Source organism: Eucyclogobius newberryi, unplaced genomic scaffold, assembly GCF_026437365.1.
Source record: "Eucyclogobius newberryi isolate DKJ021-1_F unplaced genomic scaffold, fEucNew1.0.hap1 SCAF_3, whole genome shotgun sequence".
NCBI classification, from domain to species: domain Eukaryota; kingdom Metazoa; phylum Chordata; class Actinopteri; order Gobiiformes; family Gobiidae; genus Eucyclogobius; species Eucyclogobius newberryi.
The window spans coordinates 23,030,488-23,242,815 of record NW_027315945.1 but is presented as its reverse complement, the minus strand read 5'-3'; the positions used below and the strand labels follow the sequence as shown (position 1 = coordinate 23,242,815).

General features: G+C 40.2%; 3 protein-coding genes across 3 annotated transcripts in view; 2 read left to right on the top strand and 1 right to left on the bottom strand.

Moving 5' to 3' along the window:
- Positions 1–7,389, top strand: part of ddc (dopa decarboxylase) — a 13,241-nt gene extending 5,852 nt beyond the window's left edge. The window contains exons 5-14 of the mRNA XM_072461138.1: positions 287–421; positions 948–1,091; positions 1,684–1,750; positions 1,820–1,914; positions 3,747–3,814; positions 4,300–4,376; positions 5,048–5,067; positions 5,142–5,240; positions 6,286–6,387; positions 6,486–7,389. Coding sequence (XP_072317239.1) covers positions 287–421; positions 948–1,091; positions 1,684–1,750; positions 1,820–1,914; positions 3,747–3,814; positions 4,300–4,376; positions 5,048–5,067; positions 5,142–5,240; positions 6,286–6,387; positions 6,486–6,686 — 1,008 coding nt within the window. The 3' untranslated portion in view covers positions 6,687–7,389. The remainder of the gene's footprint in view (positions 1–286; positions 422–947; positions 1,092–1,683; positions 1,751–1,819; positions 1,915–3,746; positions 3,815–4,299; positions 4,377–5,047; positions 5,068–5,141; positions 5,241–6,285; positions 6,388–6,485) is intronic.
- An 8,776-nt stretch (positions 7,390–16,165) lies between these two features.
- entpd3 (ectonucleoside triphosphate diphosphohydrolase 3) lies at positions 16,166–27,729 on the top strand. Its single transcript, XM_072461444.1, has 10 exons — positions 16,166–16,292; positions 18,195–18,332; positions 18,535–18,652; positions 18,761–18,920; positions 19,011–19,170; positions 19,777–20,004; positions 21,151–21,414; positions 21,483–21,587; positions 25,879–26,016; positions 27,413–27,729. The coding sequence occupies exons 2-10, from the start codon at positions 18,198–18,200 to the stop codon at positions 27,599–27,601; spliced, it is 1,497 nt and encodes a 498-aa protein (XP_072317545.1). The 5' UTR covers positions 16,166–16,292; positions 18,195–18,197; the 3' UTR covers positions 27,602–27,729.
- A 1,017-nt stretch (positions 27,730–28,746) lies between these two features.
- Positions 28,747–170,916, bottom strand: LOC140374518 (RNA-binding motif, single-stranded-interacting protein 3-like). The gene is made up of 14 exons (XM_072461445.1): positions 169,946–170,916; positions 136,572–136,747; positions 123,181–123,239; positions 116,436–116,527; positions 80,779–80,936; positions 79,659–79,738; positions 54,131–54,237; positions 51,263–51,306; positions 42,991–43,087; positions 39,966–40,016; positions 33,720–33,836; positions 33,370–33,456; positions 31,282–31,403; positions 28,747–30,560 (listed from the first exon to the last, which is right to left on the bottom strand). The coding sequence occupies exons 1-14, from the start codon at positions 170,015–170,017 to the stop codon at positions 30,557–30,559; spliced, it is 1,266 nt and encodes a 421-aa protein (XP_072317546.1). The 5' UTR covers positions 170,018–170,916; the 3' UTR covers positions 28,747–30,556.
- Positions 170,917–212,328: the final 41,412 nt, after the last annotated feature.

Below are 212,328 nucleotides of genomic sequence, written 5' to 3'. Positions count from 1 at the left end.
CAATGGAATATTGGATTGTATCTGGTGAGAAATCTATATTGAAATTTGCATTGATGTTTGCCCAGCCGACACCCAAGATAGAAACATGTATTTATTATGTATAACCTGAAGCTATTGCCACAATATATATCTTTTAAAAAAACACTCCGAGGTCACCATGTTTCAAACGTGTCATTCCAATAAACAGTATTATACAGAATCAATGGGACATCTGCTGCTTTTATAAGTACACTTGTAACATGCAGTTAGGATTTTTTGAAGTAAATATATGTTTACTGTTTGACAGTCCACAGCCAGTGAGGCGACACTGATGGCGCTCCTTGCAGCTCGATGTAAAGCCATCAAAAGAGTCCAGTCTACAAACCCTGCGCTTTCAGAGCCTGAAATCTACTCCAAATTAGTGGCTTACACATCTGAACAAGTAAGTGCAAATAAACATGGTATTATTACATACATATCGTCACTGAATATACATACAAATACATATCGTCACTGGGTGTTTATAAGCACTTCTTTAACTTGAATTTATAACTAATTACATTTTCAAAAAGATGGAACACAATATTATAAGGGTAAATCATCTGCTTTGAATCTTTGTAAATGTGTTTTTACCACTGAGTCATGGTGTCATATCTCTGTAATGTAAAATATTAACAGATTTTATTCAACATTGCGGTCACTGCTTTTCTGTTTAGCGCTATAATTACGTACATACACATCGAATCCAACCAGTCTTGCCGTACACTGAGTAAGAAGAGTTGGCTGGCTCTTATCAGGTTGAATTGCACACTGACTTTGTGATTGGGTTAGTGAGTCGCCTGAGGGCCACACAGACCTTTGAACACGACCAGCTACGGTTTGTCTACTGCTGGTGTTACATCCAGATGCTTTTCACTGCATGTAGTATGTCAGCTTTGTCGTATTTTTAAACGTTTCCTTCATGTCAGTCTCATTCGTCCGTGGAGAGAGCTGGACTGATCGGTGGCGTCATGATGAAGAAGGTTCCCACGGACAACAAGTATTCTCTGAGAGGAACGCTGCTCAAGAAGATGATCGAGGAAGACAAGGCGGCTGGGCTCATCCCTTTCTATGTAAGAAAGCAAAGGTTTAGTATAGGCAAACGTTAAGTACACTTAAACTCAATTGTTTACTGTTCATAAATACCTTAAACACGGCAGTGTGAGCAGGGATGCCTCGCCACTGACCTTTAACATGACCTCATGGTGTTGTCTGCCTGTCTCAATGGAGATTGTTGGGTTTGTGTCCAGACAAAGCAATAACAACTCAACAACAACAGGTACTTAATAGGGGGACTAGAGCATAAGTAGATCATCATTTTACATTTTGTTCATTATAAATCACAATATTGATCTAAACGCTCAGTAAAAGAATCCGGTCCATTGACTTCCTGTTCAAAACTACAGAATTAAAAACCCCGCCTCGTCATGGTTACGTTTCACTGTAGAAAGCACTGCATTGTCATGTATGCTTTTTTATTTTCGAGTGGCTACGTGACATTTTAGAATCTACATGTGTCACTCTGAGCAGTCGAACGAAACGAATCAAAATGTAACTTTGAGTAAACATGTTTGTACCACTGTTAAATGTCCAATCTAAATTACAACACATTTTAAATAGGTGATTTATATTTAAACCAACTCAGTTTCTATGTTTGTGTTTCAGTTTTGTGCCACCCTTGGTACCACATCATGCTGTTCTTTTGATAACATCAAGGAACTTGGACCGATGTGTAAGTCTACAACTAATAATAACCCACCACAGAAAAACACCTGTTACTCTTTTATACAATGTGTTTCAGGTAATGAAGAGAACGTGTGGATGCACGTGGATGCCGCTTATGCTGGAAGTTCATTCATCTGCCCTGAGTTTAGACCGCTGCTGGACGGGATTGAGGTGTGTATCATGGAAAATATATGGTCTCGAATGTCACAATGTCAAACTTTAGCATAATTAGTCAGATGAATCCTTACGGAAAACTGTCAGTGTGCCATACATGTTATTTTTAAACTTTTTATAATGTGAAAATTTTCTTGTTTTAAGTTTCACGTTTCAAACAACTTCATTTTCTCGCTTTAACGACTTTATTTTCTCATTTTAAATACTTAATTTGCATGTCTTTGGACTTTGCACTCCAGAGGAATTGTGGCTGAGTATACAAAGCACTAACACAGGTTGTGACGTGCTCTGGATGTGCGCTTCATGAGCAAAATGAAAGGCACGTGGCTTTTCCCCGGCAGATTGTGAACAAGTTATTGTCTCCTGCTTTAGTGACTTCTCCTTATATAACTTAACTCATTATAATGAAAATCAAGTTGTTAAAACTTCAAACTTAACTCATTATAATGTGTAAATGTTAAGATGCTTTAAAACAATGTTTACACCACGCTGACAATTATATACATTACGTAGATCACAAAAACCTCGACATTTTTTATTGGAACAAGAAATACCTTGACTAACATGTATGGTTGTTTATGAGCGTGACACATATGACGTGGGGGCATCACCTGCCTGTTGCCATAGAGATACGTTTTATGCCATACCAAGCAGGTGGTGGACTCTTCACTATAACAATGATGTGCTTGACATTTTCAGAAAAAGTTAACAGGAACATCTCTGGTAGACATTAAATCCTGCGCGCTAACGATTGTACCGCTCCAGTTTATACCTGAAACGGCTTCATGTTAATGTCATGGAGAAAGCGTGGAAAATGGAGTGATGGATCTGAATCTTCAGAGCACACATGAGCTCTTCTGAGGCTGGAGAGGCAGCTGCTGTGGCACAGGCTGCAGAGGCCGACCGATAAGGACAGAGTCATTTCCTGAGGCACAGCTAGACCTTTATATATCAATGTTTATTAGACACACAAGTTCAAACAATGTGGAGGGAGACAGAAAGGGGCTGTTGTGGCTGTAAAACTGTCATGCTCTGTTGTCCTTCATGAACACATAGATCCAAATGACACAATTGCAGGCAGAAGGGCACTGTATAAAACCAAAGGCATTTATGGTGTGCAAAAACCTGTATTTGAACATTAAAAGCTGACTTGTGGAGTGCTAAGTGGAATGTATCTAGTGATTAGAAATATTACATACTTGAGATAAATTAGATTCATTCAGAGCTCTAAATGTTCCCACTTCTCTTTTATCAGTGGCAAATGTTTCAAGTCTTTACTTTTTTGTGTTCTTTGTTGTTGCATTGCAATAACTGGTCATCCTGTTCCACAGCAACGTTTGAACATTTTGTGAAAGGTTTTTGTTTAATCACAACCCTTGCTGGGCTGATACAGCAGTAACGGTCATGATGAGGAGATAGGGTGATAAAGCAGTAACCCTATGATTGGAAGCTGCTGATGCTAGAGGGGCTGTTGCTATGGGAGACGTGTGATGGGCAACAGGCCTTTGAATCTGTCAGTCAGGAGTCTGCCAGCTTTGTTTCTGTGGTGTTATTGCATTTGAGGCGGTTGGGTAAAAAGGATATGAGCAAAGATGTGTAACAAAGATTTGAACTGATTACAAACAGTATTGCTCAGAAATGAAATCAGGGAAAGACTGTTGTGACGTGCTTTATATGAAATGCAAAGGAGGTATTCAAGCTGAAGATCGTATCCCACTCATATCAAGTTCTGCTGTGGTGTCCTTGGGCAAGACACGGCAAGACCCTGTAAAACGGGCACCTGTGTGATTATATTAAAATGCATAATTGACTAATTATTACATTTTCAGTTTGCAGATTCTTTCAACTTCAACCCACACAAATGGCTTTTAGTCAACTTTGACTGCTCCACTATGTGGTAAGACAGATCTCGGATTCGTTCCGCTTTTCCAATGTTGTTACAAATTGACAAAGAATGGAACATTGTTTGGCTATTCTGAGCTTTGTGAGTCTATTTCCGTTCTGTACCTGAGGACTAGCTATAAAAAGAGCACTGAAGGGGCCACTTCTGTCCACACCCAGAATTTCACCTGCCTCCTCTGTCAGCAGCCAAACAATAAAAGAGGAACAAAGGTGCTTTCTTAATTCTAGATAAGAGGGAGAAATGATTAGCAGAATGTCTATAAAGTATATAATCCCGGAAATAGAAAACAATATTTTTTATTGCACATATCATATGCAATAAGACTAAAACTAAATTGCCTATATAGACGAATCCGTATCCAGAAAGCAATGATTTCCTTTGATTTGCTGCGTTTTTCCCCCATCACACAAGTGAATCTAGTATGTTTAATGTAATATCAATTACAAAATGAATGGACTAAACTCATTTGTTTCCCACAGGGTGAAGAAAAGAGCGGACATCATTGGCGCATTCAAGATGGAGCCATTCTACCTCAAACATGACAACCAGGAGTCAGGTGAATCCACACTACACACTGCATTTTGTGTACATCAGATACATACAGAAGAGCTCACGTCTAGTCTTTCAGCTGCATGGTGTGTGTCAACGTGATTATAAATGCATTAATCCTTCCCAACTTAATGTTAAGCTGATTGGCGGTATTTGTGACCCAATTTAATTAACATAAGTATCAGTACACAAGTATGGCGCTGCACTACTTTGTGGCCCTTTTCCAACGGAGCTTCTTTCATGCCCCTCTCCTGCAGATGTGTGAGCTGCACCGTCCTTTCTGTGATGGACAGACGGCACAATTAGCAGCCTCCCACCACTCAAACACCTTCTAACAGCCCTGCTCACACACTGCAATGTTCAATCTAATTAGTGGTTATTAGCAGCAGCAAACAGGGCTCTCCATTCAGCACAGATGAGCTAGCTGAAGCCGTGGGATTGTGTTGGACAAAAGGCTTGTGAGGACTGTCAGTGATAACAGATAGTGGGCACGGAATGACAGGGCCACCTGGAAGAGCTAACAACAATACAACTTTATTTCTATTTTTTCTTAAGAACGAGTCCCATCATTTGAGGGGAAGCTTTAAAATTTTAGTTTATGGCTGTGAATGAACATTTATTGTGTTTTTATTCCACGTGATCTGCTTTCTAACCTTTTGTTGTTGCTATTCTTAAAAGGGCTGGTTACAGATTATCGGGTAAGATCATTTTCAATAATAATTCATCATCATAACTCTATTGTGTGACTTGATGTGTCTTCTTTTATCTAAAGCATTGGCAGATTCCACTTGGAAGACGATTTCGATCTCTGAAATTGTGGTTTGTCTTCCGCACGTTTGGGATTAAACAACTGCAGGCTCACATACGCAAGGTTAGCAACAACACATCAGATACAGCACAATAGATTCAATGAAAGAGACGAGTGTTCTGTCACAAGGATCAAAGTCCAGGCTTCTCCAGGGACTTTACAACTCCTCAGTGCCATAAAAACACACCTACAGATGGGATTCAGTAACCTATAGTCTCAGTCTTGCTCCTCATCAGCATTTGACATTCACAAACCCACTACATCCACATTGACCTCCTCACTACCAGTCTTTATTCTCGCCATGAGGCTGTCACTTCCAGTTTATCTTCCACTTCCGGCCCTCCAGTCGGCCCTGTCAATCAAATCAGCCTGTTTACTGTTTGTTTTCAATTTGAAAAATCAAGCAGAAGAAGAAATAATCTCTGCAGGCGTCACTCTAACACACTGCTCTGGTGCACGTCTGCATTGCTAGAATATATGTTTATCTTATATGATTTTATAAAAGACATTTAACTATATTTAGGTGCATATTTTATTCTACACAAGCGTATTTTTAGATCATATATGCGTGCATTATGAGGGAATCAGTTAAGAAATAAACAAGCATCTAGGGGTTTAAAGGCTTGTAAAAAGCTCTGTGCGACGGTGAGTTGTTGGCGGAGAATGAGGAAGCACTGAGGTGGTCACCCTGGCAGGAAATGTGGGTTTTGGGGGGGGATTACTGCACAAAGTAATAATTAGTTTGGATGCGTCTAACACAGCCTAATGAAATAAACTTACAAAAAAACATTTTAATTGTGTGCTAAGCTTACAATTATTATTCACACTAAATCCTTCATATTTATATTTTCCTGTGACTGCTAGTTGAGGTCACAATGCAAATTTATTTTACTTTTAAATGGGAATTTTAAAAGGAGAGAATCACGATGCTTATGGAGCCAGTATTAACAGGCTTAGATCACACTGACCCCTTGTGGACAATAATGCCTATTACATTTTTTCGTTACAATACATCACAATTAGATGAGAATGAATGAGTGTTGGTTGTATTATATTAGTATAACATCCTTATTGTTAAATATATGCATTATGTTTCTCATTGTTGTAGCATGTAGCTTTGGCCAAAGAGTTTGAGAGTCTGGTCCGAGCTGACAAGCGCTTTGAGATCTGTGCTGAGGTGGTGCTGGGCCTGGTCTGTTTCAGAATCAAGGTAAGATCTAACACTGTTCTGTAGGAAAAGGCTTTTTTGTCTCAATTTTGTTAGACATTGGACATGATTGAGGATTGCTGTCTGCCTGCTCTGTGTAGGGCTCCAATGAGCTGAACCAGGCCTTGTTGAAGCGAATCACCAAGAGCAGAGAGATCCACCTGGTGCCATGCCAACTGTCAGGACGGGTTGTGCTTCGCTTCTGCATCTGTGCTCGCAGTGTTGAGTCTCACCATGTACACAACGCATGGAAGCACATCACACAGCTCACATTTGAACTGCTGCAGGAGCAAATAAACTAAACCAGCATGCAGCAGGACAAGGGGGGCACCATTTCATCTGAATTCGGGCCAATGGCTGAAGAAAAATGCTTTAACTCTTCATGGTTCATGGTTATATTGTCTTGAGTCTCTTGTTATGTCTTTAAACTCTTAGGGAGCCTCCATGGTGTACTGCACTGTGATGGCTGGCTGTTAACATGGGTGTATGTATGTGTGCTAATATTGACTGTGTTCGTAACTGGTCAAGATACAAAAGTGACCAAGAAAATCTTCCAAATGACCAAAATAAAAAAGTGCATTATTTATTATTTATTCATGAAGAGTCAATATAAAAAAAGTAAATAGCGTGTCTTATGCTCACTGGGAATGTACTACCCACTCCAAAATGTGTGTGTACATGAGAATCTATTCATTCATTTACAAATCCATTCTTGACATTTTTCTGCTTCTGAGGATCTGGTGCTCTTTTTAGTCTTTTCAAAGTTTTGGCCTTAAGGTTAACATTTGAGAACAAATGTACACAACTAAACATTGCTTTTATTTATATATATAAAAAAAACATATAAAATTATAGAAATTATAATACATTTATAAACATATTTTCTGAGCAGCACCTCATTAACTCTCAACCTTGTGATTGTGTAATTACATGCTGCTTTGCTGTTGTTTGCTGCTTGTCATTTGTCCTTCTTTTCTAATAAATGTGAGCTATGATTTAAATATATGTATGTATACTGTCCTTTGCTTTCTCAAATCTGTAGTTGCGATGCATATTCATAATAATAATAATGATAATAATAATACAAAAAAACCATAAAGTACATCAAATTACTCGTAATTTTATTTTAATAATATATATATATATATATATATATATTTTTTTTTTTTTTAAAGGTTAATTTGTCACCTCTCTGACATGAATACAAAACATGTATACTTAATTCCTCCATGACACAGAGTCTGCTAATACCAACTGGCCATAACTCTCACTTTGACAGATGTTTGCATTGTTTGTTGATCAACCCTCAAACAGCAGTCTTCTTGAACTGCAGAAGTTGATCTATAGCATCCGTCTGTGAACAGGACTAACTTGTCATTGTGTGCTGCTTGTTGAGAGAACAAGGCCACAGAGAGAAAGGTCACATAGTCAGTCTGCATAATAGTCAGTGTTATTAGGCACAAGGGACATAACATGCTTTTACAGGGGTCCTGTACTTGACACACGTGACCCATCCATCCATCCATCCATCCATCTTCTGCCGCTTTATCCGGGGCCGGGTCGCGGGGACAGCAGTCTGAGCAGGGACTCCCAGACCTCTTTCTCCCCAGACACTTCCTCTAACTCCTCCGGGGGGATCCCGAGACGTTCCCAGGCCAGCCGAGAGACATAGTCTCTCCAGCGTGTCCTGGGTCTTCCCCGGGGCCTCTTCCCGGTGGGACATGCCTGAAACACCTCCCGAGGGAGGCGCCCAGGAGGCATCCGGAACAGATGCCCGAGCCACCTCAGCTGGCTCCTCTCGACGTGGAGGAGCAGCGGCTCTACTCCGAGCTCCCCCCGTGTGGCCGAGCTCCTCACCTTATCTCTAAGGGAGCGCCCAGCCACACGGCGGAGTTAACTCATTTCGACCGCTTGTATCTGCGATCTTGTTCTTTCGGTCACTACCCAAAGCTCATGACCATAGGTGAGGGTAGGAACGTAGACCGACCGGTAAATAGAGAGCTTTGCCTTTCGACTCAGCTCCCTCTTTACCACAACGGTCCGATGCAGCGACTGCATCACTGCAGCCGCTGCACCGATCCGCCTGTCGATCTCACGCTCCATCCTTCCCTCACTCGTGAACAAGACCCCGAGATACTTGAACTCCTCCACTTGGGGCAAGGACACCCCACCCACCTGGAGAGGGCAAGCCACCTTTTTCCGGTCGAGAACCATGGCCTCGGATTTGGAGGTGCTGATTCTCATCCCAGCCGCTTCACACTCGGCTGCAAACCGTCCCAGTGCATGTTGCAGGTCCGGGTTTGATGGAGCCATCAGGACAACATCGTCTGCAAACAGCAGAGATGAGATCCTGTGGTCCCCAAACCGGACACCCTCCGACCCCTGACTGGGCCTAGAAATTCTGTCCATAAAAATTATGAACAGAACCGGTGACAAAGGGCAGCCCTGGCGGAGTCCAACATGCACTGGGAACAGGTCTGACTTACTGCCGGCGATGCGAACACAGCTCCTGCTCCGGTCATACAGGGACCGGATAGCCCTGAGCAAAGGGCCCCGGACCCCGTACTCCCGGAGCACCCCCCAAAGGACACCCCGAGGGACACGGTCGAAAGCCTTCTCCAGATCCACAAAGCACATGTGGACTGGTTGGGCAAACTCCCATGAACCCTCGAGCACCCGATGGAGAGTATAGAGCTGGTCCAGTGTTCCACGACCGGGACGAAAACCGCTCTGATCTTCCTGAATCCGAGGTTCGACTATCGGTCGGATTCTCCTCTCCAGTACCTTGGAATAGACCTTACCCGGGAGGCTGAGGAGTGTGATCCCTCTGTAATTGGAACACACCCTCTGGTCCCCCTTCTTGAACAGAGGGACCACCACCCCGGTCTGCCAGTCCAGAGGCACGGTCCCGGAACGCCACGCGATGTTGCAGAGACGTGTCAACCAAGACAGTCCTACAACATCCAGATACTTTAGGTACTCAGGGCGGATCTCATCCACCCCCGGAGCCCTGCCACCGAGGAGTTTGCGAACAACCTCAGTGACTTCAGCTTGGGTGATGGATGAGCCAGCCTCCGAGTCCCCGGTCTCTACTTCCTCTTCGGAAGACGTGACTGAGGGATTAAGCAGATCCTCAAAGTATTCCTTCCACCGTCCGACGACATCCCCAATCGAGGTCAGCAGGTCTCCCCCCGCACCGTAAACGGTGTTGGTGAGACACTGCTTCCCCCTCCTGAGGCGCCGGACGGTTTGCCAGAATATCTTTGGTGCCGACCGATAGTCCTCCTCCTACACGTGACCCATATAAATAAAATATGTGCTCGTTACGAGACACACAATTCATTGCAATTGATTAAAATGACAGTTCTGAAATACACAGAGCAATACAAAAAGTAAAATCAATCTAATTAATAACAAAACTTACTTCTTACTAAATGTAAGAATTTCATTTTTTTTCATATTAAATATACACAATGTTTTCTGGTGGAGGATCTGCCTCCTGCTCGTCTCCATTGAGATGTTATTGCTTTGCCTGGAATGTTCCCGTGTATGGCATTAAAATTAGGCTATCTACCTCAATCGTGACAAGCCGATGCATGCAAAGTTTCAGCTCTGATCTATGAAAATCTACTCACAGAAATAATGCATATTTTTAAGGCAATAAAAACACATAAAATAAATGCAAGATTAACACATGCAATGCCATACAGTGGAACATTGCAGGGATCTGAGGGCCCTGCACTATAAAAATTACACATAGGGGTGGGCGATATTGACAAAAATGAACACCTCAATATTTTTTGGACTATCCTGACAATGATAGTCAGACAATATTATGTCAATCCAACAAATGTGTTAAAACATATCTTTATCTGAGGTTTAATTATCAAACACATTTCTGTAAAAAGTCATCACAAATGTGGAGAAACATCACCTTATTTGAAAGTTTACTTTTTTATGTTTATTATTTTATTTTGCAGCATTCGTCACAATAAACAATATACTCAATATTCACCTTTAGCATCTCTTCAAAACAACATCATCTACATTTTGATATATTCTCCACCCCTAGTTACACAGTGCAATGTTTATAATGGTCTTATCAGCTTGCATGTTTTATATTAACAGTACTTTCTGAATTGCACTTGCTCGACTTCAACACCAGATGTCACTGTTCCTCACCCCTGGGCCCCTGTGTCCGTTTCCATCAGCTCCACAGAGGCCAAAATATGCCAGTGATACCGACACCAGCGGGTTGACGTGTGATTTGCCCTTTGCATAACTGCTGCTGCTCAACGCTCTCCAGGCACTATTTTCACAGAAGTACTTTCTCCTGCCTCAACATTTGCTCATGGTAAATATAAGCTTTATTACAGACACAATATTGCAAACACTCTTAGATAAACAAAACGAGTATAGAACTAACAAGGTGCTGATGTTTAAATTAAACAGTACAGATTATGCATTAGTTCATTTCCATAATTACTCAGAGGTTGCAAAGCCATTTTAACAAGAATGTTGTTCTACCAAAAATAGAATAATAAGAGTTTAACACCGATGTATTGGGCCGATACTTTTCAGTGCAACATCTATCCAGCTTAAGGCTCCTGCAGGGTTCAATGTTTAGTTTGGCCCCATCACAAATGAGATTGCGCTTTAATTGAACACTTTGAAAAGAGCACAAAATGGGACAAAAACAGGGCTGTAGATGGCAAACAAAAACAAATAATAGATATCATTCTCTGTTATTAGTTATATACTTTTAATATCCAGAGAAATACATTGCATAGACAGTAAGTGTTTAGCAGTTTAAGAAGTGGGCAGTACTCACTTACAATTATACAGTTATAGTCATTTAGAACGTTTTTAGAGAATTTGTACTGGTACTTTACAGAGTACTTTTCTAGCTGCATACTTTTACTCCCAGCTGAGTAATATTTTCAATGAAGTAACAGTATTTGTACTTGAGAAAAGATTTCCCCCCACAGTAAATAAGTGACAAAGCTTTATGTTAACAATATGAAATGATTCAAACATCTTCAGATTGAATTTAGATTTTCACATTTTTGTGTCTGTCCTTTGGAAATACCAGATTTTGACCATTATTTAATATTTCCCTCAAATTATTAATCAGATGTTACGTCCAGACTAGTTTTACACTGACTCTACTTGAGTTATAGTTTTCCCAAATACTTTCTTACTTTTACTCTGTACTAAGAAATGTTACTCTTACTTGAAAATCATAATAATCATCATAAAGGATTTTCAGCCATTGTTTGCTCTGGATTATGCCATGAAAAAAACAAAAATAATTCTGTCAAACTCCAACCGAACTAGCACCATTTGAACAATTGTGTGTTTTTGTTGTATAATAGTTCTCATTACATGTTCCCCACCCGTCAATAACATGTTAACCCCAAAGGTATTACAGTAAGTGGTATTTCAGTGCAGCTCTTTGTATGTGGGCTGTTGGAGTCAACTGTTGACCGCTCACATGACCCTCCACTGGCCACCATTTTCGGGTTATCGAGCTGGAACACACATTTTCACTTGGGAGACATTAGCTGGGAAAACATTAGAGTTTAACAGCCATCAGCACATTAGAGAATCTGAAGTCATGACTACAGTATACGGCCTTACACTTCAAACGCTGTCTTCTGCTAAAACTAATTATCGATATATTATACTAAGTGTTTCCTTCAATAATCGGATTGTGCAATTAAAAACCGTTATTTCACAACTCTTGGATGCGCATCTAATTGCACAGCTCATCTAGGGATTGCAGGAGTGTAACTGAAGTATGTTGATGTATTTATATGTTAAATACGTAAAGGCTGCTTCCTACTGTGCTCTGTTTAAGTGAATAAGCAGTGGCCCCCAACTAAGAAGACGTCTGGGTTTCCACGTGACACCAGATCTAAACTAATAAAGGGCATCAATTAAGGCTAAACATCTAAATGAGAATAAACCAGGTCTAAAATAAGATTAAACCATGGATAAAATACCGTAGCTTATATATCATTACTAACTAAAAGAAGGACAAAAACATTACATTTTTTCTCGAAATAAAACAATTCCCATTCCAATTCTATGAAGCAAACGGCCTCAACGTGCTTTATGTTTTTGAACGAGCTGAATTTAAATTTGATCGAGCATTGCTATCATTAAGTCAGAAAGTAGCAAAACACACAGGTTTTCTGATCAAATCAACGACTGCTTAAGTTGAAAAACTGAAGGCCAAATTGTGAAAGTGAGGAGTGTTCAGGGCTCTTTCTGTGAACTGAGTGCTTCTGTTCTGATTGATCTGGCCACAGCAGCGCCACTACATTTCCTCCCTGCTGCGGCTTGGACTCATCGGGGTGTTAGTGCCTTTAGAAAGCCCAGACAATTAGTGAGCAGAGCACTGGCAGCAGTATAAATTGAAGTTCATAATGTGTAGTCTCGCACATGCTGGTGTGAGTGTTGTGCACAGAGCTGCATGAATCACTGATAACAATCGTGTGTCTTCATGGGAAAAAGATAAAGGAGATTAAGAAATATACTCTATATTTATACAAACGTGCCGGGGCAATACCACGTCAGCCTGTTTGAATAAGCTCAATACATCATTAAGTACAAGGAAACACAGTTCATATGTTTCCCACTTGCTCTTTACTTTACTTTACTTTACGTTACCTTACGTTACTTTACTTTACTTTACTTTACTTTACGTTACTTTACTTTTCGTTACTTTACCTTACTTTACTTTACTTTACTTTACTTTACTTTACCTTACTTTACTTTACCTTACTTTACTTTACTTTACCTTACTTTACCTTACTTTACCTTACTTTACTTCACTTTACTTTACTTTACCTTACTTTACTTTACCTTACTTTACCTTACTTTACTTTACTTTACTTTACTTTACTTTACCTTACTTTACTTTACTTTACTTTACATTACTTTACTTTACTTAACCTTACTTTACTTTACGTTACTTTACTTTACCTTACTTTACTTTACTTTACTTTACCTTACTTTACTTTACTTTACTTTACTTTACCTTACTTTACCTTACTTTACCTTACTTTACTTTACCTTACTTTACTTTACTTTACTTTACTTTACCTTACTTTACTTTACCTTACTTTACTTTACTTTACTTTACTTTCTTTAATTTACTTTACCTTACTTTACTTTACTTTACCTTACTTTACTTTACCTTACTTTACCTTACTTTACTTTACTTTACTTTACTTTACTTTACTTTACTTTACTTTACCTTATTTTACCTTACTTTACTTTACCTTACTTTACCTTACTTTACTTTACTTTACCTTACTTTACTTTACCTTACTTTACTTTACTTTACTTTACTTTCTTTAATTTACTTTACTTTCTTTAATTTACTTTACCTTACTTTACGTTACTTTACTTTACTTTCTTTAATTTACTTTACCTTACTTTACTTTACTTTACTTTACTTGACCTTACTTTACTTTACGTTACTTTACTTTCTTTAATTTACTTTACCTTACTTTACTTTACTTTACTTTACTTGACCTTACTTTACTTTACTTTACTTTACCTTACTTTACTTTACCTTACTTTACCTTACTTTACCTTACTTTACTTTACTTTCTTTAATTTACTTTACCTTACTTTACTTTACTTTACTTTACCTTAATTTACTTTACCTTACTTTACCTTACTTTACTTTACCTTACTTTACTTTACTTTACTTTACCTTACTTTACTTTACTTTACCTTACTTTACTTTACTTTACTTTACTTTACTTTACTTTACTTTACCTTACTTTACTTTACCTTACTTTACTTTACTTTACTTTACTTTCTTTAATTTACTTTACCTTACTTTACTTTACTTTACTTTACCTTACTTTACTTTACCTTACTTTACTTTACTTTACTTTACTTTACTTTACTTTACTTTACTTTCTTTAATTTACTTTACTTTCTTTAATTTACTTTACCTTACTTTACTTTACGTTACTTTACTTTACTTTACTTTCTTTAATTTACTTTACCTTACTTTACTTTACTTTACTTTACTTGACCTTACTTTACTTTACGTTACTTTACTTTCTTTAATTTACTTTACCTTACTTTACTTTACTTTACTTGACCTTACTTTACTTTACTTTACTTTACCTTACTTTACTTTACCTTACTTTACCTTACTTTACCTTACTTTACTTTACTTTCTTTAATTTACTTTACCTTACTTTACTTTACTTTACTTTACCTTACTTTACTTTACCTTACTTTACCTTACTTTACTTTACCTTACTTTACCTTACTTTACCTTACTTTACTTTACCTTACTTTACTTTACTTTACTTTACTTTCTTTAATTTACTTTACTTTACTTTACTTTACTTTCTTTAATTTACTTTACCTTACTTTACTTTACGTTACTTTACTTTACTTTACTTTCTTTAATTTACTTTACCTTACTTTACTTGACCTTACTTTACTTTACTTTACGTTACTTTACTTTACTTTACTTTACTTTCTTTAATTTACTTTACCTTACTTTACTTGACCTTACTTTACTTTACTTTACGTTACTTTACTTTACTTTACTTTCTTTAATTTACTTTACCTTACTTTACTTTACTTTACTTTACTTTACTTGATGAAAAATACTGGCACTGAATACTGAGTTTGAACCACTATGATAATAAACACTTTTCTTGGGCAGTTGAATGGAATGTTGAAAGACTAAACTAAATCTATTTCTATTTTTACATCTTTTATTATTTTACACAAGTTCTATGTGTCAATTCTAGTTTTGGTATCAATTAGTCTAGATAATGTGTTTTTTCAAACCCCACCACACTGAAAATTTAAGCTTTTAATAAGTCATTTTGGGACTACTTTTTATCCCGGTACAACAGAGAGAGGCACATTGTTAGTAGATTGTTATTATTACCAATTTACTAAAATATTTATAAGCTGCAGTTCACCATTTCGAGTTACATCTGAGACCAATAATGGCTGTGAGAACTGTAGAAATGTATAGAATGTGTGGAACAATGCAAATATTCAAAAACAGATAAGACACAGATAAAACAAATAGACACATGGTAAATAACCATTATATCCACAATGCCATGTCCTGTATTTGAACTAACATTTCCAAACAAGACTGGAAAGTACTTTTAGAAATCTTAGAAAACATTAGTTACTGTATTATTGATATTAAGAGACGGTTAAGTTAAGGTGCACTTTATTGTCCCTTTATCAAAATTGTTTGTGGCAAAAATGTGAGATACAGGCTCAAATATGATAAAGTAAATCAAACCAAAGACTAGCTGCAACAAGAAAGTGATGACACAAAAAAAGGCACGGCTGCACACAACGTTAGGAATAATGTCTTTTACTGTTTCATTTGTACTCATTTGCTGAAGAACAAACTGCATGGATGATATCAAACTTTTTTTTTTTGGAAGATGCTTACAACCACCAACAATTATCACTTGATACATCACTGTCATTAAAGTTATAACCTTCAATTTGAGCACACAGTTACTGCTGGCTAATGCTGCTATTTAAAAGTCTGTTATCACACTTGCCTGCAGCACACCTCTCCTCCACTCCGAGCTTCATTGATTGCATTAATTAGCATCATAACCGCACTCTTCTCACATCACTGATTCTTTCTAATAGGCAGAAGCCAAGGACCCCACATACTGCTCAAGGTGGGCGTGGTTTAAAATTGGGGTTTGTCCACAGGCTCCTCCCGTCCCCCAGCGCTCCCTCTCTGCTGCTGGGTTACAAGACTCCTGTGCATGTGAGCTGGTCATTCTTGACGTCCCTATCTCTCACTACACACTTTTCAGTTCCCTCTCTGAACTTTGCAAACAGACTCCACACAAGGGAACACAAACCAGCTCTGCAAGGTAAGAAACAGCCAGCATTGCATGTTCTTGCATGTTGTATAATTAAATATTTTCCCGTTTTTTGTCGTTGCACAATTATTATTTCATGCAATGAGTCATAGAGTCTGTTGCATGGCACTCTGTACTGTACCTGTGCTGGGCCAGTCTCTACATGCTCAGATCACTGTGCACAGACCAGTAAAGTTGGTGTTTAGTGACAATGCTACATGACTTTACTGTCAGTGACTTTGACGCAGTGTCACATCTAACCATTTATCCCAGTGTCACATGACAATACAGAACGATGCCCAATGATTACAAAAGACACTTTGTTCTTTTCACAAGTGATGGGGGATAACTTTCTCTGCTGGTTCCAAGCTATTTAAATGGATATTCTTGCCCCAGGTGTGGTATGCTAGAGCAATGGACACAGGAGTGCTCAGAGCTGAATGAAACAAACAAATGTATGTTCAGATGCAAGCGTGAAACTATTGCAGATCACTTTTATTTACTCAGTCTACACCAAATATATATTTCTGATATGCAATTAAGACAATATTCTACATTAATATATGTATTTCTTACATAATAAAGCCATTGGCTTTTGCATTATGCATTGACAGTCTACAGCCTCTGGTACATATGTCCCTCTGAAGTCACTAAGAACCAGCAGGACACAGAGACTTTAAAGACAGACCAGGAGCCACCAGTAAAGCCAGAGATCAATGGGTTCACAGAGCGCCACATGCCGTCTGAACTGTATTTACACTAGTCATGTTCTGTAGCCAAAAGGGCATAACGTAAAGAAGACCAATGAAATTGAATTCTTCTATGTCTTGAACACAGCAATAAAGTTGTTTTCAGACCTAAAACATGTGTCAGAGAGATGCTTATGGACATAATCACAGTTTGTCTGTCATCACCTGCCTGCTTGTTTTCAACAAAGTACCCATGACAACATCACGGCCAGTCATTGCACATTATGTGTCCCAGACGCTTTTATTCTAGGGATTTATGTGGGTTTAAGATGACTGTACTGATTATTAAATGTAAAATGGAAAAAGGCGTTGCTTTGTTGACATAACCCTTAAAAGTACCTCTGACTACACCTGCAGCTGCAGGCAAGACGTTAAGACCGAGTCAGGGTTTAGAAAACGAGAGAATGTGAACAAAAATGCACCGGTTCATAGTGAAAATCTGAAGTTCAAGGACACGCTTCACGCGTTCACAAGCCTCACCTCTGTGTGCGCCAAAAGTGGAACCACATGGTTAAACAAGTGTATCGGTTCTTGTATGATTAAAGCAATCAGGATTGTCACAGGAAACAGGAACCATCTGGGATATGTATTTATTCTTTGTTTTGGGCGGGTTTTGGACGCTTCATGTGTTTTTGGACTGCATCAACTGCATCAACAGAATGAGCCCTGAACTCTCCATCAGAAAGTGCTTGTAGCTGTAGTTTAAACATGTGGAAGTCATTTTAAATTGGATATAACAATGTACAAATGGTTTGCTTATGATCTCCATTAAAAAAAGAAATAAGTAAAAATCCCCTTCTCGAGATACTATATTGACTGACTCCTGATATGGATCTATTTGATTGATTTGGTAACATTTTGGGAAATACCCTTCCTGAAACAAATTAATAGTTGGATAGGAGTGGCATAGGAGTGGCATAACTATATAGCTTGAGATCATCTGTGGTTGGATTTATAATATCATACCTTTAAACAAATAGCAATCAACTAAACAGCTAAAAGAAATAGATCAATAAACCTTTTAGCCACCCTGAACATTTCAGTTTTGCTTTTAGTTTACCGATAATTATATTATTGCCCACTCTCTTGTCTCCTGGTATTTTTCTAATATGAGGGCAAAGCTTTTAGGAAAAACCAAACTGCTTACCTCATTTTCCATCCACAGGAAATGGCGTCTAAAGAGTCCACTGGATACAAGTGTCGCATTGCTCTGGTGCTGCTTCTCCTTTTGGGCAGCATCGCAGCTCTGATCGCTGTCACCGTCATACAGGACAAATGGAAATTTGATTCATACAGTACAGAGGTGAACATTCTTTTCATGTACATTTTAGAAAATATTTACAGACAATCTATATAAAAAGCTGGATCTACTGTTGTGATATTGAGTAGAGGAATGTGAGCATAGATGTTCTCCAGATGCTTTTTAGCAGGGGGTCCACTCATGACCCAGAAGGGGTTATGGCATGTTTCCTGACAGCTAACTGGATCACTTTTCTCTGTTATAGTATGGTATAGTGATAGATTCAGGCTCGTCTCGCTCAACTATTTACCTGTACGAGTGGCCCGGAGAAAAGCAAAATGAGACAGGGATGGTGAAAGAAGTTATCAGCTGCAAAGTCAGAGGTAAGAGATTACGAACAATAAAACCCTTTCAAAAACACGGCCCCTAAACTACTTATGCACTCACTTTATAGAGTGCATCGAGATTTGATTATAGACTTGTGCTCACAGGTGATGGAATCTCAGAGATGAAAGTTGATCCGGAGAAGGATGCTGCTTCGTGGAAGGCTTTTGACGCCTGCATGGTCAACATCACCAAAGCCATTCCTAAAGAAAAGCATAAAAAGACGCCTCTGTTTCTGGGAGCAACAGCAGGGATGAGAATGCTAGAGTAATACATTTTTAATGGTCGTACAATATAAAGCAAGAGTGTTTGGCTTGTTGTGTACAAGACATCTACAATGTTTTGTTCATTTTAAAGGGAAACGAATAAAACCAGGGCCAATGAAGTCATGAAAAGTCTCAGAGAGTATCTGAGCGCTCTGCCTTTTGATTTCCAAAACGCCTCCATCATCAGTGGACAAGAAGAAGGTCTGTATGGATGGATCACAGTCAACTACATCATGGATAACTTTTTTGAGGTAGGTTATGGCATTGTCTAGAGACCATTTTCATATAATCTAATGTAAGTGTTAAACTTCACCCTAAACCCTTTCAGTCTGTAAATGTAATGTTTCTATTTTTTGCGCCTGTTTTTTCTTTGCCAATTGACCAAAGACAAATAAACAAACTAAGAAGAGCAAACTGCAATAAACTCATGCAACAGCTTCATTCATCAGCTTTTTCTACCATTTCTTCTTTTCTTAGAGAACACTGGATTCACACACAACAGATAAAGTAACATTCAAAATACCTAAGAAGATTGTATGTCATTATTATTCAAATCAACAACAACACAGAGGAAGATTTAGTATCGTACTTGCACTGTCGATTAGATGCTTAGTGTCAAACAGCACAGACAGATCTCATGGAGTGGCAGACCTGGACTTGTAGGTGGATGGTATCTTCTATCTTTATTGACATGAGTTATATTCCCTACATCAGTTCAGATGTGTGCAGAATTCTGGCTCAGGACTGATCCAGAGCACATGCACCAAGCTCAGGACAGGATCAGGCCTGATGTCCCTGACCTGGACGGAAACACACCAGATATTTCTCATGCCTCATTCATTTCTTTATTGTTGCAGAAAAATATGTGGAACAAATACATGAGACCAGAAGGAGGGCAAACATTTGGATCCATGGATCTGGGTGGCGCCTCAACACAGATTGCCTTCGCAGTAGGAGAGAACTTCACTGGGGAAGATTACCTGCGCATCAAACTGTACGGCTACACGTACAACGTCTACACGCACAGCTTCCTCTGCTATGGCAAGAATGAAGCCGGGAAGAAAGTCTTGGATAAAATTGTTCAGGTAAAAGGATAATATGCAGTGTTTCTCCCTTGGGTTAAGATACATTTACAATTGGCTACAGTATAAGCACTTGCTTTGCAGATAGTGCGCAGCCAAACTCCATTAATGCCTAATTGAGAATTGATTAGTGAACAACGTCCGCCCTGTGCTGTAAATAAGCAACACAGTCAAGTGAAAAATGCATTATGTTATAAAGAGTATTGATCGCACATTGAATGTTAAGCATTTCTGTCTAAGAATATTGCACAAGCGCATAGTAACATCATGCATTAATAATACACTGCCTGTCCACCAGTCACCACAGACAAAGGGGCACACGCTCTAATATTTGGTGGGACCGCCTTTAGCTTTGTTTACAACACACATTCGCTGCAGCACAGTTTTAATAAGCTTCTGCAATATCAAAATGTTTTATACTATCCAGTGTAGCATTGTTTTTCACCTGTTGATCTTGTATTGACGATAAAGAGAGTGAAAACTGCACAAATCCTTCTCCAGCTCAAACATTGGTTCAGATCTGTAGTACATTAGTCTCTGCTTATCTTTAGATGTTTTCTCTGCTTAATGCCAATGATTTGACCCTTCGCAAACACACTGACATCTGTTCCATGACCACGGGATTTGTCTTTCCACATGGTTGTTTCAGTACTGAGAAGCCGCTCACTGCATCAGTTGGGTTGAAATACCCTGTTGCAGCTGAAAGATCATCACCTGCAGCAGGAGGTCTCCAGCAGGAGACTCGGCTCTACTGTATTTGCTTAGTTCAATCTAAATAACGACTTGGCAGTGTACGATAGTGCATGTATTTGCCTTGTGACTAATCCCTGAACAAAGACTGCAAATTTGGGCAAACCAACTAAAAAGACAAGCTCACACTAATCTCTGAGATAAGAACTATAATGGAGTATTCAAAGCTAATTACAACGTGCGAGTAGGACTGTGCAGTCTCCCCTCCATAATCTGAAGACAGGTAAATGACAGGTAAATCATAGAGGAAATAGTTGTTGGAAATAGTTTATTTTTCAATAACTGGCCTTGCTTTGAGGCTACGGTCTACATACTGCTTATACTTCCTACAGATGCTGGCTGCAACCCCATTATTGATTGTTTTAAATGACCTGTAGTAGTTATGATCTTCTGTTTTAGACATCATCCAGCCAAGACCTCATCCTAAACCCTTGCTACCCAATTGGTTTTAACATAACAATGAAAGCATCCGACCTTTACAACACACCATGCACAAAGATACCAGAGAAATACAGCCCGGACCAGGAGTTCTTCTTTGTGGGAGACGGGAACTCGGAAGAATGTAAAAAGTTCGTCAGGATGATTTTTGACTTCGACACATGCAACGCAGACCAGTGTTCTTTCAACGGAGTGGAGCAGCCGCCGGTCGTTGGACATTACATGGTAAAACAAAGAAAGTCACATACAGAAAAAGGTGCACGAAAAGATAATTCTTCTCTCTATTTTGTCAGGCGTATGCCGGATTCTTCTTTACGAGCAGAGCTATTGGTGATTTTGAGGATCTTGATAGCTTCAATGACGCAGTAAAGACATTCTGCCAAACGTCTTGGGCACAGGTTAGTTCAAACAAACAATCATTTACAACAACATAATGGATTAAACAACAATAACAACAACAACAACAACAACAACAACAACAACATCAACAACAACTCATTTCCAGCATCTTTTACACATTTTTGATAGTTTGTTTTAAGGCAAGGCAAGGCAAGTTTATTTGTAGAGCACATTTCATACACAAGGCAATTCAAAGTGCTTCACAGCAGGAAAAATGCATTCAAATCACAAAGAAATTACAGAAACAGAAATACAATAAAATTAACTAAATTAAAAATTATCAATCCAACTGATTTTCTAAACTAATAAAATCACAAACAAAAGAGAAGAGTGCAAAGAAAAAATCCTTTCAGTCATATGCGCAGCTAAACAAAACTGTTTTTAGCTTAGATTTGAACATTGTCAGAGTAGAAGCCTGTCTCACATCTTCAGGAAGACTGTTCCAGATTTTAGCTGCATAAAACTGAAACGCAGATTCCCCATGTTTTGTCCTGACTCTGGGCACCAGCAGGAGGCCGGTCCCTGAGGTCCTCAGAGTCCGAGATGGTTCATATAGCACTAACATATCCAAGATGTACTTTGGTGCTAGGCCATGGAGAGACTTGTACACAAGCAGAGCTGCTTTAAAGTCTCTTCTCTGAGCCACAGGAGCCAGTGCAGAGACCTGAGAACAGGACTAATGTGATGGTACTTCCTGGTTCTAGTCAGGACCCGAGCAGCAGCGTTCTGGATGTACTGCAGCTGTTTTACAGCTCGTTTGGAGAGGCCAGTGAGCAGGCCATTACAGTCTAATCTACTGGAGACAAACACATGGATAAGTCTCTCTAAATCTGGTTTTGACACTATATTTTTGATTTTGGCAATGTTTTTTAGATGGTAAAAAGCTGCTGATGTTATTGATTTGACGTGGCTATTAAAGTTCAAGTCTGAGTCCATTATTACCCCCAGATTTCTAACTTGGTTTGTAGGTTTTAGAGCGAGACTCTGGAGGTGACCGCTAACACTTTCTCTTTGTTTCTGTGGGCCAAAAACGATTATTTCAGTCTTGTCTGAGTTCAGCTGGAGAAAGTTGTTTTGCATCCACAAACTGATCTGTTGGATGCAGTGACAGAGTGAATCCACTGGTCCATAGTCACCTGCCGATAGTGAAACATAGATCTGAGTGTCGTCTGCATAATTGTGATAGGACACATTTTCACTGCGTATCAACTGACCTAACGGCAGCATGTAGAGGTTGAACAGAAGGGGACCCAGGACTGACCCTTGGGGCACTCCACAGGTCAGGGTCATGTGGTCTGAGACACAGCTACCAATTTCAACAAAGTACTTCCTGTCTTCCAGATAGGACCTTAACCAGTTTAGGGCAGTGCCAGTGATGCCCACCCAGTCCTCTAGTCTCTGTAAGAGGATCCCATGATCGACAGTGTCAAAAGCAGCACTCAGATCTAACAGAATTAAGACTGAGGCTTTGCTCGTGTCAGTGTTCAGGCGGATGTCATTTGTCACCTTGACAAGAGCAGTCTCAGTGCTGTGATGAGTTCTAAAACCTGACTGAAAAACATCAAATGAGTTGTTTATCAAGAGGAAATCTGTGAGCTGTTGGTAAACAACCTTTTCAAGGACTTTGCCCCAAAATGGCAGATTAGAGATGGGCCGGTAATGACTCAGTACTGCGGCATCAAGACTGCTCTTCTTTAGGAGAGGCTTTATGACTGCAGTTTTCAAAGACATTGGGAATGTTCCAGATTGAAGCGACATGTTGACTATGTGAGTGAGTGGTGCTAACAAACTGTTCAGCACAGACTTTAGAAATCTGGTGGGTAACACATCGAGGCAGCATGTAGATGAACTCAGACTGGTGATGATCTCATGGACAGTTTTGTCAGTTACTGGTGCAAAGTGAGTTAGCTCTAAGTGTCTTGGTGGTTTTAGGGTAATTTTTTGCATTGTGGGATTTATAGCATTTTTAATGCCCTGAACTTTGTCATTAAAGAATAATGCAAACTCATTACACTTGGATGTGGAAATGAGTTCTAACGGCAGCTGAGCTGGAGGGTTTGTTAATCTGTTTACTGTGGCAAACAGGACACGCGAGTTGTTACTGCAGCTTCCAATTATTTCAGAAAAATATCTTTCCCTAGTTCTACATAAGATTAGGTTGTACATGTTCAGCTTTTCTTTGTAAATCTCTTTTTGAACCTGGAGCTTTGACTTGCGCCATTTCCGTTCGGCCCTGCGGCACTCCCTTTTCTGTGCCCTGACCGAATCATCATTTCTCCACGGCGCCTTCTGCTTATTTTTAACCATTTTAGCCTTTATAGGGGCGATGGTGTCCAGAACATTCAAAACACTAGATGTAACAGAGTTCAACAAATCATTTACATTAGAACATGAGACATTTTCAAAGTTTATCATTTCCATAAACAGTGCACCTGTGCCATCACTTATGTGTCGCCTCTGAACAACTGCAGGACCAACCGGAGGTTGGGGAGAAACAGACAGGTCAAAGAAGACACAGAAATGATCAGACAGAGCAACATCGATCACATTAACATTTGAAATATTTACCCCCTTTGTAATTATGAGATCTAGAGTGTGTCCTTTGCTGTGGGTGGGGCCTCTCACATGCTGAGTAAGACTGAAGGTTTCAAGGACAGCATCAAGCTCTTTAGCGTTTCTGTCACAAATATTATCAATATGCACATTAAAATCACCTGTAATGACCAAACCATCAAAGTCTGTGCATATGACTGAAAGCATCTCAGTAAAATCATCAATAAAACTTTGGCAGTGCTGGGGAGGCTTGTATAAAACAATGAAGAGAATGGATGGAGACCGTTTTAGCTCCATTTTAAAGGATACATACTCAAATGATGAAAACACCCCAAAAGACAACCTGCGGGTAATTATTTCATCTCTAAAGACAGCACAGACTCCACCCCCTTTTTTGTTTTCTCGTGTTTCAGATTCAAACTTAAAGTTGGGTGGAGCAGATTCTATCAGAACTACATTTCCTGTGTTTTTGTCAAGCCATGTTTCAGTTAAAAGCATAAAATCAAGATTATAAGAAGAAATAAAATTATTAATTAAGAGATATTTGTTACATAAGGATCTGACATTTAGCACAGCAAGTTTCAGACTAGTTTCAGTGAGACTGGGCTTTATCTTTTCACAGGGAATATGAATCACATTTCTCAGATTGGGCCTGGCTCGCATTTTGTTTTTCCATCTGTGTGATGCTGTGACTACAGAAATAGCACTAGGGGGGGCTCTTTTTACATAGGGCCCCGGGTTGGTTTGATTTTTAATGTGACAATAAGTCCCGGCAACGCTGAGACCCAGTGCATCCTAGCTATGGGAGATACCAGGTGAAAGGCGAGGTTGGATGGGTGGTGGGGCTTTTGTAGCCAAGGAGAGTTTGGGACCAGGTGAGAGGCGAGGGGGGATGGGTGGTGGGGCTTTTGTTGGTGTAGTCGGCTTGTGCAGGGAAGAGTTGATACGTATTGACATAGCCCTTGCTATATTGGGCGTGAGTGGAGCCATCTTAATGCCTGATTTGATCAGACTTTCAAAATGGCTGGGAAGGCACATGGGTGAGAGTGGAGATGAGAAGGAGAATGATGAATCTTTAGTGGGAGTAGATGTTGCAGGGGGAACCCAGGGCTGGTGTGAAGGCAGGGGCGATGACAGGGATGTTGTTGGGCTTGTCACAGATGGGTCCAAGGCCTTTGAAGATTGTTCCTTTGCTGGAGGCGGTGGAGGTGAATGCGGAGCAGCTGGAGCTGAATCCTTTGCTGGTGGTGGTGGAGCAGCTGCTGATGAATCCTTTGGTGGAGGCTGAGGTTGTGGTGCTTTTGATGTTGAAACATTGGCTCGGTCTCTGGCTGATGGAGCAGGAATTCTTCTCTCATTCCTCTCTTCTCTAACTATCTGCTCAGGACCCTGTCCAGGCCCAGTCCAATGCCTCAGAGCGTGGAGCAGGTTCTCTGTCAGCACCCTCACTCCACCTCTGCATAGGTGGGGGCCATTTCTCTTAAACAGGTCCTCTCGTTTCCAGAATAGATAGAAGTTCTCAATGTAGTGTAGTCCTCTAGGGGTACACTCTTTGGACAGCCATGTGTTCAGCTGAAGAAGCCGGCTGAACTTGACTCCTGTCGATGTTTGGAAGAGGTCCTCTTATGAATGTTTTTTTATTGGAATTGACTTATTTTCAGGAATGTGGCTCTTAAATGACATTGTGAATTTACCGGTAATTTTCTTCTAAACATGATCTGTTTCTGTGTCTTCCAGTTGAAAAAAGAAAAGACCTGGATCTCAGATAGATTTATCAAGACTTACTGTTCTGCAGGCCACTATATCTTTTCCTTACTGACAGAAGGATACAAGTTTGACAATGCCACCTGGTCAAACATACACTTTGAAAAGGAGGTAAGTTTCAACAACACCACATCTAGACTGCTTTTTTGACTGATATTAGTATTTTTATTGTTCTTTTTCCTGTGATTCTTATATTATGATTATCTTAATTATATGTGAACAATAAATCATTAGAAAGATGATGAGTTACAAAGAGTCAGTGAAAAATTAAGTTAAAATTAAGTTCAAAATGACCCCAAAAGCTGTGCCTCTGGTGCAAAACGTTTTGAGTTTAAGTTTATGTGGGTGCATTCCTCAACATTTCTAAAAGTTACTTATGCACATGTACCCTTTATGTGTGAGAAATATATTGTCTTCTAGATAATATCAACACTGAAGTATTAAAATATTGAGTATACCACGTACAGTGTACTGACAGATTCTAGAATGATCAGAGTTGCGTTGACATGAGAATCCAATAACTATTGAAGTGTACATTTTTGTGGCCCTCCCTGTGCACAAGATATTTTTTGTCACATGGAACAAAGCAATACTTTATAGGTGACAATTTGATGATCTCACCATGGCGCCATTCACAGTTGCATATTTAGCACACACGCATGGGAACAGGACCACCAATCCCACACACAGGCCTAACTATTCGCACGCCAAAATCTGTACTTAGCAGTGTGTGGCTTCTTGTGGGGCAGAAGGACGCCCTGAGGACAAAGCAGATCGGACAAAGGAGTTCCCTCAGTCTGGAGATTCCCTGTCTCTCACTCATGAATCATAAAGATAACTCCTCAGAGACTCTGTTCCCAAAAGACACGACATTTAGCTTCAAACAAGGCGGGATTTCTCAACTGATGCTGGCAATAACCCATTTTCCGTTCCCCACTGTAGGGTTAGAGTTAACAGCATGTCACATGTCAAGTGATTGCTTGGCCTTTAACAACATGCACTGCATTCTTTAGTGCCAGAACTCATACTTTCCCTTAAGTTGTAACTGAATACAGCTTGGTCGAGACGTCTAATAATTTAGCAAAACAAGTCCAAAGTAAATAATAATCAAAAAGTTAAAGGAGACATAAGTAAATGTATGTGCTTTTAATGATATAACCATGTTCCCTGATCTTAAAGTTATATTTTATTGAGTGAAACATGAAACCTGATTGGCCCATGCATTCACCCACTGTTCTTTACTTACTCACGATTATCTAAAATGTCAAGTAGCCATTTTTCAGCAATAAAAACATGTCGATAATACAATACACGTAGATAATACAAATCTGCGGCTCGCTACGTTCAAATGCCTTTAGAAAAAGGAGGGGTCTGTCAGTTTTGAACAACAAGTCAATCCAGTCCAAGTTAATACTGCAGTTTACCATGGACAACATTCAAAATCATGGCCCACATATGTTATAGTTTGATATTAAATCGCAGAAACCTTTCCCATTTTCGTCCACAGATAAAGAACACAAGCATCGGGTGGAGTTTAGGCTTCATGCTAAGTCTTTCTAACATGATGCCGTCCGACGTGGAGAACATCTACCCCATGAAACAGCCTCTCTTTGCTGGACTTGTTTTTCTATTCTCAGCCCTCACCATTATAACCCTGGTGATTGTCTTCATCTTCTGTGTGCGCACCTGCTACTGAGATCCGGGGAAGAAAAGGAATGAATGAAAAGAATTGGCTTGAATGCTGCAGTGGCGTGTACCAAAAGCCCCTGGCATATAACTTTACATCAGGAAGCCTCAGGGATGTTGAGTGAAGGGATCTTTTTTGAATAAATTGGCATTATCAGTAACAAAAGGGGTGTAGATATTGACAGGATGTGCACTCTGGATGAATGAACGCACATGTGGACTCAAAGGAGCTCATTTGTCAGTTTGTGTATTATTACTAATTGCTGTATCTATTGTGCGCTTGGTACAAATAATAATACCACATTCTTGGCACTGAAGTCAACACAAAATGTACCTGTCAATGAAAACTGTGGAGAACTTTCTTTTATATTGTCATCAGCTTAATAATGTCAGATAGACACTGCTAAACAAACCCTCCATGTGTGTACTTCAACTTTATCCCGTTGCCGGTTTGAACATTCCCGCAAACTACCTGAAGCAGAGATAAATAGTGAAAAAATAAAGAAAAAATAAAGAAAACATTTTAAAAAACAGTATGTCATAAACTCTTGTAATTATTCCAACTGCATGTAAATACGTTAATGTTTTTTTTTTTTGCGGAATGTCATTCTTGTCTTGTGTATTGAGAATGCCAAACCAGCAGTAAAGTGATCAACAGCAGTGATGAGCAGCTTTAGTAGTTTGTATGATTCCTACGTTTGACTCTCTGCAAAAAACAAAATGTTGATCTTACTTCCGGGTCCAGCCCTATTCATTATAATGGCATTTTGGTGATTTTTAACTTGCTCTATGTTGTTGAATAAAGCGTTTTGAAAATGTAAAATTGTCATCATCATTTTTAGACATGGGGTTTCCATTAAAATAATTATACAAGCTGATATATTAATTCATTTTCTACCACTTGTTCCTGTTTGGGGTCAGGGGTGACTGGAGCCTGTCCCAGTGACTTTGAGCCTTAGATGATATTATTTCATGTGAAACAAAGTCAGGCCCCTGCTTTGTATTAAATTCATCAGGCTCAGACAAACTGCTGTTTGGGTCAATGAAATGTGGACTTATGATGTCACACTTAACAGTCCCATCCCACACTGCACAACAGTGTCATCTAGTGGACAAACACTGTACCACTAGCATTCTGGACCCATGAATGCCAGCTGTTTGAAACATTTTTATTGAAAGATTTGTCTAAAAAGAAAACTAAAATAAAACAAAATAGACATTTCAAACTACAGCAATATCCACTGGTTCTACAGACACTCTCAAAATCACAACTTGAAAGACATGGGAGGCATGTGACCAAGCAAATAAAAAAATAGCATCATCAAAGTTATTTCTGTTGCATCCTCTTTTACACACCTGTACAAAAATCTCATAAATACTACTCGCATTTCCACTCTACTTCACTCTTAACTTTCAATAACTTATTTTCCAATAGATGTTTGTATCTTCCCAGTTTTGGTTGAATGGTGGTTGAACTCCTTTCCGCCCTGTAGCTTCCTGTCGTTGGTGTGTGATGAGTAGACGGGGCGAGGCAGAGAATGGGAAACCTCTCCGCACTTGTTTTTTTCAATAACTATTACTGTGAACAATCTTTTAGGGGAATGCGCATAAAAACGTGCAGCCTACTACGCGACTAACCCCCAACACCAAAAGGTTGTGTTAGCAGCTCACACAGAAGAACATCAACATCAAAGTAAACATCTTTGTGATTGGCTGAAATGATCTGAACAAAATGCCCTTTTTCTTTTGCAGAGATCCCTGCTCATATTTCAAATGGCTTATGTTGGTCCGCACAGCAGCCTAAAGCATCATAACATGAAATCACATTACATAACTCAATTAAGCTGTCATAATTAGAAACAGCATTTTAGTCGGTCCATTAAGCTTGTGATTTGGCTGCTTACAACTGTAAAACTAGACACCAATGAGAACTTTTTTATTTTTTTTCTATTTTCAGACAATACCAGCTCACATCTGATTGCATGAAAACATCTTGAGGCATTTGTATATTAAGACCTACTGCATGTCCCTAGATATCTCCCACAACAGAATAACAAAAAAACAAGTGGAAAAAGCAAATAAAGAAGCGGTCTTCAATGTCTAGCGTCTTCGTCTTTGGTATAAAATATGCCACCTGTAGGCTGCACTTGATCAGCCTCTACAAGAACTATTGCTTTTTTGCACATTGAAAAATCCTAGCTGTTTTTTCGGCTTTTACTGAGAAATGCTTGTCACGCAAGATGCAGGCAAAGCAAAATGTTTTCAAGGTACGACAAGCAAAAGGATGACAAAAGCAAGCACAAATGGCATGGGAAATAACAAATGTCCGTGAAGTTGTAGGAAGCAGAACTCTTCCCCAAAAATGTCTTGAATTTTAAAAGTCTTCTTTACAAACACATCATTTTTGCCTGTACAGTCAGCTTCTCAATGCTTTTCTTTAATTATACTATTTTGTCAACACAAAAAGGGAAACTTCTTGTTCCCAGCATTTCAGAAAATTAAGGCAATAAAGATTTACCAAAACATTTATATCCTAAAAAACTACTCAAATCATAAAAACGATGATGCAGCTTCATATGAAAGGAAGACGACCTTTGTTTTTCTAGACTGCTGCCTGTTTCACCTTTCAATTTTTTCTTGAATAGAATAAAAAAGTCTTGAAAATCTACCTGGACATTCAATTTTTTTTCTGTACAGATTCTAGTGAAGTTGTCTTCTCACAGAGGCAACATCCAACGTCTCTTGATGAGAAATGATAAAAGTTGCACAGTCCAACAGTTCAGTTTCTTTTTCCTAAAATTTCTTCTGATAAGAAACATTTTTTCTTCATTTTTGTCTTTTTTGTTTGTGCACAGTGGAAGCTTTCTCCTCAGTACTGTCCTTGTCACTGTTTCCGTTTGATTCCCCTGGTCACCAGTGCAGTCCTTCTGAGGGCAATGCAGCAATGAGCCTCACCAGCCGCACCTTATCTAAGACAAAAGCAAGAGTTACAATGTAGACAATGTTCCAGCTTTGAGATTGTGCAATGACAAACAACCACATCAATATTACTACCAAAAATGCATAGATCGTTCATTTTCAAGCATTTGTATATTTCTGTTATACTTTCATAGCATCACATCCCATCGAGGTGCAAACTCGATTGTGGCAGAAACTTTTAAAGACACAATTAAATCCTTCAAAAGAACAAATAATTCAAAAGAAAGTGCATTGACATTTGTGAATTTGATTTGTGATCGTTGTGAGCCAAATTAAATTATTGTAGGAGCAGCCCATTAAATTATTATGGGATTATCAGAAATGTATGTATCTTATTACTTACTAAATCCTACATCACTTTGATTTCATAACTTCTTTTAGTCATTGTGGTGCATTTCTTAAGTCGAATAGTGAATAGTGCCCACGAGAACCCCTAAGTTTCTATCAGAAGATGGTGTATTAATTGTTAGGCTGTAGTGAACAATAAATGATGATTAAACCAACAGTACTTTTAACACCTCTATAAACGCCATATTGAACTTATCCATCCGTTAAATGTAAGTGGTAGGAATATTCTATAGTTAGCATTCATAAACATACATGATCTCCAGTGCATCCACCATCCAACTGCGTTTCATGTAATGCAATAAAAGTGATCTCTTTAGTATCGAGCGTGACTGCTGGTGTATATTTCTGTAACTCTATACGCACTTAGTCTGCTGGTAAGAATAGGCGGTGGTGTGGTCCCCCGTGCTCTCCACTGATAAAGGCTGCTGTCCGCTGGCGTTCTGTGAAGAGGGGGCATTCTGTGGAGAGGCCTCTGTCACCACGCCCTGGAGCAGAAACAATCACACAATTCACTCTTCTGACAGACTCCATTCACTTTGAGGAATAATGCGTTTGCTTCTCGGAAACTGAATTAACATATCATCGAACAGATCATATCATATCAGATAACTATTAAAAAACAAAAAAGGGGAAATGAGTACAGATACATAAGTGGATATTAAGAATGTTAAGCTCAATTGCATAAAAACAATAAACAATAAAGACATAAGAGAGAACTAGAACGAGAAATCAATACTTGACACGGATTTCTGTATCAAATGATAATAAAACGTATTTTCAAGTCTGTGGTTCAAGTCACTACTTTTAATATTTATTCTTTTTTAGGGTATTATTGATTTTGACCACACAGCTCTAATATGTTGTGATCACTTATATATTTATATAAAAGCTTTCAGGTGGGAGTAGGTCACCTATGTGCAAGTCACGAGTCCCAGTCACGTGGGTTAAGTAAGTCTCATCAAGTCTTCATGCATGCAAGAGTCGCATTCTTCTGATAATATTCCTTTTTATGTTCGGATAATTTGACTTGTAAACACACAGGAATTGAAGAAACTTCTGAATGTGTCTGAAAGTGCAATATGTAAAGCCAAAAGGTTAAAACACTGAAACAATAATGTAAGGCAGGGGGGTGGGGGGGGGCACTCCCAGAAAACAAGGAAGAAAACCTTTGAAACATGGTATGATTGTCTGCAAATCCTGGGAGATGAATGTAGTCAAATGTATTTAATGTTTCAGTGAATGGTTCCCCCATAAAGCCCCAGCCCTTGTATGCTCTGATCCGCCCCTACTCAAGCTGCACTGAGCTCGCAAACTGAGTGGATTGTGGCTACAAAAATATAAAATTCTCTGCCAACTTCAGTCCGGACATTTGCCCGAGGGATAACCAAAGTGAAATACCGAGGTTGAGTTTTGTGTTACGCATCGGTGCGAACAGTGTTGCTGTGCTCAACACTTCTATGGGCCACACAGCATTATGTCTGTGATTGGGTATTTTTGAATGAGGTCTCAGACTTCAATTAAAAGCTATTTTCTGCAAAGATGGAATATTGTTGGAGTCTGGCTCTTACCTTTTCAGTTTTTTTCTGGAGCTGCCAGTGCTCAGTTATTGAATGTTGTCCATGAATGTTATTGTGTGGTGCTTTTGTCTTGTGTTTTTGGCCCATACAAATAACAGCAGCATTTCTACCAACAAATCAGTTTTTTTATCTGGTTCTTGAGGCCTGTTTGGCTAGCCTTCTTCCCACACGACTGGATAAACACAGTGACTTATCAGTGCTGATTTCTTCTCACTGGGCGTGGTGGTAAGTCATCCTTAGGTTTTGGCTGGGTCTGGTCTGATCAATTCCACCGCTGAAGGCAACTTCGGATCTCTGACATGCAAGTTTCCAGATTTCAGCGTCTGTGCTGTCGTCTTGGCAACACGTAGCTTCTAGCCTTTTGCGAGTGAATGTTACTGGCCATCTGTTTTCTGTTGCTTCTGTCCTCAGAAACACTTGGGGGCTCAGACGCCTTAGGAGCTGGGTTCTATTTGCGGGCTGCTGAGCAGAGAACGGATTGGTCTCAGCGGCAAGCAGTGATTTGGGACACTTGTGTGGTATGAACTGAAGGTGACGCTTCGGCCGGGGTTCCACGGCAGACTAGAGGAGATCTCCGGTCTAGATTTTATATTATGCTATTCTAAATTTCATGGTGTTACTGTGTTTTTCACTACATGCTGTAGTGATTTTTACAATATGCACAACAAATCTCTCTCTCTCTCAAGTCAACAAATGACAGCAGTTCAACAGACAATAGCTCTAATAGACCGGGGTTTAGTACAGATGTGCCACAAGTGCTTTCAGCTACAGCCATAAAGCTTTTAAATGTATCCTCTGAAGACCACTGTGGGTTGCAGTGCAGACAGTTGCCTCGTGTAATAGGCTCAATAAACAAGAGCTTGTGTGTTCTTACTTCCACTGTGATGGCAGAAGCAGGCACTGCAGTGTACTGGGGAATGTAGGTTCCTTGCATAGGGGCAGTGGCTGCAGCAGACATGTACTAGAGAGAGGGCACAAATCAGATGTCATAAAATTAGATTATTTTTTTTTTTTTAATCATAAATTACACAGAGAAGTATGAATAGTTAATTATATTGCGGTAGTTAATTAGCTAATAGCTAAAAAAGTGGTACTATAATAATCAACATTGCAGAAACATTTGGAATATCTGCAAGTGTAGTTAATTTTAATTATCCTTTTACTATTGCTAAAAATAGTATTTTAAAATTACGAAGGTCACATAAATACAAGAGATGAACTCACATTTCCCGAAGTGCCCAGAGACAAGTGGTTCATCTGCTGCATGAGTGGAGCCATTACACTGGACGGGTGCAGGGACAGACTGGGCTCGATGGCTGCTGCCGGAGTGATCACAGCACCCTGAGGCAAAGAGAGGACACAACAGAAAGAATGTTCAACAACAAGACTAACAGACAGTTATGTTCTGTCAGGGACGGAAAATAAGTGTCAAGGATAAAACAGCAACACTAAGAACAAAAAGGTCCAGTTAAAATGATAGAAAAGGACCATGTTATACAAACAAAGCGCATTGACAACCTTCAGATGTGATTTGAACCAGCTACCATTTGGTTAGATGTAGAGGGTGGAAATATATAAAAAATGTAATAAATCTTGTGAATGTTGTTTTGAAGATATGCTAAATTTAAATATTGAGTATATTGTTTACAGTGAAAAATGCTACAGAATGTTGGATATAAAAGGGATATTTCTGCACTTTTTACAGACACATTTGTATGATAATGAAACCTCAACTAATCTGTATTTTTTAATAGATAATGGCAACCTTATAAAGTTAAAAAGGTGAGTGTGGTGTCAGAGGAGAATAGCATGTCTTGAGAGCGCTTGCTCCTGGATACAGCAGAATCCTTTTACAGTAAACCTCTTCAGTGTGAAGGGCTTTGACACGGCCTAACACCTTGATGCTCCGTGCTTCAGACTGCAGTGCATCTCAACCCCAGCTCTGTCTGACTTAACAGGGCCCTCCTCTCACCATGTGAAAGAAAAGAGGGGTTATTGGCGAGAGCCGTTGAACTACACTTCCCATAAGCCACACAGGGGAGACTGCTGTCAGTATGAGTAGAGACAGCAGTCAGCACTTGTGCCTGTTGAGATGCTGGAGGAACACAGGTATTAAATTTAGGTGTTTTAGAAAACACTGCAAGTTCTTTGGCAGCCATCGCGCCCTGGAGAGGTTCACACATACACTGTAAACACACTGAGTGATGAAAGTTGTGGCAGTTTGAAGTCTTCTTCTTGGATGCACATAGAGCACGGAGCTGAGGAGCGGCTGTTCAGTGGAGAGGCATTTGTTTGTGAGAAGCACACAAACAGAAAGAGATATGAGTCAGGCGTCTGTGGTGATGGGGAGATATGCTTGACTGTATGAAATAGCATCTGTGCAAAGCTTTTTATATCAACGGTAAACACATGGGTCCAACAGTATAAACATGTACTTCTATTACATCCATTATATAATATTAATAATGGACAGCCAAGTAAGAAATAGGGTCAGTCGAGCACAATTCTTGGTCTCCTTTAAGATTGTTAAGTTAGTCGGTTGGCAAAGTTAGGTCCTGGTTTGAGTACGAATGTTCTTTTTTTTTTTTTTTTTTTTAATTGATTTTGCATTTAAAGACACCACATAGTGCACTCAAAACATCAAAGCAATATAATCATAAGTTACATAAACGTATACATATCTATATACACATATACCGGTACATGTACATGTATATACACATCAGGTGCTGTAACATTGGTACCCACCACTTGACCGAGGAACCTAGCATCCCAAACTGAGGCCCACCCCAACTGGAACCAGCGCCGAGGGCAAACGCACGGGCAAGCCAACACCGGACCCCCCCAAGTAACTTCAGGGCGGCCCCGACCCATGCCGGATTCAGTACTGATCCACAATGCGGAGCACACAAATGTTCTTTGATCATAAACGCATCTCCAGCACTTTACAAAGAGTCTGGTTTTATCCCAGGGTGTGATTCGACATGTGGTTGAACAAATCTGTATCAGAACAAGCGTAGCTGCTTATGAGAATAAAACAACATTGCATATTTCTGCTGGATCAATTACTGTTTTTTTAAATGTATTAATCAACTAGTTAAACAATGATTTGCATTGAATTATTTAAAAACATATTTTTAACCAAATAAAAGTTCAAATATGGTGACTGCAGCCTATTTACGAATAACGTGTAATATTGACTCAAATCTGAAATAGTTCTTAATAATAATTCTTTCCCCCCCTTAATAGTAAGTAAAACTAACATCCTGGACATTTTCTGGTCTTAAGTATCACACAAGAGACAAGCATGAATCTACAAATCACAGCACCGACAGCACTGGCTTAGGCAGGTAGATTTTCCACCCAAATCTGCTTAAATCCACTGCATTTTATCCAGCAATAATGCTTTCTTTCAGGTAATCATTTCTCATTCTGCATAATTCTTCTTCTGTTCATTGCCTCCAATCTCACAGCAGGGGTTCCCAGGCGTGGGAAAGCAGCATTACAAAAAGATGAGGGGGAAAGAAATGCATTGACTAATTGACGGCGTTGATTTATAGCAGAACAAGTGTTAGACCTGCTATCTCTGCGTGTGTCTGCATCGTTCAATTTATTTTCTGTGATGATTGTTTAACTCAGTGCAACGCCAGTCTAATGCTGTGTGTGTTTTGTTCTTGGGTAAATGCAAGACAGGCAGTTCCTATTCCCTCGAGGACAGGAGACAGACAAAAACAAAATCGGATTCAACTTTGAACTGGATCTTTGTGTCTCCTCTCCTTCTATTCTCTGGCTGTCATTTCTCCAGAGCAGGAGCATAAAGCAGACTAGCAGAACGCTTTAGGCGCCTGGTGCATCAAAACACAGCATTAGTGGTAATAAGGTGCGATTATGGAAAAGAGCTTTAGTAGAGCCGCAAACGCAATACTTTGTTAGCATTTTTTTACAGGAAAGAAAGTCATGTTTTCCTTTGCTTTTCCTGGATTACTAAAGCAAAAAGAGTGAATTGCACATTAATTTGTTATTGGTCAAATGCTCTTCCTTCCAATCCTCTCCAAGAATTAAGTTTAGTTTAGTATAGACAAGATTTCACATTTTTACTTAAAAAGACAGACAAGTATTGTGAAAGCCCCTTTTCTATGCAAGGTTAAACAAAGAAAGGTAAAACACAACGAAACAGATTATATTATTCTCCTCCCAGAAAAGAAAAGAACAATCAAAATCAAATGATTCATTTCGAGTTCAGAGTGAAAGGCTTTGTTGAGCCACTGTTGAGATGGCAAAGTATAAATTAATTTAAAATGTTTATCTAAAAACATAATTCCTTAGAATACTTTTTGAATTGAAGGGTCTGTATCATAGCCATGAATAATAAATAATCATGTGTCATGAGTTGTATATGCATACAGTATGTGTGGAATCCTCATTTTGTTACTGCACCTTCCATTGTCTCTTCGCACAGTCTTAACATTGCAATTTAAATCAGGAAGATGTGTAATCCCAATTCTTTGTGCGGCTCATTAAGGGCCGCCCCTAAAAGCTGTGTGCTCATTCTGATGCATTCATTTCCTGTAGGGGAATTTGTGAGTAATTACACACAAAGACCTCCTCTCACTAATTAAGATGTAACGACGCGGAGTTCAAGTAATCTGGGCGTTTCACCAAGACTCAGAAGCGAGCTGGTCCTCCAGGCTCTCCACGGTACGTCGAGGTGTGTTTATAGAGATTAAACACTGAAATGCTGCACTATTCTGATTGGGGAGTGGTAAATACAATTATGGGAATCTAGGCTTGGGCACAAAAGGTTCTTAATAAAAGGATTTGTTCATTCTTGTGCCATTCATGTTGTGTTTCGAAATAAAGAAGTAAATTTAAAATTCACATTTGCCTGAAATGAAACAGAAAGTCAGTACATTTGCAACTGTAGAAGATGACAAAGCCCTCATTTGAATAGCTGTGGTAAATGTCTTTATTCTCCTCACATACATACACATGCACACTCAAAGAAAAGACGCTGATTGCAGCTCTAATGTGCTCTACGCTCATCGACACGCATTCAACAATAATTATAACATTGTTTCACTGAACACCATTATAGGCTATATCATGTGTCCAATCAGCAGCAGAGATCATTGCATTCCATGGATTCCTTACAGTCTAAAGTTAGTGTTAATCCACTAGAATTTGTTCCCTCCACAGTTAGATATATCGTTGGCCACGGGACATTTTACAGTGTGCAACAATAGAAAAGTTTGCAGTGCACTGAGGGGGCACAAATGAAGCCAGCACTATAGCACCGAATTTGAGCGCTGTGTCTCTCCGTATGTGTCAACTCCCTGATGCAGTCTTCATTTGTCAAGCCCCTGTGTACCCTGGAAATACACCAACCCGCCTTTTAGTTTTTGCAGCCCGACCATTTTTTGCACAGGGGAGACAGAAAATCACATCATCCAATGCAGATCTGACATGCGTTTGCGAGATTTGTTTTCTTCCCTTTTGTTCCAGATGTTTTCTTTGTAATCCTGTATATATTCTGTGAGTTTGCTCCTCACTCTGCTGGCCCCGCTCTGTCAAATATACACAAGCTCTATTTATTTATATGTGCTTTATCCCAGCGCTTATTCTCTGCTCCCTGCTCACGTAAAAATGTAGGAAGTCATATCAAGGCGCCTGCCAAATAATTAGATGGGACATTTGTTTGAAAGCACATTTACACAGGAATAATCTCCCCTCCCAGAGCCATCGTTTGAATCAGACGCCACAACAGAATGCTCTAGGAGTTGGCAGTTGGACAGATGGGAGAACAACAATGAGATAGTAGAAAGTCTGAGAGGGAGTTTTATGAAATTCAAATAAAGGTGTATCATTCCTCCTTAAAGACACTGGCAAGGAGAGTGACCAGTCTGGAGCTCGACAAATCTAGGTATAAGAATAAACTTCAGTAAAAATAAGTAATTGGAGACATTTTGATGCAATACCATTTTTTTTTTCTCCACTTTTTTAATGTATTTTTTTAAGCATAATTGGATATTTCAATGACTGAAAAACTGTACACTAAAATCTCAACCTTGATCTGTATGTTCAGGGGTAGTAGCTCTTAAAATGCTTACTTAAAATATTACAAATAATGGTACTACTTTAAAATATCTAATTAGCAAGAAAGCATGAACAAAGACTTAATTCATAATGAACAAATAGTTTACTGAGAATGATTCAGGCTTTGTAACTACAATAGGCGTTAGGGTTAATTAAGTTGTAACTAAGCCTGAATCATTCTTTAGAAACCATTATGAATTAAGTCTATGTTTATGCTTTAACAAAGTGTAGTTTTTATAAAGTGTTACCAAATGAATATACTAACCATTTTGTGTGCTTTTTTAATCATTTCTAACTGTAAAAGTCTTATCCATCTTTTCACAGCTCTAAAACTTCAGCCCACTCTTTTGCACGGTTAATGGATAAAGGACAGTACAGCGCGGCCCTTATGTAAGGCTTATGTACGGCTGATGGAGCGTTGAAGCCTGCTCTGTACTGTAACAAGTGAAATGGAGCAGAACAGAGCTGTGCAGGTAGAAAGTGTCTGCAGATGTTGGAAGAAGTCCAAGGCAGAAGCACTGATGAGATCCTCCACAATATTCTGAATACAAGTGAAGCCAGCTGGAAATTATGTTCTCAAAACACCGGGTGCCAGGACTATTTCTCAATTATAGAAGAAAGTGTTTGATAAATTAAACACAAAGTTTCATTTAAAAAGTAAAACATAGAACAGGGAAATGTTGAAACAATCTAGTACTTACGCTGCTTTGTATTATTTGCATGGATATATTTGGAAAATAGTTGATTTATACCAAAATGCATTCCTATGATACATGTATATATTTAAATGCAGTTTCTGCCCTTCACAATTGCTGACAGATAACACTTTGACAATGAATCAATGCTTCTTCTGAGCTACAACATTCTTCTGTCTGTATAAAGTTCATGACATTACTATATCACAGCAAAGTGAAGACTGATCCCACTGAATTATAAACCTAGAAACCAATTAAAATGTTCTATTTTGAGGAAATTGTTTGGTAGGTTCAATATCCCTGCTGTTTCTTTCTCTACCAGCAGGAGGCGACATGTTCTCGTGTATTGTATCGGGAGCAGCTGTCTTCAGAGTGGCTTTAAGGAGGTTATACAGCGGCTGATTCAGCACAGTACGACTTTGCAGCAGAGGCTTACTTTCTACACGTTCCACGGTTTGGCTTTTGCATTCACTATCTAGTACATTAATAGCCTATTGTATCTGTCAAATACAAGGGAGCGTGCTCTCTGATTATACACAGACAAAGACAAAAGTGTGCATGTGGGTTTTGTCCAACTAATCATGCAGTTTTCTCTCAATTTGAATTTATCAACTCTTTAGCTGAAATAAATTAAGGCAAGAAGCTACAAATACAAACTAGAAATAATTTGAACTCTACTTACTGTGGGTTGCATAACATACTGTTGATGTGGCATCCAAGATGTACTTTGGACCTGAGGATAAAAAGAAAGAGAATAGACAAGTCAGACAAACATGAGAAGAAATAAAGAAGAAAGTTATGTTCATACTAAAAGTGGTGAATAATAAATCTGGTCCAAATTGAATTCCACAAATACTCAACCTGTTCGAGATTTTTGAAGGAATTTGAATAGGAATTGTGAGGAATCTTGAGGAAAGTGCACTGTTCACTGTGTGAGCTCCATCACAGTTGTGCAGCTTGATTCATTCTATTGTGCTATTGTGAAAAACACATTTAACCTAGAAAAAAAGTGAATTGTCAGAGAAGACAATGAACCTGCATTTATTTTAGTTTATTGACAGATATTAATCATAAAGCATCACAAAAGGTCTACTAAAGACATCCCTCCCAATTTCAGCGTCATTGGCCCATCAACAATAGTAATGTCACATGAATGCAACACATTTAGTGAGTGTTATAAAGATGGTAAAACTGTAAAACGCACCGACTGTACCCATAAAGATTCCTAAGCTGCCTGTCCCTACGGCAGTGTTTCTTATAGAACATTACAGCTGGTACTGAGGGTCCACTATACACACGGTTATGTTGTAATTATAAGAGGATACAGAGACCAGAGAGAGCAATAGGCTCTAATAATTACTGCTGCACGGTGAAGGTTTCATCATCAAAGCACGTCCAGGACACAAATTACCACTTTCATCTCCTGCTGCCCATTGGCCGGCTTTAGCTCCAGCCAGAACACGTCCCCATAGGCGTTTTGTCATATACATAAAGATACATGTGTACTATGTGAGAGCTGATACCTTTATTATGTCATTTATTTTTTTAAGACAATACAAAAAACAAAAAAGATACAAAGAGCGAAAAGACAAAAACAAAAAGAGTGGTCCAAAGAAAGTGGCATAAGTTCCCTTTTGTATTTGTTCAATTACAAATTTACTACAAAAGTCCAATGTTACTGTAATTTTCAACCAGTCCTTGACAGTCGGCTCCATCCTCTTAACCCATCTCCTTGTTCATGCTTTTTTGTGTGTGTGTTACGTCCGGGATACCTTGTTTTAAAGTCAAATGGAATGTCGTTATTGAAGAAAATTTGTAGTACTTCATTAATCCAGTCCAGTCAATTTCCTAATAATCATATAATAGGACAGTCCCAAAACACATGATAATGATGAGCCACTTGACAACCACAGTTTTGCTCATGTTTTCTTGTGAATAATGTGCTCTTTGGTGTTATGAAATACATTACACATATATACACACATACAATACCCACATTTTCAATTATAGAAGGTAATGGGTTTCATTTACCAAGTTATATTTACTTTATGAGGCAATAGTGGGTTAAATAAGTTAAGTTTACATGGAGACAGAGTGAGATTTGTCCTCTGCATTTGACCGTAGTCACAACTCAGGGACACATTTCCAGTTCTTGAGCAAGCTTTGGACAGGACAAGGATTTACTTTCTTGATTTAGGCTTAAGGACACCCAGAAAAACCTTTCTATCTCTAGAATCGAAGCCAGAACTTTCTTACTCTCAACATTTTGCTCAGTCACGTCAAGACCATTCACCCAGTTACACAGTGCACGGGGCTGGTTGCATCAGGGAGGACATCTGGTAGAAAAACCTGCCAAATCACTGAGCAACTATTAGGGGATACAGTAAGTGAAAGATCAAAAGGACATTTGAGCAATCTTGATGTGCAGACAATCTTTATTTTGAAATAACACTCCTTTGGTGATTTTTCTTTGAGTTAATGCCCCTGTCTGCTTTTAAGTGTATCATTGCATGCGTCTTCCTCATTTACCACATCGCTTGTATAAACATGCGGGGGCGGCTGTTTGGTTTAATGTCTGTTTGACAAATGGTGGATCAAGGACTAAGTCGAGTCCAAGTCTCTCTACAGTTACAGCAGTGAGAGAGCGTGGACAAAGGAGATAGGAGATAGGGGATAGGAGACATGGGAAAAGAGAGCGAGAATCAAAAAGAGGATTTGCTCTAAGTATGAAAGATCGATGAGAGGCATGCCGCTTTAAGCCACAGTTTTATCATTGCAATTGAAAGAATAAACCAAAACAGAATAGCTGATAATATAATTGCTGCTTGGAGTTCACTGTATGGCCAACATACACAATAATGAGATGGAGGGTTCAATAACTGCAGGATCTTTGCACAGTTATTTTTGTATTAGGTACTGCATATTTGAATTTCTTAAAAAACTGCAAAAGCAAGCGATTCCCACTATGCAATTACATTTTATTCAATGTTGTTATAAAGAAACTGCAAGTTAAAAGTGCACTGGATGTTGTTACTTTGGTTGGAATGTGTTTGTATTTATTCACTTTTACTCATTCAATAAAATGTGTTTTTGTTGATTTAAAACTATCTTGAATGTTCCCTCTCTGTCATTTTCTATGTATCTATGTATTGTTCTGTTTACTTGTTCATCGGCCAGCACTAGTTAATAAGCACTTGTAAGGCATTTACAAGCATTTATCACTTGGTTATTGAAAACTGTTGAATAAGCAACTTACTAAAACACTTTGTGCATGGTTTATTAACACACACACGTTTTGGTTAATGGTGTATTAACATTTATAAGGTTTTCTAAGCTAAATACAAATGCTAGTGATTTTTTTAAGTGTTTATAAGCAAAAAAAGCTGTGAAATGCATTAAAAATAGTTTACTAAGAAACCTTATTTCAAAGCATATTAAATGATATACTGCAGAACAACAGAGAGAGAGAAGGCATCATTGATTAAAGTGCCCAAAAATCTAAAAACTGATTATGAAGAGAAGATTATTTATTTTGCCATAATAACGCAATACAATTTGAAGGTTTATCAGCTAGCTTGAGGGGTTTGCTTAAAATAGTAATCAATCAATGACAATTCCCGGAAAGCATTTCAAATCTGACGCCAGAGCAGGATGATATGCAGCAGGCGGTACATGGTGTCCTATGTTACTGTTAGCAGTGCTTGTACCTGATACGTGGAGACAGGAGAAGCAGCAATGAACGGCGAGATTGATGTCTGCGCAATCATCCGGTTGGTGGAGATGCTGTACGGCGACGAGTAGAACCTGGACAAATACAATCACAGGTTAAAAAACACTGCATTATGCATTTTGAATACCCCATCGTCTCTCCAGGGCAGACCACACGTAGAGGTGTAATTGAGCCTTTAGTATCTCTTTGTTTGTGCAAGCACGCCGGTCTCTTGAAGATACAACTGACAAAAAGAATCAGCTTTCATCAGGGCTGTCATGGAAACAATACATTTTGTATGGTATTCCCACCAAGCCATCAAAGGCGCTCTCAAATGGGACCTGACACAGCACCGGTGCACATGGCATTACAAAAGTGCTTGCTTCACTGCTATGCATAGTAATACATTACCACCTTAATGTGCGTGTGGGAGAACTAGTCCAATATTGTCCTTCATGTTCCACCTACACGCCTCTACTTTGTATTCGACAAGTGCCTTTGAAATCTGTTTACTCTCCCTCCCATCCCCCCCCCTTCCTACCTTTGTTTGCCCTTCTAATTTTGCGTCATTTTTAATTTTTTTTAATTTCATCCCCTCAACCCTGCAGCGGCTCGCAGGGCTTTATTTATCATTGTGTACCTAGAGAGGACATGTTTCATCCAGCAGGCCGTGTTGCTGCGCCCGATCGATCCCAAAGTGTCTGTTGACTGAATAATGGAGCAGGCGAGGGAGGAGTGAGGAGGCAAGGGCCGAAAGGAGACACCCTCTTTAACCATCTCTAACATGATTGGATGAAAAAATGGCCTGCTGCAAGACAACTGTAGCTTTATTTGTAAAGTGGTGTTTTATTTATATTTCAAATACAAGTAGCAGCAATTATAACATAATGTAACATAATGAACTGCACCTTGTTTTAATATACCGAAACACACTATTACTATTGCCAATACGAAATACCTCAAAATACCAAATAAAAGCCTGGAGTTAGGTTGTGTTCACTCTTGCACACACACCACAACAACAACAACAACAACATTGAACAACATTGGGACTAAACTGGTGCTGAACCAGGACCACCCCAAGTATATTGCAAGTTCTACTTCAACTATACTGCTATTACTCATACACATTTTAATTTTTAAATTTTTCACAGATGACACTAAAAGTTGCGAATTCAGAGATTAAAAATAGAAAATACACATACATACATAAATATATAACAATAAATTGAAACGGGCAAAGATATTGAGAGAAAATTGTTTTTTATACAAGGGTGCACGGTGGCAAAGGCGGTTAGCGCTCTTGCCTCCCAAGAAGGAGATCATGGGTTCGATTCCCAGACCAGACCAACATCACATGATCTCTCTGGGTGGAGTCTGCATGTTCTCCCCGTGTTACTGTGGGTTCTCTCCGGGTTCTCCAGCTCCTCCCACCGTCCAAAGACATGCATGTGTTAGGTAAAAATTGGTGACTCTAAATTGGCCCTAGTGAATGAATGTGAGAGTAAACTGTCTGTAATGTCTATGTCTCTGTGTTGGCCCTGCGACAAGTTGGCCACTGTCCAGGGTGTACCCCGCCTATGGCCCGAAGTCACTGGGATAGGCTCCAGTCACCCGCGACCCCAAAAGGGAACAAGCGGTAGAAAATGGATGGGATGGGATGGGATGGATGGATGGATGGTTTTTATACCTTAGAATTTATAAGAATACTCACATTAGCACAAAATGTGACTACAATGCTCTTTTACTGCATCTGTAGTGAAGCTGGGATTGGAATGAGTTTGTGGTTAATTCAAAACATATAATATGGTCAAAACAATTCAAATCGGTCCTAAATATCGCCCGCAAAATATTGGCAGACCTTATCAGCCCACATTTTTTCCCCCTGGATTCTTAGCAATCTGCAGCGTCCATGAAAAAAGCCCATTATTGGTCGATCTTTAAAAAGATCTTTGCAAACTTTCCCTGAAAATATGTCTTGATTTAAATCCTACATTACAATTTCAGGTAAATGGATAATTACTATATTTAAGCAGCTCAAAGCATTTCACAACAGTCCTTTGTTTTAACAGAGGTGTCAGCCAGACCCAACACAATCTGGTCTTAATTCAGCTGTGAGCCAGGTCCAGTTACAGCATTAGACATGTCAGCTACACAATAGATACACTTTTGAACAAGTTGCAAAGCCTATAGAGGTCTTTCTAACCCACCGCAGTTCAACCATGTGGATGCAGAAGCCTGTGATGAGCTTCCCATGCAGCATTGCTCCCTTTGGGTGTCACTTATGCTCTAGTTGCCGTGGTGAAGGGCCGGTAGTTGCACGTACAAAGCTGGACAACACGAGTCTAGATACGAGATGCTTCACTTCACTGGCCCCAGAACAAAAAAAAAAATCTTATGAATTATTAGCACCATAAATTTCCTCTTGCCAAGTTTCAGCTCTAGTTCATGCGCAGGTCAGCTGTGTGTTCCGTCTCTCTAGGTGTGTTGACACTGGCTCGGCTTACTCTGATTTTTCCATAACTCCTTGAAGGGACATAGATTTTCTTTAATTTTCCCTTTGCTGCTTTAAACTCCAGCTTAATGTCTCCATTTGCTTTCTTTTGTGTTTGGCCTCAAAGGATACACGCTGGGGTTATGTGTTATTGTTTTGCCTTTGAAAACCAGTGCACAGTTTTATGTGCACAGAACAAAGGATTTAAACGGCAGACTATGTATAGAAAACAAATGTTGTGACAGCTTCCGCAAAGGGTAACGTTATGAAATCGCCGCTGTAAGGATGTTCGCGGCATTCAATCCTAATACATGATTAAGTGATGGGATACAGATAAAAGAAACACGATCATTATCAAATACTTCACCAAGAGAAGTTTTTTATATTTTTTATTTTTCAATGACCAAAATTACTCAAGTAAAAGTACCACACAAAGAAGCGTGAAAGTATTGTGTGCAAACCTCACATCACTTTAATATCTAAAAACGTGGGAGGAAAGGAAAAAAATATATACCGTACTGAGTCAAATTTGACCTTTACTTTGATATTTTTTTTACAAAAGGCAACATACGTAACACATACATTATATAACGTATAGGCAAGAAGAGTTGGCATATAACAGCTGTAAATAAGAGTGTAATTATTATTTGTATTAATAGTATAAGAAGTTTTTTATAAGAGTTTTTTCTACAAGTGAGTGTTTTTTATAAGTTATCTGGTTTTTTTAGTGTTTTTTTAATCGTACTTACTTCTGTGCCTAATCTATGTTGCAACACTGGAATTTCCCCAAACCGAATGTCTCCTTGTATTCAAAACTGGTCCATGTCGAACTGATGATTAGTGACAAGCCCGAAATTGCCTTTACTAATCATAAAACAGTATGGATCTGACTTTTGACTACACAATGAATGTATGAATTGCATTTGAAATTCTGTATTAGTGTCAGTGATTAATACAAACGAGCACACATGGCCTGGCTATTCAATATGCTCCTCTAATTGTGTTTATTGTATTTTTCATTAGACGGATGTGTATTGGGAGAGAGGAATAGTACGTAGAGGACAGATCCAAGGTTATTGATGGAGGCTATTAGCCCTGAGCAGCAGGCTGTCAATAGGGACTGTGCTGCAAGCTCTTTAAAACAATACACTAAACATGTAATTGCGACCAGAACATTACCAGCAGATTGAATTCAAAACCTCTCCGCGAATCCCTGGTGTGACCCTGCCGCACTGTCAAGAGTTTTGCCCTGAAAAATTAGCCAATGATTTAGTGCCAACCTCAGTGACTTTTCAGTAGAGAAATGCGGGTTGGCATGCTAAAACGCAACTTCTGTAAGGGTGAGGTGGAATGCAGGGCTGGAGGAGAGTGGAAAATACGAGGCTTAAAAGAGCAAGAAATCATGCAGCCCTGTGGAAAACTCAATACAAAACAGGTCTGTGCAATAAATCAGACATTTAAAATCGGAATTTCAATTATTACTTTAATTACAAAAATGTTGTAATCAAAAATACAATTAATTACCTTGTAGTCATAATAATGTGATGATGTGCACTTGTTCTGCCACTTAATCACTGGAGCACAGCTACTTTTCTATTCTAATCGCCTAAGTGTCACTAAAAATGACTGATATTAGGTCAATACTTTCTCTCTGGGTTAATTTTGACAGTATAGTGTAATTGCGTAAATAATTGTGATTTCAATTATGAGACAAATAAATAGAATGATATTTTTTGCCATTATCGAGCAGCCCTTACACAAAATGGGACAACAGTTAGGTCAGAGAGTTGGTACTGATGACGCCATTGTAAGTTATTGTCCAGACAGTAAACTAAAACAATCTTCAGGGATCATCTTTTAATTGTCGTACAAAATGTATAAATTACATTGAAAGGCAATTTGGTTAGGGACGATATAAACAATTTAAAGTTCACAAATGTTTCCCTGTCCTGTATGTTATTGATGGAAGAAGCTGTCTGGTCAATAAGGACTTGCACTGGTATCACCCTCATATCAGTTTGGCATCAGACCCAAAAAGCCATCTGTGCAGGTTTTTCACTAACTGTGGAGGTGTAATTGATTCGTATACCCTTGCTTTCTCCTTGTACTGACTTTATTCCTGACTTTGCCCTCTTCATAACCTCATCCGGCCCCTGATTTCTATTCAAGAGCTGCCTCTGTGCGCTTTGCTTCTCTAATTAGCTGCATTAGCATTTCAAGTCATTTAGTGCTTTGCCGGAAGGAACTTTCGTTGACCTCAGAAAAAAGAGGTCAGGGAGGGCTTAAGCCATATAAACACAGAGTTGATTATTGGGAAGACTGAACCGGAATGCAAAGTTGGTCTGCGTTAAAATACAATAGCTTCACTATATATGTGAAACGTGTTGTTTTGTATAAAATTGCGAAAATAACTTGAACAAAGCTATCACAAATATTTAATGGCACTGCATATTTTCTTAAATTGTCCATCCCAGTTTTAGCTATTTCAGAATCATCAAAATATTGTTGTTCATGTTTTGCTTTAGGAGTTTCCCAGCAGAGTTTAAATCAGATGCCCGCCCAGATGTATTTCTCAACATTTGTGTTGGATCTAAGAAAAACTATATATCCTTAATGATAACTTATTTTAACATTTGCATTGCGCATGTTTTTTTTTCTTCTAAAATTGTGTATATCCAAACTAAAGCAAACCACATGAAGGCAAGATATGGTTTGATAACTTTATGAAAACAGAAAATCAGAGCAGGAAATGCCAGAAAGTTCAGGAGGGAAGCCAGACCTTTAAAAGGAGACTTGATTCTTATAAATTCTCCCTCAAAATATTCTACAGCTGTGGTGATCATTGTGTCATTGCTACTTCAAAAACTACAAAAATGCCAAAACCCGAACCACATATCATCATAAAACGCAATATAAAGCAATTTAGTGAACAAGCTTTCTGTTGTGATCAATGTATTTGACTGGCATAAGATGAGGCAAATTGATAATGTTGAAACTGCCAGGAGTTATTTCCATAATGGATTTATTCAAGTTTTTGATAAACATGCTCCCATCCAGCACTATGAAGTGAAAGGTCGTAATAATCCGTGGTTTAGCTCAGACTTGGCTAACCTAGCTACACAAAAGGAACGTAACGTGAGCAAAAGCTAGACATTCTGATAATGCAACTAATTGAGTGTCTTTCAGAAAACAACATGATGCCTGCACCATGGCGATTCGGAAAGTCAAATCTGACAATCAGACAATCTAAACAACCCCTCAAAGTTTTGGAAAATAATCAGGTCCCTAAATGGAAATAATTCAGGCGTTGAGCTCCGTCCAAGTATAATGAAAAACAGAGATGCTTTCATGTTTTAGCGAGCATATTAGATTCCACAAAACATTCAGATCAATTTCCCTCCCAGTAAATCGTGAAAATTTGACACACAATTTCTCATATGGCCCCTTCACAACTTCAGAAGTGTCAAAAAGCCCTTAAACTTCAAAATACAGCTAAATGAGCTGTTCCTGGAGATTTAGAACCATACTTTATAAAAGCTGCTGCAGATTCTATTGTGCCCTCGTTGACCTATTCATTGAATTTGTCTCTGTCCACAAACACTATTCCGCACATATGGAAATCGGCTTATGTGTTACCTCTACTTAAAGGCGGTGAACCAACAAATTCAAATAACGATTGACCAAGTTTTGGAAAGTCATGTCATACATAAGCTCCTCACAATCAGGTTTCAGAAAGCACAACAACCGTAGCACTCAAAGTTTTAATGATGTATCAGAATCCCTGGATAAAAAACACCACTGCCCCACCCTCTTCATCGACTTCTCTAAAGCCTTTGACACTGTGGACTCTACTGTGCTTAAGCAAAAAACTACACAGTATTGGGCTCTCACATCACACTATTGGCAGGTTTGGAAACTACCTGTCTGATAGGACACAGTGTGTAAAGTTTCAGAACCAAAACTGTATTGTTTTAAAAGTATCGTAAGGAGTCCCACAAGACTCAATTCTTGGGCCACTTCTTTTTACCATCTACATAAATGACCTTGATAAAAATATGTAATAAATCGCACCTGATGATAAAGTCTCGTCCACCCCAGCACTTTGAATTGAGCTTGCTATATCAACCTATCAGTGTAGTGTGAAATGGGGATGAGAGAGGGAAGGAGCTGCAGGGAAGAGCCAAGTTCAAACTCACAAGCTGCGTCCGGCTGCACATGGAGCCTGGCATGTGTGCTCTCCACTCGACCACTGAGCGGCATGAAGAACACTTTTTATCATTTAAAACTGGTTTTGAACTCAAATAAGACCCAATACATGCTGTTCTCTAAAAGCAAACAAAACTCCCAAACCTACGCCCAATTAGAGACAAAACAAGGGCATTCAATCGAATTGGTAACTGAATACAAATACATTGGTATTTTAATTGATGACTGTTTTTCTTTTAAACCACATATTCATCAACTGATTCACAGGCTGAAACTAAATCATGTTTATCATTTGAAGCCTGTAAAAAACTTGTTATTGCCTCTTTTATGTCTGTTCTTGATTATGACAAAGTGATTTAGATGAATGCTTCTACTTATGCTTTGCATGTGTTGGACACTGTTTTTCATGGTGCACTGTGTTCTGTATGTCCAGGTGGGTTGGCCCTCCTTGGCCCACCGCAGATTGAAACACTGACACCTTTTAATTTACAAATCTGGTCTTGGATTGGTGCTGCCTTATCTCCAGCAGCTCATTTAAGTGAGGAGCAGCAGCATCTACAGCCTGCGCTCTCAGGACCTGCTCTCTGTGCCCAGGACATGCACAGAGCTGGGGAAAAAGGCTTTTAAATGAACATGAAACAAAACTATCAACTTCAGCAAATGCTTTATTTAAGCTCATTGACAGTGAGTATGTTGTTGTATGTTATTGTATTGTTGCCTCTTGGTCAGGGCCCACTTGCAAAATAGATTTTTAATTTCAATTAAATTTCAATACATTTTTAAAAAATCCTGATTAAAAAGAAAGCAAGCACACTGATAAGATACAAAGAGGAAGGAGTATTAAGCCAAAAGGGAGCAGAGCGGGAGGAAAGTGTCTCCAGGGATCGCATCACCGGCATCGCTCCTGGTAGACAGCACCAATCTACAATTTCCCCACTATTCCCATGCATTCAGACAGGCAGCTCGGCAGATAGCCTCGGCTGACGAAAGTCTTACAGTGTCACGGCAACACATCTACCGATTCAAACACATCTGACGGTGCTACGCAAACGACTGCACAGGTCACATGACAGAGCAGAGCAGACTGTGCATGTGTGTGTGTGTGTGTGTGTGTGTGTGCATGTGTGTGTGTGTGTGTGTGTGTGTGTATGTGTGTGTGTGTGTGGTCTGCTTATTTGCATGCAGGTGCTTGTCTGCAGAGAAGTGCTGATGTGGATTTGTGAGCGTCTGTGCAGGAGCTGAAGTAATGGTGCTTCGTAGCTACAACTATGTGAAAAGTAATTAATAAATTAAGCTGTATTCTTTGTAACGGAACATGATACACTAATGGAAGTATTACTGGTGCAGAGGCAGGTGGTATTAGAACAGCTGATTGTAGTAGTAATAGCAGTTAGCTGTATTTGAAATGTACTATGGAGCCTATACCAGTAAATGTAAATCATCTTCAAGTACTTTTGTTGAAGTAACCATGCCCTTATGAGCACTTTCAACACATGTTCTTGTAAGTAAACATCCTTACTGAATATAAAATAGTAGTTAATGGTAAGCATATAGAATAAAGAGAACTTACCCGTTCTGAATGGCAGAAGGATCATACGTCAGTGCCATGCCACTCTGGAGACACAAAATAAGAGATTGGGTTAAAGTTGCTTATTTGTTGTATTCATTCAGAATTAAAATGATAGTGATGCTTGAATCTAGTAAAAAATATAATGATATATATTTATATTGAAACACAGACACACACAAACACAATTATATACAAAATATTCTGGCCCCTGTCTGCAGCTGTCCTTCTTCTTCAATACAGTGAGAGAGGCAGATTTACTACAACATCTGTCCTGTCATTGAACATGATGTGTGTCCAAAAACACTTTGGTTAAAATTACTACACATGATTTAGTCGCACTTGCAACAATGACACAGATGGAGAGTAAATACTTCATGGCTGTCTGAGTTTCGGATATTAGTGAAGAAAACAGACTTAACATTGTGCTCAACAGTTTTATTGTTGTCAGTTTTGGTTGTCACGTCTACAAATCTTCAAACCCACTTGTTGCTTCTTATTGTCAATAAAAGCATTTTATTTGAGCTGACCTCTTGAATGATATTACGTCTCTCTTGGCTTCAAAGGGATCACAACTCAACTAAGTCCTGGCCAGCCCACAACCAAATTGAAGCAAACAGTAGTGTTGTTAGTCTACAGTCTTTATTATTCTTCGTCTTCCGTTTTTCCAGCCTGCCTCCACACGCAATAGCCATTTGTACTTGTTCCACACGGGGCTCTGCTTTCCAAATTGGCACATGAGTTGAAAGTGGCCCGATACTGAACTCTGGTGCAGTGTTTACTTATCCGCCGCAAAATATGGTTTCAGGCCTGATTAGAGCAATATTGTGACAGAAAGTACTGAAAGTGCCAATAACAGATGACCTCAGATGGTAAAATCCTGTAGGGACATAAAGATTACCACTTAAATTAGAACTTACACACACCAAACTTTACAATCTTATACTTGCCAAGATATGGCTGAATGTACAGAAGGATTTGTTGGGATATATTTCTAAACCTGATATAATCAAGTTTAAAAGTAAAAAATAAAAATGACAAAAAGACCAAATAAGATATCCAAAATGCCTAAGTATTTTTTTTTTGATTAATACCAAGAAACTTAAACCTGGCTCTATCCATTTTTCAGATTTATATGTTCCAAATATGTAAATTGTTCTCATTTTTCACACATGTTTTTCAAAGTTTCAAAATACATCTTAAGATTTTTTTCCTTTTCACCTGTAGTGTCTCGCCTTAAATGAACACATAAATCTACATAAGAGCGTGTTTCAAACAGATAAAATATGGTCAGTTGAGTGGGATACCCTTCCACTGATGAGTGCAAACCATAGAAGTATAAACACCTGGAAGATGAACTAAAGATGGCGTCGTATTTGTTTCAATGGCCTGTGTTCAGCGCCGCATGATGCCAAAATATTTCATCTTCCACATTACTTTCTTGATAAGGGCCTGGCCTGAGAACAAGGCTAGACTACATTTTACAAAGCTGTGCATTGATTCATATAGTCTAAAACGGAGAGGAATCCCTTCACAAGGGCAGCGATGGTTTCTGGGCCCTGAAATGCTGTTCTGACAGAGGGGGAATGTCTTATCCAGGTCTTGGGTACAAACCTTAGTCTTTTTATCCTGTCATACTAGTGGTGACGGTCGGTGGCTTAAGTTCCATGACAAATCTAAATGCTGTTTAAACATGATAATATTGAGGAGCACAATAAACGAGGCTAAATAAAATGTGTGATGCATGTGTGTCTCATAAAACACAGGCAGCACTGTGGCGTCTTCCTGCTATTATTATTATGACTCCATTTCAGCTCGGTTCTGTTTCATTTCACTTCTCCACTCAGCGCTGGCTCGAGCTTCAGGAATTTTAATGTTGGGAAATTGTTTGAAAGTGCACTTGTCGTGTGGGTGGCAACATTATTATTCACTTTCCCTTGTTCTGTAAATTAAAGCTTTGGTATCGACACTAGCAACTTGTGAACTGTGCATTGTGCAATAGTCAATCTGCTTCCAATCTGCTTTCATTTCATCAGTACATGACAGACTGGAGGTGGGAGTTTCAACAAAAGGAAAAACAACTTGGCTTTGGGGTCTTGCGGAAACCTTATATTTTACATTTAACAACCTTGATATTTGCCAGCTTTCATACTGTCAGAGGCATCTCCGATTTGGCATGCACTGAATTATTGGAAATGAATACTGATAATGACCCCGCAGGGAGCCCTGTCAGGCCGCAAACGCTTTGTTACAAAATGTAAAATGGGCCTAGTGTCAGACAGAACAAGGTTTTTAAATATATAAATGGATTTTAGGTGCCAGCCAAAGTACAGTAATGTCCATAATGGTGTGGGCAGAGCAGCAGCCGGACTTTAACTAGTCTGTAATGCAAATTTGAGTATTGTTAGACTGATCGCAAAAGGGAGATTTTTAATATATATTTTTTAAAAGAAATGATAAACCTTCTTAACAAATAAATTATCAATTGAATTTGTATTTTTTGGAATTTCAGTTTTTAGTTTAGTATATTTGACAAGTTGAAATTCACAGATTACTGAAACAGATGACTTGTTTAAAGATATTTGTCCTTCAATACATTACTTAAAATTTCAAGGTGAATATCCAGTTATCATTCTGGGATAAGAAAATAGAATTGACTGCATTTGAAGATTTGCTTAATGATCTTAGTTGAAGCTGCCAGTCAGAAATGCCATGCCAAGATAGAAGGTTTCGATAAAGCTGCCTGACAATAAAGGAAGTTGTTTTGTACATCTTTTGAATGTCATGTTTAAGATAGGTGCCTATAAATCCGTGGGTCTTAAAATGATGATAAACTTTAGTGTGACAATTAAAAAAGCTAGTGCATCTCACCTCTCCATCTCTTGTCCATGGTCGGCCATTCTGGGGATATTTGACCTGGGTCTGCCGCTTCTTCTGGCCTCCGTCAGCAAACTTACACAGCAGCGGCTCTGCAGGAGCTGCCCACAACAGACAAGGACAAACACACAGGGATTCGTCATATTAATGACTCAAAATGTGCCATCTCACGCATTAGGAGGTATGTTTTTAAAAGATAAGATTAAAAATGCAGTGTTGTGCATAAATCAGATGAAAAGAACACAAGTTTTCCATTTATCTACAGTTCAATCCAGATATGTGAACATAAAAGTTATCTCAGCATCTGTACAAGTCTCTACCAGGAAAACAATGCCACTGGCTAGTCATCAGAGAACGGCAGGTCGAGTTAAAAGGGGAAAAACTTAGTATGCAAAAAAGTCAGCTTGACCTGAGGCTGTCAGTGTGAGTGTTCCAAAGACAACAGCTTTTCAGGACTTGAAGTTGGAGAAATTGGATTAGATAACCGTGACCTCGCACACCCGGTTTAAGGTTTAGCGCTGAACAACTGCAACCTCAAATGCCACGGGTTGCACAGAAAGCAGGAAGTAGATGGATTCAGGTAAGAAGAAAAGGTTTTTGTTGCATGTTGATGATTTGATTTAATTGCATATCAGTATAATTGTTGTTGTACAAATGTTCAAGAGCAGCAGAGCGTGAATAATGCTCTTTATTTCTGGGAAACTCTAACATCTACCCGAGTCAACAAACAAACTCAGAAGTATTGTTATCTAAACATGAACCAGACCCAGACATAAGATGTTGTTGGATGGATTATGTAGTCAGGTGGTCTACAGATCCCTGGCACCAAAACACTTAGTCATGTATCAAAAATAATATAGGCTATTACACCACGTTCATTCACATTAATAGTATGGAATAAAGCAGTATGGGAGTAGTGAGTTAAGCATTCACTCACTGACCACAAACTATTATTAGGCCCGAGCGCCACAAGCTGGCGAGAGGCCTATTAATCTCGTAAGGCCGTGCGAAGCACAGCTGAGAAAGTGCGCACGTAGTGCGCACAAAATCGAGCGTGAAGCGCTCACCCACTTCCAAACACTCACTAACGCACTCCCCGTGCATGCTAATTAGTAGTAGGAAAATGGAACATTACCATCGTAAACGGGCGAAGCCCGTGCAAAAGTGCGCACTAAACGAGCACTTTACATTGGGATGACGACCGCGAAAACGGTCGTCATCCCAATGTAAAGTGCTCGTTTACGCTAAGTAGCTCACGAATACGTTCCCCATCTCTTGCATGTTCCGTGCATATAAACATGTAATGCAAAAATTTAACATTCTTACTGTATAGAGGGCCAAAAACACAAAGTGGGCGGAGCCCACTCAAAATTAACGAAAGTACCCGTCAGTGACCAGGGACCCACACCATGAGGTAGGAAAGCGCGAGCGCTTTCCGAAAATGTATAGTTTATGTTATTTGAAAAATGGGAAACATTGTTTTCGCATCGGAATATTATTAGGCCCGAGCCCCAGCAGGGCGGAGGGCCTATTGCTCCCGCAATGCTGCCGAAGGCAGCGTTGCAACTGTCTGACCACCCCGTCGCCCCTGGCAAGTACAATGAACTAGCCCATGCCGAAGGCATGGATCATGCATACTTACTCTTGCTATGATAGAAATAGTCAACAATGAGTGAATGGGCGTAGTCCATTCACTCATTGTTGACAACAGCAGCGCGAAGCGCTGCATTCCTCCAAAAACACTCCTGGCATCGTCCCGTACGCGAGAATCCATGGCGCAGGCATGGGCCATGCTTGTATCTGCTCAAATCAATGGAAGTCTATGGGGAGTGGGCGGGGCATCCCGACGGAATAGGGAGTGACGAGCGCGTAAGCGCTCGTAATGATGATTCCACCCCATGGCGGCATCGGGAAGGCTTAGAGCTTTCAAACGATGTATAATTTGTTGTTATAGTGGAAACGGCTATATTGTTTTTGCTAAAAATATTATTATTTTTATTTTTATTATTTAGGCCCGAGCCCCAGCAGGGCGGAGGGCCTATTGCTCCCGCAACGCTGCCGAAGGCAGAGTTGCAACTGTCTGACCAAACATGCGGGCGCAGCCCGCATGTTTGGTACCCCGTCGCCCCTGGCAAGTACAGTGAACTAGCCCATGCCGAAGGCATGGATCATGCATACTTACTCCTGCTATGACAGAAATAGTCAACAATTAGTGAATGGGCGTAGCCCATTCACTCATTGTTGACAACAGCAGCGCGAAGCGCTGCATTCCTCCAAAAAAAACCCTGGCATCGTCCTGTACGCGAGAGTCCATGCCGCAGGCATGGGTCATGCTTGTATCTTTACCCAAAATTCTATTTTGGCGTCGCGATCAAAAAAGCCAATCAGACAAATGCCTTAATTTTTACGGCGTAGTCGTAGCGATGACATAAACCTCCCATGTTATCCCTATGGGAAAACCGCTAAATCTCTCGAATATCCACATTTTTATGTTTTACACTTTAACGAAGTCCTCCTAGTGCGTTTTGCCCACCGACCTCAAAATCGGTGTACGTCCTCTAGATAAGTGGGGCATCTAAAGTTATCCACATTTTAAGGATAGCTTTTACGGTCTCTGTGCGACGGAGCCGCAAACGTTTCCCAGAATTCTGACTATTTGGCCTTCAGAGTGGCCTATAAACAATAGAGTTTTTCCAAATGACATGATATTTTGAACAAAATTCTAATTTGCCATCCTGATCACAAAAGTATGTGAGCCAAAGTCATATTTTGTACGGCGTAACCGTAGCGATGACAGAAACATCCCATGTTATCCTTATGGGAAAATCGCGAAATCCCTCAAATCACCACATTTTTACGCTTCACATTTTAACAAACTCCTCCTAGGGCGATTGTCCGATCAAACTCATATTTAGGGAAAATCATCTATACAAGCGGGGCATCAAAAGCTATCCATATTTTTATTCTAAGTGCTACGGTCTCTGTGTGGCGGACCCGCAAATATATGTCAGAAATGGGAAAACAGCGAAATCTCTAAAATGACCACATTTTTACGCTTCACACTTAAACAAACTCCTCCTAGTGCGATTGCCCGATCAAGCTCATATTTGGGGGAAATCATCTACACAAATGGGGCATCAAAAGTTAGTCATATTTGGATTCTAAGTGCTACGGTCTCTGTGCCGTGGAGCTGCAAATATACTGTCACAAATGGGAAAAACGCTAAATCTATGAAATGTTCAAATTTATGCTTCACACTTTAACAAACTCCTCCGTGGGCAATAGCTCGATCAAGCTTTACTTTGGGAAATATCATCTACACAAGCGGGGCATCAAAAGTTATCCATATTTATATTCTAAGTGCTACGGTCTCTGTGCAGCGGAGCAGCAAATTTGACTGACACTTGTGTTGATTTGCACTGGATTGGCCATGTCCAATGTGTCTCCGTCTGTCAAGTTCTTTTTTTAATTCAACACAATAAGGGCGCCATCTTTATCAAGTCGAAAGCGCAGAGTCGGAAGGCCGGCGGCCCGCGAGGGCCGTTGGATGCCGCTTGCGGCTTTAATTTTTCTTGTTCTTCTTCAGCGCTTTGATCTCTAATTTGACCCCCTGAACATGCTCAAAAACTCACCAAACTTTGCCCAAAATTCAGAATCGGCGAAAAATTTTGTTTTTTCTGGGCCATTTTTTTTTTCGTCAAAAAATGGCGCGACAGCGCCACCGACAAAAGTCAAAATACATTGCGCCTATGGGAGACGCCCCGAGGTCAACTTTGTCGTAAAGCTACGAAATTCGGGACACGCATTCCTCTCGTGAGGACAAAAAAAAAAAATCATTGTGACCACACCCCCAGACTTACCCTATGGCCGCCATCTTCCTTAGAAAATGAAAACACGCTGTGTTAGCCATTTTGTTCACGTCAAACTTTGACGAACTCCTCCTAGGGCGTTTTGCCCACCAACTTGACGAGAGAAGTGACGTCATTTCCGCTGTTTAGAGGAGCTTAAGTCCAGTTATAGTTCGGTTTTAGCGCGAGGGCTACCGGACCGCGCTGCAGGGCGTAGCATTAGCATTAGCAGTAGCAGTAAGGCCGAGCTCAGCCCCTCAGCGTCTCCCGTGCAGCCGGGACTAGACCAGGAACAGAATAGGGACCATTTTGTGACAGTTCGGAGGGGACAAGGCGCTAAACGCCGAACCTCAGAGCGCCGTGAGCTTCACGTCTATAATAGGTTTTCTCCCCTCAGCGATCACACGCCCGCTGAACACACGAGAGAAACTCTTGTAATCGGGAGTTCTATTGTTAGAGACGTGAAGCTGCCAGCTGCTAGCGTTAGGTGTTACCCGGGGGCCAGAATGGGTGACATCGAAGGAAACCTTAGGATCTTAAAGCGGAGTAGGACCCGTTTCCGGCGAGTCGTGGTTCACGCAGGCGGTAACGACGCCCGGCGGAGACAATCAGAGGTGCTCAAAGTTCAAGTAGCCGCGGTGTGTGACCTAGCGAAGTCGATGTCGGACACTGTAATATTTTCTGGTCCCCTGCCCAATCGGATCAATGCTGAATTGTACAGCCGTCTCTCAGCATTCAACAACTGGTTATCCAGATGGTGCCCTCAAAACAACGTTGTCTTTATTGATAACTGGAGTGCGTTTTGGGGAAAGCCCGGGCTCATACGCAGGGATGGCATCCATCCGACTTCGGAGGGTACATCCCTATTAGTTCGGAATTTGACCGATAGTCTTAGTCGTGTTAAGTGACCATCTAGGGATGAGCCCCAGGTGCAGAGCAGCAGTTCAAGACGCTCCTCTGTCGCTGAACTCTCGCCCGTTCTGTTACCTGTGAAGTGTTCAGATTCAAGACAGATAGAGACTGTGTGTGTCCCTCGTGTCCCTCGTACAAATAATGCCAAAAAGTCACATCTCAGAAAAAATATTTCAGGCGTCAGACCAAATAACTTAAGGAAAATAACAATCACAAATGACACAAATACACAAATGAATAAACACGTAAAATGTGGACTGCTAAACATTAGAGCAATTTCCTCCAAATCGCTCTTAGTTAATGAATTAATTAGTGACTATAACATAGATTTTCTAGCTCTAACTGAAACGTGGCTTCAACAAGACGACTACGTCAGACTAAATGAGTCCACCCCACCCACCCATGTTAACTTTCAGACTGCCAGGAGCACAGGCCGAGGTGGTGGTGTGGCAGTGATCTCACACTCAAGCCTACTCATGAGCCCTAAAACTAACAATGCATTTCACTCATTTGAAAGCCTTATGCTGTCAATCACATGTCCAAATATGAAAAACCAAAAAGGAGTTTTGTTCATAGTTATCTACCGACCTCCTGGTCCCTATTCAGAGTTTTTAACAGAGTTTTCTGACTTTATATCAAACTTAGTGTTAGCCTGGGATAAAATAGTTATAGTTGGAGACTTTAATATCCACGTGAACATGAGTGATGACGCTCTCAGTAATGCCTTCAGCGCCTTGTTAGACAGCATTGGTTTCACTCAGAATGTAAATAAACCGACTCACACTCACAAGAACACTCTGGATCTTGTCCTAACGTATGGAACAGAGATTAGTGACCTCATTGTCCTCCCTCAAAACCCTATATTGTCAGATCATTTCCTAATTACCTTTCAGTTTATTCTTAAAGATCATCCAGTCCCACAAAATAAAGTTATAATGAAAAGGACAATATCTGAAAAATCTATCTCAAAATTCAAAGAAATAATAGAGCCAATATTCAGTGACATGTCATGTGATCCTGCTGAGAACAGTTTTAGTCCCAGTTTAAGTGATCAATGTGTCGACTTGACCATGAATTCTCTGAAGTCTGCTCTTGACGTTGTAGCGCCGTTAAAACAGAAGGTCATTAGGCCAAAGCGCGCCTCCCCATGGTACAACCAAGAACTGCGTTCACATAAACAAAAAGTTAGAAAGTTAGAGGGATTATTTCGTCGCTCTCACACCGAAGAATCTCTAAAAGCATGGAAAAGTTGCCTGCTGTCCTATAAGCAGGCTCTGCGTAAGGCCCAAACCAGATATTATTCAAATTTAATAGAAGTCAACAAAAGTAACACTAAATTCCTTTTCAGCACTGTAGCTAGGCTAACAAACTGTCACAGAGCAGTAGAGCCCTCAATCCCAGCTACACTCAGCTCTGATGATTTCCTCCTATTTTTTAACAATAAAATAAAAACAATCAGAGATAAATTAGATGAAATTACCCCCGCTATTAGCCCTGAACTAGCCCAAGCTGTAAATCTAACGTCCCATATAAATCCACCTGTAAACCTAGAAAGGTTCACAGCTGTTGATCAAGCAGAGATAACTTCAGCCATTATGTCCTCTAAAAGCTCAACTTGTGTCCTAGACCCCATTCCAAGCAGACTCCTCAAAGACATTCTTCCCCTAATTATAGACCCTATTCTTAATATAATAAATACTTCACTCCAAAGTGGCTATGTTCCACAGTCCTTCAAACATGCAGTCATTAAACCTCTTCTGAAAAAGCCTAATCTAGATCCCGACCTATTGGTAAACTACAGACCTATTTCAAATCTTCCCTTCGTCTCTAAAATCCTTGAAAAAGTTGTAGTAAAACAGCTTTGTCGCCACCTGCAGGACAATAACTTATTTGAAGTTTTCCAGTCAGGGTTCAGAGCCCACCACAGCACTGAAACTGCACTAGTTAAAGTCACAAATGATTTGTTATTAGCCGCTGACGATGGACTGGTCTCAATCCTGGTTCTGTTGGACCTCAGCGCAGCGTTTGACACCATCGACCACAACATTCTACTGCAGAGGTTAGAATGTGATGTAGGTGTTGGAGGAACAGCCCTCAGCTGGTTTAAATCCTATCTATCTGATAGGTTCCAATTTGTTAATGTAAACCAGAGCTCCTCACCAAGCTCTAAAGTAATTTACGGTGTGCCACAGGGTTCGGTACTCGGTCCAATTCTGTTTACTCTTTATATGCTACCATTAGGCAACATTATTAGAAAGCATGGCATTAACTTCCACTGCTATGCAGATGACACTCAGCTGTATTTATCAATGAAACCTGATCAGAGCGATCAAGTAGACAGACTTAGTGCTTGTGTGAAGGAGATAAAAACCTGGATGACACTAAACTACCTGCTTCTTAACCCTGAAAAAACCGAGGTCATTGTGCTTGGCCCTAAGCATCTACGAGACGCTCTATCTGAGCAGATAGTCACACTGGACAATGTCAGTGTAGCCTCCAGTTCTACTGTAAGAAACCTTGGAGTCTTATTTGACCAGGAGCTCTCATTTAAAGCTCATATAAATCAAGCTTGTAAAACAGCCTATTTCCATTTGCGCAACATCGCCAAAATCAGAAGAATCCTGCCTAAAAGTGATGCTGAAAAACTTATCCATGCATTTGTAACGACTAGATTAGACTACTGTAACTCCCTGCTTGCAGCGTGTCCTAAAAGCTCCATAAAAAGCTTTCAACTGGTTCAAAATGCAGCTGCAAGATTACTAACAGGAACAAAAAGAAGAGAGCACATTACGCCGGTGCTGAAGTCTCTTCACTGGCTCCCCGTCGAGTCTAGAATCAAATTCAAAATTCTACTCTTGACCTACAAAGCCATAAATGACATGGCCCCATCCTACCTCAAAGATGCTATAGAACCATATCATCCAAACAGAGCTCTTCGCTCTCAGAATGCTGGCCTTCTGGTGGTGCCAAGAGTCTCTAAAAGTACTGTAGGAGGTAGAGCGTTTAGCTACCAAGCTCCTGTGTTATGGAATCAGCTCCCGACCCATGTTAAATATGCTGACACAGTCTCTTCATTTAAGTCCAGGCTTAAAACGTTCCTCTTCGAAATCGCTTATGGTCAGAGTAGTTAGGAACAGAAAGATAAACCCACAGCTTCAGCTACGCTGCCCTAGGAGTAACTATGCTGGGGGAAGTATGACAGCTTGAGCACTATCCTCTTCTTCTTCTGACTACTTATGCTATCAAACAATATTTATTTTTTGATTCCACTTGCAAACTGTTCACCGCCTTCTTTTCTTTCTCTCACTCCTGAGGACCTGTGGACCCAGATGCCCCTCCCCTGGTGAAGTGGTCCCTGCCCTGTGTGGACGGTCCCTCATCTGCCTGAAGAGTGGCTCCAGTTCGCCTCAGTCGGTCCCTCATCTGCCTGAAGAGTGGGTCCAGCTCGCCTCCGACGGTCCCTCGTCTGCCTGAAGAGTGGGTCCAGCTCGCCTCCGACGGTCCCTCTTCTGCCTGAAGAGTGGGTCCAGCTCGACTCAGACGGTCCCTCTTCTGCCTGAAGAGTGGGTCCAGCTCGACTCAGACGGTCCCTCATCTGCCTGAAGAGTGGGTCCAGTTCGCCTCAGTCGGTCCCTCTTCTGCCTGAAGAGTGGGTCCAGCTCCAGTCTCCTTGTGTCCGTCTGTCCGTCTGTGAGAGTCGGATCTCTCCTTCACTGGAACTCCTCCAGGTTTCTACGTTTTTTTCCCAAAGAGGTTTTTTTTTGTAGTTTTTCCTGGCCGAGAAGGAGAGTCTAAGGACAGAGGACCCTGGGACATCGTCCCTCGCCACCACAGACATTGTCTGACTTCATCGCCACCACAGACATTGTTGATTCATTTCTCCCTGTGGCCCTCAGAGGCAACTGTTGTTGTGATTTTGGGCCTTACAAAAATAAATTGATTTGATTTGATTTGAACTTCAAAATTGGCGTACGTCCTCTGGACAAGTGGGGCATCTAAAGTTATCCAATTTTTGGAGATACCTTTTACGGTCTGTGTGCGGCGCAGCCGCAAAGTTGGACAACTTATTTAAGAATATTGCAGGTCTAAAAATTGCTCCCATTTGATCAAAACCAGTCCGATTATGACCAAATTTGAATCAGTTGTTCAACTTTCTAGTTTGGACAAGTTTATGATGACAAAATTTAAATGGGCGCGATAGCGCCCCCTACAGAGTGACCTTTAAATTAACATTGAAGGTCAAAAATTAGTTTTACCAAAATATTCTAAACTTTACCCAAAATTCTATTTTGGCATCGCGATCAAAAAAGCCAATCAGACAAATGCCTTAATTTTTACGGCGTAGTCGTAGCGATGACATAAACTTCCCATGTTATCCCTATGGGAATACCGCTAAATCTCTCGAATATCAACATTTTTCTGTTTCACACTTTAACGAACTCCTCCTAGTGCGTTTTGCCCACCAACCTCAAAATCGGTGTACGTCCTCTAGACAAGTGGGGCATCTAAAGTTATCCACATTTTAAGGATAGCTTTTACGGTCTCTGTGCGACGGAGCCGCAAACGTTTCCCAGAATTCGGACTATTTGGCCTTCAGAGTGGCCTATAAGCAATAGAGTTTTTCCAAATGACATGATATTTTGAACAAAATTCTAATTTGCCATCCTGATCATGAAAGTATGAGAGCCAAAGTCATATTTTGTACGGCGTAACCGTAGCGATGACAGAAACATCCCATGTTATCCTTATGGGAAAATCGTAGAATCGCTCAAATCACCACATTTTTACGCTTCACACTTTAACAAACTCCTCCTAGGGCGATTGTCCGATCAAGTTCATATTTGGAGAATATCATCTACACAAGCGGGGCATCAAAACGTATCCATATTTTGATTCTAAGTGCTACGGTCTCTGTGTGGCGGACCCGCAAATATATGTCAGAAATGGAAAAACGGCAAAATCTCTAAAATGACCACATTTTTACGCTTCACACTTTAACAAACTCCTCCCAGGGCGATTGCCCGATCAAGCTCATATTTGGGGAAAATCATCTACACAAACGGGGCATCAAAAGTTATCCATATTTTGATTTTAAGTGGTACGGTCTCTGTGCCGTGGAGCTGCAAATATACTGTCACAAATGGGAAAAACGCCAAATCCTTGAAATGTTCACATTTACGCTTCACACTTTAACAAACTCCTCCGTGGGCAATAGCTCGATCAAGCTTTACTTTGGGAAAAATCATCTACACAAGCGGGGCATCAAAAGTTATCCATATTTTTATTCCAAGTGCTACGGTCTCTGTGCGGCGGCGCAGCAAATTTGACTGACACTTGTGTTCATTTGCACTGGATTGGCCATGTCCAATGTGTCGCCGTCTGTCAAGTTCTTTTTTTATTCAACACACAATAAGGGCGCCATCTTTATCAAGTCAAAAGCGCAGAGTCGGAAGGCCGGCGGCCCGCGAGGGCCGTTGGATGCCGCTTGCGGCTTTAATTTTTCTTGTTCTTCATCGCTTTGAACTCTAATTTGACCCCCTGAACATGCTCAAAAACTCACCAAACTTTGCCCAAAATTCAGAATCGGCGAAAAATGTTGTTTTTTCTGGGCCATTTTTTTTTTCCTAAAAAAATTGTGCGACAGCGCCACCGACAAAAGTCAAAATACATTGCGCCTATGGGAGACGCCCCGAGGTCAACTTTGTCGTAGAGCTACGAAATTCGGAACACGCATTCCTCTTGTGAGGACAAAAAAATATATATTATTGTGGCCACGCCCCCAGACTTACCTTATGGCCGCCATCTTCCTTTGAAAATGAAAACACGCTGTGTTAGCCATTTTGTTCACGTCAAACTTTGACGAACTCCTCCTAGGGCGTTTTGCCCACCGACTTCAAAATCGGCGTACGTCCTCTGGACAAGTGGGGGATCTAAAGTTATCCAATTTTTTGAGATACCTCTTACGGTCTGTGTGCGGCGCAGCCGCAAAGTTGGACAACTTATTTTGGGATATTGCAGATCTAAAAATTGTTCCCATTTGATCAAAACAAGTCCGATTAGGACCAAATTTGAATCAGTTGTTCAACTTTCTAGTTTGGACCAGTTTATGATGACAAAATTGAAATGGGCGCGATAGCGCCCCCTACAGAGTGACCTTTAAATTAACATTGAAGGTCAAAAATTAGTTTTACCAAAATTTTCTAAACTTTACCCAAAATTCTATTTTGGCGTCCCGATCAAAAAAGCCAATCAGACAAATGCCTTAATTTTTACGGCGTAGTCGTAGCGATGACATAAACCTCCCATGTTATCCCTATGGGAAAACCGCTAAATCTCTCGAATATCCACATTTTTCTGTTTCACACTTTAACGAACTCCTCCTAGTGCGTTTTGCCCACCGACCTCAAAATCGGTGTACGTCCTCTAGACAAGTGGGGCATCTAAAGTTATCCAAATTTTAAGGATAGCTTTTACGGTCTCTGTGCGACAGAGCCGCAAACGTTTCCCAGAATTCTGACTATTTGGCCTTCAGAGTGGCCTATACACAATAGTTTTTCCAAATGACATGATATTTTAAACAAAATTCTAATTTGCCATCCTGATCATAAAAGTATGAGAGCCAAAGTCATATTTTGTACGACGTAACCGTAGCGATGACAGAAACATCCCATGTTATCCTTATGGGAAAATCGTAGAATCGCTCAAATCACCACATTTTTACGCTTCACACTTTAACGAACTCCTCCTAGGGCGATTGCCCGATCAAGTTCATATTTGGAGAATATCATCTAGACAAGTGGGGCATCAAAACTTATCCATATTTTGATTCTAAGTGCTACGGTCTCTGTGTGGCCGACCCGCAAATATATGTCAGAAATGGGAAAACAGCGAAATCTCTGAAATGTTCACATTTACGCTTCACACTTTAACAAACTCCTCTAAGGGCAATAGCTCGATCAAGCTTATATTTGGGGAAAATCATCTACACAAGCGGAGCATCAAAAGTTATCCATATTTTTATTCCAAGTGTCACGGTCTCTGTGCGGCGGACCCGCACATTTGACTGACACTTGTGTTCATTTACACTGGATTGGCCATGTCAATTGTGTCGCCGTCTGTCAAGTTCTTTTTTAATTCAACACAATAAGGGCGCCATCTTTATCAAGTCGAAAGCGCAGAGTCGGAAGGGCGGCGGCCCGCGAGGGCCGTTGGATGCCGCTTGCGGCTTTAATTCTTCTTGTTCTTCATCGCTTTGAACTCTAATTTGACCCCCTGAACATGCTCAAAAACTTACCAAACTTTGCCCAAAATTCAGAATCTGCGAAAAATTTTGTTTTTTCTGGGCCATTTTTTTTTTCCTAAAAAAATGGCGCGACAGCGCCACCGACAAAAGTCAAAATACATTGCGCCTATGGGAGACGCCCCGAGGTCAACTTTGTCGTAAAGCTACGAAATTCGGAACACGCATTCCTCTTGTGAGGACAAAAAACAAATATTATTGTGGCCACGCCCCCAGACTTACCCTATGGCCGCCATCTTCCTTTGAAAATGAAAACACGCTAAGTTAGCCATTTTGTTCACGTCAAACTTTGACAAACTCCTCCTAGTGCGTTTTGCCCACGAACCTCAAAATCGGTGTACGTCCTCTAGACAAGTGGGGCATCTAAAGTTATCCAAATTTTAAGGATAACTTTTACGGTCTCTGTGCGGCGCAGCCACAAACGTTTCCCAGAATTCTGACTATTTGGCCTTCAGAGTGGCCTATAAACAATAGAGTTTTTCCAAATGACATGATATTTTGAACAAAATTCTAATTTGCCATCCTGATCATAAAAGTATGAGAGCCAAAGTCATATTTTGTACGGCGTAACTGTAGCGTTGACAGAAACATCCCATGTTATCCTTATGGGAAAATCGTGGAATCGCTCAAATCACCACATTTTTACGCTTCACACTTTAACAAACTCCTCCTAGGGCGATTGCCCGATCAAGTTCATATTTGGAGAATATCATCTACTCAAGCGGGGCATCAAAAGTTAGTCATATTTTGATTTTAAGTGCTACGGTCTCTGTGTGGCGGACCCGCAAATATATGTCAGAAATGGGAAAACAGCGAAATCTCTAAAATGACCACATTTTTACACTTCACACTTTAACAAACTCCTCCTAGGGCGATTGTCCGATCAAACTCATATTTGGGGAAAATCATCTACACAAACGGGGCATCAAAAGTTATCCATATTTTAATTTTAAGTGGTACGGTCTCTGTGCCGTGGAGCTGCAAATATACTGTCACAAATGGGAAAAACGCCAAATCCTTGAAATGTTCACATTTACGCTTCACACTTTAACAAACTCCTCCTAGTGCGTTTGGCCCACCGATCTCAAAATCGGTGTACCTCCTCTAGACAAGTGGGGCATCTAAAGTTATTCAAATTTTATGGATAACATTTACGGTCTCTGTGCAGCTGAGCCGCAAACTTTTCGCAGAATTTGGACTATTTGGCCTTCAGAGTGGCCTATAAACAAGAGTTTTTCCAAATGACATGACATTTTGCACACAATTCTCATTTGCCATCCCCAAATTAAAAGTATGAGAGCCAAAGTCATATTTGGTAAAGCGTAGCCGTAGCGATGACAGAAACATCCCATGTTATCCCTATGGGGAAACCGCAAAATCTCTAAAATGACCACATTTTTACACTTCACACTTTAACAAACTCCTCCTAGGGCGATTACCCGATCAAGTTCATATTTTGGGAGAATCATCTACACAAACGGGGCATCAAAAGTTATCCATATTTTGATTTTAAGTACTAGGGTCTCTGTGCGGTAGAGCCGCAAATATATGTCACAAATGGGAAAAACGCCAAATCCTTGAAATGTTCACATTTATGCTTCACACTTTAATGAACTCCTCTGTGGGCAATAGCTCGATCAAGCTCATATTTTGGGAAAATAATCTACACAAGCGGGGCATCAAAAGTTATCCATATTTTTATTCCAAGTGTCACGGTCTCTGTGCGCTGGAGCTGCACATTCGACCGATATTTGTGTTCATTTGCACTGGTTAAGCACAGCATTGAACATGTACAATGTGTCGCTGTCTTAGTTCTTAGACAATTGCGTTAGCGCCATCTCTGTAAAATGCAGAGAGCAGAGTCGGAAGGCCGGCGGCCCGCGAGGGCCGTTGGATGCCGCTTGCGGCTTTAATTCTTTCTTCTTTCTTTCTTCTCAGGACCAACCCCCCTATTTTTCACCCAGTGAACATTGACGAAAAGTCACAAAAATTTGCACACCTCTAAAAATCGTGCCTCTCTACATTCTGGCTATTTCCCTTTTCTAAAATAAAAAAATTGGCGCGTCAGCGCCCCCAAATGTACCAAAAATGCATTGAGAGATAGGAAATGACCCCAAAAAAATCTGATCGTAGAATCATGAAATTTGGCGCAGAGGTAGATGGTGACAAGAGAAGTAAAAAATATTATTACGGCAACGCCGTCTGCCCAACCACATGTCGGCCATATTGCTTCAAAAATGGCTAAGCATGACTCGGGAGTTTTTCCAAACGTCGTACTTTTACGAACTCCTCCCAGGGCGTTGGCCCTAAAAAGCTGAAATTTGGTGAAAATGCTACTGAGGAGTGGGACATCAAAAGTTATTCAAATTACATTGATACCTGTCACGGTCTCTGTGCGGCGAAGCCGCAAACTGTAGCTAGAATTTCAGAAATCTCCCAAATTTAACATTTCTGCCGTTTGCGCAGATAAAGTCTGAATTGCGTCAAATTAGAATCAGTTGTTAAACTCTTTGCCCTAAACGTACTTGAAGTGAAATAAATTAATTTGGCACCACAGCGCCCCCTACAGATTTTATATGGAGGTTAAATGTTTAGTTTTGCGAAATTTTATGAAATTTGACACACAACTTAATTTTGGCATCCCCATCAAAAAAGTCAATGAGACCCATGTCATAATTGTTATGGTTTTGCCGTAGCGATGACCAAAACCTCCCATGTTATTCCAATGGGGAAATCGCCAGAACATGTTTACACTTTAAACTTTCACGAACTCCCCCTCAGGGCGTTAGCCCTATTAACCTGAAATTTAGTGAGACTCATCTTCAGGGGTGGGCCATCAAAAGTTATCCACATTTTTATTCAAAGAGTCACGGTGTCTGTGCGGCAAAGAATTCAAAATAAAATTGCTTTTTGATGGTAAAACAAAGGGGAGAAGATGTGACAGCGTCACAGATTCAGCAGTAGGTGTACTAAAAGGACAATTGGGGCGCGTTTGCGCCCCCTCCTCTTGCGGCGTGGCGGCGTGGCGAGGGCCGATCATTGCCGCTTGCGGCTATATTTATGAATTATTACTGTTATTAAATGTATATTGTTTCCTATATACTATATGTATACAATAGTGTTTACTATACCATATACATGTCTCCCCAAAGTCTCAAAAAAACCTGGACTATTCATTGATGTTGGGATTTATAAGTGTATACTGTTCATGAAGGACTGCATAAAGATTGAATAAAGAAATTATGGGACTGAATTTATATTTCACAAATTTGTGGGGGATTTGTTCCACTATTCAATTAAATATAGGTGAAGGCAATGGATATGGTATTGATCCAGATATTCATGTAGTATTACAGAATACATTACATCATTTATTTTCTATTCATTTCAATAGAGCCACTATTGGAGAAAAAGTGTAAATAAAAAATCTGTAGGTGAAGAGGAGACCATCTTGAGGCCTGACTTATAATTACAAACTGTGAAAGACTTTTGAGAGAGAGACGTGTTCTCTTCTTACACACTTGACCCTGACATCAAGTAAAGCTCACGCCATCAAATCCCCTTTTTAATAGCTGTAGTAAACATCATAAAAGAGCAGACTAATTGCCTGCACACAAATTGCAGCACGAGTGGGTGAAAACCAAGAACAAAAAAAAAAAGGAAACATTTCCTCAACAGGAGGACATACAACATCCAAGTCCAACATACAAATCCATCAAAACAAATAATGGGTAAATTAAGGAAGCTGACTTTCAGAAATGGGAGGAACACTGAAGCTTGAAACCTTAACGTTTCATGTGCATACATTTGCTCCACATCCACATCTACTGTATATTTTGTGCCTTTATGTCTCATGAGGGAACAGATAATTCCAGCTTTTTTACATTGGTGAATCCTCTGACTGAAGTGTCTGAATGGATTTGTCAATGTATGCGGTCTATCAAAAAACGTTTTGCTCCCCGAGTATTGATTAGGGCAACGTTATGTGTGTATGATGTATTGGGACACAGTGACTGCAACAGCACAGTTAGTTTAAGTTTAAATGTGATGTTAGTTTGTAAAAAAATAAATAATAATATACAGTACAGACCAAACGTTTGGACACACCTTCTCATTCAAAGAGTTTTCTTTATTTTCTAGAGAGACTATGAAAATTGTAGATTCACACTGAAGGCATCAAAACAATGAAAATATGCCTTATATTCTAGGTTCTTCAAAGTGGCCACCTTTAGCTTTGATTACTGCTTCGCACTTACACGCCCTTTTGCCTTCACTCTGCGGTGTGTCCAAACTTTTGGTCCGTACTATATATCCGTATATAATCAGTGCTTGCCAGAGGTGCAGTGGTTAAGGCCGTTGCATATGTGTTGTTGTTACTGCAGCTGAGGTATGATTTGATTCAGACCCTCAACCATATTTTGCCAAATGTCTATACCCCCTCTCACCATTTCACGCCACATCTTTCCTGTCAAATAAAACCTTTAAAAAATACACTTGGACTCGGACACTGGTGAGGTAAGTCTTGGTTTGCTTTTAAACAAACAGGTATTATGGTGTGTCGGCATGATCAAATGTTATAACAATAACGATAATAAAATCGCTTTTATATTCTGAACTGCATGGCATTCTGGGCGTTTTATTACAGTGCCTGAAATGTGCAAATAAGGTTGCAAATGCCATGGACACAATGGCAGAAAGTGCTCTGGAGTGGACTGAATCTGCAGTGTTTTCTGTCCAAACTGTGAATCTAGAAGACAGCCAATAGTGAACTGTGAGCTTCACTTTTGCAACTAAAAACTGGCAAATAAAACAACATTTAAATTGATTGAGTATGTTCCAAAGTGCAAACCCAAGATTGACTGACGCCTCAGCTGAAGATCTTGTAACATAATATTTCGCTTGAGGCGAGCCCTAACCTTCTCTACTCAGGGCAAATCAATTTCAGCCATCTATAATTATATTATGTTGTAATACAACTTCACCTTAAGCCTAATGTTTCATGGTTTTGAATTTATGCAGATAATTAAGTCAATAATTGTAATCTCCCTGGATATTTCTCTTTTGCACACTGACACTGCATGCCTGGATTGCCTTGTGCTTAATCCTATTACTTCACTCTAATCTGACATGCTAGATTAACACAGCAGCTGCATTTGATGTTTTAGACATAACAAACAGAAGCACAAATCTTTTGGAATAAGCCTGTCATGGCATACAATGCAATAAAATAATATACATCTAAATAACCAACCAAAATGTATTGCTGTCTTGAGAGTGTGTACGAGGTAAAGAATACTGTAGTTATGCCTGTCAATATTCTCCTTCATGGCTGGAATCATTTCTCAATATTGCAAAATGAGCTATGCATGTCAAGGTTTCAGTGGGGCATGAGTGGTGAAAGCATAGCCGCTGGCAATTAATTAATCATCTTAATATGAGTTGCATTAAAAAGGACATATTAGACAAATTAAAGGCATTTCACCTACTGAGCCGTTTCATAAAGGCTATTAATCTCTCCATATAAGCCATTATTTGTGGCATCAGAAACAAAGCGTTTGGCTGAAAATATGCAAAGTACCTTTCACTTACAGCCCACATGAACAAATTGGCCCCATTATTACATTGTTATCATTATACATATTATGCCTTGAGGTGAGGGATTTGAGATGTCATGGATGTCAATGCTGTCTGGATTCTTAATGGACTTGACAAGATTCACACCTTAATGCAAATGCCCGTGTATTTCTACTGGTTCCTATACAGATGATAAAAAGCTAGCCTACAGCAACGGCAGCACTGAAATGATCTTCTTTGAAAAGAGCGTGATGAGATTAATTATTCGGCTCCAACATAGCATTCTATTGGATTCCACAAGAGGCTTTTAAAAATGAGAAGGACATTTTTAATTGTCAGTTTGACCTGTGATTCACTTCCTCTTGTGACAACCTCAAACAGGATGATGAATCATAGTAAAGCAATATGCAGCTGTTCCATTGAACTTTATTGGTAATATACTTAATCTGAATCAACAATAGTCTTTTTGCTGCTATGAATAAGTCGACATTCAACACTATCCTCTGCAACGAATGTAATGTCCTGGCTAAATTTATTTTTAGCCGATTGCTTTGGTAACACTTCAGTCTAGGGACTACGTGTTAATGGTTAACTAGTAACATGCATACTCAGTAGTTAACTAGGTCTTTGTTAGTGTTTACATAGTACAACTATTTAGTAATTCACTTTTTTTCTAAATTGATAAAAATCACTTTTGTTTTAGCGTCATGTAGATGTTATTGGATACGCATTCATATTTATAATAATTGAATACATTCATTTCTAACTAACTAAGTGGTAATTGGTATTTTTATTTGTGGTAAACCTATCCAACATACCAATTACCCCTTTGTTACGAACTAAAATTATGGGTGGACATGGACAATGCAGCAAAACTAAACAAGAATATCCAAGAATTGAACGGAAACAAAATTGGAACTAAATCTGTGCAATCCTGTGATACTAGAGTTGTCAAAAGTATTTTAAAAAAACACACACTAATCGATACAAAAACTAGCATACAAATTATATACTTATTCAAACAAATTATTTAAAAGAACAAAATTGTCCTTTTCTGAACAGTTTTAAAATGATCGTGTGCTTTCTCTTAAAAAAAAACACAGGGTTAGATAAAGAAAGTGGTATTATTTTGTCAGTAAAGTGCTTTCTGGTGGTGCATTAGTTAAATCATTGTGGAATCAAAATCTGTATCAAGAATCGGGCATGTTCCTAAGTTATTATTGTGACAACACTATTCCATTATTCCATAGTAAAAAAGAACAATAAGGGTTAATACTACTGACAGCTGACAGTCACAGAGTATTCCTGGATCTACAACTAGGGATGGGTCCCTAGGCACTACTTGACTCAACTACTGCTTTTGACATGTTGCCCCAGTGGCATTGGATGTCAAATACAGGGAGTAAAATATCCCTATGAGAACATTAAACATTTGCATTCTATGACCACTTTGTCAGTCTTTGTCAGAGTTTCCCAGTAAAAAGCAAGGCTATCCTCGTTCCGAAAGGCAATGATTACAAAAAGTGAGTAGAACGACGCTGAATTACAATTACATTTTTTGTTAGAAATTGAGACATTTTTGTCTTTCACCTATCAAGTGCAAATTGAATTGAACAGGACAGGCCAGAAGTGCTGGACAAAAGCTCTGTGATGTTTGCCATTCACAAGATATATTTACAATAATCATGTCAGTGGGATACTGCTGATTTACGGCTAACCCTAACCCTTACAGTCTGTGTTAGACTGTCACAACTCTAGGGATCGAATGGGAACATCTACCGGTATTTGGCTTTAGTCAGAACGAAGAATAAGTCATTGTGGATACAACAAGGGAATTCAAATAGAACAAGAGAGGTGGGAAAATACCAATAGATGTTGACAAAAAGACTCTGGTACCTTGTGTAAAGATGTGGAACGATCTGAAATGGATTTGTGAGTAAACCAGAAGATTGTGGACACAGGTAGACAGGCGTGAGGAGAGAGGTGTGAGGCTCATTCTGTTAGCACACATTGTAGCGGTGGGACATTGGAGACCACAGCAGGGACACATAGAAACTGTTAAAACACCAGCCGAGCAAACAAACATATCCATCTCTGCTCCGGAGAGGGAGAGATGGGAGGTGAAGTGCTGCATGTTGGGAATCTGCTGGTAACATGCTATATGTGCCATCCCAAATTTTGAATAAGTGCTTTAACGGACATACCACCTTGAGAATCTGATTTCAGCAGGTAAGCAGGGTTGGCCCTGGTTTATATTGAGATGGAAACCCGCTGGATAAATCTGGTGTAGCAGTGGGACGGAAGTGGCTTCAGTGCATGCTGTGACTGTCTCCAAGGCTTCACTCACCTTGCCTTGTAGGAATGTTTCATGTAAGTGATTGCTGGTGGTTGGAGGGGGCGAAGGTCGCAGATTTGCAGACTCATTTCTGTCAGTCTGCCCCAGGGCAGCTGTGGCACTTACACTGCATTTATACTAGTGTGGAGTAAGTAAATAATGCACTGTAAAGTGTTTTGTGTGTCTTGAAAGATGGTATATAAATCCAATGCAAACGACAAGAAGTGAAGATAGTTTGGGTTATCAGGCATCAGATGAAGGTGCTGGTTATAAAACATGCCATAAAGTTACAGCTCAATTCATTTACAAAAAAATATTTACTTTAGTTAGCTAGTTAGAACCATGATCATAAAGCAGACACGATTCCAAGATGTTCCCTTACAGATAATAAAATGTACTTCTTATTTCTGCACTGCAATGACTAAGGCTGATAGTTTGTCCTTCTAAAATTGTCACATTTATATAGCGCTTTGCTGCATTCAAGGCACACAAAGCACTTTACATCAAGGAACCACTCACCCATTCACACACCCATTCACACACCAGTGTGAGCAGCACTGTTGGAAAAACGGGTTAAGTGTCTTGACAAGTGATACAACAGCCGTAGTCACCTGAGGCACCTGTGGGTCAGAGGATCTGACCACTCTACCAAGGATGTTCATGTTGAGAGTGGGAATCGAACCTCTGACCTTCGGATCAGAAGATGAGCGCTCTGGCTACTAAAGCACTGGGTGCTACAAAGATGAAATCTCAGTTACAATGATGACACTATACAAAGTGCACTGGTTACGTCAGTGTGCGACCTAAGCTTCAGCTGCTCTTTAGCCTTACATTACACAAAGGTCAGACAAGCGGTTGACGCTCAGAATCAGATACACTTCCCGGATTACCATGGTAATGCATACTAAAATATATATTGTTACTAAAACTGATCTGATTTTTACAGAACTGCATAATTTGAGTGTCCTTCCAGAGTGTCATTACATAATATGTAATGACACACTGGAAGGACACATTATTGCTCTTCAGATTGATTGTCTTCAACCTCAATCATCAATGGATGTGACCACCGTCTAAAGACTAATCTGTTTACTTTACCTTTATCCAGTGGTCTAAAACAATCTGGTAAAAATGTGACACTAGGAAGAAAATTAAACACAAAACCCAACTAAAATAAAGTGTCAGTGTTGTTTTCCCCAAGTGTAACATTTCAGCAGAATTTTCTCTGCTTGTTTACCTTGATAAATGCTGCGTAAACCTGAATGCAAAAATATCAGCCCTTGACAAAATGTGACACCAAAATAGTGATTCCATGGAAAATGAGCTCTTTACGAGTAAACAGGGAAGGCTTCATTGACACTGACTCGGCGCTTCGCAGCAGGGAGCCAGGACAATATCGAACAACAAGCAACAGTGCGTCAGAATTACAGGCTAAAGTAAAAGACACAGCAAGCATTTTATTTACACCTGGCTGGGCCTGGCGGGATGTGCAAGACAGCCCCCTGTGTACAGGAACTACCAAACCAATTCAAAGTAGTTGGTCTAGAGACAATCTGTTGCTAACTTTACATGATTATGAAACTGTAGTGGAAAATATAACCAAGATCACAGTCAATTCTCTCCACATTCTTACACCAAATCCCCGGCTGAAGTTGGCCAATGGCTGTACTTTTGGCCTCTTAAACCACTTTTGGCCTATTAAACTACCGTACTATCTCTAGTTGACCTCCAAAGGTCTATTCAATCATTTTGGTCATCAATGAAGATGGTCTGCATCTAGAAGTGAGAGATAAATCAAAAAAATGATAATATCGCAATTGTTGTTTAGGAGATGTGAAACCCAAGACTATTGAGTTTATTGTGTATAATTCAAACAAATAAAAATGAGCTAAAAAGAGAGAGAAACATCTAGATATAAGAGATGATTCAGACATTTTGTGGTATTTTTTTTGTCCCATTCTTCAATAAAATATAATCTGATTATCATTATTTTGATGGCCGTTATTTGCTAAATTAACCAGACTTGTAAGGAGCTAGTATTCTTCAGACACAGTATTTGACACTTATAAAACAACAAAACCACACTATTTATAACTTTTAGACAGCATCTTCTTAAAAATGTTAACAATATCATGCATTTACAGTAACAGTCTTTATTTGTACTGGGATGGTCAAACCAACACATAAACAGCAAAAGCTACTATTATGATTCTGTGACACGATTTTAAACTGAGCAAATTCCCACTGCATATTAAAAACAATCCAAGTCAATGCTCCATCAGAGTAAACTTTTTCTATGAAAGGAACCACGGGGAGAGGCAGAAGTCACTGCACAGTCGATCAATGGGCTTCCTCTTAACGAGAGCTGATGGAAGGTCCGGTCATGTGATCAATGCACACATTAATCTCACAGCCAGAGGGTGAAATATTACCGTTTCCTGCCAATACATCAGAGCGGATGGACAGACCAATCAGGGAAACCCGCACACTACCGACACAGCACTGAGAGATTACATGTTCACAGATATTTACAACCTATTTCTTTTGCTTTCTTTTTTTCTGTTTCGACCCCGACTCTTATTGTTTTAAGTGCAATGCGTGAGAGCAACAGCAGGACAGTCATTGACACAGAAAGACAGGGTATAAATCAGTTGAGGTCGACGCCAAAAGGACGTGGAACACCTATTTACAGAAATATCTGTCACACTGGACAAGCCCTTGGCAACGGAAACACACCATGGGCCCTATTTTGCCCCCGGACTTAGTGTTAAAGGGAGCCTTTGCCAGGGGGCGGTTCCAGGTCGCACTTTTGCTACCTTCATGACCTTAACTCTGGGGTAAAGAGGCTGGAACTTGAGTGGGATGGTTCCAGTACATATATGGTGACATTTTTTTTTAACGCTAAGTCTGGGGGCAAAATATGGCTCTATGCCATATTTTACAAATTATCCCAACACATGCATTAGGTAAAAATTGGAACAGGTCTATGGACAGGTGTTGAAAATTAACATATTCTGCTATAACACTTAAAACATTGCATCAGGTTCGTCCAATGCTATGTCCATATAAAAAATAAAACGAAAAAAAAACTTTTAAAAAAATTTAGCGACCATATCTTTTGATTTTTGCGTGAATTCAATTTCCACCAACATAATTTAATGCTAAGTCTTGTTTGAGATAGAATAGGTTAGAATATTATCAAGGTTATAGATTAAATATGCTATAGTTTGAAGTTTGATAAAATTCCCTAGCATCAGCTCTTACGTGTTAAATTGTTGACAATGTGAAAAAAAACTAGTCTGGAAATATCTCTTACATCAATTCATTCTGCCATGGTATTGAATAATAAATAAAACTTAAGTCTGCATGGCATAGCTTAAAGTTCTTATTTATTGAAGTTGTCTGTTTCACTCCACTGCCTGTGTGTGTGTGTGTGTGTGTGAGCCAATCCACAGTGCTGTATCTTCCAAATTATACTGCAGGGACACAGGGCCAGCTCTGTCTGTCCTTGATTTTCTATTTTCCCTCCCTCCCTCACCCCATTCCTTTTCTCTAAGTCTCTATCTGATAGCTCTGTATCTCTATTGCTGCTTTACCATTCTGCCACTTTGAGTCTGCTAGTCCCCTGCTCAGCTCTTTCTCTTCTCTGCAACTCGTCTTTGCTTTGTTCAGTCATTTTAGCGACAGCACCAGGCACTTTTTTACTCTCTCGCTGTGGGTTTTCAACTGTCCCATTTTTACTCAACTGTTTTTTGGGGGTAATGCAACACTGAATATCTGGAGACACATTCCTAAATGCAAGATTTCTATTGTTTAACTAATTGCTTCATTTTGTAAAAGCTTTCACTGGTAGTATGTCATAAAGGGCTGATCTTCCAGTACGTTACTCTGGTTTAATATCACGTCATCCACAGTTTCAGAAAGTTCTCATTAAATGTTGATAATAAAGTATAACATAGCTGTAATTTATGACACTCTATAATCTTTAAGCAGGTTCTATACAAGATTACAAGACGATAATATGCGTAAAATATTGAAGAAACCAAATTTGAAGGAATTTAAATGCTTAGTTTTGCGGGCAACCCTATTGATAATGCACTTTATATGGATAATTATATAACAAATCATGCTGCAAATGAAATTATTATAAAAGATAAACAAAACATAAAACATAACAGTGAGGTTGAACAACAACACTGGTAAAATAATGTATTTATATGGCCCTACTTTCTCCTCTTTTCTGCTTGTAAAGAGACTTGGCTTTTGGCGGGACATTCTGTAGCAGATTGTTTGCTATGGGCAAACGTCTGTCTGTGTCGCGTACATGTGTGTTTTTGTCAGTCTGCGTCTTGTTTGGTTAAGGAATTAATCACTTGGATCTTCCCTCTAAATCAACACAAGGTTGTCTAAGACGGGGCAGGAGACGGAAGAGCAATATTGATGGAGCGGATAAGATATTAGTCACACTATTTTCAGTATGCAGCAGAGACAGAAGTAATGGGCTCTATCTGATAAAACACTTACAGTATTTAAATGTTCAAACGCTTATTGAATATCTACTGCAATTTGCCTGCGACCTAAAGATTCCATGGTCAGATCATAACCCATTTCTACAGTATATCTTAACAATATTGGCCTTGGTAATATTCATTAAACCAAAATGTAATAGAGAAAAAGGGCTTGTCAGTCCACTCTGCAGGCAGTACATGAAGCAAACCATATGTTCTCAGCACCAGAAACCACAAGCAACTAGACAACATCACATTCTATTAATGTTACATCAAAGAGGGCAGATACTCCACCTACTACATTAGCCTGGCACTGCAGAGTCTGAATGCATTATGGCCAAACAATATCAGCCCTAGTTACATCCACAGTGACAAGGCATTGGATGAAAACTACACACGACTAAACAATGGTTTAACTTTAGTTATATAATCTAAAGGTGTACTTGTGCTGTTGTTTTTATTCAGCCATAATTACATACCGGCACTTGGGCAGACTTCACATCCGAGCTTGGACTCATTTTCTGATCATCTGTCAATACTTTTAATCAGATAAATGGCAAAAACTGGTAGAACAACAAAATATTTCAACATGTTGCTTTGATCTCTTAACAACAGCTGATATGTGACAAGTCACCACAAAGACTGATGACGCTTCTGAAGATGGCTCACAGATAGCAGCCAAAACAAGTTAAGGAAAATACATCTCACTACTAAGATACATACATATATTGTTACTAAAGTCAAGAATTTGATTTGTTAAAGAAGAATTACTGTTTTTAAAATGCTGGGCGATGCAGGATTCCTCAAAAATCTACGAATCACTAAAACACAACTTTGATTAAGTTCATGAGCGAAAACCACTCAAACATGCTTAAAAGATCATAGAAGCAGATTTAGCATGATATGTCTCTAAAAGTAATTTCTGTAATATAACACTTTACCAATGAAAAGAGCCAAACCTTTCATTTTACAGGATCTTACACATCTATCTATAAAACTCAAAGTACAGCCAACTCTGAGAGCTGTTTCTCAGCTCAACACCCACCTGTCATGCCTGGAGGAGTTTTCAGGAATTTCCCATTGAAATTCTGAATCACCACATCGCACTTCTCTGTCGACTCCATCCTATCGGAAAGAAACAGGAAGTGAGATGTATGAATAAGTGCCTGTACGTGCTATGCTGTACTAAATTAGTATGTCTCCTACCATACCATCCTGTTTGCACTTTGTGCAAATGCGTGTAAGGAAATGAATGTCTAGGTAGTGTGTTGTGTGTGTGTGTGTGTTTTTTTCAATGGTGTTTCCGTTTTGCTTTGTCCTTATTTAAAAGCCTCATTCAGTCTGAAGTGTTGCGTGTCATGTCCCCTTTGTCTGCCGCCTATTTAGCTCTGTTCACCCAATCACAGCTCAATGACTAATTGCCTGCTTGGCGCGGGGGAAGCCAGCGAATTCATGTGTTGGAGAGACAAATGGTGACGAGACGGAGGCTTTGTGGAGGAGGCGTGTGGGTCCGGGCGCTCTCCTAACACAAGAAGTGACCCTGAATGTAGCAGGCCTGCATCCTAATCACTGGCACACTCAGCTGTAACCGAGAGGACCACACCAACAGAGCAGAGAAAACAGGCCAAGGGTACAGCAATGTGGAGCGCTTTTATTACAGGTTAAAGTCTGGCTGAGTGTGACCACCGGGACAGGACTATTTTGGCAACTAAACTGTATAGGGCAGCCTCTATGGGAGTTGTTCACTTATTTTTAAAATGTTTTATGCACTGAAATAGACTTTTTACAGTTGTGTTAGGAGAATATGATGGGAAAATACACTCCCAGCATGTACTAGTTTGCATATTGGCATTATCAGATGGCCTTTTAATTATTTTAATCAAACTAAAAGGAGCTAAAATGAAGAGCACAGCGACTTATGTTTCTTCATTTCTAGCTAACACTAAACCCTATTGAATGTTCTCAGTTACTGTAATTATTCATGTCATTTTAACTCTTTTGCCAGTCACAGTTTTTCCTAAGCAATGATATTCAATAAATGTTAATAGACATTCAATTCTAAGTGCTCTGAGTAACATGTTGTTGGCCTCTGATCAAACAATTACTATAATGTCTAATCTCTCCCACTCATTCTTGTTGGATTGTCAGTGTAGTTGTCGGTTTACCTGGCAAAGCCGACCCCTCTGCTGAGCCCGTTGGCGTCTCGGAGTATCCGCGTGGAGATTACGTGACCGAAAGGCTTCAGCATGTTCTCCAGCTCCTGCTCGTCCATGGACACAGGCAGGTTCGAGATGTACAGGTTTGTGGGGTCCTGCTCCTGTTGCTGTGGGAGACAAACAAACCGGAATAAGCTAGTCCCTCTGAACTTTAAAAAAACAAACTTTACTGAATAATTGCTGGCATAATACATTGAAGTCTAATTATACACAAAATTCCTGAAAGAGCAAAGTGATTTTTAAGGTTGAACAAAGATGTAATAAAATGTAACTTAATTCAGGCTATTGTGGTTGTGGATACATTAAAGGTTAATGCAGCCATATGCCTGCCTCTGCTATATTTATGGCAATTCTCTCACAGCGGATGTGTTTAATGAATAGAAAGTTAATGCTTAAAACCCCTAAAGCTAAAGAAAGGCCCCTCAGGATCTGTGGAAGATGTGAGCAGAAGAGTCTTTGCCCCTGGAAAAAGACATCACTTCTAACTGCTGCATTTACCAGCATTTAAAGTCACTTCTGTGACATAACATATACATTACAGCTCATATATTGAGTGAATTCAAGCATGTTGCAAACACAAATATCCAATTTAATTTCATGCTGTTATTCATGTGTTGGTTTCCTTTTAGTAGAAAAACATACACATTTCATGATTCAAAATGTAGGTACTGTTTATAGGCAACATTTTACAATTCAAAAATACATGATTTTTTGTTATTTTTATTTGATTTATTAACAGGGCTAAATCATTGCTTTAAAACATTGTAAACACATGTGCTGATGTTTTTTCTTTGTTTCTTTGTCCTTGCTTCCAGCCACCAATGAGCACCTTCAACAGTTAATAACTACAAACAAAACATATCTAAAAAATATATGTATATATTTGTTTTGTTTTGAATTGTAAATTGCTATGGCAACTGTACTAATTTTCAATTACTCTGAAAACCATGGATAATACAAATGGTCTTTTTTGTGCGTGACAAAACATTTGGCATTTCTTTATATTCCTGTTCACTGTCTCTTCACTGGTTGGTTTTTCTGTGCATTCAGTCATCAGTTTCATATTGTTTACTCTATCAGCCTTGCTCAGACTTTTGCTTGAATAAACATGGTAAAAACAATACATTCCCAGCACATGGTTGATGGGAGGAATGGTGGTTTATGGGTTGAATGCTTCTTCTCCATTTGATTCTATGAACGCCTGAATAGGGTTTGCATGGTCTATTAGAGAGTGAAAACCTGGTGGGCTTTTCATCCATTGTTATTTGTAATAGGTAAAGTTTTTTTCTGTGCTGAATTGCTTATTATTGACCAATCAAATATTTACAAAAACTCTGTAAAAAGTAAGGTTTATTAAGTTAAGAAACACAAATAAAAGTGTCAAAGGAAACGTCAGCAGAGACAGAAGTTGAAATTAATGAGTTAGCCAATTAGTGTGTTTGTGTTGTGTCATGAGTTCAAATCCGGTACTTGACAGCTTGCTGTTAAGTCCTTCTCTGGTCTAATCCTCATTTTACACTGTACTGTCCTGTCTAATAAAGCCTACATGCCCCCCAAAAATAAATACATTAGTTCAAAAGAGAACAAGGTTATAAAGTGTTTTGTGTGATATTTGAACCTCAACTAAGACATTTGCAGGCATGTTTTGCACATTCCTAAAGCATTGTTGAAATATCGGAAATATCGTCCTAATAATGTACAGAGATCATGCAAATACTATGTATATATATATATATATATATATATATATATATATATATATACATATATATATATACATATACATACACACAGAGCGCACAACAGCAGACAGCTCAGACGAGAGGGACATGACTCCCCTCCTACACAGCGCTAAATGTATAGATGTAGTTCCTTGGGGTTTCTTTACACTTTTGTGCATTTGTGTTGTGTGCATTATGTAAGTGGAAACACACACAGGTACAAGCTGCAGGGGCTGCTATTGATCTGCAGGTTCTACTTTAGAAAATACCAACCCAGTCTTTAGTCTTTAGTCCAAACAGGTTTTCAAATTATTCTTATTTGGTACTTTTGGGGAGAAAATGACCAGAAATATTGTATACATCATGTAATACATGATACATGTTAGACATCTTGTACTGCAGCGTACTTCTATTATATCATATGGGAGCAAAGCGGACAATATTTCATGTTCTTTGCGAGCAATAAAAATACTACACTATAAAACAGTGGATTTCCGCTCCCTGTGGAGACTTCAAGCTAATTTCATCCAAACACAATATGTCTCAGACTAAACCTCCCAGTGCTTTGCCCAATTTCTGCAAAAATGGGTCATCTGTTCTTTTTACAAGGCCATTTCCATACCAGAAGGAGTAACAAGAGGACTGAATGGAGACTTGAACACATTTATCTCTCCAGCTGAGGTTTATTGTTTGATTACTTTAAACTGGCATTGTCTTTCCGCTTCTTTGGTTCAGAATTGTGAACTGCTGCATCCGAGTTTGCCTTTCTGCGTCTCTCAATCATCATATTGTGTCAGTCTGGTGAAATCAAGATGGGTCGAGTTATCAGAAATAATGAGCCACATAGATCAGTCACTCCAAAATTACTCAAGTAGAAGTAACAAGTACAAATCAAAAATAATAACTTAAAAAACTATTAGATTGTGTAGAATATTGTTTTGGTATTAGTGTAATGAAAATAAATGTGCAAGATCCAGTAAGGGCAAACAATAACAAAAAAACTAAACTAAAAGAGTATAAAGAATTGTGTATTCTTACTGCAAAATTGAACACGGTAAAAATAAAATCAGTTATTACTTCTTTTTATTGCGCATCGCTACTCAAAACATAGTTATTAGGACCAACTTCTCACACCAATTACCAAGATAAAACACTGTCAAAATAGTTTCCACAAAGTTTTGATGAAGTAAATGTGAAGCAAAATGCCAAGTAACTTCAAAACAAAACTGCAAAAGGAATTTGCCATCCCTGAAACTCAAGAACATTCTGTGAAGTTTCGGCCCTATGAGTGAACTCCTGACTTTGTTCAGAGTTAATAATGCTCAAAGTTACTTCTCCTCTGCATGTTACAAATGACGCAAGACTTGTTTCCCTGTGTTCCTTTGCCCTTTTGTCTGTTTCTCTCTCTGTAACATCTGCCGTGAGCTGGAGACTGTTTCATACACCCTGCCTGGGTAGTGCCCGCCTGCCAACCAGTCACTCTGCCTTTTCAGCCTCATTAGACCTCATTGCTGCATCATTATAACAGGACTCTTGTTGCTTCCTGGTTAGCCTTGCAATGCATTGACACCTGCTGGAGAGCTGGAGGGAACAGAGGCCGAACACCCTCGACATGCATGTATTGTACAGGGAACTTTGTCTGCCACTGCATTATGAGTTCATATCTCGACTAACAAATTACCAATTGTCTCCATTCGCTATTCTCCCTCTCCTTTGTAACCTCCGTGTAGCCTACGTCTCCGTTGAGATGTTATTTATTTACCTAGAATGTCACAATATGACATAGTATATATCTACATGTAGGTGACTCCATAAGGCCAAGTTGCAGGTCAGATCTGTGAAGAGGAGACCCTGCAATAAGCAATTAAAAATAAGATAAGATAATCTTTTATTGTCCACATATGGGGAAATTTCATTGTTGCAACGCAGTTAGATACAGAGGAAAACAACAGATAACTTATAGGAAGTTTGAAAAACACTCTTAATAGAAGAACTCTTATAAACAAAAACTCTTATAAACAAAAACTCCTATAGACAAAACCTCTCATTTCCCAACAAGGGATGGAGAGGAAAAATAAATAAAGATAAAAATAAAAATAAAAAAATAACTGTAATATAGTAAATACCAGGTAGGAAAGTTGAAATTCATTCCAGGCAACGCAATAACATCTCCATGGAGACAAGCAGACTGTCCTGTGTAACAACAGTTTGTCTGCACAGATGGCAAGGCAAGGCAAATTTATTTATAGAGCAAATTCATACACAGGGCAATTTAAAGTGCTTCACACAACAGTAAAAATGCATTAAAATCAAAACAGATAAAGACAAAAGAGAAGAGAGCAAATAAAAACTTTTCAGTCATATGCACAGCTAAACACAATTGAACATTGTCAGAGTAGAGGCCTGTCTCACATCTTCAGGAAGACTGTTGCAGATTTTAGCTGCATAAAACAAAAGCAGATTCCTCATGTTTTGTCCTGACTCTGGCACCAGCAGGAGGCCGGTCCCGGAGGTCCTCAGAGTCCGAGATGGTTCATATGGCACTAACATGTCTGAGATGTACTTTGGTGCTAGGCCATGGAGAGACTTGTACACAAGCAGAGCTGCTTTAAAGTCTATTCTCTGAGCCACAGGAGCCAGTGCAGAGACCTCAGAACAGGACTAATGTGATTGTACTTCCTGGTTCTAGTCAGGACCCGAGCAGCAGCGTTCTGGATGTACTGCAGCTGTTTTACAGCTCGTTTGGAGAGGCCAGTGAGCAGGCCGTTACAGTAGTCTAATCTACTGGAGACAAACTGTCTGGTTTAGACAGTACAGCTTTGATTTTGGCAATGTTTTTTAGATTGTAAAAAGCTGCTGATGTTATTGATTTAAGTCCATCATCACCCCCAGATTTCTCTAGGTTTTAGAGCGATACTCTGGAGGTGACCGCTAACACTTTGTTTCTGTGGCCAAAGACGATGATTTCAGTCTTGTCTGAGTTCAGCTGGAGAAAGTTTTGTTTTGCATCCACACACTGATCTGTTGGATGCAGAGTGGATCCACTGGTCCATATTCACCTGCCGACAGTGAAACATAAATCTGGATCTGGTCGAGGATTAGGGTTGGGGACCCTTGATTTTTTTTACACCAGTACTCTAACAGGAACTGCTGGTACAGGTTCCTGAATGGTTCTTTTTTTGGTGCCTTCATTTTTTGTTATATCTCTAGACCACTGCAAACAGTGAATGGGAGCCACACAGCTGATTTGGGCAGCTCACGTGCAGTTCAGTTTCACTTATGTTTTCTCCGCATGCAGCACATGTATCAAAGACAGCTGGCACAGCGCTTGCTTTTCATTCACATTTACGCTTTAAGAACATGTGTACCTGACAGAAGAGGACGACTATGACGGGGATTGGATAATATTTGTGTTTCTTCTGCAACTTCATGCGGACCCCGGGCTAATCCGCCGTTTTTACATCATGTGTTTCATATGTATGTGTATGTTCATTAACATGCATTGTCCCGACCAAATAAATACAAATTAAATATATTAAATATAAATACGCAGACATGCTCCACTGGATTTTAACCTCACCACATTTACTGTGAGATTACAATCTAACCTGGACCGAGCACAAGGACTATGGCAAACTAAATCATATTAGCGACACAACATGCAGACTTTTGACACAAGTCTCTGCACTGAAGACTGTACATTCTGTTGTTTCTTCAGCTTTTCTATTAACAGCACTTTGTTTGGATATGGTTAAAACGTACTTAGTTGTGTTGAAAGAACTTTTTTCTTTCAATCCCAGTACTACTTGGACATTTTTGGTAGGTTCCTACTTGGAACCGAATAATAGTGCCCAGCTCTACCCTGGATTGACCCTTGGGGCCCCCCACAGGTCATATGGTCTGAGGGGGCATATGGTCTGAGCCACAGTTACAAATTAGTAACTTCCTATCTTCCAGATAGGACTTTAACCAATAAAGGGCAGTGCCAGTGATGCCCACCCAGTCCTCTAGTCTTTGTAAGAGGATGCCATGATCAACAGTGTCAAAAGCAGTGTTCAGAGGGTCACTGAGATACGGAAATAAAAACAGTACAATGTAAAGTGTTAAATGGTTTAACAAATACTTCATTACTACTAAAATGTATACCACTTGGCATTCATTTTATTATAAAATTAAAAATAAATAATATATTAGTTTGTAGTCTCCCAGGTAAAGGAGAGAAGAAGCAGAAGAAACTTGAATATTGCATTTCAAATAGAAAAACTTAACATCAGAAATGATAAATTACAGCTGCTCAACACTCTACAGGAATGAATAAGATACATTTGAAAACACTTGGTTAGAAAGTCTAAGACACGATATGAACTCAATACTGTGAGTCTTTTTTTCACTTGTAATTCCCCTCATTTCCCATTTAAATCCACCTATTCTTCTCCTCCTTTGACCTCCTTCAGATGCTTCCTCCTCTCCATTCTTGACTTCCTAGACTTTACATTCCCACCCTTGCCTCCATTCACTCCCTATTTGCCTCTCTAGCTCTAGCACGGATTAGCACCTAATCTTCTGCCTGTCTAAAATGATATCTGGATGCTTCATTAATATTTCACGAGCCAAGTTCTGCCTCTTCTCCACTCTTTTTCTCAGTGTCTCAATTGTGTGTTTTAGCCTTTCAATAGTCCTGTTTTGTTCAGTTCGTTGCCCTGTTGGTCTTCCTCCTTCTCAACTTGTAATCTTTCATAATGATTGTCTGGGTGTCTAAGCGCTCTCTAATGGCTTAATCAATACTTAATGAACATAACATAAATACTTTATGATGCCTAAACCCTGGGTTTCATTAGCCCTGGATATATACACTTTTTATCTTTGTGAGGTCCACTGCAGACGACACTAGATGTGGATGATCTCATTGTTCAATCAGTCAGTCAGAGATAGACAAAACTACAAAAAGTAGACTTTAGATGGTTTTATTGATTTTTATTTCGAACATTAATAAAACATAGCATCTTTCAGAAATATTTAGATTAGTGTTGTCACAATATTTCAATTTCAAACTCTCATTTGTAATACTTCATATAATTTCAAACAGATTTTTTAATACTACTGTGATCCATGACTATTCTAAACTAATCAGGAAAGGTCAAATGTTATTTATGGGATTTATGTAGTATTGATATTATAGTATATAGATTTTATACTAGTTATTGTACAGATTTGTTTTTACAATAATCAAGCTACAAATAAAGACTATCATGATTATTATCTGTGAATTTGTCTCTTTAGTAATGCTTATCCAACTTCTACTTAGGAGTAAGACATTTTTCATAGTCCGACATTTAAGGCCAATCAGAAGCCATTACCAACCTTTAACAGAACTGGTTCGCAAATGTTTCAAAAATATTTCTGACACCAATTCACATAGTAAACAAATCAGAGTCAAATTTCATGCCTCTTTGTATTTGAATCAGCAGTAAAATTGTACCAAATCTTTGACAACAGAAAACACTTGACTGAGTGAATTTGATTTCTGTGTTTAAGTCAATTTCGTGACTGCAGATAATATTTCTTCCCTTTGGCTTCCAACACTGGCAGCGTATCCAAACTCTGCCTCATTTGTAGCCTCAAGTATGGCCTTTCTGGATAATGGCGACACATTCGTGAGCAATTCTTCAATTTTTTCAAACATGACGCTACATCATTAGTCAACTCAGTCTCACATTTCCTCATTTCTGGGAGCTTATCTTCTTTGTTGTTTATGTTCAGTATTGCACTCTTAACATGACATTTTTCTTCATTTGGGTCTAGATTTCCACTTTTAACACTGGCTCTCTTGCTACAGTATGAGCTAAAAGGCATAATTTATCACAGAGCCATTTCAGAGTGCACGCGGCTGCCTCACTCGTCTGCCAACCGTCAATGCCTGGAATCAATCACCAAATCCTGGAACGAACACCATAAAGGAGGGTCATCCAGATTCACAGCCCACAAGCAAAGAGCTGCTGGTCTGGACACATGGAAAAGCAGCACAATACAAGCAGAGACAGACAATCAAGGGATTAAAGCTATCATCTAAAACAATATGACATCCCAGCATTGGTCAAGGGGTGGCCAGAGATACTTCAAAAAGATCAAATGTAGCTTAAAATGGTGCTTAATAGAATCAGTTCATGCATGGATGTACGGGAACGTATTAATTTCTGTAATAAAAATCCAGACAATGGCAAGGACCCACACCAAAGAGCAATAGTTAGAAAACACAAAGTAGGATTTTTTTTGGCTCTGAAAAGAGATAAAAAGTATTGACACCACTTACTCTTTTTGTGAGATGATTTGAAAATATTTATTACCAAATTCAAATATATTTGTGTTTGTGTAAATGCAAAAAAAGTATTAAGTAAAGGTAGCGATTAAATGCATTTTCTTATTCTACGGTTTCTTGCCTGACAGTCACACACGTGACAAATCACCACTTGCTACCATTTTGGTGCTAGTTGCAATGGAAACAAATATAAACTTAAAAGGAAATATGCATTAACTGCCAAAATGATCAGTATTAAATCAGCTTTTAGGTGTGTCTTTAAAGAGGCTATATAAATCAAATGTATAATAATACCCATTTTAGACTATCTCGAGCTCCAAGTGTCCCAAGATATGCAGACTCCACAGAGCTATCCTAAAGCATAAAGCACGCTCAGACCACGATGATCTGTGGTACAAGCTCCTAAAGCATAAAAACCATGAGGTCGTATGCTGCAAGCTCCTAAAGCAGGGGTCCCCAATTGGCGGCCCACGGGCTAAGTCCGGGCCCTGAAGCAATTTGGCCTGGCCCGCAGCCCAGTTTCCCATAATTCAATTTAATACAATTTTTTTCCTGCGACACTTCTGCAACGCATTGCGGCGCAACTGCATCACTCTGCGCTGCTCCGCCGCTGGTCACGACGGAGCAGAGCCCTAGTTCATCTGAAACACTGCTCTGTCAAAGCACAAACGGGTGTAACAGTAAATAACAGCTTCATTGACGATTTGGTGTAAACGTGGAAGTCTGTGGAAGCGCTGTGGCACCGGAGGACAGCGTGTGTTCTGGGTTTTGTTGGATTGAAAGGCCTGTGTGAGTGCACGGTAGGACAACATCTGTGCGTGATGTGCGGATTGTCTTACGGAACCTGCTTCAGACCTTTCAGTCCTGTTTTAGACCAGCTTTAGTTCTGCTTCAGACATGCTTTTACCACAAGGCTCTGTGGTACAAGCTCCTAAAGCATAAAGACCATGGGGCTCTGTGGTACAAGCTCCTAAAGCATAAAGACCATGGGGCTCTGTGGTACAAGCTCCTAAAGCATAAAGACCGTGGGGCTCTGTGGTACAAGCTCCTAATGCATAAAGACCATGGGGCTCTGTGGTACAAGCTCCTAATGCATAAAGACCATGGGGCTCTGTGGTACAAGCTCCTAAAGCATAAAGACCATGGGGCTCTGTGGTACAAGCTCCTAAAGCATAAAGACCATGGGGCTCTGTGGTACAAGCTCCTAAAGCATAAAGACCGTGGGGCTCTGTGGTACAAACTCCTAAAGCATAAAGACCGTGGGGCTCTGTGGTACAAGCTCCTAAAGCATAAAGACCGTGGGGCTCTGTGGTACAAGCTCCTAAAGCATAAAGACCGTGGGGCTCTGTGGTACAAGCTCCTAAAGCATAAAGACCGTGGGGCTCTGTGGTACAAGCTCCTAAAGCATAAAGACCATGGGGCTCTGTGGTACAAGCTCCTAAAGCATAAAGACCGTGGGGCTCTGTGGTACAAGCTCCTAAAGCATAAAGACCGTGGGGCTCTGTGGTACAAGCTCCTAAAGCATAAAGACCATGGGGCTCTGTGGTACAAGCTCCTAAAGCATAAAGACCGTGGGGCTCTGTGGTACAAGCTCCTAAAGCATAAAGACCATGGGGCTCTGTGGTACAAGCTCCTAAAGCATAAAGACCGTGGGGCTCTGTGGTACAAACTCCTAAAGCATAAAGACCGTGGGGCTCTGTGGTACAAGCTCCTAAAGCATAAAGACCGTGGGGCTCTGTGGTATAAGCTCCTAAAGCATAAAGACCATGGGGCTCTGTGGTACAAGCTCCTAAAGCATAAAGACCATGGGGCTCTGTGGTACAAGCTCCTAAAGCATAAAGACCATGGGGCTCTGTGGTACAAACTCCTAAAGCATAAAGACCATGGGGCTCTGTGGTACAAGCTCCTAAAGCATAAAGACCATGGGGCTCTGTGGTACAAGCTCCTAAAGCATAAAGACCATGGGGCTCTGTGGTACAAGCTCCTAAAGCATAAAGACCATGGGGCTCTGTGGTACAAGCTCCTAAAGCATAAAGACCATGGGGCTCTGTGGTACAAACTCCTAAAGCATAAAGACCATGGGGCTCTGTGGTACAAGCTCCTAAAGCATAAAGACCATGGGGCTCTGTGGTACAAGCTCCTAAAGCATAAAGACCATGGGGCTCTGTGGTACAAGCTCCTAATGCATAAAGACCATGGGGCTCTGTGGTACAAGCTCCTAAAGCATAAAGACCATGGGGCTCTGTGGTACAAGCTCCTAAAGCATAAAGACCATGGGGCTCTGTGGTAAAAACTCCTAAAGCATAAAGACCATGGGGCTCTGTGGTACAAGCTCCTAAAGCATAAAGACCATGGGGCTCTGTGGTACAAGCTCCTAAAGCATAAAGACCATGGGGCTCTGTGGTACAAGCTCCTAAAGCATAAAGACCATGGGGCTCTGTGGTACAAACTCCTAAAGCATAAAGACCATGGGGCTCTGTGGTACAAGCTCCTAAAGCATAAAGACCATGGGGCTCTGTGGTACAAGCTCCTAAAGCATAAAGACCATGGGGCTCTGTGGTACAAGCTCCTAAAGCATAAAGACCATGGGGCTCTGTGGTACAAACTCCTAAAGCATAAAGACCATGGGGCTCTGTGGTACAAGCTCCTAAAGCATAAAGACCATGGGGCTCTGTGGTACAAGCTCCTAAAGCATAAAGACCATGGGGCTCTGTGGTACAAGCTCGTCTCTCCTCCTCGTGTTGTTCTGAATGCTGTAATCAAGGCTAATGGGACTCAGCTGTTGGCCGGCCTAATTACCTGGAATGTAGACGGATGATGTCGGCCGGCACCCAAAGGCACACATTCACACACATTCACACACATTCACACACAGAAGAGAAAGAAAAAGAGAAACTGCACCTGCCGCAGACATGCATGCGTGAGGGCTTTCAATAAGGTCCGAAGTGAGTGGGGAAAAAGAAAAGCAGACCTTAGTGAATGCAACAGTGTGTTAAAGGTCAATAAAAAATTCCAGAGCTTTTCCCAGGCGGAAAATTCCCCTCACAAAGAAGACATTATTTTTTGTGGGATCTTATCAACTCAATAGTTCAAATTGACTGCAATTTCTCCCCCACTACTCACTCCGACAAAAGCTCTCGACCGCTGCCATGAGAAATTCAGGGCTTAATTTTTCAGATGAACCAATCAATATAAAAAGCTTTTCACTCAAGTACAATTGCTAAAGCTCTCAAAATGCAATCTCCACAAACCTCTTTCAATAATCAATGCGTAATGGTGCATTCATGTGTTGCTTGGATCTTCCAAGAGTTACAATATTTTTTTGTTTCAGAAGTCTTTTCTTTTCAAATGAAAAGAATATGAAAAAAAGAACACAAAAAAATTAAACAAAACCAGGCCCACGTGTAGCAGCGGGGCTGTTGCATGCTAATGCATGAGGTTTGATGGAACAGGAGGATGGGGGTGAGCGTGCGCATGCGCATTAAAAAAAGTTTCCACTGAATGTAATCTTCTTTGTTACCCTAACAGTCCTGTAATGAGCCATAGTGATCCTATAGTTAGCGAGCTGCAGCTTCCTCGTCACTGACGAGTATCTGATTAGCATCAGAATGGCCAGGGCTGATCCCGCCCCATGGCTTCAAAATACTGTTGTGTATTACCAGTAAATTGAACCTTAAAACTACATTCCTGTTTAAAGAGGGATTCTCCTTTTTAACAAATCTAGCCTCCTTAACTTTCAAACCATTTCTTCTCCTGCTTAGAATTTCAAAAGAGTGATTTGTGATGAAGATGCACGGTGCTCTGTAATCCTGAATTTGCATGTCTTCTGTGTTGATAAAGCCTTTTGTGAAATGGCTGTTTAGTCTCACCTGAGTAACACTCTTTACAACTTTCCTCACTGGATTGGTTTGAATAAACTACATTGCTCTGTTTTTGAGTAGGCATCTTGTCCTTAGGATGAACCAGTTTTTGTCTTAAAGTGACTCTTGGATGAGAGACGAAACGTCTTGTTTTTCAAAACAGCAACACTTTAAGACAAAAACGGTTTACTCCTAAGGACAAGATCCCTACTCAAAAATAGGCATTTACCTATTTCAAAATAGTTTAGAAATAATGTAGTGTTAATGGACAGTTGCTTGTTAAAGTAAGACAGACCAGTCTATGCTTTACACACATTACATACCGTATTGCAAGAACTACAATCAATGACTCGTTAACAAACAACTAAATAGCCAATTTAACAAACTACAAAACCACATCTGCTCTACGCAGTTGTGATCTGATACTTAGCCATGAGCTTTATAGATGTGAGGGGACTAGATTTAGAGTTTCAATGTCAGCCCTGAAGGTTTTGATCTGCTCAAACATGAGGCAATTCATCATTTCTGTGTCCCTGCTGAAAAATGAACCACTTTAACACATAAAAGCAAAATGTCTGACAGCCACTGGGATTAAAAAAGGTGGATTAAAAATGGTGGTTAGCTTCTTTACCAAAGAAACTATGGACAGGACAAAGACTAAAGACAATAACTAAACTTTTGCCTCCTTTAGTTAGACATAGCTAAAGTTATGTTTACCCAAAAACATACAGGCCAGTCCCTTGAAGCTGATTCCTATGATCATTGAACCACCACCACGACCACGACCACCCTGACCACCACCACGACGACGACGACGACGACGACGACGACAAAGTAAAACATTTTGGAAACAGAGAGGTTTGAAAAAGTGATCTGGTCTGGTCTTATAAATGTTGCTGCATGTCATCTTCGGCCTCGTCAGTTGGGTGTCAGTGTGACTGCTCGAGGGGAGAGGGAACTACTGGGAAATCCTCCTTCTGAATGATTTATACAGGCTCAAGTCATGACAGGAAGATGGCTCAGACTGGTGCAGACAGAAGACATCCAACCAAAAAAGCAGGATGAATTTGTAGACGGTTCGGTAGCTCTGAACTTTACAGATCAGTAATAGCCTGATGTAAAAGCTAGAGCTGCAGACCTTTAGTTGATTAATAGGTTAATGGCATCTTAGTCGACTAACATTTTTAATAGTGGGGTAATATTTAAGGATTTAGATTCCCAACAGAAGAAATGAGAAAGTGTTGACTGAGTTAGGAGTAAATGAGATGAATTGTCTTTTTTACAGATAAATGTTAATAACAGTTTTTGGTATACATGTCTGTAATTGTGTGATCTCCTGTAACTCTCGCGGTCTTGCCAGTGCACTTGTCAAATAAAGATATAGTTTTGATTGACTTTAATAAACTAATTGAAGCACAGAGCATGTCTTTAGTGGACCACAGCTTTCTTTAGTAAAAGCATGGTACTATACCTAAAACTGGACTCACATGTCTGCCTATAATTTCATGGTAATAGAGTAGGGTTATCTGAAGACTGTCACTTAAAGTTTGGCTTGGAGGCTTTATTAGACAGCACAATATAGCGTATAGCGTAAAATGGTGAGAGCAGGGACATTAAGCTTGTCATTATGTCCGCTCACCACCAAGCAGCACATGGCTAGTTTTACCCTTGTCAAGGAGCGCACGTTGTTCCATCCAGATCTCTGCATCGTCTTCAATTTGCTCCGCAGAGTGAAACAAAGCCGTACCACTCACCGCCGCTCCACGCTCGTCAACATCGGAAGCTAACGGCCAAAACACACTGCACAAGCATTTTGGAGTGGAATGGCAAGCGAAGGGCCTTGCGCATCTTCTCCAGCATATCAGAGTTTCCAGACAGCACGCCAAAGCGCCAGGGCAGCTGCGATCCTCAGGTCGCAGCTGCCCTGTGGAGTGGTTTTCAGTTAAATACATCGAAAATGCACTTTTATTGATGCATTTTGATGACTTGAGCAACACCACAGGCCTATCGTACATTGATGAAACATCAAAAGGAAGACTTGCTCGGTTTGACAGTGATTAAACACGTTTTTTCTTTTTCAAAAAGTATTTAAACAATGCATGATAGGCCTGTGGTATTTCTCAAGACATCAAAATGCATCAATATAAGCACCTCTTTTATTTATTTGACTGAGTGTGGTATTACTCCTTGTACAAGTGCTGTAGTGTTATTTATGTCCTCCCACTTATGAAAGAGAGTGACATTCAAAACAAATATTGATTAAAGAATTGGATCAAGATTTCAAACTTGCCACTCAGTATGAGAGTTTGGTATGTTTATGCACCAGTATTTGTTAGGCAATTAACAATTTTCAAATCATATATCTAAATGAATGAATTAAAAAATAGTTGGTTAGTCTGAAGGTTATGAGAACGTAACCGAGACATTGACCCCTTTTCTGGAAATAAATGAACACTTTACCAACTGTGGTTTATGAAGCTTTATTGACCAAATTATTAAGATAAGATAAGATAAGATATTCCTTTATTGTCCACACATGGGGAAATTTAATTGTTGCAACGCAGGTAGATACAGAGGAAAAGGACAGATAACTTATAGGAAATTTAAAAAACACTCTTAATAGAAGAACTTAGGTAATACTAATATGGAATATGCAAATGGGTCAGTAACAGATGGAGACAATAGATACAATTGCTCTAGATCTATCTAGTTGTGTGTTAGAGTTGATTCAAAGGTGATCTTATCAGCCAAACTGTGCATTTATATGACCAGAAGCAGGAGTTGTGTGATCCAGCCGAGATGGGCCTGTATGTCCGCGTTGATGGAGCTGATGCCTCCAGGGTTCAGCTCGGCAAGGGTCACGCTGGGAACTCTGACAGCATCGGGCTGAAGAATCACTGTATGAGGGCTGCTTGCTCTGCATTTTCCTTGGGTCTGAGGCTTTCCTCCGATGACGAAAAGGCAGTTGCACTAATCCACAAATAAGGACAATTTTAAGATCATCCTTGATTTTAAAATAAATTGTAGACTTAAAACGCAGCAAAACGTCCTTTGCTTGAGTTTAAGTGTTGCAGTTTAAAGCAAAATTGCGTCCAAAGGCGGGCCCAGATTTACTTGGGGGAGAGGGAATTAGCCTCCTTGTTATTCCTCTATGGGTATGTCTTTTGTCCTATCTTAGCTTATCTAGCTTGGTTTAAGCCAATGGAGAGAGTTTTTTTCTTCTTCCCGGGACCCTCCTCTTGGATCATCTTTGTATGAAACTAGTCTGCTCTTCCTGTCTCCGACCCTCACTGACTGACCCCTTGGGGTTAGTTTGGCACGAATGTAGCTGAGTCAGATCAGAGGGAAGTGGGTAATTCAATTGTCCATTATGTAGAACATTATAGGCAATATTACCAAATTACACACATGAAACATCCTCAAGACATTTACAAATCAATGCAAACAATATTGACAATGTTTATATTTTACACAGTATGTCATGTGGATAAAGTCTCTTTAATAAAACAACAACATCTTTTAGCTGAGATTTATCTCTCCTGAGAATTCATTTTAATCCAGTTTCAAATTGAAAGCATTTTAGGTAAAGCTACAGTAACAAAAGCCGATTTTCAGGCATTCCTGTCACCAATGCTCAGAGGTCATCAGAGGTCGCTACAACAGTGCAAGCCTCAAGCTTGGAGAGTATTTTGGTTTGATTTTGGCTGCGGCTCACACCTGCGCTTTGGCGTGTTGTCTGCAACCTCCAATCTGCTGAAGTAAACTTACAAGTGAAACGAGCCTGGCGGGCCCTTCCGCTACAAAATGCTTGTGCAGTGTGTTTCAGGTGCAGAGCGCAGATCAAACTGAAGGCCGGCTGAGAGCCGGGGCTGAACAGCATGCACCTCACGACAAAAGCAGAACTTGAGTGTGAGCGCTAAATATGAGTGAAATGGGACAATTCACCAAACTATCACAGAACCCTTGTAGACACCAGGCCCACACCAGCAGCTACATCTGTCACCATCAGAGCCAATTACACTGCTATTGTGTCTCTTTAACCCACTAAACCTGTTGTTTGGTCATGTACCTGAAAAATGACATCATACAGATTCAACTTGAAATACAATGTCAAAAATACTGTCTTGTAATTAGTCAATGTCAATTGAAAATAAATATTAGTAATCAAGATTAACATCAATGTAATTCTTTGTACATAACATAACATTTTCTATTTTCACACATTTTCTTTACTTTTGTTAATACATAACCATATTTTAAAGTCCTATAGGCTATAATTCTATGTCATAATAAGTCTGTGTAAATGTACATGACCAAACAGGTTCATAGCCGCTTGCAGGTGTAACTGGCTCTTATGTGACAGATATAAACCGCTGTAAATTGCATTTCCCAGAATCCTGTATTATTTGGTGAAATATTTGTCCAATACTACGGGGCTGCTGTCAATGTAGTTCCTCACAATGGGACCAATCTGACCAAAGACATTTCTTTACATGGGGAAAATATTTGTTACCAGCAAACACAAGCAAACCAGCCTGAGGACTTTAAAGCCCCTTCACCAGCATTTCAACGTCTTCAAAACAAGTGCAGCTGTGCCCTACAAGGCACTTTGCCTGAATTGCTCGTTGATGGTCTGTCTGCATCAGAGCATTTCATTAGAAAAATGCAATAAAACAGAAGGCATACCGGATTATCTGGGAGGAAGCACTTTCTCGGCTAAGAGAAGAGAAAATTAATAAAGAAAGTTTTTTACACAAACTTATTGAATGTTTTTTCCCCTTGTATCCGGCTTCTCTCTGCCTTCCTAGTGGCATGTGGCTCGTCCTCAGACAAATCACCGGGAAATTAAGTTAAGAGCCAGAGCCAGGGAGAAAACAAATTAAAAGGAAACGGCAAAATAAAAAAAATACGTTATTTTAAAAGTGTATGGGAGGAGTAGGTCTGCGTTTTCGGCACAGCAGTGATTAAAAGTTAAACCTTGAGCTCAGACACAAGAATTATACTGTCTCGATTCAAAACAATGGTTAATATTCATCAAATTGTATCCTAAATGTATCTAAAGACAGGGTCAAATATACATATATATCAACAGCCTGCGTCACCCTATATATTTTAACACACTACTGAATCATTAGCAAAATTAACAAGCTGATGCAAGGTAGGTAGCAACAAGGAATACATAGTGCAGCTACTGTAACCCAGTTAATCACATTGCTGTCGAGGCATGCAACCAATTAAATTAACAAGCTGTTGTTAACAGTACACAATAACACACAATTCCAGTGTAACTATCTTGTGTTAATGGCAGTGCTATGAAATATATACAGGGTTGTCATATATTCCAAGGGCAGATGAGACTTGAAGCGCTCATTAAAAGTTACACTAGCTCGTTGGCTTGTTCGGTATAGGAGGAGGTGTCCGCCTACACCTTCTGCTGGTCTCAGCTATAAAGTCCTGCTTTTACACTTCAATAAAAAGACCCTTTTCATCAACTCCTCTGTTCGCTCCACATCAATCTCTTCATCAAGGTCGAGTGCCTGCGCGGATGTGTCAAGTGAGCATCTGCGCAATAAAATACACTGCATTTAAAAGGGATTTCTCAGAGGGACTGTTGTATGTGCCGTTTGGAGTCGCACTTGAGGAAACACAAAAATGACTTGAGCCTTATTATTTTACAGTTAAATACACAGGTGCCCACCTCCGAGGACTGGTCTAACGGGTCAGTGAGAATAGCTCCGCTTTGGGGGATTAAAGTCGCTCAAGGACACTGACCCATACTGTCTTTAGTCTAAATTATTTTCCGTGCACATGTTTTGCCAAGAGGCTTAGCTTCAGAAAGTTTCAAGCTGAAATCAATCCTTTATAAGTCAAGTGAGTTGGAAACCAAACTAAACTTAAAATGGAAGAGTGTGAAGAATGTGAAGTTATGGTCTAATAAACATATGTTACAAGTTTTATTTATTTAAAGTTGCACTATGTCATTTTTTTAGATGGGGGTTTGACTCATGCTTGTCTCCAAGGAGATGTAATTGCGTTGCCTGGACTCTTTCAGTGTGGGATTTAAAGTCGATATGACAGGTTGTGTTTTTCTAATAATGACTTAGTCTGGTGGGATAGTACTTGTAAATATTCATCAAAGTTGTTACTTCTGTTAAGTTGCAGTTTGTGAAGACATTTTGAAAAATAAAAGCTGAGTTCTAAAACCGTTCTAAAATCCCTGTGATGTCATCAAAAGGCGACGTGCCATTAAAAAAACACAATTGACCCTTTTCTGACAATTTAAACAATCATCCAACAGAAAAAGGTGTTATATGGTATTATTGTTTGTCAAAACATAACAATTGTGTAATTTATTTGGATTTTGACTCTTATTTTCAGTGTGGTTGCTAGGTAACAGTTGTGGAATTATCTCTACCTGTCTTTTTTGCTGCCCATATCCGCCCAGGAAGTTAACAAATATAAACTTTACAAAAATGATCAAATAGGCAAAAAGTTGAGTAAAATCTGAAATAGAATTGTGTTCACTACGCTTTTGAACTCTAACCTGTCATATAACCTTAAGACTTACTTAACTTAGTGCACCGACCGGGGACTCCGTTGTTCTACTGGGGGACTTCAACGCCCACGTGGGCAATGACAGTGACACCTGGAGAGGGGTGATCGGGAAGAACGGCTTCCCCGATCTGAACCCGAGCGGTGTTCAGTTATTGGACTTCTGTGCTAGCCACGGATTGTCCATAACGAACACCATGTTCAAGCACAAGGGTGTCCATCAGTGCACATGGCACCAGGACACCCTAGGCCGGAGGTCAATGATCGACTTTGTTGTCGTGTCATCAGACCTCCGGCCGCGTGTCTTGGACACTCGGGTGAAGAGAGGGGCAGAGTTGTCAACCGATCACCACCTGGTGGTGAGTTGGATCCGCTGGCGGAGGAGGAAGCCGGACAGACTTGGCAGACCCAAGCGCATTGTGAGGGTCTGTTGGGAACGTCTAGTGGAGCCCTCTGTCAGTAGTGTATTCAACTCGCACCTCCGGGAGAGCTTCTCCCATGTCCCGGGGGAGGCTGGGGACATTGAGTCCGAGTGGACCATGTTCTCCGCCTCCATTGTTGATGCGGCTGCTCGGAGCTGTGGTCGCAAGGTCTCAGGTGCCTGTCGTGACGGCAACCCCCGAACCCGGTGGTGGACACCGGAAGTAGGGGATGCCGTCAGACTGAAGAAGGAGGCCTATCAGGCCACTCTGGCTTGTAGGTCTCCGGAGGTCATCGACGGGTATCGGCAGGCCAAGCGAGCCGCAGCTTGTGCTGTCGCAGAGGCAAAAACCCGGGCCTGGGAGGAGTTCGGGGAGGCCATGGAGGAGGACTATCGGTCGGCACCAAAGAAATTCTGGCAAACCGTCCGGCGCCTCAGGAGGGGGAAGCAGTGTCTCACCAACACCGTTTACGGTGCGGGTGGAGGCCTGCTGACCTCGACTGGGGATGTCGTCGGACGGTGGAAGGAATACTTTGAGGATCTGCTTAATCCCTCAGTCACGTCTTCCGAAGAGGAAGTAGAGACCGGGGACTCGGAGGCTGGCTCATCCATCACCCAAGCTGAAGTCACTGAGGTTGTTCGCAAACTCCTCGGTGGCAGGGCTCCGGGGGTGGATGAGATCCGCCCTGAGTACCTAAAGTATCTGGATGTTGTAGGACTGTCTTGGTTGACACGTCTCTGCAACATCGCGTGGCGTTCCGGGACCGTGCCTCTGGACTGGCAGACCGGGGTGGTGGTCCCTCTGTTCAAGAAGGGGGACCGGAGGGTGTGTTCCAACTACAGAGGGATCACACTCCTCAGCCTCCCGGGTAAGGTCTATTCCAAGGTACTGGAGAGGAGAATCCGACCGATAGTCGAACCTCGGATTCAGGAGGAGCAGAGTGGTTTTCGTCCCGGTCGTGGAACACTGGACCAGCTCTATACCCTCCATCGGGTGCTCGAGGGTTCATGGGAGTTTGCCCAACCAGTCCACATGTGCTTTGTGGATCTGGAGAAGGCTTTCGACCGTGTCCCTCGGGGTGTCCTTTGGGGGGTGCTCCGGGAGTACGGGGTCCGGGGCCCTTTGCTCAGGGCTGTCCGGTCCCTGTATGACCGGAGCAGGAGCTGTGTTCGCATTGCCGGCAGTAAGTCAGACCTGTTCCCAGTGCATGTTGGACTCCGCCAGGGCTGCCCTGTGTCACCGGTTCTGTTCATAATTTTTATGGACAGAATTTCTAGGCCCAGTCAGGGGTCGGAGGGTGTCCGGTTTGGGGACCACAGGATCTCATCTCTGCTGTTTGCAGACGATGTTGTCCTGATGGCTCCATCAAACCCGGACCTGCAACATGCACTGGGACGGTTTGCAGCCGAGTGTGAAGCGGCTGGGATGAGAATCAGCACCTCCAAATCCGAGGCCATGGTTCTCGACCGGAAAAAGGTGGCTTGCCCTCTCCAGGTGGGTGGGGTGTCCTCGCCCCAAGTGGAGGAGTTCAAGTATCTCGGGGTCTTGTTCACGAGTGAGGGAAGGATGGAGCGTGAGATCGACAGGCGGATCGGTGCAGCGGCTGCAGTGATGCAGTCACTGCATCGGACCGTTGTGGTAAAGAGGGAGCTGAGCCGAAAGGCAAAGCTCTCTATTTACCGGTCGGTCTACGTTCCTACCCTCACCTATGGTCATGAGCTTTGGGTAGTGACCGAAAGAACAAGATCGCGGATACAAGCGGTCGAAATGAGTTTGCTTCGCCGTGTGGCTGGGCGCTCCCTTAGAGATAAGGTGAGGAGCTCGGCCACACGGGGGGAGCTCGGAGTAGAGCCGCTGCTCCTCCACGTCGAGAGGAGCCAGCTGAGGTGGCTCGGGCATCTGTTCCGGATGCCTCCTGGGCGCCTCCCTCGGGAGGTGTTTCAGGCATGTCCCACCGGGAAGAGGCCCCGGGGAAGACCCAGGACACGCTGGAGAGACTATGTCTCTCGGCTGGCCTGGGAACGTCTCGGGATCCCCCCGGAGGAGTTAGAGGAAGTGTCTGGGGAGAAGGAAGTCTGGGAGTCCCTGCTCAGACTGCTGCCCCCGCGACCAGGCCCCGGATAAAGCGGCAGAAGATGGATGGATGGATGGACTTACTTAACTTATCTGTAGCGCTGCAATATAGTGATAAATTATAATCGGGATCTCAATAATTTTGGTCAAATTGACATAATGCAATTTTGATGAATGTGTCAGTAAATGTCTTGGTTTAATTTCAAGTATTGCACAAAACCTGAATCAATCATACAATTAACCCCAAAAGTGCAGAAATATCACATGATACTTAATTTCAACAGAATGAATTATAGGCAAACACAAATTTTGCATATTTCCAAAACAACTATTGCAACACGATCCATGTTTCAATATATCTCCCACCACTACACGTATCATGATGAAGTCAAAATTGTGATCTGGCCCCAGGAAAATGTGTGATTTTGACAATTTTGGCATATCACCCAACCCTCTTTACTGTATATGTCTTGCATTTATTCAATTAGCGTGTTTAAACTATGCCCTCTACAGGCAGAGCAATAACATCACTATGGAGACAAGTAAGTTGCACCCCCCACCGGAAAAGTGATATGAATAGACATGATGTATATTAGTGTACGATGTAGAGTTGCTTTAACTATCCACTGTCTATAGCAGATTTGTTAGTTTAAAATGTATTGATTGAACATGCCCAGCTCCTCCTGGGGGCTTCTTTTTCCTGCAAGTGAGAGAAACGTCTAGTTTAATGAATCCTTCCTTTAACACCATCAAAAGTGTGTGCGCATATGCTCCACCTGACACTATTTCACGCTGATCAATGCTGCTGTCCCTCCGACCCACAGCTCCAGAGCGCCAGCCTGTTGCCATGGTTATCTGAATTGGAAACCTATGGAATTAACCTCCAGGGGACGGTTAAGATAGAGAAAGAGAAACAGTAAGAAAGATTGAGAAGGACTACACTGGAATTTAAGCGGCTTATTAAAATATTCCTGGGTGGACGATTATTTTTCCTTAAAATGTGTGTGTTTAACCCTGACCCCACCTGAAGAGTATTCTTGGTGCTACAGAAAATACATTCAAAGACACAAGTAGCATTTAAGCAGAATTGATTTGCGTGCTGGAAAACGTTAAAAACATTAACTTTAAGAATGACCAGGTTTGGATCAGAAGGTGGCTTTTTGAAGACACAAATTCTTTCAGACATGATACTCTGATGTAGTGTTTGTGGTCCATTTTGTGAAGTGAGAGCAAATATATTTCCCCACCACACTTTTGATTTGAAGAGGAGGGCACATACGGGGCCGCTGACAGCTTGGCGGATCAAGGTTATTTACTTTTCGAAGGGGAAACAAGTCTGAGTCAGCAGATAGAAAGGGCAGCTCTATACATACTTATGCACAGATACATGCACAAGCATGGACAACAAGCTGTTTCCTGTGTGTGGCGTGTACACTGTCAAACCGCACACAGAGCCAAGAGGTTAAACAGACTCCCGAATGCCATTGAGAAAACAGCAGCCTAATTAGCATCAAATTCTCTCCCAAGGACACCTCCTGACAGCCCACTCATATTCATCTGCTCGTTTCACCTGCGCAAACCCTGCCTCCCCTCTTATAAAGCCATTAGGCACTAATAAGGGTCCTAAAAGCCTCCAAGCCCAAATACAGCCGATTTAGTGTCCTCACGAGATGGATCCTTGTTTAAACGTTGTCGTATGAACACCCAGCGCTAACTACCTCCCAGCGGTGCCACAAGCCCAACTACATTTATGGGATGTAATGCTCAAGAATCCTCCACTAAACAGTCTTTCCATTAACTATGACCTTATCAGGGATCTTTAGCTAAACGGCGCACACACAGGAGCACGACTCAGTGGTAACGGCATATGATTTATTATAATCGCATGCACAAGAGCATATACCAAAGCACCTCTATACTTAACATGCATAGAAGCAGCTAGGGTTTTTTATCCACTTGCTGGCCCATGGCAGCTAATTTCCAATTTGTCCTCTCCACTGGGTAATGTTTCTGAATAAAGGACAGCCACCGGCCCTCAATTGGATTCTCTAAGCACAAGTTTTTCATTTTTAGCTACAACCTGAAGCTAAACCAGAAGAAATATGGCAAGGAATGATCATGTTTTTCACACTAATGGTGAAAGTGTCAAATTTTTTTAACATCTTTAACTTTTGGGGTTATTTTCAGTTGAATGTTTAACAAGAGCCGATTATACCTGCAATATGGGCTCAGCAGCCATTTTTCTACTCTATTACACGATTAGTAACAATAAGGGAAGAAAGTAGAAAAAGCTTCAGTTGTAGTCATCTGGACTCGGGTTAGGGACGTTTCGACTCTCATCCAAGAGTCATTGTCAATAAAAGAATTTAGGTCGAGAACTCCGATATTTATACTATTCTGTGGTAAGTCCAGCCCATTGGGAGGAGCCTTCCTGAAGAGGAAAGAGTTGTTTGTTACAACAGAAACTTACCCTCTTGGTATCTACCAAGCCTATTCAACCCTTTAATGGGCTATTAGTCTCCCCTTTGTCTTTGTGAGACCCTGGCTCACCCACCCTGAGTACCTGATTAACATCTAAATTCCCTGGTACTTGTCCTCTACCTCTCCAGGGGTTCAGGATCCCATTGTACACTACAGGAAGATTGAATCTTAGTCCTCCGTTTCTGTTTAAAGAAGGTTTTTCTTTTTTAGCAATAATAGCTTCCTTAACTCCTCTTTCAAACCATCTTTTTTCCCTGCTTAAAACCTTCACCTCACCGTCTTCAAACGAGTGATTAGAGGCTTCAAGATGGAGATGCACGGCGCTCTGTGGTCCTGAACTTGTATTTCTTCTGTGCTGATAGAGCCTCTTGTGTAGAGGCTGTTTAGTCTCACCTATGTAACGTTCTTTACAGCTTTCTTCACTGCATTGGATCGAATAAACTAAATTGCTCTGTTTTTGAAGGGTTTTTAAAGGGTTGAATAGGCTCGGTAGATACCAAGAGGGTAAGTTTCTGTTGTAACAAACAACTCTTTCCTCTTCAGGAAGGCTCCTCCCAATGGGCTGGACTTACCACAGAATAGTATAAATATCGGAGTTCTCGACCTAAATTCTTTTATTGACAATGACTCTTGGATGAGAGTCGAAACGTTTGGATGAGAGTCGAAACCTTTTTCTAACTGAGTCCAGATGACTACAACTGAAGCTTTTTCTACTATGGAACACGCCTGGACGAATGAGGGATTACACCGAAATAAGGGAAGAAGTATGAAAGTAAGACTGCAAGAATGAATACATTAATTAACAACGCACAATACGTTATCCTTTTTATTGCAGTCAGATATTATGTTTTAGGAAGTATAATTACACAATGATAAAACCTTTTGCTAAATATTCAAAAGGGCTTAACATGAACAGAACCATTTGAACTGCAAACTTATCTATTCTGATCATCATAATCTGTTATCTGGACAATACAGACTCCATACACCTACTAAAGTACCTTTTATAACAAAGACAGTGGCATGATTAAATCAAAATGTCAACTGAAAATAGTTATATATAAAAAGTCTACAAAATCATTTAGTCGATTCATTGAAAAAAGAAAAAAAAAGAATAGCTGAATAGTTGACTACTAAAACAATCTTTTGCTGCGGTCCTAGTTTGCATGCGAACAGTCAACTCTCCTGAAACCTGGGCTAATTTGTTGTTGCGTGATAAAACCGCTGGTGTTATCTTTAGCGCTAACTGCAGAGCCATGCATGCATGTAAATCTGTTGTGCCCGTAAATGGTGGTAGAGCTGAAGCCATGCCAGGTGCCTCACTTAAGACATCATCATAAATCTCCTCTGTTTTCTTGCTCAGATGAATAAAGTTAGATGGTGTGACCGGCATGCACAATAAGCCACAGTGGGGTGGTAAAGGAACAAAGATGTGAGAAAAAAAAAGCCAACGATAAAGTCAAACGATATAACGACAAGAGACTGGAGTAGATGCGCTCTCATTGGCTTGCAGTGGGCATGTGCCGACGCAGACATACTAAAAGGTTACAGCATTTGATTTGTGATATTCCGCCTTGAAAGCTCCGGCTTGCGCTCCATCTCTGCTTGTGGAGGAACAGTTTGGCTACTGCTGTCCACAAAGTTTGATTGATAGCCAAAATTATGCCGTTGGATTGTGAATCTCGCCGACTCCGCTGTCTGGCCAATGACAAACAACAAACACGCCTGGCCACCAATAACAATGAGACATCTGCCGCTTGCAACAACCAATCGGGAAAGAGATTCTGACTTCATATCTTCCCCATAAACCAAAGGGGCATTTTATGGGCTTTCCCTGCTGTCATTAGTAAGACTTTATTTGCATTGTGCAGGAAGTGTAGGACTTTATCTTTAATGCCAAATCACATCTAAAGTACGGTATTACATTATTGTATTTAATAGATGTTAAGGCTGAACGGTAAAGACAATACTACATGAATGTACATTAAAAAACAGGACAAAAACGTGTGCAAATTGAGTGTGAATAATTACAGAAATCAAGGACTAAACTTTGACTGTCCTGAAGGGCAATTCCTCAATTCCTAAATAGTTTTTGTGTTTTTACTTTGTTTCTCTTGTATTGTAAAGCGTTTTAGTGTCAGGAAAAGTTCTATAAAAGTTTTTTATTATGTATTATTTATTATTGATTTAAACCTAGAAGAAAAAAAAAGTAAAGCCACAACCTGTAAAATAAATAAATAAATAGAATATAAACAGCATCAAGTTTCAAATAATCAGAGACTATAACATGTGTGTGATATTATCCACAGTATAGTCTATATCTGTTTTAATCTGTAACTATACTAATCATTCTCACGGAAATCAAGCAAATCCTTCATTTCTTTGAATCTAAACTGCAAATAACTTCTTGTGCCACTTAAGTTAAAGAGCCCCTAGCGTCAGAAAGCGGTTCCCATACACCCCTTTGAGAAAGACGTCGCTCAATCGTCTTCTATAGCTGCCTCCTTCTCCAGTTCCCTTTTGCACAGTTCAAGCGGCCCACTCCATCCCTCCCTCTCTACAGTTGGGCTTCCCACTGCCACCCACCATCAATCTCTCTATCCTCTTCCTCTTCCTCCATCCATCCAGAGGCAGCCGCAGCAGCCCACTCAAAGGCTAATTCCACCGGGGGCCAGAATGCGAGGAGAGGCGTTTTATAGTGTTTTCCAGTGATCTCCGTCCTTATAGCGCTGTTTCTCTATCAAACCGAAGCACCACCCCCACTCTTGATGTGCCTGCTGTAGTGCCTACTCGTATTCCTCACATGCCGGTTTTTTCCCCTCTTTGTTTTACGTACTCTCTCCCAGGGGTGAAACTACGGGGAAAGAAAAGCCGTGAGCTTTAATGTCTAAATGAGACATCACCGGCTCATAAGCAACTGAAGTGAAAAGATCAAAGATAACAGGTAATGATTGCCTGTTTTTTGAGAAAATGTATTTGAACCGATTCGTGCTGTGGGGAGATTGGCATGTGGAAATGAACAGTCAGTGCTTGGATCTGATTTATTGGACTTGAATCTTTTGAATCTGAATACGTAATGGATTATATATTGCACAGTATAATAGCTCTGTGTTTACAGCCAATGGAAATAAAGCATTGCATCTGGTTGTGGTTAATGGGAGCTTGTTATAATTTTACAAGTATGTTTGCTTTTGCGACTACAGTATTTCTACAGATATTATTTAGCAAATAAAAGGGGATATTTGTATTACATTTAAAAACACATGGCAGTCTGATTTGTTTTTTGTAAATTACCACCCCAAATGAATAAAAGACATTTCCATTACAAAGGAATGTGGAAAGACGAAATTATTTTCTTTCTGCTTTGTAACATTGTCAAGCATTAAAATACTTTTCAGTGTAAGCCAGGCTTCAAGTTATTTAATATTGTCAATATTGTAAAAATAAAATCAGGGAAATATCAATACATAAACATTTACGGTAGTTTAAGGAAAAAAAAATAAATAAATTGGCAGCATGTTATTTCTTGTTGACCCAGATAACTAGTTTGAATTTCCCAGAATATTTAGTGCTGTCCTAAGACATTTAGGCTCCATAGAACTTCAATGAGTAATGCAATGCTCGGGTTGGGATTAATCGTAAGAGCAGGAATATTCAGCCTCTTACCCAACATGGTGTGAATCTTTAAATTCTCCTATATATGGAACCAAACATTACAATGTGTTGGACTTGGACGGCCACAGAACTGGAGCATGAACAAGAGCCAGCAGCAGCAGCAAAGGGGTCACGATGCAAACTTTGGACAGCGTCCCATGCAGCACACAAAGATGTTGGCAAATCCAAGAAAGCAGACTGAATGTCTGCCAAGTGCAGTTCATAATACTCTCAGGCCTCACTATGACCTGTCAGCGTGACTGCCCTTAATTGGTCTTACCTTTTTGTTTTTGTTTTGGCAAGCTTTATGTATGAAATAACTTTAAAATTATCCACTTTCCAAGTATTATCTAAAGCATTTGCAAGTGCCAGTTAAATGAATTGCTTTGGGAGTATGAGGTATGCTGTTGTGTATCTTATGTAAAACTACGCCTTAGAACTACTGTACTGTCCTGATCCTACTCTATAGCCACACTATATGGGCCGTCCCCCATTGACCAGACATTGGCTAGTTAATCACAGGGCTAACCACTCTGCCAGTGTGTACTTAATGTTCCATTCAAAAATTAAAATCTATCAGACGACATATAGATCCATAAGGTAAAAGCTTTTAAATTAGGGCTGCAAGATAAATCACAAGCAAATTGAAATTAAAATGGCCTCAATTAGCAAATTACAAAGACAGCAATTATTTAAGTCCTTCGCAAAAAACAAAATATCCTGTCTAATTCTGTGTAAAACCTGCTGCTAACAGTTAAACCTACAAATATGCTCCATGTATGTGATTCTTGTATTAGTACTGTATCATAATCCAATTAAAACTCAACTCTAATCGCAATGTTTGTCAGAAAAATTGCAATTAGATATTTTGCCGTCTCTAGTTTTAAATATTGCCCGCTATTTAACCTTGTCTTTTTTTAAAATAAAAGCTATGGCATATATAAGCTTGACTTAATCATATCAGTGACTGTAATCTATTGGAAAACACATTTATCTCTATTAAACCACTTATTTACGACTCATTGATGCAAAAGACAGCTTGATGTTACCACTGGCCTTAACTACCATGTGCCACCATATCATGCTGATTACTGTTATCACCACAAATCTTTTTATTTCCTTTCACGCTCCTCTCGCACCCTATTAATCACACCGAACCTATATTTTGCTCCATCTCCCGTTTCTCTATCCATCCCCTGTCCTCTTACGCGCTCTCTCGTCCGCCATCTTGTCCATCTCTTCCTCCTCTTTTATCACTTATCCACTTAACTCCTCCCGCCCCACACACACTCACACAGCGCGGACACACAGGCACACACGGCTGGCTGGTAATGCAGGGTTAATAAGATTGGAGAGCAGCTGATGGTTGTGCACATTCAGGCCAGATTACGTTTAATTCGATTGGGTTTCCACTGCCTCCCACTCTTCTCCTCTGCTCCTTTCTCTCCATTGTACTCCTCCTCTCTTTGTTGGTCCAGAGGTGGTCCGGCTTCACAGAGACATGCAGGTTCACACGCGGACAAAAGCAGCAACTTGTGAAGCCTTTGTAAACGCCCTTGGCCACTGCACTGTCCTGCGCTCTTTAAGTGAATGTGATTTATGATGTGTGTTCCCAGCCACTGGCTCTACCTTGAACCATGAGGATGGTACAAACAGTGGGGAAAAGACACAATAATTAATCTATAGGTTCAACAATGAGCAAGGGTTGAAACATTACAGCAGTTGAATGTAAAGGCAGAGATCATTCCGTTATTTTAAACAAAACAATATCTAAATTCTTTGTCAAATGTAAATAGATTGTGTTCCAACATAATCGTGTGTGATTGTCAGGCACATGGACTTGGTAAAAATTCACCACCCGAGTGTCACCATGGCAATGTTATTGCTTTGCCTGGAATGTTCCATAGTATCGAACTCAGTTTATTATCTATAATTTATGTTTTGTTTATGTTTTTTTGTGTGTGCTGTCAGTTGATTAAAAACTCCCTCACAAGGCTCTTGTGGTGGCAGATACAAGTTGCTGGTGTTGGCCTGGCGTCTTCCAGTGTTCTGTAGAGGTTTGGTGGGAAATTTGGCCCATTTGACTCATTTTAGCACATTCGACCTTTATTTATCTCCACAGCGTCTTTGATTTGTTCTGCCGGGCGGAGCAAAGCCGAACCACTCACCAATGCTCCGCGCTCGTAAACATCAGCCGCTGAGTAATCTGTGCTCGTCCACGTGAGAATTTATGGATGTTTATGTGATATCAGCACTGCTCCTGTACTTTCCTCATTCTTTCAGGTAAGCCTGATTGCGCAATCGAAAAGAGCGTATTTGGTCTCAACAGACCGTGTAATTAATACATGTCAATTCATGATTAAAGCGTCAATTTTTGATGATTAATTAAATTATTAAATTCTTATTGACCTTATTTTGCCCCGCTCACTTTTTCCTTTTCTTCCACGGATCTGCACTACCATTGCAATCGCACTTCCCGTCCAGCGAAAGCTCCATTGCTTTAAATGGAGAAAGAGGGAAAAGTCTTGCCCCTAAATATGCTATAAAGTAGATTGATTTGTGTAAAATATCCAATGTTCATGTAAACAATCCGGGCGGCTCAAAAACTGCTTTTTAGTCTGTGTAGAACTTTTTTTCTCTCGAGGTCAACAGCCCTGTGTTAACTAATACAACCAGAAGAAGGATTATGTGGTATGGCGGCGCCCGGAAGGACTTCTGGAATAAGGTGAATGGCTATTAAAATAATTCCATTAAAATTTGCCTCTCCACAGTTCTGACCTGTAACTTGGCCTCGTGACATCAAATGCTTATCTAATACACATTTAATATCTAATACAGTTTCATGCCATAGAACAGTCAAGGCAAAGTAACATCTCCAGGGAGACAAGCAGGTGGTAAACCCTCCACCAGAAAATGTACATAGAGTTGATGTTCATGTTTGAAACAGGTAGAATAATGTGTAAGTTGTGAGTATAACAACATTACCAATTAATGTGAATAGAAAAGAATACAACCAAATAACCAGTCTAAAATGTGAAAGATGTGTAAGATAATACATTTTCTATACTGAGGAAACTAGGACAGCACAAGAATCAGCTCTCCTGAGTAAGGCTTGGTAAAACTACTGTAAAATCAAGTGTTTACAGTAAGTGTCCCAACCTTTATCGCCTTTCTGTGTGTCCTGACTTCACCCTGCAGTAATGACCCTGGAGGATCCTGTATCTGCCCCACACAAGCACATCCAGAACAGAGGGGCACAAGGGGTCGCATTAAAGAAGAAACTGGGCCAAAATAAGACATAAAGGTCAGAAAAGGTAGAGTTACAAGGACAAAGCTAAAGAGTGAACAGAAAGGTAGCCAAGAAGTGTGAAGAGCTGCAGCTGGTGGAGTCATCTCTCCAAGTGACCTTGACTGTTGTAGTGCACTGTGCAAATCCATAATCATAAACGTCACCGCCTGCTACTGAATAAAACCCATCAACATAGAGTTGTTAGTCACTATTATTCTAATAGTACTATAAGGCATTAAACGTATAATGCAACTACAGTAAACATAATAAATAATATTTCATAAATTGGTTGGGTTACAGAGTGAAATGAACACAGTTGCCATAACAATTAAAAATTCAAATTGTGGGGCAATAGTGGCTCTAGTGCACACTATCAATGAGTCCTTAGGCAAGACACTTCATCCACCTTGCCGAGTGTAAATACATTTTGAGAACCATCTAAACCATCCCATACAAGCTTCAATGTTTGCTTTGATTAATGCTCCTGTACATGGTCCATGTGAAATAAAATAAATAAACTAAACTTCAAATGATTTATTTTGTTTTAAATTGTTAATTGCTATGGCGGCGGTCCTAATTATCCATCACCTAGAACAAATAGAAAGAGCCAATAGATTTTTATCTTGGGAGGACTAATATTTTAAGTGAAATGTCAATATAATAATTATCTTACGTAGAACAAAAGAGGAACAGTTTTTAATCCAGCAAATCAGAGCTCAAAAGGCTAAGAAACCTTCAGAGTTTGTTCAATGAAAACAAGCTTACAACATTTTACAAAGCACAGTCTACTCTAAACTTAATGAAACTTGCATTGATTAAGCACATTAGTGATGTTATGATTTAACACAAGGACACTTCAATACAGGCAAAAACATAGCACATACGGGCCTAGGTTTTCTATTAATTAAAATTGCCTGTATCAATTACATCTAATAATGTGGTTGGCATTTCTACTTTAGACTTGAGTACATTTTAATTAAACCAAAGAGCTAATTTACATGTTAGCCATTTTAATTTGAACCGCTACACTCCTTTTTAGCAATCCAAACAAATTAATTAAAGCTAATGAGCTCCCAGCACTTTGTACTTTGCTGTATTTTGTTTCTTGTTTAGCCCAAACTGTCACTGTTAACAACACATGGTAATATACTTTATAGTCACAATATAGTTAAGTATCGTAACCATACTCTAGATTTACTTTGATTAGTATAAAATGAACGTTACATCATTATATTTAATTATACGTTTTTCATTTCGCATTAGGCGGTTAGAGCTTTTACCAGTATCTATGGCCGTCACAATTCATTCATGTATTAGCATTTTGCAACAGCATTCAGAATCATAAATTACTCTTATCAAAGTACATGTGACTTTAACGATGTCCTCTCCATGGGCCGCTTATCAACAGGAAGCTAAAACCCATGAATAGAAATTTAGAACGGATGGGGGGAAAATTACAGTACAGTACATTATTTTGTACCACTATAATAACAACATCATAATTATCATGCTTAGGAGTTAGGGTATTAATTAGTAGATACTAAGCCTAAATCGTTCTTAATAAACTACTTGTTCACTATTACCAAATTCTTTGTTCATGCTTAATTAAGGCTGTAAAAAATGTGGTCATTATAAAGTGTTACCTATTACTTTTCTATATCACACAAAACCAAAACCTGTGCTGGGCTTATGTAACGGGCTCATTTGCTGGTGACAGAAGTGAGTGGAGTCAGACGGAGAGCCTGTCTGAGAGAGCGGAGGTGCGGCAGCGGAGGAGTGTCGCTGTAGCAATAATCATCTCTCAGGTCAACAGTAATTACAAAGACCAAAGCGCAAACACCAACACACTTTTTCCACTTTCATCTGCTCCCATTTACTCTGTCACCACAACACATCAGGAGAACAAGGGAGAATAGGAAGAATCGATTCTACCGCAATAAATAAACGGTTTAGAGAACTCACCGTGCAAACTAAGCTGTTATTAGTGGTTATTCAGCTATTAGTATTTACAAAACACATGATAATAATGCTCATGAACAGTAATTAAGAATATTCATGGAAAGCAAAAAGTTGATGGCTGAGTATTTGTAAAATATAGCCATGGACAAAAGAAAGCATTAAAAATTACTTAAATACAAACAACAAATATCTAATGAAGCACTTAATATGCCCTTTTTTACTAGTTGTCTATTAACATGTGGTCCCTAAACTAAAGTGTGACCAAAATATCTAGTACTGGTGGGAAAAGTGTACATGAAGTGGTATAAGAAGTGATCATATTTTAATGGTGCACTTTATATTTTCCTTTGGAGTGTCCACAACTTTGAGACTCTGGAGATGTTATTGCTTTTCCTCTTCCACAATTAAACTTGTCTATTGTCATGGAGACGAGCAGGTACCGCCACAAAGCCAAGTTACAGGTCAAATTATGTGGCGAGGCTGGGCTGGGATGTTCACAGTAAGACGCAGTAATTACAAGTGAAAGAAAGCAAAAACGTGTCCATAGAGAAAAGCAGACACTTCACCACTACAGTTAGTGCACATTTATAGTGATTTATTTGCTTACGTTGAACAGAAATGGAAGTAGAATAAATAGTAGTTGTACAAAGAGACACAAATGGAAGAAGTACTGACGGGCAAATGTGTAGAGATGGTAGCAATGACTCAATTACTATGTCTGTACTTGTACTTGAGTAATATACAGTGATATTTCAGTGACAGCACATTTACTTGAGAACAGATTTTTCTCAGATATACATATATTTGTTTCAGCCCATCACGCCTCAATGTTACATCTAATTCTAATTAGTATTTCTTGTATAATGTCAGGAAGGTGTCGTAACGTACACGTAAAGTTGACATTTCAGACACTGTGCGGGTAAGTGTTCCTCCAGTGGGTATTTGATGCTATTTCAGATTCTTTGCCCTGAATTTAGCCTCCCAGGCAGACTCCACCCCCCGCGTATCTCACATATTGAGGATCGCAGCGGGTCGTTTCTTGTGTTAGGCTTGGCGGCTGTAAACACATTTTGTTCCTTAAACATTCACGCTGTAGCAGAATTGGCTCATCTCCAAATATTATGATCAGAATAAAATGGTAATGGTAACGGTAAAAAACATAATCATCTCTGTGCATTACCCTGGATGCCGGGTCAAGTTGAAGACAGCCAGAGAAAACAGACCTGCTTCAATTTTATTAACTTCCTTTCAATCAAGTAAAGGGCACATATATTTTACGAGACGCTACACGGAAACTGGATCTGTATCCGAGCCACCCATTCATTATAACGTTATAACTTTTTATGGACAGGAAAGGAAGCCGCAAACACAAAGTATTTTGTCTAGTAAGCAAAGATTTTGATTTGAAATTTGCAAACAGCACTGTGAATTTATGAAGACAAGTTACCTTGTCTGCAATGATCATTAAGCTTCTTTTTGACAATAAAGTGTTTTATGTCATACAGTGGAACATTCCAGGGAACGTAATAGATCTCCAAGGAGCAAGTGTCCCCCCACAAGAAAAGTTAAATAATGCATCTTCAAACAGATGCTTAAATATTCTGCTTGTTTGCATTGTATACTTCAAATTCATAGCCTTTAAATACAAATAGTAAATGTTTAGCCTTAATTTATTACCATGCATAAGAGTTATTCAAACAATGCATTGAAGTGATCTGGACATCCTAAAAATGGGTCAAACAGGTCTTAAAAAAAAAGAAAAAAAAAAAAGATTGATAAAGTAATTATAAATATTGCTCAAGCCAAATGAATATTAGATTTGTCTCTAAATAAAACAAATACTCAAACTGCAGAGGGAACAGCTTGAAAACCAGTGAAATAAAAGTGTCGGACTATAGAGTCTTGGAAATGAAGTGAACAATTTGTCCAACTGTAGTTATGTCATTCATCCAGAATGCAACTATATTTCAACCAAACAGATGCAAGAAAAAAGTTAGCCAGGACACCAGCTCTTTGCATAATTAGTCCGTAAACCTGTAAGATGTGTGAGTAATTTAATTTCGAATCGACTCCTTGCCCTCCATTACATCCCTGTGGAAAGCTCAACTCTGCAGAGACGAGGGCTCCTCTTGCTTTAATAACAGCTAAACACATCAACACTAGCTTTTCTCCCAATGCCCTCCAAGCCGTTAGGAACAGAATACGAGATGGAAGTTTAATGAAAAGAGCTTTAATAGAAGAGCAAGGCAAAGGTGGCTCAGAGGCCTGCTGCTGTTTAATTCAATAGGATGCTCCCGGTGTCTGAAGACTGGCCCATTTTAATTGCGCGGCCCTCTCATTTATAAATGGGGAAGTATGCCGCGATACAGCTTTAATGAATCTAAAAGCAAAGGCAGGCTATTCAGTATCTTTCTCTCACAAGCGGAGCAGGCTAATGTGATTGTGCTGCTTAGGCCCACATGTTTTGGCAGCGCGTTTTCCCAGTGACATGCAGACACAAGCCTAAATGTGCTTTTGGAGACAAGAAAAAAGGGGCGCACTGCCACTGTGTCAATGTGGATTTCACACAGAGAATAATGCAAGCTCTTTTTATACCTGGGCATGTATACACGAGAGATACAGCCATTGCAAGTCAGAGTGACAATTTAGTTGGCACAGTTTCTCGTTTAGAAAAGTCTCAAGGGTGAGCATAAATCATATGGGCAATTTTCTTGATAGGATGGTAACACAAGCTGCCTAAAATAAAAAATAAAAAATATTCAGGTGTTGCTCCTGTGTATTCATCCATTCATCTATGTATTCTCAGTTCAACCCAACAACTTTGAGCCTTAATGGGGCAAGGAACAGTCGCATGGCATGTCAAAGATATACTGTATATAGACCAACTTTCAATGGGAAATTGAGGACAAAAATAAATATAAAATGAAGATACACAAGCGCATTCACTTTAAGAGACAAGGTTGGCTTTCAAATGAATTTTATTGTACAAAAATATTTATGTGGAATGTCTATAAAAGTCTCTATGAAAGGAAGTGATGTGTTGTGGGAGGAAAACATCTTCAGTCCATTTCTACCCATCTTTCCAGGATGTGATCGATGATCTCATCATGACCATAGTTGTTAATCAATAACTCCATCATAGCCTCGCTCAATATCTTTTGATATAATAAAAGCTGCAGCTATTAATCTCACATGAGCTCATGTTAACAGAAAGAGCAGCCTTATCTTTGCCTTGGATTAATGTAAAATACTCAGTGTTTGATCAGAGAGTTGGTTTACCTTGGCCATCTGTGCTTGGACTCCACTGGCTTTGAGTGAAGCCACAGCCTTCTGTGCCGCTGCAGGGCTGTCGAAGTCCACAAAGCCATAACCTGCACACATGAGGCAGAGAGGGTCAGTGGAACGTAACAAATAAGCACAGAAGACAAATGATATAGGAACTGCACACATGTCACAGGGCAAAACCACATATAGTTCATGTCAAAAAGCAACATCTAATAAATCAAAGAAGGTGTCATAATGAAGTCAAGTCATCATTAATTTAATGACAGATCCCACAGATGGGTGTCAAATGAAACCTGGAGGATGTGACAGCTTTCACATGAAGTTAAGTTTTGACTGAGTACTGGCAGTAAAATGTGTAAATGAGCGAAAATGGATTCTGTCAAAGTTAGAGACGGACTAAAATGAACAAACCTTAATACTCTGAATAATATGAATACAATATACGGGAAAATGCTCCATTATAGTGTAATATCTTGGTAGGTGTATTAGCTTCTCTAATCATTCTGAAAACCATTCAGGCAAAAACGAATCTGTGCACAGACCTTGGACCATGTTATCTAACCCAAAACCCACCTCTCAAATGTTACTTACAACTTTACAAACTAAATAAAGTTCATGTTATGCAAACAAACCAGCCACCAAAGCAAAAACTTGGTAAAATGACATAAAGGAAAACCTTGGGAAATACAGGATATTAACTATGAACACTTTCCATGCCATATACTTTATCACGCCTACATAATAAATACTTTGTTCTCCTTTTTTGGTGCATGTTGCTTTCTTCAATGAAAATCTGCACATTTACGCAACATTAATCCTGCACAGTTTCAAAGCCAACCCTCATCATGTTCCTCCCTGTACTCATGCCCTACATTGCATATACTAAAGTGCAGAGTGTGACTGCTTAGTAAAAGAAAGAATGTTTAAATGTATACTGTGGCTGCCTACTGACACAGTATATCCCAATGGCACTGGTGAGGTAATTTTATCTCCATAGCACTCTAAATCTTTCGGCATATAATGGTGCTCCTATAGACATGGTCAATACTATATGCTTCCCCAGCAAGAGACAACAAGAAAAATCCTCGCACTAATGCCACGATTAAAATGATTCAGCGTCTTGCTCAAAGGAATAAAGTGGAGAGGTGAATGGGTCTTCGTCAGTCTCTGTTCTTTATAGGAGCCATGGCGTGAGAGTACGGGCAGTATTTGTCAAATTGTTGATGAAATGGGGATGTGCTCTACGCCCAACAGGAAGCGCAGAAGGACAAAAAGTCAGAACACACTCAAATCAATCTTCACTTGCAGTAACTCTCGAAAATGGGGCCCGACAGCAAGAAACTGAAGTTGTATTTTGTGTGGAAGTTTTAAGTGACTTGAGTACATGAAACGGCATCTGTTTTTGAGTGGGGGGAGATGCTAACACAATCAAATAATCCACATTTGCAAAGCAGCAGTAGTAACAGCCCTATAAGTAACAGAGAAACTACACAGACTTGATTCAGGACATCTGTTCTTGTTAACTTATGCCGAGATGGAAGCCATGTTTTTTCTGATAAGCACAGAGTTTTTTATTATTCAAAGGGAGCAAGCTGCGTTCAGAGCCAGATCTGCTCCACACACACAAATATTTATACTTTTCATTTAGCCCAACACTTTTGATGATACAACTTGCACATATTTGTTCAAGAAACTCTCATGAATACAGTCAGCCAAGTACAATATGGCGCTTTTTCTGAAATTGTAATTCATCTTGAAGCTAATTAGGAGCATAAAATGGCAAAGCTTTTGCTTGTTAACGAGAACCCCAAAATTGGCTATTGTTTTAATTATGGCTAAAATATAGACAATAAAAAGGCTATAAAACTGCAAACAATTTGGGCTCTTCTTTTCACTCAATACAAGTGAAGGAAATAATTGTTTACCAAGGATTTAAAATGTATTTAATATTGTGCATTGTCCTAATGGGGTTCTATATCATCCCTACTGACCGCCAGAGTCAGGAAGCGCTGAATGAATCTGTTGGTCATCCGAGAGTCATAGAACCGTAGTTACATTTTAGTTTCATGCCTTTAAAAATGTAAAAATGTTCCGTCTGAAGTTAGATGTCTCGACCCCTGTGTCTCTCAGTGGATTCAGTACAGGACGTACGTCTCCCCTCTGGTCTCTCACAAAGGCTGCACAGTGCACAGCCTTTTAAGAGTTTTGAGCCGTGCACCTTTGTCTTGACAGCAGTCTTTACGATATTCCTTTGCTTGTAAAAGCATATTCCATTTACGAGCACTGTATAGCGGCACGATGAGGCTTTGAGCTAGAAGGAGGCGGAGACAAGCTGCTGGCTGATCAAATGAGCCAAACTTTTGTTTATAAAGGGACGTGAACGTGTCTCAATGCTAACGCTAATTCTACTGTTGAGGAATAAAACAATTACATATAACAAACTTAAATATTCATACAAAAAAACAATCAGACAGTCTTTACTTTAAAATATAACTGTAGTTGTTTATTTTACGTTTTAATAAAAGTTAGCATTAGCTGTAAGAACCGCTGTGCACATAGCCCATTGTGTCAAAAAGACATTGCAAACATTTCATCAGCGCAAACGTGCGTTGCTATATGATGTTTTGGGATGAAAGCTGATTGGCTGTGTGAGGGTGGTCCACTTCCTTGCCTGAAAAAGTGATTTATAGCTGTGCTAGTGGACAAAAAATGAAAGGATTATTTGACAGTTTTAAATGTTAACATTGTCCTTTCCCAGCTGTATTGCTTTCAATGCAAAGACATCCTGTATTGAATATAAATGCTGAGTCATCTGGAAACAAAATTTGAGAAAAAGGCTATATTTCTCAGTGAAGCCATAGGTCAAGTATGAGTGAAAATCTGCTCAGCTCCGGCTGCAGTGGACTGAAGGACACTTGAGCTGATGGACAGCTTCCTCCATCACTCCTCCCACACTGACCAACCTATTATTTACACATTTACATTTAGAGTTGCCCGCTTGAGTCGGATGCAAATGACGCTTGTCTGAATAATAAGGATATTTTCAGGAAACGGCGAACTGAGATTAGACTCATCTGTGGCCTTTCCTTCCCATCTGCGCCTCATCCACACATTCACATCAAATCCATCTTGCTCAGTCAGCCCTGTCAGACACATCAGTTATGAATATCAAATGATAACAAAGCACACACAGATCTTCATATGCCAAAATGTGTATGCACCAAGCAGATTTACACAACCAGATAAACACGCACACTTCTGTAGCACCATCTAATCTCCAGAGCCGCAGAGTCCAGGCCACAGGCTTAAGACCATAGTATTGGGGAAAGGGTGAGGAGCGAGAGGGGGGAACGGAAGAACAGGAGACATTCAGACTGTGTAAAGGGAGGGAGCTTACATTCGGAAATGTAAATCCTCTACAATCTAAAGTGGTTTCCTTTTCCTTCCTCCCTCCTCTGTGTCCTCTGCCTCCCCCTGTGCTCCCACGCCGCTAACTAGAGAACTGTCAGGGTATTTAGCATTGAGCTCGCTACAAAGCTCAGGACTTACAACAGAACAGTGCAACAGCCTCCACTAATAAAATGTACTATATGACAAACAGGAATAGTGAAAACTATAGTATATTGATACTAAGGCTGCTGCGGTTAACCAATTTCCCTTGCGGTAACTGTGCATGCCTCAGCACTGCGGTTTGCGGTATGGCCAAAATAATGCATGTAAATTGAGGTTGTATTTGAATAATAGCAACAAAAGATAACAGCAGGCCTAAGTGACAGTATGCATGTGTACATTAATGGCCAGTATTATGCACAAAAAGCATCTTGAAAAGCGCCTGGTGTCAGATCACAGCTGATTCTCATTCTAAGTTTGACTTTTGTTTTGTGCATATACGGTCCCGATGCACAGCTCATTCTTATGCTTTTACTACACGTTTATAGAAGAGGAGGAGGATTATGGCAGGTAAGATATATTTATTTGTATATTGTGTATTGTGTATTCATTTATGATATTAATTTAAAGCCAAGGCAAATCTCCTGTCTGCTTGAGACTCGGGGCCACTATGCGTTTGTCTCCATGGAAATGTTATAGCTTTGCCTGGAATGGTATTAAACATATCCATGCAACATTCAGTGCACCTTTCAAATTAATAATAGGATATTTTTATTAGCATTTGACACAAAAAATGTTTTTGAAGTGTATCAAGCTCTGAAGACTTTATTTTAGTATCGCTCTCTTTGTTTGTGAACTTTTCCTGAACAAAAGTGGCTGTCTGCTGCTAAATCATCAATTTCAAAGACACCGCTTCCTCTTCTGTCAGCACCAGATTATTTTTACTATGGCCCCTCCTCTCAGAGCCTCCTCACATCCATCCCTTCCTCTCCAGCAGAACTCTATGTGCCAATTTGTACTCTCTTAGTCACGCTAGGCACTTATCTTGTCCCAACTGAATGCCTCCGCAATCAAACCAACACTTATCCGGTTGTAAGGCACCCTAATGGCCGGCCGATAATGAAACTCCTCATTGTGAGTTAACAACTGGCTGATGTAGAGATGTACGCAAGCGACATCACAACAAAAATATAATGCTGATGAAGGCCACATGCTGCAAAAGCTCAGGTGCAACCGCAGCGTTTCTCCAGATTAAATAATGAGTATGCTTTTGTTGCAGGATGTATGGCTTTTGCATTCAAGAACAGCCAGTATGATGTTTAGTATTCATAAAAGCCTGGAAGTCTGGCACACAGCCCTAGTATCAGATCTATAGCGCTGGCACCAATCGCACAATACACCAACCAGCTACTTTAACAAACATGAATACCCTTGCCGTCAGTCTGGACTCTGAATACAGATTGCAACAAAAATGCTGCATTTATGTTTAAGCATGAGTGCAAAGAAGTAGTTGGCTACGACAGATATTGGGCCATAAATTAATTGTTTGCAACACTGATGAGACTTCTATTCTGCAATGATGATTATGTTGGGTTCATTAAAAAAATGTTTAGCCCCCCTAAGTCCTGCAGAGCTGTCAGGGAAAGAATAAAACTGAGTCAAACCAACGCAATTGAACACAGCACTTTACCAAGACCATGGGGCCAAATTAGAAAACTCAAATGAGATCTGTTAAATTTGACTGTAAAACATAAAATGAATGGCTCAAATTGACTAATGGTGCTGAGAATGGGGCAACATATTCATAAGAACACATTTGAAATAAAAGTACATGTTTAAAGCACTGGTTAACACATGTGTGGGTGGAGTTTAAGATTTCTTTTGACAAATATAGTTGCACATGTCACTAAGCTCTTGTTTTCAGTAAGTGCTAACATCCTCTATTAGTCGCTTCAAAGAAATACTGATTGAAGGACGTTAGATGCTATTATGTTAAAATAAAACTTAACTGTGACTCAGAGTCTTGGTTTTGAATACAATTAATCATGTAACTTTGATTGGAGCATTTGAATTTGTATTTTACAATGGGAATAGTGGAGGGAAATCACAAGATCTCATTCTGATTTAAGTTAAAGTAGTTATTGCAGTTGTCAGGGTACCACAATTTCAGACTTTATTTTGATACTATGGAAAATACTTGATACTCCATACTGATTTCAATACCACAGTGAATATTTAAAAAACCTAGACACTAATATCAATACTGAAAAATATCCCATTCTATCCCTTATGTGCCTGAAAATCTATAAAGGATTTTTAGACAGCACAACATTCCTGGGCAACATCCAAAGGACAAGATGCCTACACAAAACCAGAGCAATGTAGTGCATTCAATCCAATGCAGTGACAGTGTTCTCCCTGGGCTGAGGTTTGAGGATTGCGGTGGGGAAAGTTTTAAACAGCGGTACACAGGTGAGAAACAGAAAACGCTTGATCAACACAGAAGACACACAAATTCAGGATTACAGAGCATCGCGCATCTTCATCTTGCAGCCACAAACCGCTCTTGTGTTAAAAATGTTCAAAAAAAAATAAAAAAAAATCACATTCTAAACCTTTATGTTTTTTCAAGTTCCTAAACTCTATGATCTGCTTAAATCCATCTCATATCGTGATGACATACTATGACCTGCCTCTAAACAGCGTTGTGCACCTTTAAGCTGGGCATTGGCAGAGGAGCAGTAATCACGCTGCACACCGGCTCTCTGTGCCTCTCCAAAGCACACTACTACAATCACATTGATTAGTGCTTTGTTCGGACCACTCCAACAATCAAACCGACCTCATCACTACACACTTGAGTGGGCCCACAGTCTATTTGAAACACATTGTTAGTGCTGTAGGGTGTTCTCCATTTTGATTCGGTCAGTGACAACAATGCCGGCGTCTTGATTTGAAAAGCTGTTTTACGCTGAGTGTCATTAGGCAGTGATGCTGATATCATTGTTGAAAATGGCTGATTAAGGAACTTGAGTGAATGACTTGAAAGATTTTGTCTCTTGTTTCTCATAACTGCACATACTCGATCGCAAGCACATGCTAAAGTCCTGGACAATCAAATGTGTTCTAATATAATGCCAGTGGAAAATTTGCGGATGAATTACTGCAATTGAGCAATGCCAAAAAGAGGATATCAAACTAATTGGGCGTCTTTAAGGCTGCCATGTTCAATCCACTCCACAATATCTTACAAATTGAAACTTTCAGGATATTGTATCAAATCAGGAGTTTGTGAAGTGTACTTTTGAGGAACCTGAACTGCACTGAAAGTTTAGAGTAGCTCACTTACCTTTGCACTGATTCGTATTCTTGTCGAGGATGGCCTTAGTTGATACAATCTTCCCGTAACTGCAAAAAAATAGAAAGAACATTTACAAAAATATATATGTTTAAAACTTGTTGTATAGCAAAAAACATAACACATGTAGGAATATCATATTTTTTAGAGATAAACACATTTTAGAGTTATCACAAAACTCGATTTCTATCCTAAGGAAAATACTCGATTCGCTGTATTATTTTTGATACCACAATAATTAAAAATGCACTTTTTTTAGGTCAAGGTTCAAGACAATCGACTGAAATTTTTAACACAAAATAATAGTACTTTCATGGTTAAACATGTATTAATTTCATTATTTATTTGGTGAACTGTACATTGATAAACATTGTATTGAACAAATGTAAATAGGATAAATTAACTGTTCACAAAGGTCAAATTTTGTCTTGTTAATGTGATTTTTTAAAGAATCAATACTAATGAGTATCTAGTTTCGACACTTAGTATTGAGTATATAGTATCTTAAAGAATTTCAACAAATCCAAAGCTTTTCACATCCTGATTTTACCTAGTATCCCAAATGAACTGGTCTAGTCTGGGATTCACACACAAACCCTTAATAAGCCTAGTAATAGCCTGCATAAGAGGATTTGTAGAATGTTTAATGGTAATGTTATGATAATTATATGTTAATAATATGTTTAACACATGAGCACATCTAAAATATATTTGAGTAATGAAGGCAAATAGAGTCTGCCGCCCGTCCCTGCAAGAAAATAACAAAAATACAAAGACTTAATTTAACCTCATGGGATCAAGGGTCTGATACCCATATAAAGAATGAATTGTATGAAAGAATATGGACTAAAAGACCTATACCGAACGTAAATCTGTGGATGCTAGGGGGCAAGGCAAAAACAATAAATATTGTGTGCTTAAGCCCTCTAACACTAAAAGAGTTTCTTACAGTTTCCTATCACCACCTCTATCCATCGTGTCCTTATCTGTCCCGTATCAGATCCCACCCTCAGGCTTATGCCCACAGACACTGCTGTGTCTCATAACCTGCAATTTAACCAATCATTTGTGAGCCAGCCGATCCAGAGAGTCAGACAGCCCCCATATATCTCTCCATCTGCCTGCCATTCACTCCTCCCATAGCTCAGCGCGTTTCTTCTTTGTGACATCTCTGCTTCAGTCTTTGTCTTCCTTTATTCCGCTCCCAATCCCACTTCTATTCTGCCGCAGCGCTTTGGTCTCTCAAAGAAGAAGTTAATAATGTTTCTTATCAGCGTTGTCTTTGAGTCTTCAGATAGAGGGGTTCGGAGGGGAACTGAGGGAAACAAGATAGAGGGGAGGAAAGCAGGGGATAGGAAGGAAAAAAAGTGACTAGATCATCACCTGGCACCACAGATGAGACTTTTTAATTAATGTTTTAGCAGCGGCACACAATGACTGGGTTTAGAGGTGTGACGATCAGGCAGAGTGACAGGCTGACAGGGCTGACTGACTTGCCATCGACCCCAGGTGCACAGTGGAAGTGGCTCGGTGGAAAAACAGGAGACAGGAGTGATTGAGAAATCAGGCGAGGATACAGTCAGCGACGTTTGTATAGCAGAGAGAGGAAAGGTTGGATGAACTGGGCTGAACTATTCACATTTGCCCACAAAATCACAATGTCATAAGGATATTTAAAGTTGCATTATCTAACTTTTCCTATACCTGACTGAAATTACCTGAACTTATCAATCTCTATTTTAAAATGGTTTTATATGGACTGATGGAGTCAAGGTTCACACAATAGATTGCATAAGTATCGATATTGCAATAATCGAAACATTGAAACAATAATTGAGAGTCAAAGTCAAGTCAAACCAATAACAGCTCCATGGAAACAAGGCAGAATGTTGTCTGAAAATGGAGGTAGAATCCCCAACCAGATAAGTTGCACCTTTAAGAGTTTAACAAAGGCTCATGTAAAAAAGTCGCAAAACCTTGAAGCATGGAACTATTTCAATCTTAAGGTGACGTGTCAATTATCAGCTGATGTTACTTCCTGTGGTGTAGTCAGCCTGACGGACCAGGCAGGTCTTCCAGGCTGACCAAAAAGAATCCTCTTTTTGACTGCCTTTAAAAAGGGCCGTGGCTACAGAGCCGCGGCGCGATTAAATAGCCCAGCAGTTTCAGGAGCCGCGGCACGACCATATAGCCTCATGGCTAACCCTAACCTTAACCCTAACCCTAACCCTAACCCTAACCCTAACCCTAACCCTAACCCTAACCCTAACCCTAACCTTAACCTTAACCTTAACCTTAACCTTAACCCTAACCCTAACCTTAACCCTAACTCTGACCCTGACCCTAACCCTAACCCTAACCCGGCGTGGTCAAATAGCCCAGCAGTTTCAGGAGCCGCACCACTCCCTTTAAAAAGAGCGTTAAGCTCCGTATAGACCGCAGCGGCCTAATCGCGCCCGACGCAGAATTTGAGCGCGTGTACATTTAAAAGGCTTACGCACCGGACGTGCGCTCTGGACGCCTCAGCCACTGTACACAGGCGCGTGTACGGCGCACTTGAGCTCTCTGCGCACATGCGCAGTAGAGGTGTTGTCGCATGAGCAGTGGAGTTGTTGACGCTGTGGCCTTTCATTGTGTAAAATGGCGGATTGTTGACGAGCAAGGAAAAAGTGGCGCTTCTTGGGGAATTCCACGAGAAATACCGGAAATGCGAGGGGCAATACGTACGTACGTACGTCACTGGAGCGTCAGCTCTGATTGGCTGCTGCGGCGGCTGCTACCCTTCAGCTGCCAGAGACCTCAACATATCTGAACGCGTCGCGTAAGCCGCTTTTGTCGCCTCGGCCCGGCTCATACGCGCGCTCAAAGCGTCGAGAGCGTAAAAAAACGCACCAATCGCGCTGCAAAAACGAAGAAATCGCGCCGTGGATAACGCACTACGTGCTCGACGCGCGTTTACCATAGACTTTGAATGTAAACTGGACACTTTGGCCGCGGCGGTGTGGAATGGCCTTAAGTGTGTGGATATAGTATATCTTAAGAAAACAACATTAACATTGTTGCAGACATAACACTGTAGATCCCCAGACTTGGACTCTCACTCAAATACCTTCTAGTTCAAGGGTAAATACAATTTCATTGGACCAAAAGCCCTAAAAGTCAACTACTAAAATGAATAGCTGTTTGTTCTTTCAGTGAGTGAGCATAAACACCTAAAACACATAACCAGTGATCTAGATCCTACTTGTACTTTCAATCTGGATAGACTTCAAAAGAGGCCAATGCTGAGGAAGATGATAACATAGCATTGGCACTTGGACCCAGCAGGGATTGACGAGCGAGACTTTGGAGGTGCAGAGCTGGATATGATCTAGGACTCCCAGAGATGAATCCTCTGCAAAACGGGACATGGGTCAAAATCAAAATACACTATCATAGTTAACAATACTGCAAACAAGCACAAATTTGTTACCAACGATGCATTTGAAAATTCTTTGCAAATGCACCCAGGCTTTTAGTTATGTGTGAGAGAGGGCGTTCTGAGGCGCGAGGAATAGAACAGTCAGTCAGGAGATAAAAGGCGGCACCGGAGGAGGCAGCGTTGTGAAGCGATGGAGAGATAGTAAAGAGGTGTTTAATAAAGAACAGATCATTTAGTTGTCACCATCAGACAGTGTGTGTCAAAGAGCGGCCCTGCTGACAGACACACATCACAATCCACAGGCACACCAGGCTTCAGGAGTAAAGAACAATCGTCCTTAAAAGGCTCCTATCACGCACTAGCCGACAGATGAGAGGCTTATGATCAGTAAATCACTGTGTTAGCAAACCAACAATCAGACAACTGTTCATTTTTTTAGGGCTTTGTTGATATTTTTAGCACGTTGGAAAAATTACACATTGTGACAAGGTGTAATGGGAGCGGAATGTTTTAGCTGCTGGCAGGATTATAATCATAAAAATACTTAATGTCCTCAATTTACAGCTGTACTAAAAATCTGTCCACTAAATTTGAGGTAAACTGACACCTTTGGATCGTATATCACAAACATCAGAGTCATCATTATCTGAAGTTATATTAAGTTTTACTATACTGCATAAATCATAGGGCATAGTGTTAGCAAAACAAGCAAATTCATACGCACTATATATTTCATAATAATAAGTCATCATCTTTTTAGAATTATCACTATTAGCAAAAATGTGCATGTAAATGTCTTAGTTTAGGTTCAAAGTATTGTATTGTTCAAAAGGTGAATAGACCTTAAAATTACTGTATTGTATTATTCAATTATCTATATTTTCATGAACTGTTTTTTTTTACTTTTTGTAGTTGTTTTTTTTTAGATTGTTTTGGCCCGAAGGCTTTATTAGATAAGAAAGATGTAGCTTTATATGTTGGGAGAGAGAGAAGGAATTCACAAGCAATTAGTCAAGGCCCGGAAACAAAGTCACAACGCTGTGGGCGAATCATCCACACATGTGCAACGCCCTTATCCACTGCACCACTGCCGAGCACCAAAGCAACTGTTTTGATATTAGACTATATACAACCCACCTTTGGAACAACCATTACATTCTTCAGTAGGTTTCACTTCAAACGGAACCGACGTACATTTCCCCCCAAATCAAATACATTTCACATTATGCAGCGAATAGTAGACTCAGTAGTGGCTCACTGTGGCCTTCTTAATGATTGGGTGCAGTGGGAAACCCTGCTGGGAAACCAACCCAGAAGTGGAACAGACTTTCCACAAACATAAATTCTCCACAGACAATAGTGCTCAACACAGACAGTAGATGTAAACAACTACAACTACAAGTACAGTACGGTAAATCTGTCCTTTAGTCCGAACAATAGGTTTTCAATGAAAGGAAGTACAAATCATCTAACTCTTGTGTGGTGGTGTCCTGCAATTCATGACAAATACCAGGTATAGATTTAGAACAATCTATATCTACAGCCTGTCCGCCCGTGGGAGTAGGATCTCTCTTTCACTGTGGTTGTCCTCGAGGTTTCTACTTTTTTCCCCAAGGGTTTTATAGTTTTTCCTTAACAAGAAGGTGGATCTACAGACAGGGGATAATGGGATATTATCCATTTATTAATTTCCAATGAACATTGTTTAATCTGCTTCTCTATTTCACTGTCGCTGTTTTAATTTTAGGTGTTACAAAACTAAATTGATTTCAATTGAATTATACAACGTGCAATCATTTATCATTACCCATAAGTTGTGCAACTAAATCAAATCAATCATAGGGTATTGTGCATGCTGACACTATGCGTCAACATAGAAGTCAGCATTATATTGAATTATTAGGCCCGAGCGCCACAAGCTGGCGAGAGGCCTATTAATCTCGTAAGGCCGTGCGAAGCACGGCTGCGAAAGTGCGCACGTAGTGCGCACGAAATCGAGCGCGAAGCGCTCGCCCACTTCCAAACACTCACTAACGCACTCCTCCACTCATGCACGCCCCGTGCATACTAATTAGTTGTAGGAAAATGGAACATTACCGTTGTAAACGGGCGAAGCCCGTGCAAAAGTTCGCACTAAACGAGCACTTTACATTGGGATGACGACCGCGAAGCGGTCGTCATCCCCATATAAAGCACTCATTTGCGCTAAGTAGCTCACGAATACGTTCCCCATCTCTTGCATGTTCCGTGCATATAAGCATGTAATGCAAAAATTGAACATTATTACTGTATAGAGGGCCAAAAACACAAAGTGGGCGGAGCCCACTCAAAATTATCGAAAGTACCCGTCAGTGACCAGGGACCCACACCATGAGGTAGGAAAGCGCGAGCGCTTTCCGAAAATGTATAGTTTATGATATTTGAAAAATGGGAAACATTGTTTTCGCATCGGAATATTATTCTTTCTTTCTTTCTTTCTTTCTTTCTTCTTCTCGGGACCAACCCCCCTATTTTTCACCCAGTGAACATTGACGAAAAGTCACAAAAATTTGCACACCTCTAAAAATCGTGCCTCTCTACATTCTGGCTATTTCCCTTTTCTAAAATAAAAAAAATTGGCGCGTCAGCGCCACCAAATGTACCAAAAATGCATTGAGAGATGGGAAATGACCCAAAAAAAATCTGATCGTAGAATCATGAAATTTGGCGCAGAGGTAGATGGTGACAAGAGAAGTAAAAAATATTATTACGGCAATGCCGTCCGCCCAACCAAATGTCGGCCATATTGCTTCAAAAATGGCTAAACATGACTTCGGAGTTTTTCCAAACGTCGTACTTTTACGAACTCCTCCCAGGGCGTTGGCCCTAAAAAGCTGAAATTTGGTGAAAATGCTACTGAGGAGTGGGACATCAAAAGTTATCCAAATTACATTGATACCTCTCACGGTCTCTGAGCGGCGAAGCCGCAAACTGTAGCTAGAATTTCAGAAATCTCCCATATTTAAAATTTCTGCCGTTTGCGCAGATAAAGTCCGAATTGCGTCAAATTAGAATCAGTTGTTAAACTCTTTGCCCTAAACCTACTTGAAGTGAAATAAATTCATTTGGCGCCACAGCGCCCCCTACAGATTTTATATGGAGGTTAAATGTTTAGTTTTGCGAAATTATATGAAATTTGACACACAACTCAATTTTAGCATCCCCATCAAAAAAGTCAATGACTCATGTCATAATTGTTATGGCGTTGCCGTAACGATGACCGAAACCTTTCATGTTTACACTTTAGACTTTCACAAACTCCTCCCAGGGCGTCAGCCCTATTAACCTGAAATTTGGTGAGACTCATCTTCAAGACCATCAAAAGTTATCCACATTTTCATTCAAAGAGTCACGGTGTCTGTGCGGCAAAGCCGCACATTTTGCCAAGAATTCAAAATAAAATAGCTTTTTGATGGTAAAACAAAGGGGAGAAGATGTGACAGCGTCACAGATTCAGCAGTAGGCGTAATAAAAGGACAATTGGGGCTCCTCTTGCGGCGTGGCGGCGGCGTGGCGGCGGCGTGGCGAGGGCCGATCATTGCCGCTTGCGGCTATATTTGATCATTGTTATTGATATTATTGAGTATTTTTTTGATGTTCAAATTACATAACTATCAAATAACATGTTGTTTGGTATATAGTTTATAATAAAAACAATCTTAATATATAGCAAACAGAGTTCATTAAAAGTAAAAATTAACACAATTATAATATTTCCAAGAAGGGTATAAAGTGATATTGCTGCACTTTTGTGAGTAGTATTACTGTCCTTACACATTTGTCTTATTTTAGCATATTTCCTTTGGGTTGATAAAATATCTTATGATTATCGTTATCACAATACTTATGATATGATGAGATATGATTTTTTTATCCTAATTGACCCATGTTTCATATAACAAGACAAACACAAGACTGGCTTCAGGTTTAAATCTGGAACAAATCCATAACTGAACTCAGTTCTATACAGTGATATAAAATACTATTGACAATGCAAGCTCCACGGTCTGTAGGCTGGCACAGCAGGTTCGCAGTCTGCCCCATAGAGGCCCAATGATGGAGAAAAACCTGAAAAATCTCAGCTCTAATGGCCCACACAGACTGTATATCCAGGCACACAAACAAGGCAAGAGCAGATCAAAAACACCAAAGCAACACCAGTTACTCACACCATCTGGCAATATCTGGCTTTCTGTTGACATGTACTGCTGTGCCGTTTGTGCGTGTCTGAAGAAGTGCGTACTTTGTGTAGGAGTGATTACTTACAAGTACGTGCATGTGCGCGCTGTGTGCAAACAAAGCTCTCCAGGACCAGCCGAGTTTGGCAGTTTGTTTTGTCACTGGAAATCAAACTCGTGTGTGTGTGTGTGTGTGTGTGTGCGTGCGTGAGTGAGTGTGTGCGTGAGTGAGTGACTGTGTGTGTGTGTGTGAGTGAGTGAGTGTGTGTGTGTGTGTGTGTGTGTGTGTGTGTGTGTGTGTGTGTGTGTGTGTGTGTGAGTGAGTGAGTGTGTGAGTGCGTCATACAGGGCTGTGGAGGTAGCGTTAGATCATTGCTTTGGCCTCAAGATGAACACTATGTAATTCAGAGTTCTGCTTGACTTCTCTCTGTGGTGAAGCAATAGTTGAGCCACAATGAGCTAATGTGACATACAAATCAAAGCTGGTATTCATAAAAGTTTGGATTGAGTGACCGATTTGTCCAACATGGGTAAATAGCATTCTGAAATTAATTTACATTAAACCCAACTACACACAGAGGAGGACAAGCCTCTGGTTGATACTTTGTAATAACTGCATGTGTATTACTTGTTTAGAATTATATTAGTCAAGTAGAAGTGAAAAGCAGTGACTCAAATATTGACTTAAGTAGAAGTGAAAAAGTACAAGCACTGACTAACTAATTACTTCCCACCTCTGATCCAAAACAAGACTTGCATTCTCAGGCCAATTATTTTACCATAACTTCAACAAATGTAATCACTTATTTAAGTTAAAAGATGTAATGCATCAAATGGAAATTGTATCATAAACAGCCAGATTCTCTCAATTTAAAACAACAACTTTGACAGTGACGTTTTGCTTTTTTGTGGTCTACATCACCCGGTCTTCCTCTGTGACAGTCCTACAATATCAACCAAACCTTACATGTTGATCTCCCGCCACCAAATACTATGAAATACCCTGCTGAAAAAAATTAAAAAATATAATAATGGCAGTGGAGAGAGCAACAGAGACGACTGAAATTGACAGTATTTCCCAGACTGTCAGTGTTTGACAAGAAATGTCAATATGAAACTCGGCACAGAGCGATGTTTTGGCAGAGTCGACAGAATCCCTGCGTGTCTGTGTGTCTGTGAGTGAAGTGAAGTTAATGACAGATCTCTGAGGGATCCGGGAGCATCAGATCTGAGTTCTCATTCCTCTCGCTGCCTATAGCTGCTCCCCTTTTGATGTGGCCTCTGCCGCGCCCCACACAGACAAACACATCATTTGAAAACGTGCTGTATGGATTTCATGCACGGATCTGGAAAACAAATAGGACCGCTGCAATTTACACCCAATAGTTTTACTTTCACTGTTCGACTTACTGCTGCTGTCATGTTGAAACGTGACGCTCCAATTGAGACAACTGCCTTTCGTTTTAGTGTTTGATTGTCAGATTGCCTCGTCCTGGTGCATTTCGTCATCGTGTCATTGGGCAAGACACTTCCTCCTTGTTCCCTACGTCTCCTCTCGCAATTTATAAGGACGGTCTCATCAGAAAAGTGCATCCGGTGATCAAAATGCTAAATTACAATGCGATTCGCAAGGGCAACACAGATTCATTTTAATATACAAGCATATAAAAACACTATATACGAAATGAGAACCGTAATGTTTTGCAGTACAGTTCGCCGGGTGTGGATCATTTACAACGTGTGTATCTTTAAATGGTGTTTGTCTATACAGTTTGCTCCTCTCAGCGCGTATTGCAGTTTGGGCGCTACTTTCCTAATTGGGGATCCGATACAGCTGTCTTGTCTGCTACATTTCCCTCATTTCTCCCCCTCTCTGCCAGTTACGCTCAAACAGACAGCACACAGCGAGCCGAGAAGAGAGAGGCAGCTTTAGAAGCCTCAGGATCTGTTCCCCATATGAAGTTTAACATCTTCAAGAGCCATAAAGAAATGAAGGAGTGCCGGGATATTTCTCTGATGAAACGGCGATGTTCTGTGAATCAGCTAAAAGGGCTCTTCATGAAGTCGGAGTCGCTGCGGGGCAATCTGGCTATAATGGTTAAGTGGGTAAATTACTGTATGACAAAAAGGAAAAAAGGCTTTTTTTTAGGGAAGTTATCAGTGGGAAGAAGTACTAAATATGCAAGTAAAAACCAGACTATACAAAGAGACGTTACTGAAGTAGGAGAGCATCCGGCCATAAGGGTCCACAGGCCAGTGAGTGTACTCTTTGAATTAGTCCCAAGCCGAGAAAATGAGCTGTGGAAGGGCATCTGGTGTAAAAAATAAAATACGTACAGGAGTATCCAAATCAAGGAGCGTTTATTCAACCCACTAAATGAAAAATACATACACATATCTGTAAGAATATCGTGCATTTTTATAGGCAACATCTGGAGGTTATTATAAAAGTTACAAGGATTTGTGTTTATGGAAAAATTAGGGGGAACTTTTTTATTTATGTAATGAAAAATACAAGTCCATTTTTCATTGGGGCCAAATGGAGTGTATGTTTGCACTCCACTGCACTCTCAGCTATAATTCTGCAGGATACACCCATTTTCTCCAGACCATTTTAAATTGGCTCCTCGGAGTGTTGCTAATTCCTGCCCACAAATTTCTCCCATAAAACTGTTAAGATACAATCTGGATTTGCAGCAAGAGCGAATATCAAATCACATGACTGTTGAGACAAAGACATTTAAGAGTCTCTACACCAAAGTAAACGTATTGCTGCTGGCGTTTTAACTCAATGAGATCTAAAATATACATAAACTAACCAGATTTGTTCTTAAAAACCAAATGCAAATAGAAGCACTAGGGCAAAAATAGTCAACTGAGTGTAAAGAAAGTCCTTCACATCTTTTGTGCTCAAACCATACCTGCTAATTTTGGTCTTTCAGAGTAGTAGTAACAATATGATAACTTGCTACGCATTATATCGTGTCAGTATCCAGGATAAAGGACTAGGACAAGACTGAACTGAGACTGAACTGAACTGAAAAATATACTAATTTCTAATCCCATGCATCCTCGTTACACATAAAGAGAACAAACGCATCCAGCACTGCCACCTGCCTTATGCTCTGTCAGTGTCTATAAATCATGAATAAATACGTCTAAAATGCACTAAAACTTTAACCAAACAATTAAATTTACTTGATTGATGGCGAACACACACAGAAAGTTCCCACCCTGCTCAGGAATCAAACCTGGGACCTTCTTGCTGTGAAGCGAGCTAGTTCCTCCGAGTGCCGCCACTAAATGGTAAATTGGTTATTTTGTAACTGGTAACTTCCACTTCTTAGAAAGAAAAGAAGTGTCACTAAAGTTGGCGCTAAATTGCCCTTGTGGAGCTCTATGGAGTCCTCTCACGTTCCGCTCTGTCCCCAGACGTTAAAAGTGTGTCCATAGTCGGGGCGACCGGGGGAGTGATTGGAAATGTCAGCTGACAACAGCACTTTTCACTGACACTCGGAGAACTGGCACGGCGACAGAGACAGGGAGGGGGCGGAGAGACGGAGGATGTACGGGGAAGACAGGACGGAAAAAGGGGAGGATGTGGAAAGAAGTAAAGAATAGTAAGGACAAGGGCGAGAGTCAGAGCCGTGGGACTGTCCTCCTGTTACCCTGTCGGACTCTGTGCAGTGAATGAGCGGAATAAATAACCGTTTGAATGCCTCTGCGTGTCTATGGAGCTATAAATCACATAATGTTGCTTTGGGGTGTCTTCTGCATGGGCGCTTGCCATATAGTGTCATGGACTGACAAAAGGCTGTCATTCATGCTGCATTAACATGAGGTCTGACTGCCAACTTATACAGAGGACTACGAGACAGCTTTTTCCCCCCGTTGTATTCGTAGCAACAGAAACGAGACATGGAGTAATGAATAAAGACAACATAGAGTGCAATATTCAGATCATAAGGATATTGTGCTTTTGTTATTCATTTTGGATTCAGGCCTAACTACAATTATGACTACCTTTTACCGGGCTATTATTATATGTAATGCCAAAATATGTTTCAGTTTGGCTTGATGATGTATTAATTCTGTCTCGACATGTAAATTCAATGCACGTTTTTCCTCTGGATTGAGCAGTGCAAATGCAATGCCAGCCCATTGGCCCATGTGCCACACAGGCCCTCTCCCACTGACCTTTCTCAAATGTTACTGGCACTTGGCACACTGTTGGTCTCTCTAATGAAACTTTTATTGGACCCCATTTTTCAGTGTGCTCCTCCAGAGGACCTCCAGGGCAAAATCTGAAATACAGAGGGCTTAAACTGCAGCTGACGCACAGAAGGCCAGCGTATAGTGGACCGGCGTGTATCAGCAGCTTTCTCTTTTCATCCTTAAATCAATTAAATCTATTGGAAATGTCACTTCGATAATTTAACTGCTTTAGCTGAGGAATATTAAGCACAATGCATCATTTTCCAATTACCCTGAATAATTTGCCTGAGCAGCTGAAGGCATAGGGACTCTCAGAGGAGAAGCTGCTTTATAGCTCACATTACATTTGGTGCAGACTGTGTTTGTCCACAAAGAACAAGTGGGAATGAAATGTACTGGGGATGCTTAGCAAAGTGTCAAACTGAGGTGTAAATTTCAGGGAGCTCAGAGTTCTCAGTCCTGTTTGAAATGCCTATAATGTCTATACAGTAACAAATGATTATGTTGTGATTATGATTATGCTTTTATGTTGCATAAAAACATGTTGGCCAACTAACAGGTCTGGTCAGAAATTAGGGCCGCAACAAGTTAATCGATTTATTGCAACTAATTGATCATTGAAATGGTCATCAACTAACTGAATAATTGAATATTATTAACCGGTCTACAGTGTAATCAGGCTCAAGAACATGCCATGAGCTGAGAACAGAGCAAATGACATGGGAAATGTGTAAGTTTTGTGTTTTTGATTAAAAACCTTTCTGTCTGTAAATTTACTTCACCAGGAGGTCCTTAAGCCACTTCACTTCATCTTTATCCGGGTACAATTTAGAAATGTATGGACCTTTTGTGTTTTAAACAACTGATCAGTTAATCAAAAGAATAATCGCTGGATAATAATCAATTATCAAAATAATTGTTGGTCGCACCACTATAATAAATAAAAGATGTTTTGAATAATAATATAAGTTATTCACAATTATTGTTATTTCAAAATACTATAGCTATTAGGATTTATTACAAATCCCAATATATAAAACATTCTCCAATATTGCGTGTAATATAATTGGTGTTAGGGTACGAATAAACTTTGCCCACTTTCTAGTAAATGTGCCTGAATAATGGTAGTTAGTAGTGTTCAGCAGATGTAATTTACCAGGAGCTGTTGGAGGCTGTTTATTTTACTTGAACACTTGTATTAGGCCCAATTCCGCTGCTATTACACTCATTAGAGAAGGGCTGGAGTGACCTGCTGCTAGCCTCTCAAACAGCCCTGTTCTACAGACAGAGAGAGAGCGGATGGGATAGGCCCTGCTGGGTGGTGTTTTTCCTCTGAGGAAGTGCCGAGGAGGAACGCAGAGGTCAAGAACACACTGTTGATACTCATTAGTCGCTGTTGTTGGACTCGTGCAAAACTAATTACCACGAGCTGAACCGAGCACATTCAAATAAACGCAGGCAACTAAATAAGACGGTTTAAGGAAAGTGGGGTGGAGCTGTGGTGCAATACAACGGACTGGAGAACTCACGGCTGGCACAGTTTGATGAGGTCTTGATCCGTGGTGCCCGGGGGGAGGCCTCTGATGTACAGGTTGGTCTTACTAAGCTGCTCCACTAGCCCTCCTCCATGACCTCCACCACCTCCTCCTCCTGTTGTACCGGGGCTGGGCGGAGCCATGGGCGGCGGGGGAGGAGCATAGGACTGCTGCAGAGAGAAAAGATGAAATGAGTAACTCTTCTGTAAATAGATGTTGTTTTGACTTCATTATATACATATTTATAACAATGGATCTGATTCATAAAATATGTTTCAGACATTATTTAGGAACAAGGTGGTGTAATCCCTCATTTGTCCAGCAGTGGTCCCTGGTAGAAAAGGTTCAAAGCCTTCAAACGCTTTCCTACAAATAGCTCTACATCATTTACTTCATCCATACCACAGTGCAATAGGCATTAGAGTTAAAGCTAGGGTGCCTCATTTTTGGAAGAAAGTGGAAGAAAGTATTTAAATCTGTTCAAGTTTTCCCTAGCTCTCGCAAACCCTTGGCACGTCATTATTATTTACATGGATGCATTTTCAGGAGCATGCACAGCTGAAGCGAAACTCGGGCAGACCGCCAACGCTCAGCTAATCAGAGCGCTCCTTTCGACTCTATTTATGGGTTGACGAGAAATAAAATACGTTATTGGTAGCCACAGGCAGCGCGCAGTGGTCTCATTTTGTCACAATGTCCAGCTTTTACGACATACCTTTAGGTGGAAAAGACAGAATGTACACATTTACAGAAACAAGTCGAGGACCCAAGCTTTAGGTCTCTTGCCAGTTACGCTGAGAAACGAAGAAGTTGTTGGCATCAGCCCACGACCGTTAGGATATGCCCTACAGCTCAGCTCAAGTTCATTTGGATATAAATGATACAAGGGACTACTTTACCATAAAGGCTGCTCGCCCATTACAGGTACATTGTAATTTTTCAGTACACTTTTTCTTATGCGCAGATGTCAATGGTAATCAAGAGATAAAAAAGAAAGAAGTTACACTATAAACCGAACATAATGTCTTCTAATTTGAGCATCGCACCCATTCTGCTAAACCACAAAAAGCAGAATTATTATCTGAGAAATCAATCGAAAAAATTGAGGCTCTTCAAATCATGTTATTTTCACTTTCCACTGAGCTCCATGGATAACCAAAGGCAGCGCCAGTTAATCTGCCTCCACAGTTCCTCTGGAGCAGTGTTTTTGAATCATCTTTTTCTATTAATTTTCATCTTCAAATGAAAAGGAAACAAATGAATATGTATAATTAGTGTCACACAGTTTAAAACCAATATTTATAAAGAAAGGCTGTTATTATTGCCATTGTATGTGAAGTTGCCTTTATGTCTGTTTTAGTGAAGAGACAATGAAATTAAAGGCTCATTCATTCCCGTTTATCACCATCATTTTGGAAACGTCTTGAATAAAAATGTTTGGAGCATAAAGTTTACTTGGCTCATCTGTGAGAGTAAGGACTACTACTTGTGGTTTGAATTTGAAGATAGGCCTATTTCTTTTATGAATAATAATAATAATAATAATAACAATAATAATGCCTAACACTATGTGCTTTACAGGCTTGTCAAAGACTCTCAAAGCACTTTTACTTAACATTTTTACTATGTCTAGAATGATTTACTTGGTTTTGACTTCTACTTGCTCTCACCCCTTAACTTACTCAAATGCTTCCGATTCGCCTCTGTTCAATTACACAATTCGATAGTGTTTAAATTACTTTTTCTGGCTGGGAGGACATGGCAGTACAGAATGAATGGAGGAAACGAGGATGTCCACTAGATTTAGCAAACTGTATTAGATTATATTTAAAACGATTAATGTGTAGATTTCTTTAATGTGATTTTGATGAAGTATCAACAAGGTCTATTTAATACATTTTACACTTTTACCTCCTGGCAGCTTCACCTTTCTACTAATGCATTCACCGTCCATCACACGTACATGTCTTAGTTTATACCAGCGTTTCTCAAACTGTGGTACGTGTCCATGTCCCTTAAGTGGTACGTAGACCTCTTGTTCTTTTATTTTTGTCATTTTTTGTGTTATTTACTAGGTAAAACAACTGTGGCAATGGTGTATTCCTAATTAAAACCTGGTTTAGCTCTAAACTTGTCATGTTATATGACCTGATTTAGATCTGGTGGTACTTGGTGTAAAAAGTTACAGAACCACTGATCTATACAAAATATAAATTGGAACCAGAAATGTGGTGACAAAATGTAAAATAGCTCTTTCTTGATCTGAAAATATGAACAGAAAACAGTACATTGGGTTAGTTTGGTGACGAGTGTAAATAAAATGGAAAAAATTGGCTTGTGCTGCATAACAACCAATACAGCCAACTGTCTGGCTTGTCATGAACTGTAAACTAGATGCAGTGAGTTAAAGTAAACTACTGTGGCTCGGGAAGATCACAGGCCACTTCCTGTGTATGCTCTAATGACAAGTGACATGGACAGGAAAAACACAGCGCCAGGAGGAGCGAGACAAGTGCAGCGGCGGCGGGAAGAGACGCCATGAATAGTGGATATCCATGAATGTGTGTGGGTGGGAATTTATCACATTGTGGGGACTAACATCTGTACGCACACTCAATTAATACATAAATCCATTATTATTATTAGGGCTGCGACTAAAGAGTATTTTAGTCAGTGATTATTTATTCAATTAGTCAACTAGTCAAACAATTACGGTTTTTGTATATTGAGATTTTATAAATACATTTTTCCAAAATAATGGTTGAAATACGGTGACTGGTGCTGCCCGGAGGTCAAGTGGTCACAGTATGCATATGCCAGGCTCCAAGTGCAGCCGACCGCAGTGTTGTGAGTTTGAATCCTGACAATTTACTGCATGTCCTCCTTTCTCTCTCATCCCTTTCCACTCCTGTCTAATAAAGCCTACGGGCAACAAAATATAAAAAAATAAAATAAAATAAAAAAAGGCTGAAGGCTTCTGGGTTGAGAATATTTACAAATAAAGTGAAATTATTGAGGGAAATCAGAAATAGGTTATTCTATTTGGATCTATCAATGTCGCTGCCTTTGTTATAAAATGTTTTAGGCACACATCTGTAAAGTCACGTTAAGTACAAATATGTTTAATTATCGTCGGCTACTCAAGATTATTCTGATCAATGTTGCAGTCCTATTTATTATAAAGCAACAAGGATAGTTTAAAATAGGTATTAAAATAGGTTAGGTTTTAAGGATAGGAAGTAATAACGTTAGGATCAGTCTCCCGGAAATTTAAGTCTATGTAATGTCCCCAAAAAGCACAGATACACCACATGTGCGTTCTGGTGTGTGCCGGCTGGGAGAGGAGTGTGAGAGCGCCTGTTTGTGATAATGACAGGTTGTCAGCGAACCGCAGTGTAGAGCCGCGGCCAGCTCTGATATTAATCCATTACCTGTACTTCCCCCCTGCACACACATCCACACACACACATGCACACGCAGAACAGAACAGGGACAGACTAACAGGTTTCAGTTCTGTGGAGAAGTGTCATTCACAGACCACAGACTTACACAAGCCTTTCCCCGTTGTGGTTTTACGCAGCAAAACAACACAGGACAAAGTGCAGGCATGGAAACGAAAGCGACCAGGTAATACTTAGGAATAATGGTACTAACTGGGCTGTGCGATTAAAGTAATTAGATAATGTGAATTGAGATCGAGACTCAGTCATTTCTAATTGTCACTAATCAGCTTGGGTCCTTTTAATCGAGAGGTTCACAACAAATTCTGTCAGTAAAAGCATGTGGTTTGGAGAGGAATGAATTGGACTTTTTTATTGTTATTAAATGGCTTTTATTAATTAAAGTGTATGGTTTTGTTCAGGAAATTAATATTGAAAGCCATTATTTGTTTTCAATAAGACAAAGTATAGTCAAGTTTTTGTTTTGATGTTTTTGTCACAATGTCTAGCCCCAATAAGTAAAAAAAAAAAGTCTGCAATAAGTCTACAATTGCGCATTAGTGTTACTTTTTCAAGTATTGACTGACTTGAATAAAATGATAATATTCCAAACAAAGAACACATTGTGACTAGAAAATCATAACATAAATACAATACTGCACATTATAAACTTCAAGCCCATAAATTGAGATATAATTACACTGAATCTTGTAAGACTTGAGATTTATAAAGAAAGCTGAAACATCACAGCATTACAGAGAAGAAGAAAAAAACGCATGTTCTCGTTTTCTTCTGCACTTAAAGCCGTGGTCGTGACTGATTCTTTGCTTTGTGTAGAAAATTGGTGCTGCTTTGAGACCAATAAGTTTGCGGTCTATGAACTGTATCAGAGCATTTTTGAACCACAGATATCTGTCTTGGTTCTGCTTATCATCAGGTTGGACTCTGCCGTTGTGCAATCTGCTGCTCTTTTCACCCTTATATCCTTTTACATCACTCATCTACTCACTCCCTTTCCTCCCCTTTCCTTCCTTCCTTCCTGCTCGACTCCTCTCCGTGTTCCTTCTGCATTCTCTTAAGGATTACCGTGCAGCCCTGTGTGTGGACTGAAGGTTGCCTCTCAGCTGGTTTTGTTGACATGCTGAGAACAGTGGAGCGGCTCGTGTTGAGGGAAAAGGCTCGGAGGCAGACACACAAACTGTCACATAAGGCAAACACAGTCGACTGCTTTTGGGAGATCTGGTCGAGCTGAGAAAAGCAACAAGCTTCTTCCTGAAATGCTGTATACTACATAGTGAGCTCTGCATATGCGGGGACAGGATAGTCAGTATGATAGTCAGTGTGCAGTGTCTCATGGAGTCACGTAAAGGGTAGACGAAATGAGCAAAACTTAAAAAGGTGAAACAGTTCGGTACCCGCAGTATGCACTAGTTTGGGGTTTTTCTGATTTTTCTCAAACCTGTTTTTAACTTTATGACTGCACGACACTTAAAACTTCATCTGATTTATGGTATCCCATGAAATAAAATTGCATAACAGTTGGAGTTTCAGACAAATAAACTAAATTCATGTGGCTTTAGTGTGGCATTGGACCGTAAGAATATGCAAAGCAACAATGGGGAAGAAATCAACACAGGTCGACAAATCCACAAGATGAACAACAAAGAAGCCAAAAGATTGACAACCATGACAATCGGAAAATGTGAAATATGTGAGGTAAGCCACATTGAACAAGAATAATTCTGCAATAGTGCACCAATACAGTGCGGGACATGGGGACAGGCTGTATGAAAAGGGATGTAGGGGGAATTATTGTTGTTGTGGTCCCTTCCTGAAACGTACAAGAGGAAGGAATGTAGTCTATTTTTGACTGGACTCTGAGATTCTCTCTTACAACAGCGGAAGGAAGAACTTATGAACACATCAGACTGGAAACAAGGCTCTTAATAGAACATTTCTGTTTGCACAGTACACCACGGGCTAAATTAAGCCAGAGTATTTGCCAGCAACCTTGAAAGCATGCTTCAAGGAACGTACAGTAAAGTAAACTTCAAGAATGGTGTAAAATAAGTGAGAAACATTATGGGGAAGAAGCATTTATTATTCAGGGATTTTGAGAATCTATCACTGAAAGTATAGTTCCTCTTACCACAGTAAAAATCCTTTATTCTACAACAATATATCTTGGTTTTAGGTCCTCTATTGCAGACTTTTTCATGCGCTGAATTGTGCAAAGTGATGGCAAACTAAGACAATAACTGTTAATGCTCAGACTATTGAGGAAATAATTTAATGAAATACAAAGAACAATGCAGTATAACATTTCTCATAAATGTCAAGTTGAAAGATGAGTAGCATATAAAGATGTAGGTTGCAATTTGTCTGTAAGTTTGTTTTGCCCCCTGTGAGCTTACTTTGAATATAAAACTGCAGGTAGAGGGGATGATGAAAGCTGCAAACAAAGAAGAAAAAGAACACCAGAAAGAGTCTGGACTGAACTATCAATCTTCGAGTTCTGGAGTCATTTTATTACATTTATTATTTGCTTGAGTCAAAGAGCATTATAATGCCAAGGAACAACATCCAACAAACAAGCCACATCTTCCAACAATGAAGAAGTTTGTCTACCAAGTTTTGGGAAAGTTGCGCTGTAGTCAATATTTCTCTACACTTTGGTCATCGCTACAAACAAATAAAAGTAAATCATTCAGAATCATATCACATATCAATCTGTTTGTTCGTGTTAATTCATCCTCTCTCACTTTGACCTCCCTCATCGCTTCCACTTGTTTGTCTCCGTCTTCTCTGGCTCCGGTTGTCCAGGTTTCTTCTCTGCAAAACCCAATGTTCCTCCTGCTCCGCCCCCCCGCTTTCCTCTGTCTCCAGTTAACATCCACAACATCAATAGCATCAACAACTCGGACCGCCATAAACAAGACGCACAAACATTCCCAGGAGGACGTCCACTTGACCTCAATGCGCTCTGACCTGCTGAGAGATAAGGAGATGATGGAGAACAACAATTGAGCCACGGTGAACTTTCAGTGAATTCCTGTGGCTATTTAGGACCCGGTTTAAAGAATGGGGCGTAGGCTGTGTGCGGTTTCCAGGATGACTCTTTAAATTGGGCCTGAACTGCTATTATTCTCCAGGTCAAGGCTCTCACTGCGGGACGCCGATGGGGGGGGGGGAAAGACACACAATGCCTGTACAAGCAAGCGCAACAGCCGCGGTTAGAGTTTGGCTTCATGGGATGTGCATAGTGCCTTATTGTTGCGACATCTGCATCTATTTACATCTCGAGAGCATGAACAGCGAAAAGCACTTAGCACGCAGCAAGCAGGCAGCATTACGTTGCCCGTTTAACAAAATCATTTAAACAGAAAAGAGAATTATACAAAGCTCTAACAAAGAGAAAGTAGAACGCTGCGAGATGCAGTAAATTGTACATTACGTTGACAGTGTTTAGCGGCAAAAAGCAAGGTAATGGGACTTGAACAAACTGGGGCATGTAATGGGACTCTGTGGTACAATCAGACAGCTCTTAAGTTCACCAAAATAAAAATTCAAAGGTAATTATTATGAACTAGTTAAGCATAACATGTTCTATGATGAATACCTGTCTAATTAGAAGTCCCAGATGCAACAGACAATGGGGCACAATGTATTCTGATACTTTCTGATCATCATTATCAGAAACGACATTAGAATACAGGACGCTGCACCTGTCGTGGGTTCATTGCTGCTGCTGCTGCTGCTGCTTTCGATAAATTACTCATCCCAAACCGCACAGTAGTTTTGAAGAGGATTGGCAAGTATAAAACTCTCTGCAAAACCTTAGCGTCAAACACATCCATAAAAATTGATTTATTTATGTGTCATCTAGTAAAACATGCATTCTTACAGATCTGATATATAACTTGTCGTCATGGCGTAGCCCGATTGTCTCCATGGAGATAGATTACCAGTATATTTAATGCCATACTGTGGAACATTCCAGACAAAGCAACAATAAGAGCAAAGCAGGTGGCGGTTACATAGTGCATCTATAAGTGTCTGTTTTTATGCAGAAATTTAAAAAGTATTCAGCATGTTTGAGGCAGAATTTTGTACTATGAAATTATTGTGCTTACTGGACAGTTTTTCGTTGTTGTTTTTCTGCTTTTTTTAACTTAACTTTTTACTTAACAAATATGAAAATATGAAATAATTTGTTTTCATTGGGTCTGAGTGACATTCAAGCAAAACATTTCACACATGATATCTTAAGGCCACACAATGATTAAAATGATTCCTAAAACGATGTGCTACATTCTTCTTTCTTAATTGCGAGACCTCTTGCATGTGAGTTACGAGAGGGAGAGAAAAACATGCATATTGAAGAGGAGATTTGCGCGAAGCTCTTTTATTATGTATATTTATGCAAATGCACTGAGTTTATTCAAGAAAGTCTATTTTGCCCCTCCACTTGAGGCCCCTCGGTTACTGTTTCCACCTTGCCGTCTAGTTAGATTAATTTATTGTAGTGGGGACTATTGCAATGGATAAGCCATTTTGATTAAGTGTAGTGAAGAGTAGCATTAATACTTTATCATCTGTATAATTTTTATCATACAAGTTTACAAAAAGAAAACCAAAAAATGTCACCTTGAATGTATCATATTTACAAGTTTTTCTTGACAAAATTGTCTTTCCTTGAAAAAGAGTGGGATGGAGTATTACTAGTGATGCGAATGACAAGCGGATTAAGCAATCGAGCATGATCTGTTTGGACATTTGTGTCAAAACTAACATGGCAGCTCACGAGTAAAAAGGCAAGTTTAAAAAATAGCACAGAAGACTGACTAACTATGTGGATTTCTGCCCAATCAATGTTCGAAGCAGTGAACTTTGCAAATCTGAGGCAAAAAAGTTATATACTATGTTTTGAAAGATACAATAATATTTCAGATGTCTTTTGAATTATAGAAACACACGCTGCAAATCCAAAGTTGTTTGATCCACAGTTGTTTGATGCGCTCTATGGTCTGCAGTCAAACAGAAAGAAAGAGGGGCTAACTCACCAGGCAAGAATACTCTACTAAAAGGTATAATAAGCATCAATATTGTTTTTGTTCTTTTTGTGTGTGAAGCTAATATCTACAGTTCCTATCAATGAAAGTAAAGCGCACAGTGCAAAATCATCTACCGGTATAACACACCTGAATGACTAAATTCAAAAGAAAGATTACTCATCATGACAATTGAAAATATACACAGTTTAATAAGTCTTTAATGAAGCCTGGATCCATGTCATTATTCTATTCTGTAGTTTTTACAACTCGCTATAACTTTTGCGCTGTACTATAATGAACAACCCTACGAAAGCTTATCACGGAACAGCCTTATATCCTGTTTCTCGAATCTTTTTGGCTGTACATATTAATCACCCCACCTCACCTTCTCACTTTTCTTAAGAAACATTTTGCTTTCCTTTACCTCTTCGCTGCCTCCTGCCTCACCCTTTTCCTGAGCTTCCTCTGACCTGTCATCTTTCCCTATTGCCGTTTTTCCTCTCTCATCTCCCCTCGCCCTCCTTCACTCCAGCACCGAGCAGGAGATTAAAATATGAGGAAACAATCAAGCACTTCCTCATTTGCATATGAACGAAAGGGGCCGACGGGCAAGTGCACAAATGACAACAGAGCCCTGGAAATCCAGCGTGTTTTTTTTTTAATCCCAGGAATGACTTTTTAACATATTTTGTTGAATGAGACAGAACAATCCAGTGCCAGTTCTTTTCAGACATCCAAATTACCATCAGAATAACAGGCGAGACAGAAAATGCTTATATAGCGCTAGGTCAAAGAATGGACACTATAGAAATAAGTGTGCAGACGGAATAATGTTTCTCCACGGCAACAATGAGGAAGTAAAAAGATAGGATTTGGCGTGCGCTTGTGTGTGTGTGTGTGTGTGTGTGTGTGTGTGGGTGTCTCTTGTCAGCAACAATGAGCAACTAAAAGGACAGGGATTGTTACGTGCATGTATTGTCTACTCTCATTAGAGAATCAATTAAAACGTGTCTATGGACGTGAAATGCTGAAGCAGAGTAGATTATTTTTATAGATATAGAAACAACAATGGTATAGTACAACAATATGGCAGTAGCATAAATTGATTTGGTGGAGATGGATGTTTGGAGCAGGATGTTTATTCCTAATGCAGTAAGGAGTGTATGTAAAAAGGGGCGCACAGCATTATGTATAGAAAACGCAATTTAGCACCGAGAATGAAATGTGCGTATGGCGTGTTGTGAGGCATTGATCACGGCTATTTTAGGGAAGCTATTTTTTCACTGCGTTTGTTTGTTAGTCAGGATAGCATTATGGCAAGGCAGGCGCTACTCATCTCATTTAACAAGGAATCAACAAGGGAAAATGATGTTTTTGTAGATTTGTTACAATAAAGGAAAATGTGTATTTCAAAGGAGAATTTAATCAAATGCTTGGTTATGTTTTAGAAATAAATGGACCTAAAACAAAATAGTTTTAGCAAATCAATTAAAAAGTCTTAATTGTTTTCGACACAACACATTATTTCCCAATTATAATTTCTTATCTGTTATGTGTGCTGTTATTTTTACTTAATTGAAAAAAAAAGCATTCCGTTTGCTCAATGCAAAACCTTTGCAATGTGGCATGAAACTAAGAACCTTGAGCTATAATCTTGCAAAATATTGTGTAGTTCAATCAGTGTAAGTTGAGAAACAGAGCTGCTATTTAAAGCCTGGTGTAATGTATCAGCATAGTCCAATATGTCTCGCTCCTTCACATCGACCACGTCCGATTTAAATACTCTTATCTTTACCTTGTCTGCTCCTCGTGTCGCTGACCATTCATTACAACTGTGTTTCGATCTTTCACTCACCCCCACGCTGCCTGCTGCTTCGTCTCTCTCTTTGCCCTAATCAAATTATTTCATCAAATCTGAGAACTGTGCAAATATTCAGAGGAAAGTAGGAGGCATACGAGGAGATAGAAAAGTTGAGAGTGGGCCAGAGGGATCGGAGTGGAAGAACGCACCCAGTGGCAAAGGCCTTTTGACTCAAATCAAAAGATGACCTCAGGCCACAGAACACAAAGGGAAGATGAAGTGAAGTTGCTATATTTTGATATCTGTGGGGTGGGCTATCAGACATCAAAATGGAAATGAGGTGGTGGAGTAGGAAATAGATGTGCTGTGGCAAATTGGGTGAACACTGTCAGGAATTTCAACAAAAAAAAACATTCTTCTGAACTTGTATGAGCCCCATTAAATGTTACTACGATTAGCAACTAAAATCCTTAAAATAGCAGACCTTGCAATTGTCATACAGTATTATTTCCTCTAAGCTAGGAAAATAACTTGTATAACTGACATGTTTTAGTCCAGAAGTGAAAATGAATTATTTTGCTGTCCATTTGCAGTGCAGTATCCATATTAAACAACAAACAGCTTAATTTGGAAGAAGCAGCAATAATTCACCCAAAGTAAGATTAACTGGAGAACCTTAAAACATTTTGTTCAGGAAATCTCTTTTATCAAACTGCTAAAAGATTTAAATCACCCCAATGTTAAATACAGTTGGGCCCTTGGACCGTTTGAAACCTCACGTCTCCTCTGCGCCTCTGAGAGATGACACATGGCAGCACACATTTATAATTCACAATCCGGTATTGAACCATTCTTCCAATCAGAGGGAGACATGCTTCAGTCGTTTGAAAAACAATAGCTGAACAGTGATGTATTCACCGATCATAACCCAGACTCTGTGTGTGAGCCTCGATTGATTTAAAGCCCTTATCGAATTACCTGGAAAAGGTTAAAAGTATCCATTACCGACTAACATGCTTTTGCTATTGAACACTATGGGGAAAAGGGGAAGGCAGCTGCATAGAGCAACAATCAAGCTGTATCCTCGGGCATAAATATACCAAACTATTCACTCAGGGAAAACACATCTTGAAAGAGAAATATAAGACCGCGCTCCAAGTGGCGAGAGGCAGCGGGGTAAACAGAATGAAAAGAAATGGTCCAATATGCTTTGCTGCTAAATCATAAACTTGGACTTTGGAGCTTTTTTCAATCTGAGGTGAAAATCGAGTAAAGGAATAAATCTTCAACTTTTCAAACATCAAACAACTCCAAAAGAACTTCCATTTAGATCCAAAAAGCATTCAACTTTAGGTCGTGCAAGGACAAAAGCAGCATTCTGAAAGATGAAAAAGAGAATGTATTGGGAGACAAAAGGCCACCAGAGAGGTCACTTCTGCTGTTAATAATTCATCCCTTCAAAAACCAAGACGAATGCTTTAATTGGTGCGGTGGTTTAATCCTAGACACGCACACACATACACACTCACCCCAGGGAGCCTCTTAGCAGCTGAGCTCAAGCTAAATTGGCGACAGTGTATCATCGGCAGCACCTCCAGGTGAAAGGGAACACTCGCACACGCACATGTCGCCTCCGATCGGGGTGTGACACTCATCTGTCTCAGGCTTGACTCACGCTCTCCACAAGGATCCAAACAGACAAACAGGCACGATGACAAGTGACCTCAACCAAAGCTCACAGGACATTTACTAATAAGTACACAAAGAAGTGGGCCGTTATATATCGTGCTCTTTTGTTCTTTTAACTAGAGCAAAATGGTGTTCGACAATAAGCATTAGTAACGTAGCAAGTATAGTTTTGAAAATGACCGATTTATTATTGGAATGTGAACTTTCAGCACAAATGCCTGCAATGTATCTGTCTTAACACAGACTGTAGGACGTACTTGCTATTGGATGATTTCACAAATATAAAAGGTATAGCAAAAGTATACGTGAAGACAAATAACACATTGTAGGACAAGCATTGCAGGAAAGCGTTATCATCAAAAGACAAATCTCAAATGCACGTACTGTCCCGCATTGGTCATCCCACATACAAAACTGATCATGTGCACGGTGCAATTTTGTACTATTTGTGAACATTCTCAATTATTTGCAAACTCCGACTATGCGATTCATACGAGCACAGTGTATGAAGCAATGGATGGATATAGCTGACCTGAAATACATTAGTCTGTGGAGTATCCAGGGCTGGGGACAACGTTCTAAACATTTGTTTTTCTTTTTTGTACTTTTGTAAAAGGAAGATGCAACCTATATTCACCTCCGTGCTCTCCATTTATTTAGCATTGTGTTTACTGCCACCGGCACTTGTACAGTTTAAGCACTGCAAGGAACCTACGACGGAAATCCCTTAGACAATCACAATCCTTTGTCGAGAGTAAATGATAGCAGCTCATAGTGCCCAACTGGACAAAAAGAGAGGTCTTAATTCCAATATGCAGGAATAACATCAGATAAGCTTATGAAATGTAGTCAACTCCATCTAGAGTTTAACAAAGTGCTACTCATCTACAGTATTTCTACACTTATTATAGCATAATCATCCATGCCCTACTACTAAATCCCAAGGGCAGTAAACCATCCACAAGTACTCCCATCTTCACAATGACCAGAGACAGACAGACAAGCCTGCCGACACTGAGATATGATGGATGGTGTAATGTTCTGAATCCAACCACACCTCATCTGTGTGACGCAAACTGTCGCAACCCTATCTGTGGCCAATCCCCCTCACACAAACATCCATTGTTATGTCTAGTCACGATCATTGAGGAATTATGAATGCAAGCACGATTTACAGTGCACAGAGTGGTTAACGCTAACGCATTGAAGAATAGAGTGTAAGTGAAACAAATGTATTGGATTTTAAAAAGTGAAATGCCCAGTGTAGCCTGTTGCCTGTTTATTGTAGCCTATGAAAACACAGACAATACTTATACTGACAGAGCACTTGAATATTCAGTTCAACATTTTTGCAGTGCCCAAAGTCACAATAGCAGTTGCCTCAGTGGGCGTCCCAGATCTTACAAACAAAAAGTTAGAGAATCAAACAATGAAAACTTGGTCATTGGTCAATAACATAGAAGCAGATTAAACAACATTCACAGGAATTAAGCAAATGGATAATTGTTAGATCCTCCTTCTCAGCGAGGAAAAACGACTAAATATTTTGTTGTATGTTTGCTCAATAACAAATCTTAAATTCAGTGCAGCCTTCTGGTATAACTTTCCTTTGAAACAGCTACAAAGAAAAACAGCAATATAATGTCATGGTTGTTATTGAGGCTTTATCTTCTCTTGCATTTCCTGCTCAGGGCCTTGTCCAGCTGAAGGCATCTGGCAGCAGTATACAGTGTATCTGTGCCTGAAGGTTCTGAGCACGATCCACCCACACGCACTTCTCTCACATCCGCTCTGTTTGTGAGATAAACATTTCGGCCTTCACACCTGCCAAACAACCAAACAACACAGCTCTCTCTGTCATTATTACACCTTTACCTGAGAAAAGATTCACACGTATAATTGGGAACTGAATATGCATTCTGTGGAAGATATTAAGCGTGTTTAGTAAAATAGTTCAATGTCAAATAGTTAATTTATGTTAATAGTATACATATCTACATTCAGTAAATAGCATAAAATATGGAGCTAAGTATATTATAATAATTATGTATGTGGCATACTATACAACTCCACTATCTAGATCCTCAGCTATCCAATTTTATTGCCCACTTTGTATTTCAATACAAAGTAGTCTCAATATATCAATGTTTTATTGATCCTCAAGGGAAATTATTCATTTATTCAGTTATACGCAGAGTAAGTGTTTCTTTTTCTTACCTAAATATTTTCAGTTTCCCATGATGTTCTAATTCACAGATGCTAGCACAGCTACATGCATTTACACAGTATTGGCTTGTCAGATCTATAATGCAAATGCACTTCTCCTTTGGCGGGTTTCTACAAGAAAAAAGCATTAAAATCTTTATTTTAATCACATAAGATAAGCTCTTTCCAACCATCTGTCAATAACAAATCCTCAAAAAATGCACAGAGAAGGTGAGGCAATCCAGATGTCACATTAGGGTATTGTATGTGTCACACTTGCATTGCACAGTTTAGCATTGAATTGGACATGACCCAAGCCTCTGGTCTGTCACAACCAGTGTGATACTAAATCCATTAAATCAATCTCTGCAATATTAGGATTTTTATTAGTTATGGACAACAACCAGAGGACAAAATAAGGTCATTGCAGTGTATTGGCATTGTGCCAAAAACAGTGAATTGAATAATCACTTTGAGAATTTCTCAAGTGAGAGTAGTGTTGCCGCAGTCCACATTCACCTCGACAGACGCAGGTTATCAGGCAGACCTGGCACCATGAGAATACAGTGTCTACCAAATCCTATTGTAGCATGAAATGTCACAGCACATTAGCTACAAGAGGGATTACCCTTCCTTGAAAGTAAAAAAGGGGGAGACCATTCAAGTTATGTATTTACATAGGAAGCCTTTGGGAATATGTATGTGAACATGCTGCAACTTACAGGTAAGTGTGTTGAATATCAACTACCTTGTGCTGGTAAAACCCAGGCACCTGCTGGCAAACACTTACAATTCTGTAAGTTATACTGTTGCACTGTTGTTGTGCATGTCGCACAATTTATATAGGCATCTTATTGATCTCACAGTTTAGAAAAAAGCTAATTAAAACACAATAGCAGGGCTATTCAGCTTAATTTTCCCGAGGGCCCGATTTTTCGGAGGGCCAAGGCCTCTGGGCCGGAGTTGCACAACACGCCACTACTGTATCAACATTTTGGGTCGCACAAAATATCCACAACACTGTATCAATTAATTTAGATAATACAATAAAACGACAGTGGACAGATTAGATTTTTATGAGAAATACATACAAACTGCTTTACCAACATCGCTTTGCCAAAATCCCCACTAAGTTATGAACCAGAATTAAACTAGGACTAGACTAGCACCAACCAGGTCTGAACCACGACTAACCCAGAATCAAAATAGGTCTAAAGCAGACACAAAGATTGAAAAAAAAAAATCTAATATATATTTGAAGATGGGTTGCTTGGAGGGCCTGATTTGGCCCCTGGGCCTTAGGTTGAATGGCCTTGCACTATAGTTTCTAATGAATCAACTAATTAATAGTATTCTCAAATTATGTATTTTAGTTCCAATATGATATTTTGGCTTTAAGTCACTTATCTGCTGAAACCGGACATCAACCGTTACAAGAGCAGAGGCTGAAAGTAGATTTATTTCCTCATAACACAAAATGGATCCGTGTTAGATCTGTTAATAACATTCAAGCTTCTAACTTCTACGTCAAGAATGACATACACACTGCAATAACATCAAAAGCAATAAAAATAATTGGACTTACTTGATAAATGTAATAATTCTTAGCTGAAAACTTGTGTTTAATGTAGACATAAAATAAGCATGAGAAATATCATCTTGCGGCTTCACTTACGCCTATGGACTGTAAATTATCTCCCTCATAGACACCTCATTAAAAAGTGGGAATAAAAAGAACTTTAAACTGCCCACAAGACACCTCAGACTTCATGAATCATCCGTTATCAAGCGTATTTCAGGGACTTTGTGATTTGCATTTTGAAAGATCTGCATTTTGTCCTCATACAAAGTGACAAGTGTGTAAACAGATTTAGATCCATATGACTTAATAAATATATATAAGAAGTGGCACAGATTTGAAAATATTCTAGGCTGGGCAGTGAGGGAAGTCTGCCAGGCAAAACTAGAAGCCCAAGAAGTGTAAATTATATGCACAGTACTGCGAGAAGTGCTCAAGTTTTATCGCTCACAATTGGAAAGGAAGTATTTACTAGCGAGGCCATGTTCATTCATATTTTTGAAGGCCAAGAGACTGCAAAAGGCCTGATTAAGAAAAAATGACATTTACTGACAAATTATGTTATTCATGAAAAACATCATGATGTAATTTTGATGTATTACCTGCTCTGAGTAAAAAAAAAAAACTTTAAAAACACAATTATTATTCAAATTAGATCCTAAATTAAGTTACTCAATTTATTTCAATGATTCATTTGTGGCATTGAATTGACTCTTTTCAAGCGTAGTCTTGTCTCACAGTCACAGTAGAAAATACACACTTCCACTTCTAACCCATTGTGCCTAGAATTTGTTTGGAAATGGCATAGTAGCATTGAAAAACGAATAACGAGCGACGGATGGAGGTGTTTAAATCCATGTACAACTTAACAAATCTTAGACATCTCATGCTCAGAGCCAGACTCACGCTTATCTAAGGCTGGGCAGTGGAGCGGGGCTGGCAGACTCAAATGGACAGCTTGTGGTGGTGCTTTGGAGGGAGGCGCGAGTGTGTCTGATTCCTCCACTACTCCCTTCTGTCTGGGCTCGTCAGTCTCCGCGCGATTCCTCTGGACTTCTTGACTCTTGATGACTGTGGGAGAATCCAGATTGTGTGTCTGGAAGTGAGGCGTGCTGTGTTTAAGCAGCTCCATCTGTAACAACGTCTGGTCCGACTACCGCGTATCTGATATGAAATGGAGAAATGTGCGTTTTTTGATTCAGTGAACTATCTAAAGCCAGAAAGTAGACTATTTAATAATTAAAAACTAAACTATACCGTACAGTCATTTTTGTGGGCCTCAACCTTTCTTGATAACTTGAAAGTATAAAAACTAGAGGGACTATTAGTGGCAAAGTAGCAGTATATTATGTTAAGTTTCAAAGTATCGGTACAAGTTTTATTTCTTTATCTATTGCGGCGCAGAAATAAAGGCAAAATGAAATGACAGCTACAGCCCATTACTGAAACTATCAATGCAAAAGGGTATTTCCAGGGCTAGTACAATACTGGTGATCTAAAGCATTGAATCGACCCACGGTGTTCAGCAAGGTATTGTATTATCTTCTTTTGCTAGTGATGTTCAAACTTGACTGAAACTCTACGCTCCTGGGATAGAATCTTTCTTCAACATAATGTGCCTCTTTAAGCATTAGTTACTAGCTAATATCATGGCTACATTTGTCATCTTTTTAACCGCTTGTCCTCGGACTGACTTTAATGGTGCTTTTTGCAATAGCGCTTGCGTAATATGATCCCACCAAAAGAATTGGCCGAGTTTGTCTAGAACATGTCTTTTCTGCCTTGTCAATGGAAGTGAATACACAATATATTTATGGCCATGCCCTGAACAGCAGCCCCAGCAGCAGAAGATATCTATTACCGAGATACAGTGAGTTTTAAGGAAAATAATCCCATGGATCAATTTACGCAGTGAAATAAGAAGATTAGACGCGTTTCACCTCTATCTGCCTGCTATTTAATCTAATATAGAGCTAGCGAGGTCATACAAAACAGAGGCATACAATTCAGTCATCAGTGTGATCATTTTAGCATACAGCTCACAAAACTGTCTTCTCAGTGGAATAAATTATCCGCGGTCATTGTGCGCAGCGTATGCAGGTGGGTCCCTCGCGCTGCACTGAATGAAAGTCCCTCCAGCCATTGATTTCTTGTGAAGAGAGGCGGCGAGGATTGAGCTGGGCCGCTGCTGAGAGGATAATTCTAGGTTTGGTATTGGTGAGTGTGCTACAGACTGTCGACCGAGCTCCTCCTGCTCAACTCCCCCTGTCCCCAGCATTTTACCCGCCAGTTGACCTATGTTCACTTTGTTTGTCAGGGCATTAATGACACCTTTCATTTCTACAACTTTGCTATTTCTTTTGGCTTCTCTCTTCAGGGGGCGACAAAAGAATCTCTACCAAGCAGTGGTTTAAGATTTACACTGTTGCTAACATATCAAAACTATTACTACTATTAGTGTGACAACTGTAATTACCTCAATACTGTGGAACCTATTATACCTACTTCTGCTGCAGATTCTTCCACCCTGACTATTGCTACTTCTTACTTTTACTGTTATTTCATAAATAGCATTTTTACAACTTCCACAACTGTTTTGTCCATACTGCAACTTTGACAAATACTATTCTACTACTGTCAAACATGTAGCATTCCTCTTGCCCTCTGAATATTTTTTATTGTCTCTATTTAGGGTCTGAATTCTGGACTTGTCATGTAACTGCTCACCCCTCATACTGAGGGGTGAGCAATAAATATTTCCATATTTATTTTGCTCATCCCACTGAGGATTTTAAAGCAATAGTTTTGTAGTCCATCCAATATACATCACTTACAGCAGTGAATAGACAGTAAATGAAACACAAAAGTATGCAAAAGTCATCTTGTATACCCTTGTGTTAAAGATTTACAGCAAGTTTTATTCCAGACAACATTCTCAGAAAGCTAATTTTGCACAACTCCAAAACAACAATTCTGATATTCCTTACTTATCAGTCTCTATTCAGAAAATATTCATGTCGAGATTATTTAGTCTTCAGTGTTTACTCTTCGGTGACTGGTTGCATGTGTCTAAATTTTAACATTCCAGCAGCTCGGTTGCTTAACTCTGCGGTTACTGGCGCCAAAGTAACATCCGGTGCAGCGACCTTTAGTGCATTCCTTGTATTCCTTTTCCCTGTCATCTGTCGACTTTGCCTTCAAAACTTAATGGAACATCTGGCTTGCTTCACGCACGAAGGGCTGTCGCAAAGGGAGTTAGAATCAGGAACTGACAAAAGATCCAAAAGTGAAAGGGTTTAATATGAGAAGTTTGAGAAATTCCTTAGAGCTCACACAGCAACAATGGCCCTGGAACACGTCAGTAACTTTAAAGTCAAGGGACGTTCCAAAGACAATACAAATGAAAAACCCTCGCAGCCAAAAATATGCACTGTCCAAGAACAATGTCATGCTTTTCATAAAACTGCACTTACACAACCCACTCAAAGGCCATCTTAATATAGTAAGTACATTTTAATCAATGTCAAAATGGCCTCTGCCAATTCAAACACATGTCCCTGAAGCTTGAAACTGCGCCTTGTGTTATATGCAGAAAGTGTTCTACTACGAGAGCGCTAACCCTCTGCATACAAAGGCCCAAACGTATATGGCTCGCAGAGACTTAATTATTCATACAGGAAGTTGAATCAATGAAATATGCAGATTGCTGCTGTGCCACACGCAGACAAATGTCTTTGCTGCTTCTGATGGTTCAGCACAAATGACAAGCAACTAGAAGCAAGCGAAGGAGTAATTATGAACTATTAATGCAGCAATGGTTAACTGTTACTGTATGTGGTAAATCTATTTTGAATGAACAATGTAAAAACCCGGATATGTTTAATATTTAAGGGCAAGAGAGTGGATGGCGTTATACAAGTAAACTTACCACTTGATATGCTGCTACTCTGTGACTAAGAGAACGCTTATGCTCATCAACTTTTCCAAATCATTTTTCAGTGTTACTTTTACCACAGTCAGTCATACATTTAAAAAGCCACTAACACAGTAAGAAAGTCATTTAGTTATAGAAATGTTCAGTGTGTAGCTGGACCCTTGATGGAGCCTGGCTTGAGACAAAGAGGATATTCAGAAAAGACTGGAGAGCTGTACACAGTACCCCTAAATTAAATATATAAATGTTCTAAAAACAGTGTCCAGATGACTACAACTAAATATTTTTGTACAATGCAACACTACTGGATTAATGAGGAATTACACATAAATTCCACACAAATTATATCAAATGCAACAGCTGCACCAATACTGTAGGAGCAACTGAGTAACGCCAACGTTTCCTCACACAATATCCTCACTATTGTCAGTAACACAAGAGTACAGCACGCCTCGGTACTGTCTGCCATGCTTTTATCCCACTTCCACTTAAATCAACACTCCACTACAAAGCTGGCTGCACCCTTGACATATAAAGACATGCACACGCTCACACGCCCGCTTTACTTTTTCTAACACGTGTTCATCTCTCTCGTTAGCACTGGAAGCGTCCTCCCTTTGTGTCTCTGTCTGCGCGAGCCCAGAATTCACACGCACCTCCAGATATGTGCCAGAACTTGTAGGGAACACAACTTCGAGTCTCCGAGGGAGCCAGTAGTGTGAATGAAGAGAGGTTTTACAATGTGTGCCTCGTTGACGAGCTTTGGCCACTGCCCAGGCTGCAAGATGCTATCCCAGAAAATAATTATCCACAGAAATAATGCAGAACCACACAGCAATCTAGCAGAACATGAAGCTTAACCGTATATTACCGTACCTGTCAGTGGTCATAATGTCTAATTTTATAAAACATTGCCTTGCAGGATTCACACTTACAGAAGAACATTTAACTACAACTGTAGAAGAGCTGGGTATCAAGGGAAGGCAAAGTTTTGATTCGATAAATGCTCTGAAGCTGTGGAAGTTAGCTCTGCAAGCAACAAGATGTCAATATACTGAGCAGTCGTGATGGATGCATATACAAGCAAACACACAGAGTTTAAATGTATAAAAGTATAAACAATAAGGTGAGAATGATAATGTTGTATCATATAAGTCTATAAGCAAGACAAAAGCTTCTTGGATTGGGCCAAATGTAGCTCCATCATCTGTCATTGGTCTTTTAAAAGATGAATGCATTTGCATTTTCAGTCAAGAATGTTGCACGTGTTGTTTTATTGCACTTACTTTACTTAACTATTGTTTTTTTCTGTGCATGTTTTTTGCATTGCCTTGTTTGTAGATTGTGTGGATGCATGGACTTCTCGTCACCAATGTTGTCGCTCTGGGATCCAGAAACCAGAACCTTTTTCTGTATCATTAAAAATAACAACCGCAAGATCCTGTGAAGAAACGCCACATTCATAGGGATTATTGTGATATAAAAACTGTTACTTTACAGAACATTTGTTTTTGCAGTAACTTGTTTATTTCTCTCTCAGAGACCTCTTTTTACCAGCCCTCGTGTGACTCTGACACGTAATTGGCTTAATTTTTCCACAAATTTTCTCACCTACTTGACCTTCACGGTGAGAGGTGTTGCACTTGTCAAAAACTGAAGCAGGTCCTTTGAACGTCTGAACCAGTGACCCTTTATTAATGCGGTAATACAGAGCTTTCATAACGTTTGGACTGCTGAGCAAAGTGCAACCACACAAGTGCAACTAAACTATGTTGATGTTTGTAAGTGCCGCTGCCCTTATTCACAAATGTCAAGCTGAAACGCCATAAACACCACAGCAGCCTGCCAACACACTCACTATTTTGAGTGTTAAACTATCTTTAGCAATTTACTGGCAAGCGTAATAGACACACATTCACCACCGGGGGAAATGCACACAGCTTAATTTCAAGTGTTTTCAGTGACCATTCACATTGGACGCAGTCCCTGCAATCACAACAGTCTATATTTGAACTGGGCTGACACGCACACTCGCACACAAACATTAGTGTGTGTGTGTGTGTGTGTGTGTGTGTTGGGGGGGTCAGGCTATGAAATAGCAGGAATGGGAAATGTTTGGCCCGTGCAGGAACCTCTGGCTCGGAGACAAGTTAGTGTGGATCCCGACTAAAGCGTCTGTGCGAGCAAATAGCGTGGCGGCTTTACAGACTTAACAATGTTTTCTTATGTACACTGCGGAAACACGGCGGGAAGAGAAAAAAAGAATCACAACTGTAACAATTTTATGCAGAAGAGAAAAATGGGGAATGGCAAATTTAACATTACATTGAGTATGTTTAACTCAAACCTTAAAATGCCTTTCAGAAATGTGAAATGAATGTATGCAAATAGCCATGGCTACAATTCGGCGTGTTTACAGAATGTGTATCATGTATGTTCATTAACAGGCACTGTCCCAACCAAATAAAAACAATCATAAAATCTCACTTGAAAAAAAAAAAAGATCACAAACGTCCAGCAGTTATTTTAATCATTATAAAATGTACGTAAGTGGATTTTGTACTAATGTTACAATTTCCAACTTGATTTCAATATTAAGGAATAGGCTTGATTCTTGATGCTGCAATGATATTACAAAATACTTTATTGAGACAATGGTAATTGTTTTTTTGGAGGTAAAATATTTTGTATATAATGCCCACTCTTTAGCTTTTTGTTTGTCTGCTTTGGTAGGGAGGTGTTTTGCTAACCGGTATCGGTGTCTTATAGGGCAATCATTGCAAATCACAAATAAAAATAATAAATTTAATTATAATAAAATTGTAATAAAAATTATAATTAAAAACATGTGTGACATGGTAATTATTAGTTTTGATAAAACTATTTGTTTTCCTATTGAGTATCTGATTTGTTATACTTTTGCCAACTCTATCCTACACACAATTTATATGCCATACTTAGTTTAAAAAGTGAACTATGTCATTAATTTTTAGAAAACCATGTTGGAGACAAGCAAGTGACAGACCCCCCATTAGAATATGTACATAATGCACCTTTAACTGTGATAAATGGTTAGTAACAGTACAATTAGATGAACTTGTTTTCACCGCAGGAGAAAACAGACCATGTTGCTCAAAGGACAGAGCTGGAAACCTGGAAAAGAATCTCTCTTCAGTAGAAGGCTGGAAATGATGGTTGGTTCTTACTGAGAGTCAAGTGTTCATTAAGTCCTGATAAAGCCCCATAATGTTCCCAGCATGCACCATTATGTCTGATGAAGTGGTGAATTATCTCAGTGGAAGGCGAGTCTCGGCGTCTCCTCTCACCTCCATTCTAAAGAAAGAAAGAAGGTCCAGCTCTATTGACAACGTTAAGTGGAATATAAAGAAAATTAATTACTTCAGGGATGGGCACGAGATATTAACTGACCAGTCGGCTGCATTTTCCGATCCACGAGTGCAAAAGACATGCACGGGGAAAGGATTGGAGTTTGAATGGAGGAAGTCAGAGCTAAGTCGCATAAGGAACAATATTGTGGGGCAAATCCCTCTAGGCGATTCTTTCAATTATCTGCCTGGTCCCTGGAGTAAGGATCACTCGCCCACCAACGCAGAACTGCCACAGAACCACTGGGGAGCTCACACAATGAATGAGAAACGATAATAAGGAATACAGCCGCCAAATCCCCACATCACTGACATCATGGATTAACAATGAAAGACAATGCAAAATAATAGAGTTTGGGTTATTCATATTCAAATAACTTGGAAAAGTACTTTATTTCAGCACCTTAATTAACTCTACAATGCATCTACTAAATTGATTGAGTTCTACACATGCAAATGAATACATGATTATTGCCCTGCCTGAATAAGGGTTGTGGCACCAAGAAGTTTTTTTTTTTTTTTTCATAAATGACATTTGTCGATGGATTATTGTTTTAAATGCTTAAAAACAAGTAGAAACTCTATTCCAAATCAATGTGGTAAATGGTACAGTATCTAAATTCAGAACAATGCAATACATGTTTTCCAAGTAAGGTTCATAATCATCTGTTTAATTAAATATTTACAACATCTTGCCACTCTCCTCCAGTTCAAAAAATTAATCAGTGAATGTTCATAAGCGATGACGACCTAATTAAATGCTGAATACATTCGAGATCATTAAATTGCAAAGAGAGATGTGTGCAATACTAAAGCAAGCAAGCTCGGGTGGACAAAAAAATCATTTACTAAGAAACAAAATCAGCCTCCTCATTAGACTAGGTTAAATTGTGTATATATTAGAGGCATGTGTTAATATTCAGAGAAGCAGCGAGTTTTAGAATACTTATTGAGCATGAGTCGTGACTGTCTCAAAGACAAAGCAAAAGATGTGAGAATATTGTGTGGAAAAAGGAAAATATCTGAAATAAGTAATTTACCTAACAAATAATTAATATGGGCATTAATCATTACTCAGGGGTTAAAGCAAAAAAAAAAAATGACTGAAAAATGTTCATAGTCAAAATGACTAAGTTTTAGATAAAATAATGCTGCTATTTGCATATTTTAGATTTTCTACAAATACGAGGTTATTAAGAGGACTATGTTTTTGAGGAAATAGGCCGGATCGAAATCCAGGTATATATAGAGCTTACTATCATGAGCCTAGAGCCATGAGCGTTAAGAAGGTTTAGAATAATGTTAAAAGAAGGTACCAGCCCTCCCCCATAACATTTTTTTTTTTTTTAAAGATAACATTTCCTGCATTTATGATCAGTTATAGAGCAGAGTTTGGGTCACAAAAAATCCAAAACATTACTGCACATTTAGGTAAAACTCAACTAAGGAGACACAAAATGAGGATGTCTCCTACTCCATTATTACACCACAGTAGTATAGAAGTGCATTTTAGAGTTTCTACCACCAATACAATTACAATCCAAGATCTATGTTTTAGCAGATCAAATTTCCTACAACTCGGTGTATTTGATCTGTTATAGAGGGGACTCTGGGGTGAACAAAATTCTGAAAATGAATGCACATTTAGGTAAAGAACTATCAAAGAAGACGTCACAAAAGGATGTCTCCTACTCCATTATTATACCACAGTAGTATATTTAAGTTTTAAGTGAGTTTCTACCACCAATGCATGTACATTAAGAGGCCTATATTTTTCAGGAAATGGTCCTGATCTAATAGCACTTTATAAATTACAGCTTAATCTATAATAATCCCAGAGCCATGAAAACTGGAGATGAGATGTAGTTTGTGTTAAGGAGGTAGGTTACTAGTAAAACACCACACTGAAGATCTGCCAGAACATTTTAAAGAACATATTCCATGTCCTATATGTTGGTGTTTTTTTAACAATTGTAGAGGAGATGATTTGAACATTTAGGTTAAAACTATCAAAGGAGACACTTACAAAAGGATTTCTCCAATTACATTTGAACAACACAGTAATAGGCCTACACACTGCAGTAGTGCACAGGGGCGAGGCTCTCACCGGAAAAGTACAGCCAATTGCGCACTTCTGAACTAATATTAGCCTACGCCCACCAACCTGCACATATTAGTGCTTCATTAAATGGGCGTGAGTCTTTATTTTGCATAACAACACCTAAAACATAGTGACAATGAATCTTTCGTAGGTGCAATGATGAACGTTTGGGAATTCCAACGTTATAAAAATCAGGTGAAGCGGTGTAAGTCAGTTCTGACATTAGTGCTATTCGATGTCGTAGACATTGCCACACTTGTTTGAGCTCAGCTCAAGTAGCATGTTGATTATAGTTAAGATTGGGTCAAAAAATCCAGCCCGGACGGGCTCAAGCTCACGTAGGCTTTACTGTCCGGACCCAACCCGGATCAAATCATTCACTGTCTGCCCTGTCCAGCCATCCATTCAAAGAACTTGGGTTACATTAAATAAACTGTTTTTGAATGTTTTAAATGTATTTAAATGATGGAATAGAGCTGTACCTGCTGTTGTTAGAGGCACTCCCCTGCACTCTCTCTCTCCCTCCATCCTTTTTTAACTTGGGTGTTAAATGTTATGTCTTGAGAGAACTGCAGATCATCGCAACAGTTACTGAGCTCAGCACACTGGGGCAGAGCAGGGGTGTCCAAACCTTTTTCATTGAGGGCCCCATTTTGAAACAAATGCAAAGCGGAGGATCACATACAACACCACAAAGCTATTACGTAGTTTTGATGAGCCACTTTAAAACTTTAAATGTAAGCATATCGTACATATGTAGGTTAAAGGTTTTATTTATTGGGGGGGGCAATAAAGTGAAATTCTTTTGCCACAGATACGTATATAGTAAAAGCAGCTCTTAGGGTTAAAATGAGACCACTGTGTTCAGCCTGAATCTAATTAAGAACCCTTTTCATCCCACTCTTATAAACCTATTGCAGTGAATAATTAGTTTCATAGTTTTCCCTATGAATATAATACGTTAGTGGGAAGAGTTCCTACCACACACTATGAGAAATCTAAAATCTATTTTTCATACATATTTCTTTAAAGAAATACAGCCTGACTCACTTCTAACCTTTGAAAAAAAAAAAAAAAAAACACAGCTTCCAAACTAGTCAATTACTTCAACTGATTTGTTGCTTTAAAGGTTTAAATCAATATGATCTCTCCCCATCTTCAACCACTAACTATGCATATTTTTCCTGGCCGCACTACATTACACTGAGAAAGCTTAAAATAGCTAATGGCTAAAGGTTGTGCTCTTTGCCCGTTTCTTTTATCCCACAGTAAAAGCCTTTGTCAGGCACTGGGCTTGTTGTTTTAAGGATAACTCACTAAAACATGGACATTTTCAAGCCTGCCGTGTTTTATCTGTTGCAGAAAAAAATGTATTTAGCACCAAGCTGAATTTGTCAAAACTGTGTTACAAACTGGAATCATGTTCACTGACAGATATTAATTCATTGGATGTTGTACTGGGAAGTGCTGGAGACCGCCTAAGATCTCAGTATTTTTGCAGTGTGCCGGAGGAGGTAGAGGGCTCTGACAGGAGCTTTTAAGAGGCTGGGAATCCATTAGACAAGGGTCGCTCCAAAGTGGCCAACTATTAAAAATGCAGCAGCACCATTACTCTGTGACCCCACCTCCAACTCACTCTGCTTCAAGTGTCGCTCTGTATTTGATCTCTTTTTTGTGCAGAGCAATTTCTCATTGGACAACCAAATGTTCTTTTCTCTCTTCATTTCCCTCTGTGGTTTCTATATCAAATTAGCTGTTATTTTTTTTGCATATTTGGCATGTATAATTCTCTCAAAAAATCACATTGATATAGAAATATGACAATAATTTAAACTTTTCATTGTTGTGTTATGTTGTTGTGTTACTTTTAATGGCAACTGAAAAGGTGCATTTATACCGTCCCCTACTGTAGTTCTACGTCTTCTAACGTGTTTTATGCTATGCCTTAAAAAAAAAAAAAAAGAGATATTGATATTATCATCCAACAGGTGGAGGACTTACTACCAGAAACATTGTCACTAAACCATTTAAATCTTTATGAGTCCTGCTAGTACTTGGACACTGTAACTTTGCACGTCGACATCCATGTGGGATTTGTGCGTTTTTTTTAAATCCAAATTTTTCATTTTCATTTTAAGATTGGGAAACGGGAAACAAGTGCTTTTCCAATTTTGTGTTTTTCATAGAAAATAAAAAACAAATGGAATGGCCAGCAGGTACATGGACCCTAATGGCTAGATTAGAACAGCTTTTGCTTTTTTATTGACTTCTCTCTTTTCCATAGATGAAATGCTCCACGTGTGCCGTGATATTGATTTGGTTTAAGTTTTAGCTTACATGTCCTTCCAAGCACCTTCCAAGCAACCTTCTACATTCAGGCTTGAGGTTGCCCCTCACTGTATATTTGCTTGTGTAACTCTGTGGTGGTAAAACAATTTGTCTTATTTAAAAATCTCAAGAGCTTTAAATTACATTTCAATTGATGCGCACCAACTTCTATTAATAACCTTTTCCTTATGGCATGGTTTCGGTCAGTATCCTACTACTGCTGTATAAGGACAAGAATAGCACAGCCCACAGAGATTAATAAATGAACATATATGGGTGGTTAGGAGAGTCCCTTTTAGGCTATAAAGCTACCCAGGCCTGGCATTGTGAACAGATGGCAGAAGACAGGCTGAGAGTCAGAGCCCAGAGCACAGTGGGAATGAGGCAAGAGTATTTGGTCAGGCATTAGAAGAAAGAAGCATAAGGCCATTGTTATATCTCCATTTTGGCACATGATGTTATCAAGAGCAGAGACAGAAGAGCTGGGTTTAAAACAGCAACAACCATGTCATAATAAGGGAGGCTGTGAAAACTAAGGGGCAGATGTGTGAGGAGAAACAGGGCATGAACAGAATACATGCTGAGATATAAAAGCTGCAGAACATGTTGATTCTACACACAATGGCTTCAGTAACATGTGTTTATGGTGTGCCGCACAACAACATTTAACATTATTTTTTAATATCATTACAATATTTTTGGGACTTTGATATAAGTAGGTTATAGGGAACAAGTGGTAGAAAATGGATGGATGGATATGTAAATGTGTTTCAAATGCTGAACAAAGATATCCATAGTCCTTTAAACCTTTTGTCCTTTTGCATGCCCTTTCTTCAGTCAACTCTCCCTGGTGTTTACTCACTAGTGTAAGTTGAGTGCTGACCGCATTTATCTAGTGCATAATAGAGAGTAATTGAATGTGAAAAGCTCATTTTTGAAGTGATTGAATATTCTATTTAGATGTCCAGGCGTGTCCGCATGTGTCATTACTTTGATATCAGCTGAATGCTGTTTCTCATTAGCCTAATTAAAACTCCTTGTGTGCCACTGAGCGTATTAGCACACTGATCAGCAGCAAACTAATGATTGCTTCGTTGATAATGTGACTTTTTTTTTTTCTTAAGCTGCCTCTTATCATGCGCTTGGTAATTATCAAGAAAGTTCCACATCCTTAGTCTGTCCCCATCAGAGGCTTATGGAAAACACTCAGCGAGCTCATCAGGACATGGTTTTTAAATAGGCTGCTACAAACATAAATAAAACTAAATAAAAGAAGCAATATCTCATGCACGGGATGCTCGGTGGTAGCACAGTTAGAGCTCTCACCTGGGGAGAACCTGGTTCTCTCCGGGTTTTCCAGCTTCCTCCCACCGTCCAAAGACCGTCCAAAGACATGCATGAGGTAAATTGGCAACTGTCACTTGCTCCAGTGAACAAAAGTGAGAATGAATGGTTGTCTGTGTGTCTATGTCTCTGTGTTAACCCTGCGACGAGCTGGCCCCTGCTCTGGGGCCTGGGGGGACAGTTGTCTTGTAAATGTTTGCTTGTGTATTGTATTGCCTATGTAATATAATGCTCAAACTTGTCTGCTGTACCTGAGGACCCCTCGAGATGACTCATTTCAAGGGGTTATTCCTCTTAATAAACAAATGTCAAATGTAGCTTTTGTGGCAGCATTAACCTCGGCCGAGTGGATGGATAAGGGCCACTGCCCATGCATTAGCGTGTTATGATCTATTTAACAAACATGGTCATTGCAACAGCAGTCACAGCCCACATTCATTTGTTGCATTTTTATTAGATCTAATTAGAGGTTTTAGTGGCCTTTGACGGGCAGAGCACCCCCAGCGGACAGCTACACCATGCAGATGGACAACACACAAGCCAAATGACAGCAGCTACAAAGTCTGCTATTTGAATATTACCAATGGTGTGCTCATCACAGATCTGACTCCTCAGGCCAAAGTCCCAACCAGCTTTACCCTGTGGTTACATTTTAACAAACAGAAAACACAACTGTGCATCTGTGCCTGAACATTAACCCAACCAGCAACCTCCTTAAACCCACTTACTGCGTGATGAAGAGCCTCCCTGCTCACATAAGGGGCCCCAGCCCCTCCCCACACATGGGCTAATGTACACTAACTGTACCTATAGCCTATTATGGAGGCAGAACCAAGGCAATTCTCTGTTTAATAGCCTCACGTCCACACACTTTTTCATGGATAAGAATTGTTGGTTTAAGCTAGTCATTTCATGGCTGGCTTTATGCAAAAATAGCCTGTGTGGGCTTACATATTAAATCCAAGCATTTTCATAGAATTGCTGTGTTCACACACATAACTACGATAAGACTCAGGTGATGCCAGGTCCTTAAAAGTAAATAGTTTCAGCAATCATTAGGTATAATTATTAGGATAATGACATTTGCAATTTGGCTAAATGTGTGTCAATGTGTAAAGTGAGAGCTCATTTAAAGAATGTCCTTGGAAAGTGAAGGCAGCAGCTAAATACACACTTATGATTGATATTAAAGAGGAGAGCCACAACTTTGGAAGCAAGCTTAATCAGAGGACATTTGCATATACAATCGTTGAACACACACACAATACCTGTACATGTTCTGCTACTGTATGCTACTACCATTGTGCAGAAAAACAGCCTGAAAAAGTCACTTGCTGCCAGCCACCTGCATGTATTGAGAGGCTACTTGATTATGCATGCATTCCTATTTGTTCATGAACCACTGCTCGAATGTATATAAGTAAACACCAATAACCATACCAACACCAATGCACAGGCACTAGAACAGTAGAAGGACATCCGACTGCTCTTAGGTCCCTGACAGTGACCTGCACTGAGAGGGGTCAAACCTGCAGCCACCAGCACAGAACGAGCAAGAGAAGAGTTATTGACAAAGTCTCGGATGCAGTCACAGGTTGGAGCGGACACACAAACAGCTTTCATATATGGATATGCGGTGGACAAACAACCACAGCAACAATAGGGGACACACATGGGGAGAGCCAGGATCCAATTTGATTTGACCTTGACAACGCTGGAGGTTACAGGAAGGTGGGAGGGATGTGGCGATAGATGGCGAGGCAGAACTGAGGAGACAGTGTGGGCCGGATGCCTGTTGCAGATACTTGAGAAATGACCTTGAACTGGCAGAGATAAATCATGGAGAAACAGACAGCACCGTGACACCGTGACATCTGTACACATAAAACGCTTTGACGCATGTGAATAAAACCGGGGAGTCAATCTAACATAGATGTGCGTGAGGCGTGTCAAGGATTTTAAAATCTGTTTCTGGAGGGGGGAAAACCAGAAAATAATACCAGTAAATCAGAGCAAATAATGTTGGATTCAAAAAAACAAGCGCCATGAAGTTTCAATCCAACAGCATAAAAAGCAGAAAGATTTTGTTCCAAATTTGTGTTTGTAGGAGAAAGAAATCTCCCGTAAGAGATAGACGCTGTACTTCTTTTAGAACTAAAAAAAAGACTACAATTGAACTGTCATCAAGCAGACAAGTGGTGCAATTTTAGAATAAACAATAATAGCCAAATTTGGTTCCATTCTCATATATGCATTGATGTAATAAAGTGTCAATATCTCTGTTTGTGTTATGAGAGTGAATAGGCTGTCATTTTATATGGGAAAATAACAACACTCTAATAATCACGGTAATTTGTGAAGTGACAGTTAAAATGACACCTTTTTCCTTGGCATTGTTCCTATACCGCTTTATCATATTGTTTGTAAAACTAAATCCAATAAATGTTGGATGCCTTGTAAAGCTGTACATGTGCGGTATGAGGTTGCGGGTCCAATCTACAAACTTGTCACTCTGGATAAAATCTGTTTGCCCTTTCTTGTCCCGGCCATTTATGTTTGAAGTGAAAGGACACTTCGCAAGTAGTGGATTCATTTAAGACTCAAAGGAGATCACGCAGCAAACTGACACTGTCCAGGGTGTACTTCAAGTCTGCCTATGGACAAAGATGTTAGGTCTCAGTACGCTGTGACCACTAACATTAGATGACGATCATTTAATTGTGAGCTATGTAACTTTTCAGGTAAAGAGTCTCCCACCCACATTATAGCTTTACACTTATCTCTGTGGAAACAAGCAGGGGACTCCACCAGGCCACCAGGTACTTTTGAGCATAAAAACACCTGCAACGGTAATTGAATAAATGCATGATAGAGTTTAATACAATAAAGCAATAATATCTCTATGGCGGTGGACCCCCCTGGAAATGTTACATAGTGCACCTTTAACCGTGAGTGTCTATTTCAGTCAATTTGAGGTAAAATATTCCTTCAACATGATTAATTCAGTGCAAAAGGTAGGTTGTTCGATTATGATTATTAATCGTTTAAAGAAGTCAAAAGTTTTATAACACATGCCTAAAATACTGTCTAACACATTAAATTGAATTAATACTGAAATAAACTGACCACACAAATTATTAACCAGCGCTATACCTGCGTCATGCAACACAAAACTATTTCTGTCCGTTTCAGTATCGATTCTGTCCTCTGAGATTTAGACTTGCAGCTAAACAATAACACTTCACATACTATCACATACATAAAAACAAACAACAACAACGCGAAGGCCATATAATGAAAGTACGATCGATGCATCTGCAGTGGTCCAGTTTCTGTTTTTTGGTGGTATAAAAAAAAAAAAAAAATCAAAACATGTACGTGCTTAGACAAGCTCAAATAAAACATCATTCCTTTGGAGATCGCCTTTCCCGACTCTATCCAATTCATATCTGCAGCTATACATTACACTCAATCAATCATGTCTATAGCGTGCCATGATCGCGAGGGACTGTGGGAATAAGGGGGTGGGGATGGCCAGTGATGAGGGCTCTAGAGCCGGAGTTGGTGGTTGCATGACAAAAGAGGCTGAGGGACGTAGAATGAGTACAGAGGAGGGAAGACCGGGCCTCTTTGCCCTGAACTTGAACCTAGAGCCAGTGGGTCAGAGAAGGGTCAGAGAAGGGACAGCGGGGTCAAGTGCTCGGAGCAAAGAATAACAGTAAAGCCAAATTAATTACAGCAGACTAGGGTTTTAAGTTTGTTAAAGAGAACAGGATCTACAGCATGTGGTTATAAATAATAAGAAGGGTAAAAAAAGTATATACCGTATTTTCCGGACTATAAGTCGCACTGGACTGTAAGTCGCACTGGAGTATAAGTCAAAAAATGCACAATAGAGAAGAAAAAAACATGTATAAGTTGCACTAGGGTATGAAATACGGTTGCAAGTGTGAAAATAACAAATAATATCACATATAAGTCGCTCTGGAGTATAAGTATAAGTCGCACCCCGGCCAAAACTATGAAAAAAGGTGCGACTTATAGTCCGGAAAATACGGTATATATATCTTTTATATATAGGCCAACTGGTAGTTTTAACAAAATGAAAATAAAGCAATATTCAGCAGATTACCAGACCGGCCCAATACGACTGGATAGAATGATTAAATGAATCACACTTTCTTCCTTCCACACATTCACATTTCTGAGGTTGCCACAGCAAATCCTTGACATTCCAACTTAATGTTTTGCCAATTCATTAGTTGTTTACTAAAGAAAGAAGGTGACGTTTGTGGCGTACACGCAGTTTAACAGATGTTTTTTGTCCCGCATGCCATACGTCTATTCATTTGTTGTCATGCCAATCCCTCGCACAGTTTTTACATTCAACCAGGTCATCAAGAGTGCTTCCATCTCGCCACTTACCCGGGCTTGGAACTGGCACAAAGGCTTGGCAAGCTCTTTTATCTGATTATAAATGGAGTAAATTGGGGGTGCGCGTGCCTACCTTGGTCTGGAGATAGTGGGGGTAGTAGTAGGTGTAGGGGTACATTGGCTGCTGTTCCAAACGTTTTCCCATGTAGCTGGAATCCTCTTGAAGGTTCTGGATGCTGGAGATTTGGAAGCTTGAAGTCTGGCTGGCCTGAGGATGCCGAACAAAAATCCTTCTTCTTCTTCTTCTTCTTCTTCTTCTTCTTGCTGGATTAAAAGAGCACTGTGTCAAGAACGCACACAGCGGTGGTTAGGATGGCAGGATTTGGGGGTACACTTTTAGCCAGTCTAGTAGTCGTCTCGCAATTCTTTTAAACCATTCTACGCGTGGGTCCTGGCCATCCACAAACACAGGGTGATCCAGAGTAGTGGGGAAAGGGCACAGGGAAGAAACGGAAGAAACAATGGAGGTAATTGAAGAGAGAGGAGGAAAGCAAGGACAAGACAACAAGGATGAAGGGAGGAGTGATCCAGTTGCCGGTTCCTTGCGGACTAAAAAACAGACTTGTTATTCTCCTCCGCTGCCCCGAGCATGTCCCTTGAAACGATTCCAAGCGTCTTTATCTTCTTCCTCTCTTCAGTTCCTTTTTCCCACACAAGAAGGGAGATCCCACCAGGAGCTGTATCCCGGTCTGTGATTTACCCCGGCAAAGACACAACTCGGGATGTGGGGAGAGAGGATCCGGAGCTATAATAACTGCCACTCTCTTTTGTCAAGCATCTGCGATGTACAGATAAAAAGATAGGTATAGAGCGCCGGTGTGAAGGATGAACAGAGGAGAAAGAAAGTCCAGATGCCACACGCGGCAAAAATGCCTTCTGGTGCGCAAAGATGCTTGTTTTTCCCTCTAACTCTTTCCTGGATCCGTCTCGCTTCTTCGTCACGGTGCGCTCCCCGCTGGCAGTCGTCAGTTTTGGTGGCAGCGGCAGTGGTTCGTGTGTGTGACCGCCGCGCGTGTAACTGAGAAGGGAGAGAGCGTATGTGTGTGTGTGTGTGTGTGTGTGTGTGTGTGTGTGTGTGTGTGTGTGTGTGTGTGTGTGTGTCTGTGTGTGTGTGTGTGTGTGTGTGTGTGTGCGCGCGCGCGGCTGGGGCTGTCTGCTCCACTCTGTGCGCCTAGACAGAGGGGCTCGGCTTCAGCCCGGCGAGGCTCCTCCCACCACGAACTCTCCCCCCGCCCTCTCTCCCCGCGCGCGCGTACGTACGTGTGTGTGCGCGTGTGTGTGTGTGTGCATGTGCATGTGTGTGTGTGCGTGTGTGTGTGCGCGCGCGTGTTTCTATGGGAAGAGCGCGAGAGAGGGGGGGTGACCGGTCCTGCCCTCGCGCGAGCCGCTGGAACAGACAGGAATGGGCGATGCTGCTGGCAGGGGGGCGGAGCTGGCAGAGGGGCGGAGCTGGCAAAGGGGCGGAGCTGGCAGAGGGGCGGTGCTGGCAGAGGGGCGGAGCTGGCAGAGGGGGCGGAGCTGGCAGAGGGGCGGTGCTGGCAAAGGGGCGGAGCTGGCAGAGGGGGCGGAGCTGGCAGAGGGAACGCAGAGAGACGGCGCTGGGGTAAAAGGTGAAAGAAGGATACATGAGCTTGAGTCGTTTACAGTGGAATTTGGATAGAGATGGAACCCCCTACTGGCACCGAGGAGGCGCAGCCAGGGCCGGCCCAGCCTATAAGCGAACTAAGCAGCCGCGTAGGGCCCCGAGGCGTTAAAAGGGCCCCCAATCTGGCAACCCGTCGTATGCGAAGTGCAAGCGCAGCGTGCACCACTAGTGTAGTAGCGCTGCTGGCGCGGCAGCGCACACGGCGGTAACATGACGCACAAACTGCATTTATTTGTAATGACAATCTGGCAACCAAGACACCAAACCTGCGCTGATTGGGCAACTTCATTGTGCGCGAGCAGAACGAGAGCAAAACATAAACACAACACAACGTGGTCCTCATGTCCAGAGGAATATATCCCCCCGATGCCGAAAAACGAAAGAAGAAACTTCTTGACGATGTAAAGAAACTGCAAACTCAACAACACTCTCCAGGTATTGAACTTCTCTTACAAAGAGACGGTTAATGCTGCTGTTTGAAACAACACGATTCTGTCACGTTAGTTCGCTCAGGCTGGAGGAGACGAGAGCTCTGCCCCGCGCATAATAATATGTCTGAATGAAAGATAATAAGCTTCACATTTACACCAGCCCGGTAGTGTCAGCTGCAGGTGAGGCCGGGGAGGGGCGTCTATGCCCCGGGTCACTAAGAGGCGGAGATCCGGTCCGGACGAGCGCCGTCTCATCCAGAACCTCTGATGTGAGACTTTGAAGTGAACAGTGTGCGGCCCCTGTCCCGGGCCCCTGTCCCGGGCCCCTGTGCAGCCTCAGTCAGAGATGAGCGGGTTTGAGTTTGCGTCCCCTCTCCCTCACATCACCATGTGTGAGATCAATCGTGACTCGTGATGTCTGTTTGACTTCTTAAAGTGGAATGAGAGGAACGTAAAGGTTTATGCGTGTAAGGTCCATCAGCCAATCACATCGCAGCATTGTTTCATGCAGGAGTCCAGTGTGTGATGTTCTGATCAGAACAAACATTTATATTGTAATTCACTTTTAATAGAGCAATAAAACATTTCAATTTATTTAAAAAGCATCATTAGACTATTTGTTATAAATTATAATAAATTGATAGTGAAACATAACCAGACACATTAAAATTACATCTGTTATAGAATAATACTATATATTTTTATATAAAAGTGGCAAAGTTGCAGAAACGCAGTCGCTTCACTATAGCTAGGGTTTGGACCTTCAGTTCTAGTTCTGTTCATTCTCTGGGAATTAACATTTTTGCTCTGTGTAGCTTTATGAGTGTTATCAAGCAATGCTTATACCATTTGTTTAATTTAATATAACTTGTTTTGTCACTTTGGCAAGAAGGAACAGTTGGGAGCAGTAAAAGATAAATTAGTAAGGATAACTATTACTTTTACATTTTCAGTTAAAATGAATCTATTTGACCATAATTATTTTTCATAGCCAATATTGTATTGAGTAATTACGTACACTAATGTATTAATAACTGGCTTTAGTCACTTTCTCCTGGCACAGTTTCATCACATCATCATTTTATAGCATTACAACCTCAACATTTTACTCTTACTTTAGCCGGTTGGACCACATTAAAATGCACCAGAAGACCCAAAAAGGTCTGAAAATCTCTGGCCCCCAGACCCCCCCTGTTCATTAATTTAAACTAATGTGCTAATGTGGCTGAAGACCCTTAACGCCCACAAATACACCCAAAAACATCTGGGACGTGTGTTATTTGTACAGGGAGTAGAGGTGATGTCAGCGGAATACCAAGTTGCATTGTGGGATTTAAGTTATCAATATTTGAGCTTGTGAGGTGCTGACAATAAAGTAACTGGCAAACGGATGCCCTGGAGTTTTGGTGCGCTTTTTTTGCGTTGAAGAAAGTTCCCATATGTGAATTGTTCACTGACAATGGCAATAAAACTGATTCTGATGACGTGGTGAGGGGCCCCCAAAAATGTTTTCGCTTAGGGCCCCCTGAAGGCTTGGGCCGGCCCTGGGCGCAGCAGTGCCACGGCCTGAAAATGTGTAAACATAGGTGTTTTAAATGATGTGTTCAGATAGTTGGCAAAAAAAATGTGCAGCTTAAATCTAGTCAGTAAAATGCTTCAGTGTCAATGGATGGAGAGGACACGTTGAAACAATACGGAGACAGAAAGAATGGGGGGGTAAAATCAATAAAAGTAAAAAATCCATCAAATAAGTAGGACAAAGTTGGACCTTTTCTGGTTAGTTTTGGAACAGTCTTGCTCTAGACTAAAACCATATAATATTAAAGAAACTACTATTATGCAGAAAATCCCATTATTGTTGAACAGTTTTGTTAAACCACTATCTACACACAATATGAAACATCTGCTGTAATCACCAAAACAGTGAATATGTGACAAACAAGTTTCCTTTCTCACAACAAGCAACAAAACTGCAGTGCAATCATAAAATGATTTGGTAAAATACACCAGAAAATACTCACCTACCCTATGTATTGATAAAGCAATATCAATACTGTATCTCCAAATGTAATGTCACAATATATCAATATTTTAGCACATCCTTAAATGGAAGGATGATTAAAAAGGAGGACTCTTGTGTTTTTAGTGCATACTTTAAGGAGACCATGGTCAGTTAAGAAATATCAAATCTAATTCGCATAGAGGATACAGATTGTGCGTTTTTCATGCCAGCACACATGACTGAGTAGGTGTGTGCATAGAACAAACAGTCGAGCTCCAAAAGTGCTAAATGGCCCCACATGCAGCTCGATGTGTAGCACAGTGACCCACTGACACACTGCTGCCCGTCTATGATGTAACCAGGTTTAAGTAGTGCTCTTACATAAGCCCAGTGAGCCATGCATGAAGAGAACGGCCTGCCCTCTGACTGCAGCAACGTAAAACAGACAAAACTTGGCACACAATGCAAGATCAGTGTGCTGGAAAAGAGAACACACCACACAGAACCTCCTCCAAAGATAAGACCAACGCTTCTTGTGGCCAATTAACGCAGGCTGCCATGCATACAGCAAATCACTGTCTTTGTGCTATTGTGTGCTCATCCGAGAGTTCTCTCTGTACCCAATCTATTTTTATTGCATTCTTCTGTCAGCTAATACAATATACGTTGTAATCAAACGTCAAACAAAAGGTTAACTACTATCCAAAACAGAAAGACACAATTAATCTTAGTTTAAGTTAAGAAAGAGAGATGTAAATGTACAAATTTCTTGTGTGATGCAGTATATACAAATGTACGGTGTCTAGTGTGTCCCCATCAGCCAGAGCAGCCAGATCCTGTAATGATTGTAAGATACCATTAATATATGTCATTGGAAGCTAATGGACATTTCAATGTATGCATAAATTGTCTTGTTAACACTAATTGTGTACACCATATCCATTTTGTGAAAACAATCTTCCTTTAAATGCTTTTTATATTCTCACAAATTAGCTTGTGTGTTTTGATTTTTCAGAATTAGGGTAGAGTTAAGAGGCAAAGTTTGTGTTAGCATCTCAACTGACCACAGAGCACAGCTAGAAAAGTAGCTATTCCAAGAAAAATAATGGCGTCCTTCCAGTATAAAGGTTATAGCTGCAATTGTTTCTGCAGACCCTTGTTCCCATTCTAGACACTCTTTGTGCTTTTCGAGATACATTTCATAATCCTCCACTTGTTGTATGACCTTAGCCTGTAGTAACTTTAGATTCAATAGCTTCAAACCAGAATGTGTACAAAGAATCTGTTGAGGTGCTGCAAGCAAAGCAGGCTGTATTGATTTTATTGCACTTGTAGTTAAGGCATGTACGTTCTACAACCTTTGCAGAAGGTTACACTGTGAAGAGGAAGGTTATGAATTCAATGCACCGTGAGTAAGTGGAATGCCATGCGCACTATGAGAACAAGTCTGCGATGCATGAGAACACACCAGTTAATGTTCAATGTAACAATGCAGTTTGGTGAAACAAAATGAATGAAGCTACTACAACTACTACGAGTACAGTCTCACACCTTGCAAGATGAAATTGCGGCAAGATTTTTGCACACATGGAAATTATATTGTGATTATTTTTCCCCTTATGTATTTACATTTGATCTGGTACAAAAAGGGTTAAGGGCTGAAAAGCTATAACCCTTGGAAAGCAGTAGTTCAAAAATAGGAAATACTGGTAATAAAATTGTGGACTGAAGCGTTCAATATATTTAATAATAAATTATGTCAAAAGCTTGTCTACTAATACTATCCTACTACAGCCATAATACATAAAGGGTAGCCGTTCAGAAACCCAAATCCCATATCAAGCAAATCAATTAATGACATCGTCGTTCCCTAGAGGGTTAGTTCTGGTAACACCAAAAAGGAAATTGAAAGGAACGAGGAAAGTTAGTGATTTTGTCATTAACTGTTATTAGTCGACCAATTGGTTGCACCTGACTTATTTTCATCAACTGAATTAGCCTAAAAACCCCATTGAAACCATAACTAATTATCTTAGAGAAGAGGATTTTGTAGCAGGGAACACGACAAAAACAGGACAGAAAGTGGCAGCTGGATCAAAATAGCAAAGTGTTTTCATTGACACTGTGTTCTTAAAGCCCCTGGTCTTCAAAGCGCTTCTCAAATGGAGCAGGAAAGGCCATGCTGTGACTTATGGATGTCTTCCTCTCGTCACCCAAACCAGATGTATCAAGCGCTTCTTCACCAACGGGCTGGAAAAACAGAGACATTCAAAGGACTAGAGGACTGCTATTCAAACAAAATAGCGTCCAGGATGTTATAGCAGGCAGACAAACACATAAATATGTTTTTTTTTTTTGCACGTCTACAGTATTAAATGGGCTATGACATGCAATTTCCACACGCAGTACGAAGCACTGTATGTCCTATGATCAGGAAAATCTAATAGAGCAATTCAGTTTGTTACACATCAGGGTAACACAGGGGGTTTCAGCGCCAATTGTGTTTATATAACACTATAAGTCCCAACAATATGGCTGACTGTGGGCATTCCATAAAGCAGCTTGGATTTCACAAAATGGACACATAAAACATCAGACACTTAAAGTGCACTATACCAACAAGGGTGTGTGCATTGATATGCAGTTATGCAGTTTTGCAGAAGATTTTACTATCCATTCACATTTAGTCTAATACTTGAACTTCAACTAAGACATTACAGGAACATTTTATTACATTTTGGATGTATTGTCATTATGGTCTGTATTATAATAGATATAATCAATATTATATAAATAAAACATTTTTATCAATATTGCCTACCACTCATTTTACATCTGCAGTGGCACAGGGCTCCTACTTATAAGCATGTGGTTGTGGATACAATTCTGAGAATGGTCTGCTTGGGTAAAATACAAATTTGCTATTATTGGCATAGTCATACTTTTGTGCTATTGTGTGTTAATATGTGTTAATTGCAAGTATTAAAGCATTCTCATTATGTCATATGCCATGTATATTCTAGTCAATCAGTCAGTTGAATAGTTGGTATTAAAGCATATATAATGTAATTTATGCCAGAATTGTCCCCGCATGTCCCTATATCAGCCCTTTAACTAGCCATTCTATAGCCCATCTAACGTCCATAGTTGTTGGGCAGAAAGGTTATCAATCTTAAGGCTAATCATATTAATAAGCAATTGAACTTGGAACACTAAACACTGAGTTATGGCTATTGGAAAGCATGTTGATTCCACAGTCAATGAGACGAGCCGAAAACATATTAGTCTCATAATATAAATAAGATTGCAAAAACTATTTCTGAAGCTATTGATACATGGAAAACCATTCCGAGCCAATAACACCATACAACATGGCATGCATCATTACTAAATGTAGTGACAAATCATACTGCGCATTGGACAAATCGCCTCTCTAACTTCTCACTCCCACCTTCCACCCCAATTTCCCAACACTAACCCATGCTTCACTTGATTAGAAGAAATAGAAAAAGAATAAGAGGGCATCTCTGGATTCATTTGAACAATTATGTAAATGAGACAGGACATGAAACTTGTATTAATGCTGCAATGTTGAAGTGTTGCATCAGATAGTGCTGCTGAAGTTCATTAATTTGGTCCACTGAAGATGAATGTATTCTAATTAGTCTGTAGTCACTATGGTCTGCGCTGCATTATTGTCAGCCTATGTCAGCAGAAAACTACATCTACTCTATCCTAGGTAGATATTAAGAACACCATTGACTAAGCCTGAGGTGTATAATGATGATAATTATACAAAAGGGACTGCAGGTGGATGCTAGGCACTGCCAAAATAGTGAACGTGTTAATTCCACTTCTTAGATCTAATTGAGGTTCATGGCAAGCTGGAACCTTTCCACTTTGAATTAGCTTGGAACACTGGTCAGTTTACTGTATGTCTAGCAAGCAACGTGTTCTCTTTATCTGCAGTTTAGTGAAGTCACCAACTTACTACTCTGTGAACTCTACCTCTGGGTGAGCCATTTTTTAGCATAAATGTGAACGAGTGGCCTTACAAGCTATTCCATCCCTACTATATTCAAACACGGAATTGAATGTAATTAGTATAGTACATATGCAAAACAGCCTCATCTTTAATATAAAGTGATTGTGACATAAAATTTCCGGTCATCATACTTGATACCAAGAAAAAACAACAAAGATGACAAGATTTAGCAAATATTCTCCACCTATAGGCTGTCACAAAGCTTTTGCAGTATTTTGCGCAGGTATGGAGGCTGAAGGTGGCGGACCATGACTGACAGACTAGCGCTTGTGCTTGCCGCTGCTCTGAGGGGTAATTAATTTCAGCAAACGACCGGCACGTCTGTCGGCTTTTATAAACGAGCGTTTACGCGCTATGGACAATTTAACCACTCCAGTGCGCCCGCCTTGACAGACATGAGAGGAGAAATGGGAGGGAGAGAGCCAATGGGAGTGGGACAGGAGCAGCACTAGGTGACTGATGGGGGATTTAATCAATAGGGTAAGCACATTTACTCTCTTGATGCTTACCCAACATCCATATTCATGGTGTTAATTCTCCCGACACCTACGCTGTTGCACACCACGAAAAAATGATAATGCATGAAGGATTTCACTACATCTCATCAGACCTCATCAAAGGGCAGTATCATCAGTGCTAATTATGTCAAGCATCACAGACTAAATAGCATTTTGCTACACTAGTCAGATGATTTCACTCCTGAACTAAACTTAATTTGATATGGTAGATAACCCTCCACTACAGTTTGGCGTACACACCTTAACGAGCAATGGTCCTGTTGTTACCATCCACGTGTGCAATGTGCAATGTGTCCCACTACTGCCATAAAAGCAAGCCATTAGACAGAAATATTAACTAGCTACATATGTTCATTTTACCCTGGACTAGGGAGTCCTGTAATCATTCACGATATTGGCTTGAAGAATTTTAGCAATGCTACTCCTCACTCATCAATATCTTGGTTACACACAATCAAAATAGCTCTCATCAATGTGTATTCAATCTGTAGCATTTTCTTTGAAGTGTATTGTTTTATCCTCGATGCTGTTAAGGATTCAATCTTAAGATTAAGATTCTTCCGTAGTATTTACATTAGAAACCTTCACAGAAAGTAGACTTGTATGTTTTGTTTTTTGTGAATTATCTGCCTTATGTCTGATGTACTCACTAACATACTATATTACAATTCTTGTTATCTTTGTAAAGAACTTGAAGATTTTCTATTCCTCCATAGTTTTCCATATTTAAGCCAAATTTCAGTTAAAACATTCCATGTTCCAACATTTGAAAAGCTGCACTACATTCTGTGGCAATTCCTGGTTGGATGAACTGTGAGGAATGTGCTCTTAACAACACTTTGGGTTGCAAGACTATTAGCAGTGCAGCCCCACTCAGCTTTAGTGCTCCTGCCAGAGCGAGTTACATGGCTATCCCTTGAAGTCAGTGTTTCCACAGCTATATAGATATACATTCAAGTGTGACATGGAGCCCAGGGGCTTAAAGGTCTGTTGGATTGTATGACAGGACCTTTTATGGCTTTTTCACCAATGTATGACAGCAGTCCAGCTCTCACTGTGCTTGGCAGGGATAACTAGAAAGAACTGTATTGAGGCCAATGGTAAAAATGTCTCCATAGTTACAGAGAGCCACATAGATATGTATTGCCCCTCAACCAGAGATGAATGTCACTGATTAATTATTTATGTTGACAGGTCAATTTCACAGCTGAATTGGACTAGAGAGCAAGGTGCTAATAGGTGGGATGTAAACCGTAACAGTACAATAATGCACATGTCACATAAGCTGAATAAAAAAACTGTTTGTGGACCTCAACTCTGCGTTCACCGTCCTCCCTGCACTGCTCCAGGACAAGCACTCTCAGCTCAGCGTGCCCGACTCCACCTGGGTGACTGACGTCTTGACTGGAGGCATCAAGTGTCAAGAAACTTTCATCCCTGGATCTCCACAGGGCTGTGTATCTTCTCCCCTGCTCGTCTCCCTGCACACCAACAGCTATACCACCAACCATTACCCCATAAAAAATGTTCACATTTGCTGACGGCACCACCCACATTGGGCTCATCTCAGACAGCGATGAGTTTGTGTCAAGATATTACACATAAATCAATGCTATTCCTTAACAGTCAGAGAACATAATTCAACCTAGAATATAATACAAAAGCTGTTGTATGCAACCTGATGACTTTCCAATTTCTCTCGGCGTTTCTCCCTCTTACGAGTCCTTTTATTTCACATTTCACACATAATAGGCGGGTCACTTTTCTCATTGGTTAACTCGACATCAAGCATTTTATTTTCATACTCTCTTTGGTATTTTCTTTAGAGATAAGAGCTTGGGGAATGTTTACCTACTCTCGTCCCTGGGGACAATGAGGGTAACCATTCCTCACACTCTCCTCTTTACAGCACTTTCACACATGCCGTTATTCACACATGCCTTTTTTCTCTTAGACTAATGATGCAGATAATATATAGCACACAAATATAATCATATATTTACATTTTATTACAGTTTGCCTACAGGAAGGAGGTGATCCTGCTTGTGTCCTGGTGCAGTGGCAACAACCTGGAGTTCAACACCCAGAAGAAATCAGAGATGATCATGGACTTCCTCCACGCCCTGATAGACACCTCCATTACTATGTGGACTTCTTCAAGTGTTCGTCATCATTACTCATGACCTCAAGAGGGATCCAACAATCAAGAAGGCCCAGCAGAGGATGCACTTCCTGATGATGGTGCAGTTCTACATGGGCATCATTGAGCTCCTCCATCACCGTGTGGTACGCTGGGGCAACTGCCAGGGACAGACACAGACTGCAGGACAGATCTGTGGAGAAAGGGGCTGTAGCCTCCTATCTCTGCAGAACCTGCGCGTCTGCAGGAGTCTGGGGTGAGCAGGTCAGATCGCACCTGACCCTGCTCACTCAGGAGACGGACTACTTGAGTCACTCCCCTCGGAGGCCTCAGTCCATTCTGACCAGAACCCACCTCTCACCTGAAGCACAGTGTCTTCCTCTCTGGTGGAGGACCGTTGAACAGTTTCTAACAGCTGTCACTTCAAACGACAAATTTAAACATTATCCTGTATTGTATGTATGCAAATTTATTTTGTTCACTGATGTTTGACAAAACAATAAGTTACTGTCTGTACTGCAGTGGGTTGTGGACACGTTCAAGGCTAAAACAGTAGCTGTTGGCATTGGTGTTAGTCAGAGATTCATTGCAGTGAAATTTGCTCTAAAGCGATCAGAAGTCACAGGTAAATTCAAAAAAGCCCCATATATCTGTAACACAAGCTGAACACTTACAGAAAGTTTCTTATGATCTTTGTTACAAATAGCTGATTGTTTTGTGTAAACATTACTTGCTTTGAAAAATTTAATCTTCTAATACACATGATTATTGCAGATTTTATGGTACAATAGCGGACTAAATAACAACAGATTGGGTAAGAGAAGTGACATTTGGCTGCGCTGGTATGCTAATGCAGTATAGCTGTTGCCTTTAGTCCCCTGTGCATTCAGCCCGTGTGGCGGTGATGAGCGGCAGGTGTTCCTCACTTTAATGGGTGGTTTTATGTCTAGTATAGTTTGTCCCAGAGGTTGAGCTACAAGTCACCTGATTGATAGTTGCAGGTCTGTCGCTGTAGCCATAATGATGACCATAAAGGGTTTGATTTTGTTTATTAGCAATTGCTCGTCCACTCGCTTCTCACCTCTCCAGATGGCTGCTCCTTAATCAATCGCACGCAGGGGTAAACACATTACACTGGCCTGATTACAGTGACTTGGCAAAGCGTACCTCGTGAATGTGTGAGAGAAAGCGGTGCTCGTGTGAGGTGGCTAATGTGTGCATTAGTCTAGTATATGGAGGAAGTCAATCAATGCACAGAGGCTCCCCTCCTGGGCCACACAGAGTCGGAAGAAGCAGAAATTGTAGCAGTTGTAGTAATAGTGGTTATTATATCAGAGTTAAGGTTGTAAGTAGCAATAAATCTGTCAATTATTTTGTTTGGTATTCTCATTAGACTGCAAAAGGCTTGTGAATTTATTTTGATATTGTTTTCCTCATTTCACCCAGATGATGACAAGATTACTGCTCCGAGAGATAACATTTCTTCTCTTGGCATGTTGGTGTCTGTAAAAATGCCAGATGACTGTATTAATACTCAATTAGTTGTGATTAAAATCACTTGATGTTTCCGCTAGCCCTAATTTGACATTATCGTAGTAGTAATATTAATAGTAGTAACTTAGTGGGGGTTGAGTAATAGTAGATATAATATTATAAATGTAAGAACTTCAAATAAAGTTCCAATACAGTTACGTTTACTCACAGGCATCATCATTAGTTTGATTACTTTAGGCTATTGTGAACTATTGTGAAAAGTACTTTTAGAGCATAGACTCTATGTATAGACTGTATAGACTGTAGGCACTTTCCAGTATAATGACCACAGAAAAAATCAGTAGATGTCAAGGCTATAACATAGCATTCCCTTTCAGAATACAACCTGTTTCCCTATTGTACATGACAGGCTTAAGTTGCCCTCTGTCATTACTTCTACTATAGCCTTCCCGCTCCATTAAACTCTACAAGCTTAACTCAATGGCCTTCATCTCTCACTCCGATGGCTGCTGCTCTGTACCCTTGTGGCTTTTTTAACAAAAGAGAGGCAATTTGAGTTGGGGACAGAGTCTCCCTTGTTAACGCAAAATATGTCACGCATTGCTCTTGTTAACTTTTAAAGAGAAATCTGCAAATACAATATTTTACCTAGGCAGCTGTCCCTGTTGGTGAATTTATAAAGATATTGCTCACGGGGGACTGAAACGAGGGGCCTAACAACTGCAGTAAAAAAGCTATAAAGTTATACCGTCCTTGTCTTGCTGTGGTGTTTAATCAGTTTTAATATGCAATAGGAAACGACCAGCCACTTACAGGCCAATATCATCTGACTCAGCACTTATTGATCATATAAAAGAGGAAAACTGCTGTCTTGCTCTAAAAGAAGAAACATTTTTTTTTTTGATAAATACTATATATATATATATATATATATATATATATATATATATATATATATATATATATATATATATATATATATATTCTTTTCGTGGAATTAATGAATTAATTAACTGACCATTCATCCATCCATTTTCTTCCGCTTATCCGGGGCGGGGTCGCGGAAGCAGCAGTCTAAGCAGGGACTCCCAGACTTCCCTCTCCCCAGACACTTCCTACAACTCCTCCAAGGGATCCCGAGGCGTTCCCAGGCCAGCCGAGAGACATGGTCCCTCCACACATGAATTAACTAATGAAACAAAAAAAAATTACTAATAGTATTTAAAAAATGATAAGGACCAAATGTTTCCAAACTCTGCATTTCTCATCAAGTTATTATTATGATGAAAAATGTAAAACAAATGTCAGGATGAATTATAACACATTTGAGAGACATAAAAGGGAAAGTGTATGCAAAGTACTGAATTCAGTTTTATTTGCCCTCTTCAAAGAATTGTTTTCAATAATAAAAATTCAAGAAATGCCAGAAAGGATTTAAAGAAAAATATATTTTTGCGGAACCAGTATGTAACTGAGTAATACGTACACTATACTAAAAAAGCAGCCTTAAGCTCAAAATTTAACTCAAGTTTGCAAATGTGTATCTAGGAGAAATAATACATAATTCATGGCATATTATGAATAGGTTTATTGTGTAATTAGATGTGCGATGTCCCCTTCAGCCACATCTGTCACTTGGTAGATGAAAAATATGATCCTTACCATTTTAATTATAAAAGTTCTCTGGGCCAATATGCTTCAGCGTAAATCAACTTTTAAAGGCGATGAAAACACTTGAAAGAGTCATTAATACTGTATGGTCATCTTAATATAAATTGCAACACTTTGTGCAAATGTTTTAAATGTGAAACAGGAAACGAGACATGTTATGGTAATTATTTTTGCTCATTATTTTTTCTACTATTTCTGCTTTATCTGTATCGTGTGTTTAGTGATGTTCAAAGAGGCAAAAATCAAAGGACCAAAAACGATATACTGCAACTGACAAAAGTTTTGGTAGCAAAGTTACAGGAGTTTCTCAATCTGTTTGAAATTGTTCTCTTGGATCAGTCTCTCAGTGTGTTTGTGTCTTTGTTCAGATTTCATTTTGAATAAGCTGCACATTACCACACAGGGGAGGAAAGACCGGACAAAGCTCTGATGTTTTTGATCTTTCCACAATCGGATCCTGTTTTTGTATGGAAACACTAATTAGTATGGCCACAAATGGTGCATGGTTTAGGTTTACTGACTATGAAAAAAGATACAAACAAATATAACAGACACAATTGCTCATAAATGAAAACTGTTTAGCTTTTGTTCTGCTAAATGTCAGTTCACTTTTTATTAATGTTTATGTATATTTACTTTCCTTTGAAGTACTTTAACTACATTCATTTTAAAATTTTCCATATGGTAAATGCCATGGAGAATTGCTACCACAGATAATAGGCACTACTTACATTCAATTATAGCAGTCAGTTCAATTCACATCTCACAAACACATGCGTTATTGCATTAGTGAACCTTGGTACATGGCTTTGAAATGTGAAGGCAACATTGGATCCTATGGGAGGAGCACATTAAACACAGATATAGCTGCTCTTTTCACAAATGTAAGCCTTTTTTTGCACAAAATGAATTAAATGAATTGATCAAATCAAATGCAACTGCCTTAATTTATTATTTGTGCGCAGTCGTGTATTTCCCTTTGCCTCGGGTGATCCTTGTAAAAGAGCTTTCGATCTCAATGGGTTTCTTACCTGGTAAAGGTTAATACATTTCATGTCATGTCATTTTCACTTTAGGAAAACATTTGCTCTCCAAGTACCACCAGATCTAAACCAGGTCATAACATTGATTATTTCAGGTCTAAACTAGGTCTGAAAAAGGACTGCACTGCAATTGCTACAGTATTTCTAAACAAGAAATTACCCAGAGGATGGAGAAAATGTGTGTAGAAATTTAACATAAAATGTCCTAATTTTACAGAGATGATATTAAACACATGACACTTTCACCCTGACTCATTCTTGCCCTCAGAGAGAAGAGACACCAACTGGACAGCTATCATCACAGATGTGAAACTAAATTAAAATGGCTGTGTCTGAACTCGGGCGGTCTGCAGCAGCCCCGCTCCATCACCGCGCCCACACTCACTGAGCTCTTGGCACCAAACAGGACCAGAGTTTTTTGATTCTGCTCAGTGCTTCATCACATCTGTGCTGCTCCGCCTCCTGTTGAGACTCTGTTGGAAATATGTCTATAAATCTATAAATCATTTTACAGGGAAAGTTTTGATTGAAGGTGCACCAGTAAAAAGGTTAAGAGTAAACAGTGTGCTCAAGCCTAAAAGTTAAGCATTTAGGATGCACAATTTGTTATTATTTACATGGCAAACAGAAGTGTATTCCATAAAAGTAAATGTATTGTATGAGAGCACCTTCAACGATCAAAAACAGAATCACTTTTTTCAGAGGAAATTAAAATGTTCAGTCACCAAATTTTCAAAAAGGAAATAGCTACAAATGTTCTCGGAAAAAAATTATAGATACCCCAGGTCACTAATAGACAGACTCCAATCATCCTGCCTGCCCGAAGAAGCCCCAGATTACTGGACTTAATGACTACAGACTAGACGGCCTGACGGAAGCAGTGTGTGCGGTTGGGGAAGAATGTTTCAGACATTCAGACTACCTGCACAGGATCTCCACAGGGCTGTGTACTTGCTCCCCTGCTCTTGTCCCTGTACACAAACTGCTGCACCTCCTGCCACGACTCTATGAAAAGGATCAAGTTTGCGGACGACACCACCCTCATCGGGCTCATCTCGGACGGGGATGAGTCTGTCTACAGGAGGGAGGTGGACCGGCTGGCGTCCTGGTGCAGCGGCAACAACCTGGAGCTCAATGTCCAGAAGACAGTGAAGATGATCCTGGACCTCAGGAAAGTCACAGCCCCCAGCCCCCCCTCACTATCACAGACTCCCCCATCTCCACTGTAGAATCCTTCCATTCCCTCTGCACCACCATCACCCAGGACCTCAAGTGGGAGCCCACCATCACCTCCCTCATCAAAAAGGTCCAGCAGAGGATGTACTTCCTGCTGCAGCTGAGGAAAGCCAAGCTGCCAGCAGTTCTACACGGCCATCATTGAGTCCATCCTCACCTCCTCCATCACTGTGTGATACGCTGGAGCCACAGCCTGGGACAAACAGAGACTACAGCGCACTTTGTCTCCAGGGCTCTAGGACGTGCAGGTCGGATCACAGCCGACTCTTCTCACCCTGGACACAGACTATTTGAGCCACTCCCCTCAGGCAGAAGGCTACGGTTCATCTGGACCAGAACCTCCTGCCACAAGAACAGTTAACACCTGTCACTTTAACAATTATTTAAACAACACTTCATGCACTGTTGACTTTCTGCACTATTTCCAACCATCTGTTGGAAGTTTATTTTCTTTCTATTTTCTACCTTATTTTATTATATATAGATGTTGCTATTAATATTATTTTATTATTCATTGTTCTAAGTTGCACCTAACACAGAGACAAGTTCCTATGTTTGCAATTCTGATTCTGAAGCGCAGTCCCAACCGGACCCGAACCTCTGACAAGAAACTTTGAAGTAAAACATTTGAATTCATCATTGATGGAGCACGAGCAGTGCAGCCTCCCTGTATGTTAGTGTTGAGCAGCTTTTAAGAAATTGTTTCAGATAAACTGGGAGTTCATGTCTTTATTTTTAGTCCCCTGGGGAACTGTCCTGTCTAATAAAGCCGACGGGCCAAAGAAACAGATAACTTTTCTGTTCTTTAGAGCAACGAGAGGAACGTAACAATTTTGTGTCCACATCCAGTGTTGGATGTTCTGATCCGAACAAAAGCAGAATTCTGCTCCACATCTCATGTGAGCTTTACATTCTACCTAAAATCAACTTTTAATCAATAACCAATTGACCAATAAAACGTTTCAATTCATTTTAAAACCTTTAAAGTCCATATTATATATAATATAATGAATTGGTCGATTGTGAAAAATAGCTAGGCCTTATATACATTATAATATAAAAGTGGCAGAATTGCTGTGAAGTTCCGAACCTCGGCTTATGGAAATGTTCTCAAACTGGTCCTATGTGAAGGTTTATCAGTGACTCCTGCTATATGCTAATGAACACAGTATATACAGAGACAGCACAGAGTCTGAGTGGCCTGTACTTTAACCTTGCAGCAAGAAAGCTGCGGGTTTGACTCCTGGGCCTCTGTGCAGAGTCTATGTGGTTTCCATTTTTGCAATTTGGTTTCCTCCATCAATCGGAGATGGATCCCCGAGCGCTGTACGGCAGCAGCTCACTGCTCCTGACAGGTTGTCCCAGTGACACTGAAGGATGGGTCAAATGCAGAGAATACATTTCTAATAAAGTATACCTTACCTTACCTTACAAGCTATTTCCTGCAGCTGTTTAGACACAAACTACCTAAAAAAAAATTGGTATTTGTAATGGTTTGTAATGTGAGCAGTGACTATCTGTACAGTTCGCAGGCGCGCCTATTAATGCCAACCCACTGACTCATTCTGCACTCAACCCTCACAAGTTAAATGCTGCATCCATTTCCCTACAAACTCACACAAGACAGCCTGCAAATGACGATCCTGGCAAAAACTGTAGCAATCAAACGAATACTGGAGTCATAATCTGAAATTTGTAAGTCTTGCATATAGATATACAGTAGTAGATGCACAATTACAATAAAATAAGTGGAATTTACTTATTCCTTATTTTATTAAAATTAGCATCTACCACAAACCTCTCTTGAACGTGTTTTCAATATACCTACATCATAAATCACTGTGGTTGGGCCAGTCTTTTGCAACAGAAATGAGCAAGAGAAGATTAAAGTAATTTTACATTATACTACTGTACAATCATCATATATATCTGTATCTGAGCCAGCTGCTTTTTGCCAAGTTGACTAAAATTCACAAATATTTAAATTGGATTAAAATCTGTACATCATTCAGCCATTAATGGCTCATATGAAACGTTTACATTCAGTGATATGCACACAGAGCTAAAATCATGTATTTGTGTACTTCTAATTGTATTTCTAGACAAAACCTGCATCTTTATTTCTCCCTGTAGTGTCATTGTTCCCTTTATTACTACAACTACAAATGAAGCAAGGACAAAGACAAATTTACTAAAAAGACAGAGGTGGAAAAAAGTGACTCAAGAATGAGACATCAGGCGGTCTGCTGGAAGAGATTGATGGAGTTAAAAAGCAGGTATTGTGCATGTTTGGGACCTAGTGCTTCTCTGTCATAGTCCTCCAGGCTGCTGCAGTAATAGTAGTAGTAGTAGTAGGCGGGTGGTGCGGGAGGAGTGTGCGTGCCTTTGAACATGTACACCTCGAGTCAGGGGACTGGTGGGGGCTGACGGATTATCTGTCCAATAGCACATCTTTCTCTCTGCGTCTCTTCTCCTTTCCAGCTTGTTTCCTTTGTCACTTTACTCTGCAACAGTCAAGGTCACTAGAACACTGCAAAGTTTGGAAGAAGGAACATGATACGAGGAGCTGAAGGGTGACTCAGCACTTTCTTAGGCCTCTCAATGTCTCTGGCACAAACACCAGTGGGAAGCCTTCCATATAATTCCTTATATCTGAATGCGTCTAGGACAATATGTCACATTTAAATGGGCAATGACACAAGAGGAGGTGTAAGGACTGAAATTGTCTTTGTGTGAGTAAAAACAACTCTTGACTGGCATTATTTCCTTTTGCACAAAGAAGGCCAGAAAAATAATTTGAATACTTTCTGTCCTGCCTAGCAAAACTCCAACGCTAATAAGTAACCAGGTGTGTGCTTTCTTAATGTTGTTAATGTTATACTCTTATTTACAATTTGTATAAATTCAATTGGGCATAATCTAAAACACAGTAGCATCCACTTGTATGCAGATGACGCAGTTCTGTATGCTAAGGCACCCTCTTGTGCACTAGTGATTCAAAATGTTCGAGAGAATTTTCAGTTTAACCAGAAAAACTGTGTTAATTTAAAATGATTAGTTGATAAAAATGTATGCTGTTTTGCAAAAGACATTCTAGTGACCCAAAAAATGTATCTATTCTGACGCGTGATGGTAATATGATTGAACTACTATATTACTATTGAAGTACTATATTACAAATACTTGGGTATCTGGATCGATGATAAACTGTCCTTCAACAAACACGTACAAGAGCTGACAACTAATCTTAAAGCCAGATTGTCATTGTCATTCTTCTTTAGAAATAAAACATGTTTTCCTCTTCACTGTAGAAAACAGTACATTCAGGCTACATTTCTTTCAGTTCTCGATTATGATGCTATTATATATATATCCATTCACCAGCAACAGTGTTAAACCTCTGAACTCAGTTTATCATTCAGCTCTGAGGTTCATTACAGGAGGACACAGAACTCACCACTGTGAATTATACTCTAAAGTAGGATGGTAATCATTGGATGCAAGACGAGAACCGCACTACCTTCTGCTTGTGTACAAGGCTCTAGTTGGCATTTTGCCCGATTATTATATTATGTTTATTGGACATCAGTTCAGGTATTCACCGTTTGAGGTCTCAGGACATTTTTATCTTCTAATCCCATCGTATCAACACATGAAGACATGAAAAAATGCTTTCAACAAATTTGTTCCCTCCCAGTTGAACAAAAACAAAGACTTTTTAAATTAAATCATTTCAATGATTTTAAAGCACTGGTCAAGGACTACCCGCAGTGCGGATGCATTTGTTTTATATAATATTATCTCATATTGTATGTATAAATGTGTTTTTATGTATTGGTTGAATTAATTGAATGTTTTATTTGTGTTTTAGTATCCTGTGTTTGTTTGTTGTTTATTCCGTGTTGTGTTTTAACATGAAAAAGAGAACTTTTCTCTTTGGATTTTCCCTGTGTAAATAAATAAAATAATTGAATTAATTAATCATGACATAAAAGCTCCTGTAATCAAATGTTAACATACATTTGATTACTCATTTCATCAACTGCAATTCAGTATTAAAATATTAGGTCTACATTACGCTCCAGTTTAAAAGATTGGATATTGTCTCAGAGCTTGTTTGTCCTTGTATTTGAAATGATCATGACTTTGGCCAACATATCATTTGTTTGATCAACGACATCCCTAATAGCATATTTTTGGATAATGGAAACATACCGTATGGCTGAAAACGCAGTGAACCCCTAAACAAAGGTAAATACAAAAAAGATCAAAACATACTACGATTAATCAATTGCTTTATAATAAAACTGTTCAAATCCCAAGCTACTCTTTCATTGACGTATACGTTTGTCTATTTTCAAGGGCATTCATTCATTACATTACATCAAAGGTCAAACACAATGGAGACACTGGACACATGAGCAATCCTGTCCTGGAGAGTTGTCCTGATCAGGATTTGGGATTGATGGGAATATACTGGATCCATTTTGCCAATTCCTGGATTCAATCAAAGCTCTGTGTCCCTCTTCTTCTTGCTGTCTTTCATTCGCACACACACATTGATATACTCAAACTTTCTTTCATGTTAAGCCAGTTGTCCATCTAGCTCAAGGGAGTATTCGGGAAATCTGATATAATGGACCATATGAAACAGACGATGACTCAGCCGCAGGAATCCAAAAAGGCAGAGCAGTTGGACACAGAGAGACTGTTGGAAAACTAAAAAGCAAAAAATGCTAAAAGAGGTACAGGAATGCGCTTCTATCACTGTTTCTGCGCAAGGTTGTTAGAATGTAAGTATCATTTTTGCTCTAATTGACACCTGTGTTTTGCAAAACAGCATATGATAAAAGGAAAAACACAGGACTTGTCGTAAAAGACACATTTGCATTGATAAATATTTCATAGATTTTTGTTGTTGACTGAAATATTAAAAGCAAAATTCTAGAAATGATGAGGAAACGCAAGTTGGTCAAATCTTTCAGTTTGTGGTCAGTTAGACACTGTTAGAGACACACATGGCATACATCTGGTGTTTAATGTCATGAGTCCTGTCTTTCCAAAAAGACAATCATTTTCAACACAACATTTTGAAATTGTTACTTAAAAATATGTATTACAAATAAATATGTCGTACATTTCTATGGTATCCTTCTTCAAAAGACACATTTCAATTATTTTACAAGCAATAGTCCTGGTGTTTTTTAATGTGAACGTTCAATATTGACCTCTATCTTTTCTTTTCCCAGGGTTCCATTCTCACCATCATCCACCCCACTGTCCTGAGCCAATTTCTATATTGCCCCGCCCCAGAGCCCACATCCCAAAGCTTAATCCTAGTCTCTGTAGTCATTCAGTTGCAGCCAAAACCGCAGATGTTTCAGCAAGCTGCTCCCACTCTCTCACAGTTTGGGTTAAGAAGGCCAGCATTTTGACAGGCTGCTTTCTTTTCTAACGGTGACTCAGGCTGCCAGTAAAAACTATATTTGAAAATTCAGCACGCAAAAAAACCACAGGGACGTGGGATAAGGTATGTAGTGATGAAAATTGACTGCTATTTAAGAATAATAAAAAATAATTCAGTTTATATGTTTTGTATAAATTCGATCAACACCAAAAGGTAGAATCTAGGACTAGCCAATCTGTCAGCATTTCAATAATCGGTAAAAGGGATGGGCAATATATCAAGAATGGACATTTAGCTGATATTTGGCACTGATGTTTAATTCTTAATCCGTTCCAAGTTTATCCTCAGTGCATCAGATGTGTCTTTTTGACAGACTAATGAGTGAAAATGGAAATACAAGAGCAATTAGGCGAGCAAAATATGGCTATATCAATATAAAATCATGCAGCTATAAAATATATTTTGTGTTTATTTGTTTTTTTTTACTGAAGTGACAGTTAATTGTGGACTTTACTGAAACATAACCTACATTAAACATGAAGACCTTGCTATATATTGCAATATAATTTGTTGTTGTTTTTATTATATTGTCATGCACAAAAAAGCTTAACAGATTTTTCCATTGCTACATTCTTTTCTTGTTGAGGTGGAGTAGTTAGGAGTCAAGGAAGTAAGTTGACTAATAACAAGGAGCTTTTAACTTACCTCCAAACCATTTTGCACTTTCAAACAAAGGCTTTTTCTTTAATGAAGTGGCTTCCTAATCTTCCAAATGCAGCACTTGTTCTTCCCCAAAGACAATATGCTTTCATTTGAAGTCTTTAAGAAACGTTAAGTACTTGCAAATGTTCTAGAAGACATTTGTAACAACACAACAATTCCACCTGCAATCTATTAATGCACTTTTAACAGATTGAACATTTTAAGGACTGAATATTTAAGGTGTGATTAATTATACTGTTTATACGAAGGCGAGATAACATGACCATAGTGAACTTACTTTTACCTCAATGAGTCACTTTTTATAGATACTAATAATCTAAAATTAAATTACGTTTTGAATAGTATATTTGATAAACTGTTGGGACTGTGCCGGCGCGCTGGCTGAGGTTCGTCTTCCCGCTGCATGAGGCCTGTATAGACCTCATGTATGTTTCTCTCCGCGTCTGAGTGGGTTTCCTTTGGGCACTCCTGTTTCCCCATTAATCCAATATGCATAATATGTAAAAAAATACGACCAAACCTAGCACAAGATCTGGAGGTGGGTCTCCAGGGGCTGCACTGCGGCTGGGCACTGCCCCTGAGAGGTTGCCCCAGCGACATTGAGGAATGGATCAAATTCCCTCCGGCAATCAATGAAGTGTACAAAGACCGTAATGGTATGCTCAATTTGTGCAAAAGTGTTCGATACGACAGGTTTGTAGTGGGCACACTATATGAAGGGTCAGGTTTTCTGAACACCATGTGTAGATAGATCAAAAGTAGACTTCATGATATCAATTTGTCTGCAACACACAAGGTTAAAAACTGTCTCACTGCAGAGGAGAACAAACTGAAAATTAATCTAAAATTAAACTGTAGTTTTTCAAAACACAACACGCTGTTTTTAAATGAGAGCTGAAGGTGAAGAGAAGAGTGAGTGAGGAAAAGCGTGAAGAAACAGGAGCAGACCCACTGAGAAGAGAACAATGTGGAGCCAGTGTGAATGTGAGAGAGGGGAGATGTGAAGAGAAATGAAATCAATAATGAACGGCTCCATAACAGGAACTTAATCAGAACAGCAGGTCGCTATATTGCTCCTGACTAGCACGCGCATCAACGCCTTCGATTCAATTTACTCCCCAAACCCTGAAAAAATAAATAAAACATGGAAAATAAATTGAGACGCTCATTCAAATTCATTAGAACTGTTCCCTGTATGCCTACAGTACATAATATTCCCCTGAAGAAGAAGTAAAACTGAATGAATGAAAATATGCCTACTATTCAATATTGGCTTCTCATAGAGGATGAGAAGTATGGTAAGACACAACAGCCTCCTCCAAATCCAGGCTTCATCATAAAGACATGTGCGCATTAGTGTAGATTGTAAACATATTTTTCCATATATTGTAATAATAAAGCATGTGTTATCCCATCACAACATGACAATACACAGCTCAGTAACTAACACAGCCAAATTTACATTCCACCATAAGCCACAAAACTAATGCACCAGGGTCAGCAATAGGGAAAATCTTACCACTGAAGTATTTCAGGACAACTGGACTAGAGTCAGTTATAGTTTTGAAATAGGATTAGAGGAACTGATCCTATAAATACTATGTAGAAATTACCAATCATAAAATGTAATAGAACCATTGTTTTGTATTGTAGGAAGTGTTAAAAGGTTAGGGGAACCTAGAACCGCAGATTCTTCCGTGTTCCAGTTGTCAAGTCAGAAAAACAATCACAGTGTAGTACATTTTTTTAAGTAGATTTTTATTGAACGGAGCATACAGTAAAAGCTCATTGATTACTGCTGAGGTCAGTTCAAAGATAGCAGCGGAACAGTAGAGGGCACTAAAGGGAAAAGTGTCAGATTTTGTATTTATTTTTGGTATATTTTGTTTTATAGATTTTTGCAAATAATGTTTACCACTTTGTAACATTTCTGGTGGGGAGTTTGTTTTAATTGCCGCCTCTTCACAGATCTAACCTGTAAATTGGCCTGGTGGAATCCCAGCTTGTGTCAAGGAGATGGATAAGTTTACTGCCATAGTGTGGAAAATTCCAGCAAAGCAAATCATCTCCATCTCCACCACAATAAACAGGCGGCTAACCCTCTCCCTTTCAACTATTTTTGTGGCAATTTATTTTGTATCGGCGCACAACGATGGCCAATCTTTTTCATATTGTAGCAGGGAACATTTTATAATTGGACTTGCTCATCCAAATGGAACAAACACCTTTACATCAGTTTGCTTGTACTCTTCTATAAACATCTCCCCATCTTCACCATCTTCGCACCAAAGTCCCACCACCACCACCGCTCCTGTTCACGTCGTCTTTTTCTTTGCCATCACTCCCCACGCTCCCAGTCTCCCAGACAGCTTCATAATGGCTGGCACCTTCTCTACACTGGCTCTAATTGAAAGATGAACGAGTTTATTTGGGGCTAATCCATCACCCTGTCACCTGCAGAGAGGAGAGAAGAGGCGCGTGAGGGGGAGAGGAGTGCAACAATGAGGCCAAAGGAGAAGTGAAGAACAAGATCAGAGAAGCACAAAGGGCAGATCGGAGCCAAGAAACTACGGCGTCACAAACGACCGGGTTTTTTATGGTTTTGGACAACTGCTCCGTCAGTTGTCATTCTTTGTCAAGCTGCAAGCAGAATAAAAGCCTCACGCAGCAACCCCGGCAACGAGGGAGCTCATTAACTCAAATTATGTGTAAGCATCATAACAGATATTAATGTGAGAGGAATGAGCTGTTGATTGGCACAGAAATTTGGCCAGTGAAAGGAAAGGTGGCACAGCAGTGGGCACCTGCTCTTTATAAGAAGTGTTCAAAACTTCAGGGTCTTTCAATAGTAAGAATACTCAACAACACTGTATCGTACCTGCTGATTTACAAAGTGTATTTATTTCATTTTCCATCAATATTGGCAGATATTTGGTTCCATTAGTCAATTACCAGTAGTCTAAATGTATGGCTGTTTATTTACATAATCATGTAACTAATTACTATCCCAGATACATTCAACTACTTTTTATTGCAGTCGAAAGTGATCTTTGCTTAGGCTGGATTGGTTTTAGTATATAAATATCAGTTATCAAGCCAAAGTATCAGCTCAAGAAGTCCATCGGCTCATTCCTTAAAAGTCACAGATTTTAAAGGTATTTTTTCCTATGTTATCACAAAGCTAAGATCTCACAAAAGTAAGTAAGTAATACAGTATATTGTGTATTGCGACAGCCATGATAACTGGCCACTCCCCAAAGGTAGAGCCCACCGTTATTCGCTGTCCATCAGCGCTTGGAATAAGCCAAATTAATAATATTTTCCAAACTAATTTACCAAAGATATATCCGAGCTACCAACGCCATTATAACTTTAAACCCCTCCAAAAGAAACAGCATTTCTGACTAAGGAGAAAACGCTTGGGAGAATCTGCCTACTGTGCACGCTTCCTGCTCCACTTCCATAACAGCATTGCAGGCATTCTCATACAAACACTTTCAGTCAGTCAATATTAAACGAGCATATTATAGAAGGCGTCTCAAATAACCGCGGAGATTTCTGCTTGCCTTGCAGATATAAGTTGCTTATGGCATTAGAGGAAAAAATGAGGTATTAGCATAAGAGCAAGTGGCATACTTTACATGTCAGACTACTTCTTTTATCTGAGGATGTTACTGTTTGATGCTGGGACTTAATAAGCATCTCTGCAAACCATACTTTTTAAAATTGTAAAACAACTTGAATAAACAGAGCCAACATGTTTAGACAGCGCTAAAGCTACAGTGTGTGTCCAGTGGGTGGGTCTTTGTAGCCTTGAGAAAAATGCAAACCAAGGCCATAGTCAGGCTTTAGATTACATAACTTGACACATCACGTGATCGTCTTCTTCTTCTACTGCTTTTTATTAGCTGTACTAGAAAGTGATGATGTGACACTTTATTCCACAGATGGTGAACTTGTTCATAAATAGTAGTGGTCATTTGTCAGCCTCCCATCTCAATATTAACATTGCAGGCGTTAACTAATCATAAAACACATATAACGCTTATATAACATTGCCAACCAAGTAAGTAAAATGTGTAAGTTTTTTATATCTTGGATAAACATGAATTGTAATGTAATTTGTGGTTAGCTGTGACAAAGTGGGTGTAAATGTAAAACAAACGGCAACTTTCCACAACATTGGACAATAAAGTTTTGTATTGCATTTCCTTCAGCTGTCTCTACGGTCCTGCCCATAAAAAGAAACATACAGTAAATATAAAGGTATAAGCTTTAAAAAAAATTACGGTTTGCATTTGCTGTTGCTCCCATTTTTGGGACTGTCAATCTCTGGTACAGTCCATCGGGGCACACATGCTTCACACTTTTGTATCATTCATGTTACTTGTTTGTTTTGGCTTTGAGGTGTTTTAATAATTAATCATTTTTCTTTGTGTGGGTAAAAACATGTTACGACAAATACATATTAATGTTGTGTCGACCAAGTAGACAGAAGTGTTCTATGTGCTCCACGCTCTGAGGCATTGGACTGGGCCTGGACAGGGTCCTGAGCAGATAGTTAGAGAAGAGAGGAATGAGAGAAGAATTCCTGCTCCATCAGCCAGAGACCGAGCCAATGTTTCAACATCAAAAGCACCACAACCTCAGCCTCCACCAAAGGATTCATCAGCAGCTGCTCCACCACCACCAGCAAAGGATTCAGCTCCAGCTGCTCCGCATTCACCTCCACCGCCTCCAGCAAAGGAACAATCTTCAAAGGCCTTGGACCCATCTGTGACAAGCCCAACAACATCCCTGTCATCGCCCCTGCCTTCACACCAGCCCTGGGTTCCCCCTGCAACATCTACTCCCACTAAAGATTCATCATTCTAATTCTCATCTCCACTCTCACCCATGTGCCTTCCCAGCCATTTTGAAAGTCTGATCAAATCAGGCATTAAGATGGCTCCACTCACGCCCAATATAGCAAGGGCTATGTCTTCCCTGCACAAGCCGACTACACCAACAAAAGCCCCACCACCCATCCCCCCTCGCCTCTCACCTGGTCCCAAACTCTCCTTGGCTACAAAAGCCCCACCACCCATCCAACCTCGCCTTTCACCTGGTATCTCCCATAGCTAGGATGCACTGGGTCTCAGCGTTGCCGGGACTTATTGTCACATTAAAAATCAAACCAACCCGGGGCCCTATGTAAAAAGAGCCCCCCCTAGTGCTATTTCTGTAGTCACATCATCACAGAGATGGAAAAACAAAATGCGAGTCAGGCCCAATCTGAGAAATGTGATTCATATTCCCTGTGAAAAGATAAAGCCCAGTCTCACTGAAACTAGTCTGAAACTTGCTGTGCTAAATGTCAGATCCTTATGTAACAAATCTCTCTTAATTAATAATTTTATTCCTTCTTATAATCTTGATTTTATGTTTTTAACTGAAACATGGCTTGACAAAAACACAGGAAATGTAGTTCTGATAGAATCTGCTCCACCCAACTTTAAGTTTGAATCTGAAACACGAGAAAACAAAAAAGGGGGTGGAGTCTGTGCTGTCTTTAGAGATGAAATAATTACCCGCAGGTTGTCTTTTGGGGTGTTTTCATCATTTGAGTATGTATCCTTTAAAATGGAGCTAAAACGGTCTCCATCCATTCTCTTCATTGTTTTATACAAGCCTCCCCAGCACTGCCAAAGTTTTATTGATGATTTTACTGAGATGCTTTCAGTCGTATGCACAGACTTTGATGGTTTGGTCATTACAGGTGATTTCAATGTGCATGTTGATAATATTTGTGACAGAAACGCTGAAGAGCTTGATGCTGTCCTTGAAACCTTCAGTCTTACTCAGCATGTGAGAGGCCCCACCCACAGCAAAGGACACACTCTAGATCTCATAATTACAAAGGGGGTAAATATTTCAAATGTTAATGTGATTGATGTTGCTCTGTCTGATCATTTCTGTGTCTTCTTTGACCTGTCTGTTTCTCCCAAACCTCCGGTTGGTCCTGCAGTTGTTCAGAGGAGATACATAAGTGATGGCACAGGTGCACTGTTTATGGAAATGATAAACTTTGAAAATGTCTCATGTTCTAATGTAAATGATTTGTTGAACTCCACTACACCATCGCCCCTATAAAGGCTAAATGGTTAAAAATAAGCAGAAGGCGCCGTGGAGAAATGATGATTCGGTCAGGGCACAGAAAAGGGAGTGCCGCAGGGCCGAACGGAAATGGCACAAGTCAAAGCTCCAGGTTCAAAAAGAGATTTACAAAGAAAAGCTGAACATGTACAACCTAATCTTATGTAGAACTAGGGAAAGATATTTTTCTGAAATAATTGGAAGCTGCAGTAACAACTCGCGTGTCCTGTTTGCCACAGTAAACTGATTAACAAACCCTCCAGCTCAGCTGCCGTTAGAACTCATTTCCACATCCAAGTGTAATGAGTTTGCATTATTCTTTTATGACAAAGTTCAGGGCATTAAAAATGCTATAAATCCCACAATGCAAAAAATAAAACCACCAAGACACTTAGAGCTAACTCACTTTGCACCAGTAACTGACAAAACTGTCCATGAGATCATCACCAGTCTGAGTTCATCTACATGCTGCCTCGATGTGTTACCCACCAGATTTCTAAAGTCTGTGCTGAACAGTTTGTTAGCACCATTCACTCACATAGTTAACATGTCGCTTCAATCTGGAACATTCCCAATGTCTTTGAAAACTGCAGTCATAAAGCCTCTTCTAAAGAAGAGCAGTCTTGATGCCGCAGTACTGAGTACTCGGCGGTAATGCAACAATGACGGACTACGACAGAGTCTGCATCTCATGACTTCTTGGGCTTTGTCAAAGCACTGGAAGACAAAACTGTGAGGAGACCTTGCTCAACACCCGGTCTGGAGAGACGGGAGATGGCGGAGGAGAGTGGATCGGGGATGGAAGACGTTCTGGACGGCGTGGAGGAGCAGCCTTTTCTGCCTGCACGTGCCCGGAAACGTAAAAAGTCCCTTAGCTCGTCCGAGGGTTCTGGGAATGAGCAGCAGGATGAGGCTGAAGCTATTGATGTCCGGGGTGAGAGCAGAGACTGTAAGGTGATCATAAAGCTTGCACAGGATAGTGCATCCTTTAAGGAGTGGAATTCAGTGGCATTGTCAAAGAGCCTAACTGTAGCTGTGGGAGTGATCAAGAGTGCGAGTGTCCTTAGAGATGGCTCGCTGCTGGTCGTGTGCAAGGACGCGGCTCAGCAACGGAAGGCGATTGGAACTGAACGTCTGGGTGGAAAGGACATTCTTGTGTCTAATGCTGAAAGAAACACGGTCAGAGGAGTTATCATAGGTGTCCCTACGGCGACGTCTGTGGATGAAGTTAAGGAGAATTTGACGGGAGTTACTGTGGTGGACGCTAGGCGTTTGAAGGTGACCCGGTTTGGGGTAAGATGTGACAGCTTGTCGGTAATGGTAACACTTGAAGGGAGGTGCCTGCCTAGTAAGGTGTTCATTGGGTACATGTGCTATAGCGTCAGGCCATATGTTCCGCCGCCCCTGCGTTGCTTTAAGTGCCAGCGCTTTGGGCATATTGCAGCGGTCTGTAGAGGGAGGCAAAGGTGTGGTAAATGTGCAGGAGATCATGAGTATGGGAAGTGTGACGTGGGTGCAAAACTGAAGTGCTGTAACTGTGGGGAAGAACATAGCTCTGCCTACGGGGGATGCAGGTTTAGCAAAAGAGCTGCTGAGGTGCAGAAAATAAAGGTCTCTCAAGGTATATCCTATGCAGATGCAGTCAAGAAAGTTTCAAGTAACGAGTTTAGAGTAAATACAGAGAGAGGAGCCAGCGCTGCTCCCAGCCAGGGCGAAATGAGAGAGGCCAGCGTGGCTCCCAAGAAGTGTGAAGGTTTCAAGAGTGGAGGTCCCAAGTGTGCAGGTTCCAGAATTAATGAGAATACCCTGGTTGTGGATAGAGAGGATTTTGTACTCTTTATGGTGGATGTTGTAAACTGTGCTGCTCAGACTCAAAGCAGAACTGAAAGGATCAGGATCATTGCTAAAGCTGCAGGGAGATTCCTTGGAACAAAGGAGCTTTATTGGGCAGATATAGAAAACAGGCTAAAGGCGCTAAATGGGAGTCGGAGTGATGGGGGTCTGCTTGTGGGGAGTCAGAGTGATCAGAGTGACGAGATGGGGGTGGGGGTGGTCTCCTGTCCTCGCCCAGTCTCGTAGACGCACGGCTACCAAGCGGCGACATCAGTGGACATATTAAAGCCTATAGAATGAAGCCTGAAGAATAAAGCTGTACGGTGGAAGCACCGAACGTCAAAGAAGGAGAGGAAGATGAAGAAGAGTCTCCCTGGAATAAAGCCGGTCACAAAGACATATCATGACCTCATGGGCTTTGTAACACCAAAGCAATGGAAGGAGTACTTTTACGGACTACGACAGAGTCTGAGGACTACGACGACAGAGTCTGAGGACTACGACAAAGTCTGAGGAATAAAGTCTGGCGGTAATGCAACACTTGGATGCCAACCGCCATAAAACAACAACAACAACAACAACTCGGCTGTCGACTGCCATAAAACAATAACAACAGTCTAAGGAATAAAGTCTGGCGGTAATGCAACACTCGGATGCCAACCTCCATAAAACAACAACAACAACAACATTACCGGCCCATCGGCTGAGACTAACTTAAAGAAGCTTGATGTGGAGCAAGCCCAGGCCTTGCGCATCTGCTGTAGGGCTTTTAGGACCTCCCCTGTCTCGGCGCTGGAGGTTGAGTTGGGGGAATTGCCGTTACGGCTCCGGAGGCTAGAACTTCTGTTGGCTTACTGGGTGAATGTGCAAGGTCATACGAGCTCTCACCCGGTGAGGGACTTTCTCAGGGTTGATGGGGGGCAGAGTGAGGCTGGCGGTATGGTTTTTAGCCAGGTAGGAAATGCGAAGGCGCGGCTTGCGGGGGTTGGTGATCTGCGTGTGAGCCCGTCGGTGGCTTTGTCTGCTATAGCTCCGTGGAAGTTTGTCCTGGCTCCTGTTGATGTTAGCTTGCATGGCAAGCTTAGAGGAGTCGCTGGGAGGGCACCGCAGTTTGCCGTTCAAGCGCTCATCGATAAGCACTCAGGTGATGTGTTTATTTATACTGACGGGTCTAGGGATCCTGAGAGTGGGCGTACTGGCGCCGCTTTTTTTGTGCCTGACCTGGGGCTGGCGGTCAAGAAGAGGTTGACAGATCGCCTTTCTGTTTTCACGTCAGAACTTATAGCGATACGGTTGGCATTGGAATGGGCGGAATCTGCTTTGCAGTGTTGCGGCATTGTGGTGGCCTCTGACAGCCTTTCTGCATTGCAAAGCATTAAATCTGGGAAATCGGATTGCAGACAGGATGTGTTGAATGGCATCTTCTGTCTGATGCTCTCCCTGTCCAGGAAGGATGTGAGGGTTTCCTTCTTTTGGGTCCCTGCGCATGTGGGGGTGGATGGTAACGAAATGGCTGATGCACTGGCTAAACGTTCCCTTAGGCGGCCATCAATTGATGTGGCGGTTGAGTTAAGCAAATCTGAAATCAAGCCCGTTATCAAGAGTCATGTGGTCGGCCTTTGGCAGGAATTTTGGAGCCACTGTGTTACTGGACGGCATCTCTATCACGTACAGGGTAGTGTGGGTCCTTGCGGGTCTATGGGCAGGAACGCGTGGGAGGAAAGGGCCTTCGCCCGCATGAGGATTGGCCATACTGGACTCAATTGGTCACTGAGTAGGATAGGCAAACACCCGACCGGTCTGTGTGGTCACTGTCGGGTGCCAGAGACTGTCGAGCATGTGCTGATTTGCTGTGAGGCTTATGATAGAGAAAGGGCCGGGTTGGCCTTGTGGTTTCGGAATAATGGGCGGGAGTTCAATCTGCGGAACGTTCTGGCGATTCAGTCACAGGGTTTGTGTCAGGCTGTGGTTGCTTACTTATGTAGCACAGGGCTGGGTAAACGTTTATAGAGGTGGGGGGTGTTGGAGACTGAGCCGAGGATGTTCTAACGCGCTTTGACTTCATGGGCCTAGAAACACCAAAGTGATGGAAGAAGGACTTCCAAAGGATAAAACGACAAAGACGTCCCATGACCTCATGGGCTTTGTAAAACAACAAAGACGTCCCATGACCTCATGGGCTTTGTACTTCCAGCACCGAACGTCAAAGAGGGAGAGGAAGATGAAGAAGAGTCTCCCTGGAATAAAGCCGGTTGGTCTCTGACACAACAACAACTATTCTAGTCACAAAGACATATCATGACCTCGTGGGCTTTGTAACACCAAAGCAATGGGAGGAGTACTTTTACGGACTACGACAGAGTCATAAAACACCACCAACAACAACCCCATCACTCCGAATGGGAGTCGGAGTGATGGGGGTCTGCTTTTGGGGAGTCGGGGTGATCGGAGTGGCGAGGTGGGGGTGGGGGTGGTCTCCTGTCCTCGTCCAGTCTCGTAGACGCACGGCTACCAAGCAGCGACATCAGTGGAAATATTAAAGCCTATAGAATGAAGCCTAAAGAATAAAGCTGTACGGTGGAAGCACCGAACGTCAAAGAAGGAGGGGAAGATGAAGAAGAGTCTCCCTGGAATAAAGCCGGTTGGTCTCTGAAACAACAACAACTATTCTAGTCACAAAGACATATCATGACCTCATGGGCTTTGTAACACCAAAGCAATGGAAGGAGTACTTTTACAGACTACGACAGTCTGAGGAAACGACAAAGACGTCCCATGACCTCATGGGCTTTGTACTTCCAAAGCACCGAACGTCAAAGAGGGCGAGGAAGGTGAAGAAGAGTCTCCCTGGACTAAAGCCGAAACACCAAAGTGATGGAAGAAGGACTTCTAAAGGATAAAACGACAAAGACGTCCCATGACCTCATGGGCTTTGTAAAACAACAAAGACGTCCCATGACCTCATGGGCTTTGTACTTCCAAAGCACCGAACGTCAAAGAGGGAGAGGAAGATGAAGAAGAGTCTCCCTGGAATAAAGCCGGTCACAAAGACATATCATGACCTCATGGGCTTTGTAACACCAAAGCAATGGAAGGAGTACTTTTACGGACTATGACAGTCTGAGGACTACGAAAAGTCTGAGGAATAAAGTCTGGCGGTAATGCAACAATTGGATGCCAACCGCCATAAAACAACAACAACAACAACAACAACAACAACAACTACGAAAAGTCTGAGGAATAAAGTCTGGCGGTAATGCAACAATTGGATGCCAACCGCCATAAAACAACAACAACAACAACAACAACAACAGAGTCTGAGGACTACGAAACGTCTGAGGAATAAAGTCTGGCGGTAATGCAACACTCGGATGCCAACCGCCATAAAACAACAACAACAACAACAACAACATCTCTAATCTACCATTTTGGGGCAAAGTCCTTGAAAAGGTTGTTTACCAACAGCTCACAGATTTCCTCTTAATAAACAACTCATTTGATGTTTTTCAGTCAGGTTTTAGACCTCATCACAGCACTGAGACTGCTCTTGTCAAGGTGACAAATGACATCCGCCTGAACACTGACTCAGTCTTAATTCTGTTAGATCTGAGTGCTGCTTTTGACACTGTCGATCATGGGATCCTCTTACAGAGACTAGAGGACTGGGTGGGCATCACTGGCACTACCCTAAACTGGTTAAGGTCCTATCTGGAAGACAGGAAGTACTTTGTTGAAATTGGTAGCTGTGTCTCAGACCACATGACCCTGACCTGTGGAGTGCCCCAAGGGTCAGTCCTGGGTCCCCTTCTGTTCAACCTCTACATGCTGCCGTTGGGTCAGTTGATACGCAGTGAAAATGTGTCCTATCACAATTATGCAGACGACACTCAGATCTATGTTTCACTATCGGCAGGTGACTATGGACCAGTGGATTCACTCTGTCACTGCATCCAACAGATCAGTTTGTGGATGCAAAACAACTTTCTCCAGCTGAACTCAGACAAGACTGAAATAATCGTTTTTGGCCCACAGAAACAAAAAGAAAGTGTTAGCGGTCACCTCCAAAGTCTCGCTCTAAAACCTACAAACCAAATTAGAAATCTGGGGGTAATAATGGACTCAGACTTGAACTTTAATAGCCACGTCAAATCAATAACATCAGCAGCTTTTTACCATCTAAAAAACATTGCCAAAATCAAAAATATACTGTCAAAACCAGATTTAGAGAGACTTATCCATGCGTTTGTCTCCAGTAGATTAGACTACTGTAACGGCCTGCTCACTGGTCTCTCCAAACGAGTTGTAAAACAGCTGCAGTACATCCAGAACGCTGCTGCTCGGGTCCTGACTAGAACCAGGAAGTACCATCACATTAGTCCTGTTCTCAGGTCTCTGCACTGGCTCCCTGTGGCTCAGAGAATAGACTTTAAAGCAGCTCTGCTTGTGTACAATTCTCTCCATGGCCTAGCACCAAAGTACATCTTGGATATGTTAGTGCCATATGAACCATCTCGGACTCTGAGGACCTCAGGGACCGGCCTCCTGCTGGTGCCAGAGTCAGGACAAAACATGGGGAATCTGCGTTTCAGTTTTATGCAGAAATCTGGAACAGTCTTCCTGAAGATGTGAGACAGGCTTCTACGGAGGAGCAATATGGAAATCTCCTGAGTCTCTGTTAAACACTTTATCTCCTCCTTTGCCTAGCAACCAGTTATAAACACACGACACACAGATACAGGGCCATGATAGCATAAACAAGTGAATCCAGCATGGGCCTGCACACTTCTAGCAGCCTGTGCTTCTTTGTCATAATTATTTGATCCAATGTTGTACTATGTTAACTGAATTATGCAAGAAAGTCAGACAGCGGCTGTTCCAGGAGTCAACAACAACTAACATTAGCAATTTTGTGAATATACAATCAGACTATGCCGGTCTATATATTAAAACATATAATACATTCATTGTAACTATAATTTACAAAATACACATAAGAGTTTGATAGTCTCTTCAGCATGAAAAACAAGGGGCCATGTACAATGAGGGATCAGGATTCGAGACAAGCACATAATATTTAGCTCTATGTGTACCCATATATGTAATGTGAAACCAAATGGTTAAGTCAGCATAAAATCAGACCATTTAGCCATCCTGCTGCTAAAGACACAATATAATGGTATGGGATGTCATGAACCACAACACATTTAGCAAACAGTGTATTGTATGGCCAGAGGCTACTGCTCCTCTCTGGCTCGCTCTCAGCCCCGTGTCACTGATGAATAGAGAAACGAGTTCCAGAAAATGGGATAATGTACAACATAAAGATCAGCTCCAAATAGTGTTTGTATAGGCCCCTCATAAAACAAAAACAGAAGAGAAAAAAATGATCAGTCACACACCATAAATCTACTGGTGCACAGTCTGTGGATCTGCATGTGAGTAAACCAAGTGTATGCGACTAAGCACTGAGGGGACTTTTATGACACTCCCAGCAGCCACCATAACGGAAACCCAGCTTTTGGCTTTGATGCATGAGACATAACTTTAGAATAAGGATCATAAAAATGACACTGGGGCCATAATTTTATGTTACGCAGCAGATGAGTTGCAATGCGGCATCAGGAACATATGAAGCTGGGTGTCTGGGATGTTTGGGGAAAAGATGGTCTTGTTCTGCCCTATTTGTGCTTGGCCAACTAAGGACATTTGGCACTAAAATAGTTCAACAGATATTAGTTAATCCCCTTTGCCTCCCATAATTCAAAAAAATCTGAACAGGGGGCAAATGGCCAACAGGCTGGCAAATGGCCAACATGTCATAAATAACATCGCCACAGCACTTGCCCTAGAATAGTTAAAGGAACTCTAGCGCCAAATGTATGGTATAAATATTCCCTCGCTGTCAGAGCCAGGACACAATGATGTGTTGTGTTGGTATGAGGCTTTGAGGCACAATATAGTATACTACCCAGATGTTAGCGACAGGCCTTCAATGGAGCTTTGCCCACACATTCTCTGACATTTTAACACAGCTATGTACAAAACAATCATGTAACAAATTGAGGGGCTTCCCAGCAGACCTTAAAATGCCTCCTCAGTTTGGAGACCGAGTGGTGCTTCAGGATGAGCTTAGTGTGCCATTTACTATAACTGAGCAGGACTATCTGCAGTCTCTGATCAGGGCAGTGCCTTTGTCTCACTTAAGTCTTGCACCATCTGCTGAATGAGCTCAAGCACAGACAAAGTAAAATTGCAAGTTAAACTGTCGGTATTTAAAGGTGCACTATGCAACTTTGCTTATGGAGGGTCCGCCACTAGTTTGTCTTCATGCAGATGTTGCTTTGCCTGGAATACATTAAAGGTGCCATAACATGCTTTTTTCACGTTTCGTAGTCTATCCAAAGTGTATAATTGATAATAATAAGGGTTGTGCAACACCCTAAACATAATAGTTAAGAAATATCACCCAGACCTTGGACCCGCTCACCAACCTGGAAATGCAGACGGCTTGATTTGATATTCGGCACCACCCTTGCGAAGAGCGATCTGGCTCCCCCGCCCAACCCGTGACATAGTGTGTGCCCCACACCTGTGTGCTGTAAGCTCCGCGGTTCGCTGCTCCGCGCGAGTGGAGTGAGTGAGAAAGAGTCTACTTTGAGACTAAATAAATCTGGTGTTAATTCTGGAGTTAGTTATATATATATATATATATATATATATATATATATATATATATATATATATATATATATATATATATATATATATATATAGTCTTTTTCGGTTTTTCGGTATCGGATAGAACTTCTCTCCGTTTATTTTCCCGGTTGCTGCATCAAACATACGTTCGTACTGTGAGGTGGTCACCTCTCTGTAGTCCTGTGTCCTGTCCTGTGGACTGATCCCCAGTTATTAGTAATATAACTATTAGTCGTCAAATAACACAAATTTGTCCAACACAAAAATGCTCTTTTTTTGCAAAGAAAAATGGGCAACATTTTTGGTCTGAAGGAGAAAATAACTGGTAGAGACAAACCCCAAGAGACTTCCAGCTGTAATTACAGAGAAAGGTGGTTCCCTCAGGGGGCCTGAATACTTGCGCTGCACAGTAAAACATTTTATGTTTTAAATCTGGAAATCAGGTATCTTTTTATTTAAGTTTGTAGTTGTAACGTGATGTGTGTGCAAGCCACTGTACATGTAAAAACTAGATGTATAAACCTTAAAGATGCAGATTAACCCACCTCCAGCACCAAGTCGCATGGTAACTAGCATGTTTTGAAATTGTACTTTATTTTGCTCGCTAACGGCAAAAAGGACTCTACAAAGGCTCTGCTAAAGATGTGGGGGCACAACACTTAAAGGTGCATGCTGTTCCTCTTTGTAATTACCTTGTTTAAATCCTGAAGTGTGTCTTGACTTGATGTTTGGACGAAGAAAGTCTGTAATTTTAACTAATTAAAGACAAAGGCGACATAAAGAGGATCATTATCTCCGCCTGTCTCATTTTCTTTACATGACATACGGAGATTAAGCAACTCATCTGTTCTATACATGATTGTTTTTTGTTAATTATGACAACTAACTGGTATTCATCACACAATAATGTAATTTAATGTGTAAAAAAATTCAAATTTAATTAACAAGGTTTTTCCCCCTTGTTTCATAACTTTGTTGCAGGCATTTTGATCTACTGTGATTGGAATGTGCAGTTTTATTAGTTGGCCAGCGCTTGAGCTACAACAAACAAGTCCAAATTATTGCAGTAATTAAGTTTGAGAACAGCAAGGGGAGTGAGTGGGAGATTAAGATGGTGGATGATTTGGACACTGGAGGTAAGTACATTCCAAAGACTAAATTATTTTATTTATTACTAAATTTAAAGATAGTAAAAAAAATAATGCAGAAAATATATTATTACAAATTGAATTACAAAATCACAATTTGAACCACACAAACAGCATTATTTCAGGCAGAATATTCTCTGCAAAAACAATTTTAAAAAATACTTAATCTCTTTTTATTTTGTAATTATTCTGTTCTATTACCTGCCCATTTGTATAGAAATGTACAAACATGTTTTGAAATGCATGGGGTATTATTTCAGAAGTTTAAAATGTCAGTCTTCTCTCTAAAGTGTGCACAGTGAATGTTATATTGATTTGAAAAGCAAATCTAATTGACACAACACCTCACATAAATTGTATTTATTTTTTCCCCCTAAATTGTGCAGGCCGAGTACAAAGCTCTGACAATCTACTCCTATGCAATGTCACATCTAGAATTTGTAGAAATTTATAAATTTACAATTTAGAGAAAGTAGAGGAGAAAGTGATGCAAGAATTGTATACTAAATGGTTATTATGACTTTTTGCATCGACAATCTTTGCAAAATTTGGATATCAGGTAAATTGTAAAAAAACAACACTTAAAAGCAAAAAGATCCTCAAACAAGGGTATAAGTGAAAGTTTAGCTTTCTGATGGATGCTACAACATTACTAGAATATAATCATCAGTATAAAAATGCGCTGTTTAATATTTTTTAAATATTTTTGATAGTATCTCCAACCCCTAAGCAGTATGAGCGTTTTCATTCTAGATCAGTCATTCATTCATTTTTTCCTGTTTGTTCCCGTTCGGGGTCGCAGGTCACTGCAGCCAATCCCAGTGACTTTGGGCCTTAGGCGGGGCTCACGCTGGACAGACGGGCCAGCTCGTCGCAGGGTTCATTCTGGATACTGATGTCAATTCAGGATTTTGTGGTACACCTACTGATAAAACAAACCAAGACAAAGCATAAAATTACATATTTCGAATACCTCTAGTGACTGTGGTATCGCAAATTCCATAGTAAATCTAACTGATATTTATCTTTGACAAAGTGCTGCCTCTCACACATTCTTTTACCCTGTGCCTTTAGTGTTGGTTGCTGCTGCTTTCAAAAAACTCTGTCCACGTTTCAGTGAAGCACTGATTTTCAAAATGCTGTATTTACCAGACAAACATAAAATCAATAGCCACCCCAACGCAAACACAACACACAGGCAGTTTGATAGATCTGCCAATGACGCTGGCTCATGCCCTGCAACAGAGAGAAAAACTAAGAAAAACATCCCATTGCAACACTGGTTCCTCCACAAATATCAGGATGTAAGGCTAGATATCTAATAAATCTCCCTTTCAAAATCTCTGTGACAAGAAAATTATGCAGCTCAAATACAAATCCACTTTTTTAACTTGACCAAAAATAAACAATACAAATTATTATTACTGGTCTATAAATGTATTGAGTGTAATGTAATGTTGAGGTCTGAGGTTGAGGTCTGGGGTCTTTGTGGGAACTAGTCTACTGCACACATCTTGAAGATGTTGAGTTCTGTGACAATTTCTCTGAAAAATCAAAATAACCCCCATCTCATCTGACAATTTTTACTATGAATTTAATTCAACACCTCGAGGTCCCTCAACGCTCCTCTGAAAGCAATAGTCAATACTGACTTGATGATGCAGAGCATGCATTGTGTAGCCTGAACATCCACGAGGACTTGTACTGAGGAAAATGTGCCGGTTTAGTGTTCCTCCAGCTGAGTCGATCTGAAGCAACAGAAAGTCAACCAACCGCCAGAGTGTCTCTCTGGAGACGAGAGGGTTCAGATGTCGCCACAACCACCATCACTGCAGCTGTTGAAATTATTTAGATGAGAATGGCACTAATTTACAACTCTTGATGGGGACTTCACACTGAATTGAGCCCACAAAGGGAAGGAACAGGCAGGGGTGATGAAGAAGCGGAGCACAGAGCTCAAGGTAAAAGGATGAAAATCCAGGGGGCATCCCAGTAAACACAAAATATAACAAGTGCGCTGTGGCTGGCTGTTTGTAAAAAGCCAAAGTGATTACAATCAAGAGATTCTTCATGTTCCACCTGACACACACAGCTTCACACCTTCTGAATTAAGTTTGATGTTCTCCTTGTTTTCAAGCTGTTTCTGCTGGATAACTACATCAAGTATTTCTACTACGTTCATGTGAGGGCTGATGTAGCAGAATCCCCACTGTAACTAGGACACAAAGCTGCACTGAATCCTTTTGTTCTTTAGCCCCACAACCAACAAACTCCCATTGATCATTTCTCATAATTACACAGAAAGTGGTTTATAAATCTTGTCACATTTCTCACTCTGTATTTTCCTAGGGCAAAAGTGTGTGGTTTTTAAGCCTGATTATAATGGCTCATTGTCACGGCTCATCTCTTCGAGGTGCTGCGAATTTCCTCACAAATAAAACTTACCGCCATAAACCAGGAGGGATTTGACAGCAAATCTAGCCACAAACATCAATAAATGCCAGGCATCACATATTTATGAATAATGTTTCATCTCACTAAACTCTGGAGCTATATGGTGCATTATTGCAAAATGTCATCTTGCTTTTCAATAGCTCGTCAGAGCAAACGGGGGAAGTGTGTCATCACGTATGCTTTTCAGTGGTCGTCTCCCAGCTGACTGCAGATCTCCCACTCTCTGTCTGTGCGCTGCTCGGAGACTGGCTGACATTTAGGCAGAAAGAAGAAGTGCAGAGAAAGGATGGGACAGAGGCAGCTCCAGTCTCCGAGGGTGTGACCCGGTCATCGCTGTCTCAAATCAAAATAGTGAAAGCTGCGCTGTCATCCATATAGGGACTCCTCTTTGTTACATTCAGTATGGCCCCATGTGCAAATGTATTGTGAATGTTTTTGCAGGAGCCAAAAGGATTTTTTTAGATGTATGACCTGTTTGAAATACAGTTCATGGCTAACTATGAGAGCCACTAAGAACATCCATAGAGCTCTTGTATGCAGTCTATTGCTAATGTAAAAGTTCAGCACTTTTTAGACTTAAAACATGATGACATGTACTTTGGGTTGTTTTTCAAAATACAGATATATTAACGTCATGTTGGACTATCCAAAATAAATTTGTTATAAGAACTACACAAGGGGCACATTTTGATGCACACTGAGGGCATAAGACATCGTAACTTCACCATCAAAAGATAAGAATGTTGTAGGAGAGCTATTTGATTTACTGTTATAATTCAAGAGCACATAAGAGCCCTATGTAGATTTGGTTCATATGCTGAGTATGACTCGGTTTGTATGGCAAGTAAGAAATAAAAATTGGAAACACCAATTAACCTTAAACATGCTTTGTTATTTGGACTCCAGGACCAGAACCGTGGTCTATCAGACACAGTCCATGGGGTATTACCACCATGTTTACTCGGCTTGCCAAGACTAGACGCTATTCCTTGTTACCTTATTCTGCCCCGCCCACTTTTTCCTCTTCTTTCCACAGATCTGCACTTCCATTGTAATCACACTTCCGGTCCAGCAGGAATTACGTTGGTTTAAATGGAAAACGAGGGAAACATCTCGCCGCTAAAACATGCTATAAAGTAAATTAATTTGTGCAAATTGTCCAACGTTCATGTGACCAACAAGTCAACAATGCACTGATTTCCTGGGAGCCCCGAAAACGGCTTTTTATTGTGTGTAGAACTTATTTCCTCTCAAGGTCGGCAGCCCTATGTTAGAAGAAGAAGAAAAAAGCTTCAGTTGTAGTCATCTGGACTCAGTTAGAGGCTGTTTCGTCTCACCTATGTAACGTTCTTTACAGCTTTCTTCACTGCATTGGATCGAATAAACTACATTGCTCTGTTTTTGAGTCATAGGTGAGACGAAACAGCCTCTACACAAGAGGCTCTATCAGCACAGAAGAAATACAAGTTCAGGACCACAGAGTGCCGTGCATCTCCATCTTGAAGCCTCTAATCACTCGTTTGAAGACGGTGAGGTGAAGGTTTTAAGCAGGGAGAAAAGATGGTTTGAAAGAGGAGTCAAGGAAGCTATTTTTGTTAAAAAAGAAAGACCTTCTCTAAACAGAAATGGAGGGCTAAGATTCAATCTTCCTGTTATCTATAATGGTATACTAAACCCCTGGAAAGGTAGAAGACCAGGACCAGGACATTTAGATGCTAATCAGGTACTCAGGGTGGTTGAGCCAGGGTCTCACAAAGACAAAGAGGATTCTAATAGCCCATTAAGATTCTGAATAGGCTAGCTCGGTAGATACAAGGGGGGAGTTTCTGTTG

What these genes read in the sequence shown, in the direction of transcription:
- entpd3 (XM_072461444.1), top strand. Translation starts at nt 18,198, where the DNA reads ATGGCGTCTAAAGAGTCCACTGGATACAAGTGTCGCATTGCTCTGGTG. An exon ending in TATCAGCTGCAAAGTCAGAG is followed by an intron (nt 18,653 to 18,760) that starts GTAAGAGATTAC and finishes TTGTGCTCACAG; the next exon opens with GTGATGGAATCTCAGAGATG. An exon ending in TCATGGATAACTTTTTTGAG is followed by an intron (nt 19,171 to 19,776) that starts GTAGGTTATGGC and finishes TTATTGTTGCAG; the next exon opens with AAAAATATGTGGAACAAATA.
- LOC140374518 (XM_072461445.1), bottom strand. Translation starts at nt 170,017, where the DNA reads ATGGGAAAACGTTTGGAACAGCAGCCAATGTACCCCTACACCTACTAC. An exon ending in CTCATCAAACTGTGCCAGCC is followed by an intron (nt 123,240 to 136,571) that starts GTGAGTTCTCCA and finishes ATTTTTTTGCAG; the next exon opens with TTACGGGAAGATTGTATCAA. An exon ending in CTCCTGTCTCCACGTATCAG is followed by an intron (nt 40,017 to 42,990) that starts GTACAAGCACTG and finishes TTTTATCCTCAG; the next exon opens with GTCCAAAGTACATCTTGGAT.